The sequence below is a fragment of the Arvicola amphibius genome, chromosome 3, assembly GCF_903992535.2.
Source record: "Arvicola amphibius chromosome 3, mArvAmp1.2, whole genome shotgun sequence".
Taxonomy (NCBI): Eukaryota; Metazoa; Chordata; class Mammalia; order Rodentia; family Cricetidae; genus Arvicola; species Arvicola amphibius.
In genome coordinates this window covers 169403185-169662967 of record NC_052049.1, presented here as the reverse complement: position 1 = coordinate 169662967, position 259783 = coordinate 169403185, and the positions used below count along the sequence as shown (strand labels likewise).

General features: G+C 44.5%; 5 protein-coding genes and 2 long non-coding RNA genes across 15 annotated transcripts in view; 6 read left to right on the top strand and 1 right to left on the bottom strand.

Moving 5' to 3' along the window:
* Positions 1-28159, top strand: part of Bfsp2 (beaded filament structural protein 2) — a 57247-nt gene extending 29088 nt beyond the window's left edge. Inside the window, exons 3-7 of the mRNA XM_042054743.1 lie at positions 339-495; positions 1678-1839; positions 19345-19476; positions 26196-26416; positions 28108-28159. Of these exons, the coding sequence (XP_041910677.1) occupies positions 339-495; positions 1678-1839; positions 19345-19476; positions 26196-26416; positions 28108-28159 (724 nt within the window). The remainder of the gene's footprint in view (positions 1-338; positions 496-1677; positions 1840-19344; positions 19477-26195; positions 26417-28107) is intronic.
* A 65000-nt stretch (positions 28160-93159) lies between these two features.
* On the top strand, positions 93160-108176 carry Cdv3 (CDV3 homolog). Of its 4 annotated transcripts, XM_038323647.1 has the most exons (6): positions 93160-93807; positions 94777-94853; positions 100878-101020; positions 104757-104916; positions 105247-105249; positions 105958-108176. In XM_038323647.1, exons 1-6 carry the CDS (start codon positions 93493-93495, stop codon positions 106022-106024), a joined length of 765 nt encoding a protein of 254 aa, XP_038179575.1. In that variant the 5' UTR covers positions 93160-93492; the 3' UTR covers positions 106025-108176. The 4 variants fall into 4 exon arrangements, with proteins under 4 accessions (XP_038179575.1, XP_038179578.1, XP_038179576.1 ...); XM_038323650.1 differs by lacking the exon at positions 105247-105249 and having other exon boundaries at positions 105892-108176; XM_038323648.1 differs by lacking the exon at positions 105247-105249 and having other exon boundaries at positions 93161-93807.
* Positions 108177-112352: 4176 nt separating this feature from the next.
* Topbp1 (DNA topoisomerase II binding protein 1) lies at positions 112353-163788 on the bottom strand. 4 transcript variants are annotated; one of them, XM_038323637.1, is made up of 28 exons: positions 163606-163788; positions 162612-162702; positions 157313-157447; positions 156020-156163; positions 154309-154490; positions 152511-152707; positions 149746-149928; positions 147072-147238; positions 144612-144775; positions 144226-144473; positions 141145-141503; positions 140115-140287; positions 137853-138064; positions 134338-134624; positions 128685-128855; positions 128487-128596; positions 127325-127448; positions 126207-126353; positions 126006-126108; positions 123601-123793; positions 121657-121877; positions 120790-120938; positions 120448-120559; positions 118921-119084; positions 118048-118185; positions 116348-116437; positions 115976-116137; positions 112353-113105 (listed from the first exon to the last, which is right to left on the bottom strand). In XM_038323637.1, exons 2-28 carry the CDS (start codon positions 162693-162695, stop codon positions 112971-112973), a joined length of 4554 nt encoding a protein of 1517 aa, XP_038179565.1. In that variant the 5' UTR covers positions 162696-162702; positions 163606-163788; the 3' UTR covers positions 112353-112970. The 4 variants fall into 4 exon arrangements, with proteins under 4 accessions (XP_038179565.1, XP_038179567.1, XP_038179568.1 ...); XM_038323639.1 differs by having other exon boundaries at positions 134338-134438; XM_038323640.1 differs by having other exon boundaries at positions 134338-134435.
* A 99-nt stretch (positions 163789-163887) lies between these two features.
* LOC119810030 lies at positions 163888-166269 on the top strand. Of its 2 annotated transcripts, none has more exons than XR_005284708.1 (3): positions 163888-164127; positions 164613-164736; positions 165764-166269. It is a non-coding gene; the product is annotated as an uncharacterized LOC119810030 (long non-coding RNA). The 2 variants fall into 2 exon arrangements; XR_005284707.1 differs by having other exon boundaries at positions 163888-164131.
* Positions 166270-173127: 6858 nt separating this feature from the next.
* On the top strand, positions 173128-212261 carry LOC119810276 (inhibitor of carbonic anhydrase). The gene is made up of 17 exons (XM_038323680.2): positions 173128-173283; positions 177170-177342; positions 179775-179883; positions 181404-181565; positions 183498-183645; positions 184676-184731; positions 188011-188189; positions 190292-190463; positions 191436-191578; positions 193604-193694; positions 195271-195327; positions 199352-199507; positions 202610-202751; positions 208102-208166; positions 210497-210681; positions 211096-211282; positions 212082-212261. Exons 1-17 carry the CDS (start codon positions 173241-173243, stop codon positions 212114-212116), a joined length of 2103 nt encoding a protein of 700 aa, XP_038179608.1. The 5' UTR covers positions 173128-173240; the 3' UTR covers positions 212117-212261.
* LOC119810279 lies at positions 203171-207646 on the top strand. Of its 2 annotated transcripts, none has more exons than XR_005284727.1 (2): positions 203171-206627; positions 206698-207646. It is a non-coding gene; the product is annotated as an uncharacterized LOC119810279 (long non-coding RNA). The 2 variants fall into 2 exon arrangements; XR_005284726.1 differs by having other exon boundaries at positions 206663-207646.
* Positions 212262-228604: 16343 nt separating the features above from the next.
* Tf (transferrin) lies at positions 228605-255454 on the top strand. Its single transcript, XM_038323681.1, has 17 exons — positions 228605-228761; positions 230813-230985; positions 235232-235340; positions 236056-236232; positions 236891-237023; positions 237995-238050; positions 238500-238678; positions 239726-239903; positions 241410-241561; positions 242922-243012; positions 244091-244120; positions 245813-245968; positions 247376-247505; positions 249718-249782; positions 251814-251998; positions 253582-253768; positions 255258-255454. The coding sequence occupies exons 1-17, from the start codon at positions 228719-228721 to the stop codon at positions 255290-255292; spliced, it is 2079 nt and encodes a 692-aa protein (XP_038179609.1). The 5' UTR covers positions 228605-228718; the 3' UTR covers positions 255293-255454.
* Positions 255455-259783: the final 4329 nt, after the last annotated feature.

Here is a 259783-nt window from a genome sequence, read left to right as displayed (position 1 = left end):
TTTCTCAATCCCCAGCCCGATACTTAGCAGGTCTTCAACAATGGTAAACGATCCCTGGATGAAGAGGACCGCTCAGTATAGTAGTAAAGACATGGTATTGTCTTTCTGTGATGAAAACTCCCGAGAGTACCAGGCTCCAAAGGCCTTACGAAGCTGTGTTCCCGGAAGCTGACTGCTAATGTGTTATTACTCAGCAACAGTGCCCCCAAAGCTCCTGGAACACTAGCTTTCAGCATTCACTGCCTATCACATGTGGCCCCTTGGGTAATATCCACAATCCGGCTCGTTTCCCCTCTGGAGGCTCCCCAGCCACGCTGATTAAGTCCCTTTGTCTACAGATATGAAAATGAGCAGCCGTTCCGGAAAGCAGCAGAAGAGGAAATAAGCTCCCTGTACAAAGTCATTGATGAAGCTAATTTGACAAAGACAGATCTTGAGCACCAAATAGAAAGCCTGAAAGAAGAACTGGGCTTTCTGACAAGGAGCTATGAAGAGGTAGGTGGGGCTAGGGATGTAACCCCCTAACACAGGTACTGGGGACTCGTCTTTGCTCACCCAGGCCTACAGGGAAAGCTAGTAAAGGACTTTAAGGTCTTTGTCATGGGTCAGATCACCCCCTATAAAAGTCTCAAAGTCAAACATCTTCAAGGACCAGGGTACTCGTAAGTGGAAGTGACAGTCATCAGCTGAAGTGGCTGTTAGAACTGCTTGGTCCTGGGAGGAGGGTCTCCCTAAAGTGTTCTATTTCCGATACTTTTTCCAACACTGCATGAATAGGCGCAACTGAATAATTCTCAGGATAGACCTACATTGTAGTTCCCACACACTCATTAACAAAAGAAAGCTGTATCTGTAAGGGACAGTACCAGAGGGCACCTCCAGGAGGGATGTGGTCTCATTACCAGCAGGAAGCACTAAGCCACCATGCACACACCACTCTCTGACTCATGGTTGCTTCAAGCTGAGTATCATACCTCACTGAACCATGTGCACACTGGGAAGTTCCTCCTGTGCCCAGCCTGAAGCAGTGACTATCAGCCCACTCCTTCTTGCTCCTGGATCAGCTCCTGAAGACCATGCTCCAGCAGTAGCCCCTTAGACTCCAGAATTAGCTTTAATCTCCCTTAGTATATCCTGACTTTGTGCCAAACCTCCATTTTCTAGAGTTACTTACTATATGTTACTATACTATATACTTACTTTTGATTATGTGTTCATTTAGTTTTTTGCTTTGGGCATGGGGATGGGCTTGCAAGGATCTAAGAGATATGTCCTTGAAAAAAGATGATACCTACACCTGGAAAATCTGGGACTTTGCCAGTCTCTGTGATACCCATGCATGGTGCAAAATAAACAAACATATAGATAGATAGATAGATAGATAGATACATACATACATACATACATACATACAAACAAACATGCATGCATACATACATAGATAGATACATAGATAGATAATACACAGATACACAGATACATAAATAATACATGATAGACACATAGATATAAGACAGACAGACAGACAGACAGACAGACAGACAGACAGGTAGGTAGGTAGAGGCAGAGTAGTGCCCACAGAGCCACAGAACCAGCTGCTGCTAGCTAGAATTCACATCTGTTCTCCCCCAACCCCCAACCCCAGAGCTTACCTAAGGTGTCTGCTGTTGCTTTCAGGATGTGAAGGTTCTGTACAAACAGCTGGCAGGGTCAGAACTGGAGCAAACAGATGTTCCTATGGGCACTGGTCTGGATGATGTCCTTGAGACAATCAGAATTCAGTGGGAGAGAGATGTTGAAAAGAACCGAGCAGAAGCAGGAGCCTTGCTCCAAACTAAGGTAAGAGACAGGCCAGCATCTTCCCCTGGGCTCTGGAAAGAAGGAGGCCAAGCAAGGAGGAGGCAGCCAGCATGTAGAAGAAAAGCAGCCATTTAGTGACAAGCTTGGTCCCCATAGAAAGATAAGAAACACAAGTTAAAGTAATAATGGTTGTTTGCCTCTCTGAAATAAGAAAATGTTTTAAATGACAATGTTCAATTCTAGCAAACGTGTAAAGGATTCTCCACTGTATCATCAAAGACATAAGGTATAAGTTGCTATCCAGTCTTAGAGTAAAGGATTTTGTCTTCTGTATCAAGAGTGTTTATATGCTCCTACCTGCTAGCTGCTGCCTGCTACCTACCTGCTCACTGCTGCCTGCTACCCACTGGCTGAACAATCTGGACAGCATCTTAAAGAAAGCATTAGGAACACAAGCGGTAAGGCTATAGCTCAGTGAAAGAGTACAGAGAGAGAAAGTGAAAAGGAGAAGTAGAGGAAATGGAAGGAGGGAAAGAGAGAGAAAGAGAAGGGGAGATAAAGAGAGAGAGTTTATATCTAAACATACTCCCTAGAGCATTTTAAGAATTAAATAAAAAAGGTGGTAAAATATGTGTGTGTGTCTTACCATAAGAGCAAAACTGCACCACCACCTGACTAAGTTATGTGCAATGAAACCTGTTATTAGAAATGATGCTTATGAAGTAATTACAATAACCCAGTAAAAAGTCCACGGAAAGTAAAATGGAAGAAAAGCAATTACAGAATGGTATATACCAGGGACTGATAAGATCTTTTTGTTTAATAGTAAGTGCTTGGGAAGCCAGGTGATTTCTGATACAGTCCCTCATCTTTACCCCTGTGTAGTGAGGAGCAGTGGACTGTGTTCTTGCTGCCTAGCTCCCAGCCGCCTGGCTAGCTTATGCCCCGAAATAACAACACACAAATTGTATTCATTTAAACACTGCCTGACCCATTAGTTTCAGCCTCTTATTAGTTAATTCTCACGTCTTGCTTTAACCCATATTTAGTAATGTGTGTAGCACCACGAGTGGTGTCTTACCAGGAAAGATTCAGCATGTCTGACCTGGTGGCTGGCTCCATTGTGTCTGACCCAGAGAGGAGAGGCATGGCAATTGCCTAAGGCATCAGCCTCATTCCCAGCATCCTGTTCTGCCTACTCCATCCACTTAAGGGCTGGCCTATGAAATGAGCCAAGGCAGTTTTTTTATTAACCAATGAAATCAACACAAACAGAAGACTCTCCCACATCACCCCTGAAGTGTAAAAGCAGTCAGAGACAATAGATAGCAGAAAGCATCCCTGTGTTTCAATAAAACTTTATTTATGGCCAGACATGGAGACATGTGCTTTTAATCCAAGCACTTGGGAGGCAGAAGCAAGTGAATATCCGTGAGTTCAAGACCAGCCTCAGCCATATAGGCAGTTCTAAGACACATCTCAAAAAAACAAATTATAGAAACAGAAAGTTAACTAGAGTTGGCCTTCCAGCTGTTAAAATTGTCACCTACTACTACAGTATACAGTAGACCACTGTTCTCAAGTGCTATCTACAAAAATTAGACTAGCAGGTTAGTGGTATCCACAGTGGGTTGCCTTTGAATAGTTAACTTACCTGACACTTTGAGATATTCTTTCTTTTGAGTATTTCTCAAGTTAATTTTATAAGTAGCCTGAATTATATTAATAAGGGAGAAAAGCCAAGTTGTATAAAACCTTACAAATAACAAAAGAATTAACTAGATTGTAGAAGGTTTGTCCTTCTGGCCTGCTCCTGCCACTCACCTGAGGACTTGGAAACAAGAAGGTGAGGGAGTGGGAGGACCACGTAAAGAACTGGAAAAGGCAAATCAGGGGCTGCTGATGCTCAGCTGATGACTTGTCATGCCGACTGCACAGTTGGATCATCTCAGAAATAACATATACAGTGCACTCCAGAACAATTAAATCAGAAAGAGCAGGACTCTGTGGTTTATTATTATTAATAATGAAAGCTCTCAGGGGCTGAAGAAATAGATCAGCGATTAAGAGTACATACTGCTCTTCCCGAGGACCTAAGTCTAGTTCCTAGCACCTGTGTCAGACAGCTCACAGCCACCTGTAACTCTTGCGCCAGGAAATATAACATCCTCTTCTGACCTCTGATGTGCTTGCATCCACAGGTACACACACACACACACACACACACACACACACAACATGTGCATGCACATGGACACACATACATACTAAAGTAAGTAATTTTTAAAGTTCTCTGGATGATTCTGACCTTTCTTCAGCATTGAGGACCATGACAGGCCTAAGAGTTGCCAAAGACAAGAGAAGGACCCTCCATCCCTCTAAACCCCAAGGACCAACAGAACCATCCCAGCAGGATCTTCCCCAATTCTGTATCCCTTGAATGTTTACTTTTACCCCACACCCTATTCCTCCACTCCTATTCCCTAATCTCTGCCCTCTCTGTTAGGAGATACTACTGCACAGAGTTAAGTGACATCAAACCAGAGATCAGAGTCTGCCTGTTTTTAAAGAGGTTTATGAATACTGAAGGGCCCTTGGGGAAAAGATGAGGTAACTGAGACTCAGAGAGTGCAAGTGACTCCCCAAGGTCACTCAGTTGAGCACAAGGCTCAACTCTCCTGGCTCCAAGTCCATGAGCTTCCTCCAATAACATCAATTATCTCTTCTTCTTCTTCTTCTTCTTCTTCTTCTTCTTCTTCTTCTTCTTCTTCTTCTTCTTCTTTTCCTTTCTCTTCCTCTTCTCCTTCCTCTTCCCCTTCCTCCTCTCCCTTCTCTTCTTTCTTTTTCTATTATTATTATTATTATTATTATTATTATTATTATTATTATCCTTCCTTTATAAAAAGTTTTTAGAACAGGGCCTCATATATCATAAGCTGATCTCAAACTCCATATATAGCCAGTGATGAGCCTGAACTCTTATTTATTAATTCATTCATTTATTCATTTATTTAATGTGTATGCATGTGTACCTGAGTGTATGTATGTGCACCACATGCATGCAGGGCCAGGGAATGTTAGAAGAGGGCATCAGATCTCCTGAAACTAGAATTACAAGCAGTCATGAGCTACTGTGTGGACACTGGGAACACACACATTCTTCTACAAGAGCAGGTCTTCTACAGGCCCAGGGCTGCTTTAAAAGCAGTGAGGACTCTCAGCCACCGAGCCATCTCCCCAGTCCCAACCTTGAACTCCTGATACTCCTGCTGCTGCCACCTAAGTGCCAGGATGACAAGTGTGGGCCACCACACCCACCCTGTCCGTTTGCTTGTTGGAGATAGGGTCTCCCTGTGTGTCCCAGGCTGTACCTGATCTCCCTAGTTTCCTGCTTCAGCTTCCCATGTACTAAGACTGCAGCTGTGCCACAAGAACATGGCCCACAGACTCAACTAAGCAGGGCTTCTAGGGGCTCACAGAGCCTGAAGCAACCATCACAGACCCTGTATGGGTCTGATCTATGTCCTCTACATATACTTTATGGTTGTTGTGGTAGTTTGAATGTAATTGCCCCCCCATAAGTTCATAGGAAGTGGCGCTTTTGGGAAGTGTGGTGTGTTGGAGTAGGCACAGCCTTGTTGGAGGGAGTGTGTCACTGTGGAGGAGGGCTTTGAGGTCTCGTATATGCTCAAGCCACGTTCAGTATCTCAGACCACTTCCTGCTACTGTAGGATCAAGATGTAGCTTCTTTTCCACTCTCAACTCCTTCTCCAGCACCAAGTCTACCTGTATGCCTCTACGTCCCACCATGATGATAATGGACTTAACCTCTGAAACTCTAGGCCACCCAATTAAATGTTTTCCTTTATAAGAGTTGCTGTGATCATGGTGTCTCTTAACAGCAATAGAAACCCTAAGGAAGACAATTATGTAGGTGGGTGTTTGTAGTGATGAGCGAGGCGGGCTGCATTCCCACCTGGCTCCGGGCCGCCTGGCTAGCTTATGCCCCGAAATAACAACACACAAACTGTATTCATTTAAACACTGCCTGTCCCATTAGTTTCAGCCTCTTACTCACATCTTGATTAACCCATATCTAATAATCTGCGTAGCACCACGAAGTGGTGCCTTACCAGGAAGATTCTAGCGTACATCCATCTTGGGCCAGAGCTTCATCGCATCTCTCTCAGAGAGGAGAGGCATGGCATCTACCCCAGAGAGGCGAGGCATGGTGATTTATTAACTTCCCTTCCCAGCATTCTGTTCTGTCTATTCCGCCCACCTAAGGGCTGGCCAATCAAATGGGCCAGGCAGTTTCTTTATTAACCAATGAAATCAACTCAAACAGAAGTCTCTCCCACATCAGGTGTTCTTATGGGACTCCTAACAGTGGGAGATAGGGATGTCTCTGACTCTTTTCCCTGAGCTTGGGACCCTTTTCTTCCCTCCTACCGGGTTGCCTCATACAGCCTTGATATGAGAGTTGGTGCCTAGTCTTACTGTAACTTGTTATTCCTGTTCATTTGATATCCCTAGGAGGCCCAATCTTTTTTTTTTTAAGGGAACTGTAGATCTGGAGGAGGGGGAGGTTGGGAGGACTGGAAAGAGTAAAGGGAGGGGAAACTGTGGCCAGGATGTAATGTAAACTCAGAAAAAAAGAAAAAAAGATAGTTATTTACCACTGAGAAGTGTGATAATAGGAGATGTGAAAGATGACAGGTGTGTGCCACCACACCTGGCTGTCTGTCTTTCCTAGCTCTGTTTCCAAAGCTAAACCCCAGAAGCCCAGCCATTTGCAGCTTGACTTCCCCTCTGAGCCCTGCTGGAGTACACACCACATCGAGTGACTGTCTCTTTAAAAAAATGAACTGTGTCATTATCATTACCAGAAATAAATCCTGCCTAGTGTGAAAATTTAAAAAAGAAAAAAGAAAACCCCCAAAGCTAGCAGTTACCATCCCCCCCCATCTGATAGCCATCATCAGCTCACCAGTGATTCAAACATTAATTCCAAACAGACCCATTAGTGTTTTTAATAGAGTGATCTGAAAGCCGCGTCTCACGGAAGACACACAGGATTTGTTTTCATTTGGCCAGTGCTGCCTGGGTCTCTTGCAGAGACTCAGAACTCAGAAAATATTTGCAGAACGAGTGAATTCCTCTGATTGTCAACAGAGATCAGAACTGACAGCCAGAATTCCTGCAATAAATAGCTTTGTCGGCTGTGGCTGTGCCCTCGGGGGCTGACATTTGCCTGCCCTGAGCATCTCATGTCTGCAACTTGGCAGCAGAGCCAACTGGGAATGGCTCAGCACTGTTTCCAAAGGCCTTCGGAAAGGGAGGGAAAACACACATTTAATTACCTTTTGGCCCAAGGAGGCTGAAAATTAATTAACATGATTAATTTATGTCTTAGTTTATGCTTCCCCAGAAGCAGATCTGGAGATAAATATTGGAGTGGTGGTGATTTATTTGGAATTAGTGGGTGACTCAGGGGTGGGAGAAGCAATAAAGGGGAAGCCGAGAAGGGAACCAACAAAGGCTGTCTTTGAGAGCAGCTGAGATTGGAGCAGAAGCTTAGAGGACAGGGAGAAGTGGTGCAGAATGCAGAAGGAAGGAGGCAAGGGGGCTGCAGCTATCTGCCAGCCAAGTGACCTTTCCAGCGCGTCGGGCACGCTCAGGCATAGGTGCAGAGTCGGGCAGCGGGGAGCTGAGAACATGAAACATTGAAGGCCTGAGGGATGAAGAGAGGCGCTTGAGCACCTGATGCAACCATAGGCTCAGCTTTCTGGTATGTGCTCGTTAGTTGCTTTGGGTGTATGTGCGTGTGTGCGTGTGAATGTACGTGCATGCATGTGTGTGTGTATACGTACATCCATGTGTATGTACCTACGTGCATGTGTGTGTGTGTGTGTACAGGGGTATGTATGTGCGTATAGGTGTCTATGTATATACTGGTGTGTATATGTATATGTGTATGCAGGTGTGTGTGTGTGTGTGTGTGTGTGTGTGTGTGTGTGTGTGTGTGTGTGTGAAATCCAGAGGACAAGCTCAACTATCTGAGGAATGCCATCTACCTTGTTGGTTTTGGTTTGCATTGGATTTTGTTTGTTTGCTTGAGTCAGAGTCTCTCATTGGCCTGGAACGCGCTAATTAGACTCCACAAGCCCCTCTCCCTCTGCCTCCCTAGCACTAGGATTACAAGTGTGCACCACCACACCTAGCTTTGTTGGTGTGTTTGTTTTAGATGTGGGTTCTAGGGATCCAAGACCTCACGCTTTCAGGGCAAGCACTTCCCAGCTGTTACCGCAGCCCTCTTTCTGGGTTTGGAGTGGGGACTGGCCCTCTGAAACCAGGAACAAAATCAATCATTCCTCCTTTCGGTGGTCCATACCACACATCTGCCTGCAGCAGTGCAGACATCCCTAGGATAGCCGCCAATACTCGGATCTAGAACAGTAAGTGTTGCAATGAGCAGGGGAGGCTGGTTTTACAGAACAGGGTTAAAGACAGCAGGAACAGAACAGAAAGATCTGTCACTTCAAGGATACTTGACTTGCAAACTAAGGACAGAAAGACAGAACAAGAATGAAACAAGTGGTCGGAAAGGTCGAGTTTGCCTGGGTTAAGTGGGTCTGGATTAGCTCTAACAGAGCTTCATCATCATCCAATTAACGGTAGACTGTTCGGAGATTTGGTAGACATGTGGCTAACCTCGATTTCTCCTAACCAGACAGGTCGCTGAGTTTCACCCCGTGGGTGGGATTTGAGCCCATTTCACTCCCCCACACCGTCCGCCTCACTGAGGCCTTCCAAAGGAACATGTTTGAAAACAGTGGACTGTACATTTTTTTTATCTTTTTGAATTTTAATCTTATTTGTTTACTTCTTATGCATTGAGTCAGGTTCTTGCTACATAGCCCAGTCTGGCCTCCAACTCACAGTCCTTCTACCTGTGCCTCCCAAGTTCCTGGGTCGTAGGTGTATGTCACCACACCAAGCTATATTATTTTTTTTAACACACCAAATGTCTACATCTCTTCCACACCAAGAAATTCTTCAGGTACCAACCACATGGCCCATGATTAGATTTAGTGCTGGCACTCTGTACCTGTAGGTTTTACCAGTTAAGGGTTCGGTTTCACAAGACTGTCCTTAACTTCAGATGACCATCAAGTCTGACCCTCCCGCTCCTGACTGGACAGTACTAGTGGGTTTCCATCATCCCCTCCACAGGTTCCACTAACTGCTAGAACAGCGAGTAGAACCCAAGCAAACCTGTCCCTATTCCCTCCCAATCTCTACAATGGACACAACTCAGGACAGTCAAGTGGGAGACATGCGTGAGGTCAGATGCACGATGGAACTGCAGAGCTGTGTCCCCTCCTGGAGCACTACCCTCCCCCACCCCACACCTCCACTGCCTACCAGCCAGGAAACTATCCAGTCCTTGCTTGGCCTTCTGGGGTTCATGCTGCCTTCATTCTAGACACAATTGATTAAATCGCCATTAGCAATTAAGTCAGCTCTCATTGATTCAGTCCCTCTCTGCGACCTGAATCAGGAGTCAGGATCAAAGCTCTAGCTTCTAATCACAGTGGGGTGGAGGGTGGGATAACCACCAACCCCCACACCCCTTAGGGTCTTACCAAAGAAATCTCTTTAACATAAACTTGGGTGTTGTTGAGGGAGGTTCATTACCAATCATAGAAAAGCACACTTCCTTTTTTTACTTTTTATCTTTTTCACTGTGGAGCTATTTCAGGATCTAGAAACAAAAACCAATCAGAACTGAGAACACGCCTTCATCTCTCATCATCTAGGAAGTTGCCAGGGTTTTAAGAGCTCTGGCTGGGAGCCAGAGATGAAGACCAAAAATATAAAATATGTTTCATTATGTCACAATATCACACAATGGAGATCATTCTCCAACCTGCAGTCAAATGACCTTACAAAGACCACCTCAATGAATGGGGTAAATGACTGCCGTGCCTGTTGTCATTCACCTAGCTCCTAGCCAGGCCAGGAAGCAGAGAGCTAACTCAGAAACAGGACTGTCCATAATTCATGGACACTGTGGTGAGACCCCCCCAACTCCTAGAGGATCCATAACTGGGGACCAAGCATTCAAACACATGAGTTTGTGCAGGGTAGTTTACAGTGAGGTCACAACTCCTGTTGCCCAGATAGACTCAGTGAAAGGATGGGGGAGGATGTGGAAGGGATAGGATGGAGGGGAGGAAAGGAAGAGGAGGAATCTGTTTCCCTAATTTCATGAAAGCTTTTCTATCACAGAATGTGATCATTCCAGGGGTAGCCTTTGACCAACACAAAAACGATGTTCTGGGCAGCACAAATCACACGTTCAAAGGTACTGTGTTTGAGGCCAGAAAGATTGCTCACCAGTTAAGAACACTTACTTCTCAGTTCCTAGCACCCACACGGCAGCTCCCAACTGTCTATTATCTCCAGGCATGTACATGGTGCACACACATGTAGGAAAAATACTCATACATACAATAAAATTTGTCAGTTAAAGAAATACAGTGCTCTTTCAAACCAACAGAACAGCATCTGTGTTAGGCCCTTGGTCTGATAAAATCAGTCCTATCCTGATGCTCTTACTTTTGATGAGCTTTGGGCTAACAAACTTAAAGGCAGAAGAACACCTTCAAAAGCTATTTGTCCTTGTTATATAACACAGCCTAGTGTGGTGGTTTGAAAAAATGGGCCCCAAAGGGAGTGGCTCTATTAAAAGGTGTGGCTTTGCTGAAATGTATGTGGCCTTGAAGTTGTCACTGTGGGGGCAGACTTTGAGGTCTCCTATGCTCAAGATACTTCCCAGTGTATCAGTCTACTTCCTGTTTCCTGCATATCAATATGTAGTAGCTCCTTCTCTAGTGCCATGTCTGCATGCATGCTGCCATAATTCCCACCATGATGATAAAATGGATTAAACCTCTGAAACTATAAGCTACCACCTCAATTAAATGTTTCCCTTTATAAGAGTTGCCATGGTCACAGTGTTTCTCCACAGCAATAGACACCTAAGACACCTAGTTGTGAACTGATTTCAGAGGGCAGAGGCAGTGAAGGCCATCTGAGAACCTTATCCTCCACTCTACTATCATTGAAGCAGAATGAGATTGTCCATCATCTGCCTCCATCCGCCTTCAGCCTGCCTCTTCCTGGGGAGGAGAGGTCATTTCTTCTGTGCCCACAGTCACAGCCTAGCCATGGGCAGGCCTTTGCTCCTCTGCCCTAAGTTGGGTGTGTGCCATTTACTGGCTAGCAAGCTCTGTTTTTCCACCTTCTCCTCCTCCCTGCAGTGGTCCCTTTGAACAAAGCCAGCTGCACATCCCCACTTCCTGAAGTCTCAGTCCTTCCATTTGCTCTCCAGCTCTGAACAGTGTGCAGAAACCAAAGGCTATTCCACTCCCACCACTCCAGAGGTACTAGTAGCCACTGGCTGAGGGAGAACTTGGTCCCTGGGGCTTCAGCCCCTTAAGGAACAGGTCCTTCCCCTGCTGTTCTCAGACAAGAGGGCCACACCTGCCTCAGGGCAGCTTGTGGTCATCCGTGATCGAGAACTTTCTCGAAACTGCCACCACCATGCCTCTCACAGTCAGGATGGCCGGCTGGATACACTATTGAGAATGAGGAGAGGTGGATAGATTGGAACGCTGTGAGGTTTCTGGATGGTAATCATTTCAAAGCTGAGAAATTATAGAGTGGAACAAGAATTTATATTCCTGTCAAAAATACATCTGAGAGTACCCTTTTCCCCACATCCTCACCAAGCCTGTGTTCTTAGTATTTTAGGTAAGAAAATGATTCTTCAGTGTAGTTCTGATTTGCATTTCTCATATTTTAAAGAGGCAGTCATTCTCTCAATATACTGGATTCCATACACATTTGCTTTCCCATATGCTGACAGGTCAGGCCTTTGCCGCTTTCACTTATGTTTTGAACATTTTACTTAGTTTTGCTGTGGCTCTTTTTATATCACAGAAATTAGTTCGATAAGGTGTGTCTGTGTCTGGGTGTTTGTATGTTGGTGATGTAAGATGTGTGTGGTGTGTGCATGCGTGTGTGTGTGATATAAGGTGTGTCTCTGTCTGTGTGTTTGTATGTCAGTGATGTAAGGGGTGTGTGTGTGTGTGTGTGTGTGTGTGTGTGTGTTCCAGGACTAGGTCCTGTGGCATGCTATGTTTGTGGCACTGCTGGGTTAGGGAAGATAATTAGAGTAGCTTTTGAAAGAGAAAACAGAGACTTCCTGTTGAGTAGTTCCCTCCTGCCCTTTGATTCTTTACTGAAGAAGATACAGACATTGCAAAGGCCATGCTCAGGCTCATTCTCGTATGTTTTCAAGCCCTCAAGTGGTCAACAGCCAATAGCTGAATGGCTGACTGCCTTCTCATTGCCCATTCACTCATGCACTCAGAATCCACAGGTAGAGCTCACACCAGGTCTGAGGCTGTGGTTGGTACTGTGCACAGTTCCTGGCTCAGAAGTGATGCACATTAAAAAAAAAGTCAGAGAGAAAAATTGGGGTTCAACCTGAAGATCCCAAAACCAAAACACCTAGCCACTGGCTTTTACCTTGACCTCAGTCTGAAATGACAATCCTGCCTCCAGGAATCTCAAAATGAGACTGTGTCTAAGAGCTGTCTCCTCCTGTTTTATAATCCTCTCTAGAGCTGGAATTGATTAAAGGCATGCACCATCTGGTTTCTATGGCAAACTAGTATGGCTACTGGGATTAAAGGCATGTGTCACACTGCCTGGTCTGTAAGGCTAACCAGTGTGGCTGTTTTGATCTTCAGGCAAGCTTTATTTATTAAAATTCAAATGAAATGTCATTACGTAGAAGGATGCCTTTCCCTGGCTACCTGGTTTGCCTGACCTCAAAGCATCTCATAGATGCTTTTAATTGACTGTTCCCATAAAAGATATAAAGATCCTACTTCTAAAATAGGAGATTTTCAAAGATGAAACAACTCAAATTATCCCTGGGGAATTAAGGCACTGTCACTCATGTTCCACACATAACCATCTCCTAGGAGACAAACAAACAGGTCCCTTAAGAGTAGGATGATGGTAATAAACAAAGACAAAAATACTATAGTTTAGGCTTCTCTGATAATTAAGAAAAAGCTTATTTTTTCTCCCTAGAAACTCATTGGTGAGTTTCTTCTATTGCTTTTAGCAATACAGTTTGTTTAATTACATCCAAGATAAGAGGTGGGGCAGCAAGTCCATGAGGCCATTACCTCAGATTATTTTTTCCACAGTGTCCACATGGTATGGGAATTGGTCCTCCACCTCAGAGAAAAACTTCAGAAGCCAGGCAGCTCTATGTACTCTCTGGGAGCAAGGCGACCCTGCCTCACCAGGGCAGCATTCTGCTCATGCTGGTTTCACTAAGAGTCGCACTTCTTTTTAATATACCCGTGAGGAAGCCCTGTGTCATGGGGACAGGCTAAATAGCATTCTGCCTTATTTATTTATGCCAAATAAATCTTGCATTGGGCAGCAGGAAAGGAGGAGGGGGCCAGGTCAGGAATGTATGGGCCTGTCTAAAATTCTCCACAACTAAATCATTCATGGTACCATGTGACTAAAGTGGTTTCAAAGGCTTATAGTCATGGTAGCTGGTCTTCCTAATGGAGAAAAGATCTGGTCTAGTCACAGGAGGTCTTCTTCTTCCTCAAGTCCCCAACATGTGCTGGGCCCACATTGCTGGGTTTTGCAAAGGTTGTTGAGTATACCATGGGTGTGAAGAGCCATCAAGAAACCCAGAAGGGACAGGGAGTGATCATGGCACACCCAGTTCCTACAGTCTAGTGAGACTTGATGGGTGCGAAGCTGGAGTAGACAGGCCACCATTCCACATGGTAGGAGGAGACTTGCCAGGAAAGCATCAGAACAGATAGTTTCCAGAAGATTACCAGGTGACAGAGACCACTCCAAACCTTTGACAGATAAGCTTTCAATCCATCAGATAGGAGTTCTGATTTTCACCCCTTAACAAATAAACTAAGGCTCAAAATGGATAGATACTACCTAAGACCTTGCCTGTATTGAGTAGGAGAGCCACAGTCTGACTGCAGGATCCACGATGTTGTTTCTTTTCTGCTTTTGTTTTGAGACAGAGTCTCCTGTTGACCAGGCTGGTCTTGGACAGACTATGACAAGGAGGATGACATTGAACTCCTGTTCTTCCTACTCCTCTTGCCTCTGTCCCCCAGTGCTGGGATTACAGATGTGTGGCACTACACCCGGGTCAGGATTAACACTCGACTGCTAGGCTCAGATGGACAGGCAGATCACAAAGATGGGAGAATGATTCAGTGTTTCAAGAATGAGCAAGGGACGACAGGCAGTAGTGGCACACTCCTTTAATCCCAGCACTCAGCAGAGGCAGAGGCAGACAGATCTGTAGATGAAGTTTTCCTGTCCAGCAGCCACTTCCAAATTACAACAAAAAGACTTATATTAATAATAAATGCTTGGCCAATAGCTCAGGCTTATTACTAACTAGCTCTTACATTTTAAGTTAACCTATATTCCTTATTTACTTTCTGCCATGTGGTGGTACCTTTATTAGCATGGCACATTCATCTTCTTCTCCCTCTGCATCTGACTGGTGACTCCTGACTCCACTCTTCCTCATCCCATTCTCAATCCCATCATTCTCACCTAACTTTATCCTGTTCAGCTATTGGCCAGTCATCTTATTAAGCCAATCACAGCAACGTATATTCACATAGTGTACAGAAGAATTATTCCACAGCATGGGACTCTGTGGGTTTGAGGTCAGCCTGGTCTACAGAGTGTGTTCCTAGACAGTCTGGGCTATCACACAGAGAAACCCTGTCTTAAAAAAAAAAAAAAGAATGAGCAAGGAACATCTTATAGGCTGTGAAATGGGGAGTCTATGTTGAGGTTAAATACCCTGGGCATAATGTAAATATCTGTGTTTTCTGATGGTCTTAGGAAACCCCTAATGAAAGGGTTGTTCACCACCCCCCAGAAGGTCATGACTCATAGATTAAGAACTATTGTTCTAAAGCAAGGTGCTCTGCCCTCCTCTTCTAGATCAGGAGCCCTTGTGACCCCAGGTGTCATTGCTTCCCTTTCTTCATGACAACACAACCAAGTCTTGTTCTTGTGAAATCTGAAAAGCACACCTGTGCTTTCACTAGGCTGTTGTTCTCTTCTAGTTCAAAGCAGAGAGCTCCATGGCTCTCTCTGACCCACAACAACTGCTTGGAGAAAGTCAGACATACACTGAACCCCTGAGAGTTAGTTCAGCCTGGATGTATGAGCTATCAGAACACCTGCTATTTCTGAGATCAGAGAACATCACTGCCCACTTGCTACTCTCTCCCTCCTGCCAAAAGCCCACTCTGTCCTCACCCCTTTGAGGTCCTAGCCAATGCTGCTTGGCAGACCGCCAATGGTCAGTGATCAGAAAAATGGTCCGGTTTAGAGACATTTTCCCCATTCTTCTATTTGTTGCCCAATAGTTAAACTCCTAAGTACTTGATTGTGATTACAAGGTGTGGGTGTGGGTACAAGTGTAGGCGCATGTGGGGAGGCCAGAGGTCGATGCTGGTATCTTCTTCAGTTGCTCTCTGTCATATCTTCGAGATAGGATTTCTCACTGGTTGACTGGGCTCTGTGATCAGTAAGCTCCAGGGGTCCTCTCTCTGCATTTCCCACCCAGCCTGGGGTTATAGTGCCCAGTATTTTACATGGATATTGAGGATCTGAATACCATGCTTATGTAACAACCAGTTTGTTGACTGAGCTATCTGCCTAGCCATGATTGTGTGTGTGCATGTGCGTGTGCGTGTGCGTGTGTGTGTGTATGTGTGTGTTGAGACAGGATCTCACTATGTAGCCCTGACTGGCCTGGAACTCATTGTGTAGAGCAGGCTGGCCTCAAACTCACTGTCTCTTGTCTCACAAGTGCTGGGACTGGAGGGATATGCCACCATCCCCAGCTATATTTTGTAAAAACATTTTTATTTTACTTTATATGTATGGGTGTTTTAACTGCGTGCATGTATATGTACTGTTTTGCCCTCGGAGGTCAGAAGAGGGCATTATTAGCCCCTGTGAGGGTACTTGAAGCCAAATCTGGGTCCTCTGCAAGAGCAATAAATGCTCTTAATCACTGAGCCATCTCTTAAGTCCCACAATTAAAATTTTTGAGTGTGAAAATCTTCATCATATTTCAAAATGTCAGCATGCTCCACTGACCCAGAAAAGGAGCCAAGAGGTTCATATACCCTAAACCAATACACTGAATCCTACCTCCTCGGGGTCTGGGATCACAAGACTACTGTTGAGTATGTATGGAGAACCTTCAGGCGTGGGGTGAAATGGAAACAGAATGATTACAGTTGCCAGAAAGCAGAATCCTAAGAAGCCATCAGAGAAGAATGTGTGATATTTTTAGGAGTTGAAGCGATTAGCTGTGGGCATCTCAAGTGCTAATGATTTGAAGATCAGGGTTACAACAGTAAATGATGCTGGAGTACAATGATGACGTGAAATTCTTTTTCTTCTTCTTCCAACTTTCGCCCAGAAGAAAGCCTCTGGCTGGTGCTGGCGGATCTTTCTAACCTCTGGAATACTTGATAATCTTACCTTTCAGCAGAAAGCCAGGCTGTGGAACTCAGCCGCCAGGCAGGCACCGAGTAATAGAACTGACTAATCTTGCTTTGTTCCCATTTTCCTGGTTCAGTCATCTTCTGTGTAAGGTGAGCTGAGGATGTCTTTAGCCACCTAGCGCTCTGATCCCAGGGACCAGGCATCCCTGAGAGAGAGAGCAATGCAGACTCCCAAGCTCCATTCAGGGCCTCCTGCACCACAGCCTCCATTTTCAGACCCCCAAGTGATCCTGAAGTCCATTAATGTATCAAGATGAGGTGATCCAAGAAAATCTGGGGGAGGCCATCTCCAGTATCAAAGGTCTTAAGTCAACGGGCTGGCGGAGACAGCTGCATTGACAGGGCTGAGAGCTTGCCATAAGCGCACAGCTGCCTCTGACTCTCAGGGACCATAGGATCATGAGCAAAGCGCTCAGGCTCTGAGCCCCCGTTTCCTGTGTTGGCTGAGGATAATAATGGCATGTGATTTCACAAGGTTGTAGAGAATCAATGAGACAATGAACTTAGAGTTATCCATGGCGTAGAACAAGAGCCTAAGGCATATTAATTACTCATGGTATTAACTACTCATAGTAATAGCAGCAGCTGTTGTTGTAGTCAACATATAGTGGATTTCACAAACTCATTTGTTGATAGTTGTTACTTTTTTGTGATAGTAAGGGTCAAACCCAAGACTTTGCACATTCTAGGCTAAGTACCTTCCCTTTGAGCTACAGCCCCAGTTATTTATAAGAACTATGGGGATGGCTCAGCAGGTGGTACTTCCGCCAAACTTGACCCCTCCAAGTTCAATCCCCAGAGCTCACATGGTGTAGGGTAAGAACTGTCTCCCAAAGATTAGTGCTCCGGCTACTGATGGAAGCATTGTGATGGGGACTCCTTAGGCAGACGGTTAGCTCAAAAGGTTCTGTGTGTGCTTCCATCAATATTCATATGCAGCGGCTACAAGTGGTACTTTAAGGAAGCTAGGAACCTGGCAGAGAAGACAGAGGCTTCCTGGACATCTCTGCCTACAGCATTGGCTCAGAAACAATACATCAGAAGGCACAACAAGAGACAGAGAGAGAGAGAGAGAGAGAGAGAGAGAGAGAGAGAGAGAGAGAGAGAGAATGACTTCATTTTATCATCCACCAGCAGAGGACCTGTTCCCCTGAATGCACTGGGATGAATCAGAACCCACCCATCTCATTCTGGAAAAATGATTCAGAACACAGACCTCCCCCTTGTATTCACAATCGCAGCTGCACTGGTTAGTACAATGAAAGGGAGCTGGGCCAGAGTAATGGCCCAGGAGGTAAAAGCACTTGCCACCAAGCCTGATGGCCTGAGTTCAATCCCTGGAACCCACGTGTGGGAGAAAAACTGGCTCCTGTAGAGTACCCTCTGACCACCACATGAGCCATGTCACGTGCACACACTCACATGAACCATGGCAGGTGCGCACACACAAACATGCCCCACAATACAAGTACGTAAAGCAATTTTTAAAAATTTTAAAGGCTAGAAGGACTATCAGTTACATAGATCCAGAGAGAAAACCTGCAGCAGCAGAGATGGCTCAGCAGTTAAGAGCACTTGTTCCTCTTGCAGAAGTCCCAGGGACCTGTCCCACAACCACACGATGGTTCACTGCCATAGGTAACTCCATTTTTAGGGGATTCAACACTGTCTTCTGACTCCATGGTCATCAAGCATGTACACGGTACTCATATACATATGTAGGCAAAGCATACATAAAAATAAAATGAATAAACTTAACCCCTTGTGTGAGGACAGTGTGGGGACCTGGAACTGTCTCCAGGTGCTGAGAGAGTTACAAATCTCCGAAGGATAATTTGTGAGTATCCTTTAAAGTTCCAGGAAGGCATGTTGATACATGCATGTAATCTTACCACTTGGAGGTTGAGGCAGGAGGCTTGAGAGTTTGAGGGCACATAACAAGGTACATACACAGTTTATCTGAAGGATGTATACCTCAGAGGTGCCCTCTTGGATGGAAAATGAGGCATCTAAGGTCAGGTTTTGAAACAGGGAAAATCTGGACACAGTTGAAGCGTCCGCCAACAGGGGACTTCTAAAGAAATCACAGCACCTCCAAACAAGGCAATGCTATGTAGCTGCTCGAAGACTATAATCCCCTTATGACATGCTGACAGAGACTCATTTCTAACATATAGTAAGTACTGTAGCAAACAAGAGAAGGCAATGATTAATATTTATTTATAATCTACATATGGATGTACTACATATGGATGTTGTGGTCAGTGATGGATTAAATATGCAACCTTGGGCCTGTGAGATTATATCACCTAGTGGTAGCATAGCCACCTTCGCTTATGCAAGCTTATTTCTGCAATGTTCACATAACAGCAAAACACTTTTATAGATCTCAGACACTCTCCGTGCCATTAATCAGTGCCTGAAATACTTCTGAAAGGCGGTATAAGGAAACTGGAAACAGGGAAACTATCATTAGAACATGGGGAGGAAAGGAAGTCTCCTACTGCTGCTAGGATGCTAGGAGAGAGAGAGAGAGAGAGAGAGAGAGAGAGAGAGAGAGAGAGAGAGAGAGAGAGAGAGAGAGAGATCAGAGCTGAACCCAGGGTTATATGCATGCTAAGCGAGTACTTTACCACTGAGCTAGGGCTTTGCCAAGTCTTTAGTAAATCTTTTAAATATTATTCTAGCTGTAGCCTTCAAAGGTTGAAAACAAGCTTTTATATATGAATTGGTTAGCAGGTTTATAAAAAGGTGAATTTTTTTAGTCTGGCAGAGAGTCCGTTTAGAAGGGGCTGAGGAGGAAAGGTGGCTTCAGGTTTCTAACTCATCCCCACTCACTATGAGTCCTTACTCTCCACAGCAACAGACAGAACTGGTCCAAGCAACCCAGACCCAAGAGGAAAAGCTGGCCGCTGCCCTCAGCATAGAGCTCCATGACACTTCGTGCCAAGTGCAGAGACTCCAGGCTGAGATGGAATCTTTACGGGCTCTGGTGAGTGTGCCTAAAAAAGGCCTTGGCAGTTTTGATGTTTAACTCTTCAACTGTCAGTTTGAAGTCTGACGGTTCACAGTTTGCAAAAGGGCTTCCTTCTCACAGGATGTGGTTTTGGCGCCTGAAGCGTCTTCTGACCTCTGAGGTTCATCAGATCTTGCCTCATACCTAACTAGTGGCGTGAGCACAGCAGGGACTGTAGAAATATCCCTTACCTGCTGCTGCTGGGAATGTTGGCCACTAACATTTGCTGCTGCCCCATCTCAGCTGCCCCACTTCTTCAGAGAATTGCTCTCAGCCAAACAGAAGACGCCTGATCCAAGAAGTCAGGCCATGCCCCTGCCCCCATACAGTGCCAGACTGATGGTTTTGAAAGCCCAGCTTACTAGCTTCAAAGTGGAAACAGCTGTGCAGAGAGCTCTCCATAGGATCAGGCAGTAACCAGTTTTCAGAGAGGTCACTCCCTTGCTTAGCATCTTTCCTGCCCTGTCTCTTTTGTCTCCATCGTTCCCTTTTCCTGAGGGTAACCCTGAAATAGTTTATAAGCTCCAGGACCCTTGCCTCAACCTCAAACACCTAGTAAGCTCAGACTCACTGTGGTTTGCAAGCAGGTGTCTTGTAACTACTAATTATTAGTGATTAAAATAATTACAGTCAGCCCTCTGTATCCGTGGCTTCACCATTTGTGGATTCAATCAACCTTGGGCTGAAAACATCCAGGAAAAACTTTGCACCTGTTTTGCATTTGTGCACCCTTTATTTCTTATCAATGTTCCTGAAGCAACAGCCTGGCCATCTACGTAACTGCACATTGTATAACATTTAAGTCATCTAGCGATGCTTCACTGAGATTTAAGGAAATATGCAGGAGGATTGTGTGGGTTATATGCACATATGATGTCATTTTCTGTAAGAATTATAGTCATATAGTTTGCATCTGTAGATTTAGGTATCCACAGGCATTCTGGACCCAATGCGACACAGCTCCTAAGATGACTGAATTAAGTTCCACCTTCTGGTCTGGGTGGGACTGAAGCACTATTAGGACATCATGACGTCTCTTTCTCCGTTCTAACTCCAAAACATTGTTGGAGTGAGTGTGTGTGTATGTGTGTGTTAGCATGCTTTTATATCTAGATCACTCACAAGAACTCACCGTGTTCCAGGAGTTATAGCAAGAGCTTTGGGGAATAAGACTAATTAGATATGGCCTCTACCACCAGGGAATCACTGACTTCTGTAGAGGAATTAATGTCACCTGAAGAATCACAAGGCTCAGCATGTGAAGGAGTGGCAGGTGGGGACACGAGGCCCACTGTGGGAGTCAGTATATTTACTTTTTGGTGGGTACAGTGAAGGGCACAGCTGGGCAGGGTATAGAAGAACCCCACCCACCAAGAAGTCTACATCTGCCTCCACTCTTCTCTGAGACGTGGCAGACCTGTGAAATCAGGGAGTGTTTCTTAGATCGTGGTCTTGAACCCCAGGCTCCTCTCTTCACTGGTCACATGAGCCTCTAAACTTCTATTTTCTCATTTGTCTAGTAAGGGTCTAATTTAGTTGTCCTATCTACATGCGTCTCAGTGACTTAAAACAACAGAATCATATGCTTCATCATCCTGTGATTCAGGCAGAGGTCAGCAGAGACAGCTCTTCCCTATCCCTCACAATGTCTGCTGGGGTTGGGATACCCACAAGTGACTTCTTCAGCTCACACAGTAGATGCCTCAACTGTGGCTCTGTGTCCTGCTTCAAAACCTCTCCACATAGCTAACTTGGGTTTCCCAGTATTGCGGTGGTGTTATTACTGCAGTCAGACTTCTGATGAAGACCCTGCTTCCCTTAAAGAGTGAGCACACATCTACCAGCCCCCTGACCTCTTAGCTTTAGAGTTCCTGAACATCTGGGATATCTTACTCTATTGTTCAAAGCAATCACAAGAGCAGCAAGATCCAGCGAGCCCCGACTCTTAGCAAGGTCACATTGAGAAGGACCATGTAGGGTGATGCTAATTGTTGCAGCTGCCTTTGGAAATGTGATCTCTCTGAAGATCAGAATAGAACTGACCTCAGAAAGTCACCGGGATGACTAGTTAGATAATGTATGACAAGCCTTTTATACCATGCCTGACACAGGCAAGCAATCAACAAACGGCCTTCTATTATAATCTATCGAGCAAAACTATAACCACTGGCTCAGGAACCCCAAGTAGACATCAGCAGCTACCCGGTCACCTCACTTCAACCCCATGCTCCTAACTGTTGTGACAAATGGAAAAAAACCTCAGACGCCAACCAGAAGACTTCAGAGTACTGGCATTTCACCTCTGCCCATGATTCAAGGTGGGCTATCTCTGTCCCCTATGGGTTCCAATGGACAAACGTTCCCATTACTGTGCCTTACAGCCAAGATGAGGAGCGCAGACTGAGGACGGGTGGAGGGCAGGTGTAGGGGGGAGTTCATCCAGCTAGCCTGAGTCAGAACATTCTGTAAATACACAGCACCCATCGCTCCTGTAAGCCAGGCAGCTTGGCTGACCAGACTTTCAGCTTCCTTTGCCACTAGGTTACTGTTTATATTGGAAGCCAGGCACCATTAAGGCCAACTGAACTCTGTATTTAGTGGAATTCAAGCCTAGAATTTGCCCCCAAAAGTTATCATCTTGCTTTCTTGGGGAGGGGGGGGAATTTGCAATTCAAGAAAGTCCCTTCCAGTCTTCCGAGACCCAGAGGAACCAAGAGCCTCTGTGGTCTCAGAGTGTGACTGGTGTTGTCCATGTCCCTAGGGCTAAAGAAGCTGCAACAGGAGACCTGTCAGGTCGTAGCCACTCAAGGTCAAATACCTCTGAAGAAGCAAGCATCTCCTTCTAGAATGTCAGGAGCTTTTTCATGTGTAGTGGCACGCGCCTTTAAACTCAGTCCTTGGGAGGTAGAAGAGGATAGATCTCTGTGACTTTGAGGTCAGCCTGGTCTACACAGTGAGTTCCAGGACAGTCAAGGCTACATAGTGAGAGCCTGTGTGGGGTAGGGGTTGGGGTAAAGAACAAATGTCCGAAGCTTAGGTGAAGATGCTAGACATGGATTCTAAGGGTGGGATAGAAGGGCCACAGGACCTCTGATAAGGAGTCTCATGACTGTACCCCTGGGACAATATCCTAAGTCATCAAGAAATACCCTCAAGCCACATGGGGAGCTCACTTAGAACATGGGGCAGAAACCATAGACAGCCCAAGCATGTTCCTGTGAAGTGCTTCTCTAAATCACAGATGTTACAGATACAGTGTCAACAACAACTCGCAAAGAGAACACAGATTGCTGGGGGGTGGTGGCACATGCCATTAACCGCAGCACTCTCAGGAGGCAGAGACAGGTGGATCTCTGTGAGTTCGAGGCCAGCCTGGTCTACAAGAGCTAGTTCCAGGATAGGTTCCAAAGCTAAGAGAAACCCTATCTTTAAAAAAGGCACAGGTTTAAAGGTATGTTCTAAACAAAACCCTAATTCCTATATAAAACAAAAAAGAGAAAACCCAAGGAGGTAGGAACGAATGATTCTCAAAATCTAGACCATTCCTGCATGCTCATCACTGTGAAGAGGTCTTAGATCCCACCAGTCAAACAGCAACTGAGGCCAAAGGCTGGTCTACTCTTATTCACAGTGATCTCACCCTGCTTCCTAAAAGGCACTAGGGCCGGCATTTGACTCAAGGTTCACACGTCCTGAGGAGTGAAGAAGATCCAGGGGCCGGGGAAATAGTTTCTTCAGTCAGTGTTTGCCCTGAATTCCATCTCCAGAACTTGCATATTTAAAGCGAGGTAGAGAAAAAAGAGAGAAAAAGAGAAAGAGAGAGAGACAAAGAGAGAGAGAAGAAGAGAGGGAGGGAGAGAGGACGGGAGGGAGGGAGGGAGGGAGGGAGGGAGGGAGGGAGGGAGGGAGGGAGGGAGGGAGGGAGGGAGGGAGGGAGGGAAGAAAGCTGGACTTGGTGGCATGCCCTCCAAATCTCAGCACTGGAGAGCTCCAGGCCAGAGAGACCCTGCCTCTAAAAGAAATGTGAACAATGCCTGAGGAATAATGTCTGAAGCTGTCATCTGATTTCCACACACACATATACGTGTGTGCACCCACACAGACATGTGTACCCACACACACATAAACACACACTTTAGCTAGTATGATGAGCTTTGCTTGATAGCACCACAACCCAGAATCTTCCATTTTCAGCTACAGTAGTCAGAAGTCTATTTTCTAAAACATTCCCTCAAGGGGTACAGAAAGTTCATTCATCAAGATTTGATTGAATCCAACTTAGAAAAAAATATTTGTTTTTATGTGTTACATAGCCAGTCATGGTAGCACATGCTCTTAATCCTAGCACTTAGGAGGCAAAGGCAGGCAGATCCCCATGTGTTCAAGGTCAGCCTGGTCTATATAGTGAGTTCCAGCACAGTCAAAGCTCTATGATGAGACCCTGTCTTTAAAAAGAAGGCAGGTACTGAGCTGCAGAAATGGCTTAGCAATTAAAAGTGTTGCTGCTTTTGCAACAGACTCGAGTTCAGTTACTGAAACTCATGTCAGGTGACTTACAACCAACCATCTGTCACTCCAGCTCCAGGGGTCATATGGCCTCCACAGGCACCTACGCTCATATGTGCACAGCCTCATGCAGACACGCATGAATTCATAAATTAAAAATAATAAAATTTTGTCTGGAGAGATGGCTTAGTGGTTAAGAGGACTTACTTCTCTTGCAGAGGACCCAGGGTTTGTTTCCAACACCCACAGGGAAGTTCACAACTCTCTATAACTCCAGTTCCAAGGGACCCAGTGCCTCTTCTGTCCTCTGTGGGCTCCTACACACATGTGATGGTTACACTTAGGCATGCATATACACATAAAATAAAAAATAAAAAATACTGAAATAAAATCTCTTCAAAGCCAGGTACTATTACACATAGGCACACTTTTATGTTTAGTTCTTTTACTGGTTGCTTTCAGGACACAATACACAGGAAGATGAGAAGAAAGAGGTTTGCAGCCTATCTCAGTGGCTCTCAACCTTCCTAACACTGTGCCCCATTAATGCAGTTCTTTACAGCAATCTACAACTATAAGATGACTTTCGTTGCTACTTCATAACTGTAATTTTGCTACTGTTATGAGTCATAATGTAAATGTCTTATGTGCAGGATATCTGATATGCAACCCCCAAGGGGTCTCGCCCCCTTGGTTGAGAACCACTGGTAACTGGTGGGAAAGGACAGTAGAGCAATAAATGTAACTATGTGGCAGGTGCCTTCTCCCAGGCAACAGTGTATCTGGGCCTGCAGAGGCCCTTTCCTGGCACTGAAGGTGCCGAGACCGGTTTCCCTCTAAGCCTTACTATCTTGTAGGACAGGCATCTCCCTGCAGTGAGTTCAAAGGCATGCATGTGTTTGGGGAGTCATGGAAACTTGGGGCGCTCCTAACCATATTGTTTGTAGTAAGGACTGAGGAGCAGCGAGGAAGGCTTGCTAGAAAAGAGACTTGAACTTGGGGATGAACAGGAATAAAGCAAATAAGAATGCCCCAGGCCTAAAAACCACTTTGAGGCTGTGCATAGTTGTGTACATCTTTAATCCCCCCACACTGAGCAGGTGGACGGATCTCTGTGAGTTCGAGGCCAGCCTGGCCTACATAGTAAGTTCCAGGACAGCCAGAGTTATACAGTGAGACCCTGTTTTAAAAAGAAAGGAAGGAAGGAAAGGAGGAAAAAAGGAAAGAAAAGAAGGGAAAAGAGAAGAGAAACAATATGAACCCAATAAGCTTCCATGACCAGAAATGTTGACACTGGTGTAGAGTAGGAGGTAAATGAGAAGACACAGAGCCAACCATGGGAACCACAGGAGTCCTTAGGAGCCACTGTTGTGAGGTTTAAGTGGAGGAGATAGAAGCCTAGATGTATACTTTAGCCAAGACACCTTAGGAGCTGGGTGGGAGATTTAGGAAGGGTAGAAACTAAAAGCAGGGTGACGAGTGAAGAGGCCTCTGAGCTGACCTCAGGGATAAATGTCCAGTCCTAGGCCACGGTGTTGGGAGAAGAACGGTGACAGTGACTGTAAAAACCTCAGAGGAGGTCTAAGAGGCAGGACTCTGATAAAAGGGACATCCAGGACACATCTCCCCCCTCCCCAGTTTCTTCAGCTGATACACTGAAGAGGAGAGGCCAGTGGTTCCAAAAAAAAGCCAGTGGCTCTGTTTTGGGGGTCTTTACGTATTTCTAATAAGAAGTTCAAGAGCAGGCCCACAACTGAGAAGACAGCTGAGCTGGAGGTTCCGGTGTAGGCGTCATGATCAGAAAGAACTGCCGGCATCCTGAGTGAGGAGGTCATCAGCTTGTCAGACCCCGGGACCCCTGCTCGAGGATCTCTACCTCCTGATGGGGCAGTGGGGATCCACCAAGGCACAGAGGGACAGGGTCTAGCAAAGATGCATTACTAAACACCACAGAAAAGTGCTGAGAGGTAAGGGTCAGACACATCCGTTTCAGCTCCCTCCTGCCCATCACAAAAAATCAATGAAGCCGAGCTTCACTTTCTTATTCTTCCCTAGAGCCAGTAAGACTGATCTCTATTCCTCTCCAGAGTTGACAGCATCCTTGCCCCCAGAGACAGTGGGCTGAGCAAGTCCATCACACGTTCCCTGGCTGGAGGGCCCAGCCCAATAACCCCTATTCTCTTTTGTAGAAACGAGGCCTGGAAAACACATTATATGATGCTAAGCATTGGCATGACATGGAACTGCAGAATCTGGGTGCTGTGGTGGGCAGGCTGGAGGCAGAGTTGGCAGAGATCCGCTCAGAGACGGAGCAGCAGCAGCAGGAACGGGCATACCTGCTGGCGTGCAAGAGCCAGCTGCAGGAGGATGTGGCATCCTACAATGCCCTGCTGGACAGAGAGGAAAGCAGGTATGCCTCAGTTCTGCCTTAGCTGCAGGAAGAATGCATGTGGAGGATGGGGTGGGACTGGGTGGTCCAGAGCTGGATTGAAAGGCACAAAGTCATGTGTTCAATCCCCAGCACTGCATGACCCCACATCTCATATTTCATTCAAGACTGGAAGGAGGGAAGAGGGAGTGACCAAAAGCCTTTTTCTTGAGTGACTCAATTTTTTTAAAAAATTAGATTTTTATTTATATTTATTTTATGTGTATGGATGTCCGGCCTGCAAGCAAGTCTATGTAACATCTGTGTGCAGTGCCCATGGAGATCAGCAAAGGGGACTGGAGTTAGACGGTTGTGAACTCCCACGTGGATGCTGGGGATTGAACCCAGGTCCTCTAGAAGAGCAGCCAGAGCTCTTCACTCCCAAATTCTCTCTCTAGCCCAACTCTCAATCATTTTGAGGTTTCTTGTTGACTTTCTTTTATCTGACTGGCCATGTATGCCTACAGGAGATGCTGAGAAAAATGCTTTTTAATTTGGACTCTACAGAGAAGGCAAGCAAGGTGTTGGGAACACAACAAGAGCCATTGAGGTCCACCCCCCCCCCCCAAGACCCTCTACAGGGTACAGATTGGATGCTACAGGATGCAAAATGAACTTTTTTCTTAGGGTAACTGAAGGCTAATGAACTCTCTCTCTCTCTCTCTCTCTCTCTCTCTCTCTCTCTCATTAGGTGCTTTTCTGAATCAGTCTCTTTATTGTTCTGCTTCTATTTTCTATTCTAATTCTCCCGCCCTTCTAATTTCTCCTTTAGCCTCCAAACTTTCTTTCTTCCAGGGGGATTGGAACAATAACAAAAAATCACAAGAATTACCTCTCATTGGTCAAAAGCAGATTCCTAGGGTAAACAAATAAGGAGTTGAGCCATTTACCATGGCAACACAGGGGTTTCAAGGTTTCAGGAGTAAGACAGTGACCAGATTGAGTGGGGGGTAGAGGCACAGTGCTCAGTGACATACTTTGAGACAGAGGTCCATTGTCACTAGGCTTGGCAAGCGAAGAACTTGCATGCTTTTCTTAGGGTGCTTAGGGTAAGACACCTGTAACTCTGATCTTGTGCATAGTTATGTATAAAGTTTTAAACTTATGATCTATTTACAGAAAACCTTTAGTCTAGTTTGAATTTTCACTGAGGTGAAAGTGAGCTAATTGTGTGCAGTTAGTCTGAGCAAAAGGCACAAAGCAGGCTTTTAAGTGTCTACAGTCCTCGTGGGACAAATAGATCTAGTTCTGAAGCATGTCCTAGCATATATTCTATATATCAAAATTATATAACTAAATGAAAAGTCATCTTCCTGACCACCCACAGATATGTGTGACCATAAGACTGAGATGTGAACATGCGATTACTGATACACATTACATGAGATTACACACTACAGTGTGGGTATTGGGGAGACACCAAGTTGGTTTAGCAAAAGTAAGCCACAGTTTTCAGAATTGGTCCTGTAAGCCTTGTGTGGACAGGATTAATCTCCATCAGAGAGTCACTTCTCTGGTGGGTTGACAGCTGAATTATCAATTGCCATATGCTATATATTTCAACGACCTCTGACAGGAATGACAATGGAGTTGGCCAGTCATGTCTGCCAAAATCATGCACACATATACATATGAACTTGTGAGCATATATGCAAGTCTTCTCTAATCAACAGGCACATTGATCAATCTGCACATCAGAGACTTATCATTAGCCTCAGAGCTTAGCATCATTGTAGATTCTTTCCAGAAATCCAAATATTTATTTTTCTTCATTTTCTCTATCTTCATAACTCCCTCCAAGGTCTCCTCTATGGCACATTGAATTAAGAATTGGACAGTATGGGCTCGAGAGAAGCCTCAGCAATTAAGACCACTGGATGCTCTTCCAGAGGACTTGGATTCAATTCCCAGCATCCACAAGGTGGTTCACAACATCTATTAACTCCAGGCCCAATAGATATGGCACTCTCTTCTGGCCTTCATGGGCACTAGGCATGCATATGATGCACAGACATATATGTGCACATAAACTACCCATGCACACTAGATAGATAGATAGATAGATAGATAGATAGATAGATAGATAGATAGATAGATAGACAGACAAATTTAGGGGAGCTGGTGATATGGGTCAGCAGGTAAAGGCACTCAGTACACAGCCCTAAATCTCTGTGTTCAAACCCCAGAATCTACATGAAGATAGGAGAGAACTGACTCCATGAAAAAGTTCTCTGATTTCTGTACATGTGCTGTGGTGGGGGGGGGGGGAGGCGCACGTGTGTATTCACAAATACTAATAAAAAATAAAGTACAAAAGTCAGCTTACTGGTCAAATAGTTCATCTCAAGAGAGAATGAAGAAAGCCCAAGTGGGAGGGATTTGTCCATAGTCACATATGGAGGTTGAAGCAACTCTGGGTCCTGAACCCAGGCTTCTGGGCCCTCTCCCAGAGAGAATAGCATCCTGTTTCATGGAAGAATGACCAAAGAGCCACCTGCAAACCTTTCAGGCCCTCCTTTCGAATGGAAAACATCATCTCTCTCCCCCAATTGTCTTTTTGTCCAATTGCTTTCTGTGGGATGTGAAAGCCAGATGTTCCTATCAAAACCACATCTTTCAGATTCCTATGCACATCTGAGTAAATATGCAAAGCCATTTTAAATAAACACAGGAGAGTGAAGGAGGTGGAACGTAGTTCAGGAACATAAGTACCCGCTGAGTGGCTGTTAGGCAGAAGTCGAGCCCTAACCCTTGGCTGCCTCCATTCCTTCCTGTGCCCACCGGAATGCCACATGTCCCCAGTTACTGACAGGACATGTGTCCCAGAGTTCCAAAAGTCATTTGCCCAAAATTCATCAAACTACAAAGCAGGGATTCGAACCTTGGCACCATCTTACTCCAAAAGTCAAATTCTTTCTCATGACACGGCTTCTTTTCCCACAATCCTGCCATGGCATCTTTACCAGTGTTCTGTCTCTCTTGCTTCTGATTCACCTGTGTTTCTTTTCAGCTGATGGGAAAAATGAAAACAACTTCCTCCTTCTGCCAAGAGAGCTACCGTCTTCAGCAGCCAGCCAGCAACAATGCTTGAGGAACTTCTTTCACGGCTGGATTCCCTGGTTGACTCAGATGAAGCGGGAACTCTTCCTAGGAGTAGAGAGGGTCCTTCTGCTCTCATTTAAGTAGTCTCTGGCTTGAACCACCTAGGCATCTCCAAATAAATGCTTTGTGTGCAGCTCCCAGTCTACCCTTTCATGTTTAGCTTGTTGTTGGTACAGAGATAACACAGTTCTGTCTGCATATCTCAGGGGCTCTTTGGGGATTTTCATTGGTAGTGTGTGTGTGTGTGTGTGTGTGTGTGTGTGGTGGTTCACCAGATGGAACCCAGGGCCTCATACATGCTAATTATATACTCTGTCACTACACTACTCTACCATACCAGGAAGCCAGTCTTAGGTATTTCTGGAAGGGACCTTGTGTGACATCACCTGTCTCACTATTGCCTTGGGGTCAGTTCTTCTGGGGTTTATCAGCACACAGGTGCTGTTCACTCAAAAGTTCTGCTGTTGACACAAAAATGTCCACACACACACTTTTGCCAGAACAGGGATTAGCCTGTTGTCTCACTGAACACACCATAGTTACAGGTGTCACAGGGCATTCCGACCACGTGAACGACCGCACCATATTTATAAACACGCACATCTCACTTGCCCATGGCACGGCGCTTCTCCATCAGTTTCAGCCCGTGGGACACTAATTGGGTTGTGGTTGCTAACCCACTTGAAGACTCCAATTTTCTTCTCAGGAGCCTCACTCCAGCCCCCTCAAGGCTTGGGCCAGCCAAATATAGTTCATGCATCTGCTTCCTACGCAGGCAAGACTCTGCTGCCTTCTGATTAAAACTGAAACCACCACCTGGGTCCGACCACAGGCTCTCAAAGCTTCTAAAACCACACACCACCACCACCATGCCACCACAAAAATACACACTTCTGTTTCCGTCACCTACCTGCTACACTGAATTAGACCAAGACACACAAGCTGAATATTTGTCCCCTTTGTCACTGTGAGCTGCTCACCCCCAAAAGAGGGATCCATTCAGTGCAGGAACATTTGAAGACCTTCATAAGTAAAGTTCCAAAAAAACAAACATTGTTTATTTTATTTAAACAACAAACAAAAACCCACTAGCCTTTTAAAAAGAAGCAAGCTATCCTGTTGGAACATGTCAGATGGATTTTCCTGCTAGCCTGCAGGACCAAAGAAATTGAATTCATGAATCTCCCAGAAGACCAGCTACTTAGACTCTGCACAGTATCTCTACATAATTCAGTTCATTGTCTGAAGTACAGAAATAGGCAGGCTGCCACTTACGCTCCATTTCAGCCAAGCATCCACTTCCCCTGGAGCTGCACACTACTAATTGAACCACCTGGGTACGAGAGCCGCTCAAGTAGAGCGTGCAGCTGTCCCAGCAATGGTGGATGCCGCAGGTACTGGGATAGGTTTCTTCTTATCATTAATTACTGCCTCTAAACCAAGATCTCAGTTCCCAACCTCAACATAGCCTGAAGCCTGGAAGGTGAGGACCCCATGCATGCATTCTTTTGCAGGATCTGGAATTCAGCCCAGCCGCTGGAAGGCAGGAGAGTCAATGCGCACGACTCTCAGAGTCTCTCCCAGAAGCACGCTGCGTGGGGCTGTACTCTTCAGACTCTTCTGCCCTGCGTGCTCAGAGAGCAGGTGCTACAAGTCAGTTAGTTAATCACCTTTTGGCAGGGAGAGCCATGACTGACTGCTGCTTCCAGTTCCCAGCACAGACTCCTGCTGCTTCTAATGAGGCTTCATTAGCAGGTATGAAAAGGCCCTGCTGGCCCCTGGATGCTGCCAGCTCCTTTTTTATGTCAGGCTTCCTCTCGAAACATCATGGTACAATTACCCATTGGCAGTGGTTCCCTGACAGGTGGTGGGGGAGGCCGCTGCTGCTGGTGACAATCACTTGTTCTGGAGAAGGTGGGTGATGGGCTTTGACTGGATTCCTTCTGCGCACAGTGGAGCTCTCTTTCCACACACCATGCAACTCAACTCCAGTGGATTCTGGGTTTCTACGCGTGCACCTCCCATGAGGATGCCGGAACATCCTCTGGCTTTGAGACCCCACATCCTTTGATGGCGTTGCCCTTAAATTTCACTTCAAGGTTACTGGTAATGGTTTTGAGCACGAACTGGTGCTCAAATGTTTTGATGGATTTGGGGGATACCAATTTTAAATAAAAAGACCATTTCTGCCCTCATGGGTTGACAGTCTTGGTGGGGAATTTAGATGCGCGTGTAAAAGAGTCAGCAAAGCAAGGAATAAACACTTTACCGTTTGCAGGGCCCCTTCCCTGGATTCATTTGTCATCAAAAGCGTGAAAATAGAAATCCAGGTGTGGTTTCAGTTGCTTTCCGACAGCAGGATTCAGTAAGTGTCATCCAGTACCACACTGGCCTTTGTTTAAATCGCCTCTCCACATTCAATACACCCTTGGGTCATCTCGCCTGTTTTTATTTCGGTACATTGTTTGTTTGTTTGTTTGTTTGTTTATTGGAAGGAGCCTGTGGTGGAGGTGGAGGTCAGACAACTTCCTGAAGTTGGGCCTCTACTTCTGCCATGTTGCTCTTGGGGATCAAACTCAGGTCATCGGGCTTGGTGGCAAGTACCTTTACCTGCTGAGCCATCTTGCTAGCCTAATAGATTGCCTCTTTGGAGGCAAATATAGGATATCATCAAAGGTTGCCACTAGACACAAAAAAATGTAGCATAAGTATGCCCTACATATAATAGGAGTTTTATTATTTTCTCTTCTTTTTTTAAACAGGGTCTCGCTAAGTATCCCTGGCTAGCCTAGAACTCACTATATGGGCCAGACTGGCCTAGATCTCAGAGTCACTTGCCTCCCTCTGTCCTCAGAGTGCTGTGATTGAAGGCATGCACCGCCACGCCAGTATTCTTTTTATTGTTGCTGCTGCTGTTGGTTTGATTTGGTTTTGGTTTTTGATTCAGGGTCTCAGGTTACTCAGACTGACACGAAGCTTGCTGTGTAGCTGAGAATGAGCTTGAACTCCTGCCCCCCCTCCACCTGCCAAGGAGTGGGATTATAAGCAGGTATCACCACACCCAGTTTGCACAAGATAGTCTTGGTGGGGTGCAGGGGGTGGGGGGATATGGTTCAAGACAGGGTTTCTCTATGTAACAGTTCTTCCTGTCCTGAAACTCAACTCTATAGACCAGGCTGGCCTCAAACTCAGATCCACCTGCCTCTGTCTCCTGAGTGCTGGGACTAAAGGTGTGCACTACCACTGCCCACATACAAGACAGTGTCCTAACAAAAATATTATCTGAGAGTGGGGGCTGGAGAGCCTCCTGAGGACTCTTGTTCGACTCAGGTAGCTCTAACTCTATCTCCATGAGATCCAATGCCTCTAGCCTCCAAGGGCACCTTCACACATCGACACACACACACACACACACACACACACACATTTTTTGATCAAAATAAATATTTTAAAACTTATCTGACAGCCCTAAAACTATCAGACAGAAATACTCCATGGTTCATGTTTCCCACATAGCCATCTGACCTCAAGGGATGCATGAAAGGCTAGCTAGGATGTACAACAAGATACCCCAGCACAGAAATTAGGGAAGGGGTCACTCAGACTGTGGGTTTGCCATTGAACAAGCAGGTCCAAAGATCAACCTGCTGGAGGAGCGAAGCAGTAAAGCGAGCTCTTTTCAAAGCCGGAGGCACTGACTTAATTAGATCATATAGGCTGGTTATTTGGAACAAAAGGTTGAGCAGGATCCCGGCATAGACGGATCTGTGCAGTCAACAGAAAATGCAATTTTCCCTATCATGCTCCAAAGGAAACATTCTTTTCTCCTCTTCCTATGAGGGGAAGGTAATTCACACCATGGGGAGTCGGGCTCTTTGCATAATTCTCCATCCAACACAAAAGTCATGTTTCCTATTAGGAGAGCCAGCTTTGCAAGAAGGACAGGTAGCAAACTATTAACTTGTTTTGTCAAGGTGAGTGTGTGTGTGTGTGTGTGTGTGTGTGTGTGTGGTGTGTGTTGCTGCAGCTGAAGTTCTCCTTAACACCCCAAACAAGAAAAAAAAAATGTGAAGATGAAACTCACAATCTGAAGCTGAACAGTCAGCCCACTTTGCAGACCCGAGATAGTAAAAACAAGAGGTTGCAAACTTAGGTACTTAGTCATGCGCTTTGGGTGCCTTGAGAAGAAAACAAAACAGGGGGGCGGGAGATTCATAGCCTAGTAGTGACTCGAGCTCCCTGTCGTTTCGCTTCTGGTGACCCAGAGAGGACAAGGTAAGCATGAGGGTACTAAGTTGTCCTGGGGGGACACTGTTGTAGATTTACAGAGTTTGGGGAAATGACGGTTAGCAGCTCACCTGAGCAACCATCGTGCCAAGTGGTAATTCCTCCCTCCCAGATTAAATTATCTTCCTCCTTAAAGATCTACAAATGTTTACACCCTGTACATGCCCATACGTGTTAGGTACCAGCAATACGGTATGTGCAGAATGCAGGCCCGCCTTTACTCTAGCATGATCCAACAGAAACAATATGCAAGCCACACGGATAATTTTAAATTCTCTAATAGTTGGGGTGAACAAGCAGGTGAAATTAATTTCAGCCACATTTGAATGATCACCATCTATATAAACTCCTATCATTTAAGACGTAATCAATATTTGTTTTTAATCTATTTCCTTTTACTTTTTTCCAACTTAATATTTTTATTAATTATTTGGGAATTTCAAACAGTGCACCCCAGTGGGGTCTTTTGCATTATTTTCTTGGAACAAAGTCTTCAAATCTGGCTTGCATATCATGCTTACAGCCTATCTCAATCTGGGTACTGAATCCTCCCCAGAATTACTTGACCTGTGTATATTTAGATCCCATAAAACTTTTACTTGGAAAAAATGTACATATTCAAGTTGTTCCAGGAATATTTCAAACCTTACCTCAGAATCCCAAACTTGTTTTCTTTTCTATCTTCACATCTATATTGACATAAATGGGGGCTGGAGAGATGGCTCAGCAGTTAAGAGCACTTGCTGCTCTTGCAGAGGACCCAAGTTCAGTTTGCAGCTTACAATTACTGGCAACTCCAGCTCTAGGGCATCTGACATCTCTGGCTTCTTGGGGCACCTGATCTCACATGCACTTATCTATGTGGGAATACATACATCTACACATGACAATAAAAATCAACCTTTAAAAATAAAATTTTCCATAACTGTTTTGCCTGTTTTATCAGATTTCATCTGACTTTGAAGCAAAGGAACATTCTGTTGTGGAATATTTAACTATGTAAAGGTGTGTTACATTTATTTAATTATAAAAAGATGTGCTGCTATTCATCTTGCCTGCCTAAGGCACATATCTGGTCTAATAAAAAACTGAACAGCCAATAACTAGGCAGGAGATGGATAGGTGGGGCTTGCTGGCAGAGAGAATAAATAAGAGGAGAAATCTAGGCTCAAGAAGAATGAGAGGGCCAGGTGGTGGTGGCACACGCCTTTAATCCCAGCACTCAGGAGGCAGAGGCAGGCGGATCTCTGTGAGTTCGAGGCCAGCCTGGTCTACAAGAGATAGTTCCAGGACAGGCTCTAAAAAAGCTACAGAGAAACCCTGTCTCGAAAAACCAAAAAGAAAAAGAAAAAAGAAAAAAAGAAGAATGAGAGGCCGGGTGTTGGCGTGCGCCTTTAATCCCAGCACTCAGGAGGCAGAGGCAGGCGGATCTCTGAGTTCGAGGCCAGCCTGGTCTACAAGAGCTAGTTCCAGGACAGGCTCTAGAAACTACAGGAAAACCCTGTCTCGAAAAACCAAAAAAAAAAAAAGAAGAAGAAGAATGAGAGAAGGAGAAGAGAACAAGGGAGAAAGAGAAGGAGACATCAGGACTGGTTAGCCAGGCAGCCACCATACAGACAGACGTGGAAGAAGCAGGAAAAGTAAGTTATAGAGAAAGATAAGGTTTAAAAGCCCCGAGGCAAAGTGTAGATGAAGAGAAATAAGATAGGGCTGGAGAGATGGCTCAGCAGTTAAGAGCATTGCCTGCTCTTCCAAAGGTCCTGAGTTCAATTCCCAGCAACCACATGGTGGCTCACAACCATCTGTAATGAGGTCGGGTGCCCTCTTCTGGCCTGAAAGCATATATTGTGTGCTAAATAAAAAAATATTTTAAAAAGAGAGAAATAAGATAATTTAAGTTCTAAGAGCTAGCAAAAAATAAGAGCTAAGATAAGGCCGAGCATTTCATAACTAACAAAAGTCTCCATGCCATGATTGGTGGCCCAAAAGGAAGCATGGTACCATATTTGTTTCAAAGTCATACCCCTTCCAAGTTCAATAAATTCATCGATGCTCGTGTCCAGTGCTATTACATCATGTTTAAAGGGGTATTGACAATCATCTCTCCTTTTTCAATATGAACCAAGTGTTCTCATTCATTTTACAGCACTTCAGGTTTAAAATCAAAGTTCAACTAAACACAGACTAAATGATGTTTAAGATTTAATTTCTCCATCTCACAGGTAATCGTTTCAAGAGCTCAGCAGCTACACGTAACTTGTGGCTACCATATTTGCTGATACAAATGCAAGATGATGTAGCATGGGTTTAGAGGGCTTGACTGGCACATGGGCATGTGGAAGTCATATATGTGGGGTTACTTGTGAAAAGTCTCACTTGAGGCTCCTGGCCAGTGGCTAGTGCAAAGGTTTCATGGACTTCCTAGTTTAGACAATCCTGTCCCACCCCATTTCTAGTAACCAGCTCTTTCAGAGGGAGTTTTCCCAATGGGCAGTTCTTGAGCCACCCGTGACATAGTCTTTCCTGTCACACAATACCGTCTGCCTCTCCATCTCCTGTCTGTGCAAACTCTGGAAGGTGTGACCTGAACCAACTAAAGCAAAAGAGGGCGGGGTGAGCCAGTGGTGGTGCACACTCTTAATCCCAGCATTCCAGAGGCAGAGACAGGTGGATCTCTGTGAGTTCAAGGCCAGTCTGGTCTACAGAGAGAGTTCCAGGGCTACACAGAGAAATCCTGTCTCGGAAAAAAAAAAACAGAAAAACAAACAAACAAAAAAAGAGGTTGGGTTGACTCCACATTGAGCCTCATTCAGCTGAACCAGTCTGCCGTTTTCTTCCCTCACTGACGGTGACATAGCTGTCCTGGGGCTCATGTGTCCTGTGGGCCACAGGTTGGACATGCCTGTATACTAAGATGCTAAAACGTCTCTATGTAGAGATAAATGAGAAATCTATAGGTGTGAAAAGGCAAAGTATAATAGGAACAGCCAGAGAAGTTTCAGTGCTCAATTTTGCCACTGAAAGAAAATATATCCTCCTGATCATTTGAACCCTAGCTAAGGTTTCTATTGATGTGAAAATCACCGTGACCAAAAGCATTGTGGTGAAGAGGATTATTTTAGTTGAGACTTGTAGTCCATCATGAATGGATGTCAGGCAGGAACCCAGAGGCAGGAGCTGATGCCGAGGCCATGGAAGAACACTGCTGACTGACCTGCCTCTCATGGCTTGCTCAGTGTGCTTCCTTATACACCCCAGGACCACCTGCCCACGGATGGCACTGACCACAGTGGGCTGGACCCTGTTCTATCAATCATCAATCAAGAAAATGCCCCACGAGTTTGCCTACAGTCCAATGGGGTATGTTCTCAACTGATATTCCCTCTTCTCAGGTGACTATAGCTTGTGTCAGATTGACAAAAACACCCTGACCCACACAAACCCAAAGCTGGTTCTCATGCCGACTTGTGGTATTATTTGTGCAATCAGAAAGAAAGAAAAAAAGAGGAGAAGGAATGAAGGAGGAAGAAGAAACAGCAGCAGTGGACAGAGAATTTAAAATAGCCCAATATTAACTGAGCACTGTGGCACATACTATAACCTCAGTACTTGACAAGGAGGAGCAAGAGAGTCAGGAATTCAAGATCAGTGTCTTAGTCTGAGTTTCTGTTGCTGTGAAGAGACACCATGACCACAGCAACTCTTAGAAAGGAAAACATGTAATTGGAGTCTGCTTACAGTTCAGAGGTTTAGTCCATTATCATCATGGCAGGAAGCATGACAGCTTGCAGGTAGACATGGTGCTGGAGAGTGAGCCACTAGGCCTGGGTTGAGCTTCTGACACCTCAAAGCCTACCCCCCATTGACACCCCTCCTAATAGTGCCACTCCCTATGCGCCCATGGGGACCATTTTTATTCAAACCACCACACAGCCTAAGCTACATATTGAGTTCCAGACCAACCTGGGATGTCTGAGGCCCTGTCTCCACAAAAACAACAGGAAGAGTGGTCTCAGACTGTTGAGTTCCCAGACAGAGGATAAGCCAAGGTCTTATATAACTTGGGACACTTGTTGTTGGTGGTTTTTATTTCATTTTGTTTTGTTTTTTTATCAAGGGCCCATGAAGTGTTTGGAGTCCAGTTTGGGAGATCCAAAGCCAGCTGAGCCATCGGAACTTCCTGTCTGGCTGCCAGGCTACCGGACCTCTTCCACACCGATCACAGGTTAAAGGGTGGGATTTAAACCAATCACAGCCCTGCTCCTTAGCCCGTCTCAGCAGTGATGTTTTACCGGGGTTAGCGTTCTCAGTCTGACGGAGGTGGAAATGGTTTATTATGACTGTAAAATGTGGCACATAGACTGTACCTTCAGTTGCCAGGGAAATTAGCTGCAGTCTTTTGCATAAGTGTGTCAAGTCATCTAGGGAGTGTTCAAAACAGTTGATATAAGGGTAGTCAGCTGCCTGTTAGACAGTCTTTGCTCAAGACTGCCCAGGTAGAGGGAGAGAATTTAGCAGCTGCTTATTAGGGAGTCAAATGACTGGGTCCCCAGTGTCTTTGCTTATATGAAACACATCTCAGAAAGAGTGCTTTTAATATAAATTTGTATGTGTAATACAGAACAAATACTTAACACTAACTGTGAATTTAATAATGTTCTCTTAGTGCATTATACCTGTCCAGTACCCGGGGAGAGGTACCCCCCTGCTCTATCTCAAGAAGGGAGAAATTCAGCATCAAATGTGCTGTGTGGGAAAGGCTGATGCTAACTGTGTGGCGGGCTTGGTCCACCTCTCCTGCAGTCTGCCGTGGCTTCTGTTTACCCCTTGATTCATCTCTTGTAGACACGCTGACTAAGTCTTTGCATTCGTTTGCCCCTTCAAATATTTGAAGTTGTGTATTGTATCAAGCTAAAACACCCCTTAACTCATTTATGATGTATTTGTTCAATAAATATTTAATTGAATTCTTGAGGAATAGAGAAAAAGGACACACTCATATTGGATTAGGGCCCAGCCCACTCAGGAGCTCCTCTCGGCTAATTATATCTGCAATGGCCTTGTTTCTAAATCAAGTCACCATTCCTGAATTAGGACTTAAATGTATATTTGAAACACAGTTGAACCACCCACACCAGACTACTCTGTTTTACAGAATTCCCTCTACCCCGATTCTTCTAACGCTACTTTGGATTAGACATGGGCTGAGTAGGTTTGTTTGGAACATTGTAAGATGGACCAGAAGGGATTTCGTCCCAGTATGCCCCACTGCGCTGATGTCATTTTTGATTAGTTACTTAGCCGGGTGTGCACCCAGACTTTCTACTCAAGTTACTGATTCCCTGGGGAATAAATAAGAATCTATGTAAACACGATTACTCCTTAAACTTTATGTGTGTGTTCGTATAAGAACACGTGTTCATGTGTAAGAATGTATATGCGTGTTCGTGTGTGGGGGGTGTGTGTGCGCGCATGCATATAGGCCAAAATAAATTTGAGTTATTGTTCTTGGGAACAATTGACTTCATTGACTTGGGTCATCAATTTGACGAGTCCCAGGGACCTACCTGTCTCCAGCTCCCCAGTACTGAGGATGACAAACACATGCCATCATGCCTGCTTTTTTCAAACAGTTTCTAAAAGATCAAACCCAGGTCCTCATCCCTGTGTGGCAAGCACATTATCAACTGAGCAGCACCCCTGCCTCAGCCCCTACACATGAAGTCTTTGTCCTCCAGATGTAGCTTTAGCACATCGGGGATCCTTGGCTGAACCAAGTTTTACCATCACAGTTAATAGGAGGTTGGTTTTCCAGTTGATGGTTTCGATCACATTTTTCAGAGGGAAAGGGCTTTCTCCTTTAAGGAAGCTTGTTCCTGTCTTCACTCTGTGTAAATGTGTGTATTTGTATCAGCCGGAGCCAGAAGAGGAGAGTGATGTCAGGGTGTTTATTCCACCATCCTTCCCTGCAACTTCACCACTGGCTGACTGGGGATCACATGGTCATTATGATATCCAGTGGCCCGAGGACAGCTCCATCATTGCCATTTCTGGAAATGAGTCTTTCCTGTCAGCCACACAAGCCTAGAGGTAGTTAGCGGTACCCCCCACTGTCTCTCATCTAGGGATACTAACTAGGGATATTAACACCCCGTGAGATTTAGTCTACACCTGCATCTTTGCTTTTAGAAAATGCACCTGAGGCAGTTGGGGTGGAAGGAACATTGAAAGTACAATCTGTCTCAACGACTCCAGGGGGAAAGAGAAGGGAAAATACAAAGAACGGGAGTGCAAACGCGGTTAAATACTCCCATTTAAGAAAATCCCCATAAAAGCAGTATGAGGTTTTTTTGAACTATTCTTGGAAAATTTCTGAAAGTCTGAAATGATTTTGAAATAAAAATGTTTCCAAAAGCCTTGCTCATTATAGAAATCTTGTTATGCCGAAATTTTAGTAAGACAGACTCGGTGGCTCTGTGTGCAAAGGACAAGCGAGAAGACCTAGGCTTGGATCCCCAGCACCTACATCAGAAGTCCAACACAGCATCACACTTCTGCAACCCCAGTGCTGGGGAGGAGGAGACAGGCAGATTCCAGAGGCTTGCGAGCCAACCAGCATACCCAATCAGTGAACTCCCGGCTCTGTAGGAGACCCTGTGGTTCACACAGAACTCTCCTCTGAGCAGAGCCCACGCTCTTGCCAGTAGCCCCTTACTCCTGCTCTATAAGTAAACCCAATAAAGTCACTGGTTCCCCGGGATGAACTTTGGTTTGCCTTTGGGACCTTATGAGGGGGTGGGTGAGCATTGCTTAGCATCCACCGGAGGGAGAAAACTCCCTGGGAAACAGCTAAGGTAAAGAAAGTAATATCAAAAGACACCCATCGTCAACCCCTGGCCACCACAAGCGGGTGCACAGGTGAATACACCCACACCCACATGCAAAATAAATAAACAAATAAACCTCCCCATCCAGGAATAGCCTGAGAGCACATTTGCTCATTGTTTTCTCTGTCTCTGTCTGTGCCCTGTGTGGAAGAAGGAAGGATGGACAAAGGGCATCTCTGCTGGGGGCATAGTTGCTTGATAGAGCCTTACCACAGAAAGGAAGGAAGGAAGGGAGGGAGGGATGGAAGAGGCTGTTTGAAATCTAAACTTACAACATGTCCCACGACCAAAAATAATATTCTAATATCACTAGCTTGTAGTGCTATAGTGTTGGGAGTGGTTTTTTTTTTTTCCCCAGTCCAATCTTTATGCAGGTCACTGAGTTCCAGCACGAACCATTGTATTCACTCTAGAAAGAGTGCATTCTTGTAGCAGAAGCTCCCTGACAACTCCCTTTCTAAAAGGGTTTTACTGTTGGAACCCCAAACACATGTAATTTTCTTCAGAAACTGTATATGCAAGCTTTTTATAGAAACCCACATTTTGCGGTAGACATTCAGGGGTGATCTTATAATAGTTCTGTTCCTGGTTCAGCAAAGTAAGAGCTGGTAATAATTTCCAAGAGGTTTCCCTCTGCATTAATCACTAACAGTGAAAACTCTTCCTCAACACAAAAACAGATGATGTTGTGTTCTAATATGAGTTGCTATAGCAACAATCTGTTCTGGGGTCACATATTCCATAACTGCAGCATAATAATCCTTAGATTTCTTTCTTTCTTTTTTTTTTTTTTTTTTTTTGGTTTTTCAAGACAGGGTTTCTTCTGTAGCTTTTGGAAACTGTCCCGGAACTAGCTCTTGTAGCCCAGGTTGGCCTCAAACTCACAGAGATCCTCCTGCCTCTGCCTCCCGAGTGCTGGGATTAAAGGGGTGCACCATCACCGCCCGGCTAGATTTCTTTCTTATGCTTAAAAACATTCCATAAATTGTCTAGGGTTGACAACTCCAATGTCTGTCAATGAAATGGTGCCTAAGGAAGGGAGGGAGGGAGGGAGGGAGGGAGGGAGGGAGGGAGAAGCCTGCATGCTAACATATAATGCCTGACAGGCATTATATCTACTGGTATAATAGTGTCACAAACATTGTGGGGGTAACCAGTGGCTTCATGATTGGATTTGAGACCTGCTCCACAGGAGAAGGTATTCAAGACTGGTACCATAAATGTAGTCTAAAGCCCATGGCTTAGGAAGTCATAGGCCCTGAGGGGGGGGGCAACTATTACTATTGTTTTGCTAAATGGACATGTTGCCAAACCGCCTTCTATGTTTATCGCAGTGGATTAGCACTCCTTGGCCAGTGAAGCTTCTTTCTGCAATGGGCAGCAGTTATGCAGAGACTCATGACCAATCAAAGTGCTGAGAATAAGACTGCTCACTGGGACATCTGTATCAACCTAACGAAGGCTCAAAGAGCATTGCAGAAGAGCAGACACAAAGGCTGTCACAGCCAGGGAGGTGAGAGAGCTAGAGAGAGCCCTGCAATGCAGCAGATGTGGACTCGGCCACACCACCAGCACCTTTGTCGTCTTTCTTGTTTCTTTCTTTGTTTGTTTGTTTCATAAGACATCATTTGACATCATTCTTATTCTTTTTTTTTTTTGATTTTTTTCGAGACAAGGTTTCTCTATAGCTTTGGTGCCTGTCCTGGAACTAGCTCTTGTAGACCAGGCTGGCTTTGAACTCACAGAGATCTGCCTGCCTCTGCTTCCCAAGTGCTGGGATTAAAGGCGTGTGCCACCACCACCAGGCTCTTAATCGTTTTTTTTTTACAATATATACTATGCCCCTTCAGCCTGATTCTTTTATTTCTGGGCAAGTTTTGTGTATGATATCGCTGAATATTTTTTATTCCACCTTTTAGAGTCTTCACTTCAAGACCATCAAAGAATTTTCTTCACTATCCATCATCTCTCTAGTTCATTACTTTTTTCTCTTTTCTTTGCACAAGTATAATTATCTCAAGACGCTCCACTAACACTTGGCTTCCAGCCAAGTGTATCAGTGTCTAACTATATGATTTGTTGCATAACTAATAGGGTTCATTTTCTTCATGTCTACAATGCCCCTTTTAACCATTGTCTTGTCTTAACTTATTATGTCAAGTATCTTATTATATTGAATTAATATTGTGTGAGTTCTCGTAATGCAAAACACTCATGAAGGGTATGCTCCTGTTTGAGAATGCTAATTTCTCCTCTGTTGCTAATTTTGCATGCCTTTTGCATTCTAATTATTCATTCAGTGTGGACTTCAGTAACTACTACTGGAAGATAGTATTTTGGGCTCTGGTAACACAGAAAATGCCTTTGCTTATAGTGTGTGTGGGTATGGGTGTGTATTCAAGCATGTGCATTTGAGTTTGCTAGAATATTTTAATTATATCATTTCTTTTCTTTTTTGTTTGTTTGTTTTGCTTTGTTTTATTTAGTTTTTTGTTTTCTGTACAACTGCACTGACTGTCCTGGAACTCATTCTGTAGACCAGGCTGGCCTCAAACTCATAGCAGTCGACCTGCCTCTGCCGCATGAGTACTGGAATTAAAGGTGTGCACCTCCATACCTGATTACTACATCATTTCTTACCATTTTTACTGGTGGTGATGAAACTGGGATGTGGGGCCAGGGAGGTGGCTCAACTCAGTGAATACGAGCACTTGCTTCACAAGCCTGGTGAGATGAGTTTAATCTCTAGAACCTACATCAAAAGCCAGATACAGTGACGCCATCTGTGATCCCAGCACTTCCTGGGAAGTGAAGTGGGAGACAGAGGTAGGAGGAGAGTCTGCTGGAGGCTCACAGGCCAGCTAGTCTGGAGCACACATCAGAGCCAAAACAAGAGCGATGGAGTTTGGAGAGATGGTTCAACAGTTAATACCACTGGCTGCTTTCCGTCTATGATTCTGCTAGAAGGCCATAACAAAGAATGACTCCTAATGACATATTGCTATGTTCTTAGATCAATGCCTTGCTCAGCTCTCGTGAGGGAAGCCTCTTCTTGAAGCGTGTGGGAATGAACACAGAGACCCACAACTGGGCAATGCGCAGAGAGTGAGAGACTTGGGAGCACTCGGTCCTTAATGGGATGTCTCCACCAAAGTCCCCCAGTCCCTGCTCAGGATCTATGTGGAAGAGGAGGCAGGAACACTGTCAAAGACAGAGGTGGTGGATGACACCAAGGAACAGTGTCTTCCAGACACGACAAAACTGAGACAGCATGCACAGACCTGCTGTCTCACCCCCTAAACAATATCCCACCCCCTAACCAAAAAGCTACTTGCAATTGATACCTACTAGGAAAGGAAAAAACATCCATTTTCTCCAATGGAGCATCATACATTCCAGGACACCCCCCTTCCGTGCCTAGGAGCAGTCAGCAAACACAAAACAGAGTCCATGCTTTTGGGGAGGGGTTTTTGTTTCATTTTGTTTTGTGGGGTTTTTTTTTTTGTATTATTCATTGTTAGTTTGTTTTGAGTTTTGTTTATTTTTGTTTTTGAGAGAGGAAACATGCAGTTGGGTGGGTAGGAAGATGGGAAGGATCTGGAAGGTTTGGAGAAGAAAAAGAATATGTTCAAAATATATTGTGTGGAAAAAAATAATAAAAAAAAAAAACAAGAGAGATTGTGCCTCAAGAAGACGAAAGGCAAGATCCTGTAGTTGGTTTTTTTTTTCTCTTTGTTCTTTGTGGGGTCCACCACCCAGCTCTCAAATAAATACATGGAGTCTTATTCTTACCTATGAATGCCTAAGCTTAACTTGTTTTATTTCTAGCCAGCTTTTCTTAACTTAAATTATCCCATATACCTTTTGCATCTGGGCTTTTACCTTTCTCTATTTCTGTATATCTTTTCTTCTTATTCCATGGCTGGTTGTGTGACTGGGTGACTGACCCCTAGAGTCCTCCCTCCTCCTTCTCTTGCTCCTCCCTCTTCTTCTCTACTCTCCTATTTATTCTCTCTACCTGCCAGCCCCGCCTTCTTCTCTCTCCTGCTTAGCAATTGGCCATTCAGCTCTTTATTGGAGCAATCAGGTGTTTTAGGCAGGCAAAGTAACACAACTTCACAGAGTTAAACAAGTGCAACATAAAAGAAGGCAGCACATCTTTGCATCATTAAACAAACATGCCATAGCATAAACGAATCTAACACATCTTAAAAGAATATTTCACAACAAGAACCAACTCCCAAAAGTTGTTCTCTGATCTCTGTGCACACACACAACACATAAACAAATAAAATTTAAAGTTGGGTGTAGCGGGGTGGTGGTGGTGCATGCCTTTAATACCAGCACTTGGGAGGTAGAGGAGTTCGAGATCAGCCTGGTCTACAAGAGCTAGTTCCAGGACAGGCTCCAAAGTTACAGGGAAACCCTGTCTCAAAAAAAAAAAAAAAAAAAAAAAAAAAAAAAAAAAAACCCTAGGATGTACTACCCAGGTGAGAATTAGTTTTTCTTGACTTGACTTTTTTCCACATTACTTGAGGCCAGTCTGAATTCCCATCAGGATTTTAGATTAAACTTTGTGTGTTAATATTGATCTGTTTTTCTGTAGCCTCAGGATAAAATTGTTATGATTAAATTTGTAGACTTCAACTTTACAAGTGGGAATTTAGGTTTTTTTGTTGTTGTTGTTGTTTTGTTATATTAGTTTTGTCTTTATAAATCATTTTAATTAAAATAATATAACTACATTTTTAATTGGAAAAAAAATAAAATTACCCATATATTGGGGAAAATACACACACGTATACACACACACACACACACACACACACACACCCCTATCATAGCTGAACTACTATCTAAAATTTTAAAAACTATATACCCAACAGAACCAGCCACTGTCTCTATGGTAACATATAAGAAGATTCATTATATGGTTCTGAAAACTCCTTATTGACTGTGAGCAAGCAAACTGCTGAGCTTTTCCTAATAGCCCCCTATAAATGATCAGTGCTGAAGGGCGTACCCATCTCTGGTGTATTCTGTAACAAACTCGACTATCTTTGCATGTGTGTGCAGGGAATGGAACCCGAGGCGCTGCACATACCTGGCAACTGCTCTGCCAACGTGTTACATCTCCAGCCCCAACCCTTAGTTTTATGCGTGGATGTTTGGCCTGTATATATGTCTGTGAATCACGTGCACGTCTGGTGTCCAACAAGACCAGAAGAGGACATTGGATCCTCTGGGACTGGAGTAACAGATGGTTGTGAACCACCATGTGCATACTGGGAACAGAACCTGGATCCTCTGGAAAAGCAGTCAGTGCTCTTAACCCCTGAGCCGTCTCTCCAGTCCCGACACAAACCTTATTTTCCAGTCTCTGTCCAAGTGTACATTTTATATTCCAAGCAGAAATGAGCCAGTCTTCCTTTTGATAGGAATCACATTAGTTTCTTCAGTGGGATGAAAAACAGTGCTACCCTGATTCAAAAATCAAATAATTCCCTCCTAGGGGGCCTCCATGTGAGGAGGAGGAGGCAAGATTCAGCTGGTTCATAAAAAGATCAGAAGACTTTAGGTATCCATAAAGAGACTTTTCACTCTTAAAGAGATCAGGTAGAGAATAACACCATGGGACTAGAGATGGGTCAGTGAACAAGATAGATTTCTCCTCACACGGAGTACCTGAGTTCGAATCCCCAGCACCTACATAGAAAACTAGGCATGGCTGCACATGCCTGTAACTCTAGTATTGAGGGATGGAAATAAGAGGCAAGTGGATCCTCAAAGCACACTGGCTAGCCAACCTAGCAGAAACAGGCAGCTTCCGGTTCAGTGAGAGACTGTCTCAAGGCAATAAGTAGAAACTGAAAGCAGAAACACCTAAGGTCCCCACCCTAGCTTTTGTCTGTGTTCTCATGAGTATATACACCTGCACAGTCACATACATACATACATGCATGCATGCATACATTATATATACATTATTAGTACAACACACACACACATACATACAAACGGAATCATAACGTCAACTTGAACTAAAGAATGTAACAAAAAGAAACAGTATGTCTGAGGTTCCTGGTTTTCAAGACAATAAGGGAAGTGAAAAGGAGTCATGCTTCCTCTTGTTTTTCAAAGGGTTTGTTCCAAAGTGTTAGAAGATTCAACAGTCTTTTCTACCTTTGAATTCTGAAGGAACAATTTTTATATAGATCTTTATGTATTGTGAAAAATCAAAAACAACAGAATAAACAACATTCTTGAAAGTCATCTTTTTGGTTTATCTTTGTTGTTTTTGTTTTGTTTTTGTTTTGTTTTTCGATTCAGGGTTTCTCTGTGTAACAGCCCTGGCTGTCCTGGAACTCACACTGTAGACCAGAATGGCCTCAAACTCACAGAGATCCGCCTGCCTCTGCCTCCTGTGTGCTTGGATTAAAGGAGTGCTCCACCACCGCTGGGCCTTCACACTTTGTTTTAACACAGGGTCTCACTAGTTAGATCATACTGGTCTCAAACTTGCAACGATCACCCAGTCTCTGCCTCGAGAGTGCAGAATTCAAGGTTATGCTGCTATGCCTGGCTTTCATTCTGTTTTGAGGTGGGGTATCCCTGCTTAGCCCAAGCTAACACTGAACTTGAGATCGGCCTGTCTCAGCCTCTTTAACACTGCTGTCATACCTGGCTCTACCACGAGAGGAATTTTTTTTTCTTGAGAGTGGAGGGCTTTACGGGGCAGGGTCACTCATAGTTGAGACTGGCCTCAACTCTGTATGTAGTGAGAATGTAACCTCTAACCCCAACCCTCCCCATTAACCATGATTAATGAAGCTGTTGTGTGCTTACCCCTTATTGCCCTTCTCACTGCTCCAGCCTCATGCTTTCCTCAGATTCCTTTTCTCTCTTGAGGATGTAACCACTATCTGCCACAAGCCATTGTTCTACAAGCAGTCTTGACAGCCAGCAGGTTCTGGTGAAGGTAGAACTGGTTTCCTTGATGCTCTCTCACTTCTTTAGAATTCCTCACTCACAGATACCTGGTCTTCCAGCCTCCCACAGCGTTGTCCAAGGGAGACTCACCTTCTCAAACATGGTCACCACTTTAAAACGAACTCTTTCGGGTCTGGAGAGATGTCTCGGTGGTTAAAGCGCTTACTTCTCTCATAGAGGAGCCAGATTCATTTTCAGCACCTAGATGGTGGCTCACCACCACCCATAACTCCAATTCCAGGGCATCCACCACCTTCTTCTGGCCTCCGTAGGTTCCCTCATGCACATAAACTCACACAGATAAATGTTCAAAGTGTCTCAGCAATAACCATACCTCTCTTTGGCCAGGCATGGCGATGCACGACTTTAATCCCAGAGCTCGGAGGGCAGAGGCAAGTGGATCTATGTGAGTTTGCAGTCTACAGAACCAATTTTAGGCCAGTTAGGGCTACATAGACTCAAAACAACCTCTCTTTTTCTACATAAAAAGAAAAAACAAAACAAGTCTTTCCTTAATGCTAAGTAATAAAAGGAACTTGCTCTCCTAATCCAGGGTCAGCAAGGCAAAACTATAAGGGGCTCTGGGGAAAAAAGATTTGGACCTGGGCCTGATGCCAGAACTGAGATGTGTAGGCAGGAAAAAGGCTTGACATCATGGTCAATAAACTGTTCCTCTAAGGGGCCCATCCTACGGTCAAGGTCAAAGAGAAACTGACAGAGGAACGCGTGAGAAACATCTGACTGTGTTGGTTTAGGTCCATGGCCAAGGATCTGCTCATCTGTCCTGGGGCTTCTTCTGATCTTTGAAGAGAAAGGCATGTCACAAGGTTGCGGGAGGGTAGGGACAGGCTGGAACCTGCTAGGGACCACAAGTCACTGTCTCTAGCCATGGACGAACCTCTGAGACAGGATGGCTGTTTTTTCAAGTTACTCTTTGGCCAATGGTTACCTGAAGCTGTACAGGACGAGAAATTCTGGAAATATAATTACCAGTGTAGTGTAACCACGCGGACAATAGAAGAATCCTGTGTAGTGCCCCTCAATGGATGTAAAATAAGTTACAATGTTGCTACTTTCTGCGGCTTCCCCTCCGGAGGTGTTAGTACTTTCCTTGCTGTAACAAAGTATCTTACAAAAGCAGCTTCAAAGGAAGGATTTGTTTTGGTTCTCAGTTTAAGGGGGTACCGTTCACATGGTTGGGGGAAGGTTAGGACAGTAGGGGGCTCCATGGTGAAAGTGTGTAGCCGTGATTCCTTGCTGCATCACATCTCAGCAGAATAGAAAGCAAGAGGAAGTGAGGTTGGGCTATGAAACCTTAAGACACCCCGGCCCAGTGACCCACATCTTCCAGCAGGGCTCCGCCTCCTAAAGGTTCTAAATAGAACCGCTATCTGGGGGCCAAGTGTTCAAACACGAGCCTAAGCACCAGGAGGGCAATCTAGGGAGACAACTTTTGAATATAAGTCTATGGCCCCGACAGGGCAATGAGGAAAATACAGAGAATAGACAGTTCCCTGGGTGTGAGCTGCTTCACCTGTCCCAGACCTTTGCAACTTGTCTACCAAGAGTTCCCAGAGGACACGAACATAAGCACAGTCAAAAGGACACTTGGGTCATGGCCCAAAGGAGGCCACCTTCTTGAAAATTATTATCCTGATATTCTTGCTTCTGCAAATCTCATACTTTGCACTGTGCTGTGCATAGGTTTATATTAGTGTGTTAGTGGCTTTTCCTCCCCCAAATGCTTCAGATATGTGCTGCAAGAGGCAATCTTTATCCTGTAGTTTCAAAATCCCAGCCCTGTATGTGTCCCCTGGAAAGTCTACACCCAACACCACTTTCCCGAAAAACTCAGAAAATGCTTCTGTGATCTGTTTAAAGTCTTCGAGGGCTGCCTGCAGCCGGCCAGATCCTCTCGTCTTTATAACTTAGATTGACAGCCTTGGTCATCAGATACTCTTGGATCTTATAAAATTTGTATTTTTATGTTATAATCAAAATATCTCCAGTTCTAAAGTTTTGGGAGTTTTCCTTCTGATTTCATTTCTTTTATTTTTAACTACATCTATTTATCATAGGGAGGCAGTGTACACGTGCTACATTGTGTATGGAACTCAGAGGACAATTGCCTAAATAGGTTCTCTCCTTCCTTCATACGGCTTCTGGGATTGAACTCAGGGCATCTGGCTTGACAACAAGAGACTTTTTACCTGGGAAGGCATTTTGCAGACATCCTTAAAATGTCTCTAAAAATATCAAGTGCCCGGCATTGTGCCCCTCGTCTTTCCTGGAACTCCTGGGTGACCTGGCCTGGAGCTGTTCTTTAATAATTCCCATTTCACTGGTAACTTAATGGGGCCAGGCTGTGTAACTGCAGAGCCTGTGTTGATTACTATTTTGTGTTTCAAACATTGTTGATTGGAACCAATGACTTTGTTTAAAAATCAATAAATGCTCTACTATTGCAGTGCTTATGTACATTTATCTACAGCACAAATATAGGTAAAGCAAAGGTTTCATACAACAATATTTATCCACACCATACATACAATTGCATTATTTGTATGTTTCATTGATTAAACTTCTTTTGGGGGTCCCATATATAAAATTCATTAACTCTCAATATATTGTAGCCTCGGTTTGAGAAAGCTTGTGCTCCTCAATAATACCAGTTAATATTTCTCAGTTCTTGGGGGCAAGGATAGGGTAGAGACATGAACCAATATAAATATTTTTAACTAAGTATCAGTTTCATCTGCCTCGCAACTGAAATAACATGGGATAGGAAACGTGTTATTTTAGAAAGGTGACATCAGCATTTGGTTTAATATTTTAGAGTATCTGCTTCCTGGAAAGAATCTGGGGAGAGCTTTGATTTTTCTACAATTTTGCCTTGAATAAGGCCAGGATTTCTCATCCTTTGTCGTGGTCCTTAAGATGAGGTATGAAAAAAGAAGAAAAGAAAAAAAAAGATGAGGTATGAAAACATAAAATTCACAGGCTGGGCATACAGCTCAGTTGGTAGAATGGTTGCCCAGCATGCACGAAGCCTTGGGTTCTATCCCCAGAACCACATAGAGGGACAAGCAGGGGGATCAGGAGTTCAAGGTCATACTCAGCTGTATAGTGAGGCAAAGGCCAGCCTAGACCACATAACACTCTATCTCAAAAAATAATTGTAAGGTGCTGGATGGATGGCTCGGTAGATGGAGACACTTGCTACTTTCATGTCTGATGACCTGAGTCCAAACTCTGAGACCCACATGGTGGACGGGAAAACTGGTTCCTGCAGCTTGTCCCCTGACCCCTGCACATGTGCTCTGGCACACACAAAGAAAGAGATGAAGAGACACACAAATGTTATATGTTTAAAATAATAAAATAACAGTTTGGTTTATAGTTTATGGAGTTTTCTTTTTACTTATTTTTAGTGTCACGATAGTAGTGATGGGGCTGTCCATATTATCAGGGTTTCTGACTTTCACAGTAAATATTCCAACAGCTTTAAAAGCCTCTGAGAAATCTTTGAACTGAAAGGGAAAGGGCCCTGATCCTTTTCTCTTTTACTTTTTAAGCATTTTTATTTCTTTATAATGTATATGGGTATTTGTCTGCATGCGTGTGTATGCACCATGTGTGTGCAGTGCTCTGGGAACTGGAGTTACAAACAATGTGACCCACCATGTAGCATAAATAATAAAAATCCAAAGACAGATATTGGGGTTTAACCTGAAGGTCAGAAAAGCAGAACAGCCAGCTACTGGCTCTTATCTCTACCTCAGTCTAAAATGGTGACCCTGCCTCCAGGAATGAGAGCTGTCTCCTCCCATCTTATCTTCCTCTCTAGTGCTGGGATTAAAGTTGTGCACCACTACCATCCAGCTTCTATGGTGAGCTAGCGTGGCTACTGAGATTAAAAGTGTGTGCTACCACTGCCCGGGCTGTAAGGCTGACCAGTGTGACTTTTACTCTCTGATTTTTAGGCAAGTTTCATTTATTAAAATACAAATGAAATATCATTTCACCACCATGTAAGTGCTGGGAACCTAACCCGGGTCCTCTGGAAGAGCCACCAGGGCTCCTATCATGGGAGCTAGACCTCCAGCCCAGCCTCCTGCAGCAAATCAGGAGATTCACGGTGACAACAGAGGTCCCCACAGACAGGGAGGACAGACCTCTTCTGTCACCTGTGCTATCGTCTCCAACCTTTCTGCTACTGGTCCTTCTTCTTGTTGTCGTTTTGTTGTTCAAACTCCTTTCTGGGGCCCTCACTGGACTGTCTACATTTAATTATCTTTTTCTACAACAGAAATCTCAGACTCTTTTCTGCAACCCTTGACCTCAGCATTTGTTGGCTACACCCCCACTCCCCAGAGCTCTGTGCTTCTTTACTCTGACTGGCCTAGGCATTCCACGGGGACCTGTGGCATTTGTTTCTCTTGACTTCATATGCAGCCAGGTCACTTATGCAATTTTTAAATGAAAAACATGCATTGACTTCCACACTTTTCATTGCATCCTGTAGAAAACTTTCTGGGATGTTAGTGTGGCTGGCTCACCTCAACCCCTCCCTGAGAACTGCCTTGTCCACATTATTATGGTCTGGATATGAAATGCCCCTTGCAGGCTTAGTGTTCTAGGTTCCCAACTGGTAGCACCATTTTGGAAGATTGTGGAAAATATGAGCTAGAACCTAGTTGGAGGAAATAGGTCATAAAAGGTGATCTATTGTTGAAGGTTATACTGGTCCAGTCCCTCCTTTTCTCTATCCTTCCTGGGGCAAAGCCCCTTTCTTGCCACATATTACCGCCACTATTTACTGCCTGTCCTATTTTGCTTTCCAGTTCTGTGATAAACACCATAACCAAAAACAACTTGCAGAGGAAAAGGTTTATTTGGCTTCTACTTCCAGGTCACACTCTATCAGTGAGGGAAGTCAGGGCAGGAACTGAAGCAGGAACCACAGAGGAATGCTGTTGCTGGCTTACTCACAGGCTCACAGTGGGCTACCAATGCACACACATCAAGCCCACCTGCCTAGGGACAGTACCACCCACGGTGGGCTCAGACTCCCACTTCAACTAGCCATCAAGAAAGTGCCCCATTGACCTGCCCACAGGCCAATCTAATGGAGGCAGTTCCTCAGCTGAGGTTCCCTCTTCCCTGTTGTATTGATTGGACAACCCAGGTAAGCACTGAGTAACCCTTCTAGAACTGTAAGCAGGATAATTCCTTCCTCTTTCTATGGTCGCCATTGGGTCTTCTGTCGCAGACATGCTTAGACCTTCTCAAAAGGACCCGGCAGTCACTCTGTCTTCCGGTGACCTGACTTTGACCTTTTCACAGTCTTGGATGGTTTTGTGTGCCAACTTGACTAGAGGGAGAGACAACCGGGTAGCTGGTGTGTCGCCTTATTGTCACCCTAACAAAAGGCATGACAGAGATCCTTTAAGGACTTACTTTAGCTCAGGGTTTTAGTTCATCACAGTAGAAAAGGAAGGCATGAGGGAGGAGATGCCCGGTCCATGACAGTAGGGGGTCTGAGGTGATAGCTTTTCCCGTCCTAGTGAATCAGGAAGCAGAGACCTCAGGCTGGAACCAGAAAGGAGCCTAATCTTCACAGGCCCTCCTCCAGCACCCTAGTTCTGCCACGTCAGGGCCTCATAAAAGTTCTACAACCTCCAAAACCAAAGCCAATCCTCCAACTGGGGACCAAGTATCCAAACACATGTTGCCGTGGGCACATTTACATCTGTGGTGGTCTGAAAGGGAATATCCCCCTTGGGCTCAGATATTTGAAGACTTATTACGAGTTGGTGGTGCCTTTGGGGGAAGTTAAAGAGGTGTGGCCTTGTGGGAGGAGGTGTGTCACTGGGGCTTTGAGAGTTAAAGGCTTGGGCCTCTTTCAATCCCTCTCTCTGCTTCATGCTCTCGTTGAAACGAGCTCTCCACTTCCCACACGGTCTCCACGCCTTAGCTTGCTACCATCCTCCCTACCATGAGAGACTACTATCCCATAAGCCCAGATAAACCCTTAGTTCTCTAAGTTGCCTTGGTTATAATGTCTCATCATAGCAACTAAAACGTAGCTAATATAACACCCAATCCCCAACAGCTGGTCCCGCGTTAGTCCTGGGTGTGTCTGCAGGGAAGTCTCTGTAGAGCCCGGCATTTGCCTCAATGAGCTGAGCGAAGACAGCACCCACATTCACTGTGCACCATGTGACTGACTGAGGTATTGGAGAGAATCAAAAGTCAGAAAAAGGAAGAAGTTGTTAGCGCTCCTTGGACTAGGAGATGCCAGTCTCCAGTCTTTTGATATCAGAGCACCAGGTTCTCAGCCTTTTGGCCTCTGACTAAGAGACACCTTTGGGTTTCCCGGGTCTCAAATCTTTGGACTTAAACAGAGCCATGCACCAGTTTCCTTGGCTCTTCAGCTTGCAGATGGTTTAGTGTGGGACCTCTCAGCTCCTACAGCTGTATGAGCCAATTTCTCTAACAAATCTTTTCTTGTATGTCAGGACACCCATGCAATGCATGACATCATTTCCATCAATGATGAGTCAAAAGCACAAAGGGGTTCCTATATGATTATGATGGAGCAGAAATACTCCTATTCGAGCATGGGCATGGTGGTAACACAGTAAACCCAGCACTTGGAAGGGAGGAGCAGGAACTCAAGGTCGGTAGCCCTCAGATAAAGTGTATGTGAAGCCATCTGACACAGGAAACCTTGTCTCAAGCCCCATTCCTTCAAAACCCCACAGTAGAGCATCTGACTAATGTATATAAAGGCTTCGGTTCCATCTCTACCACTGGGGAATAAAAATCCATCATCTAGTGTCTTTATCTTTAACTATCTAGTGTAATTATCTTTAACTGTCAACTGGACAGGGCCAGTTGTTGGAAGAGGTGTCTCAACAGAAGAATTGACCAGAACAGACTGCCCTGTGGCATGCCTGTCAAGGATTGTCTTTCCTTCTTTTTTTTTTTTTTTTTTTTTTTGAGACAGGATTTCTCTGTGTAACAGCTCTGGCTGTCCCGTCCTGGAACTCACTCTGTAGACCAGGCTAGCGTCAAACACACAGAGATCCACCTGCCTCTACCTTCAAGTTCTGGGATTAAAGGTGTGAGCCACCACCGCCTGGCCAAGGAATTGTCTTAATTGATGGAGGAGGACCCAGCCCACTATAGGCAGCACAATTCCATGGGCTTGAGGTCCTGGGATGTATGAGAAAGCTGGCTAAGCCTCAACCTGCAAGGCATCAGGAAGGAGCCTCTCCATGGTTTCTCCTTGAGTCCCTGCCCTTGCTTCCTGTAGTGACAGACTATATCCTAAAAGCTGAAGTAAACTATCTCCTCCCTTACGGTGCTTCTGGTCATGAAACTGGTTACAAGATGACCCTTTAATGGCGTCACTACCATCACAAAGTCATAGAGTGACCACACCTTATCCGTGTGTTTTGGTGAGGATAAGCAAGTCTCCTGCACTGGCTGTAAAATAAAAGTGCATATGTTATTTGCCGTGGCCAATAGTACTTGGTCACGGTAATAAATGGTGCTCCTGGTTGATCTATTAACGAAAATAAGAATGAGGCATGACTAGTCATTGAAAGCATCTGTCAAATTAACTCCTTCAGAAAAAGTGAGTTTTAAATTTTTCCCTGGGAAAGGAAAAAAAAACCCTCTTTTCCTTCAGTTTAAAATTATGCAAATCGAGATGGAGAGATGGCTCGGTGGTTACGAGTATGCCCTGCTATCCTAGAGAACCAGGGTTCAATTCCCTAGCACGCATTTCAGGTGGCTCACAACTCCCTGTAACCCTGGCTCTAGAGGACTCTACATCTCTGGCCTCCAAGTGCACACATGCACATGCATACACACATACACACACAAATGAAAAACTAATAAAAATTTGAAAAAAAATGCTATGCCAGATCTTTTTTGTTGTTGTTGTTTTGCCTAATATATGTGAATACAGTGTGTGTGTGTAGCTGGCCGCCCAGGAGGCCAGAAGAGGGTACTGGGTCCCCTGGAGGTGGGGGTTGGTAAGCTACCTTGTGGGTTCTAGGAATCAAACCCATATCCTCTGCAAGAGCATTAATGCTTTTATTTTTCTTTTTTGAGACAGAGTCTCTCAACATAGCCGTGGTTATCCTAGATTTCACTACGCAGACCAGGCCAGCCTTGAATTCACGGAGATGCACCTTTCTCTGCCTCCCAAATGCTGGAATTAAAGGCTTTCACCACCACACTTGGCCCTATGAAGTGCTCTAGACCATGGAGCCATCTCTCTAACACCTGAACCAAATCCCTTTTAGTGCCAAATAATTAATGGAAAATTCATGGCGCTAGACCCAAGAGGCTAGTGAGGACCCTAGCGGAGCTGATGCCCGAACTCTTTAAATTGGGTAATCAGAGGCTGGCGAGTCTATCTCAAACAAAACAAAACAAATATTGGGTAGTCTGCGAGGGTCAATTCAGGAGCTCCTATCCAGCTATCCCCAGCCCCTTCTCAAACTGCCACTGCCATAGCCCATCCGCTTGCCTTCCTGGATCCCGAGTGTGGATGTCCAAAAACAAGTTGTCTCCCCCTTTGAATCCAGTAACAGTGCCTGCCTTTCAAGAGTCAAGAGAACATGTGTGCGCTGACGCTCTGTAAATTGCAAACTTCCAGGCAGCACATCATTATCATGTTAGTAAATTATACACACAAGGACACATTCAACAGGAACGAAACAGCTGCCGCAGACAACTGCAGAATTTGTTCGCCGCAGCAGATTTTTGATGGCTCTCTGAGATCAAAACAACTGAAGGTTTAGTCACTCCAGGACTAAACCCATATATTAACATCGCTCCCAATCGTTCCAGGATTCTATTTATAGATGCACTGATCGTTAAATGCTGTTGGAACACTTGGCTGTTAAATCGCTTGGCGCCTCGTGTGGATCGCGTGGCTCAGAGGAAGCCCGTGTGGTTTATGAGTTTGGCAGCTCATAACCGCAGGGCTTCACCTATCCTCACACACTAGCTCTGGTCACCGTGGAAACTGCTCTATTCTAGGTGCAAAGCTCAGAACACCACAGTTGGTACAGGTTTAACTAGCAGCTGTTTTCTCTGTTGGTTATTATTTAAAAAAAATCAGTGCCTCTGAAGCATCTTAAAGGAGTACCCACAGTGACGTGCTTTTATTTTATTTTGCTCTGTTCTGGCTTTTGTTTGTTGTTTTTGAGACAGGGTTTCTCTGTGTAGCCCTGGTTGTCCTGGAACTTGCTCTGTCGACAAGGCTGGCCTCCATCTCTTGAGTGCTGGGATTAAACGCATGGAGTTTTAAAGGTCTTCGCGGAAAAAATTAATACGAGTAACTGAGGGTAACATAAAATGAGAAAAATAAGAGATAAAAGATTAAAGAAGGGTTGGGCATGGTGGCACACGCCTTTAATCTCAGCACTCGGGAAGCAGAAGCAAGCAAATCTCTGAGTTTGAGGTCAGCTTGGGCTACACAGTGAGTTCCAGGGCAGCCAGGTCTACACAAAGAAACCCTGTCTCAAAAGATAAAAAACATTAAAGAAGGAAAGAAAGAAGGGGAAGAAAAGATAAAGATTAGGAGAAAGGAAATTAGAAGATTACTGGCCCATTTTACAGATGAGAAAGCTGAGGCCAGAGGTTACATAACTGTATTATGTGTCACTTTAACCAGGACACCTGACAGAAACAACTAAGAGAAGAAACACTATATTTGGCTTAAAAGCTGAACGTGCCATCTTCAGGCCTCTCCCTCTCCCTCTCCCTCTCCCTCTCCTCCCTCTCCCTCTTCCTCTCCCCCTTCCTCTCCCTCTCCCTCTCCCCCTCCCTCTCAGCAGCAGCTTCTGTCTCTCCCTTCCCCCCACTTCTCCCCTTATCTTGCTGCCTTGGGTTAGCTGGACCTGCCACCACCATCTCACATAGCAAAATTAGGAGAACAGCATTGGGCTTCAAGTTATGAACACCAGCTGGGTTAGCCTGCGCTGCTTCCTGACATGTAGAATGCATGCTGTTCTTTCCAGTCTTCTTGTCTTAGTCACTGTTCTGCTGCTGTGAAGACATACCACAACCAAGGCAACTCTGTAATGGTCTGTTCTGTCTCTTTAAGAGACAAACCATACCCACCTCCCTCCCTGTCAGGCTGAGGCAAGTTGATCTTCAGCTTCCAGCCTGAGTTCCTCCCTTTTCCATCCCCCCTCTCGAAGAGGCAGCCGTCTCCTCTCTCTCTGTCTGTCTCTCTCTCTCTCTCTCTCCCTCCCTCCCTCCCCCCCCCCCCCCTCTCTCTCTCTCTCTCTCTCTCTCTCTCTCTCTCTCTCTCTCTCTCTCTCTCTCTCTCTCTATCTCTATCTCTCCCTCTCTCCCTGCCTCCCTCCCTCCCTCTCTGATCTTCTCCCCTTCTCCCTTTCCCTTCTATAACCACTAAATATATATCCAACCTCACTCTGCATGGCATGCCTATCTGTCTGTCTCTCACCGTGCCGCACGATTCCCTGCCCAGGGAACCGGACCAGCGGAGATCTGCGGCGTGGTCTCGGGTGCCGTCCCTGCTTGGGACTGGCTGCTCTCGGGACCCACAACCCACTGCAGGTACTCAGGGATACACAGCATTTTTATTAATCCATTTTAAGCTCTTAGAATTTAGTTTCAGAGGTCTAGTCCATTTTCATCACGGTGGGGAGCATAGCAGGTATGGCGCTGGAGCAGCAGCCAAGAGCTGCATACTGATCTTCAGGTTTCAGAGTCCTAGCCAGCTGGGCCTGGCTAGGACTCTGAAACCTCAAAACCCACCCCCAGAGTGAGCACTTCCTCCAACAAGGCCACACCTCTTAATCCTTCTAAACCTTTCAAAAGTTCCACTCCCTGGTGATCAAGCATTCAAATACATGAGTCTATGGGGGTCATTCTCTTCAAACCATCATGGTCCTTCTTTGCCCAAAGTGCCAAGCATTTTCAACTGCCTGCTTGGTTCTACATCCACATGTCCATTGGGTGTAGTATCCTTAGTGAGGTTTACTGGACTTCAAGAGCAGAAAAGGGGTATTCTCTCTGGAAATTGTGTAATGAAAAGTAATTGTTGGATTGGTAAGTGACTTCAACAGATAAAACGCTTGTTCGGCAAGCCTGATGACCTGACTGACCCCAGATACCCACCTAAAACTGAAAGGAGAGAACTACCCTACAGATCTGACCATCCTCCAAGTCCACACATACCTGCCCACATGAACAGCATACACACATAAATACATACCCACACAAACAACAACACACACACATACAATACACACATGCCCACACAGACATATACACATAAAAAACACACTCCTATGGACAATGCACACACACACACACACACACACACACTCACAAATAATATAAGTAAATGCACCATATCAGGGAGGTAGTATAACACAGACAGAATATCCGTTAGTTAGCCAGGCGGTGGTTCCCGCACGCCTTTAATCCCAGCACTTGGGAGGCAGAGACAGGTGGATCTCTGTGAGTTCGAGGTCAGCCTAGTCTACAAGAGCTAGTTCCAGGACAGGCTCCAGAGTTACAAAGAAACACTGTCTCAAAAACACACACACACAAAAAGAATATCCATAATATCCGTTAGTTGACTGACTAAATCTTAAGTCTGCCGCATGCTGAGCTGAGGGGCTTCCCAGCTTTACCTCTACTGGGTCCCTATTTCATCTTTGTACATGGAGATGATGGGGTTGAGGAAAGGACCTCAACATCTCTGTGAAGGTCCCCTGAGAGGTATAATAAATTATGGTGCCTCCTAAGAGATCATCGCCAGGACTCCGCATGGTCTAGACTGCCCCCAAATAACTCTCTCTGCTCACTGCACCGCTGGCCCAGCTGCCCTGAGCATTGGGTGTCACAGCCCAAAGGAATTCTGTGGTTTCCTAGGTAGAGTCTAACGTAGCTCAGCTTAGCCTCAAGCTCACTATGCGGCCGTCCTGGTTATTTTTCTTCTGGTTGTGGTGAAACACCCTGGCAAAAGCAGCGTAAAGAAGGAGGATTTACTCCAGCTCCTGGCTTGAGGTGGCAGTTGGTGATAATGTCTATTAGGAATTTTTCCTAATGAAAGCTCTCTGCAGACGCAAAATCCCAATCAAGCCAAATCACAGGCCAAATTAAGAAATATCCAGATTTAATGGGATTCCTGCGCTCTCGGAGGTGGCCCGATTAGGAAGAGGGGGTGGGCACGACACCACGTGTTCCTCTTTTGGGAGTTCACTTAAATACCCTGTGGGAGTACTTAACTGACCCCTCCCTGGCATGCTGGGATTTGGAGTCCAAACCAATACAACTCTCAGGCCTGGGGGCCAGGATAGTTGCGAGGGGCTGGGGTCTATGCTCCCAACTTAACATTGAGGAAGTGACAGCAGCAGGATCTTGAGGCAGCTGCTCACAGGAAGCAAAGGGCAATGATGTTTGAGCTCAGCTCATGGTCTCCTTCTTAGATAGTCCAGGGACACCTGCAGGAGCAGGCTCTTTTCAGCTCAATTAACCTAATTAAGATCACTCCCCACAGGCATGCCCAGAGCCGGCCTCTCAGGTGGTTTTGAGTTCATTAAGTTGGCAATATTAGCCACCACAGCAGCTGAAGCTAGACTTGACCTCCTGATCAAATGACTTCCATCATTTCCAGTGTTTGGAGCTTTCTAGTTTTTAGGTTTTTGAAAAAAGGATCTTACTGCGTAGTAGAAGCTGACCTCAAACTGCCCGTTTTTCTACTCTATACACCTAAGTGTTGCAATTAGAGATGTGTACCACTGCTCTGAACCCATGGGATTTTTTTTTTTCTGAGAGAGGGTGTTGGCTGCCTTGGAGCTCTCGGTGTGTAGATTAGATTGGTGCCACAGAGATGAACCTGGCTCTGCCTCCCTCTGCTGAGATTCAAGGTATGTGCCGCCATGCCTGCATTCCAAGTGAATCTTAAAAACATAGCTTTCACTCTACTGTGATACAGTGTTGGGAGGAGAGGCCGCTTGTTTGTCCCAGCCGCCTGGCTAGCTTACACCTGAAATAACCACACAGAAACTGTATCAGTTAAAACACTGCCTGCCATTAGCTCTGACTTCTTATTAGCTAACTCCTACATATTAGCTCAACCCATCTCCATTAATCTGGGCATCACCACATAGCAGTGGCTTACTGGAGATTCTAACCAGCGTCCATCTCAGGCAGAGGATCCATGGCTTCTCTGACTCTGCCCTTCTTCCTCCCAGCCTTCAGTTCTGTTTTCTCTGCCTACCTAAATTCCACCCTATCAACTAGGCCAAGGCAGTTTCTTTATTCATTAACCAATGAAAGCAACACACAAACAGAAGGACCTCCTACACCAATACAGATGAAAAATCCTAGCTGCTCTGGAGGCTGATGAAGGGAGACTGCAAGCTCAATGCTTACCCGGGCTACAGAGTGAGTTCAAGGCCAGCCTAGGCACTTAGTGAGACCCTGTCTCAAAATAAAACAAAAAGAGGGCTGACAAGATGTTTCAGTGGTTAAGAACTCCTACTGCACTTTCATAGGACCAGAGTTTGGTTCCCAACAGCAACATGTAGCAGCTCATAAGTGCTTATAACTCTGATTCCTCTAGCCTTGGTGGGCACCTGCACCCACATGGCACACACTCACACAGCCTCACACACATGCGTGCAAATAAATACATCTTAAAACAGCAATTAATAATAATAATAATAATAATAATAATAATAAAATAATAAAAGTAATAAGACTGAGAGTGTAGTTCAGTGGCAAAACACTTGCCCACACTCCAGTACCAGTCTCCAGTACCAAAAAAATTAAAGACCATTGGTAGTTTAATGGTAGAATTCTTGCTTCCCAAAAACTAATTAAGACCTTGGCTCTCTCAGGCTGTATGTGAGTGGAAAATGGGCACAAAGGAAGTCTGAGGTCAAATGAGTTTGGGAAACATTGGGTTACCTAACACCGAAGCAAGTTTCTTTACTTCAAGGCCTGTTGGAGCATTGAGCAGAGCTGTGCATTTCATAATCCGGTAAGAGACAGAATGTATAGCATTTCATAAATGCTTTTGTCCTGGGAGACCTTTCTCAGCTGGCAAGCCTGCCTTAGGAGGTGAGGCTTCTGTCCACACGGTGCTGAAACCACACACAACCACCCGAGGTCAGGTTGGGCTGCTCTGCCCAGGGCAGTAATTCCGTGGGAAATAGAGGCAACAGGATCAAGAGTTCAAGGTCAGTTCGAGACCAGCCTGGTCTACAAGAGCTAGGTCCAGGACAGGCTCTAGAAACTACAGGGAAACCCTGTCTCGAAAAATCAAAAAAAAAAAAAAAAAAAAAAAAAAAAAAAGAGTTCAAGGTCATCTCTGGCTACACCTTTTATGTGAAGCTGATTTAGGCTTCATGAGACTGTGACTCAAATAAACAAGAACCCCAAACAAGAAGACCCAACCACGGCTGGACTCAAACCCTAACTCTTAATATCCACCCTGAGTATAGTACTTTACTATGGGAATTCACCTTCCTCTGTCTCAAAGGATGACTTAGAAAGCACAGACTCTGCTGCTCTGCAGTCTGCCTTGGTGAGCCTGAAAGGAGATGGCCACCTTCTCGGGACTCCATGCCCCCCTTCCCCATCCTCAGCTAGCCTCAGTGCAGGCTGGCGAGCGTAACCCCTTTTCCCTCTCAGCCAGGTCTTCCAGCTTACAGTTCAGTAAATTTCCAGAGAGTAAATTTCCTGGATCTTGCAATTGCCAGTTTGTATGCTAATGAGGTTTTTTAAAACCCCATGATGAGTTTTGAGATTCTAACTAAGGTAAGGTCAGAGCAGGATCCAAGCAAAAGCCTGGGCAAAGTGACAGGAGAGGTGGGGGTGGTAGGGGAGGGGTGGGGAGGTGCTGGGAACAAATGAGCCCTTCCTTTCTCTTGCCCACTTTCATCTCAGGCTTGTGAATGTTTCTGTTTCAAAAAGGAAGCAGGTTAGGCATGGTGATGCACTAATCTACTCGGAGGCGACAGCAAGAGAATCAGATTCAAGGACTTTTTTCTATGTATTGAGTTTGAGGCCAGCCCAGAGTATGTGAGGAGCTGAGGGACTGGGAGGAGGGATTGAACCTATAGCAACACATGCTAGCAGTCACTCTCCTACTTGCTGTATCCTCAACCCTCTTCACTGTGTCTACATGTGTCTGTCTGTCTATGTGCACTGGTGACATGTGTGCATATGCATGTAGAGACCAGAAGTTCAGCTCAGAAGTCATTCCTCAGTGGACATTGACCTTGAATTTTGAAACAGGGTGTGTAATTGGCCTAAAACTCACCCAGTAGACTTACTGGCTAGTGAGTGAGCTCCAGGGATTTGTCTGCTTCAGCCTTCCCAGAGCTGGGATTACAGGCAAATGTCACCATGAGCATCTTATGTAGGTACTAGAGATCAGGTCTCCAGACTCACACAGGAAGCCCTTAGCTGACTCCCATATATCCCAAGCTCCATCATTTCCACACAGGATCTCATTTTGCTCCGTATGGCCTTGAACTCACTCTATAAATACAGTATGGCCCTGCAATATTTTTTTAGATTTATTTATTTTACTTTTATGTGTATAAATGTTTCTTATGAATGTATGTATGTGTGCTACATGTATGTCTGGTACCAGAAGAGGTCAGAAGAATGCCCCAGGTCTACTGGTACAGATAGTTGGGAACCACTGAGTCTTCTGGACGAGCAGCAAGTATTCTTAATCCCTGAGCCATTTGTCCAGCCCCTGGCTTTGAACTCCTAATCCTCCTACCTTGCCCTCACAAGTACTCGAGTTCATGATTTGTGCCACCACACTCAATCCACCAAGTCTTTACTAACTGCCAACTGTGAAACAGATTCATGTTGTCTGAAAGTCAGAGAGTAGCTGACCGCACACTAGTACATCAGACTGGGATCAATTCTAGACAACCCCAGAGCCTCATCAGCTCCTCCAGGCTGTCTGTTCCGCTGCAGTGTGGGAAACAAAAGAACGTTCTGCAATGTAAGGTATCTGGTCAGTGCAGCCCTGCCCCTGCGGCACTGTGGCACGTGCTTAAATCTGAAGATGGAAGTAGGTTTGCCTTTCATTCCACACACTTGAAGGGAGCAGGTTCTGGAGCCAGCAGAAGGATGGCTCAGGTCCCCTGAGAGAGAGCAAGGTGGACCATTGCCTGGGAGGTAGGGAGGCCTAGATGTGTGGGCAATTCACAGAAAGGCAGGAAACTCGATTTTGTTTGTTGCTTATTTTTCCTTCAGGGTATTGGGGATGGGGCGAGATTGAAAAAGAGAAGCAACATGATGTGGAACAATCTTTGTACACTGTAAATATGTATTTCTCTCGTTAATAAAAGGCTGATTGGCCGATATCTGGGCAGGAAGAGGTTGGGCGAGACAGCCTCACACAGAAAGAACGCTGGGGAGAGGAAGGGCAGAGTCTGGAGTTGTTAGCAGCCACAGAGAGAAGCAAGATGAGCAAAGAGGAGAAAGGATACCGAGCCACATGACAAAACATAGATAAGAAATATGGGCTAATTTAAAATTTAAGAGTTAACTAGTAATAAGTCTAAGCTATTGGCTGATCATTTGTAGTTAATATTAAGCCTCTAAGTGTTTATTTGGAAGCTGCTAGTGGGACAGAAACATCAGCCTACAGTAGTGTGCTGTAATAGGTTCTGTCAGTCCTTGCCTGGTCTTTGACAGGCTGGGGATCTCCAGTTCTTCATCAGGAGAAGGCAAAATGGTTGTTTTAGTGGAATTATTTTAAGTATGATAAGACATTATTAAAATGGATGATGATAGCTCACACCTCTTATCCCAGAACCTGGTGGGGCAGAAACAGGCAGATATCTATGAGTTTGAGGCCAGCCTGGTCTTCAGAACTAGTTCCAAGACTTTATAAAAAGAGACCCTCTTTTGTGGGGGGAAGTACCATTATCAACACAATGTATTCACAGTGTGGGCTGACTTTCACCACACTTTAGACCCAGAACATTTCACTATCCCCAGAAGAAGTCACGTATTGCCAAGAAATCATTTCTCATTTCCAACCCCATCCCCCAAGGCAGCAAGCAGCTGGCCTTCTGTCTCAATCAATTGTGCCTGTTCTGGCTGTCTCTATCAACCACAATGTGTGGCCTTTTGCATCTGATTCCTTTCAGTTGGAACAGCATTAATGAAATTATTCTGTATTGTAGCAGGAATCAGTACCTCTTTAGTTTTTAGGACTGAACACACACTATCCCACTGTTATGGCGGTACATGCCATAGACACATGCTGAAGATTGGTGGGGCAGGAGGAACATGAGTTCAAGATCAGCCTGAGATCGACCTTAACAGAACAAATGCATAGACACAGACATATATCCTACTGTAACAATGTGCCCACGTTTTCCTCCTTATCAGCTGATGAGATGGTAGACATGGATCTCTCCAGATTTGGCCTTAGGTCTTCAGTCTCTCTACATCCTACTGCTACAGAAGGTTGTTTGGTTTGGTTGGTTGATTTTGTTTTAGTTTAGGTTTTGGTTTAACAGGAGAGAGTTTGGTAATTAAACTTTCTCTTTTTTGAGAGCGGTCTAGCTGTGTTGCCCACACTGATCTTCCGTTTCTGAGCACAGTTAACATCCTGTATTCTGCCCTAACCTCCTGATGAGTTTCACTGTCTCCCCTCCAACCCCAGGCACAGGGCGTCAAACAGAAGGCTCTTTCTTTGTTATTTAAAACAGGGTCTATGTAGCCTGGGCTGGCTTTGACTCTTTGCAATCTTCTGAGAACTTGAAAACACCATAAGGAAGTAGCTTGGCTGATAGAGAATCTGCCTACCATGGGCAAAACCCTGGGCTCAATCTCTAGACTGATATAAAGTCAGGTGTTATGGGGCCTGTCTACAATCCTAGCCTTGGGAAGTGAAGGCAGGAAGATCAGAAGTTCAAGGTCAGCCTCTGCTATCTAGTGAGTCTGAAGTCAGCTGGGCTAGAGAACCTGTCTTGAAAGGAAAAAAATGTGAATGTTACCATCCAGTATTCACTTTTTTTTGATTTATATCATTTTATTTTCCCTGATGCTGGAGATTGAAAGCAGGGTTTGAGCTGCTAGGCAATCACTCTAGCCCTGAGCTAAGTCACATCTGCAATCCTTTTCTTCTAAAGAAAGCTTTCTCAGAAACGCACTACAGTAAGACACACACATACACACACATAAAAAAAAACTTACAGAGGTATTGAAAAATGTCTTGGGGCAAAATAGAATAAACTTTTGTTCCTATGGCTTTGTTGATCTCCCATGCTTGGACCGAGATCCCATCTGAGAGTCATCTTCTCACTGACTCTGTTTTAGTGAAGACCTGAGATTGCCCAGCTTCCGTCTGTGTTTGGTGACTGAATTTCACTATGTAGTCATGACAACCTCCTGAGTTGTCAACACACCCAGATTCAAGTTACTGGACGTGGTGACCCAAGTCCATAACCCCAACACTTGAGAGGGTGAGATGGGAGGACTTCTGAGAGTTTGATGCCAACTGAGTACAAGCAAAACAAAACAAAGAAAGAAACAACAACAACAACAAATTCAAACAAATGTGAAATCAAACTGGTACCGAGGAATCACCTAGCTGTCATCAAAATGAAGTTGCTGAAAACTGACCCTAAACCAGTAGAACGGGATGAACTCTGGAATTTGCATCTTTTACATAGTGCCCAGATCCTATGGATACCCTATAACTTGAGAACCTCTGAAGTGGGAAAGGCTGAGAGGTGAGGGGTTGGAGAGTAAATGAGTGAGACTAATGTTGGCCAACAACCCACTCTCTTCCCGAGGCATTTGGGGTCCCTTCTGCCCAGTTCATTCCCGAAAGGAGTTGGGATCCAATAGCCAACGAGAGCTAACTCGAGGTCATCTTGGCATCAGTCCTGTGTACAAGACTGTGTAGACCAGTGTCCTAAGGACAAGAGCCCTCTTATGCCCCTTGGGAACTGTGTACAGTGTTTAGACATTTCCAAGGGCTCTCCGTGTTCTCCATGTTTAAATAGCACTTGTTATGGTCAGTTTTCTGAAATTAGAAAAATTCAAAAAATAGTCAATCTGTCACAAACAGGCAATGACTGTTTCTGTGAGTTCAACCATCAGCAGCAAAGCCCTCCTTTGTGCTAAGAATTTGCTATTTACTCTGGGAATCTTGCCTGGTTTTCTGTTAATTTGTCCACACACAGTTTCTCCTCCCGGCCTTGTGACTCTATAAAGTTTTTCCAGCTGGGTTGGGGAACAAGGGAAAATGTGAGAGGTAGACCCAACCTCCTATGTGCACTGGCCTCCCTTGACCATTCAAAGGCTCCCTACTTCAACCACTTCCAGGGTAGGAACCCCCCCTTTACAGGCCCTGCTGAGGTTCACCCAAGAAAGCACAAATATCTGATTGTGACTTCCACTGTTGCATAACAAATATTGCCCAAACCTTCTACATTTTACTGCTCCTTCTGCTGGCAGCTCATCTATATAGGCTGAGACACAACAATGGGGGCAGCATCTGGGGACTTTACCTACCCAGCTGAGAAGTTCAGTATGACTCTTCATATAGCCGCTACATTGCTGAGGGGACATGGGCTGTGGAGAGGCATGTCTACACCTGGCCTCCTGGTGTGGACCTCTCGCAGGGCAGGGACTGGCGCTGGAGAGGTAGAATTCTAATAGCATGTGTCCTAAAGAGGGACCCGAGCCTGTGATTACTGCACTCGGGAACGAGGAGGCCGGACCGGTGTGTAATCTGGACGGTGAAGTGAACAAGTCAGCCTGTGTTGCGCAGCAAGACCTTGGCTTAGGATCCACTAATTATTTGTTGCTTTAAAAAAAGATTGACTCTATTTTATGTGTATCAGCATTTTGCTTGGATGTATGCACCCCATGTGTGCCTGGTGCCTGTGGAGCCCAAACAAGAACATTAGATCTTCTAGAACTGAACTAATAGACAGTTGTGAATCACTATGTGGTTCTTCTGGAATCAAACCGGGGCGGGTCCTCTGCAAGAACAATAAATGCTATTATCACTGAGCCATATCTCCCGCCCCCACTTGTTGATTTAAAATAATTTTTCCTACAATATATTTTCACCATATTTCCCCTCCCCCAGTTCCTCTCAGGTCCTTCTCAACTTCCCTCCCCACCCAACTTCATTCTCTCTTACTCTCACAGGAGTATGCACACACACACACACACACACACAGACATATGCACTCACACACACACTCACACACACATATGCACTCACACACACACACACTCACACACAAACAACCCCCCCACGCACACACACACACACACTCACACACACACACACACACACACACACTAACAAAAACCCCACACACCTAGCAGTGGTGGCACACACCTTTAATCCCAGCACTCAGGAGGCACAGGCATGTAGAGCTCTGAGTTCAAAGCCAGTCTGGTTTTACAGAGTGAGGATAGCCAAGCCTACACAGAGAAACCCTGTCTCAACCACCCCCCCCCAAAAAAACCAACAAAAAATGAAAATCAAAACAAACTAAAAAAAAGAGAAAAAATACCCCAATAAAACAAAACAATTATATTAACACTCCTCTCATCCCTAAACCCAAACAATATAATCTCACAAACTCACCTTATAATTTCGTTTACAAAGGAAAATTCCTTATAATAAATAAGTTTTAAAAATTTAACTAATTAAAGTAAAAAGAAATAGGGAGCGCTTCAAAACACTAATTTGGAATTCAACATCAGCACTCTGGCCTTGGCCAAGTAACTTAATGTCCTGAAAATGCAGCTTTCCCATCCACCAAACGAAAAGAAAGCCTTCCTCATGGGATCAATAGGAGAATTCAGTGAAGACAGAATGGCTGTGTGCATAAAGCCCTTGACACGGTGCTCCGTAAACAGCAATGGAGTATGGGAGCGAACATACTAATTTTGAGAGTAGTATGGCTAGCCCTTAGCCTTGAGAATTTTGTGCATTTCTCTGGAGAAACCCCAAAGTATGAACTGTAGAGAGCATGGTAGACTCATATATCCCCCCCCACACATGCGTGTGCCATACACACACACACACACACACACACACACACCCCTCCTTGCAGAAAGCAGTGTTAACTTCCCTGCCCTCTGACAGCTTTGGGAGGAGGATACATGACAGTATGTTGAAGGATGTCTGTTCCCAGGAAGGCTGGCAGTTCTGATTCCTCTTCTGAAAGCGTCATCAGAACACAGCTGTTCTGTATGGAGAGGCTCCACGTGGAAAAGGAGGACTCCTCTGACCACAGCACCAGCTGTCAGCCTGCTGAGAGAATCGTTTTGGATCCCACTCCCACTGCGCTTCAGAGGCCTGCAGCTTCAAAAGACCTAATCCGGAATAGGAGGGCCACCACAGAGAGACCTGTTAATGCAGAGAAATGATGTGCAGATATGGGTGTTTGGAAAATAATTCCAGCCAGGTCTGGCGACACCCACCTGTAATTTCAGCATGATGGAGGTAGAGGCAGGTGGATCAGGAGTTCAAAGCCACCATGAGTTTGAGGCCAGCTGATGAGAAACATACACATGCACACACACACACACACACACACACACACACACACACAATCACACTAGAATCTAATTCTAGCCTAACGGGGGGACCAGACTCAAAGATGGTTCTCATCTTGACGGTTTTCATCCTCATAGTCATGCCTCTTGTCTATCAGAGCTGGTCTGTGCTGGGCCAATGGAATGTAATGGAAATATACATTCAGGTGCATGCTGTGCTCCTTCCAAGATTAGGCTATAAAATACTTCCCACTTGGCCACTGTTTCAGGCCACCGCATGCTGTGAACAGCCTTGTGGAGAAACCCATAGAGGGTGACCAACTAGTCTTGGGGTTACTAGAACCATCCTGGTTTCATCGTAGAAACTCTTACATTATGAGAACTCCCTCAGACTTGGATCCACCCAGTTTCTCACCCTCGTCCATAAGGTGTAGAACAGAAGCATCCAGACAAACGCAAGTGGAAGAGGCCTCCAGCAAACAGCGCAAGGAAGCCATCTTGAAAGTGAGTTCTTTGACCCAGACAAGCCTTGGGTTGATTGAGTCCCTACTGATTGTAGTCCCATAGAAGACCCCAAACAGGACCACTCACCTAAGCTGAGCCTCAGAAACTGGGAGATAGTAAATATCTGTGATTTTATGGCACTAAACTTGGGACTAATTTGCTAAATGACATTAGATGTTTTATGTAGATGGATCACGGTCTCCCATCGGATAATGCAGAAGGCATAAATGGGTTGTTCTCACTGTTTCTAGAACAGCTAAGATAATCTTCTGTTTAAAACTCTTCTTCCCAGCAGAAGGGAGCATGGTTCCTGGGAAAGCAGAGCTGAGCAGGCCTGGCTGCTGCTAGAGAAACTTACTCTGGCGTAATTGTTTTCTAAGCATCCACCATATTCCCGAGGGGTAATGAGGCCCAGAGGCCCTCTCTTCCACTCCCCTCACCTAATTTCCCTCAAGGCCTGAGGGCCTACCTGGGTTGCTTAAACTGCTAGAAAGAATCCCAAGAGATCAGCAGCAGAGACTCTTTGCACCAAATAAGAATCACAATAACAAGGTGCCTACAGGGCAGGCAGATGTTGTAGAGGGGCTTGTGAGAGTCCCTCAGAAGCTTCCAATTGTAAACCGTGGTGTCTGAAACTTCACCAATCCAGTGTGACTTGCTATGCTCAGATTGCTGAGCCCCCCCAAAACCAACAAGAAGACCAAGTCCCATATGTAAAATCAAAGAGTCTTTATTTAAGTTCAAATCTGGACTCTCCATGTGTCCAATGCATTGGCATGATCGAAGAATCTTGAATTCAATTGGGGTGGGGTCTTTATAATAGCAGAAGTTAGGGTGAGGGATTTCTAAGGTTCATGACCCCTGATTAGCTGACATTTGTCTATGTAACATGAGGGCCTGCTTGTTGGGGTTTCTGTCCTGCCTGGTTCCCCAGCCATTTAGCCCCAAAGAATCACACAGAAGTCTACATAAGTTATAAACTGATTGGCCCATTAGCTCAGACTTCTTATTAACTCTTATAACTTATATTATCCCATTATTCTAGTATATGTTAGCCACATGGCTTGGTACCTTTTTCAGTGGGGTAGGTCACATCTTCCTTCTTCAATGTCTGGCTAGGACTGGGGAGGAATGGGCTTCCTCCTTCCCAGAATTCTCCTGTTCTTGACCCACCACTACTTCATGTCTGGTTGTCCCGCCTATACTTCCTGCCTAGCTACTGGCCAATCAGCATTTATTTAAAACATAATTGACAGAATACAGAATTGTCCCACACCATGTCTTGGCCTGTTCTGGTGAAAGGGGGATGGGCATGTGCTTTGTGCTGGGCTTTGGAGTGTTAGGTGTTTTCTCTTGGGTGGTGCATTCCTGGGTGGGGCCTGGGTGGTCTTTCTTGGAACCAGGTATTGCCTTAGGGTAAACTGAAACTCAAGCCTCTCTTGAGTTTGTCATGGCTGAGCCCTACATGACTTGGAAGACTTGGTTGAGACTCTACCTCTCTCCTGCTCTAAGTAGCATGAGGGTGGTTGGAAGTGACCCAAGGGGAGCACAGGACGCAGGTGGGACCCCGGTAGGACTGGCCTTGGTGCCACATCATCACGTCCTATCGGCTGGATCTTGTCTATAGACTCAGGCTACAATGCTGCTCACCCTCAGAGAACCTCAGCACCCTCAACTGAGACTGCTGTGCACACTTGAGACTCAGTTCACATCCACCCCAAAACAAGGACTGCAGCCTAAATTCCAAACAGCAGAGATGGAAATCTTGCTAAAAGAGCACCAGCATTTTGAATCTTCTCTGTGTTTTATACAGAACTGCACTTGTTTGTCCCAGCTATAAAATAAAAAGTAAAACAATTTAGCGTTGTATCCGCCCCTCAGGTTTGTGTGCACATGTGCATGCTTGTGTAGGCCAGAGGTCAGTCAATCTATGGTACCATTTCTCAGGTGCCATCTACCTTGCTTTTGAGGAAAGGTCCCTCCTCACTGGGACCTGAGATTCACTGGTTAGGTTTAGTTGACTAGCCACTGAGCCTAGGGGAGCCTCTTGATCCACCTCTCAACACTGGAATTACAGTGTGCACCACCACGTCTAGTTTTCTTTATACTCATGCTGGGAAATCAAACTTAGGTACTCAAAGTAGTATGCCAAGCAATTTATCAACTGAATCATCTCCCCAGTTTATGGATTTTGGGTTTGAACACAAGTGTGCATGAGTCCATGCATTCAGAGGTCAGAGATATGGGGTATCTTCCTCTAGCATTCTGCACCTTACATTTTAGGTTTATTTTTATTTAACAATACACTAGTAGGTTTGTCGAGTGCATGCAGTGTACTTGGAGGCCTGTTTGTTTGTTTGTTTGTCTGAAACAGAGTCTTTTACTAAACCTTAAGTTCACCGGCTCAGCCAGGCCTGCTAGCCAATGAGCTCACAGGATCCACCTGTATCCACTCCTCACCCCGCTCTACTGGATTTCAGGCATAGGCCATGTGGGTGTTGGGATTTAAACTCAGGTCCTCTTTATTTTTATAGCTTTTCAACTACTGAGCCATCATCCCAGCCATGTTTTGTTTTCTCTTAACCCAGCCATTACAAAACAAAGAAACAAACAAAAACAAATTTGAGGCTGGGTATGGTTGTACACATAATCACAGCATTCAGGTGGTAGAGACTGGAGAGTTCAAGGTCATCTTCAGTTACTAATTAGTTTGAAGTCATTGTAGACTATGTGAGACCTTATCTCAAACAAAAGCAAAATAAAATCTGTTGAAAATGTAGTGGGGGTAGGTGGGGAGATTCAATTAAGATGTGCAGAAGTTGGGCATGGTGATAATGGTAGTTTGAAAGTAATTGACCCCCTATAAGTTTATACAGGAATGACACTATTAAGAGATGTGGCTTTGTTGGAGGAAGTATGTCACTGTGGGGGTGGGCTTTGAGGTCTCTTATGCCCAAGTTGTGCTCAGTGAAGACTCAGTTCACTTCCCTTGCCTGTGGATCAAGATGTAGAATTCTCAGCTCCTTCTTCAGAACCATGTCTGCCTGAACACCACCATGTCCCACCATGATGATAATGGATTAAACTTCTGAAACTGTAAGTTGCCCAAATTAAAATGTTTTCCTTATGAGAGTTGCTGTGGTCATGATGTCTCTTTACAACAATAGAAACCCTAATTAAGACAGTGATACATACTTGTAATTCCTGCACTGGGGAGGCAGAAGCAGGAAGATCAAAGCCAGCATGAGGCCAACCTGTCCACAGAGGGAGTTCCAGAGCATACATGGCAAGACTTTGTCTCAAAAACAAAAATAATACTGTCATTATAAAGTGTCACAAACTGGGTGGTTTAAATAACAGGACTGTAAAGTAGTTGGATACAAAAGTAACTTAAAAAAAACAATAGCCCTTCTATATACAAATGATAAATGGACTGAGAAAAAGAAATGAGGGAAACAACATTCTTCAAAATAGCCACAAATCGATTTCTCAGAAAATTAGGAAACAACCTTCCTCAAGACTCAGTAATACCACTTTTGGGTATATATCCAAAGGATGCTCAATTGTGCCACAAGGACATGTGCTCAACTATATTCATAGCAGCATTGTTTGTCATAGCCAGAACCTGGAAACAACCTAAATGCCCCTTGACTGAAGAATGAATAAGGAAAATCTGGTACATTTACACAATTGAGTACTACAAAGCAGAAAAAAATAACGACAGCTTGAATTTTGCAGAAAAATGGATGGAGCTAGAAAACATTATTTTGAGTGAGGTAACCCAGACACAGAAAGACAATTATCACATGTATTCACTCATAGGTGGTTTTTAAACATAAAGCAAAGAAAACCAGCCTACAAACCACAATCCCCGAGTACTTAGACAACAATGAGGACACTAAGAGAGACATACATAGATCTAATCTACATGGGAAGTAGAAAAAGACAAGATCTCCTGAGTAAATTGGGAGCATGGGGACCTTGGAGGAGGATTGAAGGGGGAGGGGAGAGGCAGGGAGGGGAGCAGAGGAAAAATGTAAATCTCAATAAAAATCAATTTAAAAAGAATTTAATAAAAAATAGCCACAAATAATATAAAATATCTTGGGCTAACTCTAACCAAACAAGTGAATGATCTGTACAAGAACTTCAAGTTGTAATTATTCAGCCACAGATAAGGATGCACTTCTGGGTTCTAGAACAATGCGTGTTCAGATGGGCCCTCAGGCAATTGCCTGAATGTTAAAGGATCCCTGCGTGACCCACGTGTGCTCATGTGTGGTTACATCCACGTATGACTCAGCTAAACCCTTGCACTCACGCGTGAGCCTGTTATCCCCGTCATTAGTGTATGATGTAGTCATATCAACCCCCTGTGCTCATGCGCTAGACAGATCTTAAACAGCTGGACACCTTATCTTTTGCTCTCTCTGCACACCGATCCCCAGGTCTGTACGCACCCTTCTAATAAACTCCTAAGAGGGTTTGTGTGTATTTCCATGTTTCCTTCTCACTCGCGCCAGGTAATTTCACAAGTCTTTGAAGAAAGAAATTGGAGAAGATATCAGAAGATGGAAAGATCTCCCATGCTCCTGGATCAGTAGATTTAACATAGTAAAATCTTACCAAAAGCAATCTACAGATTCAATGAAATCCTCATAAAAACTCCATCACAAGCCGGGCGGTGGTGGTGCACGCCTTTAATCCCAGCACTCGGGAGGCAGAGGCAGGCGGATCTCTGTGAGTTCGAGACCAGCCTGGTCTACAAGAGCTAGTTCCAGGACAGGCTCTAAAGCTGGAGAGAAACCCTGTCTCGAAAAACAAAACAAAAAAATAAATAAATAATAAAAAAATTCCATCACAATTTTTTACAGACCTTGAAAAAACAATACTCAACTTCATATGTGAAGATAAAAGCCCAGACTAGCTAAAACAATCCTGTACAATAAAAGAACTTCTAGAGGTAACACCATCCCTGACTTCAAGCTATAGTAATAAAAACTACATGGTATTGGCATAGAAGCAGACAGGTTGTTAAATGGAATTGATTCTAAGACCCAGAAGTAAATGCACATGTTCCAGCAGGACACGACCGGGAGCACAGCACAAACCTTGAAGGAAGAGGAATGAAAGGGGCAAGAGACATGAGAAACAGACAGCAAGTTTGTTTTCTGATCAAGCTGCAAATTTTATTTTTTCTCAGAAGCATTTTATAGCAAGAAGGGCAGGGGGATGGGTAGGATGGTGGAATGTCAGGTTTGGAGACATCCCTAGCTGACAGGAAGAGTTAAGGAAATACTGAGGGTCTGTAAGAGTTAATTAACAGGGAAATACTAATTGCTTCTGGTGCCTGGGATCCTCAGGTCTGCAGGCAATCTTAACTCACAGGGACATAAGGGTTATATCATAGGCCCAAACTTGCCCTACAGAGGTGACAGAGGTGAATATCTTACTTAATTTGTGACTAAGATGGCTCTAACCAAATACAGGTCTTTGCTCCCAGCGTTCATACATCTATGGACACTTGATTTTTTGATAAGGAAGCCAAACTTATACAATGGGAAAAAAGGAAGTGTCTTTAACAAATGGCGCCGGTCTAGCTGGATATCAGCATGTAGAAAAATATAAATAGATCCCTATCTATCACTCTTTATAAAACTCATGTCCAAGTGGATCAAAGACTTGAACATAAAACCAAAAATACTGAACCTAATAGATGAGAAAGTGGGGAATAACCTTGAACTCACTGGCATAGGAGACAACTTCCTGAAGAGAACACCAATTGAGCAGGCACTAAGATTAACAATTAACAAATGATACCGTGGCTGGGCAGTGGTGGCTCATGCCTTTAATCCCAGCACTTGGGAGACAGAAGCAGGTGAATCCTTATGAGTTTGAGGCCAGCCTGGTCTACAAGAGCTAGTTCTAGGACAGCTAGGACTGTTACACAGGGAAACCCTGTCTCGAAAAAACAAAAAAACAAAAAACAAACAAACAAAAACAAATGAGACCTCATGAAACTAAAAAGCTTCTGTAAAGCAAAGGATACCATCAAAAGGACAAACCAGCAGCTTATAGATGGAAAAAGATCTTCATCAACCCCTGCATCTGACAGAGGGCTAATGTCCAAAATATATAAAGAACTCAAGAAACTAGACATTAAAAGACCAACGCAGTCAATGGGGTATAGATCTAAACAGAGAATTCTCAACAGAGGAATCTTAAGTGGCTGAGAATCACTTAAGATTCAACATTCTTAGTTATCATGGAAATACAAATCAAAACAACTCTGAGATTCCATCTTAAACTTGTCAGAATGGCTAAGATCAAAAACACAAGTGGCAGCTCATGCTGGCAAGAATGTGGAACAAGGGGAACACTCCTCCATTGCTGGTGGGAGTGTAGACTTGTACAGCCACTTTGGAAATCAATATGGCAGTTTATCAGAAAATGGAAATCAATGTACCTCAAGACCTAGCTATACTACTCCTGGGCATATACCCAAAGGATACCCCACTATACCACAAGGACATTTGCACAACTATGTTCATAGCAGCTTTATTCTTAATAGCCAGAAACTGGAAATAATGTAGATGTCCCTCAACCTACGAATGGATAAAGAAAACGTGGTAAATTTACACAATGGAGTACTACTCAGCTGTTAAAAACAATGACATCAGGGAATTTGTTGGCAAATGGATGGAACTAGAAAAGATCATCCTGAGTGTGGCAACCCAAAGCCAGAAAGACAAACATGGTATGTACTCATTCATAAGTGGATATTAGCCGTAAAACAAAGGATAATCATGTTACAACCCATAGACCCAGAGAAGCTAAGTAACAAGGAGGGCTAGTGGTGGGGGGAGGTGCACGAATCTCTCTTGTGAAGGGGAGAAAAAACTAACAAGGTTGCTTTTTCTGACAGCCCCGGAGACTGCTCCTCCAACACAAAGGCGTCAGCAGGGTTAGTTCTTCTGCGGTTAGGAAGGACAATCCATGCAAGGCCTTCCTATTGGTTTCTGGTATTTTGCCAACAGCCTTTGGTTTCCCCGAGATTGGTGATGCACAATCCCCCAACACCTTTCTGCACCCTGGAACAAAGCTCTGGTTGTATGCATGTCTATCTGCATCCACGTTTTCTACCTTGGAGACCTCAACTTTACTCCATCAGCAAAGACTATTTTCAATTATAGCCTCGTAATACAGAAAGTGGGTGGTTAGGATCTCAACATCTTTGTGGGGTACACAATTCAATAACACTGATTGTCTGAATGAGCTTGATCCCCAGTTATTGGAACTGTTTGGGAACGAGTAAAAGGTGTGGCCTTGTTGGAGGAGTTGTATCACTTGAATGGACTTTGAGGTTTCAAAAGCCCACACCAGGCTCAGTCTCCTTCTCTTCTTACAGGTCAGATGTACTCTCAGCTACTGCTCCAGTACCATGCCTGCCAGCCTGTCTGACTGACTACCTTTCTGCCTGGCTGCCTGCCTGCCACCACTAGGGGACCTGCAGTGTTCCAACCATAACATCTATTATGTCTTAGTAAATGATCACAGATATAAAAAAGTTGAAAGGAAAACAAAAGACCATATTCCTCTACCATGGTTGGCTAATAAGCTTTATATTTAAAGCAATGAGGAACTAGGTGTGGTGGCTCACACCGAAAGATCTGAACTTCAGACCACAGGAAGCTGAGGCAGTAGGATAACTGAGTTTGAGGCCAGATGGGGTTAAGAGTGAGTTCCAGACCACTTTGGCTACAGGGTTAAAAAACAAAAGTAAGACAAGACTATGGATTCAGTCAGTAGCCCATCCCAAGGCTGTGACATTCTGAACAGTCAGCTCCTATTTGCACAGGATCAAGCTGGTCAACATTAAGCTTGGAGGAGAGGGGATTCATGTGCCCACCCCTAACTGAGGAGCAGTGCACAGTTGATGGCTTCCAGGGAAAGAGTCGATTTCCCTTAAGGGTGTGGCTCCTGCAGGATGACCCCAAATCCAGAGGTATATGGGCAACTTAAAGTAGGGAAAGTAAGTTAGTAACAAAAGGAAAAGGACATGAAGTTTGGGGTGGGGAGGGAGATAGAGGTAGACCTGGACAGAAGGAATTAAGGGGAGTCTGAGGTGGAAGAGTTTGAGCTATAGCACCACCAAACACAAATAAATGAACAAATCCATCTGAACCCTTAAGCAGAGGAGCTCTCTGGACTTATAACTCAAGAAAGATGGGGTGGTCCCTAACTACATGGTGGGGTAGATCAGTAGTCTTCAGGTTTGGTCATCTTCATAGCCTCTGGAACCTCCCACCTGTCCCTGCGTCTTCTGCAGAGCTTGCTGTGACTTCCCAGAACACTTACTTCTCTGGGATCAGATCTGTAAGGGATTTACCAACTGGTCCCAGGTCTATATGACAAGTGGCCAGCCCACAACAGCCCTGGGCAATGAACACCTAGAAGTTGGCTCACCTTCCCCAAATCGTAGCTGTGCTGGAACTTTGCCTTAGATCACCCCTGACTGCCTAGGTCCAAAAGAAGACTGTCCCATCAGCCCCCATATTCCTGCGTGCATTCTCCCTGCCCAGTTATCACGGGTGGAATCTTGTGTCATTCAGGCATCCTTCCCTTCTCTGTCCTCCCTTCCCTTGATCCAAGTACCTTCCAACTAAGGTCTTCTTGCTAGACCCAAAGAATCTGACCAGGCCACAATTCCTCTTTCTAACAACCATTAGCTGGAAGCTGGGTGTATTGCCACATACCTTCAATCCCAGTACCATGGAGGCTGAGACAGGAGGATCCCCACGATTCCCAGTTAAGCCTGTACTACAAAGTGAAACCTTGTCTTTAAAAGCAGAAAAGCAACAACAACAACAACCCAGGCAGGACAGTGATGACACACACCATTAATCTCAGCACTTGGGAGGCAGAGGCAGGAGAATCTCTGTGAGTAATACTAGCCTGGTCTACAAAGCAAGTTCCAGGACAGCCAGGGCTGTTGCACAGAGAAACCCTGTATCGAAAAACCAAAAATAAATAAATAAATAAATAAATAAAAAGAAAAGATCAAAGTCATAAATCCAATAGTTACTTATTACCCTTAGGATAAGGCTAAATTCTAATTTTATTTTATTTCTGCCACTTGAGGTAGGTCCTCCTGTAGCCTAGCCTACCTAGACTGCTATGTTGCCAATGATAGCCTTGTGCACCTGATTCCCTTGCCTCCACCTCCTGACTACTGGGATTCCAGGCATGTAACACCATGCACGGCTTTGAAGGCTAAAATTCTTAACAGGGTTTATGAATCCTTCACCTGGTCCCTTTGTGATAGAGGATTTATAATCTTTTCAAAACTGGTAAGTATCCTGGGATGATCTTAATTTTTCTGGCTGTCAAACCTATTTGAGGTTGATGAGATCTGGCTAAACTGCTTAAAGGTGATTAACTCAGCCTGAATGGCATGTGAATTCCAGGGGGAGTTGGTTCTCTCCCACTCGGCTTCTAACTCCGCCCTTTGACACAACAGCTTCCTTCTTCACTGAGAGGGCAATCAGGTTCTTTGAGGGCCTCCAGGTGGAAGGGGGGAGGGGAGTAAGGAGGGGCCGGAACGGAGATGCCAAATACAGATGACCTCCCTCCCTCTGAGCCAACCGGATGTAACTTGCTCATTGCAGAATTCCTTGTACTTCGTAAAAGGGGTTGGAGGAGTGTAAGTCCTCATAACAGGGGAATGGTATGAGATGGTAGTTGGACTAATGTGGGGCCTTAAATGTAAAGGAAGGCTTTCAAAGGCCTTGTAGCAATATGGAAAACCACAGCCGAGGTCATAGTGAGCGGAAGGTAGACAAGACAAGTAGGGGGATGTGTGAGGGTGTAAGTAAGCTGGATTTTCCAGCTGAGCCAAGCAGGCTTGGGGCTCACTTCCCATGTCTCCCATTCGTGGGCAGAGTGATCATACACAAAGTCCCCTAACATTTCTGGGCCTTTTTTTTTCTCCCCCCTGCCCCAAATAGTTTTAGGTAGCTAAAGCTGGCCTATAATTTGCTATGCAGCTCAGGCTGGCCTTAAAATCCTGATCCCTTACCTCCACATCCAGGTGCTTTCACCACCACACCCAGCCAAGGCTTGGGATTTTCAATGACAGGGCCATCCAGGTGCACGCAACTGGCAGGACCCTGAACCTCTGCTTTCACTTGCTTTAGGCACTTGCTTTCACAATTGGCTTCAGCTCTGTATAAGACATCCCCTCCCCTGCCCCAACAGTTTTGCTATAGGTAACAGCTCTGTGTATGGTTAAGTTCCCCCCACCCCCCACCCATAACCCCAGAAATTTGGAGTAGCCTTTTTTGTCTTTTACTTCAGTTACATCCTGGGCACGTATTTGATGAACAGCTTTTGACATTGGAGGCATTTGACTCCTCAGGTCATGTTCATGCTACTTTTCCTCATGTTTTTATTTATGTGTGTGTGTCTGTAACTCATGCGCTGGTACCTGAAGAAGCTAGAAGAGGGTATCAGAGCCTCTAGAGGTGGAGCTTCAGATGATGGGTGCTGGGAACTGAACTGGGGTCCTCTAGACCCCTGAGCCAACTCTCCACCCCCTTCTTTTGTTATTTGTTTTGCTCTGTTGAGACAGAATCTCACAGAGGCTGGGGTGGCCTTAAACTCACTAAGCGGCTGATAGTGGCCTTGAACTCCTGACTTTCCTGCCCCTACCTCCTAAGTGCTAAGATTACAAGCATTTGCCACCACCCCTAGCTCTTGCTGTTGTTGCTGTTTGAGAGAGACTACTGTTATATAGCTAGGCTGCTCTTGACTTCTACTGTCTTGCCTCAGACTGCTGAGTGCTAGAACTATGGATGGTCACTACCGTGCTCATCCTTAACGCTGCCTTTTTGAACACGAGTCTTATAAATAAGCGTGGAGTATAATTTCTCTTGCTCGCATTACCCATCAGTCCAATTACCTTACCGCAATCACCTTGTTCATCTCATAAATACCTTCACATCTAAGTCATGGGAGGCAGAATTGAGATGGGGCCTCCTGTCCCACCTGCTTGGTAGCCACATAAATATATTCTTTTGTACAAAACTTGCTACTTCGATGATTAGCATAATGTATGGCAGACAAAGTGAGCCTACTTCGATGTCTAGCCAACAGCTGTGCTGTAATCCTGCTGTTTCTTACATCAAATATGGATAGAACAGACAGGCACCAGGGCACAGACGCTTGAAAAGCGAAGGCAGCTAAAGCATCAGAGCCTGGACTCCAGCCTGAGGCAGAAGACGGTATCTGGGGCTAGGGAGCAAGTGTAGCACATCACGCCTGTCTGCGCTCTTTGCGCGGCCATACAGTTTGTGAACTGGGCAAGGAGCTGGAGATTGAAACAGGCAAAGACTCACAGACAGAGACGTGGGTCATCCTTGAAACAAGAATGTCCCCTTCATTGTGTCCAGGAGCAGCTTAGATAGGGATCCTTAACTGATAGCCACACCCCAAACAAATGCACCAGAAACCACTCCCCCCGCCATCAGGAACTCCTGAGGGTCTCGTGCTCAGAGCAGCTGCAAACATTACAAGTTGTTTACCAGAAATTCAGGATCTGGGGGGTTCACAGCTCCCAACAAGCAGGCCCTGTTCTCCCCCAGGTTACACATTTGAACCCCTGATTTAACATTCTACTGTGGTCAACCTAAAATTTTTACTAAATTTTGAATAGGAGCTCATGTTCCATTTCTCCTCTGGCCCCTGAAAATGTTCTAGCTATCTTCTTCCAAAGCTGTTGATGATGGAGAATTTTCCAAAGCCTTAGCAAAGGGGAGGAAGGAGAGACTCAGAGAAAGGAACCATTTCAAAGCCATAGCAGTGCAGTGGACTAGGAGGCATGCCTTTAATTCCAGTAGATGGTGGCAGGGACAGGCAGGCTTTTATGAGTCTGATGCCAGCCTGGTCTATATAGTGAGTTCCAAGACAGCCAGGGCTACATAGAGATTAATTAATTAATAAAATGGTCTCCTTCCACAGATGGTTAGGAACAGGGCATGACATTCTTGGAAGGGAGAAGGCCACGTGCAAAGATCTGAAGATGGATAGTGTGATAGAGCTGAGGGGTTTCTACACAGTCTTCTGGATGCACAGATGCAATGATTTGCATTGTCCATATTCAGATAGAAGCTTTACCCCAGCCCCTGTCATCCATATACCCAAAGAATCTGGTATGTTTGGGTGGAAGCTCCATCCCAAGCCCCCACCCCATCTCTCTCCAAACCCTGCTGCAACTCAGAAAGCCTGCCAAATGATGACACCTCCCTTAGAGATGCTCAAGACCACTCCCACAGGGTATTTAAACTGCCCCCCCCAAAGAAAACAGGCATGTGGTTTTCCGGTCTTCCTGTCCTGTCTCCTCTCTTGGGGGGTGGGGGGAGGCTGCAAAATCATCTGGGAACATTTTATCCATTAATCCTGGGCTTTTTCTGATTTAGTTTGATTTGGTCTGATTTGGGTCATTGCATTGGCAGAGAGGCTTATCAGGGTAGAAGCTTTTCACTTCTTTATGCCATTGCTGCCTGGAACAACAGTCTGGATTTGGAACACTATCAGCAATGGTAGAGATGGGAATTTCCTGTTTTCTAGGATTGCTAGGAAGCCCTTACGTTTGAAGTCAGCCTGAGCTACATAGTGAGTTTGACACCATCCTGCTCTACTTAATAAGACTGTCTCAAAGTTCCTAAAGAGGGCCAGTAAGATAGGTCAGCGTGTAAGACACTCCGCACCTAGCTAACCCGAGTTTGATCCTTGGGGCCCACACAGTAAAAGGGAAACTGACTCCGGCAGTGGGCCTCCAACTCACTGTGTAGCCCAAGCGAACCTCAAAACCACGGTCCTTCTGCTCCCATTAGACCTTCAGACGTGTCCCTGAGAATCTCATGCATGAATTCACGAACAAAGAAGTCAAGGTCTGCTGAGACCCAAGAAGCAAGTCCATAACACAAAATGAAAGAGGAAAGACAGGATGGAGAGATGGCTCAGTGGTTAAGAGCACCATTTCTCTTGCAGAAGACTTGGGCTCGCTTCCCAGCCCCAACTTGGAGACTTACAACCATTTATAGTTCCAGTTCCAGGGGATCCATCATCTTATGACCTTTGAGGGGACCAGGCACACATGTGGTACACATAAATACATGCAAGCAAAACACCCATACGTATAAAATAAAAAATAAGGGTTAAAAATTAAAAAATAGAGAGGTGGTTATCAGCCTTCATATCATCTATACCTGGGATGGCAGGCTCCAGCCATCCTGGGGAATGTGAAGGCCTGGGAGCCTGGGGGTTAGGTTGGAATTTAATGCAGTGTGTTGAGGCAGGAGAGAGGAGGATGGGATCTGAGATGTTCTGCCACAGAGTTAGTGGAGAGCTAGAGACACACCACCCCCTCAGAACCTTTGATTGACACATGCTTTACTGAGACTTATAGTATGTCACTATGGTCTATTGATCTATATAAATCACTTTTTTTTTCCAGACGAGTTTTGTTTCCCCAGCGCCATGACCCGAAGATGCCCATAAAGATGAGATATACAAACCAGGTGTGAGTGTCAGGCGGTGGTGGCACAGGCCTTTAATCCTAGCACCTGGGAGGCAGAGGCAGGTGGATCTCTGTGAGTTTAAGGTCAGCCTCGTCTACAAAGTTCCAGAACAGCCAGGAACACAGAGAAACCCTGTCTCGAAAAAACAGAAAATAAGCCAGGTGTGGTGTGGTGATACAGCAGGATCCCAGCACTCAGGAGTAGAGGCAGGAAGGATCAGAAATTCATAGTACTACCATGTGAGTTTCCCACATGAGTGTCAGGAGACCATATCTCAAAAAATAAAAATCAAAAGATAAGGAGATTTGCCAGTAGCCAGGGAGCATACAAACATGGCCTCAGAAAAGTCCGATGTCTATCCTTTTGGCATTTCCTGGGAGAGATTTCTATTATATGGGGAGGCCAGGAATGGGTTTGGGGGCAGAGTTCAGAACCATCCCATCAAGGTTGAAATCCAACCAGGAAACTGGACCACAGTCCTCAAAAACACTTCCATCCCTATGTAGCCATTTCCTAGCCTGATAATAAGTGGTTACCTAAGGCTACCCTTGCTCTGCCTCAAACCCACGACTGACTAGGCTACAGGGTAACAAAGCCACCTCAGTTTGCACCTAGAGGGAGAACAACTCACCTGGCTCCAGAGGGAAAAGCAGGGAGGTGCTAAGGAGCCCCCGCAGTGACAACTGCTTCAAAGAGGACCTTGCAGTGGCCCTCACAGGAGCACACTTTCAAACTAAGTCAGGTCTAGTCAAGTCACAGCTCTGTCTTTTCCAAACAAGTCGCTTCACACCTCTGCCTCAGGATGTTTCACCTGCCCCGTGAGGTGTGAGGACACAGTTAGGGGAGGACTTTCCGACCACGCAGCCGTGCCTAGCAAGCAGGAAAGCCAAAGGATGGCACCTTAACATGGGTCCCTGCTGCTGGGGATGGCAATGGGGTTTTGGTGACTGTGTTTTGATCTCTTCTAGCCCCAACATTCCTTCATCCTTGGCTCTGCAATGCCTCCTGAATCAGAAACTGCCGCACAGGAGAACATCAGTAACATTTGTTGGCAGTTAAGGAAAAATAAAACCAAAGGCCAGGTGCAGTGGTGCACACATGTAGTCCCAGCACTCAGGAGGTGGAAGCAGGGGGATGGAAAAGAAGCTCAAGACCAATTCAAGCTACAGGAGACTCTGTTAAAAAGAGGGGAAAAAAACTAAAAAGGAGTGAGGGCCAGGTGAATGCCTTTAATCCCAGCAGAGGGTGAGCAGAGGCAAGCAGGCATCTCTGAGCTCAAGTCCAGCCTGATCTACATGGCAAGCTCTAGACCAGCCAGTGCTGTGTGGTGAGACCCTGTTTCAATTTAAAAGAAAAAGAAAGGTGGTTCATGCACTGTTTTTTGTTTGTTTGTTTTGTTTTGTTTTTGTTTTTTCGAGACAGGGTTTCTCTGTGTAGCTTTGGAGCCTGTCCTGGAACTCGCTCTTGTAGATCAGGCTGGACTCAAACTCACAGAGACTGGCCTGCTTCTGCCTCCCAAATGCTAGGATTAAAGGCGTGCGCCACCACTGCCAGGCTTCATGCACTGTTATTTGCACTTACTAAAAGAAAATAGCTATTTGATACCCTTGTTTTGTCATATTGTGTGCATGCCTGTGTGTGTCCGGAAGAAGCCTTGGATCTCCTGGAAAAGGAGTCATAAAGGGCAATAGGCTGCCATGTGGGTGCTGGGAATCTAACTTGGGCCCTATGCAAGAGGCACTCTGAAATGTCACGATTGTGTGCTAACCTGACCAAGTCCTCAAGATGGTTGACTTGAAATGGCCTGGAGACAGTAAATGCCTTGCCTTCACCTGAGCAAGGAAGATTTCTCTGTGTCCTTCCATTCCTGGTCCTTCCCTGAGCTTCTCTTCTTTTTTTTTTTTTTTTTTTGGTTTTTCGAGACAGGGTTTCTCTGCAGCTTTTTTAGAGCCTGTCCTGGAACTAGCTCTTGTAGACCAGGCTGGCCTCGAACTCACAGAGATCCGTCTGCCTCTGCCTCCCGAGTGCTGGGATTAAAGGCGTGTGCCACCACCGCCCGGCTCCCTGAGCTTCTCAAGAGGGAATAATAACAAAGCCATTGACCTACTGACCTGGTAACCAGCATTTGAGGAGCTGTGAGTCAGAAGCAGAAGATGCCAGACACTCTCACCCATTTCTGTCAGGTCATGAAGTAGAAACAGGGACAGAGGGGTCAGGGACAGGGTAATCCTGCCTTGACAATGTAATTATATCCTATGCACTCCAGAATCAAAGTGATTAAGTCAAGGGGCCTTGTATTGTGCCAGTCATTTGACTGGTTCCCAAAGAGGTCACCCGTAGTAGCTTTTCCTTGGGGAGGTGTTCCCACATCCTGCAGGTTAGGGGTTTTCATCTGCCTCCAAAAATCTAATGCATAGGAGGCTGAAGTATACAATTACAGTTTTCTTTCTTTCTTTCTTTCTTTCTTTCTTTCTTTCTTTTCTTTTTTTCTTCCTTCCCTTCCTTCCCTCCCTTCTTTCTTTCTTTCTTTCTTTCTTTCTTTCTTTCTTTCTTTCTTTCTTTCTTTCTTTCTTTCTTTCTTTTCGAGACAGGGTTTCTCTGTAGCTATGGAGCCAGTCCTGGAACTTGCTCTGTAGACCAGGCTGACCTCAAACTCACAGAGATCCACCGGCCTCTGCCTCCCAAGTGCTGGGATTAAAGGCATCCACCACCACTGCCTGGCTTCACAGAGTGATTTGTTGAGTGGGGGTTTAGCCTTCAGTTACTCACTGCTGGGGCACCTTTTCAGTATTAGCAATCCAGTGAGTCAAAGTGAGTCAAAGCAGTCATCAGAGGGCTGGCTACTGAGTGTACCCTGAGAGTTAAGCAAGGCAGACATTGGGAGGCCATTTCATCCAACTCAGGGTGGGGCCCAATGACTCATCTTTGCTTCACAGCAGGCTGGTCTGTGAGAGAACCAATTTCAGTTCATAATGCTCTAGTGGGAAATGCTTCTGGTCTTGTGGCTTTATCCTATCTGTTCCCTTCTAGTCTCTGGCGTTCTCTCATCCTCCAACTTGCACCCTTTACACAACAAAATGGATTGGGTAAGTTGGGCATGGTGGCACAATTCTGGAATTACTTTGATCAGGAGGCCCGGCAGGAGGATCACAAGTTCAAGGCCAGTCTGGGCTGCGTAGTGAGACTATATCAAAAACAAAACAAAACAAACAAAACAAACATGAAACCTTGGGCTGTGATGATGGCTCCGTGTTCTTGCAGAGGACTAGGGTTTGGTTCCCAGCACCCACCATTAGATAATGTACAAATATCTCTAACTCTAACTCCAGAGGATACAGCACCTTCCTCTAGCTTTCCCAGGTACCGATACACATATGTGCATGCAACACACAAACACACACACTGTCTCAGGGTTACTGTGATGAAACACCATGACCATAGCAACTTGGGGAGGAAAGGGTTTATTTGACTTACAGTTTCATATCACTGTTCATCATTGGAAGAAGTCAGGGCAGGAACTCAAACAGGACAGGAACCCAGAGGCAGGCTGCTGCAAAGGCCATGGAGCGGTGCTGCTTACTGGCTTGCTCCTATGGCTTGCTTAGTTGCTTTCTTATAGAACCCAAGACTACCAGCCCAAGGATGGCACCACCTACAACAGACTAGGCATTACCCCACCAATCACTAATTAAGAAAATGCCCTACAGGCTGGCCTACAGCCCAATTTTATGGAGGCATTTTCTTGATTGAGGAGTCCTCCTTTCTTATGACCCTAGCTTTTTGTGTCAAGATGACACAAAACTAGCCAGCACACATACACATACTTTTTTATTATTTAGACAGGGTTTCTCTGTGGCTTTGGAGCCTGTCCTGGAACTAGCTTTTGTAGACCAGGCTGGCCTCCAACTCACCTGTAGATCCGCCTGCCTCTGCCTCCCGAGTGAGACATACTTTTTTTAAAAAAGAAAAGTGTTATCAGGTGTAAGACAGTCAAATAGCCAGTTATGTCTACAGTCCTAGCTGTTCAGGATACCGAGCTAGGAGGATCATTCAAGCCCAGGGCTTTGAGTCCAGACTGGAAAAAACAGAGTCAAATCAAACCAAACAAGCAAACAAAAGAAACCCCAGAGTGGTGTCACGCAACCATAATTCCAACACTTGGAAGGTGGAGGCACGCTGTCCTACTTGGTTTTTAATTGCTGTGATAAACACTGTGACCAAAGTGACTGAGGGAGGGAGGAAAGGGTTTATTGGGCTCACCTGGCCCAGTCTCAGTCCATCACTGAGGGAAGTCAGGGCAAGCACACAAACTGGGGCTGAAGCAGGAGCAGAAGCTTTAGAGGAACGCTGCTTTCTGGCTTGCTCCTCAGAGCACATTTCAGCTTGCTTATTTTGGTACAATTTGAGACCCTCTGCCCAGATGGCACTGCCCACAGTGGGCTGGACCCTCCCACATTAACGATCCAGAAAACACCCCACAGACATGCCTAAGGCCAATGTAATGAAGGTGTCCTATCAGTTGAGGTTCTCTTTTTCCCAGATCACCCCAGCTTGTATCAAGCTGACAAAAATCACCAGCACATAGAAGGATCAGGAATTCACATTCCAGATCAAGCCCAGAGCCTCACACATTAGGCAAGGGCTTTACCATTGACCTATAGATACTTCTAGTCCCATTATTCTTAACTCCCAACATAGGGCCTGGAAATACATTAAACACTGGTAAAATGTTTTTAGACCAATGAATGAATGAATAAAAGTGACTTAGAAATCATGGGACTATCAGCAGGGCATCAAACACACACACACACAAAAAAAAAAAAAAAAAAAAAAAAAAAGTCCCGAGGCTTTGTAAGGTCAGATCCCCACTCTGCCAGTGGTGACCTCAGAGAGATACAAGCACTCACCTCCCCCACCTCCACCCTCAAATGAGATCTGTCAGGCCCATTGGAAAAGGAGAACACTCTGTGGCAGTCTGCCTCACAAATGTTAGAAAGAAGAATCCTGGCCACCCCCACTTCCAGCGAGCTGTCTGGCCAGTGTGTGCTGCATTCCTGTGAGCTGAGCACTGGTGGAATTTCCAGCCTAGGGAGAATGGAACTCAGAACAAATAGCTCAGCAGAAAAGAGCCCAGCAACAATGGGGCTGCTCAGCTGCCTTTCGCTAGCTCTTGGACTCATAGAATACGGGAGCTCAGCAGACCCTGGACAAATGGCTGACTGTGGTACCTATCGGCACACCAATGCCCATGTTGGCCTCCAGGTTCTCTCAGCATGACAAATATCTGTTACAGAGTCCATGCAGGTATCCTGGCTCTTCTTACTCTACCCCTCTTGTTCCCTGCTACATCCCTGACCCCGGCCTCCTCTTGTGGCCCTGTTCAGTCTAGCTTGTCTCTCTGCTTTGGACTATTTCAGAGGTCCTCAGTGGTCACTTCCTCTCTCCAGCAGCAAGCTCAAGAGAAGATCTGCTTGGCTTTAAGGATGGAGATGGTCTGAACACTGGAAGATGGGGTCCAGATGAGGATGAAGGGGGAGGACATGGTGGGATTCAGGGTACCGCATACCCAGCTTTTCATATGGATCCCCACACTTTCAGGGCAAACTGTTGGCTGAGGCATCTCCCTAGCCCAGTCTCTCCTTTATGAAGCACTCGTTTGCTTACATTTGAGACACTGTGCCTTACTCAAAGATGAGTAATACCTAACTTCAATTCTTTAATAATATGGAAGACAAGCTCTAGATACGAATAAATGGGTCCCCATCAATAATACACGATAGTCTTGAAAGAATCAATGCCTTGAGCAAACCCAGAGAAGCAACTGCAGCCAAGGGTTGACACAGCAGAATTCCCTCCTGTGATTTGCAGTGTGATTGATGGCAGGCTTCCCAAACCCTATCATGTGTAAGAGATTGAGGTCAGGCCAATAGCGAAGCCAGTGTCTTTGAAGCTGTGTCACCTGTAGTTAGTCTTTCCAGTGTGAAACTGGTCCCTTCCTCTTTGACTCTCTTGCCCTGAAATCAACAGCAGTTATTCCCATGAGTTGCTCTTAAGTCCCCCCCCCCCTTCTTGGTTGGTTACAGGAGCCCTTATAATCCTAGTTCTGAAGAGGCAGAGGCTGGTGGGTCCCTGGTAATCCCTCACCAGCCAGCCTAGCTGAATTAGTACATGCCAAACCCAGTGAGAAACTATGTCCCTAAAAACAAGGTGGGGTGGCAAAATGGCTCTGTGGATAAGGGTGCTTGATGCCATGCCTGACCACCTGAGTTTGATACGCGCCATGGCATTTATCACATACATACGTATACAAATGACAGCACAAAACACGGTAGATAATACCTGAGGCCCGGACACCTAAGGTTGTCCACTGGCTTCCAAAGCAATCATGAACACACGGGTACATATGCACCAACCCCACATTCATCTACACCATTACCACTACCATCGCCACCACCAACAAAAACCCACAGACTTGGTAGTGTAGGTGTATAATCTCAACACTCTACAGACAGAAGCAGAAGTGTTAACTAAAGGCCTGCCAGGACTACACAGGAAGACCTCATCGTAAGGAAAAGAGAAATTAGCTGGAGAGGTGGCTATGTGATTAAGAGAATTTCCTGTTTCTGCAGAGGGCCTCGGTTCGGTTCCCAGTGCCCCTATAAGGTGGTTCACAGTCACCTGTAACTCCAGATCTAGGAGATCCAATGTGCATAGTTTCATACATGCACTCGCACACATATACAAAATTAAACACATTTTTTTAAAAAAGGGACCAGGGTCTGGGGTTTACTTGGTAAAATGGTTGTCTAGGACATATGAAACAAACTTGGTAAAAAATGGCAATAGTCTCAAGCAGTGCACACCCTTAATCCTGCAGAGGGAGGCAGAAGCAGGAAGATCTCTGTGAGTTCCAGGCCAGCCAGGGTTGTATAGTGAGACTCTTTTTTTTTTCCTTTTTTGAGACAGGGTTTCTCTGTAGCTTTGAAACCTGTCTGTCCTGGAAACTAGCTCTTATAGACCAGGCTGACCTCGAACTCACAGAGATCCACCTGCCTCTGCCTCCTGAGTGCTGGGGTTAAAGGCATGGGCCACCACTGCTTGGCTGTGAGACTGTATTAAAAGAAAAAAAAAAGCTAATTAAGAGGTAGAGGTCCAAGATCATCCTTGGCTCCATCCACCTAGGGAGTTCAAAGGTATTTGGGATATGTGAGACTCTATCTGAAAAAAGAAAAGAAAGAGACAGAGTGCAGGAAAGCACAGAAAAAGAAGGAAAGAAGAAGAAAGAAGACAGGGACAAGGAAAGCATAAAGACGTTTGGATAATAGATGTCAAACAAAGGCGGTGGTATCAGGCAGGGTTGAACTTGGCCAATACCACAGGAAGATATGTGGTATCACAAAAGGATCCATCCTTGGAGGTTGGGGGAAGGGAACTAATATGTCTGCTTATTAGCCAGGTGTGGTGGCACACACTTTTAATTCCAGCACTTAGGAGGCAGAGGCAGGTGAATCTGAGTTTAAGGACAAACTGGGTCTACAGAGCTAGTTCCAGGACAGCCATGGTTACATGAAACCCTGTCTCAAAAACAAAAGGAAAAGAGAGAGAGAGAGAGAGAGAGAGAGAGAGAGAGAGAGAGAGAGAGAGAGGAGGATGAGAGGAGAGAGAGAGAGAGAGAGAGAGAGAAAGGGGGGAGGAATGGAGGGAGGGAGGGAGGGAGGGAGGGAGGGAGGGAGGGAGGGAGGGAGGGGAAGGGAGGAAGGAAGGGAGGGGGGAGAGAGGAAGGAAGGAAGGAAGGAAAGTAGGTAGGTCTGCTTGTTATTGGCTACAGCTGTAGGGTTGTATTTGCTGGTTTTGTGTGTCAGCGTTGACCCCAGCTAGTCATCAGAAGAAGGAGCCTCAGTTGAGGAGATGCCTCCATGAGATCCAGATGTAAGGCATTTTCTTATTTAGTGATCATTGGGGAACAGTTGAGCCCATGGTGGGTGGTTCCATCCCTGGGCTGTTGGTCCTGGGCTCTATAAGAAAGTTGGCTAAGCAAATCATGAGAAGCAAGCCAGTAAGCAGCACCCCTCCATGGCCTCTGCATCAGCTCCTGCCTCTGGGATTCTGCCCTGTTTGAGTTCCTGTCCTGGATTCCTTCAGTGAAGAACAGCAATGCTGAAGTGTAAGCCAAATAAACCCTTTCCTCCACAACTTGCCTTTTGGTCATGGTGTTTCATCGCAGCAATAGCAACCCCCAAGGGCCTTGTTTTATCCTTTGATATGTTCAGAACTCAGTTCTTCAAAGGCCACGACTAAGGTAGGACTTCTAAGGGGGACTGGTATGGAAAAGGCACCTCTCCATTTACTGGCTGGGTTCTCACTGTCCCAAGGGCGACAGACCTAGGTCTGAGCCATTTCTGCAGTGGTTGTCCCAGCTTTTTCCTCTACCCTTAAGAGGAAGCAGGCGTTTAAAACTACACCTAGACCACACTTCTCATGAGGAAACAAACATCTGATTCTCAGGGCCCCAAGATTAAGTCAGGTGGAAAACGGGTATTTTTGATTCTCACTTCTTTCTCTTCTGGTTGTTTCCTTTCTTTGGCCTCAGATCCAAGATAGGAGCGAGTTAAACTGCACTGGAACTCCAGTCAAGGCAGGAGGTTTCTAGGTGCACTTATGTGTTAAAAAAAAAAAAAAAACTGGGTCATTGTTCAGTTGGTAGTTATTTGAGAGCCTGAGTAGCAAGAACGGAAATCCCCAGCAACACATGATATAGGCAGGGTAGTACATGTCTGTGCTCTGAGCACTTGGGGGGGTGGTGTCAGGATCAGAAATTGGTTATCTTTTCTATGTATGGCATTCAGAGAAGCCTGGATATGCGAGACCCTGTCTCACAAGAAAATACCTCCCTCAAGCAAACAAAAAGCTTTCTGGGTGGGAGATATCAGTAGGTGCAGAGAGAGTGCAGGCCCAGAAAAAGGAGGGGGTTTTGTGTGTGTTTTCTTTTTGTGATGTTGTGGATGGAACCCAGTGCTGATGTGTCTGTTAATCTCTGTACCACTAAATCGCATTGCCAGTCATTCTCCATCTCACAAGAGCTAGCGTTAGAAGGTCAGATCATCTACCCTGACCCTGGGGGACACATTTAGTCTAGGATGAAGTTCAAAATCAGGTCCCTTTCATTTATCTCCTGGATTATTAAAGATCATTCAATAAATGGAACTACAAGTGCTAATCCACTGCTCATCAAAAGCATCCTGATCACAAGCAACTAGGTGCCAGACAGGAGAGGGTGCTGGTACAGAAAATAGGGGGCAGGAGGAACAAGATTGAACACAGCTGGCTTAACACGGTCTCTTTCTTTCCTGAAAGTTCAAATGCCTACCAGGCCACAGTCCTGGCGAGCCGACGCACGTGTACCCTACGCATGCGCGCAACCAAGGCAGACACCGCCCCCTCCGGCTGGTCTTCTTCAGCCAAGTCACCAACCCTCTAAATGCCCGCCCTCAAGGCAAAACCCTTGGCCAATCGGAGGCAGGAGTCGCTAGGACGTCACTCCTTTTGCAGACACCCGCTTCTCCCCGCCCCCATGTCCGGCACCGCCCCGTCGGAGGAACGGATTGTCACCTAAGAGCTCCGTCCCGGCGTCTGATTGGCTCTCCCTGGAGCTCCGCCCCCGTATCCTCCTGCCGCCCCCCCCCCCCCCCCCCCGGCGCGCCCATAGCGGCGGGCGGAACCGAGCGCGCAGGCGCGGCGCTGCCTCTCTCTGCTGGTGGCCCGCCCTCCCTCCTCCCCTCCCTCCCCTCCCCGTCCCCTCTCCCCTCCTCAGGCCCGCGCGTCTTCCTCCCGCACGCGCCGTCGTTAGCCGTGCGCTTGCCGGTGCGCGCCTTCCTCGTCCCTCCGGCAGCGGGGCGGGCGCGACCCTGCTTGGCGCTCGCGGCCCCGGCGAGGAGCGTACCACCGTCCCCCGGAGTGCGGGGGGGGTGGGAGAGCCGACCGCCCTGCCGCCCGCTCCTCGGCGACCCCGCGGGGCTGAGGCGACGCCGCACCCGGCAGCCTGAGCGCACAGCCGGCCTTGACCCAGAGCCCCGAACCGCGAACGCCGCGTCCGCCAGCGGCCCCACCCATCCGGGCCGCGGCCATGGCCGAGACCGAGGAGCGGAGCCTGGACAACTTCTTCGCCAAGAGGGACAAGAAGAAGAAGAAGGAACGGAGCAGTCGGGCGGCCAACGCGGCGAGCGGCGCGGGCGGGAGCAGCGCGGCGGCGGGCGTCAGGCCGGGTGACGGCGGGAGCTTGGGCTCCGGTGCCAGGTCGGGCGACGGCGGGAGCTTGGGCTCCGGCGCCAGGTCGGGCGATGGTGGGAGCTTGGGCTCCGGCGCCAGGTCGGGCGACGGCGGGACCTCGAGGCCGGGCGACGGTGGGAGTACGGGCCCCGCCGGCAAGGCCGTAACGAAGGTAAGGGTTGGGAGGCCGGCGACCGACCGCGTGTGCCCGCCCCCGCCGGCCCTGGAGGCCACGTGACTGGGGCTTCGCCCATCGGGCGGGCTCGGGGTGCCCCCCGGGGCTTCCTTGTCGCCCCCGTCCGCCGTCCTCCGCGCGCCGCGCCCTCTGGGCCACGGGGATTGGGGCGGGCCGCGGTCCCCCGAGTGACGTGCCGTGCTTGGCCGCCGCCTCACTGGAGCCTGCTTGGCACTGGATTTCGGTTTTTCAGGTGTTGTTTTAAGTCTCTGTGCAGCCGGCGAAGTGTGGCTTGTTCTCCCAGCCGCGGCCACAGTGAGCCGGGAATTGAGTTGTGGAATTGCTCTGGATTTTTCTTAGCGGCACTTTCCCCTGCAGTTGGTTTTAAGTAAAAGCGGCGGCAGAGAGGCGTTTGGTGACTAGGCACGTGTCGGGACCTTGCTTGGACTCAGGCTGTACTTTACAATCTAGCCGCTAGACCCATTTTATTTTATTTTTTTGTGACAGAGTCTCTCTGTGGCCTAGTCTCGAATTCACAAAGAACCTGGCCTGGCCTCTGCCTCCCAGTGTTGGGATTAAAGGTTTGTGTCGTACTTCCTGCAATTAAAAAAATATATCACATTCTTATTTGTGTGTTGTGCGAGCTCATGTGTACGCGTGCGGGGGAGTTTGGAGACAACTTGAGGGAGTAAGTACCCCCCCCCCCCCCCCCCCCCCCCCCCCCGTGAGCCCAGAGAATCAGCCTGAGGTCTTCAGGGCTGGCTGCAGGTGCATTTACCGGCTCAAGAATTCAGATGGCCCTTGATCGCTTGGTAAACCTGTTTACCAAGATCTCTAATTAATCCGATGTTTTGCAGATTCCTTTACCAGCTGAGGATTCCTGATGGCTCTTGATCCCTTTTTTTTCCCCTACTCTGAACGTGTTGACCAAGAACTCTAATTAATCGGATGATATTTATTCCACAGGAGGAAGATGAGTGGAAAGAATTTGAGCAAAAAGAGGTTGATTACAGCGGACTAAGAGTTCAGGCAATGCAAATAAGGTAGGGTGTGATTACAAGTGGGGTTATAACCTGTCGCTGGTAAAAGTACTAGGCACATTTTCTTGAAGCCCAGTTCTCCTGATTTCGAGCAAAGGCAGTCCTCTGGTGTCATTAAATTAGCTGCCAGCTCTAAAATCCCATGAGAGAGTTTTGCTACTTGAAGCTGTTTGGATTTTTTAGTTGGCTAAAATGGATTTGAATTTTTAACACGTTTGTGTTTGACCTTAGGTGGCACTCCCCTTCCCCCCAAGTAGCTCCTCCTGTGACTCACAGCTCTCTGAGAACTTACTGTAGATTTCTTTTTAAATGTCTGAGTTAACAGCTGTTAACCTGGGTGCTGGGAACTGTACCTGGTCTTCTGGAAAAGCAGTGAGCTAGCACTGACCTTGAACTCTTGATTTTTTAGTTTCCAACTAAATACACTACCATGTGCTTGCACTTAGTTTTTTTTTTCTGCTTTCTTTTTAAATATTTTATGTGCATTGGTGTTTTGCCATGGGTGTCAGGTCCCCTGGAACTAGAATTAGAGACAATTGCAAGCTATCATGTGGTTGCTGGGAACTGAACCTAGGTCCTATGGGAGAGTAGTAAGTACTCAACTACTGAGCCATTTCTCCATCCTCTTAGTTTTTTTGAGACAGGTTTCTCTGTAGCTTTGGAGCCTGTTCTGGCACTAGCTCTGTAGACCAGGCTGGCCTTGCTCTCACAGAGACCCACCTGCCTTTGCCTCCCGACTTCAGGGATTAAAGGTCTATGCCACCACCCAGCTACAGGTACAGATTTGTATTTACGATGAAACCTTGTATACTCAGCACCCTAGTTAAAAACTTGAACATTCTGTCAATAAAGCCACCACCCTCCTCCTGAGGCCTTGCTTTTCCCTGCCTGCATCCCCAAGGATAAGCACCGTCCTAGCACTGCCCATGAATTCCCTTTAGGATTTACCGTAGAGATGGGATTGTAGATCCTAAGTACTTCTTTCGCTCAGGTCTTAACCTGTGTAACCCAGGATGGCCTTTTGAAGGCTTATCCCATCCCCTCAGCTAATGGTTTTTTTTTTTTTTTTTAAGATTTTTAAGCAAAAAAGGTAAGTATGGGGTTCTTTTGCTTTAAAATTCAAAATTCTTGACTTATTTTACACAAACCAAATGATCTTTAATTTTAAATTGCCTTTGATCAGAAGCTCGCAATTTGTAGAGAATTTCAGTGACCACATGGGAATTACCTGAGTTGGAGAAAATATATTTTAACTCTAAACTGTCCTTTGAAGTCTAGAGCATAGTCTTTATGATTTTAATGTCTGTTGAAAGACCAGCTAGTGTTTTGATGTATGATTAATTAAGTCTATGACACCTAGGCATTAAGGTCCCTAGGTGTTCTACCATCATGTTGTGAGGTTACCAGAGTAAACATTCCTTTTGCTATCAGGGAATTTAGAAAGTATCTTTTGCCTTTAATTCCAGCACTTGGGAGGCAGAGGCAGGTGAATCTCTGTGAGTTCGAGGCCAGCATGGTCTAGAAGAGCTAGAGCTAGTTCCAGGACAGGCTCCAAAGCTACAGAGAAACCCTGTCTTGAAAAAAAAAGGAAAGAAAGAAAATATTTTATTGGTGTGGCTCTGTGTTTTTTGTTTGCTTTTCCCTTTTTCTTTTAAAGATTTATTTAATTATGTGAGTCTGGGTTGGGGACATGCATGCATGCAGGTGCCTGAGGAGGCCAGAAGAGGGCATCTGGTCCCTTGAAGCTGGAGTTACAAGTAGTTGTGAACTGCCTAAGTTCTAGGAACTGAATTTAGAGCCTCTCCAAGAGCAGTATATCTTCTTGGAAGAGGATATTTTAGAAAATAATCCACTGTGCCTGGTGATAGAAGCCTTAATTCCCAGCTACTGAGGAGGCTCAGGAAGGACGATTGAGAAAAATCAGACCTGCCTGAGTTGGAGTGAGTTTAAGGTCACCCTGAAGCAATTTAGTGAGACCCTATCTCAAAAATTAGGTGAAAGTTCCTGTTTTCTTTGTTCTTAGGCTTGAGTTTACAGATTGCTTTTATCTAGAGTTGTGGGTCGTCTGGATGTGGTCCAGTTCTGTGGTAAAGTTAGGCTCTTCTTGGTCTGCTCTTGTTCTTGAAGACTTAAGCGGTAATTTTTGGCCATTTTGAGCTTAGTGGGCAAAAGTAGCACTTTCTTGAGCGGTGGGGAGGAAGGCAGTTTACTTGGTATAAAATTTGGTTTTGTTAAGTTATGGAGAATATTTAAATTGAATTGTTTCTCCAGCAGAATATAAAAGCCTTGCATTTATTCTAACGTTTTTTTTTTTTTTTTGGTTTTTTTTTTTTGGTTTTTCGAGACGGGGTTTCTCTGTAGCTTTGAAGCCTATCCTGGAACTAGCTCTTGTAGACCAGGCTGGTCTCAAACTCACAGAGATCCGCCTGCCTCTGCCTCCCGAGTGCTGGGATTAAAGGCGTGCGCCACCACCGCCCGGCTCTAACGTTTTTTTGAGTTAGGAATTTGCTTTATAGCTCATGCTGGTCTTCCTAGTTTGATTCTCCATCAGCCCTGAGTCCTAGTTATGCACCATTATGCCCAGTTATTTTGACAACTCCCCCCTTTTGTAGTGCTGGGAGTCAGGCTCATGGTTTCACTCACCATAGGCAAGTGCTTTCCCTCCCACTGAGTCACATCCTCAGCCCTCATTTTATTAACTAACATTTTTATTTTTGATTCTTTTTTTTTGAGGCAGGATTTTATAACTTAAACTCTTCATCCTCTTGCCTTTACCTCCCAAATACTTGCTTGTTTAAGACACAGGGACAGTCCCGTTGGACTGTTCAGGTTAGTCAATTGCTGGACTCCTGGATGGAGTACTAAATTATTCGAACTAAAGTAGACTAGCCTTTTTTTTATTTTATTTTTGAGACAGGGTTTCTCCGTAGCTTTTGGTTTCTGTCCTGGAACTAGGTCTTGTAGACCAGGCTGGCCTCGAACTCACAGAGATCCACCTGCCTCTGCCTCCCGAGTGCTGGGGTTAAAGGCGTGCACCACCATCGCCCGGCAGTAGACTAGCTTTTATGCTGTATATTTCATTGTTCTTAGCAGCAGCTTGTCATTGCTCTTCAGTGGTCATTCTAGAAGCTTCGCTGATCTCTAATAGTTTATAGTCTTAAGTGTGTTTTAAAAATTTGTGGTTAGTTTTTCTTTTAAAGTCTCGGGGGATGGGGTGAGAAAAATGGTGTCCTGACTGAATGTGATGGGATATCCATTGTAGTGAGGAGCTGCGGGCAGGCCTGCTTTTCGTCCTGCCCGGCTCTCGGCCACCGGCTAGCTTTACCCAAAATAATTACACAGAAACTGTATTCTTTTAAATACTGCCTGGCTCATTAGTTCCAGCCTCTTACTCACATCTTGACTAACCCATATCTAATAATCTTTGTAACACCATGAATGGTGTCTTACCGGGAAAAATTCAGCATGTCTGACCTGATGGCTGGTTTCATCGCATCTGGCATCTCTCTGAGGAGAGGCACGGCGGTCTGACTAACTTAGGAGAGGCGTAGCATCTGACTGAGCCTTCTACCTCACTTCCTTTTTCCTGTTCTGTCTACTCCACCCACCTAAGGGCTGGCCAAGGCAGTTTCTTTATTAAAACAGACCTTCCCACATCAATGCATATAATACCAGAGTTTGATTTGAGGCAGGGGGATCATGGATTCAAAGACCAACCTTAGCTATACTGGGAGAAACATTCTCTTAAAAAGAGATATGACTTCAATTGATGCTGCTGTTAAACCAAATTGGAGTTTTGCAGTGTGTTCCTGCTTGTTTACTCCTGTACTGTTTTGAGGGCCTGGGGTGCTTTATCTCTCTCCACCTTACTTTCTGAGATAAGGTCTCTTGGTGAACCTGAACCCCACACCATTTTGGCTAGCCAGTAAGCTCCTAGGATACCTTATCTCTGCTTGCAATGGTGGGCTTACAGTGACCATGTAGGTTCAGGGATTTTAAACTCCAGTCTTACTTTTACAGAAAATGCTCTAAACCATATATTCAGTTGAGCAATTGTGATTTAGTGCTTTGGTGAGTAAATAGATATGAAGTGTGGATGAATAACTGAAATTGCTGCTTCAGTATATATAAATGTAAGTGCCATGAAGGTCTGTGTGGGAATCTTCATCAATCTTGGATAGATGAGGTTGTTGGGACATTGCTAGTCAGTTACATCTAGATGTGTACCTATTTTACTTCTAAAGCAATTATAGTGTAAGTATATTGATACATTTTTAAAACAAAAAAGCTTTTTGAAAAAATTCTGAAGTTGGGCTTATGAAGATGGTATATATGTGCAGCGTGTATAAAATGCATATGAATATTAAAGCATCTAGCAATGTTTATGTGCCAGATGGTTTTCTAGATACTATATGTGCTAACTCATTTGCCCTTTATATTCAGTGTGTCATCTTTATTTAAAAGCTAGCTAGTACCACCTTGAAAGCCTGACCAGTAATGAAAGAGGTGGCAGAAAATTTCATCAGTTTCCTGTGCATTGGCACTCAAAAGTACTCATTAAAATTATAATTTAAGGATTTGCTATAGATGTATTGATATTTATGTTTTAGTTAGTTTAAATAGCACAAATATAATTTGTTAGTGTAAGCACAGTATCATTTTAAATGACTGAATAGGTAATATGTTAAAACAGAAAATTGTAGTTTGAATTGACCGTATTCTTCATCTTTTTTTTTTTTTTAATTATGAATTCAGTGTTCTGTCTGCAGGGCAGAAGAGGGCACCAGATCTCATTATGGATGGTTATGAGCCACCATGTGGTTGCTGGGAATTGAACTCAGGACCTCTGGAGGAACAGCCAGTGCTCTTAGCCGCTGAGCCATCTCTTTCCAGCCCCCCCTTCATCTTTTTTTTAAATTACAGTTTATTTTGTGTGAGCATGTTGTGGCATGCATGTCAGAAGATAGCTTGCAGGAGTTGATTCTCCCACCTTGTGGGTCCTGGGGATTAAACTTAAGTCTTTAGGCTTGGTGACAAATGTCATCTGCTCTGTAACTTTTTGTGTTCTTGGAGAAGGCATCACTGAAGTCACCATCCTCAGCCTGTGTGCTGAGGTCACCATACTTAGTCTCCAGATAGGGGTTACTTCTGCTTGCTTTTTTTCAGTATGTGGGATCACAGCCAGGGCAAGCCCCTAGCCCTTGAGATGCAGTCTTAAATGCAGATTGAAGATGAAGTTGTTCCTCTTAGTGGCCATCATTGGTCTTTAAATGGAGTGATTACTTGTAACTAGTGGACAGTGTCTTTAAAGGATTAAAGGATCGTAAAAAGATGGGTATGGTGGTCGACACTTTGAGTCTCAGCACATGGAAGATAGAGGCGGAAGATCAGCCAGGACCATCCTTGGGCATGTACTGAGTTCAAGGCCAGCCTGGGCTTCCTGAGACCTTGCCTCATAAAATCAAGTTAAAAGGGAAGTCAAAAAATTTGTCTTGGATTCTGAATATGACTTAGTTTAATTAGCATACACACACCCTCAAACAAACAAAAAAGTCCCAGACAGAACACTAAGCCAGAAGAAATTTATCTTAACACCTAGGATATAGCTTGCTTTAATTGAAATACTCTTTTGGGGGCCCAGCAGTATGGCTCATTGGATAAAAGTGCTTGCTGTTAAAGCTGATGACTTTGGTTTGCAGCTCCAGAACCTACATGGTTGAAAGAACTGATTCTCAAAAGTTGTGCTTTGACTACACAACTGCAAACACCTTTTTCCCCTAATAAGTTTAGCTGGGCATGGTGGTGCCCAACTTAAGTCCCAGCAGAGGGTGGCAGAGACAGGCAGATCCCTGACATCTACGTCAGCCTTGTCTACCTACATATCTGGTTCCATGCTGGTCAGGGCTGTACCATGTGACCATATTTCAGAAAGGAATGTTCTTTTGTTAATGCTTCATGTGGTGGTACATTCACTCATTAATTCTGGTACTTGGGAAGTTATAAATGTACTTATTTGTTTTTCAATAGTGAGAAGGAAGATGATGATAATGAAAAGAGAGAAGATCCAGGAGATAACTGGGAAGAAGGTGGAGGTGGTAGTGGAGTAGAAAAATCTTCAGGTCCCTGGAATAAAACAGCTCCAGTACAAGCACCTCCGGCTCCAGTAATAGGTAATCCTGTTTTTCCTTCTGAAAGGCTAATGTGTATGTGCCTATTGTGGGGTGGGGTGGGTTGGGAACTTACCATTCCTGGGAGAGGGGGATCTGGATATATATGTTACCAATAAGACCTAAATGGAAGGACTGTAAAAATTACGACATAAGTTTTGTTCACAGACTGTCATGCTAGATAGTTTACCTGCTTAACAAGCATTCAACCTCTAAAGTACATCCTCGGTGCTACTCTTAGTAAGGTCTTGAAACCTGAATTATCAGCAGGAATTTATTTTATGAAGAGAATAAAAGGTCTTTGAAACTAAAAAGAATCTTAAGGATCACTGGGCAGTGGTGGCGCATGCCTTGAATCCCAGCACTGGGGAGGCAGAGGCAGGTGGATCTCTTTGAGTTTGAGGCCAGCCTAGGGTACATACAGTAGAATGAGTTCCAGACAGCCAGGACTGTTTGACAGGGAAACCCTGTGTTGTAGAACAAAAGAACAAAAGAAAACAAATTCCTAGGGACATATTTGTGTGTTGTGCATGAGTGTCTGCATGTTTGTACAGGTGCTTGTGAATGGGCGGAAGCTTGTTGTCATTGTCCACTTAGTTTGTTGAGGTTAGGGCCTCCCAAGGAACCAGGAATTCAAACCAATTGCATTAGCCTAGCTAGCCAGTTTGGTTTTGTGATCCTGTTTCTACCTCTATGAGGGATTATAGGTGACTGCTATGCCTGCCTAGCTTTTACATGGGCCTGATCTCTGGGCCTTATTTGCTCAGCAAACATATCCACTGAGCCTGAAGTTGTTGCTTATTTTTGATGTGCTAGAAATTGAACTAAGGGCCTTACACACACTAAACATATTACTGAACTATGTTTCCAGCTGGCAAATCTTCGGCATTATTTTTTTTTATTATGTATACAACATTCTGCCTTGATGTATGCCCGCTCGCCAGAGGAGGGCGCCAGATCTCAGTACAGATGGTTGTGAACCACCATGTGGTTGCTGGGAATTGAACTGAGGACCTCTGGAAGAGCAGCCAGTGCTCTTAACCTCTGAGCCATCTCTCCAGCCTATTTTTTATTTTGAAACACCATTTTATATGTAGCTCATGTGGCCTTGAGTCCTTGGTATAGCAGGGATGACCTCAAGTCACAGCCACTACCACCCCCTTTCCTGGGATTACGCAGGCGTAAGCTTTCCTGACAACTTTTCTAATTTAAAATGCTTTTAAAATTGTTTTGATTCCTTGAGAATGTCATACAGTATGTTTTGGTAATGTTCATCCTTACTCCTCAAGAGACCTTCCAACCACTTGCTTTTTGGCATAGGTTCTCACTAAGCAGCCCAGGCTAGCTAGCCTCAGATTGTTTGTGCATGCGTGGGTGTTGTGTGTTATGTCTTCATGTGGGTGTGGCCGTTGAGGCCAGAGGCTGACTTCTTGTCTCTTCCTATGTCATTCTACACTTTACATTTTGGTACAAGTTCTCACTGAGTCTAGAGCACACTAAAGACTCTGCTAGCTGGCCAGCTCTCCCCTGGGATCTTGTTTTTCTGTCACCACCCACCCAAGCCTGCGCTGATTACAGGCGGCACATGCTGTCGCTGTGCCTGTTACTTTCCATAGGCTTGGATTATACCAGAAGGAAAGCTTCCATCCTTATTTACTGAGTATCAACATTGCACTTGGGATAGGCACATGTTGCTGCCATGTTATTTTCATGAGTTCTGGTTGACGTAAATTTTAACTTCTCAATGCTTTTATGACAAGCGCTTTACAGCTGAACCATCTCCCCAGGCTCTGAGTGCTGAAGTTAAATACCGTGATAGTGCTGCTTGATTTTTCTCTCTTGAAATTGATAATCTTTCAGGCTGCTCCAGGAATGTACCAGACACACAGCTTTTATAGACTCCTTGTTCTTATGCTTTGGGGTTGGTATCTTTCCTTTTGTGTAAGGTTTCTGAAGCATTTTCTGTGAAGACCAGATGGTAAATACCATGGAGGAGAGGACCTGGTGGTGTCTGCTGCTGTGGCATGGAAGCTGTGTGGACATAACAATGATGGGTGTAGCCTCGTCCCAGTTGTTGGGCAGATATAGCTTGTTTGCTAACTCTTAGTTTTACGTGTTTTCTTTTTTCTGATTTTTATTTCTGTGGTGAGTTCGTGGAGCTGAATCTAGCCATCAGGTTTTTTATACAGAGTCTTTACCTGCCAAGCCATCTTGCTGGACTCCAGTTCTTTTCAAGTCTGCTTAAACCCTCCGTAAACTATAAAAATGCAGCTCCTTTGGAACTGGAGAGATAGCTCATTAGTTAAGTGTTCGAAACTACTGCTTTACTGGAGAACCAGAACTCCTATCCGGGGCTTACAAACACCTATGACTCTAGTTTCAAGGAATTCAGCTCTTCTGTCCAATACGGAGATCTGTACACACACACATACACACACCTTTTTTGTTTTTGTTCTTTTGTTTTTTGTTTTGGTCTTTTCTAGAACATGCTGCCCAGTAGACTTTTGGGAGGTGATGGAAGAGTGCAGTGGTATAGTGGCCACTAGTCACATGTGACAGGCAAATAGAGTCTTTGAGTTGAGGCAGCCAGGGCTACAAAGTGGAGACTGTTCGAAAAAGAAATGAGTGAGCAAACAGGCCAGCTTCGCACTGTCTGCAGATAGCTTGGTCAGAGTTTAAATGGCCAGAATCCACTGTTAAAGAGAACTAACTCCTAAAACTTGTCTTCTGATTGCCGCACTTGAACCCACAATTACACCACCCACAGACACAAATAATTTTTATTTTAAAGCCTCATTTGCCTAATGTGCTGGAACATAATTTAAGTTTTGATTTGGTTTCTCTTTGAGTTGCTCAGGCTTACTTTGAACTCTTATCCTTTCTCAGCCTCCCAAGTACTGATGTTTGAGCATGTTCCACTACTCCCCCCAAAATTTGTTTTGTTTATCCGAAGTGCAGTTTAGATTCTCATTAAAATAAGTAAGCATGTAAGCTTTCCCTTGTAAGCCTATAGAAAACAGTCTTTTAAACTATAAAGACATTGTGTTTCCACCAGTAGCTGATGCAGGATGTCTGTTGTGTTCTCATGGGGTAGGCTATCAGATTTCTGAAAAGAAAGGTTTTGAAAAGTGAAAAATAACAAGGCTTGAAACCACATCGAGGGTCAGCTGGATACAGGAAATAAGTCTTCGTAGAAGAGTTTAAGCTGTTTGGGGGCCTTTTCCTGTTTTCTGATCGAACAGAGAAATTGAACATCCGGTGATCTTAGAGAATGAAATAAAGATAAGGATTGCCTATTTTTAAAATCATCTTTTGAAATTAAAATACTACATGTGCATCTTATTAAATAAATTCTTTAGATAAGACAATTTGTATAGACTACCTTCTGAGTAAAGAAAGTGAATGTCACATTTACTGATAGAAACACCAGGAACTCCGGTGTTGTATTCCAAAAGGTAACCTCTTGAGGACTCCTCATTTCCCCTCCCTCAAGCTGTGACCTCACTCAGAATGCATGTGTGGAGTGTTAGATTTACTCTCAGGGAAGTTAGAGCTCATCTCACCGCCTTAGAGATGAGCAGCTTTCTACTTTGAGTTGTTTTCACAGAATTTTGCTTTTGTTGTCCTGTCCAAATCCCTTCTGAATCAGGCTTTGTTCTCTCATAATTGTTAAATGATCAGGAATGCAGGAAGATGTTACTAGAAGGCCACACATTTGAATAAGTGCCTTATCTATTAGTTACAGAAACCTCGGAGCCGGCAATGCCTAGTGGTGTATATAGGCCTCCTGGGGCCAGGCTAACCACAACAAGAAAAACGCCTCAAGGACCACCAGAAATATACAGTGACACACAGTTCCCATCCCTGCAGTCCACTGCCAAGCACGTAGAGAGCCGGAAGTAAGTATGTGAGGATATGAGTAGGTTCTCTGACCAGGCACTTGGGAACCAGCTGGGACTTCCGTACCCAGGAGGGAAGGAAGACAGAGGGCGGGGGAAGAGTCCTTGGAAAGAGCAAGAAAAGGGATGCTAAAGACAGGCTTTGCTGTCTGCTTTGTTTCTGTCACAGCTGCATTTAGTTAGTTCTTATAAGTACATTATTACTGGCTTGTCCCTTTTAAATATGGAAGCTAGAAATGTAAAACATTTATCATTGCATTTCCAATAAATGGGAATAGAAGAAAGATATTGGCATTTACAAATCTAATACTAAAAATGATCTTATTTCAGCAGGTACTTAAAATGAATGCTACCTGAAGTTAAATGACCACATATGGCACATCTACATCTTATTTAGGGACATGAATTTTCAAAAGTAAATAAAATGGGAAGAAACGTAAATGGCATCAGATGGAAAATTTTTTTGGGTGGCTTTAAAGTAAATCCCAGCCTTTTCGCCTCATTGAGAGCACAGCTGGCTTGAATTTAGACCTCCAGTCGGACTTGCTTCTCTGCTCTGTCCTCAAATGTGTGGGGAGACTGAGAGGGCAGTGACTTGCCACACACCTTTCCTTACCTGATCTAATCAGACCACTCCCCCAAAGCAAAAGGGAGGAGAAATCTTTGAATGATGAGAACATTACTTGATTGAGTAAACAGACACCCTTATGCATAAAGATGTATTATCTACTAACTGCTAAAACTTAGAAGTGAGTCTTAGGAGAAATGTCGTTACACAGCTTCTTTCCTCTTGTCTTCAAGTTGGTCCCAAAATAGTCTGTTCAGAAGATGGGACCTCAGAGCTTCAGTGCAGTAGTACGTGTTTTCTGTTCAATTGAAGCCTTAAAGTGGTTTGATATGGATTTTGTATTTCCTTCCTGTCCAGGATGATTCTTAGGTTTGTTTTTTTGTTTTTGTTTTTTTTTTTAATTCAAGGAAGAATACTTTCAGAATTCCCCAGTGAAGAAGGAATATTTACTGATCACATTTCTTTTCCCTTAGGGATAAGGAAATGGAGAAGAGCTTTGAAGTAGTAAAACACAGACATAGAGGCAGGGAGGAGGTTTAACTCGAGCTAGACAGCCAGCGCGCTGTGCTGGAAACCAGAAGCGCAGCCGCACACAGTACAGTTAAGCAGTGGTCTCTGCTAAGCCTCCCAAGATAACTAGACCACAACTAACCACCAAGAACAGCCACTCAGCGTCTCATATCTGGATCTACAGTGACTGACTGGTGAAGATCTTGATTCCGGTGACTGTCCCTGTCTCACTGTGGAAGATCAAGAGTCACAGCTGATCTTGATGTTTGATGTGTGTTGGATTTAGGGGTGTTTTCATTGTCTTAAATATTTGTGAATTAGATTCAGCTGTGTTTCCATAGTTACTCTGCATATAAAACCAAACCTGCAGCCAGTGGTCATTTCAAACATCTTTATGTTCAGATACTGAGCCTTCGCAAGGTTGACTACCTCAGATTTGCTGCACTTAATTGTGGATTTCATGTGGATCACAACTTCTGCATAAGTTACAGCTATTAGTATCAGTGTGAACCTTGAAACCAACTCTACTGGATTCCTTTCAGGAAGCCTTCAGAAGTCAGCCATCTGGGTTCTGATCTGCTGTAAAAGATGAAGAGTTAAGTGACCTTAATTAACCTGTTCTGTGCCCCACTCTAAGGAATACTCTGTAGGCTGTGGCTACATTAGACTTCTTGGAACAAGCCGCTGTCAAAACTGTTGTGTTTGGATCATCTGTGTGGGGCTGCGATTTATAATTTTAAGTTTTTAGTTGTAGTATGAGGTGACTACAGATTCAATTCAACCAAACTTGGATCCACCAAATGGGGAAAGGGTGGGGGATAGTCTTGTTTCTTTGAATACCTTTTTATTCAGATAGTGCTTGTTCTGTTCCACATTAAGGCCTTGCTTTGACTTGGAGTAAGTTCTTGGAGTAAGTGTATTGTGTGGTAAAATAGCCTGAATGAGGCATTGGAATTGTGAAATGACCTGTGAATTTGCCAATCCCTAGGTGGAACCAGATAGCCTTGGATACAAAGGGCAGCGGGTGCCAGAGGCTCCACTCTGGTGCTGCTCAATCCTCTAATCAGGTCTAAATTGAACTGCTGTGGACAGAGTGGTGTCTGCTCAGGTGGGGAGGGGTTCACTGACCTGTCTTAACATTTCAAAGCAACAGGTGCAAAACCTCACCAACACCCTGAAGTTTCATGAATCTTGCATGGTGTCTGATAAAATCTTGTGTGTGCCCCAAATTTGAAGTTATTGGCTATTTTGTAGATACATTCCTTGTTCTAGACAGCTCTGTTGTCCACCTAGGGAATATTTGCGATGTTCACTTGGAAAGGCAGGGGAATTGCCAGTGATGTATCGCTTCTGTTCTTAGTAATTAGATGTAGCTGCAGTAGTACTTGGCCCTTAAAGAGGGTACTGCTATATTCCTTTCCATCTAATGAAATAGTGTGGCAGTTACCTACTTCCGTGTCCCCAGAAATGGTTCAGTACAAATACTCTTTATTGGCAACTAAGTACATGATGTCAGTGCCTGAGTTTCTCTAATGAATCCCTTTGCCAAATGCAGTTCAGACTTGTTCAGTACTGACAGGAGTGAAAACAGGTAATGAAGGACGCTCTCCCAGCTTGAGACTATGTTGTGCAGTTTGGTGAATGAATGCAGCAGTTAGTGTGGGAAGCAGGAGGTGTTGGCCAGTGTTTCCTAACGAACTGCATGCCATTCTGAGCAGTAATGTTGGCATGATCTGAGCCAGCCCGGAGGAAGTTGGGTGATTAGACATTTGAGATTCTTCGTTGAACTGAAGACTTAATTGGGCACCAGAAACCTTAAAAAGTAATCTCACACCTTGAGACACCTACTTACCTTAAGGTAGGCTCCCCCCATTCCCAAGTCCCATTTTGTTTGGGGTTAAGGTTTGAGAATTGAACGGAGACAGATGCGAAGAGGTTCACTTAATGGCATACTGTACTGGAATGCTGAAGACCTGCACCAGATGTAAATTCCAAGTCTTGTTATATTTTTTTTTAAGATTGTGAAATTATCGAAGTGCACACGAATCAAGTTATAATACACTGTCTGGGTGGATGAGGCTGTCCATTGCACCATTTCTTTCTTTGGGTTCTCAGGCATGGTTCGACAGTGTAAGAACTCTGTAACATTAACATTGAATAAAAAGAAAATCTATGAGTGGTAGATGTGATATTTTCTGTTGACACTCCTTAGCTTAAACTCTGAGAATGGAGAGCAGTGTGGGGCAACTTCTCGGGATGACGACTGCCCTCTATAGTTTGCCGACTTCCATAGAAGCTAAATGGGGAAAGATGTTGTTGACTCATTCTCTAGCGGCTTCAGTAGAGCAGAACTTTGTTATGGCATGGGGGATCTAAAGCCTTTGATCCTGTACACTGCAAGTTTTCATGTCAAAGCCCCCACCTGTTTGGGGCGGGGGGCGGCAGAAGATAGAATGTTTGGGAACCAAGGGACATTTTTCAGAAAGTGATGATTCTCTTTCCATAGTTGGTTCCCAGGGCTTGAACTCAGTTGTCAGGCTGGAAGCAGGGCTTTCTACCAACTCTAGAAAATCTGCTGGGGATTGGAATCTGGTCCCTGAACTACTTATACAAAAATTTAAACACTTAGTTCTATTTCATAAACTGTTTTCTGTGGTCTTGGAGGAGGCCAAAGAAGTTACTGGATTCCCTAGAACAGGTGGTTGTTAGCTTCCATATGGGTTTGGGGAACTAAACCAGGTCCAGAGCAGCCAGTGCTTCACTCTTGATGCTCTGTTTCTCCAGCCTTACCATATCTTTCAAGGCAGCAGCAGTTTTAGGTTTAGTTTATATTATAGTCCTGAATACCTTAGTTGAGGTATATTTGAAGTAATTTTTGGCAATGAAATCTATATATTTACTCGGTACTGGGTTGTGACTTCTTAAAGAAGTTCTTCATGGATGCCTGTGCTTTCGGCATTCGTGTACAGTTCCTGTGGAGACCAGAAGGTGTTAGAGCTGGAGCTGCAGGCATGGGCCTCCCTTTGCAGGTGCTGGGAACTGAAACCTTGTCCTTGGCAAGAACATCAGGTGCTCTTAACCACAGATATCTCTCCAGTTCTGAGACTTCCTTAACTGCTGCTCCAAACATGCCAGACAAAGTACTCTTGGTCTACACAACATTCTCAGCCCTTTTTATCTTTTAATAGTGTTTATGTAGCCGAGATGGGCTTTCCTGCCTTAGCATTGTAGGTAGCTAGGATTTTGTGTATCAGGCCTTAACTTTTTTAGAGACAGGGTCTGATGAATACAGACTCCCCTTCAAGCTTGCTCAGTAGCCAATGCTGGCCTTGAGGTCTAATTTTGTATATATTACCTTAGTTAAGGACTCATCTCTGTAACCTCAGCTGTTGACTTACAGGGTAAAGTTCTGTGGCCAATCTAATCTACATAGCATGTTGCAAGCTATCCAGGGGTATATAAGACTATCCCCAGTGATCGTGGTTTTCTTAAAGGCATGTGCCCACCACAGCTCTTGATTCCCAAACTTTTCAACACCAAAAAGAAATGCCTTCCCTACGAGTTGTCATTCTCCTGCCTCTCAATTGCTCACTGCCTTAGGCAGTCTAGGTTTTTCCCTTCTGAGCATACCAATGAATAAGGCTTTGTGGATGGTCTTTTGTGATTGGCATTTTACTAATGTGCTTTGAGGCCCATCAATATCCTATCAGTCTCCTTAATAAGCAAGCCAGTTGTGTGGATTTAACATGTATGTTCTTTAGTGGGCATTTGGCTTGTTCCCATTCTGCTTCATTGTTGCTGTGAATTGCCATGTTCAAGGTTTAGTGTCAGCATGCTCTCGATTTTTCTTTTTCTTTTTTTGGTGTATACCTAAAAATAAAATTACTAGGTTCACATAGAAACCCTAGAACTAGGGAACCATTTTTAAATGACTATTCATTCCTGCCAGCAGTGTGTGAGGGTTCTGCTTCTCAGCCCCATTGCTTGTTTTGGAATGTGTATCTAACCCTCCTGGGCAGCATGAAGTGTCTCCTTGGCTTTGACATTTCCTGTATTGCCCTTGCAATTTTTAAAAGGTGCCTTGCCTAATAAGTTGGGCTATTATTGAATTCTATATATTCTACCTTATGAGATGTGACTTACAAAATGCTTTGTCTTATCTTTTATTGTGGTTTTAAGACTAGAGCTCCTGTAGCCCAGACTGGCTTCATACTTGCTGTAGCTGATCCTGTTACAGGCCTGAGTCTGTTTTTATGCAGTGTTGCAGACTGAACCTAGGCTTCCTGTCTGCAAGAACTCTATCAACTAAAAACATCCTCAGCTGATTTTAAATACACAATCTATGTGAGCATATGGAAGCCAGAGAAGGGATGGTCAGGTGTCTTCTATCACCACCTTGTTTTTAAGATTTTTTTCTTTAAAATATTTACTGTGGGTGTCACATGTGAGGTCTAAAGACAACTTGGAGTTAATTCTGTTGTAGATTCTGGGGAATCAAACTTTATTGTCAAGGCTTAGTGAAGATCACCTTTATCCGCAGAACCTGGCCATTTCCCTGCTCCTCCCCCTGTATTTTTCAGAATTGTTTTTCATTTATTTAAAAAATACCAATCTAAATAAATTCCCACTCCCTCCCCTCCTCTCACTCCTTCCACAGACCCTTCAACCCCACACCCCTCCAATCCTAAGAGAAGGCAATGCACACTGCCCTATGGAAAGTCCAAGGCCCTCCCTACTACATCTAGGTTGAGCATGGTATACATCCGAAGAGAATAGGATCCCAAGAAGCCAGTACATGCAGTAGAGACAAATCCCAGTGTCACTATCAGTGGCCCCTCAGTCTGCCCCAACTGTCAACCACCTTCAGAGGGGCTTGTTCCCTCCCAGTCCAGGTGGAATTGGTGAGCTACCATTAGCTCAAGTAAACTGTCTCAGTGGATGACCCCCTCATGGTCTTCAATTCCTTGCTCATACTCCTTCCATTCTTCAGCTGGATCTTAGGAGCTCAGTCCAGTGCTCCATGTGGGTCTCTGTTTCCATCTGTTGTTGGACAAAGGTTCTATGGTGATATTTAAGACAATCATCAGTCTGACTACAGGGTAAGGCCAGTTCAGACACCCTCTCCTCTATTGCTTAGGGTCTTAGCTGGGGTCATCCTTACAGATTCCTGGGCTGTTTTTCATTTATTTTTAATGTATATATTGTTTTGCCTGTATATTTGTCTGGGTGCTGCCTGGTCCCCATGGAAGCAAAAAGAGGACATTGGAGCTCCTGGGACTAAAGATGACTGTAGGCACTATGTAGGTGCTGAGCAGCGTGTTGAACTTGTACCCTTTCCACCTTAGGTTTTCAGATAAGGTCTCAAAATAACTGCTTAGATTCTGGAACCCTACACCTGAGTTTTAGGGATGCAAACTCAGGTCTTCAGGCTCAGCAAGTACTTTATGCACTGAGCCAAGCCATGCATCTCCCTAGGTTTTGATATTTTGAAGCATATATTTTGTCACCTTTTAGATTTAGTTGTATGTTGTTGGAGAGGAGGCTGCTTATTCCCAGCTGCTCAGTGCCGAAACTGTTAATTAAATCACTGCCACTGCTTGGCCCACTAGCTTTAGCTTATTGACATTAATTTAACCCATTTCTATTAATCTGTATATCACCACGTGACAGTGGCTTATGGGCTAAAGTTCCCAATGCCTGTCCAGCAGCTCCAGGACTTCTGACTCTACCCTTCTTTCTCCCAGCATACAGCCTAGCTTTCCTCACCTAGTTCTGTTCTTCCCTGCCATAGGCTCAAAGCAGTTCTTTATTCATTAACCAATATAAGCAATACACAGAAGAACAACCTCCCACACCAGTATATGTCTGGCTGGTGCTCCATGGAGCCCAGAGGCATCAGATGCTTCTGAAGCTGAAGCCATAGGCAATTGTGAGCCACCTGATAAGGGTGCTGGGCAGTCCTCTAGAAGAGAGATATATGCTCTTAACCTAACCTCTGACATCCATCCCTCTTGCTAGATCTGGAACTCACTCTGCAGCCTAGGCTGGACTCAAACTCACTGACTTTCCGACCTCACTCTGAATGCTAGGATTACAGGTGTAAGCCATCACACCCAGCACATACTTTTTTTTCTTTTTCTTTTTTAAAATGAAGTTCTATATATTGCTAGGATTGAGATAAAAGAACATTGCCTGGGTGTGAATCCCAGCATGCAGAGTTGGGTTAAACAGGGCTAAATAGTTAAGACCCTGTCTCAAAACATATGTTCTTTTTTCTTAACCACAAATTCTTTCAGTTCTTAAAGTTTGGCAATCTCTTATTGCTTCAGCAGAGCTAAATGAACAGATAATACCAGTGTGAACTGCTGTTTTTTTTATTTTTTATGTTTTGGTGCTCACATTTGGCAAACATGGAAATTTATATATATACATTTACATATATACACATTTTAAGTTTAAAGCCCCAGCTTCATTAAACCCCATGCTTAGGCTGTTAAAAAAATAGGTAAAATGGCAAGAATATATATATAAAAGAAATCAGGGAAAATGTGAAATAACCCCAATTGGTAACTTTTGTTGCTTTTATAAACTAAGACATTTTGAAACAAAATCTATCTCCTTGTTAAACTATTACAGCTTCAGATATTTACAAGAAAAACAATTAGGCACTCTGTGGCCTGACAAACTAGTGAAGTTCCTTTTTATTACAACAGTCAATATTCAGTGATTCAAATTCAGCTGTTAAAAGCATCAAGTTCCCAGGATCATTATGTTTTGAAGCAAAGTCCTTTAGATATATGTCTTCAACTACACAAACCCATCACAACAATGTTCAGGTTGTAACTGAAATTTTTCTCATTTTGTGTTGCTGGGGATTGAACCTAAGGCCTCATGCATTCTAGGCAAGCACACTATCACCAGCCTATAACCGTGTTTCTAAGACTAGAGAACATTCACTGATGGCAAAAGTGGTGTGCTAGTGCACTCGAGGTCGTTTGATGACGTTCTCTGCAGGAGTTCTCCTCTTCTGGGATAGTCCTGGTCCACATTCTTTATTTTGGAGTAAAGCAGCTTCTGAGAGACGGTAATTATCCGCACAAGGAGGTGATTCCTAGGATGGGAAGAAAAAATTTCCACATTTCAAATCTGTAGGCAATGAAGCAACAGATTTTATTCCTCTGTTTTTTTTTTTTATTACAAAAACCAAACAAAAAAACCAAGGCATTCTCAGTTTCAAGGTTTGCCAGTCCCTGGTGGAATAAAGCTCAGGTGAAGTGTGGTTATCTTAATGGTTTCAAGTTAAAATATGGATTGAAGGGTGTGTGTCTTATACCCCCAGATAGGTGTTTCCATCTCTGTTTACAGAAAAAAAGTGTAAAGGACTTAATGAGAATCACTGTCACATAACTAGCTGATAACAAATCCCTGCATCTTTCACCAGAAAATTCCAAACCCTCCCACCACAAACTTTTTAAAAACAAAACGGGCTGCGAGAGATGGCTCAGAGGTTAAGAGCACTGCCTGCTCTTCCAAAGGTCCTGAGTTCAATTCCCAGCAACCACATGGTAGCTCACAACCATCTGAAATGAGATCTGTTGCCCTCTTCTGGTATGCAGGCAGACATGCAGGCAGAGTACTGAGAATACTGTATGCATAATAAATAAATCTTTAAAAAATCAAAACAAAACAAAAAGTCTCTGTAGGCCAAACTGTCCTGGAATGCATTTTGTATCCCAGAATGTTTCAGATTTGCAGTGATCCTCCTGTCTGGATGCTCAGATGGAAGGCCTGAACCATCACACTAATCCCATTTTTTTTAAAGATTTATTTATTTATTTATTATGTATACAATGTTCTGCCTGCATGTTGACACCAGATCTTATTACAGGTGGTTGTGAGCCACCATGTGGTTGCTGGGAATTGAACTCAGGACCTCTGGAAGAACAATCAGTGCTCTTAACCGCTGAGCCATCTCTCCAGCCCACTAATCCCATTTTTTGAAGTCACTTACTGACCTGGAACTGAGTCTGTGTCCACCTTCCCAGTACTATTATAAGCAGGAGCCACCATGCTTGCCTTTTTGAATTCTGGGAACTGAACTCAAATCCTTGAGATGGCTACAAGTCAAATGACTGTAAAACCAAATGGTGGGGCAGAGTAGCACCAAATCTCTTCTAGAAAAGGCCCAATAATGAATACCATGTAATCCTAGTACTAGAAGGCAGAAACAGGATGCCCTGCAAATTTATGGCCAGCCAGATCACATAACTTAAATATATACTTAGTCTATAACCCAGGACTTGCACTACTACCTATTGGAAAAGTACACCCTACAGGGACCCGTACGTATTCAGTGGTCTCATCAACAAGCAGTTAATCCAGGCGCTCTATTCTGACAGAACGTTATGTAATAAAGAGGGATGAGCTACTAACATACACCATCACTTGGACCATGGACACTATGCCAAGTGAAGCCTGCCACCAAACAGTACATGTTCTCTAGTGGCAGGTAGATGAAGCTCTCAAACAGGTTAAGATTAATATATTCTGGGGACAAATAAAACAAGCTTAGCTCTGTGGGGGCTGGGATAGTTTATTGAAAAGGGTCCAAGGATGCTCTCTGATATGGTCATGGTCTTGATACTGACTTCTTGATAGATGACTGCAAGGTCATCTATTGGGAAACTGACTCATATAATGGAACTGTGATCTACAAATTTCACTGTACAATAGCTCTTCTAAGAGAACAGTAAATACTGGATTAAAGTTGATATACATGCTAAGTAAGGAAATGCATGCTCTGATTTATGTGAATGCATAAAAAATGGGAAAAAGGAACTGATAAGGCAGATTATTAAAATGTGAACTGTGCAAATAAATGCTAATTTTATTTAACTTTAGACCTAGGAAGCAAGTATACTGCTTAAAATTCACTCATTTGGGGCTGGAGAAATGGCTTAGCAGTTAAGAGCACATAGTATTCTTGCAGACTCCTGAGTTTGGTTCTCAGCACCCACATTGGGCAGCTCACAGCTGCCTATAAACTCCAGCTCTGGGAGATTAAACTCTCTCTTCTGAACTGCGTGGACATCTACACAAATAACACGTGTATACACACACGTTAAAAAATTCTTAAAAATATTTAACTTTTTATCATTAAAAGCAAATTGTACTAGCAGATTCTTTTCATTCATAAAACTAAACAGAGGGCACATGAACAGATGATGTCTGAAGAGGGCGGGGGGGGGGTCTCAGTTATTGTTGGGAACCAAGTTTGAGTCCCACAACAGCCATTTCTCTTACCCCTAAGCTATCTCTCTAGTCCCACTACTTGCTTTATTTATAGTTTTTAAAAAATGTGTGTGAGTGTTTCATTTGCATGCATGTCTGTGCTAGACCAGAAGGGAGGGAGCATCAGGTCTCCTGGAACTGGAGTTACAGATGGTTAGGAGCTACCACATGGGTGCTGGGAACCAAACCCGGATCCTTTGCAACAGCAGCCAGTGCTCTAACCACTGAGCCTTCGCTCTAGCTCTGCTTTTCTGCTTTCTTTATAAGCCCGATATTTTAAAGAACTTGTAAAACTTTTTAAAGCTACTCAGATTTCCATAAACCTGTCATATTTAAATTTTATGCTAATAATGTTTACACATGTCAAATACAGAAATTAAACTAAAACTGAAAGGGTCGACAAGAGAACATACTATTAATCAATTAGTAGCAAGATTTGATGTGTGACTGTTTATCTACAGATATAAGCCTATTTCTGGAAATAAGCAAGTGTGGGGCCAACAAAATGACTTGGTAAGTACAGGCACTTGCCACCAGCCTGATGACCTGAGTTTAATCCTCTGAACACACATGGTAGGAGAGAAGCAATTCCTGCAAGTTATCTTCATACTGGCACACATGTGCCACCCCCCCAACACAAATAATAATAATAATGATAAGAAATGGAAGTGAGAAAAGAATGAGACAAACCAGCATGAGATAATCGGCGATGTACTCTGTTTTCAAGCAGGCCATGTTCTGGGCAGCAGCCTCCTCTATGAAAACTCTGCTCTCATCAGGTTTCAGTTTATTGAAGTCACAAAAAAGATGTGTAGCCTCATTAAATAAAGGTACTGGATGACCAGGTAACACCTAATGAAAAACGAGAAGTATCTCAATCCCCTACTGCTGCACAGTGGTTCAGCTGTGTAGTATGTACTCAAGAACAGCCCCCAACCACCTCCCCCCATCTCCCCCCCCCCCAAAAAAAAGCAGAGGGAATGGAGACATCACAGAAACCTTGCTGGGCATGTTCTGTGCAAACCTGCCCCCAGAACAGCAGGAAACTACTCCAGGACAAACCTCTGCTCCTCCTGCCTGAAGAAGACGCTTAAACCCAGCTTCTCGGGGCCGATCAACACGTAAAATAACCTTCCAGCCACTAAATGCTCCCTATTAAAAAAAAAAGTACATGCAATTTTAATATACTAAAAATTGAAAATGTAGAGGTAATGCATAAATTTATTTTTACTTGTTTTATGTCCATAAGTAACTTTTTGTCAAAAAAAGTTTAAAAAAAAAAAGTATGGGTTTTTTATCTACACACACCCACACCATATCACTTGCATGCAGAGCCTGCAGAGGCCAGAAGAAGGTGTCGGATCCTCTGACTGGATTCTCAGACTCAGACACAGACACACACAGCCTATCACTCATCCCTGTCCTCCACAGTCTATCACTTGCATACAGAGCCTGTAGAGGCCAGAAGAGGGTGTCGGATCCTCTGGATTTACAGATGATTGTGAGCCACCTTGCAGGTGCTGGGAAGCAAACCTGAGTCCTCTGGAAAAACAGCAAGTGCTCTTACCCCCAGTCATCTCTCTAGCCCATTAGCTTTTTTCTTTTTTTTTTTTTTCATATAGCTCAGGCTAATTTTCAGTTTCAATGTGGTTGAAGCTGGCTCTGAATTGATTCTTCTGTCCCCCAAGTGCTAGGATTACAGGAGTACCCTACAGTTGACTGAAATGTAATTAAAACAAAAACCACCTCAAATTGTTCACAATTAGTCAACAAACAAACGAAGCAAACCAAAAATTCTCAAAAGAAATGCAAATGAAAGGCTAGAGAGATGATTTAGTGGTTAAGAGAGCATACTGTTCTTGCAGAGGACCAGGGTTTGATTCCCAGCACCCACCCAGGCAGCTCACAACAGCCTGTAACTAGCTCCATGGTGTCTGATATTCTTCTGATCTCCTCATACACATAAATAAAGAAAATATATGTGGAAAATAAATACTTGAAAAATTGTTTGAGTTTCAGCCATCAGGAAAATGAAAATCAAACTAAGTTGAGATTACATTTCACCCTAGCCAAAATAGCTACCATCAGAAAATAACAAGAAATGCAAGCAGAGACGGTGGGGGGGGAAGAGGAATCTTATATATTGCTTAAAGCTGTCATATAATATATAGTACATATAATGGAGTATTACTTAGTCATAAAAAAGAATGGAATCATGTCATCCACTGGGAAATGGATAGAACTGGAGATCATCGTTTGAGTAAGCCAGACCAAGAAGGACAAATAATTTGTTTTTCTCTGTATGTGGAACCAAAATTTTAAAAATTGAAGGTTAAGGAAATAATATTCTTACTCAAAGGATACAGACTTTGGGTCTCAGACTCCTTTGGGAGAAATCTGTGCACCCATTTTAGAATTATTCCAGATGCTACATCCTGAAGAGACAAACTACATTTAGAAGACCCATATCTCACTATGCAACATAATACTCTTGTTTTTTGAGATAGGATCTCTGTACAGAGCCCAGGAATTCACAGACATCCTCCTGCCTGTCTCCCAAGGGCTGGAATTAAAAGCATGTGGCACCTGCACAGCTACAACACAAATTTTAGCTCAACATAGAATGCACAACAAAATATCAATTAAGGAATAAAAGATAATTAGAATTACTTGGTCAAGCATATTCTTCAAAACAAAAGTTCTAATAGTGAACCCTATTTGTAGTGTCTATGCAGTCGTCATGTAAGTACGTATGTCCATACCTCAACAATGCCCAACTCTTGTCTTTGTTGGATTCTTTTCCTCCACCTCATTGCTGCAAGTGCCAGTTTTTGCTGGTGTTCAGTGGCATCAGCGAGAGCATCAAGTATGGAGCTACTGCCCCATTCATAGTCTTCTTCCTAGAAAATCAGGCCAGTGAACTTCTGTTTCCTCTAACAGAGAACACTGTGCTCTGTACAGGTTTCTGGCCTAAGAAGTCTTTGGTCTATTAAGATCAAAGCTGGATGTTCAACTGTTACATATAGAGAACGCTAAACATTTTGTGAACAAATACAGATTCATTCAGTTTTATGTTAAGAATCGAGTACAGCTGGCTTTTAATTAAAACCAGAAATTCATTTCCCAGAATCAAACCCTGTGGCCAGAGAGCTGTATTTTGGCAACTTATTAATATTCAAGATATTTGGCTTCATGAGAACACAGGCAGAGAAGGCATGAACTAAAACAATTCTCAAGGAACTCAGATTGGAAACTTCAGGATCTACAAGGTAGATACTACTGTGCTGGCCTGTTTGTGATAATCAGTTTAGTATATAAAGAGCTAACAGTAAAAAAGGGCTTACAATGAGATATCTTGATGTCATGTTAATATAAGTTCAATAAAAAACACTGACAAATTAGATAACAAAAAGTTAGTAGGCCACAATGAAACTCCTTTTTGTATGCCACGCAAAACATTTAAGAAAAAGGAAAGTGACTAAAGCAACCTGAGTCTGTAAACTCTGTTTTGTTGCTGAGATCCTTATACCTGGTGGCTACATGTAGTCATTTAAATTACCTGCATAACTGTATGATCAGGGATCTTGTACGACATTCCCAAGAGAATGGCCCTTCCTAAGCATGTGAATACACACCTGCACAAAGCACCCCGCTGTCCTGCAAGCTTCCAAATAGGAGCGATGAAGTATCCACTTGCCAGCTGCCATTGAGGCTAGGTACTTCTCATTGCGCAATGGGTACCCCACAACCATGTGTGTGCACCTGGGGTCTGAGCACTGCTTCTCAATCACCAGCCCACCTTGTGTAGAGAAAACAATTGATGAACACACAGGAAAACCCTCTACTAGGTTTCTTACCATCTTTCTAGAAGATCATTGTCATCTCAACTGTGCTTAAAAATTACTTATATAAAATAAACAACCTAATAAAAAACGTTGACATATAGATATGTAAAAGTAACATTCACTTCATATTATCACCCCCTCATTCTTGCCTTTAGCATACCATGACCTAGTGATCTGAAATGCAGATTAAGGTTTTATAATAATCAAAATTCCAGTGCTGACTCATGCACACTTGAAATTCAGGTCCTTGTAAGCATGCAGCGAGTACTCTACACTGAGTCACACTACCCCCAGTCCCATTCTTTACTTAAAACAAAAACACTATTTTTATTACACATGTGTATGTGTGTTCTGCCTGCATGTGTATCTCTGTAGCAGAGAAGCGCAGTCCCTATGGAGGCCAGAAGAGGGCACTGGATCCCCAAGACTGGCATTATGAGATGTTGTGAGCCACCATGGGGGTGCTGGAACTAGAACCTTGGTCTTCTACCAGTGCTCTTAACACCTCCTACCCCTTTTTTTCAAACAGGGTCTCACTGTGCAGCCCCGTCTGACCTCAATGAGATCCTCTTGCTTTAGTCTCTCAGCTGCTGGGATCACCAATGCTTGGCCCTGTCATTTCTGAATGATTTCTTTTGCTATGTCTAGCAATGAGATCAACGTCTCTTAGAGTGACTATATTGACTCTATAGAGCTATCAAACAACTAAAAAAAAAAAAAAAGCTAGTGTAGATTCAGATGGCTATTTCAAAGGAATAAAAAACAAAACAAAAATCCCACAAAACATTTCACTGGTGTTTTATGCTGACTAAATGCTGAGTGATAGTTTTCATATACTAAATTAAATTAAAAAATATTTTAAAAGGTAATTTCACCTATTTCTTCTGACTAGACAGTGAGGTGTGACTCAGGAGGCCCACATCCTGTTCCTACTGCAGTCCAGCTACAGTATATCAGGTCTTCCAGCTTGCCTCTCCCAGGTGTCAGGGAGAGTCTAACAGTTAGGGATAAGAGTGATGTTATTGAGGAGGAATCCCCTCTGAGTGCTGGGAGCCTCATGTCACCAGGCCCAGCTAAATCTTTATATTCTTAGGTCCCATGACCTAGTAATTTTAGATGTAGATTAGATCTGTATAAAATCAAAACCTTAATGTTGACTCAATGTGTGGGCTTAAAATAATTACCATGTTCTTTTCTCAATGGCTCCCCATTACACATGATAGAAATGCATTTGTATTCCAGTAAGTTGTAATAATGGCATGTTTTAAAGAAAACTACCAGAAGAAAAAATTTTAAACAAATATAAAATACTGGTACCTAGTTTTTTAATCAGGTGACAGTACTCAGTCCGCTCTTGAGCATTCAGAGATGACATCTGGAACACATACTGTTTTTTAAGTTTTGTATGATTCCCCTCCATTTTTTCAATCTAGAACGCAATAGGTTTATTTTAGAAAAAATTAATATGAAAACTATTTCCAGGTACAGCTATTTTTAGTAACATTTTAGTCATTCTTTTAAGGTACCAAATATATACACTGTAATTCAGCCAAAGAAATTCAATTTTTAGTAGTGATGAGTCTAATGAGAGAACAAATTCCCACTCCAGTGTAAGAACCACACTGAAAGTCAACATTACCATAGCAAGGATCAACGAACCTTGTCAATAGGTTGTGGAGTCACAGGTGGCTTGTCTGGGGGGAAAGCAATGCTGGGGGCTTGAGGCACGGGCATTAGATGCCTATCTGTTGCTGGAGTTTCTGGTTCTTCAGAGATTGGGTGTTCTGGAGCTTCAGTCACACGTAAGACTAAGGGTAAGGGGAAAAAATGTGGTGTGATAGTGTACAAATATAATTTAGAGCAAATTCTAGAGAATATTCTCATTTGTTTTGGTCAAAATAAAATGACCCATGAATTCTGCGAAGGGTGAGGTGGGGATAGGATGGTGGTATCTGCCTGTGACACCGGCAGCTTGGGAGGCTGAGACATGAGGATCTCAGGCTGGAGACCTGCATGGGCACAACCTTGCCTCAAAACCAAGCATGTAGAAGAGAGCAGTCAGCTTCTCTAAGTTAAAAATAAATGCAGCTAATGAACTCTGAAAGGGCACGCGTGTCATCTGGGTTTCATGAGCCTTTCCTTTCATCCAGCACAGGAAGATAACCAACCACCCAGTATGAACAACAGGAAAAAAAGGAACCCAGGAAAAGCTCACACAAGTCAAAGAACAAACACAGTATAAGCTCGGTGGGATTCAGAGAGTTAAATAAAAATGAATTATAAGGAGAAAAAGCAAACACCACCTAACAGACAAGAAAAGAGGCTAGAAAGAAAGAATTATTGTGTGAGTCATGTTTGTAAAATGGCTAACCCTAAATTTCTACATGTGAGGATCAGAAAACATTTTTCAATTGATTGGTACAGTACTAAAGTCAATTTTTCATTTGCATGTGCAATACAGGGAATCCCAGTGTCTTTATGAGGTCAACATGCATATAGTTCAACCCAACAAGTTTTCCTTATTACCCTGCTCAGCAATTTCTGAACGGCATACAGGATCTCGAGAAGGAGAATCATCCAGTTTTTTAAGGTCAACCTGAAGCTCAGAATACTGTGTGAGGTAGCTAGGCCACTGCAAGTTGCTGGCGAGCCTTGCTCTCTCCTCCCTTGCTGTTGGGTCATCCCAAATGATCTGCTCATTCTGGGAGGGCTCTGTGTTGATATCAGGCACTATCTGTCTAGACTGCCTAAGAAATAAAAAGAGACAATTTTAAATAACAGTCACTACTGAATCCAAGTCATAACATCAGTGAGTAGTAGAAATACATAGTATTTATTGAATAAATCAATCTAAGACATCTTTCTTTTTTGATATAGGGTCTCTTTATGGAGAATATAACTTTAAACTTGAGGTAACCCTCCTGCTTCTACCTCCCAAGTGCTAAGATTTTAAGCATGCATCCTAGTTTGCTTTCCACTGCTGTGATAAGACAACACGACCAAAAGCAACTTGGCAAGGAAAGGGTTTATTTCAGCTACAGTTGTAACCCATTGTGAAGAGAAGTCAGGATAGGAACTCAAACAAAAACCCAGGGGCAGGAACTGAGACAGAGACCACCGAGGAGTGCTGCTTACTGGCTTGCTTTCACATCTTGCTCAGTGTGCTTTCTTACACAACCCAAGACCACCTGCCCAGGGGAGGTACCACCCACAGTGACTCAGCTATCCCACATCCATCATTACTCAAGATGTTCCACAGATTTACCCACATGCTAATGTGATGGAGGCACTTTCTCAAATGAGGTTCCCTCTTCCTAGATGACCCTAGCTTGTGTGAAGTTTATAAAAACTAAGCCAGCATAATACACACCAACACAGCCAACTAATTTATTTTTAAATTTCCTACTGGAAATTTTTAAAATGATTTGTTATTTTTACTTTTATTTATTTTTGGTTTTTCGAGACAGGGATTCTCTGTGTAGCCTTGTCATCCTGGAACTTGCTCTGCAGACCAGGCTGTGCTCAAATTCAGAGATCTGCCTGCCTCTGGGATTAAAGGCCTGTGCCACCACTGTGTGGCTCTACTTTTATGTGCATTGGTATTTTGCCTGTATGTATATCTGTATGTCAGATCCCCTGGAGATGGAATTACAGGCAATTTTGAGCTGCCATGTGGATGATGGGAACTGAACCCAGACCCTCTGAAAAAAAAACAGCCAGTGTTAACCATCTTTCTAGCCTATTGGAAATTTAAAGTGACCATCTATATTTCAAAAAAAAAAATCAATTTTCTTTAAATTCTAAAAACTGCTACATTTAAAAATGGGATCTTCCTTAATTCAAGTTAGGGAAACATGGTAATGTTTAGAAAACTGTAGTTACTGGATTTAATAAAAGCACTTTAAATTTTCTTTTAAAGTTAGTTATGTATTCCAGGTTGGCCTCCATCTGCTTCGTAGTGAAGGATGATCCTGAAATCCTAATCTTCTTCCCTCTAGTTTCCATGTGCTGGGATTACAGGTACGCACCACCATGTACATACATCACATACTCATACACAGAATACTAATACATTTACAAAACTTTTCTAAGTACTATGTACACCCTTAGTGTTTAGTGCTAACGCTAAGGAACAGAGTGGACTGACTGCCCACTGAGTGTACATCATATGGAAAAGTGGATCCTAAAAATTTAAGCCTCAAAGTCACAACTGTACAACTGCTTAAGCAAGAAGAGAGAGGAACACCCAGCCAGCAGAGGGTGAGACTATGATGACAATGGGATATTAACACACACTGTCTGAGTTAAAGTCCCAACATAAACCCCTTCACAATTCTTAAGAGTCTAAATTTCTGCTTTATTTTAAAAATTTATAACAACAATTGGTGTAGCCTAGCCCACTAATCCAAGTGACCAGGTGCCTCACTCAGGAGCTTTCGTCCTCTGAACCCATGCCCGACAAGCACAAACCTGAGTGCCTCTAGGACTCGACTTCGTCCACTCCGAGCAGAGCGGGCACTTTCAGGAGTTGAAGAAGCACTATTACAACTGCTTCTTGACAGGCAAGTCCTCTGCGCAGGCGTCTTCACGATGCAGGTTGCTGACATGATCTCTTGCAATTGCTTCTGGAAGTTTTCTCTCATCTCTAAGGTCTGTGTCAGAGCTTGAAACAAATATGAGTCAGTATCAATAAAGAGACATCTGTGTCTGCCCCCCCCCCCCGCCACCCCTTTGCTAGTTTTTGAAGTGAGGTTCCAGTGTGCAGTCAGGCTGACCTCCCGCTTGCGCTCCTGTTGCAGTTTCTAGGTGGCAGGGTTACTTTACACGCATCACCAAACTCCGTTAACACGTCTCTTATCAATCATATCTTACAGTGTTTTGTCTAGATCTGGTTGAACAAACTGTTGACATATACTGAATGCTTACATAGGAATGTAAGGCTAGCAATGTCACAGAACAAGAAGGCGGTCATGAGAACTATATCTAAAATGAGGACTCCTTCATTAGTCCCTTTCAAGAGCTCCTTGCTTGCTTCTGAGCCTTTCTGGTTGTGCAAACTACACTGAGATTCATATAGTCATACCTGATTGTCTTCAATAGCTCTACTTGTTTGCTTGCTTTAGGGGGTGGGGTCTTGCCACATAGCTCAAGCTGGCCTTGAACTCCCTTCCTGCCTCAGCCTCAAGTCCTGGGATTACTGCTGTAAAGTACTAGCCAAGCTTTCACCAATCTTTGAAAACACAGACCAAAACATATTTATCTTTTATTTCCATTATAGACTAGACACTGAATTAGAAAGCTAATTAGACACCACTGGAATGAACAGAATGGAATAGGTAAGTCAGAAAGAAAGCTCTAGTAGGACAGGATGAATATAAGGAGAAGTCAGAGATAACATGCTAAAAGAGAATACACATCTAAATAATCAGTGTAGCACTATCTGCAATACCAAAAAACTGAAAATAACCTGCCAATGCCGATTAACAAGAGACAGCAAGATTAACAAGATTAACAAGATGCAGCAAGACAAAGCAGGGTAATATGTGCCACATACTACATTACCAATTAAAACTAAGATACACTGAAGCAGTTTATGTGCACAGATACATCTTGCTTTATCAGACTTTACAAACACTATTCTATGGCTTGAGTGCACACCCTAACATGTGTGGGTTGAAGCTCGGTGGGTGGTGTGGTGTAGTGGGTAGAATCCTTCAAAGACGAGGCCTAGTGTAAGGTGACTGGATCATTAGGAACCCTGCCCGAGAATCAATTAATGTAGTTTTCAAGGAACTCAGGCTAGTTCTGCTGTGAGGTGATATGACAAGACTAAACCTTGTCTAACTTGCTCCAGTCTTTCCATGCAATGACACTCGCCTACTTGCATCCTTTCCATTTCTTGCAAACGCTCCTGCCATGATGGGATATAGCCTTGTCTTCACCAGAGTCCAAACAGATCAAGCTTAGACTTCATTCTCTAAAGTTATTTCAGCTAAAAATGTCTCCTTTCCTTATATATTACCCAGTTACAAGCATTGTTTTACAACAACAGAAAAGAAAATATTAAAACAATGCTTTTTATTAGCAAACTGAAGGCTTTGGCAACCACGAATTAATCACTGTCAAATTCTTCCTAATGATTATATCTGTGTGGTCACCTGTGACCAGTGACCACAGATGTTGCTACTATGTGAACCACATCTGTACAAACAGCAAACTTAAATGCTATGTGTGTGCTCTGTCTGATTATCCCCATCTCTCTCCTTCCTGGGACCTCCTCAATCTCCAATAAATATTAAAATTAGTTTAATTAATACCCTACAATAACTTACATGTTCAAGTGAAAAAAAGTCACATGTCTATCTACCTCTAAGCTAAAGCTAGCTATGACTGAGTGAGAAAGGCATGCAGGAGAGCCAACTTGGGTAACAGGGCATCCCTCTTATGCAGTCAAGCTATGAACGCAAAGAGAAAATTCTTGGATGAAATTCAAAGTGCTAATCCAGTGAGCACACAGCTTATCACTGACATGAAGCTGCAGGTGACTGCACTTAGGCTGGAAGGAGATGACTGCAGAGCTGCTTAGCTAGAAGTCAGTGTCTGGCTTCAAAGCTAGAAGATCGCTCCAGCTTTCTTATTAGTGGCAAATACAGCTGGGGCTCTAAGCCAAAACAAATGTTCTCAAAAGTACAAAGTGAAGCCAGGTGTGGTGGCACAGGCCTTTCATTCTAGCACTTGGAAAGCAGAGACCTCTGGATTCGAGGTCAGTCTGGTCTATAGATCAAGTTCCAAGGCAGCCAGGGTTACAGAGAAAACCCTGGAGAGGGGTAGGGGTTGATGGGGCAGCGGCAGCAAAAAGGGTAAAAGTGTCTTACCTCCTTTACAGTCATTTCTTCCATTCCCATTCTCTAGTGCTGATTCTTTGTTAATTGTGACCATGCTGTCTATCTCATTTTCTTCTCTAGACAAATGATCTGGCTATTCAAAGAGAAAAATTATAATTTCACAAAGTCACTGCATAATTTCACAGAGGTCTATTTCCAGCTTAGGAGGAGCATGCTGTCCACACTACGTACCTCAACATCCTTAGATGCAGAAACTGCTGAGGGCTGCCGGCTATTACAGAGCCCGTCATCTTGCACTGTACTGATGTCCAGGCTCATTTTGGGATTGTAAGTGTGTGGATAAAGAGATTCAGGAAGATGCTTATACTCTTGAGCACACTGAAATACAAGCACAAGTTTTAGAAAGCAGGTTTACAGTGAGCAACTCTATCATGTAAATAACAAATTGGGGCCTGGGAGATGACTTAGTCAGTAAATGTCCTTGTCCTATTAATCTGGTGACCTAACTTCAATCCCTGGAACCATATAAAAGTGAAAGGAGTGAAATGAACTCCACATATACTCATGCACACATAGTAATAAATTAAACAAATAAATATGTAACAAGTCACCCTCACTTTTATAATTCTGCCTCTTTATTTAGCAAAGTATGAATCACTCCAGGGATTACCAAGAAAAAAAAAACAGCTATAAAGGACATCAGCATGCTAAATCAATTCTCCTCAAATATACATTTTTCATATAATTTTAAAATTATATTTCTATTTATATTGTGGGGGAGGGCAGGGTTAGTGCACATGAGGAGTGTGAAAGTTGGGATACCTTGTGGGAGTTGGTTTTCTCTTTCCACTATGTGGGTCCCAGGAACCAAATTTAGGTAGTCAGGCTTGGTGGTTAGAGCCTTTACCTTCTACCATTTATTTTACTTACTCTTCATACAATTTTCAAAAAGAGAAAGGAATCAGAATTAAAATAATCACTTAAAATTTGGTAAATATTTAAGCAATAAAGATCTTAAGTTCTGAGGCTAAAGAAATACAAAGCTCAAAAGCATGACCTACAGACAGCTCAGATCTTAGGGGTCCCCAAAAGCCCTCATGTTCTAAGCACAGTCCACATCCTGTTCACAGACCTGTGGGTTGTGTCCTGGAGGGGAACAGTAGGGTCTGAACTTTTCTGTCATCTCTCTTTCATTTCCCAGCCACCAAGTGGGCAGTTACAGCCATGTCACCACACAGTTAAAAAAAAAAAAATAGCAAATGTATCTGCATTCACTGAAACTGGTTTGGGCTGTGAAATATTTGTACATTTCCAATCAACCAGGAAGGGAGGGAAAAAGATCTGCTTACCTCTAAAAGCCAATGCTCAGAGACAATATGCACCCCTCTTTCTTTTGCAGATTTATATTCTCGATTACTATCATGTGTCCGACCCTGATAAATGAAATGAGTCACTGACTCATCAAAACTCCACCTGAAACAACCACATGTGGCAAAAGGAATAACTAAGGGAAATACCAGTCCATTTTAAACAGAATATTCTGATACACAAAATTCAAAGAGCTAGAGGATAGGCAAGAACAGTAAATTGGCAGGTTTTGCATCCTGACAAATGTTAATGACTCCATTCTTAGGTATGCAATGTAGGAAGATGTTAGAAGAGTACTTTCAAAATATTTTTTTTATACTTTTAAAAATTCTACTTTATGTGTTATCACTTTTTAGTTATAATAAAAAGTGTTTTCAAATTAATAAAACTTAAGGCACTCAAATTCATTGATCAGTCACTGGCCACCAACCCTAACCCTTGTATTTGCTCTATCACAATCTGCCTCTGTGTCTCTGTGTTGAGAATCAAGTCCAGGTCTCTGTGTATGCTAGGCAAGAACTCTACCACAGCCTGAGACTATGTCTGTTAAGAAAACACTGGAGACAGGATCTCATTATGTAGCCCTGGCTACCCTAGAATCACGATGAACACTCTCACAGAGATTGACCTGTCTTGCCTCTGAAAGTGCTGGGATTAATGGGAGTGTATACCAGCACACCCTGCCAAGATACATTTTTTAAAAATTTACAATAAACTACAGCATTGTAAAGGGCCATCTTACTCTAGGAGGGCTTGCTACTGTACTACTGACTGATAGTACAGTAGTCAGCACTACTCACAGAAAATCACTAAGACATAAATAAATTCAATCAGCCCCAGATGTACTGACTAAACTCTGAAAGGAAGAACTCCTTTAAACTATGCTGATTATTCATGGATCACAAGCTTCCAGAATACTAACACAAATAAGCTTCACAAATATGTGTTAGTTCTGTAAAACATAAGAATGAATTGTTACAAGGGGGAATATTTTCAAAGGCAATGCTAAATTAAATTGGAGAGGTTTTATTAGATAGTGTACACAAGCAGACAAAACCAAGGCTTCCTTGTAAAGCAATAGAAAGCTTCTGGTTCCCTCTGAGCTGCAGCATAAATGAGCATCAGCATAAACGTCGTACTTACCTGTACTCTGCTCCCAGGGAGGCTGCAACCCCATTTAGTTCACTCTGCTTCTTACTGAGCTTTTTACTCACACATACCACAACTTTGTCAAGGGGTTTTGGGGCCTCTTCCTGTACATGAAGAATAAAGAACAGATCGGCCATGATTCTTCGACATGGATTAGTGACATCTTCCACTTAATAAGAAAATCAAATCTACCTCCTCCAAATGGGCACCCTTTGGCTCAGGGCTGGCAGAAAGAGTGTTGGTGTTTCGGGAACTATTTGCCAAAGCAATTTTCAGGTTTCTGACAATGACTTCAGAGAGTGGTGAGCTCAGTTTCCTTTTCTGGGTGGCAGCTCTTGGGGTTTCCAAGGCTGCAAGTGCATCCTATATTTAAGGATAGGAAAAAGGAAGAAACAAAAAAGGAAGAAGGTGACATAAGAGGGAAGGAGGAAAACAAGAAAAAGATTATGTCTCTGACCTCTTTTCCTTCCAAATAATTAAAGGATTGAACTGTAATTTAAAATTTTATACTATAAAGAAAAAAAAAAATCCAACCAGGCAGTGGTGGTGCACGTTTTTAATACCAGCACTCAGGAGGCAGAGGCAGGTGGATCTCTATGAGTTCAAGGCCAGCCTGGTCTACAGAGTGAGTTCCAGGACAGGCTCCAAAGCTACACAGAGAAACTCTTGTCTTGAAAAACAAAAACAAAAAAAGGAAAGAAAGAAAAAAATTCCATATTCTTCACCAAGCATTAAGAAGCTGGAGAGATGGCTCAGCAGTCAAGAGCATTGGCTGCCCTTCCAGAGGACACAGGGAATCAATCCCCAGCACCTATATGGTGTTTAACAACTGTCTACAACACCAGTTCCAGGGAATGTGACACCTGTTTCTTGTGGCTACCAGGTTTCACATGGATGCATAGATACATATGCAAGTAAAACAACCATGCACACAAAAATAAAGATTTTATAAGCAGATAAACAAAATCATTAAGCTTACTTACCTTTGCAGTAGTGCATGCCACATTTACTCAAGAGTTAAAATTGCAATTATAAAAAGGAATCCAAACCACAATGAACACAGAAGGAAACAAAAAAGCAAGAATGGTCAAGAAAGAAACTTATTTCAAGAATAGGTAAAAAGTCAGAATGAAGCCGGGCAGTGGTGGCGCAAATCCTTTAATCCCAGCACTTGGGAGGCAGAGGTAGGCGGATCTCTATGAGTTCGAGGCCAGCCTAGTCTACATAGTTCCAGGGCTACACAATGAAACCCTATCTGGAGGAGGGGGGGGGGAGAGAGAAGGGTCAGAATGAGCCAAAATCAAGACATGAGGAGAGCTTTATGCAGGGACTGGGTTCCTTCCCCCAAACAGCCAAAAGAGATGGAAGTTAACCAGGACTCCACTGGAGGCTAAAGTCTTTACAGACTGGTGTAGGAGCTTGAGCACCACTGAGGAAGGTTCTAACATGACAATGGGTGGTGAGCTCTAAAGCAGATGCCTCTCATCTGGGATTTCTGCAGATTAAATGGAGGAAGACACTCTTTTATCAAGCCTCACACTAATACCAAGCACTGCCTGACTGAACACAAAAGACACATGTTCAAAACAAAGTTCGTGAGAGCAGTCCTTCTACTGTAAAATGTGGTTAACAAAAAGTGACACTCCTCAAAAAGGAGAGATTATGGGGGCTGGAGAGATGGCTCAGTGGTTAAGAGCACTGGCTGCTCTTCCAGAGGTCCTGAGTTCAATTCCCAACAACTACATGGTGGCTTCACAACCATCTGTAATGAGATTTGGCGCCCTCCTCTGGCGTGCGGGCATACATGGAGGCACAAAATATTGTATACATAATAAATAAATAAATCTTAAAAAAAAGGAAGGATCACAAAAGATGTGAATGAAGTGTTCAGAAATGTGAGTTCAAAAGCTTTCTAGCACCCAGACCAAGCAAAAGATGCCATCTGGAGAAGAGGACAGTCAATGGAGAGGACTTACTATACCTGCTATATCAACTCTAGGCTTTGACCTCTGAAACTATCTTCAGAAATTCAGAAGTGCTAGAGAGGAGAGAAGGAAATTAGTGGAAAAGCCTCAGGTACAGATGGAACTAAGCAAAGAGCTACATCTGCTAGCTTCACAATGGCAGCTGATCAGCAAATGTTTATGCAGCTCAGGTGGAGAGTGCACCTAGCATGCAGAGCCCTGGACACACATCAAGCACAGTGACCAACACCTATGATCACAGCACTCAGGAGATGGAGGCAGAAAGACTAGAAATTCAATGTCATCCTTGACCACATACTGACACTGAGGCTAGTCTGAGCTACATGAGACCCTGACTCAAACAAACAAACAAACAAACAAACAAAATGAAAAGGAAAGTTATAGTTTACACAATGCTTTATCAACAGAGTTATGCTGTTCAATGAAGCTCATTGATGCTGGGCTAGCGAGGTGTTAATCAGAACCTGAAAATGATGTTAAAGAAAAAGATCAGATTTTAAGGTATTAAAATAAAATAGTCTTGTTTTGTGGGCCAGGCATGGTGCCTCATGCTCTGTATGACGCCTGTATACACTGCATATTACAATTTATTACTGTCAAAGCTGTATACAGTTGTATCTTTTCATACTGAAATTGTTACTCTTATAATTCAAGTAAGCATTTGGGTTAATTAGTGTTTCTTTTTTAATAGAACATAACAAAAACAAAAACAAACAAACAAAAACATAAAATACATCCTGTTCCCAAGGTCCCCATAGTCCTCTTGAAGGAACACTACTGCCATTCAGGTGGCTTGCTCATTTTCTTCTGCATCTGCATAGTAATTTATACATACAACAAAATTTATTTGAACTATGCCAATAAATAAATCATTTTGGTTAACAATCTTTAGTACAATGATACAACTAACTCTGTATGTCATTTGGAACATAAAAGAATAAAAGGAGCCTTAAGTGTTCAGGATACTAAAGTTAGCAACAGACTATAAAAACACAACACTACATGTTATTGCTGTTGCCCTGGGCTGCCTCTGAGAGGTTGAAGTTAAAGTCCCTATTGCTGAAGACACCACACAATTCACAGCACTCAAAAGATTTGCACTGGATCTGACATCAAAGCCTCCCTTCTGAGGTCTAGCTTTCACAGTACCAAGAAGGTGTTATGCAAGTTGCCAAGGGAGGGAAGCAATCAATAGTCCTACCCAGCTGTGATGCCTGAGAACCACAACAATGACCAACACAGCAAGATACCCCTAAAGATGCAACAGTTGTACTTGTATCTTGGCAGCACCCAACTGTCTAGCTGGACTTAAGGCCTACCCAACAGGAAAGAAATGTCTCATACTAGAAATCTAGTCAACTACGTAAGGCTAGTGAGGCCACGGATCTGAGAGAAGAACCTGCTACATCAGCGCAATTCCTAACTACCTTCTAAATATTTAATCTTATACTCACAGAAACCCTCATCAAAGAAATTTCTCTTGCAACAGATGGAGACTTGGTAATCCTGGTGTACCAAGTCCCAAGGCTCAGGGACCCTCATGGAAAAGAGGGAAGAAAGATTTTAAGAGTCAGGACAAAGAAAGAAGTCTGATGTGAGAGTGAGTCTCCTAGCAACAACAGTGAAGCTACACCCATGATACTTCAGCATGACTACCTAACACTACAAGACCTAAAAACTGCAACACAGATAAGCTAATGTCGAAGGGCTCTCATGGGGCCCCCCCCTCTTAGACAGCTACAGGCAACTGACTGCTGAGAGAGGGAGATTTAATTTTTCCCAGCGATGAATCCTCTAACTGATAATCCAACACCAAGTGGTCAGCCCTGATATTATTATATACACACAAGCAACACTAAGGGACTCAGCAGGTTCTTTTTATATATAAAATATCTCTCTGTGTGTAAAATAATAAGAGGCCATCAATGTGAGAGGGAATGAGGGGGAAACATGGGAGGAGTTGGAAGGAAGAAAAAAGGAGAAGGATTTTAATTAAAATTTAAAAATTTATTAAAATTAATTAAAAAACTGGAAAATACAGACACATACACTCATACACTCAAACAGACATACATGGTATAGCATGCACAGGGAACTCCAGGGAAAACTGCAGACTAGAAAAGTTGATTCAAGCAGTATGCTAAAGAATCAACGCCACAAAAGTTCTCAAGATTCAAACCCAAGAAATATTGTACTCACGCCTACTCTAAGGAATCTACGGAAAAATGATCCTACCAAAGATGCGGGAAACTTAAAAAATGACAGTGAACATTTCAAACACACAAAGCAGAGTTAAAGACTGTGAAATCCATCACTATATGATAACTTAAAATGAAAAACAAGAATACTCCCCAACAAGGGTATGGTCATGGACTGGAAAGAACAGTTGCTTTAGTGAAAACCAGCACGATTTAAAATTAACCAACAATAAAAGATTAAAAAGAAAGTTAAGGACACACTAACAGTATTAATGCAGCTAGGAATGGTGGTATATACTATTGTGCTAATCCCAGGAGGATTATATACATATACATATATACATATATATATATATGAGGAGCACTCCAAGTACAAGACTCTACATACTAAGGCAGCCAGCACTATCTATACAGTAAAACTGTCTTCAAAAACAAAAAACAAACAAAACAAGCCAGGCATGGTGGGTATATGCCTTTAATCAGGGGTCAGCAGGCAGAAGCTGCTGGATCTCTGAATTCAAAGCCAGTGTTGGTTATATTCTGAGCCCTTGTCTCAGAAGGGGGTAGGGGAATCTATACTACATACCAAAATGGAGGGAGGGGAGAGGACATCAAGCAAACACATAATATAAATATATATAAAATGCAAGTATAAATTATTAGAAAATAATATATGACAGAACTTAGATAGAGATAAGAGAGCAGAGATTGAAATCCTAGAACCAGAGCAGCTAGCCCTCAAGCCAAAGAGAGGGTAGTTTGTAATATTAAAAGCCACATTCTACATTTTGACCAATGGAACTCGTATATACAAGTGTGCCAACTAACACAGCAACTACATACTAAAAACAAAAACCATGTGAGATTTGAAAGAAAAAGAATTACCAAACAAGAAACTTAGAAACATCACTTAATACATAGGATAGGTAAATAAACACCTATTAGAAAAGGGTATAAAAGACATAGTCATCAAGAAGTTAGCTCTTTTATATTAGATATGAATCAAATACTGCACCTTAGATAAAATATCACCTTATGATATGAGCAAATCTACACAACAGAGGCTAAACAAATCAAACCAAACAGATACAAAACAAAAAACAAACCAACAAAAAAAAAAACCCTAAAAGCTCCCAAAAGAAAGGTGGAAAAAAAATATCTTGGGAAGATGAAAGGAGACTATTTGAAAATGTTTTATTAGTCTTGGATTTGGAAATAAATTTCCAAAGGTGGCAGACCATACTGTTCAGATCAAACAGAAGCACCACTCATCTCCTCTAAGAGAAGGACTGAAGCGTTAAGGTTACACGAGGGACTTCCAGAAAGGAAGCCTAAGGCACACTTAACATCATCCAGAAAAGGAAGCAACATGGCTGCTGTTTTAAAGCTTACAAAACCATTTCATCATATTATTTCATTTCAAAGTGATGCTCGGAGATGAAAAGATCTACCTAAAGCTGTGTTCATGCAGCAATCTAGGACTTGAACCCAGAGCCCTAACTTCACATTATATGTAGGCACAGCTATTAGCTCTGAGCACCTTTTTCTCAACATCTTTGGAAGACTTTCTATTACAAACTTTGGTGGTCCTGCACAATGTGGGGCTCAACCTTTATAAACTGTAAAACCATTAGCACTAACACCATTTCCTTCATGCCTTACCGTCACATCAAAGGATGGCTTGAAGAGTTTGTCCTTGGACAGAAACTTTGACGGTGTGTCCAGATGTAAGGAGGGCTCCTTCTTAAGTGGTTGTCCTCCTGCTGAAGAGACAGAGTCCTGCTTACAGTGCTGTGACATGACAGCATGGAAAGCTTTACTCTGAAAGTGGTTCATGTCCAAAGGTGTAACAGCCACTTTTCTGTGCATTTCCAGATGTGTGTCAGGATTTGCTGGAGAGTCTGGATTTGGACCCACTCCATTTGGTAGCTTAGTTTCTAATACTTGTTCTGCAGATTGAAAATGAAAAGAAACAAGCCACTAATGTCAGCTTTTTTTTTTCAAATGAGGTAATGACATTTTAATATTTTGTTAGGTTCCACATCTTGTCTCAGTATACTTTAAACCATAAAGCTACACTCCTAGTTTCCAAGAAGCAAACCTGATGCACTTTTTTTTGAGACAGGTCTCATATACTCTTGCAGATGTACCTAACCTGTTGATACTGCAACAAAACATTGTCATCTTCAAAGAGAACCCCACAATCAGGGTTAAGGAAAAACAAGACCAGCCCCCGATGTGGGAGTCCCCTCTGTGTGCTGTGATTACCATTAATGAATAAAGAAACTGCCTTGGCCTGTTGATAGGGCAGAACTTAGGTAGGCAGGGAGGACTGGACTGAAGGCTGGGAGAAAGAAAGGCAGAGTCAGGAGATGCCATGGATCTCCACCTGGAGGTAGACGTGCTGAAACTTTGCTGGTAGGCCACGACCTTGTGGTGATACACAGATTAATAGAAGTGGGTTAAATTAAGATGTAAGAGTTAGCCAATAAGAAGCTAGAGCTAATGGGCCAAGCACTGATTTAAATAATACAGTTTCTGTGTGATTATTTCAGTTCTGGGCGGCCAGGACTAACAAACAGCTCACCCCAACAAGCCCCATGTTAGTGGTGCATGTCTTTAATCTCAGCACTTGGGGATTCTCTGTGAGTTCAAGGCCAGACTGGTCTACAAAGAAAGTTCCAGGATAGCCAAAGCTGTTACATGGAGAAAACCTGTCTCAAAACAAAAACAAAAACAAAAAAACCAACCAAACAAACAACAACAACAACAAAAAAAAACAAATTAAAGCAAACCAACCAACCAAACACACACCCAGTTAGTTTTTGTTTTGGGCTGCACTTGAAGTCATCTTTGTATGAACGCAGAGCACAGGATACAGGTTAGACACACCTGTTAAGTGACCTTCCTGCCTCAGCCTCACAAGTGTTGGGCTTTAGATGTGCACTATAAGTCCCTGCTTCCAGATGATACATTAAAATATATGTTGAGGACTGAACAGATGGCTCAGTGGGTAAAGTGCTTACTTTTAACAATAAAGACCCGAGTTCAGTTCCCCAGCACACACATGAAAGCTGGATGCAGAGGTGTGTGCCTCTGATACTGATGCTGGAGGCAGGCAGATCCCTGGAGCTCACCTAATCAGTTAAGAGACTCTAACACTAAAACCAAGGTGGAGCAGGACAGAGGAAAACACAGAGTGTTGACCTTTGGTCACACATATGCACATGCATACATCATATATACAATACAAATAAACACACACATATATACATGTGTATGTATGAATGTATGTATGTATTTGATGTGGGAGGTGATGTATGTTGTGAATATGTTTCACTGCCATGGGTTAAGGAATAAACCTTGGCCTGTGATAGGGTAGAGTAGAGCTAGGTGGGGAAAACTAAACTGAATGTTGGGAGAAAGAAGGCGGAGTCAGGAAGATACCATGTAAGTCCCCACTTACTGGTAAGCCACAGCCACGTGGCAATACACAGATTAATAGAAATGGGTTAAATTAAGATATAAAAAGTTAGCCAATAAGGAGCTAGAGATAATGGGCTAAACAGTGATTTAATTAATATAATTTCTTGTGGTTATTTTGGGGCTGAGCAGCCTGAACAAACAAGCAGCCTCCTACTACATGTATTGAACTGGAACACACACTAACTGAAACAATTATAAACCTATTCTCTCTCTCTCTCTCTCTCTCTCTCTCTCTCTCTCTCTCTCTCTCTCTCTCTCTCTCTCTCTCTCTCTCTCACACACACACACACACACACACAGAGTTTATTAACCTAGTCAAGACACAGTAAGAAGAAAATTCCAATGACTGCAGCAATCAACAGGTCTAGTCTGTCTAGGTTAGTAGGTGTCCCCAGATGGTGACTGGCCTCTGCAGTCTGCCCAGCAACACTATCACTCAGAGGCTACTTGTGTTCTCCCACCTCTGCCTTTCACTTTTGCTCAACATTAAACAAAACACTTCTGGCTACTTTATGCCCGGCCCATTGCTAGACAATGAAAAATGAAGAACTTGGCCGGGCGGTGGTGGCGCACGCCTTTAATCCCAGCACTCGGGAGGCAGAGGCAGGCGGATCTCTGAGTTCGAGGCCAGCCTGGTCTACAAGAGCTAGATCCAGGACAGGCTCTAGAAACTATGGGGAAACCCTGTCTCGAAAAACCAAAAAAAAAAAAAAAAAAAAAAAAAAAAAAGAAAAATGAAGAACTCAGTAGACTTTACAGAGTTTCTACTCTGTAAAGTCTACTTACAGAGAAAGGAAAGCAAATTAGTTTCTCCAGGCGAAGGGAATCCTGAAAGGGACAAAGAGTGAAAAATGAGACAAGACTGTAACTGCTAAGTCAAAGAAGGTGTCTGTCCTGGAGGACTGGACATTCTAACTGGAGATAAAAGGAAGCTAGCTGTGCTGGCTGGTTTTATGTCAACCAGACACACGCTAGAGTGTCTAGGAAGAGGGAACCTCAATTGAGACTATGCCTACTAGATTGGCTTGTGGGAAGCCTATGGTGCGTTTTCTTGATTGATGATTGATGTGGGAGGGCCCAGTACACTGTGGGTAGTGTCACCCCTGGACAGGTGGTCCATGGTTGGCATAAGAAAACAGACTGAGCAAGCCATGAGGAGAAAGCCAGTAAGAAGCACTCCATGGTCTCTTCATCAATTCCTGCCTTCAGGTTCCTGCCCCTACTTCCCTGGATAATGGACTACAAGTTGTAAATGAAATGCATGCTTTCCTCCCCATGCTGCTTTTGGCTATGGTGTCTTATTACAGCAATAGACAGTAGTCAAGTACTAAGTCATCTTGTGGGAACATGCAGAAGCACAGATAAGCAGCGAGCATATTAGCTACACACCATGTGAGTGTAAGCCACAGCAGGAATCAACACTAAGTGGGATGGATGCTCACATCTTTCACCTTCAACACTGATACCCTGAGGGTGCACTTTACTAGCTTTCAGGCCATAGTAACTACACACTACGTATCTGTGCTAAGAGCACACATCCATCTGGCTATCACCAACAAACACCCAACAAAGACTCACAGGATTCACCATAAACAGCAAAAATAAATGAACTTTTGAAAGCAAGTCCTGGAACATTCATATTTCAGAAACCATCAAGTTGTAAAATACATAAAAACAAAGAGAGTTCTGACCTTGTTTAGGTGCACTGTCAACCAGAAAATGGCTTTCATCTGCTCTCTTTCCCATTCTAGCAGTTTCTAAGAGCCATGGAATAGTGACTGCTGGCAAACTCCACTTCTTTGCAGCTTCATATTTAGAACCAGTAGGTTCTTTCACTATAAGATGTGTACTGGCGAGCATGCCTTTTTTTGCATTGGATTTACGAACAAAGAATTCTTGAACACTAAAATTTACATGGAAAGGAAAGCAAATGATCACATATAACTTAGCTTACAAACTAAGAACAAAGCTTCTTTTACCACAGAGTGATTAGTTAAGAAAACATACTCCATAAACTGTGGTGGCACATGCCTTTAATCCCAGGGGAGGCAGAGACAGGTGGATCTCTTGAGTTTGATTGAGGCCAGCCTGGGCTACAAGAGAAAACTTGTCTTGAAACTGCCCCCCAAAGAAAACATACATGGATTAAAAAGTGATAGATTTTTTAAAAAATATTTTTTGTTATGCATATGTGTGCATGCACATATGTGTGCATGTGCCTGTGGAGTCCAGAAGACATCAGATCACCTAGAACTAGAGTTACAAGGGTTTGGTAAGCAGCTCAACATGGGTGCTGGAAAGGGAACTTGGGTCCTCTCCAAGAGGACATACTCTTAACCACCAAGCCATCTCTCCAACCCCAGCAAAATCTACCTTAAATTAAGTTAATCCTTTGTAATTGCTTACTCTAGGATAAAAAAAAATGCTTCCATAATTGAACTTTTTATAAGACATAGAATAAAATACCCTCTAAATTACTAATTACATCCACCTGTCCTTTTCTACCAAAATGGAACAATTTTAGGAGCACAGTAATAGTATAAATACATTATCTTTTTACCACTGTAACTTCCCAAAGCATTTCATACATAATCTGAACCGATTTTCTCACTTTTTATAAATCTCAATATTGTGTAGGCAAGGGGAAAAAGGAAACTAAGCAACTTAGTCAAGAGTGAAGGGCACTAAGGGAATATGGGGCGGAAACTGAGCCCAACGCTTGAAACTGAAACAGTCAGTCTTTCCTGATTCTAGGTCTTAAGGCCTATTTCCTGTCTTTGAAGATCGTTTGACTCTCTTAGTATTTCCTCCCAGAATGTTCTGAGTATGTTGTCTGAAAACATATGCTCTTAATCTAAAAATATTTCCCATTAAATAAGAAGCTAGTGAATTGATGTGTATTGATACACCTGATTTCTACTATTTTTCTATTTATTTATTTATTTGTTTGTTTGTTTATTATGTATACAATATTCTGGCTGTGTGTATGCCTGCAGGCCAGAAGAGGGCACCAGACCTCATTACAGATGGTTGTGAGCCACCATGTGGTTGCTGGGAATTGAACTCAGGACCTTTGGAAGAGCAGGCAATGCTCTTAACCTCTGAGCCATCTCTCCAGCCCCTCTACTCTTTTTCAAATGCTACTATGTAATGACCAATTAGGGAGGTTGAGCTACTGAAAGATTTTGCAGGTAACTTAAATTCCTTTATTTCCCAAAGTGCTCCTTGAATTCCTTGCAAAGTACTCCATTTGTATTTCTGGTAGAAAACAAGAGAAGCAATGGATACATATTAAAAAGAAAGGAAGAGGAAGAAGGAGGGGAAAGGAGGAAAAAGAAAGAAGAGGAGGGGGGATGGAGAGATGGCTCAGAAGTTAAGAGCACTGACTGCTCTTCCAGAGGTCTTGAGTTCAATTCCCAGCAACCACATGGTGACTCACAACCATATGTAATGAGATATGGTGCCTTCTTCTGCCCTGTAGGCATACACGGAGGCTGAACCCTGTGTACATAATAAATAAATCCTAATAAAAGAAGAGGAGGAGGAAGAGGAAATATCCTTATAACACATTGAAAGGCACAATGCTCAAGCACAATTCAGTAACAGCCCATATATTACCATTAATCATTCCCTTTCATGGAGACTAGGCCAAGGGGGAAAAAAAAATCAATGTCTATAGCCTTAAAAGTTTGCCAGACATCCATCTAGAGGTAGACATCCCTCTGCTGTCTGAAGCTATTCAGACACAGCATCTACCCATCAACCACACATACAAACAAAACCCTGGTCAAATGTAATTACAACCCTTTACAGTAAGTTAAAAACAAACAAAACATCATGTGGTTGGGGATGCCATAGTAGAGCCCTTGCTTAGCATGAGCAAGCACTCTGTGTGTGTGTGTGTGTGTATGTGTGCGTGTGCGTAGAGCTAATATACTGAAAATATTACATACCTTGCTCCAAGGTGATTTGCTAAAAATACCAAGGAATCTCTCTCTGCTCCAACACACTGACTGAAAGAAATCACACAGTCCTTTAAAGGAGTCATTCCTGACATTACCGACACCGGTGTGAAGAGGGGATTTGACTTGGGATCAACTAGTGTCTGGTAATCTATACACGTAACCTTTGAAAAACAAAAGCAAAAAAACTACTATAAGTAAGAAATAAGTGGTTAAGACAGACTCAAATTACAATCCTAGCAAATTGTTAAAGGAAAAGAAATTTCACATTCACTGACTTGGAGCATGTTCAATCTCAGCACACTCCAAATGAGATTCAAAGACATACGCAGACATCAACTCTTTATATTTGCATTTCACCTGTATCACTACTGTAGTCAACATTCTCTCTTCATGCTGAGCCACTGGAAAGTGAGTGCTGTGCACTGGCTGAGGAAAAATGAGAGTGTGAGGTGAGAGGGGCTACCCTGACCTCCTGAAAATGAGTACTGCCCACAGAGCCCCACAGAGCAGCTTCTGCATATCAGTGCTAGAACCAAGAAGTACAGATTTTAAAATTCTTTAAAAAATATTTATTTTTAATGTGTATATGTATAGGAGTGTTTGTGCATGTGAGTGCAATGCCTGTGGAGGTCAAAAGCAAGTGTCAGATCACCAGAGTTGGAGTTATAGGATGAGGACCAAGAAGCTGAAAATTTTTAAATTCTTTTAAAATATGACTTATTGTATGTGCATGCACAAATACACACATGACAAATACAGGTGGATGTGAAAGGCCACACATGTGAGGAGAAGGGGGAGAGGAAGAGTGTGTGCATAGAAGCCAGAGGACATCTTTTGCAAGTTTTCTCCTTCCACCTTGGGTTCTGGGGCTCAAACTCAGTCTGCCAGGATTCCACAACAAATGCCTTTATCCACTGGGCCATCACGCTAGATAAAATGAATTACTTCAAAATTAAACATTAAGACCTTGGCAGCCAAAAACTGAAATACTGGATTCTGACTGTCAAATGTTTCTTACCAGCCATGTATTTGTAACAACTTCTCCCACAGTTGCTTCTACTTCACACCCCAGCAGCGGAACCACAGCATAGTCGGCAACAATTCTGCTGGGAAGGGACACGATCTTTCCAGCATGTTCTCTTATGATGTTTATAATATTATATTCATTTTCAATACTAAAACCCAAAATAAGGAAGCTCTTTTGGCTAAATAAGCCTTCCCCAGGAACTGCAGAGCCATCAAGGAGGCAATGGCTGACTGAAGAATGGTCTTCCTCGTGCACAGAAATGTGTGTGGAGTCATCACAGGGCTCAACTTGAGTAGGATCACTGCAAGGCCCAACTTCAGGCTCTGTAGCTTCAGATGGCTTAGCTTCAACTAGCAAAGAAAAAGGCAGGTTCTTTATTTGACAATTCTAGACAGAAGTGTTTATATTCACAGGGCGTGGTAATGCACAGCTTTGATTCTGACACTGGGGAAATAGAAGCAGGTGGATCTCCATGAGTTCAAGGCCAAATTGATTTACACAGCAGTTTCCAAACCAACCAAAGCTACACAGCGATTTCCCAGCAAAGACACTAATGTAACATTAATGTGGGATAATACTCTTGTATATTGTACATATTTGTATATGTACATATTGTACATATTTGTATATATATATTAATCTGAGTACAATATATTCAGATTAATAAAACACTGATTGGCCAATAGCCAGGCAGGAAGTATAGATGGGGCAACAAGTCTAAAAGAATTCTGTGAAGAAGAAAGACAGAAACAGAATCACCAGTCAGACACAGAGGAATCAACAAATCATTGAGAAAGGGTACCAAGCCATGTGGTTAAACAGACAAGAATTATGGGTTAATTTAAGTTGTAAGAGCTAGTTAATAAGTCTTAGCTCAGCTGGGTGGTGGCAGCACATGCCTTTAATCCTAGCACTTGGGGGACAGAGGTACACTGATCTCTGTGAGTTTGAGGTCAGCCTGGTCTACAAGAACTAGTTCCACGACAGGCTCCAAAGCTAAAGAGAAACTCTGTCTCAAAACAACAACAACAACAACAAAAAAAAAAAAACAACAACAAAAATCAAAAAGTCTGACTGTTTATAATTAATATAAGCCTCTGTGTGTTTCTTTGGGACTGAATGGCTGCAGAACCAGGTGGTACAGAGACTTTGGTCTACATAACAGTCTGATAATTTTAATACTTATAAAACTTAGAATTAAATATACACAGTAAAAGGGGGATCTTTAGTCATCCATCTTCAGGAGTATCATGAATGTCACAAGTAACAACATCTTCAATTGAAAACACAACTGTCATGTCTGTTCTAAGTATGAAACTAGAGCAGAGCTGGGCAGTGGTGGCGCACGCCTTTAATACCAGCACTCAGGAGGCAGAGGCAGGCGGATCTCTGTGAGTTTGAGGCCCGTGGTCTACAAGAGCTAGTTTCAAGACAGACTCCAAAGTTACAGAGAAACTCTGTTTTGAAAAACAAAAAAGGGGGCTGGAGAGATGGCTCAGAGGTTAAGAGCGCTGCCTGCTCTTCCAAAGGTCCTGAGTTCAATTCCCAGCAACCACATGGTGGCTCACAACCATCTGTAATGAGGTCTGGTGCCCTCTTCTGGCCTTCAGGCATACATGCAGAGAGAATATTGTATACATAATAAATAAAAATAAATAAATAAATAAAAAAAAAAAAAAGAAAAACAAAAAAAACCCAAAAAACCCAAAACAAAACAAAAAAACAAAAACAAAAAACAAACAAACAAAAAAAGAAACTAGAATAAAAACACAATTTTTGCCTGAAAAGTATTATGTTCTAATAAACATGTCTTTTTGGCTTTGGCTTTGTTTTCTTTTTTTTTTTTTTTTAGTTAGTTGAGTTTGTTTTTGAGACACAGACTCTCTATCTAGTACTAGCTATCCTGGAGCTTGCTATTTAGACCAGACTGGTGTTAAGATCCTCTTGCCTCTGCCTCCTGAATGCTAGAAGTAAAGTTGACTGTCACTGAATAAAATTAGGAAAATAAAAATCTTTGGTACCCACAATTAAACAACTATGATTCTCTAAAAACTGAAAACTTTATGTTACAGGAACAACAGAGAACTACAAAGTATGTAGAACAAGGCCTGCCCTACAAGGAAGTCCAAGGCCAGACTAGGCCTTAAAACTAAAAATAAAAAGAGGGCAACAGCTCAACAATTAAGCTATGTCTGGGTCACACCTCAGCATTGCATGTAAAATCAAATAAATAAGCTAGATACAAAATTCAAAGGATCATATATATAGACACTCACACATGACACAAACTATAAAGAAACCAGGATGAATTTCACAGGAGGCTCTTGGCACAGTGGTAATGCTCTACTTTCTTTGTTGGTAATCTACCTTACCACACTGACAAAGCCATATGCTGAGGCAGCATGAAAGACTTCCCATACCCCATTCAGAGGGCATTTGTTAGAAGTTTATGCTATTAGAATTAGCACACAGATGACAGAGAAATGGCTCAGTGGTTAAGAGCATGTACAGTTCTTATAAAGGACCTGAGTTTTAGTCGCAGTATTCATGTTAGACACAAATGTCTGTAAGTCTAGACAGATCCACAAGGATCTCCTCTCAGGCCTACGAAGGCAGTAGCGTGCACACTTAGGCGCTTCTCTCTTTCAATTTAAAATAAAAAACAACAACAACAAAAAAAACCCAAGTTCACACTCAAGCCAAGCGTAGGAATACTGAGAGCGAGCGAGCACAAGAGAGCTATGACTAAATTAGAGCCTGATGGCCTTGCTAGGTTAGAAAAGGTTATAAATCTAAAACTTTTTTCAAAATAAATAAATTCACAGAAGCTAAGTGGTGCTGGCACACACCTTTAACCCCAGCACTCAGGAGGCAGAGGGGTGGATCTCTGAGTTCAAGGCCACTTTGGTCTACAAAGTAAGTTCTAGGACAGCCAGGACCACAGAGAAACCCTGTCTCAAAAAAAAAAAAAAAAAAAAAAAAAAAAAAAAAAAAAGTTCATAGAAGACTTGGCAGATAACATGCATGTATACATTGCTTCTTAACTATAAACACTAATCAGCTATTTCTTACCTATTGTGGAGTCATTATTTACATACTGAGCAAGCAGTTCTTCATCAGCTTCCTGGAGCTTCTCATTAGGAACAAAATCTTTCTTAGAGAATGTGCTATTCTTTTCTAAGATAATTGTCTGGTCTTCAGACTGATCTGAGACTGGAATTCCAGCCGGCTTGTAGTTACTGTGGATATAAGGCTCTTCAGGAAGCATATATCCTTTACTAAAACACTCCAGCAACCACTTTGCTCCTACTACGTGAGGCCTACAAAAAGAGGACACAGTTAAGCTCCAGTGTAAGTGAATATCATTATCCCTCCTGCCATTCATTCCCACAGCTGCAGACATGCAAACAGCCCAATCACTCTGGTACAAAGTGGTCTGAATTAAAGACTGACAGGACCTGTGGGATGATTTGCTCCAAAACTGCCTCAAGTCGTCATCATAATCTCCCACTATTACATGAGTTACATCTTCATTAAGTTGATTAAACCGAACTCCACCACCACTGTTAATAAGTCTTCTCAGTTTATCTAGCTTTCTGCCACTAAAACCACAAAGATAAATCTGCAAACAAAGAAAAGATTTGCTTTGGATTAACATGTTCAACAGAAACAAATTTAAAAGAAATCCATATCCACTATGTATAAATAAGATACTTTATAAATATTTTGGGATACGTAAGGAATGAAATGCATTCTGAAATTAATGCATGTACTCTCATATTGGCAGCTAGCAAACCCCTGGGTTCTACTTGTCACACACACACACACACACACACACACACAGTGCTGGACATCATCACTTACAGCTTTTACAGGGGTGCTGGGGATTCAAATTCCAGCCCCATCTCCCCACTTTCACAGCAAGTACCTGACCCATTTAGCCATCTCCTCAGCCTCAAACTGGCATTTTTAAGTATCTATTTACAGCCCCACAGCACTATCACCTTTCAGGAGAAACCTGAAGGAGGGTTGAGGCCTCAAATGTATTAGAAGACCAGACTTCAACATCTTCTAAATTTTGGTGCACATCTTGCCAAAAGATTTTCACTTTGTGTGTATACGCATATGTATATGCACACACGTCATACAACATATGTGGACGTCAGAGGACATTATGACAGATTCAGTTCTCTTCCACCGTATGGGTCCCAGGACTGGAACTCAGGTCATCAGGCTTGATGGGTGGCAGAGGTATCTCTAACATGCAGATAGCTTCTCAAGTTGTAAAGGGATGACTTCTTGTAAACGTGAATAATTACAAAGATACACTGTAGTTCACTATAAGCCCAGAACAGGCTTGCATTCATTCATATCTTCAACTAGTGTATCAACCACATGACCTGAGCAAACAGAAGGCTCTGAGCCACTTGTCCCTATATATTTATCTTTCCTGCAATTTCTTTTCTAGTTGATTAAAAAAAAAAAAAAAAAAAAAAAAGCAAGTCAAAGAGCTAAGCACAATGCTTTGAAGAAACATTCACACAGGGATTTTAATTATGAAAGTATGTTTAAGCCAATTTAACACAGAATTTTTTTACTTCTATCTTTTAAAAACTTCAAAAATGACATTCTATTTCCTTATGTCCCAAACCATCACCATTACTAGAATAAATCCTACCAAAATTTAAGAATCAAATGCTTCCTACATGGAAAAAAAATTCAATATCACTTCTATAATTAGTATGTTCTAAGATCTTAGAAAAAAGATTACAGAGTACACTTCTGTTCCACTAGTAAGGCAATAAATCTCGGTAAGATAATTGGCCTATAATAAGAAAACACAATTTGATTTTGCCTGCTCTGAGAATGAACGCATGGCCTAATCACTGTACTAAGAGCAGCACTGTATGAAGTATGTGGGTCTAGGAGATAGGATGTTTTTCACGGATCTTCTACGTACACACTAAAAAGAATCTTAAAAACCCAGGAGTAACTGAGCAAAAGAAATACCTTATAAATCTAATCTTTTTATTACTGAGGACAACTCAAGGTCTTGTACACAATTAAGAAGTAATTAAGGCAGCAGTAATGCATGTCTAGGACTCTGGGAAATCATTTTATTGTATTTTAAATTTACATTCATTTCTTGTGTGTATATATATGTGTGGGCATACCACACGTACATGTCAGGACAATTTGTGGGATTGGGTTCACTCCCTTCCACCACATGGGGTACTGAGGACTGAGCTCAGGTTCTCAGGCTTAGCAACAAGCACTTTACCCACATGGCCCAGAAAAAAGATTTGAATCTCATAAGCGTCACCCTCAAGAGAACAGTCATTTTAGTTATTTATGGGAATTAAGTGATATTTTAAATAACGTAATGTTCATGAAATAATTAGTGGTATTAATGTATCTTAAGTAACAAATGGTAGCTAAAAATTAAATATATTTTTTAAAGATGTATTTACTTATTATGAATACAATGTAAAAATGCCTGCACACCAGATTTCATTATAGATGGTTGTGAACCACCATGTGATTGGTGGGGAACTGAACTCAGGACCTGTGGAAGAGCAGCCACTGCTCTTAACCACTGAGCTATCTCTTCAGCCCCACAAATGAAATATTTTAACATAACTGGTAAGATTTCAGAGCAGAGTTGAGGAGTAAAATGAACTTTGAAGTATAAGAGATGAAGCAGACACTCACAGCCACACTATGAGCATGGTGAATGTCAGCTTCCTAATTCAGTGAAGTCTGTGTAAACAGATAAGGAGCAAGCTCAACTAAGAGGGGTCTTCAAAGTCAGGCTGAGGGATGTGCTTGTCTGAGCCTCATGGTAGCCCACGGAGGCCTTAAACTCAAGGCTGACAATTATTATCATTTACTGAGTTTGTTGCATAATAAAGACATACCCGACAGCCATCTAGCAAATCTTCAGGTGCTTGAAATACACTGATGTCCAGATTTTCTAGATTTTCAAGTGTACATTCAAGTTTGTTAGAAGCTGAACTGAACATTGTTTCATTTATACAACTGCTGTTTATGTTGGATATATGGCTGACATCTGCAAGAGTACGACCTACATATACAAAAAGAAATTATAAATTCATGAGGTAAACAAGTCATTACATGCTTCCTTACAAATTATCTTTTCCTACAGTCAAAGGAGTCTGAACAAATTACAAAGATTTAGTTTTTACTGAAATCTTGGTGACAAAGTATGAAAAGTGAAATTAAGTTTCTTTCATTATTAAAGTGAAAATATACTTAACGTTTCTTTAAAGAAAATGCAGTTGCTGGCCTTAAGGTTCAAGAAGCTTACATTTAGAACAAAAAATTATTGATAATTTTGCTAAATAGCACTTCTAAAATAAAAAGAGATTAGTACTGACTGAATATTGTACACATTTGACACATCAAAAAGACCATCACAAAGGGGGAAGACCTTTCTTTTTCTTTTCTTTTTTTTTTTTTTTTTTTTTTTTTTTTTTTTTTTTTTTGGTTTTTCGAGACAGAGTTTCTCTGCAGCTTTAGAGCCTGTCCTGGAGCTAGCTCTTGTAGACCAGGCTGGTCTCGAACTCACAGAGATCCGCCTGCCTCTGCCTCCCGAGTGCTGGGATTAAAGGCGTGCGCCACCACCGCCCGGCTTCATTTTTAAGTTTCCAAGAGTTGTATCTATTATTGTGTGTATGGCGCATGAGTGTAGGTGCATGGCTGTCACAGAATTCCTAGAGAGGTCAAAGAACAAGGCTGTGGAGTTTGTTCTCCTTCCACCTGTTCATGGGTTCTAGGGATTGAGGATGTTCAGTTGACACATCCTCAATCTCAAACTGAGCACAAACTCAGTGCTCTTAACTGCTTAACTTTACCTGCTATACCATGAAATTTTTAATTTTATTTTTGAGACAAGGTCTTTCTATGATCTATACCAATGGTTCTCAACCTGGAACTCATGGCAATCCTCCTGCTTAACCTCCCACATCCTAGGAATACATGCTAAACCAAAACAAACACACACTGAATTTTTATGTAATAATAATCTGTAACTATCACAGTAAACCAATAAAGAAAATACAGGCTGGTCGTGATGGGATTTGCCTTTAATCCCAGAATTTAGGAGGCAGAGCCAGGTAGATCTCTGAATTCAAGGCCAGTCTGGTCTACTGAGTGAGTACCAGGACAATCAGGACTACACAGAGAAAACCTGTCTTGAAAAATATAAAAAGCCAGGTGGTGGTGGCACACACCTTTAATCCCAGCATTTGGGAGGCAGAGGGAGGTGGATCTCTGTGAATTCAAGGCCACCCTGGATTACAGAGTGAGTTCCAAGACAGGCTCCAAAGCTACAGCAAAACTGTCTCAAAAAGCCAAAAACAAAAAAAGAAAGAAAGGAAGGAAGGAAGGAAGGAAGGAAGGAAGGAAGGAAGGAAGGAAGGAAGAAAGAAAGAAAGAAATATAAGCATATGATAGTATATGAGTAAGCAAAGTTATAAAACTAATCTCCGGGGCTGTCAAGATGGCTTAGGGGATGGGGATAAAGTACTTGCTCCATGAAAGTCTGATGACCTGAGGTCAATCCCCAACTCACAAAAAGGTAGAGAGTGCCAACCTCACATTTTTTTGTTTTTGATTTTTGTTTTTTGCCCCCAAGACAGGGTTTCTCTGTGTAACAGCCCTGGCTGTCCTGGAACTTGTTCTGTAGACCACAATGGTCTTGAACTCACAAAGATCAGTCTACGCCTCTCTGCCTCCCAAGTGCTGGGATTAAAGGCGGGTACCACCACTGAATGACCACAAATGTTCTTTAATCTCCACATGTGTGACATACCACATACATAATAATACATAGAATCTTTTCTAAAAAACGATTTCTTGCCAGGTGTGGTGGCACATGCCTTTAATCTCAACACTCTGTAGGCACAGGCAAGAGGCTCTCTGAGGTCAAGGTCAACTTGGTATAAAGAGGGAGTTCCAGTACGGTCAGGGTTACACAGAAACCCTTTCTTGAAAAACCAACCAACCAACCAACCAACCAACCAACCAAACAAACAAACAAAAGCTTTCTTTTAAAGCTATTCACTAGTGTTCTTGTTTGTTTGTTTGCTTGGTTTTTGAGATAGGGTGTCTCTGTGTAACAGTTCTAGATGTCCTAGAACTCATTTTGTAGACTAGGCTGGCCTCAAACTCAGAGATCTGCCTGCCTCTGCCTCCTGATTGCTGGAATTAAAGGCGTGCGCTACCACTGCACAGCTTCACTAGTTTTCTTAATTCTCCTCTTATGTGAATTAGGATGTAGAAGAAAGCAATCCCTCATTCTGAAGAGAATACAAAAGAAGTTCTGGACAGCTTTCTATGCAACCTGGCTATTTTGTTACTTAGTTCTACAAGAAGGAAATAGAAAGTCCTACTACAGTTCAATAGCCCTGTTAGCAAATCAACACCTTTACTTTTTTGTTGGTGTTTAGGAATGAGATTCCCAGGCTTGCATTCAGAAGACAAAAGCCTTCCCACTAAGTTACATCCCCAGTCCAAAACATCAATTATCTTGTGGACAAATATTGTGTATTTAATCTTAAGGAGACTTACTTTCAGCTGCTGCATTGCTCTGACCAGTGGGTGTTGAAGTATCAGGCACCGTCTTTACTTCTGCTCTGGGTTCAGCCTTGTATATAGATTCATCCTGACAAAAGCCTTTCTCAATACTGTCATGAAACCACTGCAGGGTCACACAATGAACATTCCATCTCTTGGCACATTCATATTTTTGTCCTGTTATGTCCATTACAAGAAATACATATATGTTACCTCATAGTCAATTATTTTTGAAAACATACCTGAAATAAAAGTAATGATTAAAGATTACCAGTAATTATTTTTACCTTAAAAAATTATTCATTTGATGGGCAGTGGCAGATGCCTTTAATCCCAGCACACAGAGGGAGAGGCAGGCAGAGTTTGAGGCCTGACATGGGATGTCCCTCTGTATGCTATGAATATGTTTTATTACCACTGCTTAATAAAGAAGCTGCTTTGGCCTACGGCAGAGCAGAATATAGCTAGGCGGGAAAACTAAACTGAAAGCAAGGAGAAAGAAGGCGGAATCAGGCAGATGCCCAAGAAGCAAGATGTGAGGTAACAAACCACGAGCTTCGTGGTAAAATATAAAATAACAGAAATGGGTTAATTTAAGATGCAAGAGGTAGCTAGGACTATGCCTGAGCCATTGGCCAAACAGTGTTGTAATTAATACCATTTTTATGTGATTATTTGGGTCTGGGTGGCTGGGAAACAAAAGCACAGTTCTATTAATAGAGACCAGCATGGTCTACAGAGCAAGTTCCGGGACAGCCAGGGCTACACAAAGAAACCTTGTCTCGAAAACAAACAAACCATATGCTTGTTTTTTAATATGTCTGGGTGTTTTGTCTGCATGTATGTCTATGCACTACTTGTATGAGTGACGCCCAAGAAGGTTAGAAGAAGGTGTTAGATGCCTTGGAACTGAAATTACATCCAACTATGAGCCACCATGTGAATGTTGGCAACCAGAAAACAGTCCTCTGAAAGAGTAGCCAGTGTTCTTAACCACTGAGCCATCTTTCCAGCCAACCCCCTTTGGAGACAGGGCCTACTATGTACACTTGGCTGGCCTGAAAAGCACTGAGTAGACCACATTGGCCTCAAACTCAGAGATCCCTCTGCCTCACAAGTGATGAGACTACAGATGTACACCACCATACTTGACATTATACGAACATATAATATAAATGCAGACACTATACATGTATGCAATATAATAAATACTATTTTTGACGAGATTGTACAAGCGCCAAAGTAAAGGACAGGGAGATTTGAATTTTTCCTTTCCAGTAAAGAACTTTAGCAAAATATTTTTAAGTAGTATCACCCAAGCGCTGGGATTAAAGGCATGTTTTTACCACCACCCAGCATGTTTTTACTTTTTTGTTGTGTTTTTCTGTTTATATTTTTGTTTTGTTTTTATTTTTATTTTTTGAGACCATGCAGCCCAAGCTAGCCTTAATCTTTTGATTTTCCTACCTATACCGCCTATGAAACCCAGCTTGGTATTCCAGAGTCAATGGAGCAACGCCTGGTGGTATAAATCTATATCCCAGCTATTTGGGACTATAAAACAGGAAGATCATAAATCTAAGGCCAGCCTGGTAAACTTGATGAGATCCTGTCTCCAGCAGAAATTAACAGGACTAGGGATGTAGCTCATTGAAAGAGTACTTGCTTAGCATAAAAAAGGCCCTAGGCTCAATGTCTCCTACCTCAAGAAACAGTCAACAGATAATTCAGATTAAAAGTCACAGCTACCATACAGTCGTAACTTTTGTACCAATCTCCTGACGAAATGACAACTATCAAGTAACTAACATTATTCTCAAATATTATTTCTTATCAAGATAGCTTAGTAAAAATATAAATACAATAGGAGCGAATAAAATCCATTCATTTTTATAGATTTTAGTAGATTAGTAAAACTATTCCTGAGAATAAGGCTTTTGTTTTTTTTTTTGTTTTTGGTTGTTGTTGTTATTTGTTAATACAGGGTTTCTCTGTAGCTTTAGAGCATGACCTGGAACTAGCTCTTGTAGACCAGGCTGGCCTCAAGCTCAGAGATCTACCTACCTCTGACTCCCAAATGCTGGGATTAAAGGTGTGTGCCACTACCACCCGGCAGAATAAAGTTCTTGAAATATCAAAAACAAAAGTACTTTAAAGAATTCTCAACAGTAATGAACTTTATCCTTTTACTTACCTCATAATCTGCACATTATATTTTTAAGTTAGGAATTGCAGTTCATAGATGAGCTGGGAAATGTGGCACAGTGGAAAAGCACTTGCCTAACACGCACAAGGCCCTGGGTTCCATCCTTACCACAGCCCCACTCACACCCCAATCCTAAATCACTAAGGTAAACCAACTCATCCCACTAAGTTAAATAGATACTTAGCCAAGCCCCTTAAGAGGAGGTTTAAGTTAGTCACGAGAAAGAAATACCACTTAGCTATCTATATATTAGCTTTCTTGTTATTTACGATTTGGTTAATTGTGGAGAGTTGTTTTTCACTCAAGGTCTAATCGTCAGATAATAAAACATCACTAAAGGCTTTTGATATTTAATACTTATTCCGTGGGTAAATACAAGGAGAGTTGCTTAACTTTTCTAGACTGTGACTCAAACTATCTTTTTGCAAGAATTTAGGGGGTTAAAAAAACAGATAAACTAGGGCAATGACATGTCAGAAGCACAAGATGGTCTACAGAGATTCAAAGTGCTAAAACAGGGATTCCACACTCACTGTTTCTAAAGCAGTTTTACCTTTTGGTTCTTGAACAATGAGATGTGTACATTCATTCATCTTCAGCTGCCCCATGTACTGGCCTCCATGCTTAGATGTCAATTGCTGAACTGTCTTTCTGTGTATACCATTTAAGCCAGTCACGCAGATAATGCAACCAAGAAAAATAGGACACTTAAAGTCTTCCATGTTTATGTCAGTGTATCTGGTTATTTTACTAGAGAAAATAAACGGAAAAAAGGAAAAATTAAAATTAATGAATATTCAAATAGTTTTAAATATCACTGCTTTCCTTGTTTGTTTATTTTTTATTTTTGGATTTATAAACACTTTTGAGAAAGGAAAACTGACATTGAGGATTACACTAATTGCTCATCTAGCTTAGTTCCATGTCTCTAATAAGAATTTGTATTTCAGTAATAGTCTAAAGACCATCTTAAAGAGAGCACTACTAACTCTAAGTCTTTGCTAATAAATGGGGAACATATAGCATGTTTAAATATTTGTAGTCAGTATGCAATGAAATAAGAAAAAAACGAATTTATGTAAGTTATTAAGAGTCCATTTACACGCAACTTCTGTGTTTAAAGTAAGAATTTAAGTATTTCAGTTCCAGTATCAGGCTACTGTCAATAAATAATATGCACCAGGGAACTTGTATTACCTCCTTAAACATCACCTCTTTCTCGTAACAGTGGTAGTAATACCTATATGTTCAATTAATTGTTGAGACCTATATAATAAAAGTAATAAAACACACACACACACACACAAAATAAATAAATGGGGAACACTTGGCAGAATTATAAGACTGAATCTCTACTTAAAAACCTAGTATTCATTGAATGCCTGTTATAAAATAGACTTAAATTCTTCCATTATTCTTTTTTGGGGGGAGGGGAGGGGAATGCTCGAGACTAGGTTTCTCTGTGCATCCTTGGCTGTCCTGGAACTTGCTCTGTAGACCAGGCTGGCTTCAGACTCACAGATATCCATCTGCCTCTGCCTCCCAAGTGCTGGGATTAAAGGCATGCACAACCACTGTCTGACTCTTGGAAGAGCACCAACAAAACTATCACAGCTATTTTGTTGCCAGAGTAGATAGATTTGCTTATTTCAGCAGGCTAGTACTAACTAGGAAACATATTGAATATATACTGAATGGTGTTGAAACAAGTGCAGAAATGCCACATAATACTAATATAATTCAGACACCTGGACTTATGACCATAAGCCAAATTGTAGGGAAAACATAATTATACCTACAAACTCCATATAGGAAACTCCTGTCCTGTTCTGATCCCTATATACATCTAATGTCCAGGCCAGGGCATAAAATAGGTTCAATTTACACTGAGTGATTAATCTCAGCTAATGGTTTACATATATGTATATTCAATCTTATCTCTACCCCGTCCACCCCATGGGAGGGAACAGGGCTGCCAAAGTAGCTAATTAAGTCTCCATCTTAACACGGGGACACAGTACTGCACAGTGCAACACAAAAGCCAAACTGACTTTCTCAATTATTTAGACATATTTGTTGCAGAAAACAATTTAATTGTCAAAGCATTTGCTCTCCAGCTAGTGCTGAAGCTACAGCTCACCTTTCCTGACAGTGGCATCCTGTGATAGTAAGCACTTACGACCTCTGCTCTTCTACTGTCACTAGAGAAATGAACAATGACCCCATTTTGGTCTCTCAGTAATAAACCCAGAGATACTATCACAAAGCTTACCCATGAAAACCCAAGAGTATGCCAAATTAACGGAATGTATCATTTTCTCCAATATACAAAGCATACAAATATATCTTACTTCTCTTGTGACTTCTCCCAAAGCGTTTTTATCCAAGAAGGAAGCAAAATAGGTTTCTTCAGATTAGCAGCAACTAAGTATTTTTTGCTCCCAACTTCTCCTGCAATAAGGTGAGTGACTGATACATTAAGGTCTCTGTATACTCGTCCACCCATCATTTGTACATATTTATGAACTTCTTCCTATAGACCCAAAAAAATATATTAATGAGGAAAAAATAGATCTTCTATTAATATATATATATATATTTTATTTATTTATTTATTTATTTATTTTTATGTATGAATGCTTTGCCTGCATATGTGTCTATGCACTATATGCATGCCCGGTGCCCCTGGAGGTCAGAAGAGGGAATCAGAAGCCCCAGAACTAAAGTTACAGATGGTTGTGAGCTACCATGTGGTTGCTGAGAATTCAACTCAGGACCTCTGGAAAAGTAGCCAGTGCAGTGCTCTTAACCTCTGAGCCATCTCTCCAGTGGCCCCATAAGTATCTTTTACTGTTGCTAGTCTAAATATACAAATGTTTTTACCACTAAAAAAATTTAATTAACCAAATTTCTTTTGAAAAGATGTGTATTAATTTTAAATTTAAAATTTGGAGGCTGGTGACGTAGCTCAGTAGTAGAATGCTTGCCTACCATGCACAAGGCTCTGGGCTCAATCCTTAGCCTTCCCCCACCCCCCCCCCAAAAAAAACAAACCCGAAAATAACTGTTTTCTTGAACAGTCACATACTACTTAATAATACTTCAACAAAGCAACTATGTGGCCTTGTGGATTATATTGCTAATAACATCATAGCCTTCGTAAGTTTAGGTATACTTAATGAGAAACATTTTCAGAAAGAATTATCATTAATAAGTGACTATATTTATTCTTTTAAATTTCATAAATAAAAACTGTGTTGTTTCTGATTACATTTTTACATGCTATATTCACTTTTACATATTATACAAAAATATGCTTTGTGTAGCTTTTTCTCTCAGTTTTCAATGTAGCCCAGGCTAACCTCAAACTTGAAGAAGGCCTCTTGCCTGAGGCTCAAAGTCCTGGAATTATAGATGAGTCACTATGCTTAGCGATCCTTTCTTCTTTTTTTCGTTTGGTTTTGGAGGCAGGGTCTTACTATACGTAGTTAATCTGCCTTTCTCTGCCTTCCAAATGTTGAGATTAAAGGCACGAACCACTACACCCTTTTCTTTTTCTTTTTTGGTTTTTTTTTGAGACAGGGTTTCTCTGTAGCTTTGGAGCCTGTCCTGGAACCAGTTCTTGTAGACCAGGCTGGTATCGAACTCACAGAGATCTGCCTGCCTCTCTGCCTCCCAAGTGCTGGGATTAAAGGTATGCGCCACCACCACCTGGCTATCCTTTCTTAAAGATTTTTTGGAAATCTGTGCTAGAAAAATTGATCCAAAACCAAGCTTGTTAACTATAGAAGAAAAAGTAAATTTTCTGTTAAATCAAAACGAAAACTTCACTTAACCAGTTTTTATATAAAACATATTCCAGTTTCCCCAGGGAAGAGCATACCAACTGGTTATCTAATGCCAAATGGTCAGTTCTAAAACTATATATGTATGTAACATTTAGGGTTGCATATGTGTATATGCGCACACATAAGTCGTAAAAACCATGTATGTGGTCTTTACGTTACCTCCCACCCGGGGAAAACCAGGTGCAGAGCCAGCACTGCTCCTTTCAGTACTTACCCTTTTGTCTTTATCCAGGCTTGTACAAGATATAGTTACATTGGACAAAAGCATATTGTAAACTGGATGCTCAGCTCTTGGGACACACTGCTGGTGGCGCATACAAAATGTGACTACTTGAGGACCAACAATTCTGCAGCCAAGCTATAAAAAGTTAGGGAAAAGATCACCAACAGCACAAAATTAAATTTGGAACATTTAGTAATTACGCACAGAAGTCGACACTATTGCAGAAAGTCACCAATTTTTAGAAGAAAAAAAGACTGCCACATAATTTCTCAGGCACACTGAGCATTAAACACATACACTCAACAGCAAAACTACAAGAGCCCTTCATTCAAATGTCATCAAAATTTCTTCTTTTTCTTATATGTGTGTGGGAGGGTGGGGGGTTGAGACTGAGTTTCTCTGTGTAACCTTGGCTGTCCTAGAACTTGCTCTGTTGACCAGGCTTTCCTCGAACTCACAGAGATCCACCTACCTCTACCTCCTGTGTGCCGGGATTAAAGTGTGCGCCACCAATGTCTAAAATTTCAGTCTCTAAAACAAACAATCTTTTTTTTTCTTAATTATATTTTAGGGATGGAAATGGCTTACCAGTTAAGAGCAATAACTGCTCTTCTAGAGGACAAGGGTTCAATTCTCAGCACCAACATTATGCATTATAGCCCATCTGTAATTCCAGTTCCATGGGATCCAATGCCCTCTTCTGACATCCAAGGGCATCAAGAATGCAAGTGATACACCAACAAGCATGCAGGTAAAAACCCTTACACATAAAATAATATTTTAAAGATTTAATTTTATTATCTTTAATTAATGTATGTGTGTTTATATGTAGGTATCAGCACATTTTGTGCAGGCACACTTAGAGGTTGGAGGTATCGGATCACCCTGGAACTGGCATTACAAGCATTTGTGAACCACCTGATGTGGGTGCTTGGAATCTAATTCAGGTCCCTTGAAAAGCAATATGTGCTCTTAACCACTAGGTCATCCCTCCAGTCCCAAGAAATATGATCTTAATACAATAACCTAATGCTGTAACAACTGATGAACATTCAAGCATGCTTTTCATACAAAGCATCAGCCAATAAAGGAGTTTAGGAGTCTAAGAACCCCATGTCCAAAGAATCCCAATGCACTCATAGTACTCATGATCAGTAGAGAATTCATGAAGCAATGAAACCAGGTGAATTCCAGCACTACACCCACATACACACACAATACAAATAAAAAAGAGAGAGTTAGAAGCAAAACCACTACCAAATAAGTATCTTAGAAACAGCAAACCTGTTTAAGGTGATCAAAAACAGCACCACTGAAACAGTCACAGATATAAAGTGATCTGTCATTCTCCTTTATCTTCAATGCTTCTTCTTCTGTAATAATCTGAAGATAATCTTCTGATTGTAACTCCTTTATTGACTGAAAGAGAAAACAAAGATGTAATAGGAATTAGTTCCCCACATTAAGTCCTACCGACTCTTAAGAACCCATTTCAAATTCAGTCCTTTCCTTATTCCAACATTATTTATCACCTAAACCACTGCAGACACCTCTGGATGGTCTCCTCTCTTAAATCTACTCTTCACAGAGGCTGGGAAGACGGCTCAGAGGGTGAAACACTTGCTGTGCAAGCGTGGGAGGCTGAGACAGGATTCCAGGAGGTCCCTGGCCAGCCAGTCTAGCAAATCAGTGAGCTCCACAATAGTGAGAAACCCTGTCTTAAACAATAAGGAGGCCCACAACTAGCACACCAGACAGCAACCTCTAACACCCACATGTGCACACATGGACAGGCACTTAACACATGCACTCACAGACTATGCCCCAACACAAAAAATTCAGACCATACTACTCTGTCTAAAACTCTCTAATGACTTTCCATCACACTCAGAATATAAGTCTACATTTTTTAATAGTTTATGTCTTTTACTTCTTTTTGCCATGAAGTCACAGGGAACTGCTCTAGCAGTATTGGCTTCTTCCCATTTGTTCTTAGTGTTTTCTCTGAGTGGAACAGGCTGGAACATCCTTTTTTGGCTGACTGGTTTCCTTCACTGATCCCAGGAAGCTGTCTCAGCTCTCAAGAGTGCTTAATGTGGGCTGGAGAGATGGCTCAGAGGTTAAGAGCACTGACTGCTCTTCCAGAGATCCTGTGCTCAAGCCCCAGCAACCACATGGTGACTCACAACCATCTATGAGATCTGGTGCCCTCTTCTGGCCTGCAGGTGTACATGCAGGCAGAACACTGTATACATAATAAATAACATCTTTAAAAAAAGAAAAAAAAGAGTGCTTAATGTGCATTAATCCTCTTAAGAATCTCACCCTTGTTTGTTTACAAGGCCAATAGCATGGTAAGCAATGCTGTAGATTCCTCTAAATTTGCCATAGTAACATTGTGAGGCATGCACAATACCGATTCAATCCAATCCATGACAAAGAACCAATTCCATGTTTTCTTTCTTTTCATTTGAAAACAAACTCGAGTGTGTGTGTCTACTACACATATGCAGGTGCCCTCAGAGGCTAGGCAGGAGCTTCAGATCACTGGAGCGTGTGCTCCCTGACATCAGGGCTGGGACCTCAGCCCTATCTCCCGTCCCCAACTCTAAAACCCCAGAGAACATATAGCAGGTGCCTCTCCTCTTTCCCTTTTTGTTTGTCATGTTGGCAAACTGTTCTGACCAAAAGAAAAGTCTCAAGATCAGGACCAAATCTTCATTTCTTATCAGTCTTCAAAACCATAAAACTCAGTCCTCACCAGTCTCCCCAGACTTATCTTTTTCGTCTAGCCCCCTGACTAATTCCAGTCAGCCCCATACCCTTGCGTGGAGCAGGTTAAGGCCCTCCTCAGAGGTTGTGTGGGCCTGCTGCAGGGAATACTCTCCTTTTGGGTTTTCACCTGAAGTGATTCTTCACTTCAATCAGGTCTGCTTAAATGCCACCTCCTCAAAGATACCTTTTGTGACCATGGTAGGTTTGTTTTGCAGCACTGGGGACCAAAACCAGGGTCCTATACATATCATACAAATGCCATATCACTAAGCAATACACCCACGTTTTCAAAAATGCTTTCCTGCTTTCCAAAATGCACTTCCTCTAGCCCCTGAATCTGTTCTATGACGGAAAAGAACATTGTCATTTTATAAATATGCGTATTTTTATTTCTTCCCTGTAAGAATGAATGTTTTGAACCTGTTAGCTGGCTCAGCAGCTACTTGCAGTGCTTGCCATTTAGCCTGAGGACCCAAGTTCAATCATCAGGACCTCACATTAGAAGGCAAACCAACTCCTTCTGTCAGGCTACTGGCCTGACCTTGGGGTCCTGACTGGAAACCTCCTCAGCTGCAGCCACTAAGAGCACCTGCTGTGCACAGTCACTGCCTTCTCTTTTAAAAGGGCCCTGTCCCCCTCCCTGCCTGGCTCTCCTCTCTGCCTCTCTTCTATTCTGTTGTCTAGAGGCCGGTCTCCCCCCCTCCATGTTCCCTTTCCCCTAATAAACCCCTCTACAATAACTCTGTCGCACATCTTTCTCCCTCAGCATTTTAAATAAACATTGGGTCCATCACCCGTCCCCCCCAGACAGTTTGAGGCACGCCAGGATCCTAGAAACGGGTCCACAAAAGACAGCTTCACTTCTCTGGATCTCTGGGTCCCTCCATCCAGAACTGGCACAGTTGGTGAGCACCTCCCCTTTCTCCACCTCTGACTATTTCCCAAGAGTGGATAACTCTTCTCTCTCGAGTCTGGTTTCTTGCCTTTTGTCTTAAGTCCTGATTCTATGCAACCATGGCTCTTAGGGTTCAGAGCCCTTGGCCCCCACCCTTTGCATGACGATTCACTGGGTGGCCTGTGCCTTTCTTGGACCCTTGGGTCCTTCGGGCTTTGCCTTACAGCCTCCACTCCTTGATGAATGGCTTGTGCCTTTCCTGCTCAATCCTCGCTTGATAAAAGCCACTGGGTCTTGTTCAGCCTCACTCAAGGGGAATAAGCATACTAAAAATCTGCTTCCCGGCACTCTATATCCTGCTATTTTACGAGGCCTTTGCAACACTCTGCCAGTGATCCTGACAGATGGAAGGAGGTATCATCCCTTCACCCATCCGCTTTCCCTCTTCCTCAATAAACCTCTTACACTAACTCTGCTGCATGCAGCATTTTTGCTCAGTGACAGAGCTCATGAAAAGGTAGTCACTTCATGCTGGGACCCTACCCACCTGCTCCACCCTCAACACATCCATTCTCTTCCACCTACAACAAATCTGCTTTCTCGTTCACTGATGGCTTTGTCTTCCATTCAATATTAGCAATTGGGTGTCTGGCAGGGCTACCTGCCTCTGAAGATTCCCCTGGATGTGAGGCTTCATTTCTCGAGCAGAGTTCTCTCCTCACCTTCTGGCTTTTCTTGACGTTCTGGTACCAGGCGACTGTGTCTCTCGGGTTCAGAGGCCTTGGCCCCTGATCTGTAAGTCTGATGAAACACAAAGTAGCCTGTGCCATCTTGAATTCAGACCCCCTTTGAATTCCTGGGACGCTAGGAATTGCAGCCCCTTGGGTCTTACTTGTCTGCCTCATTCATGGGAACTGTGTCATCATCTATACCTCCTTGCTCCCTCCCATTGGGATGTTTTTTGGAGACCCACTAACCATTCCTAATCAGTTAGTGTGGCAGGACTACCAGCTGTTGGCCACAGAGCTGGAGGCATAAGACCATTAAACACGTCCAGGTGATGCTGTGGTGATGGGAAAGGATCAGGTGCTGTAAGCCCTAGGGAGTCGACCTGGATTCACCTCGAACAGCATTTTGCCAGGTCTAGGAGGTGCTTGATGGTTCCATAGAGCATGGACAGTGAAGGGAAACAGCCAGAAACCCCAGGAGGCCAACACCCCAGCTTTCCCACGTCCCCCCAAAATAAACAATGTCCCCCCACGTTAGCGGGAAGTAGTCTTGAGAACATGGCACCCTCATCCCAGCCTCACATTTTTATAATACAAAGGAGGAATGTTAGCATCAGGCTACTGCCCTGTCCTTGGGGTCCTGACTGGACAGCTCCTCAGCTGTAGCCACTAAGAACACCCGCTGTGCACATTCACTGGGTCACCTCTAAAAAGGACTCTGCCCATCCCCAATCTTTCTCTGTCTGTCTCCCCTCCCCCCTTTCCCTTCTCTTCTGCTGTCCTGTCCCCAGAGGCAGGCCTCCCCACTCCCCGTCCCTCTTTTTATGTTCCCTTTCCCCTAATAAAACCCTTCCGTGTGAACTCTGTAGCATGCCGTCTTTCTCCTGCTGCGTTTTTAAGTAAACTACACCTCTGATATCCACACATGCGCTATGATACACAGGTATGCAAGTACACAGATACACACACACACACACACCAATGAATGTTTAATGATGTATTTTTGTCTGCAAGCATGAACTGATAAACCTAATGCAAGGCCATCCTCACTCCCATCTCATACTATGCTGTGAATAATGAATCACATTTTCAGCAATGAACCAGAACTTCTGCACTGTGATGCAAAGTTTCTCACTGCCCAAAGAATCAATGGGGTTAGTAGACAAAACAGCTGTCAAGAACTCCAAGGCAGAAGAGGGTTGGGAGATGGCTCAGTCAGTAAAGCGCTTATTGTGCAAGCTCAAGGACCTCTGCTTGGATTCCAAGTATCCACAGTAATCCTCTGCCTTTTAGTGCTCCTGTAATCCCAGTACTGGGGCGGATTAGAAGGATCCTAGTGATCTTTGTTGGGAATGTCTGCTCTGGTCCCCCCCAATTCCAAACACTGCCCTGATGTTCAGCTGGGAATCCAGCCTCACTTCTCCCTCTCCAGACCCCGCCTTCAGAAGCCCACCAGGCGGCAGCTCCTCTCCCTGAGATGCTCAGGACCACGCCTATGGGGTATCTAAGACTTGGTCCCTGGACCTGCCAAGTGATTTCTCTCCTGCCTCCCCTGAGAGTCACCCGGAGTTGCTTTGTTCTGTTTATTAAACCTGGTTTCATTAATTCGGCTGGATCTGGCTTTCTGCATCAGGGGAGGAACCTCCAATCCAGGGATTTTCAAATCAAGCTTCAAAAAATAAGGTGGAAGCCGGGCGGTGGTGGCGCACACCTTTAATCCCAGCACTCGGGAGGCAGAGGCAGGCGGATCTCTGTGAGTTCGAGGCCAGCCTGGTCTACAAGAGCTAGTTCCAGGACAGGCTCTAAAAAAGCTGCAGAGAAACCCTGTCTCGAAAAACCAAAAAAAAAAAAAAAAAAAAAAAGGTGGAGATTGACATCAGAAGGCATGGACCTCTTGGCCCCCCACAAACCCACCCACACCCACGCACGCAGAGAAAGGGGGAGGGAGAGAGAGCTGCAACTCAACATTCAATTATCTTAAAAGATTTCAACCCCCCCAAAATACATAATGGTATACTTACTTTAGTTAGAAATTAAGTAACAATGATAAACCTATATTAAGCACATGCTGTAGCAAAATTCCATTAAAATATCCACTTCTAAGATAGAAAAATCCAATAAAAAATATTTAGAATATGAAAAACGAGCTCATAGCATCAAATAAGACATATCCAATTATTCTTACCTCAAGAGCTTTAAAAAAACATTCTGAATTGTCTGAAGACTTTAAAAACTTCACAAAAAACGGTTCTTGGTCATTTCTGGACATTGCTGAACTGTAAGAATAAGGCAGTCAAAAAGAACAAAATAAGTTAGGTAGGGAATTAAATGTTCCATTCAAATCAACTGTTATTTATTTATTTATTTATGGTTTTTCGAGACAGGGTTTCACTGTAGTTTTAGACCCTGTCCTGGAACTAGCTCTTGTAGACCAGGCTGGCCTCGAACTCGCAGAGATCCGCCTGCCTCTGCCTCCCGAGTGCTGGGATTAAAGGCAAGCGCCACCACCGCCTGGCTTATTTATTTGAGACAGGGTTTCTCTGTGTGGCTCTGGCTGTCCCAGAACTCGCTCTGTAGGACAGGACAGCCTCGACTTCAGAGATCTGCCTGCCTCTGCCTGATGGAATTAAAGACGTGAGCCACCACCGCCCAGTCTGCAAATCAACTGTTTTCTTATGCAGGCAAAAGTGCCTAAGAAATCGACATCTGATTCTGCCCACGGTTCCATTCACGATGTTTGCAAAAGACCCCAGAATGTGGACAAAGTCGAAGGGAGATGGGGGTGGGGGAGGCAACACGAATCCTTGCAAAGCTAAAAAGAAAATTAACGTCCCTGATTGAATACACTGAGGCCCTTGCTGTGGACCCCTCAGTTAACAGACATTCACTTGCGCCGGGCTTAAAGATGACGGAGAGGGCGGCTGCCGGGACCCGGGGCCCGCAAGACTTGCTTCTTAGTCAACTGACTTTAAACGCAAGCAGTCACTGTGGAAGGTCCTGCGCGCTCCCCCGAAAGGCCCACGCGACTGTCCCCAGCTCCCAGGGAAAGGGCGGGCTCGTGGGACGTCCAGGCCGCGGCTTTCCGGGTGTCTGAGGCCCACCCGCCGGTTACCAGGGCCGCGCAGGCCGCAAGAGATGCCGGGCGCCCAGTCGGCCCGGAGGAGCGAGCGCCCGCTCACCTCGGTGGAGCCTGAGGGCCCACGGGCACCAAGTCGGGGGGCGCGCGGCCAGCAGGACGGTGGCTGGAGTCGGGCGCCAGCCCGGCGCGCAGCCCCCGCCCCCGGGGACGCCCCCAGCCCCAAGAAAACGCAGCAGAACCCGGAAGCGCCGAGGCCAGGAACCGACTTTCGCGCCAACCAGGCGGACGCAACACCTCTTCCGGAGGAAGTGGCGTCATCAGGGCCAGCGACGGGAAGTGGAGCTGTCGGAAGGGGGCGTGTCGCGCGTCTTCTGTCCGGAGAGGCTTAGGGAGCGTGTGCTTTGTTTCCTGAGTGGCCGGGCGGGACTCCACGGTTCGGAGCGAGGCGCTGCTGACCGGCAGACCGATCAGCAGAAGTCCAGACGTGCAGAAATAAGGCCCCGCATGGAGCATGGGGTCCCGCGGCAAATGGCTACCCGGTGTGCTGGGCTTTGCACGGGAAAATACTCCTGAAGATTAAGGTCAAGGGAAGTGAAGTGACACGCTCGTTATCACGAGGCTTGTAGGTGGGGGAATTAGGTCAAGGTCTTTCTGACCCTTTTGATCGAGTGAGTTTCTCTCCTCCATAAGAATACAGTCACTCAGTCACTCCTTACCACGGCCAAAAATTGTAACGGAAAGAAGGCAGGGTGATGATAGACACGCTAATTTATTGCTTGGTTTGTTTGATTTCTTGTTCAGACTTTTTTTTTTTAATTTGTATATTCTAGATATCCTCTGTCAAGTGTGTAGCTGGCAACGATTTTCTACCATTCTGTGGACTTATCCCATTAACTGTTTTTGTTTTGTTGTTGTTTTTTTGTATAAAGCCTTTTAACTTCATGCGGTCCCATTTCATTTGTCGGTTGTTGGTATTATTTCCTGAGCAACTAGGGCCCTATTCATAAAGTCCTTGCCTATTTTTGTTTCAGAGTTTCAGGTTTGACATTAAGGTCTTTGATTCATTTCGAGTTGATTTTTTTTTTTTTTTTTTTTTTTTTTTTGCAGGATGAGAGAAGGATCTAGTTTCTTTTTTTTAATTCTTCTACATACAAATATCCACTTTCCCTGGCACCATTTATATAAGAAGATGTGTTTTCTATGGCAACTAGTGTGACTACTGGGATTAAAGGTGTGTGTCACTGCTGCCTGGTCTGTAAGACTGACCAGTGGGGCTGTTTTACTCCCTGATATTCAGGCAAGCTTTATTTATTTAAATACACATGAAATATCACTACAGCAGCTGGCAGCTGAGAACTCACACCTTGTACTATAAATAAAAGACAGAACAAACTGCAAGTAGGCAAGTCTTTTTATTCCTAGAATCCAGCCTCCAGTGGTGCCCTTTGTCCAAGAATGACTGCACTGACCTGGGCTAGCGGGTCCTTCCTCAGTGATAGGGTCCTAAGTGTGAGGTAGCCATTAGATGAGAAGATGAAGATAGACAGAAAATTATGGGTGAGGAGGTCTCTCAAGCTGTGTCTCATGCCAAGAAAGCATATTAAAAAGTGCAGCATCTTATATACTATTTCCAGGAGAGAAACGGGACAAAGTCAACAGGAAGCTAATCACTGTTACCCAAGGGGAACAGGGTATCTCAAGAACATAACAAACAGGTACACAGTGGCCTTGGACTGATAAGCATAGTCCCTTAGGTGGGAAGAGTTGGGTTCAGGAACTGAAGCCACAGATCCCTTATAGGGCATTACTGAGTTTGCCAAGCATGTTTACTGGGCCTGCCAAGCATGTTCCTTCTCTGTACATCAGGGCCTCAGGAAAAGCCTTGGTCAGTACAGCCCTCAACAGTGCATTTCTTAAACCTCCTGCAACAACACCAGTGTTTCAGGGTTCCTGTTGCTGTGATAGAACACCATAACCAAAAGCAACTCAAAGAATAAGAATTTTATGTAAATACAGCTTGTAGCCCCATCATTCAGGGAAGTCAGGCCAAGAATTCAAGGCAGGAACCTGGAGGCAGGAATTGATGCAGAGGCCATGGAAAGGTGCTGCTTACTGGCTTACAGCTGTGGCTTGCTCGGTCTGTTTTCATACAGCACCCAGCCCACAGTGAGTTAGGCCCTCCACATCAATAAAGAACATGGGCCACAAGCAAATCTAGTGGTGGCATTTCCTAACTAAAGTTCTTTTTTTTCCCAAAGGACTCTGATTTGTCTCAACAAGACGTAAAACTAGTCATCACAACGGCCAACTGGGGACCAGTTGTTCAAATGCCCAAGACCATGGGAGGCATTTCTCATTTGGACTCCTACATGCCTCTTACACACCTCAGGGAATTTCCACCAGCCAGCAAGTGTTTCTTTGCATGAAGGTGTTCCCTGGCATGAGGAGTCTGCTGTGCTGCCTGCACAACAAAGCAGATGTCGGGAAGATGTATGACCCATGGAAAATAGCTGGCAGGATGGTGTAGAAAACCTTTATTTGTGTGCCCCTTGAATAGGACTACTTATTCTGGTCCCTAGACTTTCCCCAGTGGAATTAAGCCTCAGTCTTGGCAGTGGTAACTGACTTATTAACACATTGTTGGATGCCTTTTCTCTTCCTGTTTTATTTCCCCATTTAAAAAACAAAACAAACTATGGTCAGGTTGGAGAGATGGCTCAGAGGTTAAGAGCACTGGCTGCTCTTCCAGAGGTCCTGAGTTCAATTCCCAGCAACCACATGGTGGCTCACAACCACCTGTAATGAGATCTGGCGCCCTTTTCTGGTAAGTGTATAATAAATAAAATAAATAAATAAATAAATAAATAAGAATTTAAAACCTATGGTCTTTTACTTATCAAATTAACCATTAGAAAGATCTCATGGTGGTGCACACATTTAATTCCAGCACTTGGGAAGTAGAGGAAGGCAGATCTTTTGAGTTGGAGACCAGCCTAGTCTACAGAGTGACTACAGGACAGCCAGGGCTATGCAGAGAAATCCTGTATCAAAAACCAAAACAAACAACAAACAAATCTTATGTAAAAAGTGTGTTTGGAGGGGCTGGAGAGATGGCTCAGAGGTTAAGAGCATTGGCTGCTCTTCCAAAAGTCCTGCGTTCAATTCCCAGCAACCACATGGTGGCTCGCAACCATCTGTAATAGGGTCTGGTGCCCTCTTCTGGCCTTTGGGCATATACACAGACAGAATATTGTATACATAATAAATAAATAAATAAATAAATAAATAAATAAATAAATAAATAAAGTATGTTTGGAGTCTAGGGATATACCCAGTTGATAGCCTAGCATGTGCAAAGCCCAGATTCAATTCAAAGCATTGCATATCCTCTGTGGTGGGTTACACCCACAATCCCAGCACTTGGAGGTGGAGGAAGGAGGAGCAGAAATTCAGGGTCATCCTGGCCCACATAGGCAGCCTAGGCTTAGTGAGACCATATCTTAAAAAAAAAAAAAAAAAAGTTACTTTTTTTTTTTTCCTGGAGGGACCTGAACTAAAACAAAGACCCAAGATGTCTGCTCCTTTTATGTGACTATTTCCTTTTCTGTTACTATTCCCAGAGAAATGTGAAAAAGGAAAAGACTATCTTAGAAAGCGGTAACCAAAGAAATAACTGCAGTTAGTCTGGTAAACTTGGGGTTATTTGCAGAATACCAGACAGTCAACTTATAGGCAGTTGTACCTCTGAAAGACCCACCCCACCATTGTGATGACTGTCCAACTTGCAAGCAACTACAAAGAGTCTCTTCCTCATAAGCAGTTGCTGACTGCTTATATTATCGTGTGGAGGGTCCTTGTGAGTCTTCTACATTTTCTGTGTCTCCTAAGTATCATGAACATCCTGTGTCTTACATGATGACTGTTTCAATGCAGAGGAAATCACTGCACAGCAGCCTCCGTTACATGACATTGTACTGGGCTGGAAAGAGGTTGTCAGTCGGGGATTCCATTTCTAAGGAGCGCAGATGCGGCTGGAAAAGGGGACTGAGAACTCACTCCTAAGTGAGCTAGCAGGGGTTTTGGATGGTAATAAGCAATGAGTCCACTTTACATCCCAGTCAGTGGTTCTCAACCTTCCTAATGCTGTGACCCTTTAATACAGTTCCTCATGCTGTGATGATCCACCAACCATAACAGTATTTCTGTTGCTACTTCATAACTGTAATTTTGCTACTGTTATGAATCATAATGTAAATATCTGATATGCAGATATATCTGCTATGTGATCCCTGTGAAAGGATTGTTTGACACCCCCCCCCAAAGGGGTCACAACATACAAGTTGAAAACCACTGATCTGAATGAATGCCATATGACTGAATTATGGCCAATAGAATGTATCATCGTGTATATCATTTCCAGCTCCACGAAAACCTCTTGCACTGTCCCACATTTTTTCTTACTCTAGATAACAACACACTGATACATGTTAAAATGGAAGAGCTGGGACTAGTGAGGTGGCTAAATAGATAAGGGCAAGTTGTCGCCAAGCCTGATAATCTGAGGTCAATCCCCAGACCCATATGTTGGAGGGAGAGAACCAACTCTTACAAATTGGCTACACACACACACACACACACACACACATTTTTTTATTGTCATATTTCTGAGTGTAGATCTCTGGGTAATTGAAAGGATACCACCCCCATGAATCACCACCATAGCTGCCAGCTGATCTATATGCCAGTAAAAAGTCAATTGCTCCATTAAACCATTGAGGCTTTGGCAAGTCTTATGGCAGCTGGTGCCAACATAACCTATTCTGAATTAGTTACTGTTAGCTCTCAGGGAGTGCATGCGTTAAAAAATGACAATCTTGGTTTAAATCAAACTGAACGCTAGATTTGTGGAGATTGGATAAAGGACAGTATTCCTCAGGAATTTGTGAAACAGGTTTCCTTTAGTGTTAGAGTTAGGGTTAGGGTGTAAAACTGTTCCTGCGACAAATACCCAAGCCCATGTGCAAATACATGAACTGTGGAAGCAGGTGCCTACTTTGATATACTACTCATTGAACCTTGGACAAATCTCTTAACTGCTCTGCTTCCCTTTCCTCCTGGATGCAAAAAAGAAATGCCAAATACTTCTTAGGAGCTTATCACAAATTAGCATTAAGAAAACACTTAGCATAGTGTCTGGTGAACAGAAACAACACATGCCCGAAGACGAAAAATTTTCAAAACTGTTTCTTCTTTTAACCTTTCAGATTTTGGTTTGGTTTGGTTTGGTGTTTTTTTTGGAGAGTCTCATGTAGCCAAGTTTGGCCTCAAACTTACTGTGTAGCTAAGGCTGCCTTTGGACTCCTGATTCTCAGCTGGGCGGTGGTGGCACACACCTTTAATTCCCCTTGCTCGGGAGGCAGAGGCAGGCAGATCTCCGTGAGTTCATAGGCCAGCCTGGGCTACAAGAGCTAGTTCCAGGAAAGGCTCCAAAGCTACAGAGAAACCTTGTCTCAAAAAACAAAACAAAACAAAAAACAAACAAAAAACCCTCCTTATTCTCTTGCCTCCCAAGCACTGTAATTACAGACTCGAGCCATGACGTCCAGCTTTTCTAACCTTCCATCTGGTGACTGACAGCCTGTGCCCATGACTTTAGTCCTTTGGATGTCCTTTCTTTACTACATGAGCTTGTCCCTGGACATGAGACATTTTCAGAGCATGTTCCACTCAGGCCAGTAGATACTTTGACCCTTATGGATTTGGGGTGTATTAGCTTTAGGTGGATCATTAACTCTAGGAGGAATGGTCACCTCTGGACTCAAGTGTTTTTTTTTTTTCTTACAGACCCGCAGAAGAGATTGCTCAATCTACTTTCAGGACATTTCTGTGCATTTATTCACCTGTTTGATAAATGCTTGAGTCCTACATCGTATATCATTACCAGACACCGTAACCTAACCTAGGATTAGAATGGTGAAGGTTTCTTTTTCAAATGTTCATGGTTAAATTGGGAGAACAGAAAGTTCCAAGCTAGACTGAGTGTATAGCAAGACCCTGTCACCTGACCAAAAAAGGAAAGAAAGCTAGAGAAAGGATAAAATCCAAAGATAGTCAATAAAGCAGAAATCAGTGAAATAACATGAGTGTACAATACAGAAAAATCAACAAAGTCAGAAGTTTGTATGTGGGGGCTGTTATTTACATGTCTGTGTGTGCCTGTTTGAGTCGTACACTATGTGAGTGTAGATAGCTTTATCTGTCTTGGAACTCCTTAGACCAGGCTGACCTTGAACTCAGAGACGTGCCTCCTGTGCTAGGATTAAAGGTGTGTACCACCACACCCAGCTAAAGTGAATTTTGTGTTTTTAAATCTCCATTTCTAACTTCCCATGGGGGTGCTGGGAATCAAACTTGAGTCCTCTGGAAGAACAGCCGGTGTTTTAACCTCTGATCCACCTCTCCAGCCCCTCTGTTTAGGTTTTGAAATTGGATGTCAGAATCTGAACTCAAGTCCTCATGCATGCACAGTAAGCACTCAGCTGACTGAGCCATCTTTCAGCCCCTAGATGAATTTCTTAAAAGATAATATTTGGCTGAAGTGATGGCTTAGCAGTAAGAACACTGGTCGTTCTTCCCAAGGACTCGGGCTTGATTCCTAGTGCTCAAAGTGGCTAACATCTATTAGTAACTCCAGGATCCCGTGGCCTCCACAGGTATGCATGTGGTGCATAGACATTCAGACAGCCAAAATGCTCAAACACAATAAGTAAAAGACAATACTTCCCTATACTCAGATTTAAAATATTAGAAAAATATGACTATTTCTATAGCTATAAAAATCAATCTGGGTGTGGCGATGCACATCTCTAATCTTAGCTGCTGGGAAGCTTGAGGCAGGAGAATCACACAGATATGAGAATAAAGAGGAACTGCAAGATTCTCTCTCTCTCTTTAAAAAAGAGGTGTTTTCATTTTGGTTACATGTATGTCTGTGTGTGGGTATATGTGCACGAGTGCAGGTCTGGGTACATACCCTGCAGTCTGTGGAGGCTATCAGATCCCCTGGAGCTGGCAGTTGTGAGCTACCTCATATGGGTGCTGGGAACCAATCTCTGGTTCTCTGGGAGATCCTGAGACATCTTCCCCACCTCCAGAATGATTGTTCTCAGAAAATAGATACAGAAAGAAACCCTAAAGAAAATTTACCAACTCAACAATGCATGGATTAATATTGCACATAATGACCAAATGAGATTTATTGCAGAAATATAATAATGACTTTATGCTTAAAAATCTGCAGAGAGATCAGTGATTAAGAGCACTTGTTGCTCTTGCAGAGGGCCCAACTTCTGTTCCTAGTACCCACATGGTAGCTCACAACCAGTTATGACTCCAGTTCTAAGGGATCTAACACCCTGGTCTGACTTTCACAGGCACTGGGCACACATGTAAGCAAAGCATTCAAAACACATAAAATAAAATAAATCTAAAATTCAGTTATCAGGTTAGAGATGTAGTTCAGTGGTAGAATGCTTACCTAGCAAATATCAGGTCCTAGAGTCAATCTCCATTACAAAACAAACAAAAAACCAATTAGAAGTCAGATGTGGCTAAATATCCCTATATTTCCAGCCCTTGGGATGTTTATAGCAGGACCCAGCCCGTCTCAAAAACAAAGAACAAAACTAACATAACATTCTGCCAGGTTAGTTTCCCACACCCAGAAAAGGCAGGGAAATCAGATCATTATTTCAGTAAGAACAGAAAAAAAAAAACCAATCCCAGTCCTGTTTTTAAGCATGCAGGCAACTCATAAAGGAAGGGAAAGCCTCAGCATTGCTAATAACACCTAAAAACAGAACGGCAATAGACATTTTCCTGTAATAACCATTTTGGGTGCTTTTTGGCCTGGCACTAAGGGTTTTCAGGATCTGTTCAACTAGGACAATTGTTCTCCTGGCAAAGTGCTCTGAAGAAATGCTTGCCTATTTGCACTAAAAGGCTTGTACCAGACTATTCCAGAACTCCTAATGATTCCCCTCCCTGTGCCTGGGGTGAGGGTGGGAAGTGACAAAAATCAGAAAAGAAAAAAAAAACAGGCATTATTCAATAAAAGATATAAGAATGTATATCTTAAAAGCACCAAGAAGAAACTTAGATTTAACAAAATAACTTAGCAAAATCACCAGGTTCAAACTCAATGTGCAAAGACTGTGAGGTTTTCTGATGAGTCTTTTATTTATTTATTTTTAAGATTTCTTTCACTTTTAATTATCTGCATATGCACATGAGTGTGAGCATCCACAGAGGCCAGAGGTGTTGGATTTCCCCCTGTTGCTGGAGCTGCAGGTGGTTGAGCTCTCTGACATGGATGCTGGAACTGAAAACTCTGATCTTCTGGAAAAGCAGAGTTCTTAACCACTGAGTTATCTCTCCAGCCCTATTTGCTTGTTTTTTGAGACAAGGTCTCTAGCCTAATCTGGCCTCCAATATGATTTGTAGCTGAAATCTTGGTCTCTTAATCCCACTGCCTCCACCTTACAAAGGCTGGGATTTCAGGCAGGTGCTTTCACACCAGGCTCTGTTTTTGTGTTTTGTTTCATTTTCACATCCTAGCAACACATACAAAATGAAATTAAAATTTTGTTTCTGGCGGCACTATCTGTAAGAATTGAAACCCGGTACTACAGCTATCAGGGTAAGAGATGGAGTATTCTCCAATCACACAGTATGGAACAATATGCCACTCAGAGAACTGGCGGACAGCTAGCTACACACCTCTGCGTCGGTGAATCGCACCAGTTTAACCTTGAGTGAAAGAAGCCAGACCTTGAATTGTGTGATTTCATTTCTACAGAGTTCAGAAATGAGAAGACTTTAGTTTCTGTTACAAGTCCAGGTAGGAGATGCTCCGCAGGGACTCGGACTCCTAATGTGGGGCTGGTTCTGTGGGAGGCTTCTCAGTAATAACTAATTACACTGTGTTTGCAGGATTCGTTGTAGACCTACTATATTTTAATTCAAAGATTTTTTTTGTTTATTTGTTTGTTTGTTTTGTTTTTCTGGTGTTTTGAGACAGGGTTTTTCTGTGAACTCACAGAGATACGCCAGCCTCTGCCTCCAGAGTCCTGGGATTAAAGGCATATGCCACCACTGATCAGCTAATTCAAAGTTCTTAAAGTTTTATTTAAAATTATCAGATTTTTCCTAGGCAGAGATCATAGCCTTGCGGACAGGGATGCTTCAGTGAAGGCAAGAAACACTGTGAGGGTCGGAGTTGTGCCTGACCCAGGCCTCAACCAACTGGGACAACACTACCGGCGTGTGTGGTGGGACAGTGGGAAGAGGGGGCTATGGACTGCGGACTGTGTCACAGAAAGGACGGCGCCACTGGCGATGGGTGGCAAGACAGCAGGAGGACAACTGCTTGATCAACCCAGAGTCCTTAGGGAGAAGTGAGAATTCCCGAAAGAAAATTGTGTTAAGGTCGCATACATGTGCACACCAACTTTCCCTGAGAACCATTGTTTTCACCCAGGGACCCAGGCTAGCGGTCCCCAGCAGCCTGGGTTTCTGCTTGGCCAGATAAGGAAGGGATGGAGGGTGTGGCGGTGGCGATCAGCCCGGACTGGGGCTGAAGAACCTTTCCCAGTAGGCAGATTCGTCAGTCAACCTTCTGCCTGCTGGGTAAAGCGCACCTAGGCTCGGGAAAGCGCAACCAAGACACAGCTGAGAATGAGGTTGGTTGTCTGTGCCCTCCTATGCGCGGGAACCCTAGGTGAGTGTCCTGAGAGCCAGGCGGGATGCCGGCTTTCCCGGGTTCTATAGGGGAGGGGACCAGGTGTCACTAGCTGGCCAGCCACCTCGGGGACCCTATTCTGTGGCTGGACAGACTATGATCCCAGGGAAGAGCGATCACGCTGGATTGGAATGCACCTGCCAGGCGTGCTGCTGTGCAACCCCCGGGGGCTGCCCTTTGCCCTCTCGAAGCTGATTTCGTTGTGTAAAACTTGGGTTTACTGCTTCAGCGGTAAAAGAAATCAATACCATGACAGACAACGTAAGATCCCCAGAACCCACATGGTTGGGGGGAGCCAACTGAAAACTGTTCTCTGACCTCCACACATGGCATCCACATGATACAGATATTTTTTTAAATGTTGTGTTTACCGCCCCCCACCAAAAAAAATAGTTGCTTGAAAACTGAGGTAATGTGGCTAGAGGCAGGCAGAATTCTAAACACATAAATGCCGGAGACCCTTTCTTGTTTTGGTGCCACACCAACTCCAGTGTCGTCTGTGTGACATGACATATTGCCGGACGGGAGTGACGTGTCCCATGGGACTAGGCTTCCTGGAGGTCAATGGCAGATAGCCCGGTATTGGCTGCCCTTGGGGCATAGATAGGTTTCTCGATTAGCTGGCTATGTGGGATATGAGCTTTGCACAATTTCTTTCATAATAATGATAGTCTTTATATATACAAGACAAGGATCATTCTCTTCAGGAACAGCTCTGGGATAGGGAATCACAGTATGGGAATGTATAAGACTACAGCAGAACCTTTGTCATATATGGGGTGTATGATGAGCAAGGGAATAGATGGGTTAATGTTGATGGACAAGGACTGTTATGTTATACTTTGAACTTTATGAATAAGCTTGTTAGATCCCAACCCCCATGGTGTCTGGGGCATAAGAAGGTACTAAGAAGTATATCTCCACAGGTGCAGAGAGCTGATTAGGCATATTTGGTCACTAGATGATATGAAGAAAGGGTTAGAAAGAGGAAGGGCCATGATAGTGATAATGAGACAGAAACTTTCTACTGAGGTTTATGTTCTCAAGGACAAGATTTCCTTTTCTAAGGATGTTTTATGTCTAATACCTGTCCCTGATAATGTGACTAAGAGAAGCTTTCATACTGTGCCAACTGATGACACATGACCTTCTGGTTTGTTCTTTGTTTGAATACTATATAATGAACACATGAATTTAGTAAAATTGCAGCAGATTCCAACTACTCTCTTGTGTGTTGTGTCTGTCTGTCATTCGCCGAACTTGTGCCTTCCTGTTACCAAGACCCTGCTTCTCCCACGGTCTGAGTGGCTCTCCTGAGCCGGTCCGTGGCAGGTTGGGAGAGTGGGTTCCTCCAGGGAAGGACTCGTGTGCGGAGAAGAGCCCTCCCTGGCTCAACCATGATTGGATCTTCCTCCCCTTAGCTTTGCCTGGTCTGAGGCTGTGATAAATGATATCTAGGGTAGACATCTTGAGGTGGAGGGTAAACAGAGCCAAAGGCTTGTTATGATGAAGTCTTCATCACGTAACAATAGTCCTGTTCAAAGGCAATAGTGGCCTTGCCTACCCTGCTTTGAGACCAAAGCAGCCTTGTTCCCAGAATTTAGTTCCGTCTTTCCCATCTACCTAAGTTCTGCCCTATCACAGCAGTTTCTTTATTCATTAATAGCATTCAAGCATTCAAAGGGAATCATGTGTGTGTGTGTGTGTGTGTGTGTGCATGTGTGTGTGATTTATATGTGTCATGTGTGTATATGTGTGTGTGTGTTTGTCATTATGTGCACCAGTTGTGTACAGTGCCCCTGATGGCCAGAAGAGAGCATCAGGTCCTTTAGAACTGGAGACACAGTCAGATGCCTGGTATGGATGCTGGGAACCCAACACTAGCTCTGAAAGAGGAGCAAGTTCCTTTAACTACTGAGCCATCTTTCCAGTTCCATCAGCTAGCTCTCAACCCATGTCTATCTGCCTAGGAATGGTGCCGCCCACTGTGGATTGAACCTTCCCATATCTGTCATGAATCAAGACAATCTCTCACAGACTTGCCCCAATCTGATTTGGGCAATTCTTCAACTTGGGGTCTCTCTTCCCAAGTTGTATCAAGTTGGCAATGAAAAACTAACCAGCACTATTTTCATTATTTCAGACGAGAACTTGGCCCCTATTGAGTGATCAGCAATGGTTTCTTTCTCCCCTCAGCATATGGGGGACGAGCACTTTGCTTTCTTTAGAAAAGAATTAATTTTTTTGACACAGGATCTCATGCAGTCCAGGCTAACCTCAATATGTAGCTGAAAATGACTTTCAATTGCTGAGCTTTCTGCCTCCACCCAAAGAGTTTGCATTATACACATGCACCACCACGTCTAATTCACGTGGTGCTGGAGATCAAACCCAAGGTTTCTTGCATGCTGTGCAAGCATTCTACCAACTTATCTACACCCTGGCTTTGTTTTCAGTTTAGTTTTTTTTTAAAAAAAAGATTTATTTACTTTATGTGTGTGTGTCTCTGTGTGTGTTTCTTTCATGTACATCTGTGGACCATGTATGTACCTGGAGCTTTAGGGAGGTCAGAAGAAGGTATCAGACCACTTGGAGCTAGAGTGTCTTAGGGTTTCTATTGCTGTGAAGAGACACCATGAGCACAGCAACTCTTATAAAGGAAAGTCTCACTTGCAGTTCAGAGGTTAGTCCATTAACGTCATGGCAGAAAGCAAGGCAGCATGCAGGTAGACATGGTACTAGAGAAGGAACTGAGAGTTCTTACATCTTGGCCAACAGGCAACAGGAAGTGGTCTGAGATACTGAATGTGGCTTAAACATATATTGGACCTTAAAATCCACCTCCAACAGTGACATGCTTCCTCCAGCAAGGCCACACCTACTCCAGCAAAGACACATCTTTTAATAGTGGCACTCCCTATGAGCTTATGGGGGCCAATTACGTTAGAAATACCACAAGCAGTTACAAACAGTTGTGAGCCATCATGTGGGTGCTAGGAACCAAACCTAGGTCCTCTGCAAGAGCAGCCAGTGCTCTAACCTCTGAGCCATCTCTCCAGCCCCTTAGTTTTTTGTTTGTTTGATTGTTTTGAGACAGAGTGCTTCAGCCTCTAGGGAACTGGAATTGTAGGCATGTTTTGTTTAGATATTCTGCACAGATGTGATCACATTGCCAGGAGCCCTTTTGCTTGGTTCTTTTACTTGCTGTTTTTGAGACTCATTCAGGCTTTAGAACATGAAGGTCTTTCTGTTTAGTTATTGAAAATAATAGTGTTGCCATGAGTATTTGTGTGCTTATTTTCATTAGTCCCCATTGTCAAATTTTGAGTATCTCTTTAGGAGTGGTCTTTCTGTGTCCTATTGCTAATACTGTGGTTATCTTTTTTGGAGATTTTAACTTTTTTTCCTTTTTAAATATAAAGGAAAGGAGAGAGAAAAAAAATGGGTCCTGAGAATTCCCATGAGGAAAGTAGCCAATTTAGTTTGTGGATGGCATTCAGTTGATTCTATTTTTTTAGCATTAAAATATTTATTTTTGATTACACACACACACACACACACACACATACACACTCACACGTTAGGTGAGTTGTACATGTGAGTGCAATGCCCACAACAGAGGCCAGAAGAGGGTGCCAGATCCCCAGGGTTGGAGCTACAGGAGGTTATAAGCTGTCTGACTCAGGTCTGGGAACCGAACTCAAGTTCTCTGTACGGGCTGGATGTAGACTAAAGGACTGTACCATCTCTCTGGGTCGTTGATCCAGTCCCCTTAGTCAGCTCTTCATCTCCTGTTCGATCCCTTCTGCTAGCAGAGGAAGGTGAGAGCCATGGATCCCTGACGTCTCTGCTCTCTCTCCGCTAGGGCTGTGTCTGGCTGTTCCGGAGAGGACTGTAAGATGGTGTGTTGTGTCCGACCGTGAGGCCACCAAGTGCTCCAGTTTCAGTGACAACATGAAGAAAGTCCTTCCTGCAGATGGCCCATCTGTCAGCTGTGTGATGAAAACTTCGTACCCCGAGTGCATCAAGGACATCGCGGTAAGTCGCTGTCAGCAGAAGAAAGTTTGCGCCTTTTCTTTTTCTATACTTCTCATTGCAGGGGAGAGAGACTACAGCTGTCCAGCACTCACCTGGAGCAAGAGTCATAAACTTAATCGAGCAGCTAATATGGGCTTCAAGTTTAGCAACATGTCTGCAAGACACCAAAACCTAATACATCAAGAGAATCTATAGAGACTCAAAAATAAATAAGAATATTTCTTTATACAGAGCTTGCTGGCCCAGAACTCATAGAATTCCTGTTCCTGATTCCGGAGTGCTGGAACTAAGATGTGGATAACCATAGCTGGTGGGGTTTGCATTTTTAAGTGCAAAAAGCCGTTTTTTTAAAATTACGAAATTTGTCATTGTGTGTGTGTGTGCATGCATGTGTGTGTGTGTGTGTGTGTGTGCGTGTGCACATGTGTATGTGTGAGAGAGATAGGGACAAACAGAAACAGATAATGGGAGAGTAGAGATGGATTTGTCATAGCCATTTGTCCCTATGATATTGCAGAGGAGGCTAAACTATCTCAGACGTCTTTTTGCATCTGCTGTTGGGACCTGCAGAGGAAAGACTCTGGAAGGGAAGTTGAGTGAAGGTAGAGAAAAGTCATTATGAGCTGGATGCCTTGGGGATGGTTGGAGTTCATGTCTAGTCCATTCATTTTGCTTTCCATTTTATTCCTATTTTCCGTCCTTCCTTTTATATTTATTTGTCTTTACTTTATGAGTGTCTTGCCTGCATGTATGTTGTATGTCTGCATACCATGCATGTGCCTGTGTCCTCAAAGGTCAGAAGAGGGTGTTGGATCCCCCTGAACTGGGGTTATGGGTAGTTGTGAATCACTACTGGGTGCTGAGAACACGGGTCCTTCTTAAGAGCAATAAGTAGTCTTGACCACTGGGATATCCCTGAAGCCCCTGTCTTCAGTCTTGACATTGATGGTGTTCACAGTGGTTCACAGGCTTAGTGACCTTGTTCTTTGACCTTTAACAGTATATGTGTCTTTTTCCAAGTTAATTTGAGTTGACTTTTGATATGTGTCTTCAGTAATGTCCTAAGTTATACACACAAATATGCATATCCATCCATATATATGAAAACATATTATAAAATAATTTTAATATGGAATTTGCAAAGTCAAACAACTACAGATCAAAATCTTGTTTTTAAAATTACATCTGTATTTAACATGTGCAGACTCTTCATTTCCATTCATTGAATAGCACAGTGTGACAACTGTTTACCCAGCTTCTACCTTGTGTTAGTTTTACACATAGTCTTGAGACAGGTTAAAGTATATGAGAGGATCGGCATGGGGTGTGCACAACTCCACTCCATTCCTATCAGGGACTCAAGCCTTGGTTGATATTTTGCAGGCATGTCAAAAGAAATCTCCCTCAGACACTGAGGGATGGCTGTGCTAAACTGCATCCTGAAAAACCCAGATTACTTTAAAAGCTAATTTAGAAACTGGAATTCCAGGCTTGGAATGCAGTTAATGGGGAGGCTCTAAGGATTTTCCAGCCTACAGGGTCAGTTCAAGTCCAGTGTGAGCAACTTAGTTAACCCTTGTCTCAAGCATTTAAGAAGTAAAAGAGAGGCTGGGCGGTGGTGGTGTATGCCTTTAATCCCAGCACTGGGGATGCAGAGGTAGGCAGATCTCTGTGAGTTCAAGGTCAGCCTGATCTACAAGAGCTAGCTCCAGGACAGGCTCCAAAGCTACAGAGAAACCTTGTCTCAGAAAAACCAAAGAGAGAGAGAGAGAGAGAGAGAGAGAGAGAGAGAGAGAGAGAGAGAGAGAGAGCGAGCTGGAAATATTGCTCATGGGTAGAGCACTTGCCTAGATGTACAAGGTCCTAAGTTCATTCCCCAATCCTGGAAAAAGGATGTTAATTACTAAGATTGAAGGAATGGTTTGCATTGAGGGTAGGAAATGACTCAACTTCATCTTAGCTTGTGAAGTTGCTGCTTCCTGCAGGGAGGAAGGAACCCTTGGCTGACAGATCTCTGAGAACCAGATGTGGAAGATGTAGCATGAGTTCTCAAGGATGGATGCATTCTGCAGGTCTCATACTCACTCAGTGGACACATGTGGATACCTGCCCTCCTAGCTGCTCACGTATGTGCTGAGATTAACCAGGGAACAAAACAGACAGGTGTTCCCACATTCACAGACCATCGCAATCCAAGGATGAGGCTAGTGAATCAAGTGTCAGTTGGCTAAAGGCTGAGGAGGAAAACAAAACATCATGCATGTGGCAGTAACTTCTTTCAGCCCTCAACAGCCTCATGGAGTAGACAGGAACGAGGAGGAAGAGGCCTGAGCTATGGGAGATTCTATGGAGCCAAAGTCTCTGGCAGGACACCAGAAGAGTCTTCCCCAGGGGTGATGAGTTTCACACATGGCTGGTCTCTTTTCTTTCAGGCCAACAAAGCAGATGCTGTGACCATTGATGGAGCGTTGCTGGCTGAGGCTGGCCTGCCCCACCACAACCTGAAACCTATCATGGCAGAATACTACGGATCAAAAGACGGTGTGTTCTCCCTGGGGCCCGGTGTCACTGGTGTGACATGATGACCACAGGGGTTGGCAGGGACTTGAGTCCACCACGGTGGGAGGGGCATGGCAGAAGGAGCATGAGGCCGCATTGCATCTGTAGCCAGGAAGCGGAGATTGGGGGACAGTAAGAGAGACTGGTGCTCAGCCCCCTTTCTTCTTGGTTTTACTCACCCCACGGAATGATGCCACTCACATTCAAGGGGTGGGTCTTCCCTTCTCAGGTCAGCCTCCCTGGAAACTCCCCCAGAGGTGTGTCTCCTGGGTGATTGCAAAGGTAGCCAAGTTAATGGTAAACATTAACCGTCACACTCACATTACAGGGGACCGTGTCTCTGGAGCTCTTCGGTTTGGCAGTGTTGTTCACTGGCCCACAAAGGCTGCGGTGTTTCTCCACAGGAAGCAGTGGCTTTTGTGAATGCTGGTGGGGACAACCTTGGTTCTGTGGTCTGTGGGATGGTCACATCCTGAGAGGGGTGTTATCCAGAACCTGTTAGCCATCCCTAGGGCTGTGCCAATGAGAGACCATTCCCAAGGACACGCAAAGCTCTTCCTTACACTGCCCCCCACAGGTCTTATACAACACAGATCTGTGTCTAGTGTGAAGAGAAGCTCTGGCGGAGTGGGTGAGGGGAGAGTTACCTTTTCCCACTCTTGCGGGTTACTGTTATCAGTGTGTGGGAACACAGCCCACCTCAGTCCGACTCTAGCTTGCAGGCCCCTGATGTATTCTGGGGCCAGTCTGCATCTCCCGCTCACATCTTCACCTTTGTGGCTGAGCTGTAAGCAGAGACCCAGAGAATGAAGAAAAGGCCATATAGAAGCAGCAACAGTCCAGCGACTAGATCTAAAGCTTGTGGTCCCTGGAACGCCCACAAGTCCTGTAATGGAGCAGGCAAGCCTCTAGCTCTGCAGGCTTGAGGTGACTGGCAGAAACAAAACAGAGCCCAGCAAAATGGCCCTGGAGGTACCCTAACCTACAATGGACTTATGCCCAGATTAAACCCATTATAAACTCAAAATGTTGTAAGTCCAGATGCTTTCGATGCAGCTAGTCAGGCAAACATCCAGTTTAGCAAGATGGTGCCATGGACTAGTGTTTGTTTCCTGCCGTGAACACATGGTTGACCAGACACCATGGCTTACAGTCTCTGCCCAGATTCCGAAGAAGGAATCTTCTTGCATTTGAAAGACCAAATTGGAAATCTGAAGGATCTACTGGCATTGGCACCTACCATAAAGCAAAGCTAACAAGTATAGTTTGTAAGTCAGGGAACATCTGCAATATTAATTTATTGCCTTGAAAGGGGTCATTTGTCTCCTCCTGTCAGATAAAGGCACTTTCCATTTCTTTCTTTTTTTTCTTTTTGCCCTTCTTGCTAGAGGCTGGTGCAGGTCCCCAGGACCCTCTGAAGTTCCACATTGCAAATGCCTTGGAAGGTTTAGTTGTAACAATGCATTTTCTTTAGGCTTCTCTTTCTTTCTGCTCACCTGCAGATCCACAAACCCATTATTATGCTGTGGCCCTGGTGAAGAAGGGTACAGGATTTCAACTGAACCAGCTCCGGGGCAAGAAGTCCTGCCACGCGGGAATGGGCTGGTCTGCTGGGTGGTATATTCCCCTCATCAAACTGCTTCCTTCTGGCTCTCTGGAAACAGGTGAGACAGCTGGAGCTAGGTGCCCTCACTGGGTGGTCTAACTGGATTATGTTGGGGCTACACAGTCAGTCATTTGTTCTGTTGCTATAAAAATACCAAGTAAAAGCAACATCAGGAAGGAAGGACTTTATGGGCTCGTAGTTTGAGCGTACAGTCCATCATGCTGGGTAAGGCCAGGCAGCAACAGCTTGAGGCATTGCTGATCCCCAACTTGCTTTCTTCCTTTATTTATCCTGGCTCCCATCCCATCAATGGTGACACCCATGTTCAAGGTAGATCTTCCCTCTTTAGTTAAGCGTTTCTAGAAATAGCCTCATAGACACACCCAGGTGTGTGTTTCCATGGTGATTCCAAACCCAGTTGCATTGATAATGCAAGTTAGCCACGGCTCAGACACTGACAAACACACATGTCCTATGTTCTCTGAGACAGAGTTAGAGCGTGCACCAGCAGCCCATAGGAGCTGACTGAGGGTTCTCCCAGTAGCAACGCTTCCATTTCTCTGAGCCGTCAGTTTCCCTTTCCCAGGAGCCATAGCAGTCTGTCTTGGCAAGGCTATCCTTGAAAGACTCCAAGGAAGGTCACCTCCCTCCAAACCTCCCAGGAAGGTTCTCTGGGGCTCCCAGAAGCATCACTAGGCCCTCAGGCTTCCATACATTAATGCAAGTGCTTGGGCAAGGACAGGATGACTGGGTTAATGCTAGGACATCCCTGAGTGCTCCGGGCTTCTTGAGCAGATAGGATGAGCCACAGTGAGCCCAGACCTTTTCAGCCTTGAAGACGGCGACCAGATCCTGTACTCTGCAAAGGCATGCCCTTTTTTTTTTGTGCTGTCAACCTTTGCAGTACTCATGTTGTAACAGGCAGGGACAGGCAACTGTGTGGGTCTGACAGAGTCTGTTAAAGAACTACAGCCTTGCATCTTGACCTTTCTAGGGTGTTCTCTTGCTTTGGTGACCACTGGACTTCTGCCTGGGCAGTTAAGGCAGTGGCTGCTAGCTTGCTTCTCTGCTGATTCACCAGCAGGATTTACCAATTCTCCCCTCAAATCAGAGATCCCATGAGCCACCACAGTCTCTGCATATAGAAGAACTGGAAGTGGGGTGGGCTCTTGTCTAATGCAAGGAAGAGATAACTACTGCATAGTGACTGGCCTACTAGGGTTCCTGTCTTCTTCAGTGTTCTGCATGGCCCTATAGGGGGTTGGTAATTTTTTATTATTATTTTATGTACATTGGTTTGCCTGTATGAGGGTGTTGGATCCCTTGGAACTGGAGTTACAGACAGTTATGAACTTCCTAGTGGGTGCTGGGAATTGAACCCAGGTCCTCTGGAAGAGCAGTCAGTGCTCTTAACCATTGAGCCATCTCTCCAGTCCTGGGGTGTTGATAAATTAACAAGGCACATGTCACCAGTCGCATCTTGTTTCCATGTGGGTCAGCAGTTCTTCTTTTTTCTGTTTTAAAGATTTTTATTCATTTATTATACAGTGTTCTGTCTGCATGTCTGCCTGCAGGCCAGAAGAGGGCACCAGATCTCATTACAGATGGTTGTGAGTCACTGTACAGTTGCTGGGAATTGAACTCAGGACCTCTGGAAGAGCAGAAGCCAGTGCTCTTAAGCTATGAGGCATCTCTCCAGCTCAAGGGTCAGCAGTTCTTATCCCCTGCAGCAGACAAGATGGGGAGCATTTTCATAGGCTTGATCCCTGAACACACATAAGCATGATTCTCAAACACACGGCCCCTGGGTCATCCATCCATTCACTCTGTCGTGGGCATTGCCTGCCACCTACAGCAGACTCCCCGCACATACTCACTTGCTAGGAGTAGTCTTGGGAGATGTCCACAGACAGGAAATTCTCTCACACTTGTACAATCTGATGGCTTTAGCCAGCTCACACCCTGTGGCCTGTGTCTCTGTGTCGAGCAGCAGCAGCCACGTTCTTCTCCAGCAGCTGCGCCCCCTGTGCGGATGGAAAGACGTTTCCCAGCCTTTGCCAACTGTGTGCGGGGAAGGGGACAGACAAGTGTGCCTGCTCCTCCAGGGAACCATACTTCGGCTACTCTGGGGCCCTCAAGTGAGTGAGAATCCCCTGCTCTGGAACTGGGGCATCTATTAGTTATTGTTCTTGTAACTGTGACCGAATACCTGACAAGAAAACAACCTAAGAAAGAGAGAGTTTACTTTTGGCTCACAGTCTGAGAGGATACGGTCCATCATGATGGGGAAGGCCTGGCAGCAGGAGCATGAGCCAGCTGGTCGCGCGGAGCAGGGGAGGCTGGTGTACCGCTCACTTCCTGCTTGTTATTCATTGCTAGGCTCCAACCCATAAAACAGTACCATCCACCTTTAGGGTGGGTCTTCCCACCTTAATTAACCTAGAAATTGCCTCACGGATATGACCTTTGTTATATGATCCAGCCTAGTTTGACATACCAACCATCATAGAGAGACAAAGGCACAGGATCAAACAGGACAAATCCCTGGCACCTAGATGTTCTGAGTCCCTCCCATGGCCTACCCCTGCTCCTAAACATCCCGAGGAACAATCTTCTTTGTGGGAAACCTCACTGTCTCCCCAAAGCTGGGACCCTAACGTGCTGTACTTCATGATAACAGAAGTTACAGGGGAGGGTGGTACAGACTCATCTCGGGACTGGGATTTGTAGACACAGGCCGCAGGAGCTTCCCAGCTAACCACCTTTGGTACTTTGCCCATGGCTTTCCATGCTCTGTAAGAGAAGAAGGTGACTTCTGAAACCAGAGCAGGAATAGCTGGGTTTGGGGGCTATCTGATGACTTTTAAAAGCCAAAACCAAACCAGTTGCTTGGAGCCACTCTCTGAGAGGCAGGCAAGGGTCCTGTCTGCCTCGACACCCTTCTCCAGAACTGCCTGCGATGCTGGTGTCTAGGCCTCCTGCCTGCTTCATGGCTCAGTTTGGCTCTGATGTTTAAAGGCTTCAGATAAGGCCATTGCCTCTCTGAAGACAGACGGATGCCTGAGAACCTGTGAGCAAGGCCCCAGCAGATCCTAAGAGGCGTTGCACAAGAGCCAGGTGAGGTGTGTTCCCAGGCAGAGTGCCTGACCTTGGCTGTCCTGTTTGCAGATGTTTGCAGGATGGTGCGGGGGATGTGAGCTTCGTGAGGCACCTGACAGTGTTTGGTAAGTGCTGGACGAAGAGTAAAGCCGGCCCCAGCCTGGCCAAAGGCTCGGACTCTGTCTCACTTCTAGAAAAGAGTGATATTGAGATGTTTAGTGCCACAGAAGGGACTTCAGGAAAGCATTCCCACAATTCCTGCATTATTTAGGACCCCACTTATTCTTCTTAGCTCACATCTGCTGAGCACCTCCCTATCTGGGACCTGCATCCGCCCCTCCCCTGCTCTCTCAGCTAATCTATAGACACCTCTATAAATCTAGTTAACCTGTTTTTTTGGATTACTATTTGTTACTTTCCAATGATGAAAGAAGTTGTTTCTGCAATGTCAGGCATTAAACCAAGTGCCTTGTATGCATTAGACAAATGCTTTACCCCTTAGAAACAACCCCTTCCTTATTTTTAATTTAAAAACAAAATAACAGAGTAAACCTTTCCACCATTTTGGACAATTTAGTTCAAACAAGCAAAGGAGCAATTTCAGACAAGTTAATATTATATATTCTTAGACTGTGTGTGTGTATGTGTGTGTGTGTGTGTGTACGTACGCGTACGTGCATGCATGTGTTTGTATGTGTGTAAATTTTGTGTACTGAGCCCAGAGCCTCATGCATGCCAGGCAAGCACTTCATCACAGAGTTGCATTCCTAAACCTTCTTTAGCTTTTCATTTAATGTTTTTGGTCTCTTGAGACAAGCTCTCACTAAGTTTCCCAGCTGGTCTTCAACTCACTCTGTAACCCAAGCAGGCCTCAAATTTCCTACCTTCCTGCTCAACCTCTAAAATGTCTGGGTTTACAGAAAAAAAGCCAATAGGCCTGGCCAGATTTTTGGTTTATATCCAATTAAATATCAGTTACAGACTCACTAATGCCGCTCAATGTTTAGCTCGATGCTTAGCTCAGCTTTATAACAAACGCTTCCAGGAAGCTTCCAGGTCCTCACAGGTCCCTGGGCTTGGTTACAACCTAGATGCCTTCCCCTAGATGACGTCAGCATCCTTTGCTCGTATGCTCAGCCATTCACAGTTCATCTTCTCGTCGCTGCACACTGGACTGGTGTGTTAGCGTTTTTTGAAATTGGGGCGTGTCGTATTATCAACAATTTTTATGACTAAGGCCCTTTTTGGGTCTTATCTTCCAGAACCAAGCTGCCTGTGTTACCATGGTTGTACCAGCAGGTGGCATCTCCTAGCACTTACTATGAAGATTTAAAAGACCCTCCCTCTGGGAAGGAGCAGGCTTGTCCCAGACCATTCTGGCTTGTTTTACCGAGGTAGTAAGACCTCCACTTGCCTTCCAAGGAGAGTTTTCTGAAACACTCCTCCATGTGGGATGTAAGTGACTGGCAATGGAAAGCCAAGGTCCACCACCACCACTGCTTTGGCCATCTAGTGAGTGAGGCAGAAGGGCATTTTCTTCCTGAGGTTGTAAGAGCACATAGATTTCCTTTTAACTTAAAATTTAATGTTACTAAATTACTGAATATTCATAGTCTGGCAAGGTAGTACATGCTTTTTATCCTAGCTCTTGGGAGACAGAAGCAGGAGGATGCTGTGAATTTGAGGCCAGCCTGGTCCACATATTGAGTTCCAGGCCAGCCAAGACTATATAGTGAGACCCTGACTAAAATTAATTAATTAATTTTTAAAATAAAACATTCTTTCCTTGGATTATCCCCCCCCCCTTTTTTTTCCTTCCTTTCTTTCTTAGCAGGGTTTCTCTGTGTAACAGCTCTGGCTGTCCTGGAACTTGCTTCATAGACCAGGCTGGCCTTGAACTCAAAGATCCACCTGCCTCTACCTTAAAGGCATACTCCACCACACCTGGCTCTTTGGATTTTTCTAAGTAGTGTGATTACAGGTGAGTGTTCCATATTCAGTCAATATTTTTTAATATAAAGATTTTACATGTGTTTTTTCTGTGACATATTGAATTTATGATAGTTCATAAAAAAGAATAATGATCCCCAGAATCCGATGGTAACCCCCTACCTCCTTCTTGACTCTTTTTTCCAGTACTGATCGAAATGAGGGCTTTGCACTTCCAGCAAGTGCCATACCACTGAGCCATGTACTCCCAACTCTTTTTTTACTTCCTTCATTTTGAGACATGGCCTCACTAAGTTGGCTGAGTTAGTCTGGAACTCACTTTAGTGTCCAGGCTGGCCATGAACTTGAAATCCTCCTACCTCAGCCTCATGAGTTGCTGGGATAGGCCTGCACTACCAGGCCAGCTCCTCCTCTTTCAGTATAAGACTTTTATCAGTCCCAAAGACTGTGTTCATTTTCCAGGCCTGCCAATACAAAGTGCCACACACTAGGTGGTTTAAGCAATAGAAATACATCATACCCTTCTCCTGAAGGCTGGAATTTCAAGATCAGGGTATCAACAGGGCTTGTTCCTCCTGAGGATATGACGAAGACTCTTCCATGCCACTCTCCTGGCTGGCTGGCCATCACTGGTGTTTCTTGGCTTGTACACACACTTCTTACATCTTCACTGTCTGACTTCATGTTTACATGGCAGACTCCCTGCGTGCACACCTCTGTCCCATTTCCTCTTTCCACAGGAACACCAGTTGTATGGGGTTAGGAGACCACTCTATTCCAGTATGGTCACATCTTACGGGTGGACATTTGTAAGGACCACTTTAAAGTAACATCACACTTGGAGACAATGGAGATTAGGACTTCAATGTACGAATACACTGAAAATCAACATGGCGTTCGAGGAACCTGTTCTTTGCACCTGCAGAGTTCCCCAACGGGGACCCTAACCTTCTTTTCACCCTCAACTCTTGTCATTGCTTTTTCCCAGCAGGCTCTGTTTCTGGAGAACTTGGCTGCTTTTATGAGGGATGTGAGTTGCCCCAGGATGGCAGCACCAACCAGACGCTGATTCTGTTTCTTCACATCTATAATGTGATCATTCCATGTCTGGCCTTCTTTAGGTATAAAGAGGCCTGGGCAGCCATGAGCCCTGTGCACAGTCGCGTGGGCGGTCATTGCTCAACGTGTGTTTGCTGTCACCATTTTTATTTGCAGAGTTACAGGGAAATGGGCAGCTGGAGGGTGCCGTGGCCAGGTGTGGTACCCAACCCTGGGTGACCTGCAATGAGAGTGTAAACCAGTTGTTTTCCCTACTGAGTCCTCTGCTCTCTCACCTGTGTAAAGCATGTTTGGAAAGGATTCTCTGTCCCCTTCAGCCCACTCGCTCTGTGGTGGTAGGCAGAGGTCAGTGTGGCTCCTAGCTCAGTCGGCTCACCTGAACTTTCCCTCCTCAGAGGTTCTGCCACAGAAAGCAGACAGGGACCAGTACGAGCTGCTCTGCCCCGACAACACCCGCAGACCAGTGGAGGAATACGAGCAGTGCCACCTGGCCCGGGTCCCTTCTCATGCTGTCGTGGCTCGCAGCGTGGACGGCAAAGAGGACTTGATCCAAGAGCTTCTCAGAGTGGCCCAGGTACCCCTGCCCAATATCCTTTTCCCAACTTACAGCTCCCTTGTTCAGTGTGTATAGTGTGTGTGTGTGGGGGGGGGGCGGTCCTACTTGCCATCTGACTGCAGGCTAGAAGTCTGTGTGTTCAGGATACAGTGGGTGGTGCTAGCACATGATCCCTTCACCCACAATCTACCTGGTCTGTGTTTACTACAGGTAGTAGAGGCCATAAGGGTCACGTGACTGACATCCCCATCCTGGGAGCTAAAGACTCTCAGAAGCACTTCCTGTCTTGTTTCACTCTTCCCAGTTCTAAAGAGTCCCCTCTGCCTCAACAAAGTGCTTCTCTCCTGACCCCACCCTGGCCTGGGACTCCCCTGATGACTGAGGTCCCAGATCAGGAGCCCTGTCTCTGTGTTGGTGGCACTCTCTCCCAGTCAGCATCTGTACCCTGTCCCATCTCTGTCAACACGGTGCTCAGACTCAGGGATGAGCTAAACAGAGCTGCCCTTGAATCCACGCAGGCACAAGGAGTGCACACATTATCACCAGGAGGGATTGCACAACCTTGAGAAAACGGGCCACGTACTTTGTGCTTTAACAGAGGAATTTATCTGAAGGGCTTTCTGGGGGAGAATCCTTTGCCCAGAGGAAGGGCAAAGGATTATTAGGGACAGCAGCAGGGGGCATTCCATGCAGAGCACTGCGAGGCAAAAACGCAGTCATTTGACTTTTGTTATTGTTATTGTTCTGCTCTTGTTTTTGTTGGGACAGGTCTCATGTGGCCCAGACTGGCCTGGAACTTGCTGTGTAGCCAGTGGTGGACTGGAACTCTTTTTCAGCCTCCCAAGAGCTGGGATTACAGACATGTCCTGCCAAACCTAGCAAATGCAGTCCCCTGAAGGCGCACATGGGCAGGTGCTACTATAAGCTATAATCAGGAACAACTGTGGGCCAGGCCAAGGAGACACAGGCATAGGGCCTTTGAAGGATTTGGAGGCCTGAAAAGACAAGAGACTGTTTGCTTTTCATAACTGGTCCTTAGCAAGAAACCTGGAGTAAAGAGAGGGTACAGGACACCTGCAGCCCTAGTGGCAATGTGCTGGAGCAAGCAGCTTCAGGGAGAAGTCCAGCATTGCCACCAGGGCAAGCAGACAAGCAAGCGGCAGCCATCACCCTGTCCATGGGAACACACAGCAAGAGTCCTACTGCAGCTGCATGGCACAAGACCAACTCAAACCGCTTTCTACAGGTCTGTGGGTCAGACCCTAGCAGTTCCCTGAGTCTTCATGGCTCAGACTAGATGGAATTTGAGTAAAACTTTCCATGAAGAGGCTTGTTAGAAGCCCTGGGCACTGCCTTTGTGTACAGGATATCTCCTTCTATGTGTAAAGGGTTACTTAAAAATCTTCAGTGCAACTGGGCGGTGGTGGTGCTCGCCTTTAATCCTAGCCCTCAGAAGGCAGAGGCTGGCAGATCTCTGAGTTCAAGGACAGTCTGATCTACAGAGCCAGTTCCAGAACAGCCAAGGCTGCAGAGAAACCCTGTCTCAAAAACAAAACACAAAACAAAACAAAAAGACCCCCAAAACAAAAACAAAATCAAAATCTTTAGTGGATTCCTATAACTGCAGAAAGTCTTAAACCCTACAGACAGACAGATAGATAGACAGATAGATAGATAGACAGACAGACAGACAGACAGACAGATAGATACTCCTTGATGTAGTGAACTATGTTTCAGTAAACCTTTATCATTGTGCTAAAAAAAATTGAATTCAAACCACTGTGAGTCAACAACTGTCTTGTATTTTTTTCTGTGCACTCAGATATATGATAGTGATTAATATGTAGATTAAGCATAGTAAGGGATTTTCAACAATAATAATATATAGAAAATACAACCATATACTAACTATAATTAAAGTTATTTAAAATTTATTGCTTTCTGGAACGTTCCTTTTAGTATTTTCGAAGTGCTATTAACTGCAGGTAGCTGGAACAGCAGGAAGAAACTGTGGCCAAGGATGACCGCGTGGCTCTCCCCTCCCTTCCCTTTACCTAGTTCGGGTTCATTTCGCCCCATGTCAACAGTGTCCCTCCATTCCTTTTCCTGCCTCTGAACAGGAACATTTTGGACATGGCAAGTCGTCTGCTTTCCAGCTCTTTAACTCCCCTTATGGGAAAGACCTGCTGTTCACTGATGCTGCTCATGGATTTTTAAGGGTTCCTCCAAAGATGGACATCAACCTGTACCTGGGATATGAGTATTTTTCTGGCATTAAGAAACTAAAGAGAGGTATGTTAGGCCCCGTGGAGGGACCTGCTAAGCTTCACCACAGGGTGAGGCAGAAGTTGTGGACTAAAATTAGCTGGTGGCTGCAAATATCACCTAACCTTATTGATCTGTAAAGCCCTCAAGAGCTACTCAATATCCTGGGCTAATGAGCAGATGTTCTGCTGAGCCAGGGGAAAAGATCTAAGTTATTTAATGACAAAAATGTTATATGGTGGAAGTGGTGGTGCTGGGACTTGAACCCAGGTCTTCACAGATGTGAAGCAAAGACCCTGCTACTGAGGTGTTCTTCCAGTCCATACAAAAGGGATTTCAGGACCTTCATATATAGACAACGTAATGCAACAGTGGCTCTGGATTCTTGTGTTAACTGGCTCCACTCACCCAGTGACAGACAGGTCTGTTCAATAGGGAGGACAGTCCGTTCTAAGCTGACATGGGAACGTGGCCATGACCATAATCAGGAGCAGAACTAGAAAGGAGTTCCAGAGGTTTTGAGTGCAGCTGCCACTCCCCACTGGCTTTCTCCATCCCTTTCTTTGCTTCTTCTCTGTCTTCACCCTCCTTTTAATCAAACAACAGTCCCCAAGCATCTACAGAATGTTAGGTGGAAGCTAACACACTGGGTGAGCCTCAGCAATGAGACCAACAGAACAGAACACGTGACTTCCATGGGATACTGCCTGGATGGAAGTTCTGCAAAGGAAAGTTCCAGAAGGCCCAGCTTTGGGATGCAGAGCTGAGAAGCTTCCCTGGGGAGGTGACATCAGGAGTGAGGGAAGAGCTCCACTGTCACTATTTTTCATGAACGCCTGGATCTCTATTTCTCCTAGACAATGACAGGCAGCCAGTGACTGTGGCATGAAATGAGTCACACCTGCTCATTTCCTTCAGCGATGCCCCATTGGGCAGCATGTCTGCAGTCATCTGGGGCTTTTGGGGGGGGGGTCCTTGCATCATCTCTATGCATCCTAGGTTTGGAAGACTCCCGAAGGGTGCAGTGGTGTGCGGTGGGCCAACAGGAGAGGGCCAAGTGTGACCACTGGAGTGCTGTGAGTGGTGGAGGATTGGCATGTGTCACAGAGGAGACCCCTGAGGACTGCATTGCTGCCATCACGGTAGGAAGTCCCACTTCCTCATCGGAGCCCCTGATTTTGGGTAAATCTCTCGGCACTAACCCATGGGATTCAGATTTTGTTGTGTCTGTAGTTTCCAAAGTTTGTCAGTTGTAAAGATTACAACTTGAGTACTCTTGAATATCGCCTGGCACAGGGTAAGCTGTTAATACGTGTTAGCTACTTTAATTATTTAAAGTCTTGGACACAGCAGGTGCACTTTCTTAGGCAACGAAACTGTAAGTTAAAATATGTTTTTAATGGTTGCATATCCAAGCATGGTGGTGCACAGATGTAATCCCAGCACTGGAAGATGAAGGCAAGAGGATCAGTTTAAGGCTATCCTTGGCTACATAGTAAGATTGAGGCTAGCCTGGGTTACAGGAGACTGTCTCAAACAAGCAAGCAAACAAACAAAACCCCCAAATCCTGCATGGTTTCCTACTAAATATTTCAGTGTCAATTTATCTTGCTAATGGATAGTTTTTATATTTGAGTTATTTAATAAATTATTTGCTATTATATGTATGGGATTGGAATTTTTTCATCCCTGTAACTCAGTATTTTTGAGTTCATTGTTAATCTTAACCTATAGCTAATATTTCTGCAGCTACTTTCTACACAACATGTAAACTTCCATTAACTCTCTTAAACCTCATCAAAGCCCTCAGGGTACTTTTCGGTTATTTTAGGAACATAAAATTTGCAGGATAATGGTGGCACACACCTTTAATCCCAGCACTCAGGAGGCAGGCAGATCTTTGTGAGTTCGAGGCCAGCTTGGTCTACAGGTTGAGTTCCAGGACAGCCTGAGCTGTGACACAGAGAAACTCTGTCTTGAGAAAAACTATACATATCTTACAGTATTTAGGGATGTGTACTTTGGATAGCCAGGTCCTGGAGGCAATGTGGTGCAATGGTTACTGTAGGAAATAGACCATCCATCGGATAAATCATTTAACATCTTTCTGCATTGGCTTGTTAACTATCAAATGACACTCTCTGTTCTATCTGACTTTATGAGGCATGGTGAGTGATTCATTGCCCAGTGTTTAAATATGTGTGTTCACAATGTGTCACTCATTTAATTATTTTATTATTATTATTTTTGAGGGTTTATTTGTCATTTGGCTGGTACTGAGCATTAAAATTGGCCCTTGCTCTTTCCATTGATCTACAGCCCCAGCCACTGCACAATGATGGGAAAGGAGCCTGGTACAGGGTACCTTTTCCCTACCCTTGTTAGTTTTTAGATTTCTAGGACTGTCAAGGAGTCAAAAGTGAAGCACATACATGAATGTGTATTGGTATCGCTGGTGTTTGACACAAAGTCTCACTCTATATCCCTGACTGGTCTGGCACTCACTATGTTGCCCAGCTTAGCCTTGAACTCGGGCAGTTCTCCTGCTTCAGCCTCACCAGTACTGGAATTACAAGTATAAGCTACATTCCAGTTAACTACTTTTATCTCGGTGATCTTATGTAGGACTATAAGGATACATTAGTTGCTCTGTTTAGAAAAAAATGATTGAAATAGCAAGTTAATTACGAATGAATTATTTAATGGTTATTCATCATTCTGTTAATTATTTATTAGTTGTTTGTTAGAAAACATTTCTTGTGCCATTAAGTGCGGTGCTGATAGGATTTGGGGGACAGATTTGATTCCACTGGTTGAAAGAAAACATTTCCCATGAAGCAGGTTAGTAGAGTACCATGAGCCTGGCACATGGGTTGTTGAATTATGTGTCAACGGTCATAAAGAAAGGGTGCTGTGTGCATGTCCAGGGATCTCCTAGGAGGACACAGGGATATCCCGAGGGCACACCTGAGTCAGATCCTTGTTTCTAGCCAACAGGACAAAGACAGGTCTGGTTTTCTAATTTCCATGCAGAAGATTTGGGAGTGCCACAGTCTGGTTAAATAAGTACACATAACAGGAACTCATGAGTCGAAGACTCTGAGGGTCAGTGGGATGGGATGGAAGACAGCCACACAGTTCACAACCGATTTCTCTCTTACCTTCAGAAAGGAGAAGCAGACGCCATGAGCTTGGATGGAGGCTTTGCCTACATCGCTGGCCACTGCGGACTCGTTCCTGTCCTGGGCGAGAACTACCGTGAGTAGGTGGGACTCTCTGTATCTCTCTGGGCGGGGGCACAGAAAGGTGATGAAATGGTGCCATTTTTTTTCCTGGTAAGATAATGATACTATATTTGTATCTTAGGGCTTTTGAAGTAGAATCTTCTACTTCCCAACAGAGTCAGCTCAGCTATATATGTGGGTGTTAGACCTGTTTGCCAAGGTTTTAGGATCAAGGATTGGGCCCTGGCAGCCATGACAGAGTTCAACCACTCCCTTCAATACACCAACTTAAGAGTCACATAATAGTGAAAAGTGTGTGTGTGAGAGAGAGAGAGAGAGAGAGAGAGAGAGAGAGAGAGAGAGAGAGAGAGAGGGGAGAGGGAGGGGGGGGGGGAGGGAGAGAGAGAGAGAGAGAGAGAGAAAGAGAGGAGGGAGGGAGGGAGAGAGAGGGGGGAAGGAGGGAGAGAAAGACTTTATTCACCATAGCCACATGAGGAAGAGGAACAATAGGAGGCATCATGACCCCAAGTCCATCTTCAGGATTCTAATATGAAGGTTCAGGTTTAAATAGAAGGCAAGAGATACACACAGATGAGCTGTCCTGGTCATGGTGTGGTCTCACCCATCATTGATCCATCATATATTTTAGTTTCCCCTGCAAGGTGGTTTGACAAGTGTCAGAACTATATGAAGTCTCTCCTTGGGAGACAAATTCTTCCTCAGGCTGGCAGTAGTACTTCAGTCTTTCCCTTCCCCAGAACAACATTCCTGGAGGAATTCCAGTTCCTTAGGGATGACAACTGTGTCAATAGTCTGACAGTCAAAGTAAGGGGGAACAAGTGTCTGTCTTTTCGGTATCTCTGTCCCTGCCAGGACAGTTACAGACAGAAAGAGTTCAAGTTCATACCTCTTATTGTGGCTGTAACAATACTGGAGGGTGTGGGATGTGCAGAGCCATCACAGTGCTTGCCAAATGCCCGTGGGTTAGACTTGCTGTTAACTCAGGGAAGACATCAGAACCAGACGGCTACTTCAAAAGGATCTCTGCCAATATCTGCTGTGGTCTCTCTTCTCCTCCCTTTCAAGGGGCACCTTATTTTATTTTTGTATCTGTCTGAGTCTTGGGGAGATTCTGGGATGGAGGAGAGGAGGTTAAATGCACCCATAGAACCTTTGCCAGTTGATAGCCAGTGACAGATCACTAAATCCACATTTCTCATTTTAGTCAATTTCAGTTGAGGTTGAGAAGTTCACAGCTTGGATAGAGTAACTTACATGAGGGTTTAACATGGACCTTCTGATGCATTTATCTAATTTTTCAATAAAAACTTGGGAGATAGATATCGGGGTAAGAACCTGAACGGGGTAAGAGAAGCAGCGGAGAAGTGATCTCCTCTCTCTTTTGTTCCTCCATTCAAAAGAGCCGAGAAGCTCTCTAAGCCCCACCCTACTTCCTGTCTCTCTATCTGTCTTCAGTCCTCCCAGACTTCTATGGTTAATTTTGGTCGGCTAGTAGCTAGCTCGGCCCTCTGATTCAAAGAAAACTTTATTGTCAGAATGCAATCCAAGCGTCGCACAACAACCTTCAGTGTTTCTGTTTTTCTTTTTAGTGTCTACACATGGCGGTGAGAGGCTTGGGTCTCAGTGTGTGAACGCACCTTTGGAAGGTGAGTGGGTCAGGAACATCGGGTTTAAAAGCAGAGCCTGATGCTTGGGAAGAGGATAACAGAAGCCTTAAAAGTAAACACAATTGGGGGCTGGAGAGAGGTTAGCAGTGAAGTATGATGATTGGTCTTACAGAGGACCCAGGTTTGAGAACTCAAGATTGATGCCCAGTACTCACATCAGGTGGCTCACAAATATCTGTAATTCCAGTTCCCTCTTTGGTGCCCTCTTCTGGCCTCTGCTGGTACCTTCAGGAATCTGTACGCATATATTCATGCAGGTACACACACATACACATAAATTTAAAAAATTATAAAAAAAAACCAAACTCATAAGAGTTGAAAAAAGAAGCCCAGGTCATTGCTGATATACAAAACCGTCTCAAGGCAGTCATAATGATTGATGTCCGCAGGGTACCCCACGGTTGAAAAGACTTCTGTCAGCACGGCTCCTGTTTATTCTCCTCAGCAATCTGGTAGAATAGACATTATTGCTCCATGGGAGCTAGATGAGGACACGAAGGCCCAAGGACTGGGTGGCTTCCTAGGGACACACAGCCAGAAGTGGCTGTAGCTGAGCTTGAGAAGTGTTAAAGTAAATGTGACCCCCAAGTCTTTCTGACACAGCACTGTGTTCCTGTCATGTGCGCACCCTTGCATGAAGGTCAGCACTGGGGCAGGAGCCATGTGGGCACTTCTGGGAACAGGTGAGGCCTCATGTGATAAGGAGATTTTCAGGGTTGCTGAGGAAGAGGAGGAAAATGGGAACTACCCTGTGGTTAGCTGGAACTTATTGATAAGGGAGTTAACCTGATCTTTAAAACAAACCACCCTGTCTTAAGGTTACTATTGTTGGGATGAAACACCGTGACCAAACAGCAAACTGGGGAGGAAAGGGTTTTTTCAGCTTGTGCTTCCACATCACAGTTCATCACCAAAGGAAGTCAGGACAGGCACTCAAACAAGGCAGGATCCTGGAGGCTGGAGCTGATGAAGAGACCCATGAAGGGGTGCTGCTCACTGGCTCACTCCCTATGGCTTGCTCAGCCTGCTTTCTTATAGAACCCAAGACTTCCAACCCAGGGATGGAACTATCTACAATGGACTGGGTCCTCCCAAATTATGGTGGTTTGAAGAAAAATGATCCCCAAAGGGAGTGGTGCTATTGGGAGGTGTGTCTTGTTGGAGTAGGTGTGGCCTTGTTGGAGGAAGTGTGCCACTGTAGAAGCAGGTTTTGAGGTCTCATATATGCTCAAGCCACCCCCAGTGAGACAGACCACTTCCTGTTGCCTGTGAGTCAAGATGTAAGAACTCTTAGCTCTTTCTCTAGCACCATATCTGCCTGCATGCTGTCTTGCTTCCTGCCAAGACGATAATGAACTAAACCTCTGAACTGTAAGCGAGAGTCACTGCTATTAAATGTTTTCTTTTATATGAGTTACAATGTTCATGGTGTCTCCTCACAGCAATAGAAAACCTAACTAAGACACTGGCTAAGAAAATGCCTTAGAGCCCAATCTTATAAAGGCATTTTCTCAATTGAGTTTCCTCTTTTCAGATGACTCTAGTTTGTGTGTCAAGCTGACATAAGGCTAAACAGGATGCACACCCAGGAGATAAGTTCTCCTGCCTGACCTCTCTACATAGGCTGAAGGAGCTTATATCTCCCCTGAAGAGTCCAGTCTTGAAAATTGCAGGTGGAGCATGGTCCTTGGGTGTGTTTTCTGAACCAGCATCTCAGCATCACCTGAAAATCTGTTGGAAATGAAACTTATTGGGTTCTTTTTACTGAGTCAAACGCTCCCTGGCTGGGGCTGGAAGTTTGTTTTGTTAGATTTAATGATAATGTTGGATTTAATAATAAGGTTTAAAAGTTCACTGTGACACAGAGCCCGGGGTGAACACCGGATTCTTACTTAGGCTCAGCAGAGATCTGGGGAGCTGAGGGCTTGGCCTAGCATAGCACATTCAGCCTGAGGTGGGCTTTGTTGCTGTTGAGCACCAGGTCACAGAAGCCCCTAGGCCATGCTTCACAAAGGTCACCAGAGTGTAAAGTTAAGTGTCATGTCCCTGCTCAGCTACAGCAGCCCACCCTAATCTCCCTTTAAGACAGGACCCTGAAGCTCTCCCTTTTCTAAACTCGTGGCTAAGAAGTCTTCTCTGCATTGTTTCCTCATCCCCAAAGTCAAGGACTGGCCGCTCATCAGCCGAGTATGCTAGTCTGATCATTTATGGTTAGACACAATACACCTGTTTCAAGAGCGGTTGGGATTCCCAGGAGCTGCAGTCACATGCAAATTAGGTCACCAAGGATGTTTAGAAGACAGTTCAGACAAATGTTGGCTATGGTAGAAAAGGTTCAGTCAGAGCATGCATGGAGAAGGCTTTGTATTGAACCAAACACATCAGTTATTTTCCTTGTTGCCATGGCAAAAGCATCCAACAGGAGGAAGGGCTTATTTTAGCGTACAGTGCTAAGGGATACAATCCATCATAGTGCTGAAAGCAAGACGGTGGGACTGGGAGGCTGCCTGGTTGCATTGTATCAGTAGTCGGAAAGCAAGGAGAAATGAATGCCAAGGCTTGGCTAGCTTTTTCCTTTTTATGGAGCCCAGGGAATGGTACCTGCTTTCCCACCTCAATAAACCCAGTCATCCCTCACTGACTTGCCCAGAGCTTTATCTCCACGGTGGTTCTAGATCCTGTCAAGTCAACCATCAAATGATCACACCAACTCTCTGTGTTTTTCTCTTATCTTTCTGTCTCAACTATCTCTCTTGTCTTTCTCCCTACTATCTCACTTGTCTCTCTGCTTCTGTCTTTCCTGTCTCTCTGTCTTTTTCTTGTCACTCTCTTTCTTATCTCTTTCTGTCTGTTTCTATGTCTCTCTCTTTCTCTCTCTCTCTCTCTCTCTCACACACACACACACAGAATCAAAGATAGACAATAGTATTTAATGCTATAAATATAAAAACCTTAGACCCAAAGACAGTATTAGTATTTTAGTAATAGTAGATAGTATTTAGCTACTTGTATAACAGCCCAGTCAGAGGCTAGCTGCCCACTCGGTAGACTCTGCTTTACCATGAGAGTCTAGCACTGCCTCAGCCACCAGCACCATTGCCGGGAATCTACAGATTCACCTATTATCCCCTCACAACAGGAGGCTCAGCACACAGGATGAGTTTTGGCTGTCATGTCACTAAACAGAAATGTAGGCACAGAAAGAGGCACCTGAGGTCACTTTAGAAATAGCGAGTGAGACAAGTTTTTCATTTGCCATGTTGAGCCCCAACTTCCCACATTTGAACACATACAGGTAGGGCAGGGTGTGTGTGTAACAGAGGTGGTGGTGAATCACATTGCTTTCTAATTCTAAATTTTATAATTCTATCTAATCTTACCAATACCTTCTTCAGATCAGACTCACAGATGAACAGAATTCGGTGATGTATTCTTTGGCTAGGAATAACTGGTGCATTATTGATAGTCCCACGAATCAGGAAGGAGGCAAGAATGCTCACTCCCACTAGGAAGCTCCAGCATTACCTTTTTTTTTTTTTTTGGTTTTTCGAGACAGGGTTTCCCTGTAGTTTCTAGAGCCTGTCCTGGATCTAACTCTTGTAGACCAGGCTGACCTCGAACTCAGAGATCCGCCTGCCTCTGCCTCCCGAGTGCTGGGATTAAAGGCGTGCGCCACCACCGCCCGGCTAGCATTATCTTTTAAGTGAAGGCGGAACAATAAGGAGAGAGGTGCTGAAGGAGAAGCAGAGGTTCCCTCAGACCACTTTCATCCCTCCATTCTCATACATCCTAAGGCCACACTTGGAGGCAAACGTTGGCTATGCACTTTCCACACACCAGCTGAGGAATGGAACAGAACAGAAAATGGAGAAACCAAATTCCTATTCTCCATCACACCGAGATGCCATTCAGTGTTGTGGGGAAGGGGGCGTGTCGGATCCCACTTTGGTCTGCTCTCCTTCTCTAAACAGTAAGAGCTTATTTCTTGGTGTCTCATTGCAAGGGTACTATGTTGTGGCCGTGGTTAAGAAATCAGACGCTGGCATCACCTGGAACTCTCTTCGAGGCAAGAAGTCCTGCCACACAGCAGTTGGCACTTCTGCTGGCTGGACCGTCCCCTTGGGTTTAATATACAACCAAACGGGGTCCTGCAAGTTTGGTAAGTATGGTCTCCAGGTGAGGTGGTGCCTTCCTTGAGCTTGTACCTGAGTTGGGGGGAAATTCAGTTCAGTGGATGGCAAGGAATGTCCTAAGCAGGTATTTGGGCCAAGGGCTTGACAGACAGAAGGTGAGCCCTACCTTTCCCTTTCTTTACAGCCACTTGCCCTCAGGGCTATGCACTCACATCAAAACAAGAGCGTGTGGAGAAAGGGGAGGAGTGAAAACGCCCCAACTTTGTTTTTTTCCTGCTCCTACAAGAGCCCCATCCTTTCTAATCTGGTTAAGAAAGAGTTGGGTTGCAAAAGGCAGTTCTTTCCCTGGTCTAAGCCCAATCTCTAAGCATTCACATCTATGTGCGGCTCAGTTGTCATGGGATGAATAACTGGGTTTTTGATATGCACTGCATATAATGATGGATGCTACTGCAGTAGGGTCTAAAGGGTGACAACTCCTAAACACAGATTTCTCCTTGACCTACACACACACACACACACACACACACACACGCACGCACACACGCACGCACGCATGCACACATGCACGCACAGTTTCATTCAAGTTCAGCTTGGCTTCAAACTCATCACGTAGCTGAGGCTGACCTTGAACTCCCCATCCTCCTGCCTCCCAAGAGCTGGGATTACAGGCATGTACCACCACATCCAGCTCAAACATTTGTCTAGTGGACTGTCTATTGCCGTATCTCTTTAGGATCTCAAAGGCACATTAAACTCACCCTTTCCGAAACTGAGTTCTCTCATCCTACTCTGGTAATGTCCCAGAACTGCCTAGCTTGGTGGAGGACTCTGGAGTCCTCCTTGCCCAGCAATGTCAGTTTCTCCTCCTCCCACCTGTCTCTCGTTACTTTACCCTCATCTCTCCTGGCCCACTTCGGCAGCCTGCCACCTGAGCTGCGCATCAGCCCCGGGTCCCATCCTCCTCTCCGTCAGCTAGACTTCTGCAGGGTGTGGATCAGACTGTGTGCCAATACACCGAGCCCAGCATTGTCCAAATCGCTTCAGACCCTCCTCATTTCTCTAGGGAGAAAGAACAGTAGCCACAGAGTAAGATCCCCTGGGGTCTTGACCAAAGCAAGTCCCTACCCCACTCCCTTCTCTTGATGGTCTACTTGAATGGCCTCCACTAAGATTTTTGTGCAATGTATGGACTCAGCTTCTCCATGGCCTTTTCAGGGGCCTCTCCCTTGTCTGTAGTCTTCTACTCTCTCCCCCTCCCTTGGGGACAACCTACTCACCCCTCATCTCTTGTCTTGACTCCCAGGTTTATTGAGGGTCCCTCTGTCTCCAGCTTCATGGAGTCATAATCCTTCTTCCTAGAGCAAGAGGGGATATGCAGATCTGTGGGTGCGGTGGCTTGACCTATGGGTTCTGACAGGTACCCATAGGTATTATGGTATAAGAAGGAGGGGCCCATGCTCAGTGTAGTTCCCTGGAACCCAGTGCTAGGCTTGGAAGCCATGATTTCCTATTCCCTTCCTGACTTGAAGTCACAATGACAAACTTCATAAAGGAAGACCAAAACAACAAAGATCAGAAAACACGGGTGTAAGCTAAACAAGTCCACCCCCCCCCACACATTTCCACTCTGTTAGGTCTAAATTATCTATCTGTCCCTCATCACCCCTGCCCTGTGTGGGGACAGGGGCAGACTTCTATGAGCTCACAGTCTGGTCCATCGCCAGCCAGACCCTTTATGTTGTCTGTCTGCAATCTTTTCTTTGATTCTATAATGTTCTTGTTCCTTTTTTTAAAATTAGTTTTCTTTAATTCCAGCACTTGGGAGGCAGAGGCAGGTGGATCTCTGTGAGTTCAAGACCAGCCTGGTCTACAAGAACTAGCTCCAGGACAGACTCCAAAGCTACAGAGAAATCCTGTCTCAAAAAAATAGTTTTGCATGTATGATGTATGCATGTATTCATGTGGGTGTGGATATGTACATGTGCAGACACACATGTGTGCACACGTGCACGAATATTTTGTATGTATGATGCATGTGTGTGTTCATGTGGGTGTGGATGTGGATGTGTGCACATATGTATGGATGTTTTACATGTATGATATATGTGTGTTCACCAGGGTGTGGATATGTATGCATATGTGTGTACATGTGTATGGATGCTAGAGGAGGATGTTGGATATCTTCTTCCATTGATCTCAGTATTACCATTTTTTGTTTGAGTTCCTTGTGTAGCCCTTGTGGTCCTGGAACTTGCTATGTAGACTATGTAGACAAATTCAGAGATCCAACTTTCTCTGCCTCTTAAGTGCTGGCATTAAAGGCCTCTTGTTGTCAGAGGCTGCTTGTTCATTCCTGGCCACCCAGACCTGAAATAACTGCACAGAAATTGTGTTAACTAAAACACTGCTTGGCCAGTTAACTTAAGCATATTGCTAGCTAGCTCTTACATCTTAAATTAACCAATTTTTATTATTTTATATTTTACCATGAGGCTTGTGGTTTACTGGTACCAGAGTGCAGGCATCTTTCTTCTCTGGTGGTTACTTGACTTCTCCCTGACTCTGTCCACTCTCTTTATATATCTTTTTCAGCCTGGCTATATTCTGTTAAGCCATTGGCCAAAACCAACTTCTTTATTAACAAATGGCAATAAAATATATTTATAGCACACAGAAAGGAATTTCACATCACCTCCCATTTTCTGTCTAAACCAAAAGGAAGGTTTTAACTTTAACATAGAAAGATTACATACAACAAAAGTTATCAAGCAATAATTATGGTTACAATATTCATATCTACTTTATCTTTTATCATGACTAAGGAAAACTATAATTATAACTATCTATTCTTCAATTCTATCAAAGACCCCAGAAGGATATAATTTTATGTAAGTAAACAGGAAGTCCATTGTAAGCAACTTTCAAAACTCAAGAATTGACAGAGACATCTTGCTGCCTGGAAAGTCACCCAAAGTTCTTATGTAACACTGGGGCACCCATCTTCAGCCTACAGGCCCATAGTATCTGGCAGATTTTCCAGCTTGTGTTACAGACAGTGTTGGGGACAAGCCCTGGGGCTTTCCTGCGATCACTGAAGAGCCGACTCTGGCTGTCCTTCTTCACAGGTGAGTTCTTCAGTCGCAGCTGTGCCCCAGGGTCTAAGCCAGGCTCCAGTCTCTGTGCTCTGTGTGTTGGTGGTGACAACCCAGCCCACATGTGTGCTGCCAGCAGCCATGAGGGATACCATGGCTCTAGTGGAGCTCTCAGGTTAGTATCTGTGCTCTTTTTCCTCTTGGCATCGCCCCATCGACCCCCTCATCCCCTTATCCTTTTCTTCACTCCAGCCCCTGGGTATCAGTTTAAAAAGAGCCAGATCTGGAGAACAGAGTTACTGCAGTTCCAGTTGTTTTATGGTCTGATATTCAGCCAGGTTCTGTTGTAGGAGGCCACTTTTTTGTTCCCCGACTGCCCAGCAGCTTAGCTCCAAAATAACAACACAGAATTGTATTAATTAAATCACTGCTTGACCCATTAGTTCTAACTTCTTATTGGCTAACAGTTACATCTTAATTTAACCCATTTCTGCTAATCTGTGTATCACCCTGAAGCTGTGGCTTACCGGGTAAAGTTCCAGCATCTGTCTCTGGTGGGGCTACATGGCTTCTCACTGACTCTGCCTCCTTTCTCCCAGCATTCAGTTTAGATTTCCCCCCCCCCCCCCAGCTCTATCCTGCCCTATCAACAGGCCAAGGCAGTTTCTTTATTCACTAATGGTATTCACAGCATACAGAGGGGAATCCCACATCAAGGTTCTAAAACGTAATCCCTTGACCCAGCTGCCTGAGGGCACTTCAGGGACCTGGACAGAGCAGGATGGGGGTGCAGAGTCTACTTTCCCTTCTTTTTTCTGTGTGACGGTAGATGAGCCATGGGCTCTGTTAGAGTTCAGCTGTCAATCACAGGAGAGACCCAGACACCTGCTTCCTACATTCAGCTGATTGAATATCTTTTATAATAGATCTGTCTAGGCTCCTCCAAGCATTTAAGAAAACGGAGACATACCAGGTGCTGTTTTAGGTAGAGGCATCTTGTCTACCCCATGCCCCAGTGGAGGAGCAGGACAGTAAGCACACAAGAAAGCAGGATTCTTCTCAACAGCATATGCAGTAGAGGGACCAAGGGAGACATTGTTAGGGAGCTTTCCATCCTTGTAACAAAATGCCTGAGTCTATCAGCTTTAAGGAGAAAAAGTTCATTTTGTCTCACGGTCTTAGAGCTTCTAGTCTGTGACCGAGTAAATCAGCATGGTCCAACCATTCCTTTCAAAGGCATGCCCCCAGTGACCTCAGGATTTCTCACAAGGCCCTACCTCCTCTTGGTTTCACCTCTAAAACCATCTCCTCAGAACCATGCTATTTTTTAAATTTGAGTTTAAACTTTATTTTAATTTTGATGTGTCTATGCATGTCCATATCTCTGTGTGTGCCTGTGTCTATTTCTCTGTGACTGTGTCTATGTGTCTGTGTGAATATGAGCATGTGTATACAGATGCCTAAAGATGCCAGAAGAGGGCATCAGAGACCCTGGAGTTGGAGATATGGGTGATTGTCAGCTGTCACACGTGGGTGTTGGGAATTGAACTCTGGTTCTCTGGAAGAGCAGTAAGTGCTCTTAACCACTGAACCTTCTCCCCAGCCCCTGGAACCAAGCCTTGTCATGTACTTTGGAGGATAGTCAAGATCCTAACACAGTAGGGATTGATGTGGCAGTGACCAGGGCAGGGGACAGCTTTAGAAAAGGGGAGGGCGTTTAGAGCAGAGGGACCAGAAGAGCCGAGAACTAAATAGCGAGAGGAATTCAGCCTGAGAGAATCTGTAGCAAGAGCAATGCAGAAGTGAGCCAACAAGACTTACGAGGGCATGGGTGGCACTAACCACACCACAGTGAGGACAGCAGTAGAGGTTTGCAGACTGACGTGTGGAGAAGGAGGGCTCTGGGTTGCGATCTGCTGGGTCAGCATCTAGTGGCCATGTCTGTTGAACCCTGTAAACCTGGCTGAGCATGATGAGCCATGCTAGATGTGTTCTGATGGCGGTGTGTGTGTGTGTGTGTGTGTGTGCTGGTCAAGTAAAAGCTGTGTAGGTGGCGTGTGATGGTCTAGAAAACGCTCCCGTCCCCATATATACCAGGAGAGTACACCTGACCGTGCCCTCCAAACTGTTCCCTCTCTTATCAGTCATGCACTAGTGACAACAATATCTGCTGAATGTTAAATCCAGGCCAAACTAGCTTGAAACTTTTTATATCATAAGGTATATTGTATTAGGTTTGACCCAACATCAATACTTACTTTTTCAAAGAAGAATTTGATTTCTCTCTCTCTTTCTCTCTCTGTCTGTATATGTGTGTGTGTGTGTGTGTGTATGAGAGAGAGAGAGAGAGAGAGAGAGAGAGAGAGAGACTTGTGCACAATAGTGTACATGATGTGAAGGTGAAGACAACTTGAAGTAGTTAGCTCTCTCCTTCTACTATGTGGGCTCCAGAGATCAAACTCAGATTGCCAAGTTTGGTGGCATGAGTCTTATTTTTTTTTTTTTCAAAATAAGACGGAACCTTACTATGTAGCTCAGACTGGCCCGAAAATTAGCAGGAGCACACAGAGAACCTTCTTAGCTCCAAATATCTCATTCACTATCGCTCCTGTCTCCATCTCACTCCCCCAGCCTCATTCATCCCTGTACAATCCAATTCTGGGAGTACTTCCTGTTCTCACGCCCGCAGCCACATCCTGTTTTCCTACAGTCCACCCACACACATTTAATGACCAGTCATGGTCATTGTCATTCTGCCCTCAGTGCCTGTCCCTCCTTCTGGCTAAACTATGAGATTGCTGGACTGAGGCCTCCAGCTGTCTGGCTTCCTTTTCAAGCAATAAGAACCAAACTCAAAAGATGCATGCTTCTGGGTTCCTACTGCTTCCTAGGAGACAAAGCAATTAGAAGAGGAAGCCCACAAAGCCTCAGTACTGGATCAGCTTCACAGTAGCATCTGCCAGCATGGGTACCCTCGGATGCTGTCTTCCAGCCTTCATTCTGGACACTTGTCCTCTCCTGGCAGAGCCCGGTCCTGCACCCATAGAGACATCCTCTCCTGCCCATGCTAAGGGCATCGCCCCATCACTTCTCTTTCTCCTGCATCAGCACATTCTCTCTTCCTAAGTGCTGTGCCTTAACCAATGAACCATCAGGATTCCACACTTTCTTGTTTACTAGGTCATTCTCACCAGCATGTAAGCATGCTGGTTTTTTTAATCAAGCAAAAACAAAAATGAATTCAAGCAACCATGTATTCTTCACTCTTTGCAACAACAACAACAACAACAAAAACTTGAAGTTAAATATCCTTGCTCACTCTGTTTTCTCTCCTTTCAATTTCTTGAGAACCCAGTTTAAGAATCTGTTCAGGGACTGGCGAAGATGGTTCAGTTGGCAAACCTTGGGTTCAATTCCCAGCATCCATATGGCAGCTCACAAACTTGCGTAATGCTAGTTCCAGGAGGATCTGACGCCCTCTTCTGGTCTCCATGCCGTGTAGAGCGTTTTATGCAGGCAAAACACTCATACAAATAAAATAACAAAAACCAGAGAAGGCATATAAATGGTAATGAAAGAGTTCTGTGATCAAAGAAATTAAAATTATATGAGAACAAGTATAAATGTGGCAGATGCTTGTTGAGGTCACAGGTGGGGCTGGAATCAGAGTACCTGGTGAGGACCTGTGCCCCTGGGAGACCCAGCTTCCTCCAGCTAGACAGTAGAAGAGGAAACAGTTGGCCGGTCTTGCAGAGGACCACAGGGAGAAAGCCACCACATGATTCCTGTGTTTTCTCTGGGTAGCAGGAGGCACTGTGTATGCATTCTGGGAGGATTTGGAAAGGTGTAGCTAGTGGGAGGTGAGAAAACCACAAAGTGAGTGGGTGGCGATCTGACGATGTGGTTCTCAGAGTGATTGTGACTCAGACTCTTGGGGGAGCGGGGCTTGGAAAAGCTGATTGTAGGCCATCATGGCCACATTCTTCCATTCACCCATCAGGATGGTGGGGCTCAGGTACCTGCACTGGGTTTCCAGGATGCTGATGTTCAGGTACCTGCACTGGGTTTCCAGGATCTGATGCTCAGGTACCTGCACTGGGTTTCCAGGATCTGATGCTCAGGTACCTGCACTGGGTTTCAGGATGCTGATGTTCAGGTACCTGCACTGGGTTTCCAGGATGCTGATGCTCAGGTACCTGCACTGGGTTTCCAGGATGCTGATGCTCAGGTACCTGCACTGGGTTTCCAGGATCTGATGCTCAGGTACCTGCACTGGGTTTCAGGATGCTGATGTTCAGGTACCTGCACTGGGTTTCCAGGATGCTGATGCTCAGGTACCTGCACTGGGTTTCTAGGATGCTATGCTCAGGTACCTGCACTAGGTTTCCAAGATGCTGGTGTGATGCTGATGAGCCTTAGCCTGAGGACCACTGATCTGGAGTAGAGAATAGAGACCAGGAGTGCACCTCTGTCTTGCTCGGTCTGCCTTGCCCTGAGGTGCCTACTGGTCTAAGTCAGGTGACCATGCCCATTCAGGAGTGGAATTCTGTAGGAAGAGCCCACGAAGAAAAGAAGTAAGGTTGGGGTTCCCATGAGTCTGAATGGCACAACTGACCCCAGTTATAGATAGAGTCATCCGAAGACAAGAGAGAAAGAAGCCTGGAGAGGAACTGGTGATAGTTTCTCACAGTGCTGACAAATTTCTAGGAGAACATCTTCAAGGAGTTTTGGGCCATGGTTTCCATCCATGGTCACCTTCTTCTACTGCACAGGTCTGAAGTGACACAGAGCATCATGATGGAAGAGTGGAGGAGAAAATGGCTCTCCTCAGAATGGCCAGGAAGAAGTTAGTGTGGGACAGGATGGGAGAGACAAGATACGCCCTTCAAAGGCGTGACCCCCAACCTCCTAAAGTTCCTACCAACTGACACCAATTAGGGACTCAGCCTTCACCACACAAGCCTGGGGGTAACATTTCATATTCAAATCCTAACAGTGTCCCTGATAATCACTAGGCATTTCCATCAGGCTGATATCACAGAATTGATTTCCTGACATTTTTTTTTTTTTGTAAAAAAAAAAAAAAAGTGTACCTGAACACGGGTGCACATTTCCCCGTGGGATTAAGGGTCAGTCCTGTCTAGAGATGTATGTCACTGTTGTCAGTTGAGTGACACATGAGTGCAATATGACTCCTTCACAGCTATGGTTCCACACTGATTGTAGCATCTCATGGTGCTGCCACACCATGTGGGTGTCTCCTTACATGTCTCTGTTAATGGGAGAACACAAGCACCCCATTTGGGGACAGTGGTGAGAATTTGAAACAAGGACCTGAATGGTGGATTTTACAAGTGCAAGTCGTTGAGCAGGTTCTGTCTTCCCATTGCTCTTGTCCTCTGCCACCCAAGGGCCCTGCAGGGGCTAGAGTTGCTTGTGTGGGAGTTGGGGAACCCGGGGAAGGGGTGTGACTCCCCCTTTTACTTCTGTTGATCCTCTTTGCTGACGTGGCCCTTGTTGTGCAGATGTCTGGTTGAGAAGGGGGACGTGGCCTTCATGAAGCACCCGACAGTTCTACAGAACACTGATGGTAGGTGCCTGCACTGGGCTTTCCTTCCCTGGAGTCTCCTTGGCAGAGTGGCTCCCCAAGACACAACTGGGGAAGTTTATAGCTAAACCTAGCAGGCCCCAGTGAATGGGTCCTAGCACTTTAAATTAATCTTGCATTTTAACTTACTTCCAATCTGTTCAGGCTTGGTGAGACTAGTTATCACCCTGGCCTTGACCCCAGATGACAAAACACACAGAGCCCATGGGCTGTGTGAGCATGTCTGACTCTCTGATGGACAGACATTCTTTTGATATTTCAGATCAAAGTTCAGACAGCTATCCATTTTGGAGAATATCTTGTGCTTCTCTCTGGCTTGCCTTTTTTTCACAGAAAAAAAATTTATTTATTTTTTATTTGTTTTTAATTTAATTGTTTATTTAATTCTTGTATGTGTGTGTGCCTATGTGAGTTTATGTGCACCACATGTGTGCAGGAGCCTGAAGAAGCTAGAGGCCATTGGATCCCCTGGAACTGGAGTTGCCTGATGTGGATGCTAAGAACTGAACTTAGGTCCTTGGAAGAGCAGTCTGCTTTTAACCCCTGAGAGCCATCTCTTCAGCCCCTGAGTGGATAGTTTTTTCTTCTTTTTCTTCTTCCTCCTCTTCTCCTCCTCCTCCTCCTCCTCTCCTCCTCCTCCTCCTCTCCTCCTCCTCCTCCTCCTCCTCCTCCTCCTCCTCCTCCTCCTCCTCTTCCTCTCTCTCCTTCCTTCCTTCCCCCTCCTTCTTCTCTCTCTCTCCTTCCTTCCTTTCTTCCTCTCTTTCTCTCTTTCCCCCTTCCCTCCCTCCCTCCTTTCTTTCTTTCTTTCTTTCTTTCTTTCTTTCTTTCTTTCTTTCTTTCTTTCTTTCTTTCTTTCTTTTGGAGACAGGATTTTTTTTTGCATCACCCTTGCTATTTTGAAACTCACTTTGTAGACCAGGCTGGCTTCAAACTTGAGGATCCACCTGCCTTTGCCTCTCAAGTGCCTGAATTAAAGATGTACACTATCACTGCCTGGCAACAGATTTAATTTTAACCTAGTCTAATTTATTGAATTTTCCTTTTTGATCAATATTCTCAGGACTGCTATTTTAATTTTTTATTCAGCTCTGGAGAATTTAACCAGGAATCTTGGGCATGCTAGCCACGTGCTCTAGGACTGGACGACAACCCAACATTTTGTTTGCTTATTGGTTGATGTTAAATTTTATATGTATGAATGTTTTACCTGCATGTATGTCTGTATACCGCAGGCATACCTGTTTATATGGCCAAAACAGAGGCCAAAAGGTGGCACCATATTCCCTGGAGTTGGAGTTACAGGCAGTTGTGAGCCACCATGTGGGTGCTGGGACTCAAACCCAGGTCCCCTGGCCCTTCATCTCTGAGACACCTCGCTAACCATTCATTATTATTTTTTGAAATTTTATTTGTTTGTTTGTTTGTTTGTTGTGTGCTTGTTCTGAGGTCAAAGGACAACTTCCTGGAGTCAGTTCTCTCTCTCTACTCTGTGGGCCCCAAGTATCAAATGTAGGTCCTCAGACTTGGCAGCAATTACCTCCCCTCCCCCGCAGCCATTTTACTGGTCCCAAGTATTTTCTTTTTAAGTTTTAGAAAGTATCTTGCTACATTGTCCAGGCTAGCTTTGAACTCATAACTCTTCTGCCGTAGGCTCCTAAGTCACTAGCGTAGTGGTCTGTCTGCACCACCCTTCCTTGTGAAGCCTCGTTTTAGGAAATGGGGACAAAGTGACTTGCCTCCAGGACTACTGAGAAGAGCACATAGGCTAAGTCACATAAAGCATGCTGTCCCTTCCTGCCCTCAACTCCACCTCTGGCTGTGAGTTTCTCCTTAGCTGTGTGATTCTGGGCAAGTCAAGTCCTGCCTGAGCTATTCTTGTCAAATGGGGTTGATCACTACACACACACACACACACACACACACACACACACGCTCGCGCACACACACACACAGATGCACACACATGCACACACACATGCACACAATCCCAGTGCTCCTTTATGCACTATCTAGCTGAATGACAAGCTCAGTATTGATGATGAGCAGCATTTCAGGTGGCAAAGCCAGGGGCTCGTGGTCACATTTCCTGTTCTGAGGTCGTTAATACCATGTTAATGCCTTAAGAAATCTTTGCCTTTAATGGAGAACTAAACAAGAAGGTTATGAGTTTGTATTGAATTTCTGTCTTCTTTTTTGTTTTATTTCTCTGTGTGGCATGACTTGCCGGGCACTGGTGGTGGCCATTCTCATTCCCCGTGAGGGCATCTGGACCAAAGCCGTAAGCTGTGGCTGACCCATCTTTTTCTCCCTAGGGAAGAACACTGAGTCTTGGGCTAAGGGTCTGAAACAGGAAGACTTTGAGCTGCTGTGTCTTGATGGTACCAGGAAGCCTGTGACGGAGGCTCAGAGCTGCCATCTGGCCAGAGTGCCAAACCATGCTGTGTTCTCCAGGAAAGATAAGGTTGACTTTGCTCGCAGAATACTCTTCAACCAACAGGTATGGGCACTGGTGCCTACTTCCTATGACTTGGGAGAGTGATCCAGACATCTGGGGAAGCACCTGGCACGGACTAGCTAAGTAGTGATGTATGGCCAGCTTTCTAATTATATGCCTTTACATACATCATTGCACATGTGATATTACTGTATCCATTTACAAATGAGCAAACTGAGGTTGACTCAGCTTAGCAAAGAATTCCCCTAAGTTTGCATAGCAAGGCAAAGATGAAGCCAGGATGCCAACCCACAGACCATGCTTTCTGTTACTACAGTATTTCCTAAACTGTTGTTGTGTCCTGGGGTTCTCCAAGGGCTGGAGCTGAGCAGTGTCGAAGCCTTTGGTCTACTAGACAGAGTTGACACCTCTCTGTTTTCTGGCACCCTCGGTTACTGTCTGTCTGACCCAATTCAGGAACTCTTTGGAAGAAATGGATTTGAAAAAATGATGTTCCAGATGTTTGACTCCTCAGCTAAGAACCTGCTGTTCAGTGATGACACGGAATGCTTGTCTAACCTTCAGAACAAGACAATGTATGAAACATACCTAGGACCACAGTACCTTACCCTGATGGACAACTTTAGACCGTGCCTGTCCTCTGGTAAGTAGAACGGACCACCAAGCAGACATAACACAAGGTTCAAAGTCAGTATGTTTATTATCAAGAACTCAGACGTGTCAAGTTCTCAGCTGGTACGGACAAGGGCGTGAAGAAGTGGAAACTTTCTCCTGGCCTTGCAGAAGGATTCAGTTACCATTGGGTCGATTCAGCTAGACAAGAGTGAAAGGCACAATCTATGAAATGCTAAATTGTCGGAAGGAGGCGAGAAGTGTTCCAGAACTTGAGACCATTTGGTAACAAAGGTCTTCTCATGTGTATTCGCACTTTTTCTATCAACTGGGGGCTTGGGGAAAGACACAAGCTGTATATACCACGGGACTGATCGAAGGACTGATGACAGACTGATTTCTGAATGTTTTAAATTAAATGCACAACATTAATAAAAAACAAATACAGCATGGTTAGCACTAAAGGCGTCTCGGTATACATATTTTAGATGGGATAGCTGTCTAAAAAGAAAGTAACTGGGAAAATAAAATTAAAACTGAGAGAATATAGTTACTGAGCATAATCCTGAATTTTTGTAGCATTATACTGTGTGCTAGAGATACTGAAAGCGGGAAGAAGGGGCAGTGCAGTATTCAAGCATAGACATTAGAACAGAGAGTGACGGTCTTCAATCATCTCAGTTAACCATGAGTTACTTTTAGAAGACAGAAGAGTTCCCGACATGTTTTCAAGAACTTTGCTCTTAAGAACACAGGACACTGGAGCAGAGAGGAGTGTGGGAAGCGCTGGCGGGGAATGATGGTCTTTTCTCTTGTGTCTTACTTCACAGAACTGCTGGACGCCTGCACGTTCCACAGCCGTTAACACCGTTCAGCTGGGGCCTCACAGGATCAGGGGTCCCGATGGATGACGGTTTTTCTCCATGTGGATGCGTGCTGACATCTTTATAACTCGATGTCGTAATTGGAGCAAAAGGAATTCAAGCGAATAAAAATATCTCCCCAGAAAAGCTTCACCGAATGTTCTTAGATTTGGGACAAATAAGACTTTTTAGATTAAATTTGAACTTCTAAGTTTAGTAGCTACTAAAACTTCTGTCTTACAAGCTGGTGAGATGCCTCTGGCGGTAAAGGCAGCGACCTGAGTTTGAGCTCTGGGGCCTGCCCAGTGGACGGAAACAATGGACTCCAACAAGCTGTCCTCTGACCTCCACATGGACGTAATGGCATGAGTGCGCGCGCGCGCGCGCACACACACACACACACACACACACACACACGACCACATCAGTGTGTTCAGCAGAGACAGCTTACATAATAACAAGAAGGGATAAGGAATGATCTTGTGTATTTCTAAAATGCGGTTTGGGGCTCTGGGAGATGGCTCGGTTGGTAAAGTGCTTGCTATACACGCGTGAGAACCTCAGCTTGGATCCCCAGCACTCATGTAAAGGGCTAGGTAGAGTGGTGTGTCCGTGCAATCCTAAGGCTGGGAAAACAAAAACAGGATCATCCCCGGGGTTCCCTGGGTGACCAGGCTAGCCGAATCGGTGAGCTTCAGGTTCAATGAAAGACCCTGTCTCAAAAAGTAAGGTGGAGAGTAAGAGAAGCTGACACTAGACATTGACCTCTGGTCTCCACACGCATGTGTACATACAGGCACATGCACCCCCCAGTATGCATACATAAAACATTATCTTTTGACATTTTAAATTAATGTCAAAAGCAATCAAAGTCTTAGTTAATGTTTCCTGAAAAATATTAAAATTATGGCAAACATTGTACCTGACTGCTTGTTCAGTCAACTTTCTAGAAAGTGTGATGCGCGAGACACTTGCTTCTTTTCGGTTCTTATCAGAAATGTCACCATCTCTAGTTATTTCTACAACGCCAGCTTGTGACAGCCTCTTAGCAAGTGTGAAATTGGAGCTAAGATTATCCGTTGCTAAAAGACAGATTTCCACAAGTGAGTGAAGGAGTGGCCAGAACATGATGCACCCTCCTTCACAAACAACTAAAAAGCAGGGGGAAAAATGCATGAAACAGCTCTTTGTGGTTGAACAATAACAGCGAGGGATTTGGAACCACGGAGGAAGGGAAACAAGAGCTGGGACGATGATGACCCGGCCTTCTGCCAGTCTGAAGTTTCTAGAAACAGAGATAGACATCTGAGTCAATGTGACCGGCATCAAGTGCCAGACAGGATGGAACTTTGCAGAGGAAATGTTCATGGCACACACTGTGGTGTCCTTGATGTACCTGCACTGGTATAGACTGAAATTAAAACCCAACACAGTACAGGGGACTCACAACACATGTCACTGCAGCCCTGGTTCAAAGCTGGTAGTTTTAACTTCATACATTATAGTGAAGATTCCTGGACCAGAAATTCACAAAATGGAGCTACAGTTCTGAGAAGCTACAGTCAAAGCCATGTCTAGTCTAGAGAGCTGGAAGGAAATGGTGGCTCCAAGACAAAGTCCTCCAAGTGTTTTCCTAGCTGCAGGGCTCCAGTCCGCAGGTCTTTATCTAGCCAGCTAGCCGGGAGATTTTCTTCTTCAACTCATTCTACTTTCAGAGATGATATATCCGTGGAATGCTATGGGGCCCTCCCTTCCCCAGCCTCGAATTCAGTCCCCAGAGAGGCAGCAGGAAAGTCTTGGGTTATGCAGGCGAGTTTTATGTCAACCTGACACAGGCTAGTCATTTGGAAAAGGGAACCTAAATTGGGGAAATGCTCCCTCCAGTTGGCTTGTGGACAAGCCTGTGGTACTTTTTCTTGACTTATGGTTGATGTGGGAGGCCCAGCTTACGGTTAGGGGTGTCACCTTTGGGCAGGTGGTCCTGGGTTCTGTAAGAAAGCAGGATGAGCTAGCCATGAGGAGCAAGCCAATAAGCACCACTCCTCCATGGGCTTTGCTCCAGTTCCTGCCTCCATGCTGATGCCTTGAATTCCTAGCCTGACTTCCTTTGATGATGGTCTTTGATGTGGAAGGGAAAGTGATGTAAACCCCTTTTTTCCCAAGCTGCTTTTAGTCATGGTGTCTTATCACAGCCATAGAAACCCTAACTCAGACAGGTTCAGGAAGTTTCTGGGGCAGAGGACTTATTCCTTCGGGGTCCTGTGCCATCTCCCTGAAGACTGTCCCAAAGGAAGCCATAGACACACCAATCCTTTATGCCAGGGGTTCTGGAAGATTCTCTTTCAGAGTTTCCCCTGCTACAAAATCTCCACGTTGTTCACCAAAGCTTTAGACACCATTGATTCTAATGACCTTCAATTTCTGTTACCATTTGCTCCACCTGGAAAGGCAACCTTGAAGTCCTACACGATGCAGAGCTGGGGCAAGATTTTGAGACTTTGGTCCAATTGGTGCCTTTTCCTGGCACTGGGAACTGAAGTCAAGGGTCTTCACCCCCTCCCAATCTCAAGATCTTGGCAAAAACAGCAGAGATTTTTGCACACCGAGGTCCTAATGAGCCCTACTGAGGATTACTAAAATGTATAGACTCTTGCCTCAGTCACACACACAGACACACGCACACACACACACACACACACACACACACACACACACACACACACCCCTTTGTCTACAGCTTCTGCATGTTAATAGTCCCAGTTCAGAGAATCTTCTGAGACTTCTCCCTTCTTTTGTCCTGGAAGAGAAGAGTGGAAACGGAGGCTTGTTAATTTATCTTAGGTGGCTGCTAACCTGCGAGACTGGTACGTTTTACTAAATTACACATACAGAGAAGTTATGTAGTACACGAAAGATGTATCAACGAGTATCATTCCTGACAACCAAAAAGATCAGGTTATCCAATTGTAGGAACCAATGGCTAAGCACCAATGGCTTGTAAGTCTGTGGATTTGTATAGGTCAGAGGCTTAATTCGGACATGCTGAGAAAGAAATTGGACTTCGGCCCTTTCTTTCCATGGAGAGTAGGGACATTAAACAACGCGCAGACCTTGGGAGCAACAGAGAGATCAGCACTGTGTTTGGTTTGGCCCTGGAGACACTGGACTCTGTTCAGGTCAGCTGGCTACCTGTCTGTAAGTCCACCTGAAAGCCCCGAGTCTTAACTTCTCTTGATGAAAACACAATGAGAATTAAATTCTGAAATAGACCTGGGGGAAAGCATGAATGGCACTTTCCAGGAACAAGACAAAGGGGACAGCTCGGGACGTCAGCCCAGTGTCCAGGTTCCAGTGTCCTTGCCCTACTGGGCAGCAGACCAGCTATATCCACCGCCTGGCCCCAGGAGGGTTTTTTTTTGTAATCTGTGAATTGAGGTTGTTATTCTGGGTGCTCTCTCATCCTGTGTCTTGCTAAGGGGCCCACTAATAATGGAAGGACTCATGATTGCTACACATCAGACAGAGCTGCATCTCAGTAGCAAGGTCAGTAGTTGTCATAACAACGAGGAAGATATTTGCATTTTCATTGCTAATGAGGTAATGGAGCTTAAAATTCAAAAGTCTGCCTGTTTTTTATACCTTGTTTGTAGACTAAATTTGAGGTAGCGTCTGTACATGTTTACTGCTCCGTGGGTGGCCCATGATAGGACCCAGTCCAGGTCAGGTGTATGGGTGGAACTCATGGGTGATTTGATTGCAGAAAAACCAACAAACCCCAACAAAATCTGTTTGATTTCTTCCAGCATGCACTGTCTAACAGCTAGTGATCATCTCCTTTGAAGGAATCTCTGAGAACAACGGGACCTGAGAGCTGGGTCCATGGGATGCAGAAACAGGCGGGTGGTTGTGAGTTTGAGGCCAGCCTGGTCTACAAAGTAAGGTCCAAGCCAGCTAGGGAGACACAGTGAGATCCTGTCCCCACAGAGCAAAACAAACAACAACAAAAACAATAAAAATAACCACTACCAACCAAATGGTACCTGAGGAGTGAGGTTCAGAAGACTTTGCCCACAGGACTTACCAGGGCTGTATGTATTGGACAGAGCGCAGACAAAAATAAGACCAGCAAATGTCTCAGCGTTTTATTAGATCAATTACTAATTTATATCCTGGGATCGGACCCTGCGGTCTCTGCAGTTACCTGTGCTCGCATGCATACCCTCTGTACCCTGCCACATAAGTGAAAGTAAAAATAAAATGTGGGGTGGGAGAGATGGCTTGGTGGTTAAGATTCTAGAAGACCTGAGTTTGATTCCTAGCACCCACACCAGACAGCTCGCTAATTTAGATCCTATAACTCTATTAAATAGGCCAAAGGGGGGAAAAAAACAACCGCACACAAAAAACAGGGTCTCATGTATTCCAGCCTAGCCTCAAACTTATTATACAGCTAAGGCTGGCTTTGGACTCCTGATCATCCTGTCTCTCCTTCCCAAGTGCTAGGATTACATGCGTGCACACTGAGGTGTCTGTGTTCTGCATGTACATGTGTGTGTCAGAGGTCAATGTTGGTTGTTTCCGTAAATCACTTTCCGCCTTATAGTTTTAAGACGGAGTCTCTCAATGGACTCGTAGTTCACCAATTCAGCTAGGCTGGCTGGCCAGCGAGGTCCAGCAATCCTTCTGCCTCTGCTTCCCCAGTGCTGGGAGTACAGGTGTGAGCAGGGATTAATTACAGGTGTGAGCGGGGATTAAAAGTGTGAGCTGGGGTTATAGGCGTGTGCTGGGATTACAGGTGTGGGCTGTTGCACAATTTAGTGACATTACCATGATGAGAAATGGATGTATGAGGACCTTCAGGGACTTGCTTAGTTCACTGTCTAATCTACAAGTCTTCACTTGTAGAAGTGAATGATCAAGAACTCTGACCTTAGTAGTGTGACAAAGGAGAGGGAGAACTGGATGGGACCGTCTCTTGTCCCTGTCTGGTCTTTTCCTCTGGGACCTCCTCCCATGTTTGAATAGCCCCCTTCTACTGGGGTCACATTGTGGAGGCCTTCTACAAATTAGGATCTGGACCCGACTCTACTCCGGCAAGCAAACTCCTCTATTTGAGGTTCTCCCTGTAAGAAATTCCAGACTCCTTGCTGTCTCATCTTCAGGCCCACTTCATGGTTCTCAGGATCTCCTGCCTTTCTTTCCAGGCTGAAGTTCCCTACTTTGTCCCCTGGGAGAGGGATCCCTGGAATCAGGGACTGAAGCAGTTTCTGTGATAGATGTCACCTGTTTTGCATCTCCTCCCCGAGCCTGCCCACGCGGTGGGACATTAACCCGTGGCCCTGGACTCTAATCTCATTTGTACAGTCCTGGAAAAAGGTATCTAGTAAACAGCCCGCCAGAGCAGGCCAGCATTCCTGCAGAACCGCCTCTGGTCAGGGACTCGTGTTCCTTTACACACGAGACCTCACGAAGTCCACTCAGTTCCAGGGTCAGCGACCTCTCTGGGTGTTGGTTTGGGGATTAGGGCTGGGCTGGGTTGAACCGAACATTGTACCGAATGAGGGAAGGAATTTTCTTAGCAGGTCCTCACTGGCAGAATGAGGTCTCAGGCATTCACAAACAGCCCTGGCCTCTCCCAGCTCACCACAGCAGGCTGAAGGAGTATGTGAAAAGGGCCTGCAGCTTTGCTCCACTGCAAGGTCCTCAGAGCCTCTGTTCGGATCTTCATCCTGAAACATAGTCTCTGTTCTTCACACTGTGTACCGTGAAGAAAATAAATAGCGCGTTGTCCCCTTCCTTTCCCCTTCTTTCTCTAGTTCTTTTTACTGGAAATAAACAACAACAAAAATAACAAAGATAGGTTCATTCTCTCCTTCTCCTCTCCCTGAGCGGCTGGGGAAGAGCATGAGAGTCTGCAGAGGCATTTGGAAGATAAGGATACTGACGATGAGCAGAAGCAACAAGGAAGGAGGTTGAAATGGGGAGACTGGGAGGACCAGTTCTCACTGATAGGAAGGGGAGACAACTAGAATCGCATAAGCTCTCACTGCGCTGAAGGAGAGAAGAAAACTAGAGTATATGCTAACTATATAATATATGTTAACTGGGACCAGTCAGTCAGTGTGAACTCAGGGTCATCAGAGAGGAAGATAGAAAGAGTGAGAAAGCACATACACACAGAGGGGATGCAAAATAGGTACAGATATATGTGCGGCAAGCACATGTACACACAAACACATACATACATATCCATGTGCATCCTAGCTCTGTGTGCAGAAGAGTCTTGGTGTTAACGACATGGCAACAGCAGATACACAGAATGCCCTTCTGAACACCGTTCGTTCCCCTCTACAAGGCCACGTCCGTGGAGCCTTTTATTTCCAGAAACACAAACCCTAGAGATGGCGCAGAGAAAACACAAGGCATATTTGAATGATGGGGCTTTTTAGAGCACACAGCTGCTGTAGGCATTAGAAGAGATATAATAAGGGCTGATGAAATGACTTGGTGAGTGAAGGAACTTGTCACTAGACCAGACGACCTGAGCTCAGCCCAGGAATACCCCACACATGTGACATGGCACATGGGTGCTCACAGAAATACACATGCAGGCCCCAAATTAATAAATAAGTATAAGCAACACGAATGCCTGTTGAAAATTAAAGAAAGTGCATAGCGACATTCTGGGTTATAGCCTACTATATAAAATAGGAATCCATGAGTCCTCGCTGATCTAAATGATAGCAGGATAAATATGTGAAGAAGGGGAGGATTTTCCTTACTTTAGGCTGCTAATCAAAAAATATTGAGGGGAGGAGAGGACCAGAGAATCAACACTTGGTAACCAGTGCAATACTAACTCATGCTGGCAAGAATCACTAATGGGGGCTGGAGAGATGGAGCAGTTAAGAGAGCTGGCTGATCTTCCAGAAGACCCAGGTTCAAATCCAGCACCCACATGGCAGCTCACAACTGTCTGTAACTCCAATTTCAGGGGATCTGATGCCTTCACACCAATGCACATAAAGTTAAAATTATAAATTAAAAAAAAAGAATCACTAATGAATGGTGAGACCCAAGGGCAAAAGTCTTAGAGGGAGAAAAACAAAGCATGAAACACTTTCAAAGTATCTCTTTGCAGCCTTCTTACTAATAGAAAATCGGAAAACCAGGGAGCTGCAGTGGCAACGCCTACCAGACACCATCACCCACAAACAGTTAACAGCACAGCAAGGTAACAATCACCATAGTAGCCTGTGCCATGCGATACAATGTCACCTCTTTGAGGTCACTGCCAACATCAGAAAATCAAAGTCTCCTGATGAGGTAATCCCAGAAAAACCCAAGTCAAGGGACTTTCCCCAAAATAGCTGTCAAATACAAAAGATTACACTAAATCCCATCACCATGACACAGATCAGCCAAATCCAGAACACTGGAAATTCCACAGGACAAAGATCCAGTTTCTTTGACAAGTAAACAGCATAAAATGTAGGCAATCATCTTAGAGCAAAAGAATCAGGAAATAATAGACCCCATATAGCATGTGGATCTCAGCAGACCCCATGTAACATAACGTGTAGATCTCAGCAGACCCCATGTAACATAACGTGTAGATCTCAGCAGACCCCATGTAACATAACATGTGGATCTCAGCAGACACCATGTAGCATGGGGATCTCAATAAACCCCACATAGCATGGGGACCTCAAGAGACCCCACATAGCATGGGGATCTCAACAGACCCCACGCAGCATGGGGATCTCAACAGACCCCACGTAGCATGAAGCTCTCAAGAAGGATCTACTGTGAGCACCTAGCTTATTTTTCTTGTAGATCCACACAGGAATTTGTATACTGACAATTAGTAAGGGGCCTGAAGGCAGCTCAGCAGCTAAGAGATCTTCCTTTCATGTCAGACAGCCAGAGTACCTCAAAACCTGCAGTAGGAGGAGAGAAACACCTCTAAAACTTGTCCTCTGACCTCCATGCTTGCAAGCAAGTGTATGTACACACATGCAAACACAAATAACAAATAATTAAATAAAACTTATTTTGGATATTAGTAAATAGATTAGGCAATACAGAATAATTATTAATTTCTATAGATATATCAGTATTGTTATGTAAAAATTCCTATGTGTTAAAGATAGATTGCATACTGGGGGAACTATGATAATTGTCACTTCAGAAAAAAGGGAGGGAGGGAGTGATGGAGGGAGGGAGAGGAGGGGTGAAACGGGTGAAATTAAATCGACAGAATACTGAGCTTTGTTGAAACTGGGGATTGTCTGTGGGCGCTTACTATGTTATTGATTCCTTCTGTGTCTGTTTGAAAGCTCTCATATGAAGGAAGGAGGAGAGAAGTATCTGAAAGAAACTTTAGAGCACAGAAGTAAAATCAAAAGCTTATTCCACTTCTTAGTACAGGACATTGGGGTGAGACTAGTGCTTATCTGTTGTGGCAATGTGTAGGCACACACCCTTGAGACTGTGACTGAATGAACCCCACAACAACAATAGACACAATAGCATGGATGAGGGAAAGCCCGCAAGAACTCAGCCTTATACAAAGAGCTACAGGTGGCTAAGGAATGCTGAGAGCAGGAGAAATGCTCTTCCCCAGGGAAGAGCACAGCAATCGGTTACCAACCGCCAAATACTCTGGTATTTGTATGTATTACTTACATACATGCAAGTAATATACAGACTGAACAGGCTGCATCTATGTGTTTAAGGATGTACGTGAATAAACATATATGTTATGTAACAATAATTAATGAAAAAAGAGGCCATGAATTTGAAAGAGAGCAAGGAAGGGCGTACTGGAAGGTTTGGGGGGAGGAAAGGGAAGGGAGAAATGATAGAATCTCAAAAAGTATACAAAATGTTCTTTTTTAGAAAGAACGTGGTTTATTGTGTCATTTCTTTTAGTGCCATTAGTCCAAGATCATTCTAAAAACACATTTATGTAATTATACGCACAATCTACACCCAATTTCAACAACTTCATGATTCTACTAATTATCTTGGTGCAGGGTTGGGCAAGAAGGTCAGAAAAATCAAACGTAATCTATTCTTAGCTTTTGTGCCTTGCCTTGCACAACCAACGAATGCATGGAGACTTTTGTATTTGTATGTGAACTGTAGAAACGTATTGTCAATTTATACCAAAAATATACAGTCATGCCTTAGGAATTTGATTGGGAGTATTTAGAGTACTAGAATCCATAAATCATTTTAAAGTAATATCTTTTATTTATTATTTGGCAGTATCATACATGTATACCATGTATCTTGATCATAGCAACCCCCAGCTCCTCACTCCCACTCCCCCGCACACCACACCCAATATAGTCCCCTCTCACGGTCCCCTGCACGCCTTCTCCTTCTTTATTATTAGTTTTCCTAATTCACTCAGCCTAACTAGTGTTGCCTGTCATGAAATTGGCTGATGTTTTTGAATTGATCTCACGCACGTTGCACACAGGTACCCACAGTTTCAGTGAACTCATGAGTCCAACAGCCATGTCATGTCCAGAAAACAGTAGTTCATAGTGCTCCTCCCCATCCATTGTCTCTTATCGTCTTTCTGCCCTGCCTTGGCCATGCTCCCTAAGTCTTGGGGGAAGAGGATTGATATAAATTTCACATTTAGGGTTGAACACTCAGCAGTCCCTTCTTTTCAGGCCTTTAACCAATCATGAGTCTCTGCATTAACTGCTGCCCATTGCACAAAGAGGCTTTTCTGGCCCAAGTTGCGAGCAGCACTAACCTATGGGGATAAACCAATATTTAGAAGGCAGTGTTTTGTTTTTTAATTTTTAAAATTTCATTAGTTCATTCATTCATCCCTTGTGTGTGTGCATGCACATTCCAGGTCTTGCCTGTGATGGTCAGGGCACAACCTGTGGGAGTTGGCTCTCTCCTTCTACCAGTTGCATCTTGGGGATCAAACTTAGGTTGTCAGGTTTGGCGGCAGGCACCTTTGATTGCTGAACCATCTCACAGGCCTTAAAGGGCAGTCTGACATGTTCATTTAGGAAACCAACGGTAGTACAGTCCTCACTGTAGTCTACAATCTTCTGAACTTTTAACCAGGTTTTTAATATGAAGAATGAATCTCCTTCTGGGAGGTCTCGATCCAATCAGGAAGCAGCTTGTTACCACCATAGCGTTAATGTTGCTATTGCACCAGTAGCATGCCTGGCAGAGCCTGGCAGGTCACTACTGGGGCATGCAGGGTTCACCTCTAGACAATACACATCAATGACTTTTCTCCTCCGGTACCCTCCAGCACTATAAAAGCTGGCCAGCAGGAAGGAAGTTTGCAGGTCGGTTCCAGTGTGGTTTCTCTATGTCCCGAACCAATTTTCAGCAGCAGGGTCTTAGCATCTAGCTATGGTGTACAACCAAAACCATGGCAATAGCCCTTGTGGTTTTGAGGGCCTTTTTGACCAAATCATTCATACAGAGGGATCCACATTTGGTACTAAGATCTTTGTTTAATAACATATGTCTTCTGGCAAGAAGCATTGAACACCTAAGCAGGGTGTCTGCATTCAAACTCCTTAAAAAAGTTATGAGTTTTAATTAGCTTATTTTAATTCGCTTACAAAGTAGTGGGTGTCCACAGAGCTTTGCATCCACCTTGAGTTTTAGTTACCCAGCGCTTCCTCCTAGCTCCTATCCTCACCTACACCTGATTAAGCCTCTAACTCCCAGCGGGCCCCACCCCTCTCATCAGCAAATCAGTGTGGAGAGAGTGGAGACCTTCACAGTGCTGGCGCTTCTACTCCACATGCAGGGCATAGTTCCCACTAACCTCAAGTTTTATTTCCTCAATAATATTTAATCATGCCGGGCGGCGGTGGCGCATGCCTTTAATCCCAGCACTCGGGAGGCAGAGGCAGGCGGATCTCTGTGAGTTCGAGAGCAGCCTGGTCTACAAGAGCTAGTTCCAGGACAGGTTCCAAAGCTACAGAGAAACCCTGTCTCGAAAAAAACCTAAAAAAAAATAATAATATTTAATCATTCAGTCAGCGACAATCCAGATGTCTTTGTTCACAAGCATTTGTTTTTCTTTAAGGTAGACGCCTTTGCTTTTTAGACTTTGTATATAGAAATGAGTTAGTTTTGTATAATTTGCCATGCATTCTGATCCTTTTTAGCCCATTTATCCTACAATACAAAATAAATTTATGAGAATTTTATGTGTAAGCAGTTAAGCCATATATCAAGATAAGAGGTTTATTGTTTGCTTGTTTGTTTTTTTTTTCAGTCATTTTGCTTCCCATTTCTCTTCCTTGCCTAGAGATCCGGCCCAGACCTCCAGCTGACATGCTGAGGGCAGATGGTAGCAGTGGGTGTTTTAGTATCCTTCTTGCTCTGGAAGAGAAAGGTTTCATCTCACATTCCACCCTGAAGCAGGATATCTGCAGATCTTTATCAAATCGAGGAGCAAGCTTGCTAAGAACTGTCATTATGTATGGATGTTGAACTGTATCAAATGATGTTCTGATACTGATAGATGTGGTCATTAATTTCATCCTCTACTATATTGATTTACCCAGGTATATTAATTGATACTTCAAAAGATAATTTGCATTCCTGGATAAATCAAACTGAGTGTTTATTATCCCTCGTGTATTTTAGTGGATCCTATTTGTGATTTTTTTTTTTTGAGATGTTCCCCTGTCACCCAGAATGGCCTGGTACTAATTATGAAGTCAAAGTTAACTTTAAATTTCTGTTTCTGCTGCCTCCACTTTGTGAGGAGTGGGTTTCCTGGTGTGTGTCCAAGCCCACATTATGCAGTGATATCAAATCCAGGGCCTCATGCATACTAGGTAAGCACCTGACTGATAACCAAGCCTCTTCCCAGGCCTGTTTGTGAATTTCCCTTTTTCATCAGATTTTTGCATCTTTGCTCATAGTAGATAGTTTGTGTTTGTCATGATGTCTTTATAGATTTTTTTCCTTTCAAAGTCTATATTCCGTTCTCAAAACATTACCGGGACTTGCCTAGACTTGGTTCTCAGAAGGAGTGTGCAAGACTGTGGTGGTTTTTTTTTTTTTTAAGTGCTGGACTGAATTAGAAGTCCACCGGGTCATGGACTGCTACTGTTTACGAGCAGATTATTTTTGTGGTCTCTGGTGTGAAGAGAATAAAAACCTTCCATTGTTCTAGGAATACGGAGAGGGAAGATAAACAGAGGGAAGAAGAGACAGGGAGGAGGTGCCACATACCACATCCCAATGCCAGCTTCCCATGAGGCGCCTGCCCCAGTTCCTTCCTTCCTGGCAAACTTTCCCTGACCCAGCAGGCTGGCAATGACTGGCCTTGTGGTTTTCACTGTGCAGGCTTCCAGGTTACTCCCTCCCCAAGACGACCCAGTCCCAAGATTTCAGAGAAGGAAGGCTCTGGCTTGGTCAGAGGACACTGTTCCAGTGGGGTGTGTGGAGAGATGAGCTGGGGCTGGAGGGGGGGCATGGGGAGGAATGCTTGAGGCAGACAGAAGCTCTTTGTTTGCTCAGTTTCTATGAAAATTGGGTAACCTTTGTAAACAGCAAATATTGGTCCAGAGGTCCACTGCCTTCCTGCCCACCCCCATCTGGGCAACACCCCAAACTCCCCTGCACGTACACACAACTTCAGTTTTTTTCTCCCTGAAAGCCTGCTCTGTGGTTGAAATGTAAGAGTTTTACTCTGTTTGTAGTACATAATTTGGGTCACAAGCAGGTTGGGCTGAAACTAGCAGTCCCCTTTAACCCATCTCTCAAGCTCTCTCCCTCTCCTCTCTTCTTTTTCTTGCCCTTTTTAAATAGAGAGATCAAATATTAAGAAAGCAGCTATGGCCTAGAGAAGGCTAGCTAGCATTAGGAGATCTGAGGTCTGCTCCCAAGGTCTATGAACAAGGAGCCTCTTTTTAACAGACTGTGACTGGAAACATCATGGATGCTGGCTTCATCTGTAGGGTTGTTAATCAACACTACAGACCCACTTGCCCCAGAGCAGGGCCTGGAACATGCAAGGGGCTAACACATTGCTTTCCATCTGACTAGGCCTAACCCAGACAGCCCCATCTGAGAGCCTGTAGTCCAGCACGCATTCCTTTCCAAGGCTGACCCGAGAGAGTTGGCAGCAGAGGTGGGGTGAGGTGGGGGAAATGCCTGTGTGAAAAAGGCAGGACTGGAGTCCACCCATGTCTGTCACCTCCTCAGTGTGACCACAGGTGAGCCTTTTTGGCCTCCATATGTCCTGCTTTGCTGGAAGGAGCTGTGTCCCTGGTTGATGAGTTAACATACAGTCTGTCTGATTTTGTATCTCGGCATTACCTCTGACCTTGGGCAAGACCCTTCCCCTCTGGTGTCCTTGTCCCATCTAGATGGAGATTCTCAAGCACCAATACCAGGGCCTGTAGTAAGAGGTCACCGAATCCCACCTCCAAAAGTCTCAGCCATTGTTAAGGTGTTCAAGGGAACAATGCATGTCGGGAGGGTCTCCAGTAGAGAATTAAAAACATCAATGAGGGATACAGATACAGGTAGCTGGGGCCACCAAGAACACAGAGCACTGTGATGCCAATTTCTCATCCTCCCACACTGTACAGACATACATAGACCTGGGCACCCAATATAACCATGGCTGTGTTCGCATGAACACCCCCCAAACAGCCTTTGTCCTGCCTACCCTCTGAAGAATGACAGACACAGGGATGCTTCTGAGCAAGAACCAATGGCCTGGACCTCTCTGCCAGGTATGTGTGGATGACATGGTCGCTGTAGGTACCAATGTCACACAGGAATCTTCTCCATGTCCTGTGCACCTCTCTGGGCTTGGGCTCAGAGGAGCCCTCTGAAGCAGGGCCTCACGTCGGCTGGTCTGGCTAGGACCCAGGGAGACCAGAGACTTGGCTAAGGCAAGGCTGCAAGCCTACGGCTGGAGGAGTAGCTTGAGGTGGGCTCATTCTGTGTGCACAGGAAAGGACGAGGGAGGGATAGTCATTTTCTGTGTCTTCCATGCCCTGCTCTGAGCAGCCCTGAGTTTGTGTCATATGTTCAACACCTCACGGTTCCCCTTCCTGCTTCCTGGCATCAGCTGCAAGTGTACCTGTTGCTCTGCTGGGTATCTCCTGTCCCCCCACCCCCATCTTCATGCCCCTACCTCCAGGTGTTAAAGGAATTCAGACTACATCCTAATGCCTGCTGTGGGTGGTGGTGGGAATATGACCTTCCTGCAAAGGGAGCCATGAGAGAGGGTCAGGGGATGGAACCCAGAGCAGCAGGGGCTTCCCTTCCTCGTTAGTGCTGCACTAATGGTTGCATTAGTGATGCATCATTTGCCTCATGTCCCTGCTAAAACCCTTGTTAAATCAATGGTCTCTAAAGCAGCTGGTGTGTAACTCCTTTCTACAGGAGACCATCAACTGGCTTAGGGATAGCTATTGCTATTGCAGAAGGTGAACAAATCAGCAGTGGGGCTCAGTGTGGGAGTTGGCCTTGTCTCCTCACATGGGTCCATAGGCTGGACCTGTGTCTGGAGCCTCTGAGGTGTCCTGAGGGAAGATGGGGATCCTCTCGACAACGACTAGGCAAGGGAGAGGAGTGCTGGACACCTGTGGCACCCTATTCCTGTCTTTTGCTTTTGACATCTTCATTTCCATGTTTAGGGCTTTTGTGTGTCCAGTTCCATGAGTGTTAGAACATTTGACCTTTGGGCTTGTAAGACTGCTCAGCAGGCCACACAGACTTCAACCTGGCCACTTGAATTTAATCTCCAGAACTTCCGTGGTAGACGGACAGAACTGACTCCTGAAGGTTGTCCTTTGACCTATGCACTGTGACATATGACAGAAGTGTGCCTGTGCTTGGACACACATATATATGTACACAATAAGTAAAGGAAGAAAATATGACTTTCTCTCTAACCCTCATAAGACACACAGGTGCCTTTAAACCATTCCCGTCAGAGACTGGAATCACACTGGGGAAAGCCGCCTGTCTGTGTTCCTAATAACCACTGCACACAACCAAAGCAGCCAGATTAGCTTGTTGTCTGGGCCTGGCATGAGCTCTCCATCAGCTAAAATATGAAGCAGACTCACATCACTTGCCCATTCCTGGTGGAGAGGTCAGGCTACTGGTTCTTGCACAGGAGAAGGATAACAACAGAATCCCAAGTCCGACATTCTTCCGAGGGGTCGGCAGGACAAGGCTAGCTATGGGGAGGGACATGATGCATGGCCCAGGCCTGTGTATGTCTACAGGGGTGTGCGGAGGTGACAGGTTGGCATCACAGTGTCTGTACCTGTGTCCTCAGTTACGTGTTTATCCTGTACCAGAGACCCTCTGGACATTCATGGTTCCCATGAACATTGTGACAATGGCTGAGACTTGCTGAGAGCGTTACTGGGCTCTTCCCACAGCCTGACATTGGTACTTTAATCTTACAGACTTGACAAGGAAACAGAGTGGACAACATCTTGATTAAATTGATTTTGAAAACCCCAAATTCTCTTAATGATTCTGAAATCCGAGCCGACATTGTGCCCATAGTTCCTTGACCTTTTCCTGGGTGTACCTTGTGTGCTGAAATAGTACACGAGGTAATATACCCAGAGGAACATTTTCAAATGCCTATTTTATTTTTACCTCATCGTTTCATAATTTTCCAACCCATGTGCAGGGTTGAAATGCACAATTATAGTTATCGTGAAAATAGTACATATGGAGGGTGCAAGCACAATGTTTTTGTGATAAAACCATGCAATCAAAGCAGTTTGATGATTACTTAATCAGAGGAGACTCGGTATGGGCAGGAAGCATCCTCCCGGGGTGTTCTTTGCACTCACACCGGCCCTTTGTTCTGAGTCTCGGTTTGACCACTTCCTAACAGTGGGAGAGAGTTTCGTGCCCCTGTTCCTAGCCTGGGCTGTCCCACCAGAAGCTCAGGGACAGGACACTTTCAGCCCCAGCGCAGGCTCTACCCGGCAGGGATGGAGAGAGTGAGGCTCTTGGTACGTTCCCATGATCACCTGTGAGAGCAGGGGCTGCTGCCTCTCTAACCAGAGCCCAGCTTTCCTCTCTTTATGTTCCTTCTCGGGTTCTAGACTGGGATCCAGGGCAGTTCCCTCCCCTCTCCAGCCTCAGTCTCTCTTTGTCAGGCTGATGAAGCTGCTGGCAAGCAGCTCTGGTACCCGGGGTACTGGAGCATGTCACTCCCGCCCAAGCGGCTATAGCCATGCCGTTCCTGGCACCGAGAGAGCAGTGATAACAAAGAGTGGATTTTGCTTTAGGCCTCCTTCCAAACAGCTTTTTTTTTTTTTTTTTTTTTTTTTTTTTTTTTTTTTTTGTGGTGGTGGTGGATTCCATGCGCAGTTCTGTCTCACAGCCCCACAGCTCAGGAAATGAGGTGATCATCAGGGCAAGAAAGGAAGGGGGAGGGGATGCGGGCTATTGGGCAATTGGGCTGCGCAAACACAGGAGGTCAAAGATTGCACCCAGCCAGCCCGCTCCGGACATAAAGGGGAGCGGGTCACAGAGAAGCGGTGCAGAAGCGGGTTGGTCTGTGTTCCCCGCTCCTCGCCACACACACCGGGAGGATGAGGTCCACCGTGGGCGCCCTGCTGGCCTGTGCTGCCTTGGGTGAGTGTGAGCTGGGAAGGGCTGTAGATGACTGCCTGCAAGCGAAAGGCTGAGCCTGCCTTTTGCTTCTCCCTGCCACATCGCCATCCTTCGATAATGTAGGAATAACCTTGACTCAGTCGTCTGGGGCCCGAATTCAGTGTCTTCCTTTTCTTATGCTCCTTGTGCTGTCTCCCCTATGTCCAGTAATTTGCAGATATGGTCTATGATAAGGTAGAAAACTTTTAACCAGTTTACCTAGGTATTACCTTGAGCCACCTAGTGTAGTCCAAACAGCTTGGTGGATAGTCAGGACTACTGGGATCTAACTGTGCTATTTGTTCACTGCCTGATGTCCCTTGGATGCCTTCGGCGCTGGTGGCTCAGACTGCGGTGTGGGATTCGAAGCCAGAATTCTTGAGTTCGAATCTTGCCTATACTTCTCCTGTGCCAGGTGTAGTTACAGCACCTGCCTCGGAGGGTCAGGTGAGGGTGAAGTCACAAGATCCTGCTGATTCCTCTCCAGATGGGGTCTCGAGGACCCACGTGCCTGCCCTCGTTGGACTGTTGGAACCTTCTAGTCTGAGCTATTTGCCTTCCTTGAAAACTGTCAACATGGGAGAGGCTCCCATGCTTTTCAACTCGGGCCACCTCATGTGCACAGTGGCGCATGACGAGGGACAAAATTTACAATTTAGATTAAGTAGTTTGAAGCACTAGGGAGGTGGTTTAGGTAAAGTTTCCTATTTAGTTTCCCCCTGGCCAGCGTGGAATAAAGGGAAGGAGTTGGGCACCCAGTCTCCCTGTTGTCCTTCCCTAGCCATCCTCACCTCGCCCACCTGACCCCATCCTTTGTGCATTGTGGACCTGGCTGAGTCAGTAAGTCAGCCCTGTTGATTTGTTCCCTAAGGAACAGATGTGATGAAAGCCAGGCCTGACTGCCAAATCTCATGGATGGTATCTCGCCATCACACGGATTTTAACAGTGACACAATTGGGAAGGTAATTCAGTTGGGGAGATGCTTGCCACATAAGCATGAAGACCTCAATTCAGAACCTTAGCACCCATGGGAAAAGCTGGGAACCTTAGCACTCTGGGGAAACAGAGATAGGAAGATCCCAGGGACTTATGGCCAGCCAATCTAGTGGAATTAGCAAGGCTCAGATTCGGTGAGAGATCCTGTTTCAAAAACATCAGGCAGCAAGTAATAGCAGAAGACACCCCATGTTGCCCTTTGGCCTCCATTTGTGCCTATCTGCACATGCGCGTGCACACACACCACACACACACACACTCGCACACACATACACTCGCACGCACACACACCTATTTATAGATGCACATGCACACAAATCGTGATGCACAGGATTATCTTCGGCTATTTCTCTAAACGGAGAACAAACAAAGTGGGGTAAAGCATTGAGGGAAGGTTTGGTAGAAGCAGAAGCCATTGAGTAGAAGGGAGTTCCTAGCTTTTTCTAGGCAGAAGGTAGCTGGAAAGTATCACAGGGGAATTCACAATCTAACTGCGGCCCAGAGAGAGGCAAAGCGCAGAAAATGGTTATCTTCCTCTGTTGTCTGGCCAGCAGACCTGGACCGCTAACAAACACGGTGAGCTTGGACAATCAGGCCTCACTTCCGGAGTGCAGCTCCCTCGTTTCTGAAAGCTGGCATTCCTTTCCCGGGATCCTCGGAGTTGGAGCACAGAGCCTTGGGTCAAGGTGGTTGAGAACGGTGCTCGCATTCTGGAACTCACATTTTGATGTAGATCTTCAGCCATGATGGCGAGGCAAGGGGTTGGGAGAATTGTGGGCTTCATCCTCGGCTCTCCCAGAATCCCTCCAAGCAGCCCAGGGGTAGGTGGGAAGAGGAGAGGCCACTGGGATGAGCCAACTTCTCTGTCCGCAGCATCAGAAAGCAGCAGAGCCCTGTGCTCTCTCATGACGGCCAACAGGAGTGGAATGAGGGTGTGACAGAGGGGAGGGGGCCAGAAAGACGCTTCAGAAAGTGGCGCTTTCTCTCCCCTGGCACAGGAAGTGGGTCCCTTATGCCTTTGCTTTCTCTCCTGCAGGACTATGTCTGGCTGTCCCTGACAAAACTGTAAGATGGTGCGCAATATCAGAGCATGAAAACACCAAGTGCATCAGTTTACGTGACCACCTGAAAAACCTCCTTCCAGCCGATGGTCCCCAGCTTGCCTGTGTGAAGAAAACCTCCTACACTGATTGCATCAAGGCCATTGCAGTAAGTCCCCGCTGCCGCACACGGTAGAAGGCTGCAGGGCTTGTTTTCTTTAGTCATTGTAGAATATGGAGGGCAGGTAGGAGGCTGATGTGGGAGGTAGGCAACCCCTGATGCGCTTCAAATCACGTCAAAAATGGACATAGAAGAAGTCGTGGTTACTGTCCATAGGCAGGGGGCAATGCACCCTGAAAGGTAACTGCTTAGAGGCACTTAAGTTCTATGAACTTGGGGTGGGGGTGGGGGAACAAGCATCAAAAGTTATTGTCTAACTCTGCTGGGAAGTTCTCTTTCTCTCTCTTCCTCCCTTCCCCTTTCTCTTTCCTCCCTCTGTCTCTGTCTCTGTCCATCTCTTTCTCTCTAGTGTGTGTGTGTGTGTGTATTTCTAGGGATTGAGCCCAGGGTTTGAGGAATGCTAGGCACACACTCTAATGCTGCATTACATCCCCCCACTATATAGGTTCTGGGTGCGTCTTTGGTAAGATGAGTGGATGTAGGGGGCAAGAATTAAGAGTGATGACCGCAGATCCCTTTGCTTTCCTCTCTTCCCTCCTTCAGCTCTTGTCCACCCGAGGTTGTCAGTCCCTCTTCTAGCCAGGGAGCTGCAGGGTTGGTTACCTTTACCCTCGAGGTGTCCACAGTCTAGTAAGGAGAGGAGAGAGGATTGTAAGTGAGTGAACTATTAATGTGGACAAAAGGAAGGAAGAGAGTTCCAACAGGGACGCACGGAGAAAACATGTCAGTCCCTGTCGTCAGCATCAGTCTCTTTGAGAAGGAAGCAATGAGGCTAAAATTCAACAGGTGACCCAGGGTAGGGCTCCCTACTAAGAGCCACGGTGCACACCAGGAATGAACAGCACACTCAAAGGCAGCGCCAAGCTAGTGAACCAGAGAAACCCAGCCTGCTCTTTGGGGGAACAAGATTTGTAATTGTGAGTACTGCCAGCAGGGGGAGCACTGAGCTCCATTCCAGTGTGTGGTAGATCGGACATTTCATTAAGGGAGGGGAGTGCAGGAACTCAAGAGTCACGGAAATGAGTGGATGAAGATTGCTCAAAGTGAACCCGGTGAACCTGGTGAGGCTAGCAGTGTTGGCTGACTGGCAGTTAGCTATTTAGGGTTCCATTTTCACATAGAGGTGGGGAGATAGATGCCTTGTTCTTTTCGATAGATATCTATCGAAGGAGGTGTGTGTGTGTGTGTGTGTGTGTGTGTGTGTGTATCTCTGTGTGTAACACTTCTGAGTTGCAACAAATACACAGTCACACCCAGAAGCCTTGTTTTTGCTCATAGAAAGGGAGAGGAAAGTCTTCATTTATTGTACTCCCAAAGAGAGAGGACATTTTTCCTGAAGGTGGTGTGCTTTCTCAGGCAAGCACATGAGAGGGTTGGGGTCATCCTAGGGATACAGCCTTATACTGGAGTACAGTCAAGCCTCTTGATGCAGGAGCTTGGATGGAGTTGTCATGTGGGGACAGGTCTCCAGTTCTCTGAGCAAAGCAGGGCAGACCAAGGGGAGGGAAGAAATAGAACAAATTGATGCAGATAGCCTGGTCTCTTTTGGGGACTTAGTATCTAGTATGAAGAAATGGCTTTAGAGTTTAGAATCCTTCTGCCTCAGCCTCCCCAGTGCTAGGATTACAAACATGCATCATCACTGCTGGCTTTAAGCTGGGAATGAAGCTCAGAGGTAGGAGCCTAGTAAAGTGAAGCCCTGGGCTCAGTCTACAGCATTGCAAAACAGAAAACATTTTAAAAGGCTTTGACAACTCAAATGTCCATGGTTGGAAGAGTATGCTAACAAAAAGTAGAAAATGCATACAAGGGAATAATTTCAGCCTTAAAAAAAATGTGAAATTCGGACCCAGGTTACAGTGTGAATGAACCTTGGAAACATAAGCTAGACACACTGGGACAAATACTGTAGGGTTGCATCCAGCGATGACAAGAATGGAGTCGGATGCAGGAAGCTGGATAATGGTTACTGGGGACTGGGGCAATGGTGTGTATGTGCGTGGCATGCGTGTGTGCGTTTGAACTGTTTAATGGGCAGGAAGCTAGATAACTGATACTGGGAGCTGGAGCAATGATTGTGTGTGTGTGTGTGTGTGTGAGTGTGTGCATGTGTGTGTGTGAACTGTTTAATGGACAGGAAGCTGGGGGGCTGCTACTGAGGACTGGGGCAATGGATATGTGTGTGTGTGTGTGAGAGACACACACACACACACACACACACACAGAGAGAGAGAGAGAGAGAGAGAGAGAGAGAGAGAGAATGTGAGAGAGCTGTTTAACGGGCAGAAAGCTGGGTGGCTGCTACTAGGGACTGGTGCAATGATTGTGTGGTGTGTGTGAGTGTATGTGTGTGTGTGTGTGTGTGCACGTGTGTGTGTGTGTGCGTGTGTGTGTGAACTGTTTAATGAGCAGGAAGCTGGGGGGCTGTTACAGGAGACTGGGGCAGTGGGGGGTGGGTAGAATCTCGTTGGGAAGATGAGAATGTTCTGGAGATGTATGGTGGTGATGGTTTCACAACAATGCAGATTATTTAAGTGTCCATCTTCAAAAAGGTCACAGTGGTAATGTGCATGGCTATTTTATGACAATAAAGAAACCAAAGCCATTAAAATTTGACTTCTATCATTAGTTGATCTCGCTTAGACATACGTTCTTATTACTTATCTTTAACGTGGCTGAGACCACGAAGGCATAGTTTTGCTTTTAAAATTGATCAGTAAGAACTCTGTTTTCAAGTGTCTAGACCAGTGGTTCTTAACCCCCTTAGGGTTGTTGAGCAATCCTTTCACAAGGGTCGACTAAGATCATTGGAAAGCTCAGGTATTTACATTACAGTTCACAACAGTAGCAGAATTACAGGATGAAGTAGCAATGAAATAATTTTGTTGCCACCACAGCATGAGGAGCTGTATTAAAGGGCTGCTGTATTAGGAAGGTTGGAAACCACACTGGTCTAGATCAAAAGCAGATGGGCTCATTTTAAGCCTTTAGGTAAAGGGCAACCCATTTGTAGGACTCTTCCCCAGTGCAGGGCAGTGCTCTACTTCGGAATGAACCTTGCTAGTCCTTTTAAAAGAAAAAACCTTAAGGAAAGAGAAAATAACCTGTTGACATAGTTGGAATAGCCAAGTGGCTTACTGATTTAAACACAAGAGTCCAGTGGGGTGCGGGGCTGTATTCTTGTCATTCTAGTACTTTGTAGGCTGAGGCAGGAGGATCATGAGTTCAAAATCTGCACAGATACATAAACTGCCTTAAAACAAACAAAAATACCAAAACAGTTGAATATTCACAAAAGCATAAGATAAAATAATCAAACAACGTTGAGGTAATGAAGATAAGAAAGAAGCCAGACTATATGGCTCCAAATCCCAGCTGAATGTCTTAGCAGCCACATGACGTGCCAAAGCTGCTTCCCCTTTATATGACTCTGCTTTTCCTCACCTGTGAAAATTGAACTGGAGGTGGGGGAGGCTGTCAAATGTCCAAGTAGACAATTATACCAGAAATGAGGGTGAGAGGGAGACCCTGAACCTTGAATCATCCTGCCTGTGTCTACCAAACTCTGGGATAACAGGTGTGTGTGTGTGACCACAGCATGCTAGCCCCTACTGTTTCGTGGGCCCAGGACTGTAGGGAAACACAATGAGTCCCGAGTCAGTGGAGAGCCAAGTGCCTTCAAGGATTTCATCTTCCTCGGAGGCAACTCCACAATAGCACCCACAGAGGAGCTGACGGGAACGCTCAGAACACAAGGGTCTCTGATGAAAAACCTTTCTGGGTGGCTGAGCATGGAAAGAGAGGTCCCCGAGTGCTCGAGAAAACCGTCTCAGAACCTACAGTACAGTGGCTAGGCCCGCCTCTAGGCCCGCCTCTGAAGGGGGAGGGACCCTTTCCCCAACCAAGCCTGCCAGGCCAAGCCTCTACAATTGCCGACAGTAAATCCGCATTAGAGTATTTTTGGCTAGGTGCTGGACAGACACATCATCGGGAAAAGAGAAAAACACTCTGTTATTTTCTCTTTGTGAAAGAACAGAGCAAATGTGAACGGTAGTGAAGGGATCTTCTGACAGAAACAGAATCAACGCATGCTAGCAGGGTTGGATGTGTTCTTGTTAGAGCTGGGGTTTTCTGGCCCTAGATGCATGGGCCATTGCTGTCCCGCCCCATCTGTTCTGGCTTAGGGAGGCCTTCTTTGGAAGCAAGAGCTTCATTGAGGATTATTCTCTCTTAGGGAAGTGAAGCAGATGCCATAACCTTGGATGCCGGTTGGGTGTATGAGGCAGGCCTGAGTCCCAACAACCTGAAGCCTGTGGTAGCAGAGGTCTATGGGACACCTGAAAGTAAGTTCTCCCAAAGGACCCAGGAGTGGTGTTGCGGCTTTGTCCCCTAGGAGACATTAACTCTCATTTCGTAGGCAGGTATTAGATATTAGATTCTAGCAAGCATTCTTTTCGGGGAGTCAGTGAGGAATGAGAAAAATCTTCTAGTCCTCCAGGCACAGATCAAAGCATCTGGGGACTTTGGGCTGGTTTAAGGCCAGTATGGACCTTCTGAGTCAGACATCCTCAGTGGACAGAGAGCAACCTGGGGTCCAGCCTGGTCTTCACTGGATCTGGTGATGTGTCCAAGCTGGAGCGTCGGGTGCCATAGACATGGGAGAACCCATCCGATGGCACACAGTGAGAGCCCAACAGTCCGAGTCTTCTAAGATCACTCTGACTGTCCAGAGGATTTAAAATACTTTGAGGGAGGCAGCAAATGTGAGCCCCTATTGTAACAGATCCATGTTCCTGGTGGCTTCGGGTTGGTGGACAAGAGCAGGGTAAACAGCATCCTTGACCCTTGTGCAGGTGCTTCTCGACCCTGTGTTTTCTTGGGATGATGTTACAAAGGTTCCCTCAGCCTTTAAGCCAACAGAGGTTTCTCTGACTTCTTACAAGCCAACTGCACCTAGGTTACCCCTGGGTCTCTCTTCCCTCCATCAGAGCCAAGCCCTGATGAGCAGTGTTTCCCTGTGCTATGTCAAAGTACTCCATTCACACTGTCTCCTTTCAGAGCCACAGACCTCTTACTTGGCTGTGGCTGTGGTGAAGAAGGATTCTGGCTTCCAGCTGGATGAGCTCCAAGGCAAGAAGTCCTGCCACACTGGCTTGGGCAGGTCTGCAGGATGGAACATCCCCGTCGGCTTACTTTTCTGTAAATTTCCGGAGCCTCGCAGTCCCATTGAGAAGGGTAAGCTGTCACCTCTGTTCCTGGATATCCTGCTAAGGTCACGCAGTCATGATTAGTCAGGCAGGTAGATTGAACTCCAAGGTGGTGGCGAGAAATCGAAACGTCTAGAGTGGCAGGTCCGTGGTACCAGCTGTCCACGGGGATGGCAGCTGGGCCCTTTTTGTCGTTGTGAGCTCCCAATACACCAGCAGAGGCTGTCCTGAGGAGGGAAGGAAAGGGCAGACGGGTTCGCAATGGATTTCCATATTCACAGCAGCTGTGCCTGCTCCCCACCCCCCAGTTCCTGTCTGGAGACGTGATTCACTCTGCTAAAGGGTGCTTTGGTGCCACCTGCTGGGCATGAGGTTGTTCCGCACCTCTCTAGGCTGTTCTACCTTCCCGAGAGGCGCCCTCTGTCGGAAAGATCTGGGAAGAGAGTGGTTGAACAAAGGTCGAGGGCTAGTCTTGGCTAGCAGGAAATACTACTGGTGTACCTCAGAAGGTATCTGCAGGGCAGAGGTTTACCTGTTCCTGCTTAGAAACCCTGCTCAGCGCGTGCAAGGCTGAGCCAGGAGTGTGCTTGCTGGCTTCATCGCTTCGTGCCTCTGAATTGCCTTAGGAGCCCAGGCTGTGAGGCATTGTGCTTACGCCTTGTTGTCCATTTCTTTGTATTGAGCAGCCGTGGCCAGTTTCTTCTCGGGCAGCTGTGTCCCCTGTGCAGATTCGGCATCCTTCCCCAAACTGTGTCAACTGTGCCCAGGCTGTGGCTGCTCCTCTCTCCAACCATACTATGGCTATGCAGGCGCCTTCAAGTGAGTTGAGATGGCCTCTCTGGTGACCAGTGCTGAAAGTCCTCAAATGGGGGTTCTTTGATGACCTGAAGCAGATCCTCACCTGCCTAAAGTCATCTAGGGAGCTTAAACTTCTCCCAAGGAGGCAGGGGTACAACCTGGAACTCTCAAGGCCAGGCTAGCAACATTCCCTTTCATCTGATGAGATAGCTCACGCCCTGTTCTAGGAGTCCCCTCCTCTCTCTCTCCTCAGAGCTCTTGCATCTGGCTGGTGTCTCCTCTCATTGAGCTGGCCAGCATCTGAAGGGACTAACACACCTCTTGTGCCTGGGGATGTGACAGAGCCTCTGCCCCTGTGACAGCAATGAACCATGCTTAATATACTGGACACTCCCCTGTCCCCAACCCGACAGTACATTTGGCCTTTTTAAATTATTTTTTACATATATATTTTGATCATATTATTTCCCTTCCCCCAACTCCTCCTAGATCATACACACATACACACACCACCACCACCACCACCACCACCACCACCAACAACAACAACAACAAAGGTCAAAACAAAAGAAACAAAAAACAAACCAAACAAAAAGCACAGAAGTAAAAAACAAAAACAAAGCTTGGAGTCTGTTTCGCATTGGCCAACTATTCCTGAGGCATGGGGGCCTGCCCTGAAGAAAACTGATCTTCCAAGAAAGCATCAGTTGCAAATAGCTTCCTTGTTAGGAGGGGGACTTTGTGGCTGGTTTCCTGCTCTCTCTTTTTATCTCGCTTATACCCTGAAGTCCACATAGCCAGAGTAGAAATACCATCATCTTCTGCACTAGGGATTTGAAGCTTTTTACATTAAAATGTTTTTACCTTCTTTTTGCCAGTTTGGGGTAGAAATGGAGGGGCATTCGTCCTGTGTGGGCTCATCCCCCCTCTCAGCAGTATTCCAAATGTCAGCAGGCCACCAGAGTCTTTCTTTCTGTGCTTCTTTCCCACAGGTGTCTGAAAGATGGAGGTGGGGATGTGGCCTTTGTCAAGCATACGACCATATTTGGTAAGCGATGGGAAAAGTCTGGCAGGTTTCCTGTCCCCTTTTGCCGTCAGTAGGCGAGCACGAGCTTGCATGGTTTCTCTATCATTGCTTGAGTTTATACATGAGTAGAGGCAGGTGCTTTTGGGGTCTCCACCTAGATTATGGGCCCCTTTCTATCACTCAAACCACACAATAGCTCTTCTTCTAGAGAAGGGTTGCCATAGCTAAGGTTTGGAGATTGGTCTGGCTGACCCTGGCCTGTCAGCCATCTTGCTGAACTCAGACTCATGGGATGGAGGCCGTCATTGATTCACTAGTCCTCCAAAACCTCCATGCCTTCATCCTGTTTTGGGCTCATCTTCCTGCCTGTTCCTGGCCCTCAGAGATCCCTCCAGGCCGTTCAACTCATGCTTTCTCTGATAAGAGGACTGCAAAAGTGGGAGGTGCTCACCTGAACTTTCCCTCCTTAGAGGTCCTGCCACAGAAGTCTGACAGGGATCAATATGAGCTGCTCTGTCCTGACAACACCCGCAAGCCAGTGGATCAATTTGAGGAGTGCTACCTGGCCCGCGTCCCTTCCCACGCTGTTGTGGCTCGAGCTGTAGATGGCAAGGAGGACTTGATCTGGGACATCCTCAAAGTGGCCCAGGTATCCCCCCCCATTCTTCCCTACTGACAACTCCGTGGTCAGATCTTGACATCTAGACATACTAGAACAGGAAACAGTGGGGACCCTGCCATGTGTTACGACCTCTTCCACATCCCCAGCTGGGACTCCTTGTAGAGTAGCAGGAGCCTCCTCTGGTATCAATATCCACCATGAAGATGGACGCAAAAAAAAAAAAAAATCCTGCACTAGCTCAGAATTGAGTATAATAAAGGGTCACTTATTTAGGGGTAGACTCACAGATCACAGTCCTCTGCTTGAGCGGGAAACAGCAACCGAATCCAGCAGCTGGAAGACAGAGAGAGAGAGAGCGAATACACACTTTACATCGGCAATTATAGGATAAAAGGCCATGCCCAAGTGGGCAGGTAACTTAGAGGCTACTAGCTGAAGGATTTCCTACAGTACACCGCCTTTTGACCAGTGACACATTTTCCATCTAAGGTAGGCCCTTAAGGCCCAGAGAAAATCTCAAAAGGCTCTCCTGAAACCCAGAAGGAAAGAGAATCTCTCTTTATCTCCCCACTCCTTCACACACACACACACACACACACACACACACACACACACACACACACTATACACACATATGCACATACACACGCCCATCCTGACTGTAGAGGCACTGATATCCCCCTGCCAGTTCTGTGTCTCTTGGCTGGGGTTGGTTAAGACAACTGATCCAGCCTACTTATCTGTCCATCAAGCATGTAAGGGGCAACCATCCAGGACCAGCCTCCGCACTAGGGTCACTTCTTGTTCTCAGTTAGCTCTCAGCCACTCAGGAAGATGGGCTCAGAAGCACAGGGAAGGAGACCGTGGGATGGTCCTTCCAAGGCACTGGGTAACAAAGGAGCTCAGTGATGGAGAACATGCCTGAATGCCTTTTTTTCCTAGGACCTCCAAGTTCCCCGTGGTTTTAAATCAGTTTCCTGGAGTTTTTCCTTGTTCTCTTCAGTCCTGCTACTTACCCTCCCTAATCCCTGTTGCTGTTTGCTGCTGTTTTTTTTTTTTTTTTTTCGGAAAAAGGAAAATTTTGGCAAAGGCAAATCCAAAGACTTCCAACTGTTCGACTCTCCTCTTGAGAAAGACCTGCTGTTTAAGAACTCTGCCATTGGGCTGTTAAAGATCCCCTCGAGAATGGACTACAGGCTATACCTTGGCCATAACTATGTCACCGCCATTCGGAATGTACGGGAAGGAAAGTGTAAGTATTCAGAAAAAGCCAGGTGCCCCCAAAGAATGTGGGGAACTAGGCAAGGTCAAGAAAGCAGCCAGAGTCTTCTGGGGACTGTCAGCCTCTCCTGGTGCTCCTATTTTTGTCTCTTGTTTGTGAGCCCAGGGCTGGAGTAATGCTAGGTAGTATCCACCATGAGAGGGCCTGGAGGTCACCAAAGGCTTGAAAGGCTGTTCACATTTTAAATGACCTGGGTTGGTACTAGTATCATTTCCTCTGCATAAATCAGGGTATTCCCATGCCCTTTATGAAGCCAATTAGACTATTAAAAAGTAAATAACTCAAAGTTTCTGCAGATTGCACCTCTCTTGTCAATACTGTGGTCAACACAAGCCTAAAGAAGCTGTATGTCTAGGGAGGTTGATCTCACCCCGAGTTTCACTGGGGCACTGAAAGTCTGCCTGGTAATTTATTCATTCAATGGATATCTATTGAACTCTGGACATGCTGGACTTTAAAACACGTATTAGATTCTGTCATCCTGGAACTTTCAGGGCAGGGGGAGGACAAATGGTTGAGAGATGGTCACACTACTGGAAAACTAATCACAGAGTGAGAAAATGGAAAATAGCAGCAGCAGTAAAATAGTAAGTTCCTACAGGAGTGAAAAGCAAAGTCAAACAGACCTTCCTGGCCAAGGGTTGAGCCCCTGTGAGGGAGTGATCTGGGGAACAAGCCTAAAAGATGGGCATGTGTCCATTTATCTGTCTGTCTGTTTGTCTGTCTGTCTGTCTATCTATCTATCTATATCTATCTATCTATCTATCTATCTATCTATCTATCTATCTATCTATCTATCTATCTCTTTGCTGGACATATATTATAATGACTCCATGATAGCACTGCTTAAATGGGAAGGTGCCCTGGTGAATGACACGGTGTGTCTCTTTCTCTAGCACAATTTATATTCCCCCATGTGGAAACCTATGGCAAACCATGAACACAGAAATAAGTGATTAGTTAAAAGCGCTATTTGAAAGAGAAGGGAGAAAGAAAAGCGTTCAGATGTTAGGGTGTGCTGAGGTTAGAGAATCAGCTTTTCAAAAGAAAAGGCTGGAGTCTAGAGAGATGACTCAGTGGTCAAAAACAAGTATGGCTTTTGAGAGGATCCTAGAGTGTCTCCCAGTGCCCATATTAGACAGCTCACAACTGCCTGTAACTCCAGCTCCAGAGGCTCTGACACCCTCTCCCAGCCTCTGAGGGTACTGTACATGCACAAACCCACATATAGATACGTACACACATACCTAATTAAAGCTAAAGACAAATAATCTTACCAAAGAGGAAAAGCTGAATTTAAATGAAATTAACCAAAGTAGGACTGTCTACTGTCTTTGCTTCCCTAGGTGATCATGAGTTCCTTGAATGGGATCTAATTATCTCCTTTGCATGAAGCAGTCTAGAGCATTGACATATCCCAGACAGCGGCTGGGGTTGTCTCTTTCCTGACCTCTGGTTCTTCCTCTTGAACTCCAGGTCCAGAAAGCCCCAGCAGCAATGTGCCAGTGAAGTGGTGTGCCCTGGGTCACCATGAGAGACAGAAGTGTGACGAGTGGAGCGTGAACAGCGGAGGGCAGATCGACTGTGAATCGGCAGAGACCACCGAGGACTGCATCGACAAGATTGTGGTATGGCCCTTCTGCCTGTCCAGAGTAGTGTCCCCAACACTGGCCTGCAAGGTGGCAAGTGTAGCTAGCGCAGTGTGGAAATCCCCTTTCTAGAATCCTTGATTTCATGGTCTAAGCTTAGCTCCCCAGGAGGTTCTAAGCCTTAGAGTTTGTGGGTTGAAGGGTGCCTCCAGGTTCCTTTGGCTCTTTACATTAGCCCACTGGGAGGGTAATCCCAGCCACGACCTTTTGAGTGGACTAAGATCATAATTTGCCCTGATGAGTGTGGAAGGCCTCAGTTTTGATCTCACAGGCAAGTACACATCTGCTTAATTGATCACGTTCCTTATTTTCCTATAGAGAATCTTCAAAATCCTCAGCCTGAGAAAGAAGAAAATAAGAAACCCTTGTCATCATATAACTCAGAGAAAACCCTCTTATTTGGATAGTGTTGTATAGGCTGCTTAGCACCTCCCCCTTCATCTTGTCTTAGAAGCCTCTCTTGATTTGGCATTTCTGTCCTAGAGAATGTGCTGAGGTTCTGCAAGGGTGGCACGCCTGGCGAGAGCAAGGAAGCTACGAGCTTTCACAGAGTGCCCCTCCCCCCAATCTGGCTATTCTCTAAGTTGAACCTTTGGATGTTGCTATAGTTGCTACTGTGGCTGAGGCTGTTGATGGTGGTAGTATTTGGAGACAGGGTCTTGAGGGCAGCTGCTGTTGGTCAGTTCCAGGCTGAGCTGCTACACCACATCATTCTGCTTCTATCTCTGGTGTGTTGGGATCATGTGCCACTATGCCACCACCTAGGCTTAGGGTTGCTCAGAACAAGACCTCAGGCCTCCAGTATGCTCGGCTGGCACTCTACCGACCAACTGAGCCCAACTGAGCAGTAGTTTTAGTTGGATCTTTGATAAACTCCTAAATACATGGAAACAAAGTAATACCTATTGACAACTTGCCACTGTCAACTGATCCTTCTGGAGTTTCTCAGCTCTGCTTTTGAGCTCTTAAAAACAATCCTGTGCTTTCTAAATTCTCAGTCACAAAGCAAAGCAGACCACCAACCCTGCTCCTCTGCATTTTAAAATATTACAGTATTTTAGCGGCATTCCATTTTATTGTTTTGCCTGAGTTGAGGCAAGAAAAATCAAACCAAATTAATGCAAAGCCTGCCAACTCAAAACTGGAGTCTATTTAAAAGGATACTAACGCCTGGGTGTGCCTGACCGATCACGTGGGGGGGGGTGGTCCAGTGCCAACATCTATAGTTGCCCTGGCTTTATACCTTGTGCTGGGAAGGACTTTTAAGGAGACAGTCTAGAAGGGCAGGTGGCCCAGGAAGTAGCAACTCTCCATTTGTTGTGATGTGCTTTCTTTGCAGAATGGAGAAGCTGATGCCATGAGCTTGGATGGAGGATACGCCTACATAGCAGGCCAGTGCGGTCTAGTGCCCGTCATGGCGGAGAACTATGGTGAGTGTGCGGAGTGCCTGCTTCTGTGCTTCCTTCTTTCTGGGCTATGGCGAGGAGAACCACAGCCCAGTTTATCTCAGCGTGGTGATAAAGTGCCTCCTGCCTGAGACCCTCTGTGGTTGGTTTTTCTCTTTTTCACTCTTTTTTGCTCTCTGGGGGGCCTGCCACCCAGCTCTCAAATAGGGTCTTATTATTACCTATGAATGCCCAGCCTTAGCTTGGCTTATTTCTAGCCAGATTTTCATAACTTAAATTATCCCATCTACCTTTTGCCTTAGGGTTTTTTTTTTCCTTTTCTCACTTCTGTAATATGTTACTTTCGCTCTTACTCCGTGGATGGTTGTGTGGTTGAGTGGCTGGTCTTTTCTTTTCTCCCTTGTTGATCTCCCTCTTCCCCATTTTCTCCTCCTATTAATTCTCTGCGCCTGCCAGCCCCACCTATTCTTTCTCCCGCCTTGCTATTGGCCGTTCAGCTCTTTATTAGACCAATCAGGTGTTTTAGACCGGCAAAGAAACACAGCTTCACAGAGTTAAACAAATGCAACATAAAAGAATGTAATACGTCTTTGTACCATTAAAGCAAATGTTCCACAGCATAAACAGATGTAACATATCTTAAAATACTATTCTGCAAGACCCCCCTCCCCTTCCCCAGTCTCTGGGGCTCCCTCCCCTAGAATCCCCACCATTATCTTAAAGAATGAGAGTGGTAGTGCCATCCGTCATCCCTGCTATGAGACTTCCGGTATGAAAGGGATCCCACTGCAGAGTCCATGTGGGATATCTGGAAAGTCTTGCAATGTCCAGCACTCCTGCTTTTCCCACTGCCTGTTGCAGGACAAATACATTCAGTTAACATCCACTGCAGGCTTGGCACACAGCGAACAAGACACTTGAAATGCAGTTTGTGGATGAACCCTAGAGGTCCAGCACCCAGGTGAACTCGCAAAATCTGGAGAGTCTTGCCTTAGTGTCAACCAGTGATGTGTGCAGTTTTATCCACTTGGTGGCTCCATGAGATGGGCATGGTCTTCCAACCTATACATAAATGTTTAATGATGTATTTTCCTTCCTCCAGATAGCTATGATTGTGGACAACTAAAAAGAGGTGAGTTGAATCTGGCAATCACCTTGGAAGGTAAATCCTCATTGTTGGGGGAAGTGGTTAGGCAAGTTTATAAGTCAATGGAGAGATAGAGTTTCGGAATGCAAAGTGCTGTGTGAGGGTCAGTACTCACCAAGAGGGCTGTGCTTCTGCACTCCCCGTGACTTAGACATGGGGCTTCTCATTTCGTGTTCTAATGTAGGTATTGTCCTCTGTTAGGACTCATGGGAGGATCCAGGGATTCAGAATTTAAGAGTGGTTTAGAATCCTGGAAACAAATCTAGGCTCTTCCCATTGCTTCCCTCCATTTTGAATTAAAGTCTTCAGAGTTTTAGATGATAGTTAGCACAGCCAAGGAATCCTACTGATGTGGTCCTTGCAGGACTGAGTAGAGAGCATCAAAATACTGATATCTAGGAGTGTGGATTTTTCTGCCCATCCAACCAGGCTGGGCCCAGAAATTAGACTAACCAGACTAGGGCTCTGATTAGGGATAGATCTAAAATGATGCAAAAGAGTAAGCAGGAAGCCTGACACCAGTGTGACACTCACTCACGTGATACCGAGACCCAGTGTTCAGACTCCTTAGGTTGTATTCCATGGAACCATGAGTGTACAATTCTGGCCTTGCCCCCACAACTAAACACAACCTTCTGGCTTATAGCATATCTAGAAAGAGCTGTTATTATTCCATGGATAACAACGATTGTTTTCTGTTGGGAAGAATATTCTGAATAAATTAAAATAGAAAACAGGATCACAGGTTGGTGTTCTAGCCCCTATTAGAGGATATGTTTGAACTGCCAAAAAGGACAACCAATTCGTTCTTGGTGTTTCCATTTTGCATATTAGCTCTGGTATAAAACTATATTCTCCTTATGAGAGGATGTCTGGTCTGATTAACCCCCAGGCAGGTTCATTATAGACTCTTAAGAGTTACATTCGCTTTCTGGCATCCATTTCTCTGATTTAATACTTTGGAAAGTAAGTTACAGGTTTCTAACTCCATAACCTTAGCCGTACACACACGGGTGAGGATGATAGGCCAGCCGTTTCTATCATGTTAATGTGTTGGCACTTTTGCCTTTTATTTTCACATTGTCTGGGCGCCCATGTGTATGTGGGCACACGTGCATGTTTACAACACGCCATGTAGAGGTCACAAGTCAACCTCAAGTGGCTCTTCTCAGAAGTCATCCACGTTGTCTTATGAAACTGGGTCTTTGATTGGCCTGGAGCCCCTTTAGCAGGACAAGCTGGCTGTCCGTGAACTCCAGGAATCTGTATGTTTTCATAGTCCTTTCCCTGAAATTATAGGCACACGGCATATACACCACCATGCCTGGCTTTTTCTTTACATGGGTTCTGGGACTGAACTCCAGGCTTTATGCTCTCGGGCAAGTACTTTACCAGCTGAGCCATCCCCCCTTATTTTTAAGTTGATAGATAAAAACATTTAAAAACTGTACATGATCATGGGGCACCACGTGCTCTTAGTGCTTTGCTTTTGAACTTCTTCCTGCTAGACTATCCTGTTCTTCACCAGAGTCAGCTGTTGGGGAGTTCCTTTCATGACACAGTGTGCTATTTAGGACATCCTTGCTGTTGTATGAAGACAGTGGCATCTGTTGGAAGCATATACTCTGGGAGGTCCCAGAGATATTAATAATGATTTTGGTGGCATCTTTCCTGTAGGGTATTATGCTGTGGCAGTGGTGAAGGCATCGAACCGTGACATCACCTGGGAGAACCTGAAAGGCAAGAAGTCCTGCCATACCGCCGTAGACAGAACTGCTGGCTGGAACATCCCCATGGGCCTGCTGTACAGTAGGACCAAGAGCTGCAAGTTTGGTGAGCAGAACTGGGAAAGGAACTTGGCATTGTAGAGAAAGGGGGTCCTGAGAAAGGCTGTGGGATCCAGGTCCACAGAAGTGAAGTCTCATAAAAGTGAACCTCTAGGAAATAGCAAAAATGACTGGAAGGGCTAAAGAGCCAGAGAATGGAGTGGGCGTGATTTGTCTCAGTTGCACACAATGACTTCAGTGAATATATATTTACATTTCTTCTGTCCCACGAAGAAGACCAGATGTGGGCATTCCATGGCTGATTAGGTCTTGAAGTCTCCTTCCTTTTTTCCGGCTCCACAGTTCCCATCATAGTACGTCCATGTACAAAGCTGTCTTACAGTTTCCAGGGCATTCATGATCCAGGCAGGAATGAGAGCAAATGGAAGTTTATACCATCTTTGACCCGTGTTTGAAAGGAGCCTTCTGGACATCCGAGCAATTATTTTTGATATAACTTCCTATTGTGCAGATCTTAGGTGTGTTATCACGCACCTGCCTACACACACCTTCCACAAATCAAACTAGATTTGTGTTACTGAGGAACGAAGTAAAATGGACATCGGGCAGACACTACGCTATCCCCGCTGTGGGGGTTCTATGATATGATTATTGGGGGGGGGGCCTGGGTCTCTTACGGTGTTGGTCAAGTTCCTGCTCAGCTCCTAGGAGGAGTCTTCACTTTACTCTATGTCCTCTGAAGATCCTGAGTGGAGTTTGTCTCTACTTCCTAAGTTTCTGAGTAGAAGATCCCAACAGACAGATGTTGACAACGGCTTTGCTTTCTGTTGGCTTCCTGAGTTCTTCTTTCCTAGTGCCTTCAAATTTGGGCAACTCCTTAGAAATGAGAGAACTATATAAACCTGACTGTGATTCCCACAGCCCTAGCATATGGAGGCACTGGAAACGAGGACGCATCTCTAAGCTAAGATGCTCCGGTACCTCAGAAACAAAGCCCACCTGGAGCCATGGGCAGAAAACACAGGCTCCTGACCTCTGACCCCTGGACCCTCCGGGACCTCCTGGACTTTCACAGCCATGGATGCAGCCAAAATGCAGGGGAAATTCCCTGTTTTTCTCTTCAGCTTTGAAATGAAAGGGGAAACTCAAACAAACACAACCCACATCAAACAAACAAAAATAGTGGTACAACCTCGGAAATTCCATTTCTTCATTCTTCAGGCAGGAGATGGTGGCGCTCAAAGCCCCCTACCACCCCACCCCGCCGGAAATGGGCGGTTCACCAGATCCTTTCCCACCCTTGATAGGTTTCCTTCAAAGGCCTGCAGTCTGGTGATTCTGGGTTGGTGGGTGGCAGGTTTCAGAGTGAATTGTTTAAATCCCTGTCATGTGTTAAGTAAGTCATTAGAACTGACACACGAAGAAACTGACTCTCTCTTGTTCTTGGGTCCAGATGAATATTTCAGTCAAGGCTGTGCTCCTGGATATGAGAAGAATTCCACTCTTTGTGACCTGTGCATGGGCCCAAACAAGTGTGCTCCGAACAACAGGGAGGGATATTTTGGCTACACAGGGGCTTTCAGGTGAGTTTTCCAATCCTAACAAGATGTCTTAGTCTTGAGCAGATTTCTTTTAGGATGTGATATGAGGTCTTATAGTATTGGTCTGTTAAGTGTTGCACATATTAGGATGAGAGACTTTCCCCCCAAATGTAGAGATGGCATGTGAAGGGGCCTCTGGGTCCCCACAGAGTTCTGCCTGCCAGACCAGTGAGTTCTCCACTGGGGGCAGTTTGCCTTCTGTTGCCTTGGCAATGTCAAGAGATGCTTCTGATGGTGGTGATGTTGGCGGGGGTGCCTCTGGCATTGAAGGAATGGAAGTAGATAAATCTCTACAGTGCATGGGTCAGCGCTAATTAACAAAATTCCAAATGTCACTAGTGCCAAAGCAATGCTACCTTTCCGTAATCGACAAAATACCGAGCCAGGGGTTTGGCTCAAGCTTTTCCATGCTAACCAAGAACCATACTCATTTTTGAAGTAGAGAATAATGAAGAACATGATTTCTAAATTCCTCTCTACCATGATATTTTATAGAATCTCTATCATTTTTAAACTTAAATATTAACGTTTGAATTACATATACGTATGTGTGCTGTGTGCAGGCTACCCATGGGGGCCAGAGGAGGGCGTCAGATCCCACAGAGCTAGAGTTATAGGCGGTTGTGAGCTACCTGGTGTGGGTGCTAGGAGCAGAGCTCAGGTGCTCTGCAGGAGTCACTTAACTGGCCGGGCAGTGGTGGCACACGCCTTTAACCCCAGCACTCGGGAGGCAGAGGCAGGCGGATCTCTGAGTTCGAGGCTAACCTGGTCTACAAGAGCTAGTTCCAGGACAGGCTCTAGAAACTACAGGGAAACCCTGTCTCGAAAAACCAAAAAAAAAAAGAAAAAAAAAAAAAGAAAAGAAAGAAAACACAGTCAGTTTAGGGCACAGTAGTCCCTTCACCTTTTCAGTGACTGTGCACAGGACTTTGGAAGAACTGTGGGAAGAGGCAGGTGTTTTTTCTTGATGCAAGAGGGGAAAAAGGACGGGGCCCACTGTTTAAGAGTCCGATTTACCTGGATCCGCACGTAGTTACTGAAGCACACGCTAGTTCAACACCTACATGTGTCCGCTTTCCAAGGACTGCAGTAAACGTGGTGGAACCACACACAACAGAGTTAATGTTGTTGGTATTTCTGTCTTGGAACTTCTGGGAGCTGTCTTGTGGCTCAGAACTCTTTGCTCTTTGTTCTCTATCTGAAACACCCTTCTCAGATGTGTATATGGGCCTTGCTAGAGTCAAGGGCATATGTATCAGGTTTGCTATAATTTCTGTGTTTCTCAAATGAAAAAAAAAAGAAGGAATGAGAGAAAGAGAGGGATGGGGAGAAGAGCGGGGATAAAAGAAGGAAAAAATGAAAACCAAACAACCCCCTGCATGCTCCCTAAATGTTAAAATTATTTTTTAAATGAATTACGAATACCACAGATTGACATTTACAGTCTCTCAAAAATGTTGCACAGGCATTTGGGGCTTCAAAAATCTGAAGGGATGGAGTTTCTCATCCATATTTCAGATAATGGGGAGTTATAGGGAGTTGTCATTAGAAAACTGATTCCCTGTTCCCCATGTTCATACTGGAGAAAGGATATAACCTACCGAGGAGTGTAGTAAAAATTATGATGTAGTGGGTGGGAGACGGCTCAGTGGGTAAATGTCTGCCACACACACATGAGGACCTAAGTTTGGATACCTGAAATCCACAGAAAAGTCAGGCACCAGCGTGTGTGTCTCAGTGCTTGTGGGTGTGGGATGGAGAAAAGACGGGTGGATCTCTGGAGCTCACTAACCAGCCAGTTTAGCCAACTTAGGAGCTCCAGGTTCAGTGAGAGACCATGCCTCAAGAGATAGACAGTGATCAAGGAAGATACCCAACACTGACCTCCAAATTCTGCACATATGTATACATGTGTACAGGTATGCACATCCACATGAATGTGCATATACTCTCCCCACCCTATACACAAAGAATAAGGGGGGAAAAAGTATGTAGTGTGTGGAGCTGAGTTTGTGGAACTGCATAGCAACTTGGAGGCTTTTGCTTTCCTTATTATGCATGTTGTTTAGTGATAGAACGGTCCTAACCCTTGCTGGCGTCAGGTGGCCAACCTTGGGTCTGTACGATGCCTCTGAATGACATGTGTCAATCTGACCTCCTGTCTTCCTTCTCCCCCATATCTGGACCTGTTCAGGTGTCTCGTTGAGAAGGGAGATGTAGCCTTTGTGAAACACCAGACTGTCATGGAAAACACTGAAGGTATGTGTGCTCCCTCTCCTCTTCCCTACAGAATCTGGGTCCCTGAGATTTGCTGGGGTTCTTTCTCGCCACCAGAGGGTTAACCTGCTCTTGTTCTTTGTCACCTCAGATTTCTTTTTTGCTTTTCTAAGAAAGTCTCTGATTTCTAGGCCTTGACTCTACACTTTTTCATAAAGACTGCAAAGTCTATAGCCTCCTGGCTAAAGTTTACCCAAGAGACCTGACCTTTCACCTCCTCCAGCACCTCTGATTGCCAAGCTGCTATTTTTTTTTTTTTTGCAGAGAATGCTGGCATTGCAAACCCCATTGGCACACATGCCCACCCTTCATAGTTCTCTTCTCATAGTTTCTGACCTTAAGTAGAGACATTGTTATAATTCCCTGCCAGTGTCTCCCTTTGTCCCTCCACATAACACAACAGTACTTAGGCATCAAGGCCTTGCTCATGCTTAAGTAAGACTTCACCACTCAGGGTGGTGGAAGCAATTTGGTTATATTAGAATTAAGTCGAATTAACTGTTCCACATCTACATGAGCCCATTCACATTCAATAGAACTCATCATTCCTGTAGTAGCCAAAAAAAAAAAAAAAAAAAAAAAAAAAAAAACACTCCACATAGAATGAGGCCCAATTATTTGAAAAAATGACCTCGGTTTCCATAATGGTAGAAAAAAAAAACTGTAAGGTATATAAGTAGCCAAGAAAGAACTACAGAAGTTTATTTATGTTAAGACTGAATGCTAAGAAAACTAACTGTAAGCTTAGAACATCGTGTAGACCCATATATAGGTAAATGACTATAGAGGCATAGATGGAGCCAGGCAGCGGTGGCAGCAGTGGTAGCACACGCCTTTAATCCTAGCACTCAGGAGGCAGAAGCCAGCAGATCGCTGTGAGTTCAAAGCCAGTGTGGTCTACAGAGTGAGTTCCAGGACAGACAAGGCTACACAGAGGAACCTGTTTCGAAAAAACGAAACAAAACCAAAAAATAGCCATAGATAGAAACACAGATTATGAAATTGAGATTTCAAGGATTGGAGTCAAAGGAACCAGTGGGATTTGGGGAATGCAGAAGTGAGAATTTTTAGTTTGTAAGTAGACACATTTAAAAATACTCTCACCTTGGTCTCACGTAGTATTTATTCAGTTATGGAAAGATTGTTGAAAGAACAAGTGAATGAAATGAGGAAGGTTGCAATCCTGCTTTATAGGAGAGAGATGAAAACTGGCTAAATAAAATGTCAGGAGGAGCCATGGAAAGCCTCAGGTCAGGCAAAGGCGTTTCAATTGACTGATTAAGTTTTGCAAAGAGAATACAGAAAAGATTAGGCAAGCAAGCAGCTAAGACAGGACACTTTCACCTGGGACCAGCATGAAGTCAAACTGATAATGCTGATGCTGACTTAGCACCCTATTTTTATTTATTTATTTATTTATTTATTTATTTATTTATTTGGTCTGGAGATGTGATGTGCGCAGAGATGGGGAAACTGACTTAGAGTGTCACGTTCTCTCCATGCTGGAGCCAGAAGTACAAAGACTTTGGAACTTCATTGTTGTTTGAGACAGGCAGTCCTCACTCTGTATCTCTGGCTGGTCTCGAACTCACTATGTAGACCAGGCTGGCCCCAGACTCAGAGAGATCCATTTATTTCTGCTCCCCAAAAGCTGAGGTTTAAGATGTCCACCACCATGCCTGGCCTTTTAATAAACACTTTGATGTTGTTTGGCTTTGGAATTTAATAGAAATGAAGATCCTATTTTTTAAAAAATAACACCCATGGAACATGGTTCTTTTTCATTTGACTGAGAGGGAATGTCAGAAAGGAGTACTCACCAGTAATCTCTTGTGAACTGAGTGCCACCTGAGTGTTCATTCCTCCCAACACTGCCGTAACCCTGCACACATGCTTCTGTGAGCCAGAAGGCACAGCTTTCCCACACACGAGCAGGTCAGGGACACACCTCTTTTCCCCCTTTCAATAACTAAAACGGTCAGATCTGGCTGATCCAACCTTTTCTCTACCCAGGAAGAAACCCTGACGCATGGGCTAAGGAATTGAAGCTGACAGACTTCGAGTTGTTGTGCCCTGATGGCACCAGGAAGCCTGTGACTGAGTATGCCAGCTGCCACCTGGCCCAAGCTCCAAACCACGTCGTGGTCTCCCGGAAAGAGAAGGCAGCCCGTGTTAGCACGGTGCTACTTAACCAGCAGGTATGGCCCGTCCAGGGTCTCCATTTAGTCCTAGCTGGGTCAGGTTATTTGGAGTTCAGAGCTGAGCAAAGCTTCGGTGTAGACATTTGCTTTCTGAAAACTATAATTTGGAGTCCTGAGATTGTGGATCAGAATATCCAAGTTTAAATCTCAGCTCGGCAGCTTTTCTATCCGTGCTGTCTTAGATGTATATATGGCTTAAAATTTCCAGTCTCGATTTATTTACATATTAAATGGAAACAATTAATTTTTTAAAAAAGTGAAGTAAGCACACAAAAGGCTTAGGAAACATGTGTCTAATGAAGGGGCTTACAGCGTGTTAGCTGGGACTGGATCCCTCAGACCTGGCTCTGTTTCTGTGGAATTCCTAGTCACTAGAGACAAGTTCCCACCTGATCCATGAGCTCTCAGGACCTGGAATCTGCTTTCCAGCCCCTTTTGACCTTGACTAAAGGATTCCTTTATTTTCCTCAAGTATGTTTTTCTGAAAATGAGGATGAATGATCCTGCTTCCTAGTGTCCTTTCATATAAACCTTGAGGGCCAGAAATCATTTCTGTTTCTCATGCTTAGATCAGTTGTACCATGCTCTTAACAGTTTGGAAAATACAAGACTCTCACCCTCAGAACAACCCTGTCAGGGACAGCCAGGTGCTGCTTGAATACGTGAATCCCTGGAGCCCCTCTACACACAAACATCACTCTACCTTCTGGGGTAGTTTCCTGCCTGTTAATCTGTCATTACTTTTAAAAGAAAAGAAAACAAAACAGGATAGCATGTCTTCAAAAGCCCCCTTTAAAAGCACATTGGTGAGAACATCTAGTGATGTTTCTAGTCTGACATTAGATTTGGGTCAAATAATCTTACAGTAGCTAACAGTTTCTTATCAGCGTTACCAATGTTTAAAGAGTGAAATTCTTTAACTTTTTGACAGTGTCTTAAACCTCTGCTTCTTATGTAGATCTTTTAAATACTATGTCAGCTATACAGAATTTAAACTGAAGAAGAGGGCACAGGATGATAGTCACGAGCATTCAAGGATACTCCTCGTGTGCGATAGCAATGCTAGACTGACTTCCAGCGCCCTCATTTATAGCCGTGGGCTGGGAGAAGCTACTTGGCTGGTCCAAGACACATTTAAAATGTATCCAGACTTGGACTTCTATTGGTTTCTTTTTACCATTCCTCTGAGAGGGCACATGTCTGATGTCTTTTTGGCAACCATACTGGAAGGGGCATATTATTTCTTCTTCCTTCCTATAAGCACCTCTGAGACACTTAAGCCACGGGATGGAAAAGAGAGCCGCAAAGGTGGGAGTGGGTAGTGAGAGGGGTTGGAGGTCTCAGAGGACAATAAGATAAGGGGTGTTCAGAGGACTTTGGGGGAATTGTGGAAGCATGTGGTTCAGGTTCAGGTGGGTATAAATGGCAGATAAGAGAGGTGGAAAGTTCCAAGGTATATTCCGGAGTTTTCCTTTGGTTTTCCAGGGCTGGCTGGCTTGGAGTTTTCAGCCTCCTGCAATGCCGGCGTTTTCCGCTGCTCAGGGATGTGTGTTCACAGGTATTCTCTGTTCGTTTGACAGAGTGCATTTGGAAGCAACGCTGACTGCTCTACGGGTTTCTGTTTGTTCACATCTGACACGAAGGACCTTCTGTTCAGAGATGACACCAAATGCTTGTTTAAAGTTCCAGATGGCACCACATGGGAAAAATACTTAGGAGAAGACTATGTCCAAGCTGTTGGTAACATGAAAAAATGCTCAACCTCACGTGAGTAGAATGAGCAGTGTGGAGAAGTTGCAAAGCAAACCCGGTGGCGGTCTCTGGAATGGCAGCTGTAACAGAGGAGTCAAGCGTGGCCTTGAGGAAATAGCCACACAGGCAGGATAAAACCTAGCAGATATAGCAGGATGGGTTATATATAGTAAGGGGACCACAGATCCAGGACTCTAGGGCACTGAACTTATTAGATGTACATAATCCCATCTTATTTCTAAGAAGAAAAAAAAAGGGCACCAAACTTATTAGTGGTTCTTGTCCAATATGGCGACCACTAACAAGATGTGGCTACTTAAATTTAAATTACAGCTGAATTAAATCCAGATGTCATTTCCTCAATCCCATCCAGCTACAATTTTAGCGAAAAGTAGCCCCAGCAAAGGGAATATTGTGGAACATTTTCTTAGACAGGTCTGATCTGTAGAACGTCAGTCGTGACACCTTCTGGCTAGCTCTAGTTGTCAGGGCCATCTGGAATGTCATATGCCAGGCACTGGAACAGAATAAAATGTGGTTCTGCAGTCTGTTTTGGGATTAATCGAATCACGTGAAAGCATTTGGAAGGTGTGAGAGAATCCATGTGGTGAAAAGTGGTTAGTGTTCGATTGTAGTTGGTAGGTGAGTCTTGGTCCTGATTTAAGTTGCTATCCTAGAGATACAGCTTGTGTGAGTCTGTGCTGCTGCAGGGTGTTGGCACTTTCAAGGTTTCCACGTGTGGGTTGGTAAGACGACTCAGTGGGTGAAAGAGCTCGTACCATCAAGCTTGTGGCTTTATGACCTGAGTCTGATCCAGATCTGACAGTAGAAGATAATACACACACACACACACACACACACACACACACACAGGTTGTCACGTGCAGTTCTAGTATAAGCAATGTGCTTGCTGATGTCCACTGTTACAAAATCCAAGTCAATATTTCCTTGGCCTTTATGCTGCCCAAGATGACAGTCTAATGTTGCTGTTCTCCACTCCATCCCTAGACCCAGCTTAGAAGTTGCTGGGGACTGCTAGCCACCATCTGCCTAAAAATCTCAGGAAAGAGTCTTCATGGACAACTTTTAGCTATATGAATTCAGGTGCAGAGCTTCACCCATTAAAAACAAGGTAGAGCTGGGTGGTGGTGGCGCACGCCTTCAATCCCAGCACTCTGTGAGTTCGAGGTCAGCCTGGTCTACAAGAGCTAGTTCCAGGACAGGCTCCAAAGCTACAGAGAAACCCTCTCTCAAAAAACCAACCAAACACCAAACAACAACAACAACAAACAAGGTAGAGGATGCCGTGGATTAGGAAAGTTGTGTTACAGCTACTGCATCCTTGGTGTGAGGCCTTCCCTGTGGTAGGCACAGGAGCTATGTAGGCATATAGAGATGGGCATTGGAACAATGGGCAACAACATGCAGCAGAACAATGAGCCTTGGCACCGTTGTGTAAATATAAGAGGATTCTGAAGGCCCTACCTCTCTCTTCTCTTCCCAGGACTCCTGGAAGCCTGCACTTTCCACAAAAGTTAAAATCCAAGATGTGGGCTGCCACAGTGATGGAGACGAGTGTTGCCCTGATCCATGGACTTCCCTTGGCTTCTGTGGCCTGAGGGGTTCAGGCCAACTGGGTCCGTCTTCATGTTTGTGTATCTCCATGTAATAGAGCACAAAATAAAAATGACCATGACTTTATATTTCCCAAGTTCCATTCTTTTCTAAATGTTTTCACCAGGATTTCTTTATACAATCTGACTATATCTGTTTACAACTGAACCTTGTCTTCTGAGTTCGAGATTCAGGTTGTCAGGGCTGGTGAGATGGCTCAAGGGTAAGGGCACTGACTGCTCTTCCAGAGCACCGGGGTTCAATTCCAGCACCCACATGGGGGCTCACGATGGTTTGTAACTTCGATTCCAGAGGCTCTGATGCTTTCTTCCTCTCCGCAGGACCCTGCATGCATGTGGGACACATGAGCTCACGCAACTATATACACATAAAACAAAGATTAGAAAGTAATTAAAAAAATAAAAATATTTTTAAAGAAGTAAAAAAAAAATTCAAGTAGTCTTTCCCACAGCTCTGGGTTCTAGCCCAAGAACAGACCCTTTTGGAAAAATCTCCTAGGTCATCCTAATAGAATCAAATCCATACGGCACACACATGGGTGTGTGCACATGCGCATACACAAGGCGCAAGAAAGAGGGATTTGTTACAAATAAGTGCCCCAATGAGTACTGGGAAAGGTGAAAGAATATCTAATTTTATTAATGTGTTTTGACACCATAGCCATGGTCTAAAAGCGAATCTGAAACAGCTTTTGCTAAAGATCTTCTTTTGAGCCTGAGAACATAGCAATTTCTGTCATCAGTCAGTGGGCTGGGGTCCTTTTACATCACTCAGTGAGACATCGTGGGCAGGCAAGGAAAAGCTCCTCCTCCGCTGGTCACGGGGAACTTTGGTATATATAAGGTGTCCACAGTAAGGGGATGCTGCAGGAGGCAGGCTGGCAGGCTAGATGGCGCCCTCTAGTGTTACAGTTCTCCTTTAGGGATGCAGGTATTGGAGCTTAGATGTCATTTAGCAGAGAGCAAAGACAGCAAGGGCCTGGGTAAGCACTGCTAATTAGGAAGTAACAATGTGCTGTGTCCCAAAGTCTTGGCTTATTTGCATAAGATGAATGTTGAAAGGAGTGCTTCAAATAAGAATGGCCCAAGAGCTCAACATTAACACTGACAGTGACTTTAACAGATTTTAACAGTCTGCCCAGTGCCCAGGGAGAGTTGGGGCCCTGCCCCTGTCTCATTCTACCTTCTCTCCTCTCCTTCTCAGTCCACTTTCCTGTAAGATACAGCTCATCCCCATATATCAATAATAAGTGGTTGGTTGAACACCAGAGACTACTCTTCAGCTTTATTTATTTCACACCCTGATGTAAGTCACGGCCACCTGCCAACTCTTCAACCAACTTCTTTATTCTTAAGCCTGTTTCCTGCACTTTTTGCAGGTGTCTACCATCAATAATCCTAGCATTTGGGAGGAGGAGGCAGAAAGTTCAGCAGTTCAAGGTCATCATTAGCTTAGCAAGTTTGAGGACGGCTTGGATAACATGAGAACCTGTCTTAAAACACAACACACACACACACACACACACACACACACAGACATACACAAACACACCTTTCTACCATCTAACCCCAACAAATTTTCACCTCATAATGTTTAAGCAATGCTTTTTTTTTGAGAGGATGATATAAGATCTCACATTATGTGGTGGTGGTTGGTGTGTGTGGAATTTACTATAAAGGTTAGGCTGTGTGGTGGTTTGAATGAGAATAAACCCATAGGTTTATATGTTTTAATGTTTGGTCCCCAGTTGGTACAACTATTTGGGAAGGATTAAGAGGTGTGGTCTTGTTGGAGAAGGTGTATAGGCAGAGTGTTTTTGTAGAGACCACTGGCCAGCTCCCAAATAACCACACAGAGACTTAATTATAAATGCTCTGCTGATAGCTTATGCTTATTACTAACTAGCTCTTACAACTTAAATTAACCCATATTTCTTATCTAAGTTCTACCTCGTGGTTCATGGCTTATTTCCTCATTTTCGACGTGTCCTACTTCCTCTTGTTCTGACTTGAGACTCCTGAGACTCTGGCCTTTTTCTTCCCAGTGTCCTCCTAGTCTGATTCTCCCAGCTACTGGCCAGTCAGCTCTTTATTAACCAGTGAGAATAACACATATATACAGTATACAAAGATTGATCCACAGCAGAGGTGTGTCACTGGGGGTGGGTTTTGAGGTTTGGAAAGCCCACACTAGGCCCAGTTTCTTATTCTCTGCCTCCAAATCAGGATGTCATTCTGATGTGCCAGTGTTCATGCCTGCCTGCTGCCACACTCCCTACCATGAAGATCACAGACACACCCTCTGAAACTGTAAGCATGCTCCAAATGAAATGCTTCTTTTTGTAAGTCGACTTGGTCATGCTAATAGAACAGCAACTAAGACAAGATGTCACTGGGTCAGGCTTTGACATTTCAAAAGCCCACATCATGCCCAGTTAGACCTCTTTATCTCTGCCTTGTGCTTATTGTCTTAACATGTGAGCGCTCAGCTGCTGCTCCAGTGCCTTGCCTGCCTGCCTGCTGCCATGATTCCCCACCATGATGGTCATGAACTTTATTAATCTCTGGAACCCTGAACCCCAAATTAAATGTTTTCTTTTATTATTCTCTTTGTCATGGAGTTTCTTCACAGCAATAGAAAGGTAACTAAGATAAACTGTTCTCAAACTTGTGGTCATCATCCTGAGTTAGTCTCTTGAGGGCTGGGATTATGGGTATCAACACCGCCCCTGGCTCAAACAGTGATAAATCCAAAGAAGCAGCAAAGTGTGCGTGTGTGTGTGTGTGTGTGTGTGTGTGTGTGTGGTGTTAGGACCATGAAAAGAAAAGAAACAGAATGTGTCATGATTTCTGATAGTCCTGGTACGTTAACCATTAATAGTAATTTATAACCTACCTTTTGTTTGTTTGTTTTTTTGGTTTTTCGAGACAGGGTTTCTCTGTGGCTTTGGAGCCTGTCCTGGAACTAGTTCTTGTAGACCAGGCTGGTCTCGAACTCACAGAGATCCGCCTGCCTCTGCCTCCCGAGTGCTGGGATTAAAGGCGTGCGCCACCACCGCCCGGCTATAACCTACCTTTTTAAAGCTCACATCCTCAACACTTCTCTTTGACCTGAAGCCCTTTATCAAATGAATCCTACCACATTATGGCCAGAGGTTAAGCATATAGAAGCCTAACTGCTTGTAATCAAATCCCAGCTCCACCTCTACTTATGCGCTCATGGGGAATTACACAAACCCTCCCTAGTTTCCCCTCTGTAAAGGTGGAGTGGTGAGTCACCGTGAGGATTTAACAAATGAGTACATTAACAGTACTTAGAAGGCTTTCTGACCCCAGAAAGCGCTCATTACTGATAGACATTTGTCCCGTTCTCATTACCGTAGTCTTCCTCACTCGCACTGCCCCACACTTCCAGAGCCCCTGAGCTCACATGCATCCTTATCACAGGGGCTTCTCTGCTACAAAAGATTCTATCAACAACCGCCAGACACCTTTGTGTAATTTCTATGCCACCGACGCAGGAACTCCCAAAGAAGCCCACTTGGTTACTGACTCCAAATGAAAGCCAAGTACACATATGTGGCACTTTATATCTCTTTATTCCGCCACCTGCTTGAGAGTGGCTCTCAGATTTTTCAGAAACACCTGAAACACAACCTAGACAGGCAATTTTCATTCTAGCTTCCCTTTCTCGTTGGGTCCACAGTCTCACTCTCCCTTAGTAAAGTCTTTCGTTCACCAAAGGATACATTTGCTGTGGACTATTCCTTTACACAGTGTGAATATACGTTGCTGGGATTGGTTTAATAAACAAGCTGACTGACCAATAGCTGAACAGGATACAGTTAGGTGGGAAAGCCAAACTGAGAATGATGGGCTGAGGTTGGGTGGAGTCAGAGGAGTCTGTGGCAGACACAGAGGGAGCAGGAGATGAACGTGACATGCTAATAAAGATACCGCCACATGGCAGTGTGTAAATAAGGAATATAGGTTAATTTAAATGTAAGAGTTAGCTAGTAATAAGCTTAAACATTTATAGTTCATATTCAGCCTCTGAGTCGGTTATTTGGGACCAGGCCTGGTCGGGGACAGGAAAGGTCTGTTCACACACATTAGTCTTTGCCATCACCCAACACCAATGTTCTAGGAGAAAGCCTTGATTATTCTTCTGTACGTAAGTCATTATCTATATATTTTATAGTCATTACAACTTAATTATTTTATCATCTAAATACCCCCCGAAATTTGTGACCTCCATTCCACCCATTTATCCTGTGTTAGACTCTGGGTATCATTTGCCTAAATACGACAAGAGACGCCTATTGATAGCCCAGCTTCAGTCTTTTCTCCCTCAAGGGTCAGATCTCCGTAGATCTGTAATTATCCGTGTCACCTT

Coding starts and splice junctions, on each gene's coding strand:
- Cdv3 (XM_038323647.1), top strand. CDS start 93,493: ATGGCCGAGACCGAGGAGCGGAGCCTGGACAACTTCTTCGCCAAGAGG. Junction 94,854..100,877: donor GTTCAGGCAATGCAAATAAG/GTAGGGTGTGAT, acceptor GTTTTTCAATAG/TGAGAAGGAAGATGATGATA. Junction 101,021..104,756: donor ACCTCCGGCTCCAGTAATAG/GTAATCCTGTTT, acceptor CTTATCTATTAG/TTACAGAAACCTCGGAGCCG.
- Topbp1 (XM_038323637.1), bottom strand. CDS start 162,695: ATGTCCAGAAATGACCAAGAACCGTTTTTTGTGAAGTTTTTAAAGTCT. Junction 156,164..157,312: donor TTTTTGATCACCTTAAACAG/GTTTGCTGTTTC, acceptor AACTTTTTATAG/CTTGGCTGCAGAATTGTTGG. Junction 113,106..115,975: donor TCGCCGATTATCTCATGCTG/GTTTGTCTCATT, acceptor TTCCCATCCTAG/GAATCACCTCCTTGTGCGGA.
- LOC119810276 (XM_038323680.2), top strand. CDS start 173,241: ATGAGGTTGGTTGTCTGTGCCCTCCTATGCGCGGGAACCCTAG. Junction 195,328..199,351: donor TGTGAACGCACCTTTGGAAG/GTGAGTGGGTCA, acceptor TCTCATTGCAAG/GGTACTATGTTGTGGCCGTG. Junction 210,682..211,095: donor GAATACTCTTCAACCAACAG/GTATGGGCACTG, acceptor GACCCAATTCAG/GAACTCTTTGGAAGAAATGG.
- Tf (XM_038323681.1), top strand. CDS start 228,719: ATGAGGTCCACCGTGGGCGCCCTGCTGGCCTGTGCTGCCTTGG. Junction 241,562..242,921: donor ACTGCATCGACAAGATTGTG/GTATGGCCCTTC, acceptor CTTTCTTTGCAG/AATGGAGAAGCTGATGCCAT. Junction 244,121..245,812: donor TTGTGGACAACTAAAAAGAG/GTGAGTTGAATC, acceptor TCTTTCCTGTAG/GGTATTATGCTGTGGCAGTG.